Source organism: Diceros bicornis, chromosome 28 (genome assembly GCF_020826845.1).
Source record: "Diceros bicornis minor isolate mBicDic1 chromosome 28, mDicBic1.mat.cur, whole genome shotgun sequence".
In the NCBI taxonomy this organism is placed as follows: Eukaryota; Metazoa; Chordata; class Mammalia; order Perissodactyla; family Rhinocerotidae; genus Diceros; species Diceros bicornis.
In genome coordinates this window covers 11,223,819-11,512,176 of record NC_080767.1, presented here as the reverse complement: position 1 = coordinate 11,512,176, position 288,358 = coordinate 11,223,819, and the positions used below count along the sequence as shown (strand labels likewise).

Sequence of the window (288,358 nt, the reverse complement as noted above, 5' to 3'; positions counted from 1 at the left end):
ATCTAATAATTCAGTCACCTCATCACAACATCTCTCTGAGCTCCAGATTTTCTTTTATAAAATGAGGAGATGTAGCTAATTGTCCTTTTGGATTCTTTGTTTTTATTTTAATGGTAATGGTTTGCTGACAAGAGGGGAGGAAAGAGACAGGGAGCAATGGAAAATGATTCAGAGCTTAGATTCTACATAAGTGCATGATTTGGAAATTTATTTGGCTGCGTTTTGTTTTTTGGATAAAATGAGCCATTTGGAAAAATGTCGTGTGATTTGCAATGAATGAACTCAGTCCAATCACCTGCCATGTTTGTGAAAAAGCCTAATACTCTGAAAAATGACTAACAATAAAAACTCAACAGAAGTCTTATAGATCAGGCAAGAAAACAGCCTAAATATGGTTCATCTCAGTTTAATCACAAGATGAAATGCCATCTAAGAGTGAATTAGCAAAATTTGGATAGCAGAAGGAGCTATAGAGAGTAATTGTTAGATGAAGTGAACAGTTAGCAAAAACACAAAAATGGCAAAGTGCAGAATGGTTCAATGGCAATAAAAAGTAAGAAATATATAGCTTCAAGGGATCATGCATAGAAAGAGACAATGGACATTTATGTCTGATTAGTTATGGAGGGAGGTATAGACGGGTGTCAAGCCCATAGCCACCAGGATCTTCAGGTCTTCGTTAATTTATGTATAAATTTATGTCAGATCCTTGTGTGGCAGAAAAAATAATGACCCCCTCAAAGATGTCCATGTCCTAATCTTCTGAACCTGTGAATACGTTACTTTACATGGCAAGAGGGAACTTTGAAGATGTAATTAAACCAAGCATTTTGACGTGGGGAGATTATCTTGGATTATACAGCTGCGTCTAATGGAATCTCAGAAATCCTTATAAGAGGGCTATAGAACAATCATAGTCAGAGAAAACATGATGATGGAAGCAGAGGTTCGTAGAGAAAGATTTGAAGATATTATCCTGCTAACTTTGAAGATGGGTGGGTATTGTAGTTGAGTTATCTGACCATCCCCATTGTGGGCTAGTTATGGAGCTACGTCAATTACCCTAGCCCAGTCCAGCTTCCATGCCTTTGCTAGAGACCCATGCCACTAAGGTCCCTGCATACTTCGTGGTAAGCACTGTCCTATTGCTGACATTTTCACTGCAGAGGAAAAAAAATAGCAATATGATATTTTCTCTTTACCTGATGTGGTATCAAGACTATGAACCCTACAGCTATTGGATTTTTCTAAAATAAATATTAATATACTTTTAAAAGAAAAGGAAATTTAGTCAAGCATTGACTATTCACTTGAGCAAACAGAGGTAAAATTACAAAGACTCAAGTTTCCCTGTTTAAATTTACCTCTAGCAAGGAGCAGAAGGAAACCCCCAGCCCAATATAGCATGTGGTGTGAGACCTAAAATTAAGGGTTAACATTATGTGCTGCCTTAACATCTGGTAAAATCAGGAGGGTCTTGAATGGCCTAAATGCAAGGTCCCTTCCCAACTCTGCTCCCTGAGATAAGATCCCCTAGCCAAACAGTCTTCCTTATCAAAGGGACCAGCACAGTTCCTGATCATCCCTGAGTAGCAGGTTTCAGTTTCTGTCAACCTGCAGAATTATAACAAGCCAATCACATCTTCCTACGAGAACCAGGCACCTTACCCTCTTACTACTACAAAGCCTGTTCACTCTGTTCCCAAAACCAACCTCCGTGTGACCCTGCATGGCATACAGTGTCCTCCTCCCCAGGCCATGAGTACATGTGACAAATAAACTACAGTTGAGCTCATCTGTCCAGTGTCCAGTGTCGTGCATTTGGCCATCCCCATACCCCTAGGATGGGAATCCCTCCCTCACCAACAGGGTAAATAGGAGGCAATTAAAACATATTGGTGAAAGGGCTTCTTGAAAATGTTTGGCATGCTCACATATATGAATCTGTTTTTGTTACTTTTTCCCCTCAGACTAGAGTTCTTGGAGGATGTAGCTTCTTCTTGTAAAACCTTCACAGTTGGATGTGGCTGAGTGGAGGGTCTGTATCAACAAATGTGTACTCGATGTTACTCTCAGTTTGTTTCTCTCAAGCACACCAAAGATACTCAGCAATATCCAGAACTGAAGATCTTTATTTTCTTCCTCTAAAGCCTTCAAAACACACACACTGAAAATACTGTCATTATTATAATCAGCACCCAAGTCTAAGTCAAGGATTTCCGTGAGGGTAGACCAGAGGATGCAGACCTTTTAGTACACTGATGGAGGAAAGTTGTTCTTGGCAAGTTTTTTCAAAAATTCATGAACTAGAATCAAAATACCTTCAAATGATAGCTTGAATGGACATTCCATATTTTCCATCTGTTTCTTTATGTCCTTATGCTTTTGCTACCATCCTTAAGGAAACAAGGGAACGAATTAAAGGGTGATGTAGCAGAGTAAAAGTTGTCTCCGATATGGATTTTTGGCTATCATCTTGATTATGGGATAGAAATATAGCCTCTTAGTTTAAAAACTAAATTTTCCAGCTTCCCTTGCTCCTGCATGTAACTGTGTAGTTAAGTACTGGACAAAGAGATGTAAAGAAAAATGTTGTGTGGGACTTCTAGGAAGTCTTCTTAAAAGAAAGCACCAAATCTTTCTTCTTTCTGTTTGTCACCTTCCTGCTGACTGGAATATGGCGTGATGACTGGAGCTTAAGCAGCTATTTTAAACCACGAGAAAAAACCCAAGTATGAGAGCATTAAAAAAGAAAAGGAAGGGCTGGCCCCGTGGCTTAGCGGTTAAGTGCGCACGCTCTGCTACTACTGGTGGCCCGGGTTCGGATCCCGGACGCGCACCGACGCACCACTTGTCCGGCCATGCTGAGACAGCGTACCACATACAGCAACTAGCAGGATGTGCAACTATAACACACAGCTATCTGCTGGGGCTTTTGGAAGAAAAAGGGATAAAACTAAATGGAGGAGGATTGGCGGTGGATGTTGGCTCAGGGCTGGTCTTCCTCAGCAAAAAAGGAGGAGGATTGGCATGAATGTTGGCTCAGGGCTTATCTTCCTCACAAAAAAAAAAAAAAGGAAAACAGAAAAAGACCCTAGATTCCTAAAGACTATCAAGCCACCACACCAGCCCTGAACTGCTTATCTCCAGACTCTCTTATATAATAAAGAAAAGTAAGCTTCTACCTTGTTTAAGCTACCTGTATATACAGCTGAACTTCATCCTCACTGATACCAGTGGTATACCTAGAACACCTTTTCCACCAGTTTGTACAGAATAGCCATGCTGAATATTAAATTATGAAATTTTTTATATGGGTTATTGAGGCAAACTCCACCTAAAAATGTTGTGCAGCAGCAGCAGAGGCAGGAAATGGAACCTGTGAATCTTGCTGGTACGAACGTGGGCAACTGCTGGTGGATGGCTGAGTGACAAAGCTGGGAGCAGCAACAGAGCCAGTGGCATGTTCTGGGCCCACCTGTGATTTTGGAGGAGCCCAACATTTGCAGGGGGAAGGCCGCAGGGCTGATGGCAGGCGTGGTGGCACTGGTGGCAACATTATCATGACTGGTTGAAACTCAGGCTCTCCACACATGCGGGCAGGGCAGCCAGCTGCCTCTGAGGTTGGAAAACTACAGGTGCCAGAAACTTATTCACTGTCCATTTAACAAAGAGGTCACTGAAATAGTGTATGTGCTTCCCAAAACCAAACCATGGCTCAGAGAGGAGCAACATTTAGTCAGTGAAAGCCATGACAAACCAAAGGTCATGCTGTTAATTTCTAAACAAATCCACAACCGATTTGAAAATTATTAAATTGGATGAATGATTTATATCACTAAGTAAGCAACTGTATGGTTTTATACACACACAGATACATATTAACTCAGAGAATAAAAGGAATTTTTAATGCATTTCTATTTGTACACTAATTTATAATACTGTATCAGTTGTTACATTTTTTGAATATCACCCCAGGTCATTCCCAATAGAAGCAAGTCTTATTAAGTTAGAATTTTGTAAGAGAAGCTACTTTTATACTTTTCCTACTCTTCACACCAAATTCTTGACTACATTTGCCACTCAGGACCTACCTGGTGATGATTTACCCATCTATAAAAATAGCTGAAGGATACTTTACCTTGGAATTTCATATCTTTAAAAAGAAGACACTCATGATGAAATAACACCATTAACTAAGAACAATGAAATGCATACAATGAGCAAAGTACTATAAAGATGTAACAATAAACGTAAACTACAAAACACCGGATCCAACATTAGCTCTCAATCCATCTTTAGTAGGAAATTGGTGAAATCATTTGATAGGTGTGGGTAAGGGGAATGTGTCTCTTCTGGTCTGTCTACAATTTTGATTTCACCATAATGATTCACTGATCCTCTTCTTCCACGTTTCAAACTCTTAACAATTAATTTTAAAGGTTGTTCAACTTCTCCTATCAAGGACTTCAATAATAACTGCAGAGAATTCTTTGTCTCCTTTCGACTGCTTTTTTGTCAGACTTAGTTAAATATAGTGTTTTCATCAACTGTATCTTTTAAGATTTTTCTTTCTCTCAATTATGATCCGCGTAATTGTTACCCCCTGTTACTAAGACCAGTGGTTTTCAAATACTGATCCTTTGGCCCGGTGCATCAGAATGACTTAGAGAATTTGTTAAAAATTCAGATTTCTAGACCACGCTCCCATAAAATATTCTAGGTGGGGCCTAAGAAGCTGTAGTTTAACAAGACCTCCAGCCCCAAAATCAAAAGCACAGCCAGATTCGAGAAACTGATATTTAGAGAGAGGCTGCTCTTGCTACCTGGTGTGCCTGAGGCACTGCTCTGACTTGCTCCCATCCAAGTTCTTTGGGATCTTCCCCTTACTACAACTATTGGGTGGGGAATGGGAGAGAATTTGAAACCTCACTCTGAATTTTGATAAATAGATGCATTTTCCAGGTTCAAACACGATATGAACTCAATGTAGAAAAGTTCATTCCCTATAGGGCAGAAATTTTTATTACATGTTTCTTCCTCAGAAACATCATCACATCTTTCCTGTGGTTACAATCCCTTCGGGTTTTACTGTATATTTCACATTCATTCTCAGGCAACTAACAGATAACTCTGGGAGAGAAAAATGAAGAATTATTAGGAAAACCATTGAATAGCCAAATTAAAGCATAAAGTGTCATGCCCAAGCATCGATGAGGGCAGCGGTCATCAGACAAGAGCAAAATGAGGAATTATAAATTCCAACCAGATTTGAGCAGATATGAATCTGAAGTTAGAGGAGGCAATGGGTCAGGAATCCAAGTCTTGCAAATCGACACTCACAAAACACAAGTCTGAGGTCAGCAGAGAACAGAACAGGAATGGGTTAAGTCCACGGTTTTAGGCAAGGCTGGAGAGATCAACAGAATTGGGAAGGTCAGGCAGGTACAGAATCCAACAGCTTAGAGAATTTAAAGCAGCGTTGTCCATGAGTAGAAACAGTAAAGAAGCTTGGAGCCTAAGGCAGTGTGTGATCTTCTCTGCTCTTGTTGTTTTCTACCTCTTGTTGGATACACATGGCCCTGAGACCACAGGTGTGTAATCACTGACAGAGGACGAGTAGAGACCGAAAGGTACATTTTGTACCTGATTGAAGTAAGGACAGAAGTGTGACAATTACTGGAAGCTCTTAAACATTAAAAATACCCAGCAGGCAATTCATCCCTCCGTGTTTATTAATCCGTCCCCCGTACCTCACAGTGTACAAAAGCATGTTCTGTTCCCTGCCTGCTGTGTGTTTACCATATATAAGAGACCCGGGAAAATCTTTCATCTCAAGTCTCTCAGGCAGCTTAATTACTCATTAGCTTTCATAAAGACCAATTCAGTAGGTCAAACTCTGTTCTGTTGTAGAAATTAAAATAGTGTAACCAGTGAAATGTTCTTAGCTTCGACTTGAATAAGAAAATGGAAGTTGTTAGTGGGAAGCGTGAAGTGCTCAGCCCTCACAACAATGTGGGGTTAAAAAAACCTAAACTGTGACCTCCAACAAGTCATTTAACATCTCTTGGCCTCGGTGTCCTCCACCGTAAAATCAAGAGGATGATACTGTCCAGAATATTTCATGAGATTGTGATGAGGTCAATATAGGTTGACAGGGCCAGCCCCGTGGCTTAGTGGCTCCAGCGCTCCTCTGCTGGAGGCCCGGGTTCAGATCCTGGGCGCGCACAAAGGCACCACTTCTCCTGCCATGCTGAGGCCGCGTCCCACATACAGCAACTAGAAGGCTGTGCAACTATGACATACAACTATCTACTGGGGCTTTGGGGGGAAAAAATGAAAAGAAAAAATAATAAGTTGACATATAACAAAGCACTTGAGAAGAAGAGCACTATTAATATCATTGCTATATTTGTTATATTTCTTTGGCCAGTATTTTAATTAAACATATTTACGTGAATATGTAATTGCAAATAATTACATTTCGATAACATGAAGAGAGCAAAAACATGCACAAAAATGGACAAAATTACAAGAGTTACATAATTTTTTGAAAGTGTACAAAAAGAAAATCCCACACCAGGACAGAAGAAAATGTAGTCAAAATTTAACGATGTTTCTTATTGTCATATGTATTTTCTTCTTCTTTCTAATGGCACAAAAATGTTGGAAAAAAAATACAAGTAGGGTTAAATTTGATACCAATTGATACTTGTAACTAAATATATGGTCAATTCTGCTTTTGACAAGCAAATTCCCAAGGAATACACAGACATAGAGAAAGTAGAGCATGGCAAAAGAACACATTCCTGCCTAGACCTCTGTTCCACACTCCAGTAGAGGACTCTACTGAACTAGTATGGACCTTCTGCTGTATCCAAATGATTCTGAGAGGCTTAGAACCAAAGTAGGCTGAAAGGCTTTGCTTATTTCTATATCAATGGTCAAACTCAAATCTTTGTGCTCTTACCATCTCACCTCTCTAATGCAAGTAAAGACCAATAAGTATCACATAAACAAGTGAAAATTAAGAGGATCTAGAGAATTTCTGCCTGTGCCTAAATTATAGCTGGCATAGTCTACATACCCAGATATCCTCAGTGCTTTGACAGGCAGAATTGTAGCCCACATGTGGGGAAAAAAATTATACTGGGAAGTGACAGCTGAAAGTGCTCAACCCTCAGCCCTTTAAAAACTCCACTTGCTTCCATGTGTTGGCTATTGTGAATAATGCTGCGATGAACATAGAGATGCAGAAATCTCTCTGAATTGTTGATTTCATGTTCTTTGGATAAATACCCAGTAATGGGATAGCTGGATTATATGATATTTCTATTTTTAATTTTTTGAGAAATCTCCGTACTGTTTTCCATAGTGGCTGCACCAGTTTGCACTCCCACCAACAATGTATTTTTATTTTTTGTCTTGTTAATTATAGCCATTCTGACCCGTGTAAGGTGATATCTCATTGTAGTTTTGATTTGCATTTCCCTAAGAGTTAGTGATGTTGACCATCTTTTCATGTGCCCATTGGCCATCTGTAGCTCTTCTTTGGAAAAATATCTGTTCATATCCTCTGCCCATTTTATGATCGGGTTGTTTATTTGTTTTTTGCTGTGGAGTTGTATGAGTTCTTTATATATTTTGGAGATTAACCCCTTGTCAGATATATGATTTGCAAATATTTTCTCCCAATTGGTGAGTTGTCATTTCATTTTGTTCATGGTTTCCTTTGCCTTGCAGAAACTCTTACTAAAGTCTGATGTAGTCCCATTTGTTTATTTTCTTTTGTTTCCCTTGCCTGAGGAGACATGGTGTTCAAAAAGATACTGCTAAGACCGATGTCCAAGACTGTACTGCCTACACTTTCTTCTAGGAGTTTTATGGTTAAATGATGTTTGATCTTGTCAGATGCTTTCTCTGCATCTATTGAGATTATCATGTAATTTTTATTCCCCATTTTGTTAATGTGGTGTATCACATAGATTGATTTGCAGATGTTGAACTATCCCTGCATCCCTGGTATAAATCCCACTTGATCATGATGTATGATCCTTTTAGTGTATTGCTGTATTGGATTTGCAAATATTTTGTTGAGGATTTTTGCATCTATGTTCATCAGCAATATTGGCCTGTATTTTCCTTTTTTGTGTTGTCCTTGCCTGGTTTTGGTATCAGGGTAACATTGGCCTCACAGAATGAGTTAGGAAGCATCCCATCTTCTTCAGTTTTTTGGAATAGTTTGAGAAGCATAGGTATTAAATCTTTGGAAGTAATCCAAGTGCCCATCAACTGATGAATGGATAAAAAAGATGTGGTGTATATATATATATATACAATGGAATACTACTCAGCCATAAAAAAGACAAAATCATACCATTTGCAACAACACGGATGGACCTTGGGGGTATTATATTAAGTGAAATAAGCCAGACAGAGAAAGACAAACACTGTATGATTTCACTCATATGTGGAAGATAAATAAACACATGGATAAGGAGAACAGATTAGTGGTTACCAGAGGGGAAGGGTGTGGAGGGAGGGAGAAAGGGGTAAAGGGGCCCATGTGTATGGTGATAGATAAAAACTAGATGATTGGTGGTGAGCATGATGCAGTCTACACAGAAACTGATATTTAATCATGTACACCTGAAATTACACAATGTTATAAACCAATATGACCTCAATAAAATAATTAAATTAAAAAAACTTCTACTCACTGAAAATGTTGCCCCACAGAGTATCTGAGAATGATAATTATTGGTGATATAGTCAACAAATTTATGCCTAGTTAATAATTCTTTATGTCAAATTCTTTCTGTTAAATTGACTGGTGTAACTTCTGTCTCCTGCTTGGACCCTGACTGATACCATATAGATGGTATTTAAGCCGTGAGGCTAGATGACATCACCAGAAGAATGAGTGAAGCCAAGAGTCCCAAGGAGGGAGCTTTGGAGAACTCCAACTAATTTAGAGGTTTCAGGAGTTGAGAAGAAAACAGCAAAAAAAGACAGGAAAAAAATTATCAACAAGTAAGGTAGAAGGAAAATTAGATGATGTGATACTCTGGAAGATAAGTGAAAATAGTCTTTCAAGGAAGAGAGAGTGACAATGGAGGGAAAGTGGTGGTCATCAGTAACCTGTCAGTGGTAGGGGAAAATGCTGATTGATATGTACTTTAAAAATATCACAAACTGTTATTTAATGTCAGAAAATGTTGAATTCAGGAGAAAATGCATAAATTAGAAAAATATAGTGCTTTATAACTATAAAATGCACAACCAAATGAAGGAATAACAGTTATTAGTATATGAACCAAATAACATTTATAAAGCAAAAATCACAGAAGATACAAGATCAATAGAAATATTCAAAATAATGGGTTTTCATTTTCTTCTCTCAGCTCATGGCAGATCAAATGGACAGAATATATTTTTAAAAATTAAATATCATAAATGAAAAGTGTATGTAATTGATACATATAAAATTCTATACCTTGAATATAGGTAATATACCTTCTTTAAGTGTTCATGACACTATCACAAAAATTGATCATGTATTCAACCACTAGGAAAACTTCAAGAAATTCCAAAATTTAGAAAGAGTACAGGCAACATTCTCTGATCATAACAACACCAAGAACAAAAATTCCAACTGGTGTGTTAGATAAGTGCTTGCATCAATATTTCTAGTATTTCTACTTTTTGTCATTCCAGGACACAATAGGATTGGTTACCTACACACTTGAATTTAGGCATGGTAATGTGACTTTGATTAGGCAATAAAATGTGAGCAGAAGTATTTAAGGTGCTGTTCTCTGTTCCTCTCCAACCTGTGCTCCAGTGACTGGCAACAGTTCAGATGGTTCTGAGTGAACATTTATAGAGCACAGCCATCGACCGACCCTAATGGACGTGAAGCTGGTGTTGCTCTCTCCTGTGATGACTGATACAAACACGTGGATTAAAAAAAAAAAAAAATCCTGATTGAAATTATAGAATATCTACCAAAAAAATAAAATCACTGTATAGCAAAACCTAAGAAAAGCTATGCTTTAAGTACACATAAAAATACACAAGAAGAGCCTTCCTTCTAGAGTATTGCCGTTAATGTGACCCAGTTTCAAAAGTCACAGTCTCTCTACCTCCCTCTTCCAAAATTCACATTTCCAGGAAAGAAAATCCAGTTGGCCCAGCTTGGTCAGTTATATAACCAAAACTGTGGGATTCAACAACACAGACAAGGCCTCTTGGGCTTTTGAGGCCCTGCACTGTGTTTTCAGGCCATTTTCACCGGTGAAAAGTTATTATTTATTGCATTTAACCTCTTGGCCACCTGCTGCCTACAAATGACTCAACTGTCTACATTCTGGAGTCTTGTAAACAGTGGCACCAAGACATAGTTGCTAGATGGAAGATTACTACATGATGCTCAGTTGTCTCCCACTGAGGTAGTACTCGGCATTAGTTATAGGTCAGGTGGGCAGAACTTTCATTTGAATAGGAAAGTAAATGACATACATTGAAAAATGTGTGTTCCATGACCGTTTCTATCAGAATAGCCATGAATTCTAAATTAAGAATCTATAAATTGATCAAGTTTTATGACAATGCTAATTTCCTGTGTACCTACTATGTGAAGAGCAATTATGTTTATGGAGAAAAATATGAGGGGAAGCAATATACATTTCTTTGAATTAATCAGTTGAGGCATTTTATTCCAACTTTGTTTCTGCTTGTTTCTTCGTATGCCCTGACTCCTAGAGCCACCATAAATGTCTGGTGCAGGTTTTTCAAGCTTGTTTTCTTGTCCTTTCCATCCAAACAGAGGATTTTCATCCAACTTGACTGTTGCCTTTGATGGGACAAAAGCCAATTTAATTCAGCAAGGCCCACTCTTTAAGCAGCTTCCAGAAGCAGAATATGTACTCCAAAAGGAGTCATGGACATCACTAAACCATCTTCAGTGGCAAGAGCAGGGGGAGAAAAGAGGATCTGGAAAAAAGGCTATACTGGAAGTCTTTTCTCTCTTCTGGATCTGCCCAGGGATGGATTTCTGATCAGATGAATACTACTGGACTCCATTCAAGGCATTAAATGTAATTAGCTGTTAATGGTTATCGTTAAAGGACTCTGCTGAGTGGCTATCAGGACACCATCTGGACAGCTCATCACATTCACTGGGGAAACCCTGAATTTTCCATTCAAAAATATGTATGTCACTTGAAGACATTTACAATACCTGTCAAAAACCTTTGTTTCCAGTGGGAAACTTGTTCACAGATGGTTGATATTAAAGACAGAATTGCTCTTTTTGTGGGTCAAAATTCTACTTTATAATTTTTGTACTTCTTTAAAGCAATCAGTTTTAAATGAGGATAAAGAATATGTTTTCCTACATCTTCAATATAACCATCTATATCATCTGGGCAGTTGGTTGCAAACAGCAGAAAATGACACAGACAATCTGAAGTAAAAAGAGAATTTACTGGAATGATATTGGAAGACTAGAGGACCAGGTTGGAAAACTTGACAGGTAGCAAGTGAGCTCTGGAGGGCTATGCAGAAGGTGAGGAGGGAAGGTCACACAACTCTAAGAGTCACTGTATTGTGTTACCACTTGCTCAAGATTCAAAGTCCTACAAGATAACAGCTGTTGGCCAAGCCTGTGTCATAGCTTTACTGTCTGATTTTACTGGGCTGGGGAGAGAAAGGGGACATGTCTCCTTCAGTTTATACAGCAGGAGGTAACCACTGCCCTCACATAAAAGGTCTCCAAATTAACATGAGAATACAACTAAGAGGCATGCCTGGATGCTGAACATCCTCCAAATGGCAAATATTAGTGAAATTATTTTACCACAAATCAAACCCCTCTCTTGCAGCTGAAAAAAACTGTCTTCCAATTATATTTGGAAACTTATTCCTGAACCAGTTATTAACCAAATCTGTATTCACATTTTGCTAAGAAGGTATTGCGAAATCTTGGGAATTCTGAATGAGGTGGTATATTTTTTGCCTTTTGAGAACAATATCATAAGAGGAAAAAAACATGCTCTTTTCCAAGGCAGAATGCTGATCCCAGTGGGTCATTTTCATGATGCATAATGGTGTTTTAAAAGTTTCATTAATTTTTTTCATTTATTCATTCCATATGCATCTATTAAGTTACATATGTGTCCTTGTGTAAGGTGATGGTGGGTGAACACAAAATAATTTTTAGCACTGTCTCTACTTAGTCTAATTGAGAAAATAAGATATATTACCCAAAACAATTAGTAAACAGGATAATACAAATTATATACTTTGATGAAAGTCAATTAAAATTCTGTATATCCTGGAGGCTTACTTAATATTCAGTTTCCCAACAAGTCTTTCTAGGCTTGGAAAATAGATATGGCAGGAAAGCCAACCTGATTTTGTCTTCCCCATATGCTATGTAATAATATGCCAAAATGTTATAAATTTGCCCCTTTTACCTGGATATTTAGGAACATCTTCTCTAGTTCTAGCAACCTATCTGCTTGTCCCTTTTCATCTTGTTAACTCCAGTTGACCCTTCAAGATTCAACTCAGATGTACGTCCTGTAGGAAGAATTTCCTGATACAGGCTCTGTGGATGAGATATCCCTAATCTATGTTCCAGACATTCTGTTTCCTGTCTACTTAATGGCACCATACCCTTGTCATTCACGAAATTCATTCCCACCCCTGAGCCCCTTCTTCACTTCTCTTCACCCACCCCTTGAATAGGAAGAAGAATACCGATAGGGACCAAGGACAACATGGAATTCTCAGGGACATACATGGAAACCAGAATACCATGGAATGACATTCACAGCTGAGGAGTGGGGGTGGTGAATAAAAGGATTCTAAAGAGAATTTGATGAGAGAAAATGCCAGCCCTTGGACATCTGGCATGGCCCAGAAGTTCTGAACAAGTTAAATAATGAGCCCCTCATAGAATCCACCATATTTCCCTCCTTTAGGTTGCTTAGCCAATTGATTGTCAACTGCGCTATGGCAAGACGTGAGGATTAACATTGTTATTGTATCTCAGTGTGGAATAGATAGGAAAGGTTCAGGCTCTGCACCTCTATGGAAAATTCGGAGTGGCGCTGGGGCCTACTGTATACATTCCTGCGAAATAGATGTATCAGTCACAGTCACACCCATCAGCGATGTTAACAGGGATTTTATATGGAGAATTAACGAATAGGATAAAAGGAGTCAAAAGGCAAAAAGTAAACAGTGAAGTATCACAGAAGTGGTAACTGCAAGAAGCAGCTACTGCCCAAGGCTACAAAGAACTTAGAAGCTTAGAAGAAAGGTCCTAAAGAACTGGGTGTACACCTCTAAGAAGGGGGCACTGCGAGCTGGCACTGGTACCTTAGGAGTTCCGGGGAGGACCCCTGTGGAGCTGGGACTCAGCCTTACGGGGAGGGCCACCAGCCGGTGAGTGCTGGTCATCTGGAGAGATTCAGTGAGGGTGACACAGGGAGTACGAGAAAGGAAATGGAACCTAGAACCGCCTGCTGCTACTGCAACCGATTACCACGTTCAAAATGAAGTACCATTGCTAGGGTGGCTGTGACGGGATCAGGAAACAAAAAAGAAGGGGCAAGCCCCTTTTCCTCCTTCAGCCTTCCAATTTCTCTCTAGTTCTCCATCTTAATAGTGCCCAATAGCAGCCAGCTGGCAAGAGGGAACTGTGGTTTGCAGAGTCCCAACCACAGCATCAAAAAGCCAATGCTGGGAGACGAATATTTCATAATCAATAGGGAAAGCAGTACACAGGGAAGGAACCTCTCCTGTAAAGGTAGGTGTCAGTTCCTCTCCTCTCTGTCTTTTTTCAAATTTCAGACTCTCTTAAGGTTAAGTTTTCAAGACTTCTAACTAAGTCTGTCCCAAAGATACTGTCACAGGCCTCACTTTTTTAATCAGATCTCTGACATGAACCAACCCGTCCATCCATTAAAGGATGACCTCTAAATCGGCCCTAAATTGTTTATTCTCTGAGTTGCCCTGCTGATTAAAAAAAAAAAAAAAAAGCTTATAGAAAGTGACTAATTTTTTTCTTCCTCTTTCATCACCATAGTTTCTGATCCAATTGCAAAACTTTCTTAAACATGAAAATTTCCCTTTAGTTCCCAGGAACAAGACTTTCCTGGTCTTGTCTGGAAATGTGGGGACCCATTCCACCCTGAAAATTATTCCTAATCCTCCAGATAAAGAAAGAATAACCACACTATACAGGGACTACTGAGTCCCATTTCTAGGCAGCCGTGAGCTGTCAGTCACATTTTGCTTTCAGACACGTTTATCAACTTTTGTTCTTAAAAACTTTTTGTAGCCTCTGCATAGGCTTCTCTAAACAGCATTTGCCAATACAGACAAAAATGAAAGAGGTTTTCCGTGAGCCTCACAAGACTGTACTCCAGCTGAGCACTGAGCACTGTTTTATCAGTGAAATAATGATGAACGGTTTTTTCCGTATCTGAGCACAACATTGAGTTAAAAACAACACTGCATGACTCACTTTTAAAACTCTTCTGCCAGTTCTCCCCTGTAGCTTGGCCTTAAGCCTGTCTCGTCTTTCTGGGCTATCAGATTTGTTCCAAGATCTCCAATAAACAGCAGCCCTCGGAACCTGCAGTGTAGTGGCTCACCATGCAGGAAACATTCTTTCCTGCCTTTAAATCTGCTAAAGCAATTTCTCCCCCTCTGATGTTTACAGGTTGTGTCCAGTTGGTCAGTCAAGCATACCAGCAATGAAAGGAAAATAGCTTTGGGGAAGTAACATGGACTGCTTAACGTGAAACAATCAACATAAGAAAGATCCTATATAGTTTATTCTCGCTCAATTTTTGGAAAACATCTTTCACACTTCCCCTCAAAAACTGAGCAATATAAAATCATTGTTCAGTTCAATAATTTAACTTTTACAATGACAACCTTAAGCACTGTGTTACACACTGTAAACCAAAAGAGTCTTAAAATTCAAAGATTTTTGACAATCTAGTAGAAATAGCACCCATTTTTTTTTCATTCAACATTTTAATTTAACCATGGAGGAATGGGGTCTATGTCTCTTCTGCTTGATTTTGTGGGTGTTATGTGATTGCTTTAATGAACAGAATACTACAGAAGTGACACTGGACCTCTTTCTCAGCCCAGGCGTTATGAAACTAATAGATCCACTACCTATCTCTTGGAACACTCAGTTGTCTTTTTTTTTTTGAGATATAATTTACATATAACATTGTGTAAGTTTAAGGTGTACAACGTGTTGATTTGATGCATTTATATATTGCAATATGATTACCACCATAGCTTTAGCTAACACCTCTATCAAGTCACATAATTATCATTTCTTTTTTGTGGTGAGAACATTTAAGATCTAGCCTGTCAGCAATTTTCAAGTATATAATATAGTATCATGGACTATAATCACTGTGCTGTGCATTATCCGGAACTTATTCATCTTCCAGTTTCAAGTTTGTACTCTTTAAGAACATCTCCCTAATTCCCTCCACTGCCCCCAGCCCCTGTTAACCACTGTTCTACTCTGTTTCTACAAGTTCAGCTTTTTCAGATTCCACATATAAATGAGATCATACAATATTGACATGCCCACTCCTGAAACTAGCCACCATGCTGTGAGGAAGCTCAAGCAACCCCATGTAGAAGCTCACATGAAGAAGAACTGAGGCCCTGGACTGAAGTCTTGCTGAGTTCCCAGACAACAGTCAGCACCAACTTCCCAGTCATGTGAGTGAGCTATCTTGTAAGTGGATCTTCTGGCCCCAGGGGAGCCTAAATCTTGACCTACAGAATCATGAGCAAAATAAAATTGCTGTTGCAAGACACTATGTTCCAGGCTAGTTTAACAGGCAACAGACACCCACTATGAAGGGTTCTGTCCCCTCGTAAGACATAACATCCTCAAGACATTTTGGGGCTCTTAGTTCAGCACACTAGTAACCCCCTTAATTTTTTCCCCAGCATACACACATTTCCCGCCCTTGAGTAATGTATACTCTAAAAGAGACAAAAGACATTGATATACAAAAATACATTATAAGAGAGAAAATTCTAAGTTCCATGTCCTGTGATTTACCCTGTTGTGAGCAGCCATCTCAGGAAGGGGGACCAATGACCGTTGCCTTGTGTTTCCCTCTCATCCTTCCTCCACTTCTCCCTGAGCCACTGTGCCCTCCTCACTCATTCCTACCTTATCTCTATTTTTCATCTCAACAAATCTAAAATGAAAACTGTGGCCTTAAGGAGGGAGAATAGAGCAGGAAAAGGAATATCAAACCATGACAACCACAAAGCATTGTTCTTTTTGTCTGTTTTCACATCTTCTGGCCCATTTCTTCAGCCACTGCAGTGAAAACCAGTGTTTTCACTGTGGTTTCGTTGTTGTAGTTAAAATTACAACACTACTGACACACTCCATATCCCCTTCCTGATCTGTTTTTCTCTATAACACTTATTGCCAGATACTGTACTACCTATTTATTTACGTGTCTTGCTTATTTTTGTCCCCCTAATAGAATGTAAGTTCCATGAAAACAGGAATATGTATCTATTTTATTCACTAATATATGTCTTTCTCTTGGAACAGAGCCAGGCTCTTGTAAGGTTCCCAGTAAATATTTGTTAAGTTATTGCTGTTAAACAGGCTTGTGTAGGTTACCCTCAGAACATATCATTGTTGATATTGGAAAAATGTGCTCCAAAATCCAAAGGGCCTACTTTTAAAAGTTAGCTTTTAGAGCACAGTCTACTCAGAAACTGAGGATTCATTTTGCATTTATTTCTGCAGCATCTAATTTATTTATTTATTTATTTATTTATTTATTTATTTTTTGTGAGGAGGACCAGCCCTGAGCTAACATTCAATGCCAATCCTCCCCTTTTTTTTGCTGAGGAAGACTGGCCCTGGGCTAACATCCGTGCCCATCTTCCTCTACTTTATATGGGACGCCGCCACAGCATGGCCTGACAAGCGGTGCCTTGGTGCGCGCCCGGGATCCGAACCGGCGAACCCCGGGCCGCCGCAGCGGAGCGCGCGCACTTAACCACTTGTGCCACTGGGCTGGCCCCTGCAGCATCTAATTTAAAAAAATATTCAGCAGTGTAAAAATATGCCATAAATTAGTGTTAAATAATATCAAATGCATAATTTTCCTCTCAGATTTGTCTTAGCCTTGACTTGGTCAAGCCAAACTATTAACTTGCTAAGGAAAAAATTCTTGGCTATTTGCTAATGAAAATTTTCCATACTTAAATGACTTATGTGAACCCAATCTGGTGACCTTCTTCCATATCTAGGTTTTATCATTGGGCTTTTTCTGTAGTGTTTCCTTTTTTAATAATTGTTTGCAAGTGATGAGGGCTAAATTCCAAGCCATTTAGACAAATAAATAGGTGGCCACAATAAATATATATCACTTTGAACAATAAAAACAACAAAAAATTGACTGACTAACTCGAATACGTGGATGGGTGCTGGAAATAAGTAAAATCTACATCTTATGGCTCTTCTGTGTCCTCATCTCCAATAACTCATTGGTCTTAAGGATTTTTTTTAACTCATATTACTCCACAGTTTGCAAAACTCATTCACATACATTCTCTTATTTAATTCCCATGCTAACAATGAAGTATTTTATCAGTTCGCTACTGCTGCATAACAAACAATCACAAAGCCTGAGTGACATAAAACAGTAATCATTTATCTTTGCTCATGAGTTGATGGCACTGGCTGCACAGTTCAGTGAGTATAGCAGGGCACATTCATGCATCTGCAATCAGTTGCAGGTCACCTAGGCAGCTTTGATTACCTTAGCTGGGTTCTCTCACATGCCTTGGGCCTTAGCTGGATAAAGTAGGCTGTCTTGACCCTGTTCCACATGCTTCATCCCCCAGATTGGGCGTGTTCTCATAATAAAGGCAGAGCAGCAAGAAAAGGAGCAGAAGCACTTTTCCAAGCCTCAGATTGCATCGTTTGCCACTGTCCCATTGGCCAAAGCGAGTCACATAGCTGACCCCAGAGTTACAGTATGAAGGAAAAGATGTAGCAACAGGGATGCTGTTAATTATGGTCATTAATGCAATCAATCTACCACAAATACGCGCTATTATTATTCTCATTATTTTACATATGGAAAAAAATGCCCAAGGGGAATCAGCCATGATTCTATGATTTTAATTATCAAATCGTTATTGAACCTTTGGGTATGCGTTGCTCATCCCTCCAGCTAAATTGCCACCTCCTTCCAGACAGAAACTCCATGTACTATGTGTTTTATGTCTTCGTATTTCTTCCAGTACCTAACACAGTGCTGATGTAAGTAGTAGGTGCACCACTTGATTGGTAAAGCTAAAAGAACATGATGTCAGATTGATAGAGTTCCCTGTCGGAAAAATTAAAATTAAAAGGAGAAATCAAAATTGACCTGGGATTGAGTGAAAGGTAAGAGATATTTTCCAACTGTGCTTACGTAAGAAAAGAAAAAAGGAATGCATCTATGTTTTATTTTCAAATCCTTCATTCCAGCTAATATATATGAATATTTTCCTTATATTTATTTGCCCTGCCTCAGAGCTGAAAACCAACTGAGGTGAAAGGCCAAAAGCTAACTGGTGAACTAATTCTTTTATTCAGTGTAACAGCCATCACAAATTTTGAGTTCAATGAGGTACTCACTTTTCTATTACAAAAATCAAATCCAGATTATCTTGACCGCACTCTGAACGATAACTGGGTTTATGTCATTCTTCATCCTCTACAGTTTTTTAATTCAATAACTTTATCAGACCTGGAAAAGGTAATGGTTTAAAGAAATGTGAGGTTTTGTCAAATGCTTTTTATAGGTAAGTCAGGTTGCCCCTTTTCCCACGTGTGAGTCACACTCAGGAAATGGAAGAAGGGAACACGAGGTCATGTAATAATTTTCTGTGGAAACTCTGAACATGCCATTCTCTTTCAGTAGTGGGAGTTTTAGAGGAAAACACCAGATGATGCATGTGGTTTAGTTCCCATTGACAAGACTCTCTCCAGAGAAACGTAATGGAAAAAACTCTACAGTGCTAAACTATATGGTCATCAATTTCCACATTTCAGTAAAAACTGAAATTCTTTCTTTAATGTTCAGTTTTAGATCTTCAGTTGGGAGCAACTCAAAGCCAAGTCAAAGTATATTGGCACCTCAGAATCCTTGAAAGGGGGAACTTGTCTTCCTCATAAATAAGCCTCTCAAAAGGATCCAGTTCACAGTCAAGGCTAACTTCGCTATTAAAGCAACAATTAAGTGGCTATAAATGTGAAGAATGTTTCACATCACCTATAAATAGATCTATACTTTTTGAAACATATTGCAATAACACCTGGGGATAATGTTATTTCCTTCTGACTTAGAATGACATTGGCTGAATTGTTACAGGTATGGAAACATTGATTAATAGTGACAGGCAAACCAAACTGCTGTACAAAATTTGAGATAAGGGTGGATTCAATGGTAGATTATTTTTCAACAATGAGACAATGTAGACACTAGAATTTTGAGTTCAGAGTTAGACTCAATCAATGTCTGTTTCGGAAAATAAAAAAGCATAACCACCATGTTGATTAATTTTATGTGTCAACTCGACTGGACTAAGGGACGCCCAGATAGCTGATAAAACATTTTTTCTGGGTATGTTTGTGAGTGTGTTTCTGGAGGAGATTAGCATTTGAATCAGCAGACTGAAAAAGTAGATCTGCCCTCACCAATGTGGGCTGGCATCATCCAATCCACTGAGGTCCCAAAGAGAACAAAAAGGTAGAGGAAGGGTGAATTCTCTCTCTCCTTGAACTGGGATGTCCATCTTCTCTTGGACATCAAAGCTTCTGGTTGTTGGCCTTTGGACTCCAGGATTGAATTATACCACCAGCTTTCCTAGTTCTTCAGCTTGTAGATGGCATACTGTGGGACTTCTTGGCCTCCGTAACCATGTGAGCCAATTCCCATAATAAATCTCCTCTTTAATATCTGTATGTGTCATATTGGTTCTGTTTCTCTAGAGAACCCTGACTAACACAACCACTAAGAAAAATCATTTCCTATGTGCAGATTGACAATAAATGACTCCTCTCTCTTTCCGACAATAACAACACTCACGTGAAATGCACAAGCAGGAGCAGCTTCACTGAAATAACATGGGCAACAGCATAGTGCTAAGATTCTTTCCTTCAAGACTCTTCATAAATTGTAAGTACAGGGGCCGGCCCGGTGGCTTAGCAGTTGAGTGCGCGCGCTCCGCTACTGGTGGCCCGGGTTCGGATCCCGGGCACGCACTGACGCACCGCTTCTCCGGCCATGCTGAGGCCGCATCCCACATACAGCAACTAGAAGGATGTGCAACTATGACATACAACTATCTACTGGGGCTTTGGGGGAAAAAAAAAATTGTAAGTACAAGCATTTGTGTATACTAAAATTAGACAAGGCCTAAAAGAAATAAGATTTCCTATAAGAATTTTTTTAATGTAAAATAATGAAATATTTTTAAGTGACCACAGTTCATTGTCACCAGATCTATTTCATGGTAATAATGATGAGGTTGAAAAAGATGCCAAAAATTTGATGGGATAATGATTTCAACCAGCATGGTTTCATAAACTGTTTTAAGACTGGAAGTTAAAAGAAATGGTTGCTGCATCCCTGTATGCCGCCAACAGCCCTCAGGAAAGTCATGTAATGCTCTTGTGGTTTTCTCTCCAGTACAGTGGGAAGTTGGACTATATGATCCCTGAGCCCCTTCTGCCACTGGGACTCATTGACCTTTCTCTCTAAGGATTTTGGGAAACCATACAGTGAACCTCATTATTACCTTGTGTAATAGTCATCATGCTTTAATTCATTCTCTATGCTAATATTCATAAGTTATCTAATACCAGCGAATATGACCTCCTATTTGATTCACAATGATGATGTCATTTTTAAGTCTCTAGAATTCTTTTTTTTAATTCCTTGGAGGAAAGCAATACAAAAAGGACATTTTATACTTCAAATACTATTATATAGTTATTGTGATTTTTTAAATAGAATTCAATTCTTATAAACACAAATTACCCTTATTAATAATGAAATACCAAAATATTTCCAAATGATATTTTCTTGCTGAAGATTATGTGACAAAAGTTGTGCTTTCATAAATTGTTAGTGAATGGTATAGATTAGTACAAGCCTAGCAGAATGAAATTTGATAGTCTGATCAAGAGTCAGGAAAATGTCAAATATTTTATTTCAATGTGGGCTGTAGAATTCAAGAAGTTCAATCCTACAGAAATAAGCAACTTAGAGCTCAAGTCTGTATTATTATATCATATTTTTTAAACATATTTAGAAGACAGAAAATGGGAGCAAGCAGGAAATCGAAAACTCAGCACTTTGGCTCATGGATCTTAAAAGATGTTTCCAGGGGTTTCAGATCCAGGAGCTCAGATCGTTGCAACAATTCCGTTCAAAACAAAAGTCACTTACACCTGAAGTCCACTTCCAGAAGCAGCAAGAAAAGGAAGGAGCAAGAATAAATCAATACATGGAAAAGCATATCTGTTCCTGCTTAAGTCTAAAGAAATAAGATACCAATTTATCAGCAATAAAATCCTCTTGATTACATTGAAAAATAATGGCTTCTATCATTATATTTTTGTTGTTGTTGTTGTTGTTGTTGATGTCAAGGGAGAGTCCACCAAAAAATTTTTACGGCTGGCAACAGGTAGGTGGGGGTGCTGTTAGTAGCCTAGTGCTCAGGAAGAACACATCAAGCGCTCACCTAGGCCACCAGGTGCCATCTCTGGATAAAGGACTGTGCCTGTAGGAACTTTTTAAGATTTCAGAAATGTGTATGTTCTTCACATGTGTTACTTTTGCATTTTCCCTTGTTCTGTATGATCCGCAGCTGAGATATTTAAACTAGCAATTTCTAGTCACCATCTTGGTGTATGACAAGAAATTAAGTTGAATGAAGAGGACTACTAGGAAGGCTAGGGACCGTTCCACTTCATAGCCAATTCCTAAGGAAGCAGATACCCAAGGAACAGAATGGATGTCAGGCCAACTGCAAAGAAGAAAAGGAGATACGGGTCCAAATTGGAAAAGCAGGAGGATTTAGCTAGAGAAAAGTTGGGGGAGAGGGACATACAGGGGAGTTTGGGCAGCCTAAAAATGGCCGTAGCAATTTTAGAAACTGATTTGAGATGAGTCCAGAAAATCAATTTGCTAGAAAAGTGAAGTAGTTTTTTTCTGCCAAGGTTTACAAGCTCTATTATTTGCATGCATCTATATTAAAATTCTTCCTTTGCCGTGTTCCCCCCAGGGACCTCCCCAGTGTATCACACCTCTAGCACACACTGCTGAAAGCCAACTCTGGAATTCATCTCAAATGAAAATGTTCACAGTTTGAATTTGCAGAGTAGTGATACTAATTCCCTCTGAGGCAACCACCACTGGTAAGGAGGTGAGAAACATCATATTTTTTAAATTTCTGAAATCTATATAGCAAATATGGCATATGTATATATACATATGCATACATACATGTATACACTATATATATGCATATATATATATACACACACACATTTTTCCATGCATATATATGCGAGAAAATTTTAAGGAAGTGACAGAATCAAGAAGCTGGCAGTATTTTCCTAGGACACGTAACTTGCCTCTAGGTAGGATTAAATCCAAAGCACTATATACCAGAGGAAACTGAAAACTAGAGAGAAATAATTCAGAAGCTCCATTTCAAATGGTTTCCAGTGGAAAAAAAATATTTTAATCATGACGTAAACGTAGCACCAGCCACAAATATTGGAAAAGCAATATTGTCCAGGAATACAGCTGCCCAGAAACCAGGCATTGCTGACTTTGTGTGATAGTAGCCTCTTGGATGTGGCTGACAAGCATACTTCAAGTTGAGGGAAAAAAAGGAGAAATCACAATTGTGAAAATAGAGCCCAAGAGAGTGTGAAATGCTGTAAGACCGTACTCCCTGAGCATGCCCTCCCAGTAGGATTCACTTGGGAGTGGCAATCGCTAGATTAACACAACATAAACTAGATAACTGACACTAATCTAATCTACATTTAGTATTTAAAATCCACTTCTTTCTTTTTTTACTGGCAACTAAGAAGAATTTCTTGCTGCTACATGAATATCTTAACTTAGTGATAAACACCCAAAAAGTTTATATTTTTAAAAACATCCAGTTTTCCTTAATTATATCATTTTTCAATATTCTTACTAAACATCATCAATTCTTTAAACGGTTGTGAGATTTGTGCCCTGCATAAATGCACTTGGCCAAGGGGGTGTGAAAACAGAAAAATCCAGCTCTCCGTGTCTCTAGTCATGTGCCCTGGGGAGGGGCTGCCTCTACCTGGAAGGTGGGGAACCTTTTCCTAATTCACCCACAGGCATCCTAATGGCTAACCTTAGATCTCCTCCAGCCTCCTACAATGACACCTAAACCTCCATTCTCTATGTTCTCTCTTCTTTTTTCTCTATCCATCTCCAAAATCCTCTTCTTTTCTAAGGCAAACACTTTTGGTTGTCACCTATTTTCTTGAACCCTGCTGACTCCTTTCCTCAGGGACTGACTTTACCCAAAGGTTTCTTATTTTGGCGTTGGCCATTATCATGACATATTTTAACCTCATTATTTTTGCTTCTGCTTCTGTGGCAACGCGGCATATTAACCGCACCTCTTGCAGCAATGGAGCAGAGACCCGCCTGTGGTAAGGCAAACCACGTAGCAAGCAGAAGATGGCATTCCCAGGACAGAACCAGCACCAGCGCAGCATCCACACTGATGGGCATCTCCAGAAGGGCCGTGCTTCCTTCACGGACATCTAGGTCCTTAGGGGTGCAACATCCTCCAGAGACTTCCAGAAATAGTTGCAAGGAGATCTAAGGTAAGAATGGAGTGCAAGTAAACCTAAAAATGTAAATATGATCATATCTGGGAATCTAGTTTGACTCCTAGACTGGTTTGATCTAGAAAACATAATTAATGTTTTTGTACCAAGTTTATATAAGGTATATATCTCAGAAGACTGAGTTCAAAACATTTACTTAGGCAACAACTTGTCTAATTGTGATCAGTGAAGAAATGATATTGTACAAGTTTATCTAGTTCTAGAATATAGAACATCAAAGTAACATTAGAAATGATAAAAAAAAAAGCATTAAAAATATGGTATGGAATATGGGGGGTAGACGTAATAGCCTACAAAAAGAGAAGGACTAGTTATAAAATACAATGAATGACTTTTCAGAGGATGGAGATTGGAGGTCAATAGATTCAATAGGTATCTATCCTCTACAGGATTAGACTATCTTTATAGGCTTAATTTAGTCTATCCTTAATTTAGGAAAGGCACTCCCTAAAATTAAACAAATCTGTTTTCATCAAATGAGCCTTCTGATTAAATGTTGTAGCCTTTGTCTATTGCCTACAGGTAAAGAATATTCTGATTTGCTAGCAAGAGTAATTCAGTCGAGCTACAGTTAAATATTTCTCATTATGAGTGAGTAAATTGACATTCTAGTTTATGCATCTCTCTCTTTTTACTGAAATGAAGCAATTTCCTAGGGTCTAATTATCTCAGAGTTCTGACAAGACCAAATTTCTGGCCTTGCAAGGCTGAAGACTAGACCCTGGAATGTGAAGAATCAACCACTGGACTATATCCCTAAATGACTCTCCTAAGCTGCAGCCAGCATCCCTAGTGGACCTTGCAACATCATAAATTTAACACATCTCGTTCTCTGAATTTCATATGAATTTCCTTTTTTTGTTTTCTTAATATTTTCATTCAATATATTTACTAAAATATGTTCACCACATTGGCAATTAGGGGACATATGTAGTTTATACACAGTGAATAATTTAAGTAAAAGAATAATTATACACATGCATAATGTAGGTTAAACTCCAGGTATTTCTATCTAAGGTTGAGGGTGACATTTAATAACATAAAATAGGAAGGAATATGGAGCCAATACCTTTTGCATCATATGCAAGACATTTTCCAGTACTCAACCTAGAGGGTCTTCTCATTTAATCAAAAGCTTGCACAGTCTATAAAGTCCTGTTTTATAATGACGGAAGAGACAGAAACCATTCTGGATCAAAGGCAGCTTCAGTAAGAATTTTTCAAAGTTTGTATCACAGGCAAATTGATCTCCTCAATTTCTAATTAAAAGAGCTAAGGGGATAAAATAAAGAATTTTTGAAGACAGCACTTAAAATCTTATAGTTGACAAATTACAGCTAAAGACAGAATTCTCTGCAATTAGTATGATATTAAGGGTCTAATATCCCCCCCACACACACAAAATGCCTGTTGTGATGCTGTGATTTATAATAAAAAATATACATTTGGTCTTCATCTTGTTTCTGGTACAGAACTCCTAAAATCCTTGGAATTTCCTAAGTGATAAGAGTGACAAAGTGTCTTTTGTTATGTTAATGAAGTGACTTTTGGAAAGCACCTAAAGATAGGGCCTGGTTGCTGGGAGGCCATCTATGTGATTAGAGGGTTAGAACACTCAGTTCTGCCCCCCTGACCTCCAGGGAGGAGAGAGGGGCTGGGGGTTGAGTTCAATGTCAATGGCCAATGATTTAATCAATCCTGCCTATGTAACATTTCTCAAATGACTCCTACAAAGATCAAAGATATTCACTAATAACATCTTTTTTTTTCTATTAAAAGAGTAGACAATTATTACTTAAAATTGGACATTCTGTAAATATTCTTTTATAACTTACATTTTCCATTTAACAATATATCTTAAGCATTTAGATGTCATAAATACTATTATTAACATGACTTTAATAGTTGTATAATGCTTCATTCAATTCTTTATGGTCAGACACTTGTTTTGAATATTTCAACACTATAAATCGTGCCTCAACAAAGCTTCCTGTACATAAATCCATCAGTGGATCTCTTTAGATGTTCTAAGAATATATTCCTAGAGGAGAAATTACCCAGTCAAAAAATGCAAGGGTTTTGCAGTATCCTCCGGCATATTGCAAAATTTCTCTCCAGAGTAGTCATAATTGCACGCTAGCCAAAACTGGGTATTACCATTTTCAAAGTATGCAAATTTGAAAATTTAAAACTGGTAACATGTTTACATACATCTTACTTTGGTTATTCTCGGGGTTGAATATTTTTTCCATATTTTATTGGCTAGTTTCCTTCTTTGTGAATTATTTGCTCATGTTCTTGACCTATTTCTCTGGTAGAGTATTTATATTTCTTGTATTGATTGCTAGCATTGTTTGTTAAAGGTATTAAACTCTCTTTCACAAAATGTTCAAGATACACCAGTTTCCATGTGCCCTTTAGTAGGTATACATATTTTTTTACTGTTCAGATATTTTTAGTAAAATCTCACTATTTATTTATGTTTTTTCTTTGACTTTATGTTTGGAGAATTCTTTCCTCCCTAAGATTAGAAACATATTCAATGTTATTTTCTTCTATTTTTCTATAGTTTCATTTTTTTATTTTTAACTCTATTCATATTGAATTTATTCTGATATGGAATCTGAGATAGAGAGCTAACTTCATCTCAATTCCAAAAAGTTTATCAATTTTTAAAGTAATATTTGTTTAGTAATCCCACTGTTTTGAAAAGCTACTGATTCATCCCTTCAACATGTTATTGGGTGCCTATTGTGTTTCCTTTTCTGTCATTCACAACATTTTTACATATTCTATGGTCTGTAACCTAGGCTTTATTTGGATCCATTGAACTGTTATCCTCAGGCCAATATCACTTTTAATTATTGTAGCTTTATGTCATTTAAAGAATTTCTCTGCAATTATTTTTATGGTAAGTAGTCTTTAGTCATCATTTGATTTTAATTCTGGCCCAATACTGATTGAGAATGCCTTTTTCTTTCATTTCCCACATATATGGGTTTGGGTTTGTGTGTGGGATGTATAAACTTTTATGAATTTCAAATTTTAGTACATTTTGATCAAAGAATATGGCCTTACAATTCCTGGCTTAGAGAATTAATTGATGCTTTTTGTAACCTAATTTAAGAAAATTTTTGCAAATGTTCTATGGAATTTTAAAAAGAGAATATATTCTCTATAACACACAAAGTTTGTTAGCTATCTATTACTCTAGAAAAATTTTTCTTTAATAATTTTCAAATAATTAGTTTAGGTTATTCCTTTTTTTTCAACAAATGATTATTGAACTCTACAAGGCACTGGGTGAAAAGTGAGCAAAAATCTACATGGCCCCTACCTTCTTGACTTGACTATATTGATGTTTATCTGAAACTTGACTATATTGATGTTTCTCTAAATGGCTTACATATTCCAGCTTGGACTTTGTTTTCTCTCCTCTCCATCCATTGGTTCTCACTGTTCTTAACATTTTCTTCTCGTCTGCATTCAGGTAGAGTTTCTCAATTTTATCTACCCATTGTTGCTGTGACTTTTTTCGTATTGTTCATTTTGCTTTTTCTTGTCAATTATACATTGTGGTTTTAGATTCCAGATAACCATTCCTTATTTCCTCAATCTCTATTTTTGTCTAAACTTGTTTTCTATTTATTACTTTCTGCTCTTTTTTCTTGACCATATATTCTGGCATCATATTGGAAATACCAAACAATCATCTATGTCCTACAGTATAGATTTCAGAAGTACACCTTTTCTCTGAGTCTTCAGTATGTTGTTCCATTTCTTTTGTTCTGCTTTATTCATTCATAGGTTTGTTTTTTTCTCTTTAGTCATTTTTCAAACAAGATAAGATTAGTCAAATGTAATTCTTGTCATTAGAGAAAGTTGTATTTTGCCTTCAGCTTTGATCACTTTGTCACTTACATGACAGTTGAATTCTATTCTCGGAACTTACAGCTGGAAGACAGATGAGGAATTTTCAGCCTAATTTCTAATTTCTAGAAAATATATATCTAGTCCACCCTGTTGCCTGGAGGTACAGTCTTCTAAACATCCAGAAAACCCTCAATAGAGCAATAGTCAAATAAATTATGGTACATTTATTGCCACTGTTATCAAGAATTAGGTAGCTCTGTATGCAGAGACTTGGAAGAGTCTCAAAGTATGGTATTAAGTGAAAAATTAAGGTCAGAATTGAAAGTGCAGTATGTTTCCTCTTACTTTTTTAAGAAAAATACATTCATATACATATATGTGTATGAAATGCATAGTCAAAAGTCTGTTTAACATTAAACTGTTAAAAGTAGGGTGGGATGGGACTAGGGTTGAAACAAAGCATGGCTTTTAAATCTGACTCACATTCTTAAATTTTGCTGTAATCTTTTGCAACATGAATGTATTCTTGGGTTGCTTGTCTAAAAACTTAATTTTCAAATTAAATTAGAATTAAAATGGGGGGTTTTATTGGCATAAATATAAACACTGGTTCAAATTCTGGAGTTCTGAAAAACCATGCTGATCTTCATGTAAATCAAACAAGAGACCTAAAATACAGATTACTCCCCTTTTTCTTATTTATTTGGTTTTGGTTTGACATTCATGAAAGGAACAATGGGTATTCTTAAAGCTCTACTAAGAAAGTATCCTCTTCTCAGCTCCCTCGTGTTGTTGGCAGAATTCATTTTCTTGTGCCTGTAGATTCATGGAAGCTTACTTCTTCAAAGCTAGCAATGGAGAGAGAGAGAATCTAGAAGGAAATCTACTAGCAGGATGGAGTCTTATCCAACATAATCACAGAAGTGACATCCCATCACCTTGCCATATTCTATTAGTTAGAAGCAAGTCACAGATCCCACCCACACTCAAGAGGAGGGGTCACACAAGCGCATGCATGCCAGGAGTTTGGGGTCATGGGGGCCACCTCAGAGTCTGTCCACCACAGTAGCTAATATTAAAATAAATATGCATTTAATTAGAATTACTATTTGATATTCAATGTTATAAGCATGCTAAAAAAAAAGCTTATCTTGAAGAAAAGCTAACTATCCAAATCACGCCTACCATCTTAATGAGCATTAGTTATTACTGTATTTATTTAAATGTCAATTTTGACAAAAACATAGCAGCAACTCATTTTAGTTAGTAATCATGACTATAATTATAAATAAGTATAATTATAAAAAATGCAAGTATAAATAAGTATGAAATAAAATATCGGTTTTTTCTTTCAATTTATGCAGATATTTTTTCCAAATGGCAACTAAATAGTTAGCACACAAATACTCATTGAGTTATTTGTACCAAACTACTTAATAAACAGAACCGTTAGGTGTTTCTCACTTAGGGGATGCCATTTTTTCACAAGATACTAAGGATGTTGTGAACTGAGAAAATTTGTAAACTTCACGCTGAGTGCTTAAATAACAACACTCCACAATGGCACTTTAGGACTTGTATCTCTACTAACATACTCCATAAACAAACAAATCAATCTTATGGTCATTTGATGATTATAAGGCTTGTTGTTGACTAACTTTATGTCTGGGTATACTATTAAAAATGTCGTCACTGGCAACAAAAGCAAAAGTAGACAAATGAGACTATATCAAATTTAAAAACTTTTGTCCATCAAAGGATATATCAACAGAGTGAAAAGGCAACCTACAGAATGGGAGAAAATATTTGCAAATCATATATCTGATAAGGAGTTAATATGCAAATAGCATACCACTAATGTTTTCTTCTAGGAGCTTTGTGGTTTCAGGTCTTACATTCAAGTCTTCAATTCATCTTGAGTTAATTTTTCTTTAGATGCTAGATAATGTCTACTTTCATTCTTTTGTAAGTGGCTGTCCAGTTTTCCCAATACCATTTATTGAAGAAACTTTCCTTTCTGCATTGTATGTTCTTGGCTCTTTTGTCGAAAATTAGCTGTCTATAGATGTGTGGGTTTATTTCTGGGCTCTCAGTTCTGTTCCATTGACCTGTGTGTCTGTTTTTCTTTTTTTTGTTTGTTTTTTTGTGAGGAAGATCAGCCCTGAGCTAACATCTGCCAATCTTCCTCTTTTTTTGCTGAGGAAGACTGGCCCTGGGCTAACATCCATGCTCATCTTCCTCCACTTTATATGGGACACCGGCACAGCATGGCTTGCCAAGCAGTGCGTCGGTGCGAGCCAGGGATCCGAACCGGGGAACCCCGGGCCACCGCAGCGGAGCACGTGCACTTAACCACTTGCACCACCGGGCCGGCCCCATGTGTGTCTGTTTTTCTGCGAGTACCATGTTGTTTTGGTTACTACAGCTTTGTAGTATATTTTGAATTCAGGGAGTGTGATACCTCTAGTTTTATTTTTTTTCTCAGGATTGCTTTGGCTATCCGAGGTCTTTTTCTGTTCCATACAAATTTTAGAATTCTTTGTTGTATTTCCATGAAAAATGTCACTGGGATTCTGATTGAGATTACATTGAATCTGTTGATTGCTTTAGGAAGTATGGACATTTTAAATCTGTTTATCCTTCCAATACATGAGCACAGAATATCTTTCCATTTCTTTATGTCATCTCCAATTTCTTTCAATAATGTCTTATAGTTTTCAGTGTATAGGTCTTTCACCTCCTTGGTTAAATTTATGCCTGGATATTTTATTTTTTTTGTTGCAATTATAAATGGGATTGTACTCTTGATTACTCTTTCTGCTAGTTCGTTGTTAATGCATAGAAATGCAACTGATTTTTAGTATGTTGATTTTATACCCTGGACTTTGTGCTTGTTGAACACTGCAAGACTTCTCAAACTTTGGAACCAGATTGTACACCACCATTTTTATTTTTTGTTCTATATTAACATTCATGCAGTACTTACATTTTATCATAGAAATCCCCAAAGTCCCAGCTTCACAAAGATATGATACCATCAGAAGGAATGTAGCACAATCTAATGTAGCTGCGAACTACCTTGAGCTAGTACTTCACATGGTGTCTGACAGATGTCAAGTATTGCTGTGTTTCCCTCGAACATTTAAAATATCCTATAGTGCTCTTGTGAGTTTGCCATGGTGCCCTGGGGTACCTTGGTGCACACTTTGAGAACTGCAGTCTTTTAGGCCTATTGTAAAGAATAACAAATTGTGGAAAAAATGCCTATCACATAGTCTGACTCATGACAAATTCTAGTAACTACCTCTCTGTTTCCACAGCAACCTGAAACCATTGTCAGAGAGCAAGAAGTTTAGGGAGAGACATAGCTATGAGATGTAAATGATTATAGAAAACAAACCATCAAGCTGAACTTTAGTAATGAGTAAACGTGAAATATGGATCCAGCGAGAGTCTGAAAATTAAATTATATATTTCAGGTATTAAAATGAGATACAGTATTTCTTCTTCATTGCTACTAAATAACTTCCTTTGGGTCTTGCTGTGTATTTTGCTATATGTGCTCTTAGCTATATTAGTTTTCAAGGCTGCATAACAAATTATCACAAATTTAGATACTTGAAACAATACACATTTATTATCTCACAGTTTCTGTGGGTCAGGAGTCTGAGTACATCTTAGCTGAGTCCTCTGCAAGGCTGCAAAAGGGTATCAACAAAGACAAGATTCTCATCCAAAGGCTCTACTAGAGAAGTACCCTCTTCCCAGCTCCCTCATATTGTTGGAAGAATTCATTTTCTTGTGCCTGTAGATTCATGGAAGCTTGCTTCTTCAAAGCTGGCAATGGAAAGAGAGAGAATCTAGAAAGAAATCTACTAGCAAGATGGAGTCTTGTATAATATAATCACAGGAGTGACATCCCACTACTTTGCCATATTCTATTAGTTAGAAGCAAGTCACAGATCCTACCCACACGCAAGGAGAGGAGTCACACAAGCACATGAACACCTGGAGTTTGGGGTCATGGGGGCTACCTCAGAGTCCGTCTGCCACAGTAGCTAATATTAAAATAAATATACATTTAATTAGTATTACTATTTGATATTCAGTGTTATAAGCATGCTAAAAAAAAAAACTTTTAGAAAAGCTAATTATCCAGATCCTGTCTACCATCTTAATGAGCATTAGTTATTATTGTATTTATTTAAATGTCAATTTTGACAAAAACATAGCAGTAACTCACAGGCAATTTCAGAAAACTGAAATTGTTTTTGCAATGATTCTGTCAATGGTCCTACATCAACATCCAGCAGTAAGGAACATGACTATCTTCATGGACGCATCATTTTATCTCCACTTTAATGACATGTTTTAAGTATATTATCTGTAGGAAGTGTTAAGCTGTAAATGAGAAAATGATACTGAGCAAAGAGGATGATTCAATGCAGACTATACAGCTGGATGGCTTTATGAAAGAGTATGGTAGTGTGGTTACTAAAAGTTCACTTATTTATTTATTCAACAAATATTTATTCTTCATTTACTGTGTGCCAGATACCATGTTATACAAAGAGAATTAGGACATTATTTTCAGATCTGTTTTTGTAATAGTCCCAAAATATTTCCCTAGGAACTTACCCCAGTCTACCGACTTATTTAAGGTCCAGATTTCCTACAAATTACATTTTCTCTTTTATTAACGGTTTGGCAAGATCTTCATTACTCTCTAATCAGCCACATTTGTTTTCTTCCCTTTTCATATTGGTGAGCAATGGACTCATTATTGCCTCCATTTAAGAGTCATTAATTTTACACTCTTCATTTCTTGGAATAACAGAATCAAATAAAGAAAGGAACTTCAAATGTCATTTTATATAAAAATCCACCTGATCATCGAATCCTCTATATGACATCTTGGCCAACAGTATGCCCAGTTCATATTAAATACTTTCTCTCATGGGCAACCTCCTCCCTCCAAAGGCAACCTCTTCAGTATATTTGTCCAGCAAATGCTTGTTAAACCACTGATCACATCTTGGCTATGATACTCGATGCTGGGTATACAATGGGGAGAAAACATAGTGGTCCTTGCCCCTCAGGGGAAGGCAGACAATAAACAAGAAACAAATAAATGTGTGTATAATGGTAAATAGTTATGGGTGTTCTAGAGGAGGCGAACATGACATGTGATAGAGAATAGCAGAGGAGAGTCAGAAAGAGACTCTCTTAGGAAATAACAATTAAATCAAGATCTGAGGGATGATGAAAATCCAACCATGCTGGTAGTGAAGCAGCAGGAATCTTCTTGGTGTGTTTGAGGAACTGAAAGGAAGCCAGTGTGACTCTAGCATGGTACACAAAGGGGAGAGTGCATGAGATGAGGCAGGAGAAGAAGAAAGTTCTAGTTTTGTGTTGAAATCACTCTCCCTGTCATTCCCACTCATTAGTCCCAGTTTTTCTCCCTTTGGGCCATTTAGAATAGATGGACCTGATCTGCCTCTAAGAGGCATGTGTTCTAGCATTTACTTGAAACATCTCTTGTACATCTGTGGCTTCCCTTCAGTTGGCCACACTTACCTATCCCTTCACCTCTCCTTCGTATGACTGACAGGCCACACTTTGACAGTCAAACTCCTCTTTCTGTCACATAAGAAACAGAATGGAGGCTTAGCCTGGGTTTCAAAGGATGTTCTTGGCAGTAAAAACACAATTATTACAAATTACTTCCTAATCAAGGAGCAAATATATTACTACTTCCTGCTTCATTCCCTGGTTTTAAGATTCCAGTTTTCCTTTAATTATCTTCTTTAGACTAGGGGATTTCCTAACTATCTCCTTGCTAAACCTCCCCCCATAGTACCAGCTTCTGTAAAAAGCACCACTCTATTCCCTGGCATCCAAAACTGTTGCTCTTGATTTTGTATTTTCTCCTACCACTGTCCTCTGCACCACATCACATCATCGCTGGTCTGTGACTCTCTGCTGCCCTCTTTAGGCCTTGATCAATGTGAGCTGATGACAAGCAACCCAACCCCTCTGTTCCACCCATTCCCCTAGACACTGAAAAACTCCTTCACGTAGAACACCTCGTCTGAGCACAGGCACTGCCAGTTCCTCACACAGAAGGGGCAATACCCACAGGATATACCAGCCCCACCCACATACTATATATGTATATTTGTGTATGTGAGTGTGTCTGTGTGTGTGTGTGTGTGTGTGTAGAGAAATATTTCACTCACTATGCCAGTTTGTTGAAATATATCAGTAGATCAGAAATTTCTTGTCCTTTAAACAGTATGGCCCAACGGAAAATATAGCTGTGTAAACTGGCAATAATAGATTTTGGTCAGTGCTGTAATCAGGAAATTATATAATGCTATGTGAGCATTTAAAAGGGGCACATTACTATGACTCAAGGGATAAACAAGCCTTCAGATCTCAAATTACAATCTGAAAATGGGGGTGACGGGTATTCTATGGAGTACAAAGGTTGGGACATAGAACCCAACATGCTTGATTACTCTGCAGAAAATTGGGTCACTCCCATATTTCATGCCATCAATCCAGGCCTTGGGTCATTTATCCTGCTTCAAGATCTACTCATCTATCAAAACCTAGGACTTCATTGGCCAAATATGACTCCTAAGAAACCCAAGAACTCCAGCTGCATACTGGTAGAGCCAAGACTGATTATCTAGTAACTTTACTAACAGTTAAACCCACCCACCTCAAATCCCTGCTATCGTTAAACTGCACCAACGAAAGCCTTCTTGTTTGCTATCATTTACCATATCACCACCCCATAATACTCTGTGCTGCTTTCCCCTTAATACAACCACCTATTGGTCCCCTCTGTCCCAAACCTTTCCACTGTGCCCTCTAGAATCCTGAGTTATATCCCTCTAGATCCACAGTCTTTTAACTGAGTGTTTCCTTCATCCCTTTCATGGTTTAAGTTCAACTTGTCTTAGTCAGTTCAGGCTGCTATAACAGAGTGCTATAGACTAGGTGGCTTGTAAACAACAGAAATTTATTTCCATAGTTCTGGAGGCTGGGAAGTCCCAGATCAAGGCACCAGCAGATTCAGTGTCCGGTGAAATCCCACTTCCTTGGTCGTTGATGGCCATCCTCTCACTGTGTTTTCACATGGCAGAGAGAGTGCGGGAGCCCTCTGGACTCTCCCTTATAACTCTTTATAAGGGCATTAGTCCCATTCATGAGGGCTCCACCCTCATGGCCCAATCACCCCCCAAAATCCCCACCTCCAAATACCATCACATTGGGGATAGGTTTCAACATAAGAATTTGGGGGACACAGATATTCAGTCTATAGCACTCCTCTCAAAATCTTGTTTATCCTGCAACCTTCTTAAAGGAAGCTTTACCATTCTTTCACACCCCAAACTCTTTGTTCTTACCACTGTGAAGCCTGTGCCATCCAATCATCCGGGCACACTCTCCCCTCTTAGTCACCATGAGTCACTATCACCTCATCATACTCCTCTTTCATCGAACACCTTGGCAATAACTGTCTTCCTCTCCACTCTGCGCTTGTCCTGGGGAACTTCAAGATCCACATAGAGGATGGAAGCTATAATGGGTCCATTGCTTATGATTATGGTTTTCTTCTTACTCTCTGGTAACTCCATCTCAGTCTCATTTACAGGATCTTATTCTTGTATATCCCTGTATCAGTAAACCACTGTGTTGGCTCTCTTTTCTTCTCACCCCATGCCCTCTCCCTGGTAAATCTTATCACAACTACAGCTTCAGTTAACATCTATGTGCTAATAAATACCAGATCTTTACCTCAATCCAAATATCTCTCTTGAGCTCCAGAGACACATACCTAACTCTTTAAACAGTATTATTTTTTATGGCCTACAGATGTCTAAACCCAGTATGTCCATAAATGAATTCAGCATCTTTTCCCCAAATGAGCTACTCATCCTGAGAGTGTTACCTAAATGCTCAAACCAGAAATATGGGCTTCCTCTTTTGTTGTTCCCTCTCCAGTTCCTCTGCACACCCATCTCAAGGCCCTCTCTAGACTTCCTTCTTATCCATTGCCGTTTTTCTGATTCAGGTCATCATTATCTCTTAAGTATATCGTCCTGTATCTCATCCTGCCACCCTTCCAATCCACTCTTCACACTGCATCCATAGTGATTGTCCAAATATGCGAATCTGATTATACCATTCCCTTGATTAAAAAATAAAATAAAATAAAACTCTTCTCCCTTCAGGATAGTCCAAACTCCCCAGAGTAGCATAACATATTCTTCTGATTTGGCTCCTTGTTAACTCTCCAGCCTCATCTTTCATTCCTCTCACTCACGGTTAAGTATAAGCCATGCCCCAACCATGCTGAACCACTGGGTGGCACACTTCAGGATGAGATAATATTAACGAGTTTCTTGGAAGAATTACAATTCTACTTGAAGATTAGAAGACTTCTTTATTAAGTGTCTGAGGATAGAGGACACAGGTTTCTAATGAAACCATGTCAATGAACCCCAGATTTGTGAATAAAGATAGTCAGTTACACATAGATTTGATTTCTACAGAGAATTCTGGAAAGTCCTGAGGGGGCCACTAGAGAGAGAGAGAAAAAAAATTATTAACAAGAAAATTTTAGCTCCACCAGGCTCCTTAAATTATGACAATGCTTACACATGATTGGCCCAGAATTTAGGTTGCAGTGAACCATCTCTAACGGCTCAATTCCAAGGCTAATAAAGCCAAGCAACTCCTTGAAGATCCTCTGTGTCCTCTCACTTTTAAATCCCCAGATGCTGACACATAATCAATGCTTAACTATATGCTGAAGATCCCTCACAGGGATTGTTCCCACGTAACCTAAACTCTCCAGGACAATTGTGATTTCAAATATCCTCCTTTGTAAACCCTGGAAATGTTCCATAAATTACAATTTTTATGAAAATAGTCATGGAGAGGGTCAAGTAAGTAAGCATTGCAATATAATTATACATGTTAAAAGGTAAAGGGCAGAAAAGATTTGAGAAATCAGAAGAGAAGAGTATATTGTGATATATCATGAAAATAATGCATACTAACCCAAGTCATACATGTCTAGGTATGTGTATAAAAATAAACCATGTTAAGGGAAATTCCACAAGGAAGTCACTTTTCTTGTTGGTACAATCTGAGTATCAGAACTGAAATGAAGAGTGAGAGGGTTTGCCTTCTTCTTTTTCTTTTTCTTTTTTTAAAATGATTATTGGGACTTCACAAAGAAATTAGTTGAGAAAACTGAAAAACCTGAGTCAATTATATGAAAAGAAAACAATATGCATTTTACAATGGAGTTAAGTCAAGTATGGTAATTCATCACCACTTTGACCACTGCCAGATGTCTTCATAGACTCTCATATCCTCTTTTATTCACTCATTTAACGAATACTGAGCTCCTCCTATGTGTCAGATACTGTTCTAGGTACTTGAACTTGGGATATGAACCCAGTGAACAAACAGATGATGGTTCCTGCCTTCAGGAAGTTTAGATTCCAGCAGTAGAGAGACAGTACCAACAAACATGTAAATTAGTAAATCACATAGTATGTTAAAAGACGATAAATTCTATGAATAAAAAAAGTGGTGTAGGGCAAAGAGATTGGGAGAGCCAGTGAAGGGAGAGAGGTAGGGCTGTAATATTAACAGGGGATCAGGGTAGACTTCATTTGGAAGACAAGATTTGAGCCCCCACTTGAAGAGAGTGAGGGAATTAAACAGGCAGCTGAGGGAAAGGTGTTTCCAAGCAGAGTGGGTAGCAGGACTGAAAGCCCTAGAATGGGAGGGCCTTCACAGTTGTAATTTCACATTTATATTTTGATTATTTTATTCATCTGTGTCCTTCATTAGACTATAATCTCCAGAAGGGCAAGGATCCTATCTGCTTTGCTCCATTTTTTCTCCAGCATCTAGTTCAGGGGCTGGCACAGTGTACGTGCTCAGAAAATATTTGAGGAATGATTAAATAAAGGAAGAAGATTAACTTGTACATTTTTCCTAATGAACTAGGAAATTATTCACCTGCTTTGAGTAAAACAACATTTTCTATTTAATCTACTCTGGATTTTGCTCCTTCATTTGCTTTTGGCGGATCCTGGTCTTTGTGTCTTACCCCTTTATTGACCTATCCTTGTCTGTGATGGGATGACTGCTTCCTTGCATTGGATACCTATTACTAATTGCAGAAAATCTTCAGCCCCATTCTCTACCTAACTTTAAGTACAAGAGTTTTTATAAACCTTCCAATACTATCTAATAAATGTCTGCAACCAATTACTTTTTTCTATGGGAATTATTTCTGCTTTCTCCTAAGGTGGCCGAGCAGGTTCTTTGTTCCTTTATTCTCTGGCTGACTGCCTGTGTTATGCAGAATCAGTATTCTGTTCTGCTGTGTGTTGGACAGTGGGTTATCCCACTTCTTTTTGGCAGGAAGAGAATCTTCAAGTTTGGCTCTGAGCTGAAAATGGGTAACACGTTAAGAAGAAATAAAGTCACCACTATTCTTCCTGTGTAACTTGCTATTAAACATGTTATTTGCATGAATTAGCTCAGGAAATTTGCTGTGAAACTATTTGGGGCCCAATACCACAGAAGATATAAAGATCCATTATGCTGATTAAGTTCCATGAATTCCACAGCACATAGGAAAACCTAAGCGACTGCGGTTGAGAGAAAAACAAGATTCCATTCTTGTGGTTTAAATTTTTGTGAAGTATGTTTAAAATATTTCATTATTTATTTTACTGTTCAAATAAATACACAGAAAATTTTTTAAAATAGACAAGAGAAGTGTCCATGGACGGATAAAGAAATTGTGGTATGCAAATATGATAGAATATTATTCAGCCATAAAAAAGGAGATCCTGCCATTTGTGACAATATGGATGAACCTGGAGGACATTGTGCTAAGTGAAATAAGCTAGACACAGAAAGAAAAAAATTGAATGATCTCATTTATATGCAAAATCTAAAAAAGTTGAATACATAAAAGCAGAGAGTAGAAACGAGATTACCACAGGCGGGGAGGTGGGGGAAATCGGGTGATGTTGGTCAAAGGGTACAAAGTTGCAATTATGTAGGATGAATAAGTCTAGAGATCTAATGTACAGTGTGATGACTGTAGTTAATAACACTGTATTGAATACTGGAAATTTGCTAAGAGACTAGATTTCAAGTGTTCTCATTACCAAAAAAAAAGGTAACTATGTGGGGAGAAGTTATGTTAATTAGTTTGACTGTAGTAATCATTTCACTGTGTATATGTATATCAAATCATTATGCTGTACACGTTAAGCATATACAATTTTTTACTAAAATAAACAGGAGAAATCTTTCAATACAATATGTCAAAAGGAATACTTTTCCTAAATACTGTGACTGTTTACTCATAACATTTGGTACATAATGTTATAACGGAAATAAAGTTTATAGAGAACCTACTATGTTTTAAGACTAAATAATATAATACATGTAAAATGTGTCTGTTCATAATAGGCACATAATGAACGTAAGATATTTTTATCACTATGAGCCTACCTTTATGCTGCACCCATCCATGGGCTAAGCACAAAATGCTATTGAAGTAAACCATATAGTAAAAGGATCTGATCTCACTTAACAAATTTAATCTAAGAAATACCAGTTAGCCCTCAAATGTGTAACATATAGAGATTTGATGAAGGTGTCTAACAGAGTTTGTATCAAAGGAGGAGATAATTCTACATTGCAATATTTACGTATATCAGTTGAGCATATGAAGACTATAACTTCCAGAGGCAGCCTCCCTGTGTTGGATCTCAGTTTTTCTGCTGCTTACTGGCTATGTGTCCGTGGGTAAGTTATCTAATCTTTCTGAGCCATAGCTTATTTCATCTATAAAATGAGGTTAAAAATATTGCCTACTGTGATGGTTAATTTTGTGTGTCAACTTGGCTGGTACTCAGTTGTTTTGTCAAACACCAGTCAATATAGTGCTATGAAGTATTTTTAAGACGTGATTAACGTTTCAACTTTGATTCAAGCAGATTACCCATCATAATGGGGGCGGGCCTCATCCAATCAGGTAAGAATCTTAAGAGAAAAGACAGATCCCTCAAGAAGCCAGGAATTCTGCCTCTAGACTGTCTTCAGATGCAAGACTACAACATCAATTTTTCCCTGGGTCTCCAGCTTGCCCACTTTCCTGCAGATTTTGGAACTGCCAGCCCCCACAATAATGTAAGCTGATTCCTTAAAATAAATCTCTCCATAGGTAGGTAGATAGGTAGATAGGTAGATAGATACTTAGATACATAGATAGATCTCATGTGCTATTGGTTTTGTTTCTCTGGAAAACCCTAACACTACCCTCATAGGAGCGTTGTGAAAATCTTGCTCTGAAATCTACTTTGACTTGACGTTAATATAGCCACTTCAGCTTTCTTGTGATTAATATTAGCATGTTTCTCGTTTTCCATCCTTTTATTTTTAATCATTTTTACATTTTATGTGGGTAACATATAGTTGAGTTTTGCTTTTTGATCCAGTCTGACAATTTCTGCCCTTGACTGGAGTTTTTAAAATATTCCTTTGTTTAGCTCCAAATTTGCATACGGCATTATTTTCCTTCTACCTGAAGGGCTTCCTTTAGTATTCTTGTAGTACAATAGTCTTTTTTTCACCATCTTTATTTTTGGAAGATATTTGTACCAGCTATAGAACTCTAGGCTGGTAGTTTTTTTCCTTGCAGTAATTAAAAATGTTACTCTAGTATCTTCTCACTTGCATCGCTTCCAATGAGAAATCTGCTGCAATCTTTATCTGTGTTCCTCCATACATAATGCATCTTTTTCTCTGTCTGCTTTTTTAAAGATTTTTCTTTTTTTTTCCCCCCAAAGCCCCAGTAGATAGTTGTACGTCATAGTTGCACATCCTTCTAGTTGCTGTATGTGGGACATGGTCTCAGCATGGCCAGAGAAGCAGTGCGTCGGTGCGTGCCCAGGATCCGAACCCGGGCCACCAGTAGCAGAGCACGCGCACTTAACCGCCAAGCCACAGGGCCGGCCCATCTCTGTCTGCTTTTAAGATGTTCTCTTTATCACTGGTTTTGAGAAATATATTTATGATGTACTTTGGTATAATTTTCTTGACATTTCTTGTGCTTGGTGTTCACTGAGCTTCTTGCATCTGTGGGTTTATCCAATTGGAAATATTCAGCTATTATTTCTTCAAATATTTTTCTGCCCCTCCCTTTTCAGCAACTCCAGTTACACACATACGAGGTCACCTAGAGTAGTCACACAGCTCACTAAGGCATTCTTAATTTATTATTATTATTATTATTTCTTTTTCCCCTCTGTATTTCATTTTGGATATTTTCTGCTTCTATGTCCTGAAATTGACTAGTCTTTTCATCTGCAGTGTCCAATCTGTAATTAATTCCATCCAGTGTACTTCTTTTCATCTCAGACATTGTAGTTTTTATGTGTAGAAGTTCAATATGGATTTTTAAAAATATCTTTCTTGTCTCTACTTAACATATTTAATCTTTCCTCTAGCTTTTGGAACATACGGAATGCAGATATAATAACTGTTTTAATGTCAATGCCTGCTAATTCTCACTTCTGGGTCAGTTCTTTGTCAGTTTTAATATAGTGATTTTTCTTTTATTATGATTGTACTTCTTGCTATATACTGATACTTTTTTTTCTGGATGCCAGACTTTGTGAATTTTATCTTGTCTCGTGCTAGATGTTTCTTTTATGCCAAAAATATTCTTGAAATTTGTTCCAGAATGCTCTTGGAAACAGTCAGATCCTTCAGTGCTTTACTTTTAACATGTGTCAGGCAGAATCAGAGCAGCATTTAGTCTAGGGTTAATGATTTGTCACTACTGGGGCAAGACCTTCCTGAGTGCCCTAACCATTCATTATGAATTATGAGGTTTCCTGTCTGGCTAGTGGGAACTGGCACTACTGCTGACCCTGTGTGAGCACCAGCTACTATCCCTCCAATACTTTCTGGTTGCTTTTTCCCCCATGCTTCAGTAGTTTCTTCATGTGCATGCAATGATCAGCACCCTGTTGAATACTCAAGAGGGGATTTCTGCAGATCTCCAGAGTTCGCTGTGCATCTCCCTCCTCTCTGATACTCTGACCTGTGAACTCCAGCTACCTTGATCTCATCAGACTCTCTCTTTGTCTTCCCCACTCAAGAAGTCTCCTGGGGTAGACCTGGATTTCCCCTCCATGTACCATGGCATGGAAACGCTCTCAAGTCAGTAAGCTAGGGAAATGGTAGGACTCACCTCAGTTGTTTCCCATCTCTCACAGATGTATCTCCTCCATTGCTTCATATTCAAGTCTTGAAAACTGTTCATATACTGTCCGGATTTTTTTAGTTATTTCAGGGAGAAAGATAAATCTCATCCTTACTAGTCCATCTTAGCCTGAAGAAGAAGTCCAGTGTTGTGAGAAATCTAATAAGATAAGGAAAGAAAAGTACTTTGAAAGAGTACAGTGAATGTTATCTATTATTATAATTATTATTATCATCAGAGTTTTAAGCCATTTAGATTATACTTTTAGGAAACTTCCTCATAATATGAACTAAGTTTTCATAAATATGAGGAAAGTGGGGAGCAATGAAAATATTAATAACACTAATAATTGAGCACTAAGTGCTTTAAATTAATCGTCCATTTAATTTCAGTTCAACGCTATAAAGTAGGGTAATATTATCCACATTTTATAGATGAAGAATCTTAAGGTTCAGAGAGGTTAAATATATTGTTCAAGGTTAAGCAGCTCCCAGGTGGTAAATAGAGAACAGAGCCAAGTTCTATCTAACCCCAAAGCCCAACCTCTTAACCTTCATACATCACTGCAAGATCACTTCTAAGCAACTGTGAAAAAATTCTTGTGTCAGAGACCCAAAGACTTCAGAAAAGAATTGAATAAAACTGTGTCTTAGTGTTATCATGGGTTTTTCTAACTACTAATATCAGAAAGTCATTTCCACAGATACAGTATAAAAGTATGTTTCAGTGTGATGTTCTTGAGCTTGAAGTCCTGGCACATGAGGCAAATAAATTTAATGATGATGTTTACTCTTCTCAGAGCAAAACAGATTTGCTGAATTGACATGTTAGCACGTCAATGGATAACGTGAGTTCCAGCTTCAGTCGTGCAAAACATAAAGGTAATAAGAATGGTGTAATGAAGCTGTCAATTGACTGCAACAGAACAAGATTAGGACTAAGGGGCAAGGGCCGTGTGTGCAATCATTGTGCCAACTAACTTACTGGATGTTTCTCCAGTTGTTGCAGTACTTATTGTAAAATATTCCGTTGTTTCCATTGACATAACATACAAAAAATTAAACTTAAGACATTCTATGAATTTGTCTAAGTAAAGTTCAGATAGATTTTGTCACAGGCAAATGTAAGATTTCTAAAGCCTACGCTTAATCCTGAAATAATATCAATATCATAGTTATTAGTTATTTTAATACAGAAAATTTTAAAGAAAAAATGGTCCCCATAATTCTACTGTCCTGTTAACTTAAAAAAAAATCCATATATGTGGGGAAAAAATTTAAGCAATAAAGAAAGGTTAAAAAAATTTAAGCATTCCTTCTCTGTTCATCTCATTCAAAAACCTCTATCCCTTCAGTTCTTCTCCTGAAAGGTAATTATGATTAATTTTTGTTGCATTCACTTTCTGAAAAAATAGAGAGAGATCTACAGATATACAGAAATTTTCTTCTTAAAAATTTAATGAAATTACTTTCATTATTTTTCCTTTTTTGTTTTTTTGGGGTTTTTTTTTTGGTGAGGAAGATTGGCCCTGAGCTAACATCTGTGCCCATCTTCCTCTATTTTGTATGTGGGATGCCGCCACAGCATGGCTTGACGAGCGGTGCATAGGTCCACGTCCGGGATCCGAACCTGCAAACCCCAGGCCACCAAAGCGGCATGCGCAAACTTAACCACTACACCTGTGGGCTGGCCCCCTACTTTCATTATTTTTAAGACATTTCTGAAGAGAATATATCCCCACATACATTCTAGTTTCTACCACCAGTTCAATCTATTTCAATTATTTTCTATGGTAATATTTCCAAAATGTGCAGGCAGATTGTATCAGCTCGGGAAACCAATTACTGATATCAGAGCTTACATTGAAATTTAAACTGCTGGTAAAAGTGAGAAAATGGAGGATGCACGTGGCTTAGTGGTGATGCTGAAACTGATGAAGGAGGTAATGGGAATTTTTATGGTAGTTGAATGAATTGTTCAGATCATTGCAAAAAAGCACTGTACTGTCCTATCAGTTTTCCTGATTACAGTGGATAAAACAGTAAAGAGAGAATCTGTGAAAACCTGGCATCTTTTATCTTTTCCCTTTATTCTTTTTATCTGCTTTGTTCTTTGTGATTTCTGGCAAGTTGCTCTCATTCAGGGTTTGTTTTGGGATTTTTGTGAGACTCTTTAACTGTCTTGCCTTTGGTTTGTGATATCCAATTAATGAACTCTAATCACAATGATATGATTATCTATTTGGTAATCACTGTCTTTAGACAACATCTTGACTTATTCTCAAGACTTAGATTAATTCGATCACTGATCTGAAAACTACTGGCCCACCTGAACTTATTCTATATTTTGCAAAAATTAAGAAAAAATGGAACTTTGATTAGGCACGGGTTCTATTCTTAATTACCACGATTTTATACTTATTCCCTCCTTTGAGAAACAATAAGAGATTATGTGGAGAGAAAGGAAAAATCGATGAGTTCTTTCTTCCCTTCTTAAGGATAAAACTACAAGAATATGGATCTAGAGTATTTCCACTGAATAATCTAAAAAATAAGTCAAGGAAGAGGCTATGAAAAACTCAGTCCTGGTAATATTTGGAGTCTATAACTGATTAAGGAATGTAATTTTGAAATGTCTTTAATTGCCATGCTTGTTTCCATTTTTCTCTGCATAGTATCCTATAGTGATCAGCAGGAGAACATCCAAACAAAAAGTACCCGTGTGCTTGTTTAAAGGGGACTCAGGAATATTACCTAACAAGTAGATAGTTTGTATCCCAGTTTTCTCACCCAGGTGGTTGCCTGGGTTCAAATTCTAACCCTGTAACTTAGTATCTGTCTTAGGACAAATTACTTAATTCCTCTAAGTCTTCATTTCCCCGAGTGTAAAATAAAGTAATAATACTTAACTCACACAACTGTTGTGAGAATTAAATGAGAAAAATATACCTAAAACAGGCAATACTTAGTAAAAAGGAAAAAGAGAAAAAGAGGAATCTAATATTTATTTTATGTCAAATTTGCCCGATATTATTTGTGTGTCTTATGTGCATGATTTCTAATTCTCACAAACAGTAGCCATGAAGTTTTCATCTCAAAAATTAGGAAACAGAAGCTCAAAATGGATGGCCCAGCCAAGAGCAGACATCTAGCAATTGATGCAGTTAGGATTCAAATCTAGATCTTTCTAACTAAAAAGGTTTTCTTCCCATTACACCACCATGTCCCCCGAGCAGGGCAAGCTAGTTGTAAATATGGATGTAGTCCTTACCAGGAGATGGTATTTATCTTTATAGGGTTATTTGTGAATGTTTTAAAAAGATAAACATATAAAGGGTTTGGGCTAGTACTTGACGCAAAAAGTATTCTTCATCATCCTCCTCCTCCTCACCATCATCATCACCACAATGTCCCATTTTGCTTCATAAAACCCTTGTGGAGTGCGGGATTCTGTCTTCCACCCCCATATTGGTCACTCTCTGTTCCTCTTCCTTTTTAAAGTATATCAGAGTTTAAAGTATATCACTTGATTCATGGGTTAGATAACCAAGAATTCTTGTTCTGTATTAATACCACACACGTGTATAACATTATAAATAAAATAGAAGGCATGATGACAATTTTAACATTAATTTTTTCACAAATACCACACATACCCCAGGCTACCGTGTTACGTCAAATGAGCCAAGCCTAAAGGGATCTCTTCAAGTGAAGGAGCTATTTTGTGGATACAGATTAATACAAAAATATGAGAAAAATGCAGAGTCCATATTATCCATACTATTTCATGTATCTGAATTTTTTTCAGCTGCATTGAGATATAATTGACATATAAAATTGTGTAAGTTAAAGGCGTACAATGTGATGATTTGATACAAGTATATATTGATGACCACAGTCGGGTTAGTTAACACATCTATCACCTCACATAATTACCATTTTTGTGTGCGTGTGGTAAGAACATTTAAGATCTACTCTCTTAGCAACTTTTAAGTATATAATATAGTATTGTTAACTATAGTCACCATGCTGTACATTATATCTCCAGAACTTATTCATCTTGTAACTGGAAGTCTGTACCCTTTGACAAACATCTCCCCATTCTCCCCACCTCCCAGCGCTGGAAACCACTATTTTACTCTGTTTCTATGAGTTTGGCTTTTTCATATTCCACAAGTAAGTGAGACCATGTACTATTTGTTTTACTCTGTCTGACTTATTTCACTTAGCATAATGCCCTCAAAGTTTATCCATGTTGTTGCAAATGGCAGAATTTCCTTCTTTCTCGTGGCTGAATATTATTCCATTGTATATATACCACATTTCCTTTATCCATTCATCCACTGGTGGATACTTAGGTTGTTTCCATGCCTTGGCTATTGTAAATAATGCTGCAATGAGCATGGGAGTGCAGACGTCTCTTTGAGATCCTGTTTTCATTTCCTTTGGATATATACCCAGAAGTGGAATTGCTGGATCATATGGTAGTTTTATTTTTAATGTTTTGAGGAACCTCCATACTGTTTTCCATAGTGGCTGTACCAATTTTCAATGTAGCTGAGTTTATTAAGATGTTTTATCTAAGGTATCATCTCCTTAAGAGAATTGGAATGCATCTCAGAGGACCTATTTGATTGTTCCTGATTTCATTTGGTCTAGATCAGCAGTTCTCAACTGGGGGTAGTTTTGTCCCCAAGGGGAACTTGGCAATGCTTGGAGAAATTTTTGGTTACCATAACATAATGGGGAAGAGAGTACTACTGGCATCTACTGGATAGAGGCCAGGGAAGCTGTTAAATATCCTGTGATGAACAGGACAGCCCCACAACAAAGAATTACCCAACCTAAAATGTCAATAGTACTGAGGTTGAGAAACTCTTATCTAGACCAGTAGTTCTCAACCCTGATTGCATGTTAGAATTACCTTGGGAGCTTTAAAAATAATAATGCTGCTTGAATCTTTCCCTCACCCAGAAATTCCGACCTAAGTGGTCTAGGGTAGACCTTGGCAAAAATGTGTATACATACATATCTATATAGATATAGATATACACACATATATAGATATATGCATGTATCTATATATGCCAGTTGCACAGGTAAAATTAACATGCTGCACAACCAAAATTGTGAACAATTGGTCTAGATGAACCTAACTAGTTTAAACAAACAAATGGAGAGTAGTTACAATGAGAGGAAATCCGTACTGAGATTCTGCCAGAAGGATTCCTGCCCTCCCTCCTCACTCTCCAGTTGTGCCGGGAGAGTCCTAACTTTTACCAGAGATCTCACTAAAATTCACTTCTTGATATGGCATTTTCCACAACAGTATGCTCATATTCCTATGCTAAGAGGAATAAATCTCATTTAAATTAGCTAGACTCAAAAAACAAAAGCAGGAAACTGGACCTTGCCCCCACACAAAATATTCACTACTAACAGCAACACATACATGGCTTTTACCTGCAATCTTCCCTGTGAACAGCCACATGGTTATTTTTTTCCTTTGTTTCTAAAATATCTTCGTTTCTCTCTCTTAACTTAAATTTGCAATGTTGCTATCCTTTCTGCAAATTCACCCTGTCCTTGGCTCCTTCTTCCTAGGCTCTCTTTGGTCCACTGCTTAATTACCTCCAACTAATTCCAGAAATTAACCTCTTCCAACTAAATTTTCACGTGTGATCCAAAGTCAAAGTGTGGAAGAATGTGGCGTCCCCTTTAAATATCTGTGGTTAAGAATCCCTCCAGAGTCTTTTCTCTGTGCCAAAAGTAGCTTATTAAATTACTACTGTTATTATTTAATGGAAAGTCAAAAAATGAGAAAAAAATAGGTTATTTAATTGCTCTAATTTAAGTTTATCCACAGAGATTGACTTAGAAATCTCACTAGACTGAGTGAAAGGTTTAAAAATACGCCATGGAAGATGATTTGGGGCACATTTGTAACAGGGCTGATGATTGTGAATGTTAAACAATAAATGTATGGATCGTTCCTCCTCCAGGTAACAGCTTTACCATCAGCTACTGGAAGTCCAATTTCTGCCTAAGGAGCAAGGTTATTTTACATTATTTGACAAAATGGTTTTAACTCCCAGGAATAAAGGAAGCTGCTTTAATGCATATCAGCTGAAGACTATATTTCCTCCCCATGTAACATGCTTCTGCAGAGTAAATGGAAAACTCCTACACTATATGGAACTTGGACATTTTCTGTTTTAAAAAATGGCAAATGTAAATGGGAGAAGTAACACAGTTAGAAATTTCAGAGCTCTGTTGGTTGCCACATGGCAAAGGTAATCCAGCAACACATCAAGGAAAGCAGAGCATTAAAAATAATGTTATTTTATCATGAAAATATTGATCATCAGTGCCAAAGAGAATCTGAGGAGTGTTTGAACAAGAAATAACTTGGAATAAATAAACACCTACACTCATGAATTACAAAGGAACTATCCCTTTCTTAGCAATTTTATCTCTCAACTCCCTCTGTTGAGTATAAAGGTGTTGCTTTATAGCAGAGATCTATACATTTTTCTGTAAAGAGCCAAATAGTAAATATTTTAGGCTTTATGGGCCATACTGTCTCTGTCACAACAACTCAAATTTGCCACTATAGAGTTAAAGCAGCCATAGACAACACATAAACAAATGGACTTGAATGTATTCCACTAAAATTTTACTTACAGACACTGAAATTTGAATTTCATGTAATTTTCACGTCACAAAATATTATTCTTCTTTATTTTTACCCGTGTAAAATGTTAAAATCATTCCTAGCTCACAGGCCATACAAACAGAGGCAGTGGACTTGATTTGGCCCATGGGCCCTAGCTTGTGGATCCCTGCCTTACAGTATTAATATTTCTTTTCCATTATTAGATTTTTGGAGTTTTCATTAAAAATGAATTATTGGAAAAAAATTATGGGACTTCCACTTCCGCTAATAGGATAGAATAGAGATACTGAAAATATTCCCACATGAGCACCTAAAAATGCTTGCTAAAATTTAAAAGGGGGTGGGATGGGAGGAAGAAATGTTTTAAATAATTGAATGAGCCTACAGGAAAGTAAGGAGATCTGGTGAAATTAGGAACACTATGGAAACCCAAATCAAGGAGGAAGCAAGCACCAAAGTCACCAAGATACCCTGGACAAAAATACAGACTCCTGGTGTCTAGAACTTTAAGATATGAGGGAGGCTGGGCACAATGCTGCAGACCTGCACATAGCAGAAACCTGGGCAAACCCAAACAAAGCTCACAACAAAGGTTAGACCTTCAGAGAAATGGTGAACCAGAAAAGACAGAGGCAAAGAGAGAAGACTGCCTTTGAAGGCCTAGGCTGTGTGGAAACAACAACAAAAAGTTTCCCCTGGGAATTGTAGACACCAGCCCGGTTATAGATGGGCTTGGGGACAGAATGTAGACCATCTGATGGTTCTAAAAATTGCAAGCTGATGATTTTAATTTACAAGTCTGAATGAGGTACCTGGCAGAGGCAAATGCAAATCTTCCCTGGTAGAAGAACCTATATTTCAAGTTCACGGGATTCCCACATATAGAATTTCAACACACAATTGAAATAATAATTTCTCACAATAAAAAAATACATGAAATGTACCATGAAATAGGTCACAATGAGCAAGAGAAACAGAAAACAAATAATAGAAATAATACTAAGAGACTTCCTATATAGAAATTATCAGATAATAAAAGATAAAGTAAGGTTATTAAATTTAAAGAACAAAAAGGCATTGAAAACAAGGTAAATCAGTGAAAGAATCTCAAAAATGACCAAGTTGTTGGGGCTGGCCCCATGGCCTACTGGTTAAGTTCAGCAAGCTCCACTTCAGTGGTCCAGGTTTGGTTCCTGGGTATGCACCTACACCATTCGTCGGCAGTCATGCTGTGGTGGCAAACAACATACAAAATAGAGAAATATTGGCACAGATGTTAGCTGAGGGTGAATCTTACTCAGCATAAAAAAAAAAAAAAGACCAGATTGTTATTAAAAAAAAAATAGAATTTTAAGAAATAAAAATTCTAACAATTGAAATTTAAAACTCATTGAAGGATTAAGCAGCAGATTAGACACAGGCAAAGAGAGAATTAGTGGATAGAAAGGCAGATTTTAAGAAATTTCCCAGAATGTAGTGCAGAGAGAAAGAAGTATTAAAGTGCCATTAAGTGACATGGAGGACAAAGGCATAAATGCTAATAATCATCCAAGCAAAGCTCCAGGCTGTCTGGATAATGGATGTTATCCATATTATCTAGAGATTCAAGAGATAATAGCAGAAGTTTTTTTCCAGAATTATTGAAAGATATCATCATCTGTAGATCCAGCATAAGCACAATAAATCTGAAAAAGATAAATTTTTTAAATCTACACATATACAAAATGAAAACTCTTCTAAAAGAGAAACTATAAACCAATCAGAAATAGAAAATAAAGAGGATCTAGTGTCCAGATGGAGAGGTTGGCCTTAGATTGAGGTGTTCAGAGAATTCAGCTCCCGTACCAGAGGGGACAGCCAAGTATACGGATATAAATGTTGCTGCTTGGATCACTGTGGTAGAGGGAGCTTGTAGATGTTCTGTTCTGAGAACTAGTTTCTCTACAAAATAGAAATAAATGTCATCAACTGACAGTAAGGTAGGGGTTGGTGGGAGGATTTGGGGGTATGAGAAAGTGTGGAATAGTTTCTAGAAGAGTTGAAGAGTGAATAAAGTAGGAAAAGAGTATGATTGCTGGCAACATTAATAATCTTCTTGAGGTTTGTGATCATGAATTTAAGTGAGACCATTCAGCTTCAGAAGTACAGGAGGATAGTAGGCAGAGAGGGCTGGGGTTTAGCAAAGTGGAAAGAAGAAATTGAGACTAACAAGGAATACAAAGCTGTGTGGAATAGGATGATAATAATGATTCCACTAGGAAAAGAGAAAAGTAAGAACATGAAATGGGTGAGGGACAATTAAAATATGGTAGAAAATAAATTTTAGGACCCCTTGGAATCACATGACAGGAGTCAGAATAGTAGAGCAAATAGTCTGGGAAGATAGAAGGCATTGGTCGGAGAGTAGCCTGCTGAAAACAGTTCAGGGAAGGCGCGTAGTTATGGGTAACAACAAAGAGGAGAAGACTAGGCAAGTGATGAACTGCAGAGCATGCTCAGTGAAGGGAAGAAATTCAAGGAACTGAGAGGCCAAGAATGTTGGAAGGATTTTCTATGTGGATATTGAAATCAGTAAGAAGTAAGGTGGGAATTGTTGGATACAGTGACTGTCAACCGAGAGTTAAAATTTTCTAGAAGTGAAGAGTAATGCCAGAAAGGATGTTAGATGACTACAGCATAAAGAGCTACCGGGTGTTAGAGACAGATGACAATAGTTTCAAAGCTTAATTTTAGTGAGGAAGGACAGAGAATGGTCTGGACACATCAATGAAGGCTGTCCTGTGCATTCTAAGATGTTTAGCAGCATTCTTGTCCTTTATCACCTAGTGCCAGTAGCACCCCTAGCCCCACTTGTGACAATTAAAAATGTCTCCAGACATTACCAAATTTCCCCTGAGGAAAATTGTCCTAATTGATAACCATTGCTCTACAGCAAACCCTTACACCGAGTTCTCTCTTCTATTCAGTTCCTCTCCTCCTATCTTCTCATGGCTTTACTCTCTGGCATTCATTTCCACCACACCACTACATGGGCTTTTATTAAAGTTACCAATGACCTCCCCATTGCAAAATCAGTGTTCAGTGTTTGGTCTCCTTTATATTCTTCTCAGCATTTGACGGAGATGATCATTTCCTCCTCCTTGAAACACCTTCTTCACTTGGATAACAGGACACCTCACTCACCTGGTTTCATATTCCATCACCAGCTGCTCCTTCTCACGTTCTTTCTAATCTCTGATCTTGTTGAAGGGACCTAAGATTCAGTCTTTGGGCCTCTTCTCTTTTCTATCCTCACTGCTTTGGTGAGCTCATCCAGTCTCACAGATTTAGATACCATCTACGTATTAATGACTCTCAGTCTTATGTCTCTTTCCAAGTCTTCTTCACTGCACTGAGACTTAGATAGCCAGTTACCTAATGGATATTTCCACTTCTATATCTAACTGGCGCCTGAAATTATATCAAAAATGAATCATCCAATGGATAAAGACGATATGGTATTAGACTTTTGGTGGTGAACACAATGCAGTCTATACAGAAGTCAAAATATAATGATGTATACCTGAAATTTATATAATGTTATAAACCAATGTGACCTCAATTAAAAAAAGTGAATCATCCAATATTTCCCCTAACTTGTCTTGCCCCACAGATTTTCTTGTCTCAGCTCAATGGCAACTCTTTTCTTTTAGTGACTGGGGTAAAAAATGTTGAGTAATCATTACTCCTCTCTTTTTCCCACATGCCACCCTTAATCCATCAGAATCTCCTGTAGGCTCTACTTTCAAAACATCCAGAATATAACTCCAATCCCTTGGTCCCACGGCAATTTCCAAAACACCATCTTCTGGCTTCTGAATTATTTTAGTAATAACAGGAGGCAATAGCTTCCCAGCTAGTCTCCCCTCTTCCCACACCTGCCCTCTACAGTCTCTTCTAGGGGCAGGAGCCAAAGAAATCCTTTTAAAACTTACCTTAGGCCATGTCACTTCTCGGCTCAAAACCCTCCTATAGCTTCCTATCTCCCTCAGAGTAAAAGCCAAATATATTACTATAGCCTACAGGGACATAAATGGTTTTGTCCCTTGTTATTTCTTATACTGGGTTGTATAACATTCCCCCCAAAATCATGTCCTCCTAGAACCTCAGAATCTGACCTTATTTGGAAATAGAGTCTTTGTTGATGTAATTAAGTTGAGATCAAACTGAATTATGGTGGGCCCTAATCAATGAATGATGTCCTCATAAGAAGAAAAAAACAGAAACACAGACACACCGGGGGCCGAGGAGAGAATGCCATGGGAGGCAGAGACTGGAGTGATGCATCGCTATAAACCAAGGATGCCAAGCATTGCTGGCAGCCACCAGAAGCTAGGAGAGGGGATGAAACAGATTCTCCCTCGGAACCCCTGGAAAGAATCAACGTGACAACACCTATACTTGAGACTTCTAACCTCCAGAGCTATGAGAGAATAAATTTATGTTGCTTTAAGCCTCCCTAAAACAACTTTATGGCACTTTGTTATGGCAGCCTAGGAAACTAATTCACTTCTTTAACCTCCTCTCCTACTCTTTCCCTTGCTGATTCTACTCCAGCAACTTGCTTGCTAGTCTTGGAATATCGAGGCGTACTCCCGCCTCAAAGCCCTTCTCTTGTCTGCCTCCTCTACCTGGAACACCCCTCCCTTAGATATTTGCATAGTTCTTCCTCTCCTTCCTTGTGTCTGCTCAAAAGTCACCTTGGCACAAAGTCTGATATATTTAAAACTGCAACAGCACTCCCTTCCCTCTTCTTAGTTTTATTTATCAACTAGAAGCTTTGACCTCCCAACAGTCTATGAAATTTACTTATTTTTAAAATTTTCTGTCTCCTTGTACCAGAATGTAAGCACAATGAAGGTAGGAATTTTTGTCTATTTTGTTCATTGACACGTCCCCTACGCCCATAACTGTGCTTGGCACGTAGTAAGATTTGTTTCTCCTACCCCTTTTGCTTATTTCAATCATTTATTTGTATCAGTTTGTACTCACATCGATGTAGTTTATATTTTGGGTTATAATCCAATATTGCATTATTATTATTATTATTATTATTATTATTGTTATTATTATTGGCTCAAAACATTCCTGTTTTGGCTTTTGGGAGCTCTTCTGGGTTGTGCTGTGTCCCATTGACATGCCTGCACTCTCTTGTGTTTCAGTACTTTCTTACTCTCTGGCATTATAAGATGCTCCAGGTTCATGTCGTATTTTTCTTGCCCAAGCCCTACAATCAGCCATATATCTAAGCACAGTGGGAAACTTTATTACATCTCTCTCGATAATTGGAAGAGAAAGAAGACAAAAATCAGTAAGGGTATAGAAGATGTGAACAGTAAAATTAAGGAGCTTGTTCTGAAGGGCATGTATAGAGGGTCTCAACCACCAATTGCAACCTTCACATCTTTTCAAGCATAGAAGAAATGTTTCCAATGATTGACCAACTACTGGGCCACAAATATAGCTTCAATAAAATTCAGATAATTGCATCAGTCAGACCACGTTTGCTGAACTCAGTGCAATAAATTTAAAAAATTATTTATAAAAATATGGCTAGGCAATCCTACACAGTCAGGGAAATTTAAAATCATTCCTCTAAATGACTCATAGGTCAAAGAAGAAATTATAATGGAAATCTGAAAATATTCATAATTAAACAATAATGAAAATATAACAAACTACAGCTTGTTGAATACAACTAAGTAGTACTTAGAGACAAATGTAGAATCTTAATTGCTTTCATTAGGAAAAAATTCAAAATTAATGATCTGAGCCTGCAAAGTAAGACATTAGAAAAAGATCATCAGAATAAAGCCAAATAAAGCAAAGAGAAAGAAATAAAGGTTAGAGCAGAAAATAATGAAATGGCAACCAAACATGGAATAAAGTGATAACAAAGTGAAATGCTGTTTTTTTGAAAAGATAAATAAAACAGACAAGCAAGATTAATTAAGAGAAAATGAGAGCAGGCCAAAGAAAACACAGTGAAAATACTAGGAATTTGAAAAGGGAGACAAATCACAGATGTAGCAGAGACTAAACAGATAAGACATTATGAACAACTGTTTTTAAAACATAGATGAAATGAACAGATTCCTAAAAAATATAACATACCAAGGCTGATTCCAGAAGAAATAGAACTTCCTAATAGTCCTATAACCATCAAAGAAATTGAAATAGCTTAAGTCCTCCTATCAAGAAAACAGGAAGTTCAAACAGAAGTTCAAGTGACTTCTACCAAATATTCAAAGACAGTTATTCCAATCTTACAGAAGTTCTTCCAGAGAATAGAAAGAAAGAGGAAATTCCCCCACTCACTCTATGACACTAGTAATCTTGATACCAAAACCTAACAAAAACAGAACCAGAAGATTAAATAACAGTCAATTTCATGCATGAACATAAACAAAAAATAATAATTTTAAACTTTAGCAAACCAAATCCAACAATGCTTAAAAAGGATAACTGATTTTGACCAAACTGGTTTATCTCAGGACTGCAAGTTAGTTTAATAATAGAAATCAAAAAGAGTAATGCACCATGAATAGATGAAAGCAGAAAAATCATATGATAATCTCAATAGACGAGAAAATCATTTTTGATAAAATTCATTATCCTTTCATGGTATTAAAAAAACACAGAAGATGAGGCTAGAAATAATCTTTCTTAACCTGATCAAGGGTAGTTACCAAAAACCTACCATAAACATCAAACATAGTGGTGAAATGTTGAAAGCATTCCCTATACTGTAAAATCAAAAACAATATCTACTGTAATCACTAATTCTGTGCAGCATTGTATTAGAAATCCAGCAATGCAGGGCTTAAGGGGAAATGAATGAAAGTTATAAGGGCAAGAAATGAATAAACCAAATTGCTAATACTTAGAAATGCTATAACGGGTTCTGTAGAAAACCTAAAAAGAATCTACAGACAGATTTTTGGAAATACTAAAAGATTTTAACGATACTGCTGAATATAAAATCAACACACAAAAATCAATTTTTCCTTGCTTTCAACATTTCAGGACATCAGCAACAGTTTGAAAATGTAGCTTTAAAAATATAACCATTTATCATAGCAACAAAAATATAAGGTACCTAGGAGTAAATCTAACAAAAGATGTGCAGGACTTTTATAGATAGAACTATAAAACTTTATTAAAAGCTATTAAAGACAGCCCAAATAAATGGAGTGATAAACCATGCTCTTGGATAGAAAGATTCAAAATCATAAAGATGTTGATTCTCTCAACTTGATCTATAGATTCTATGCAATTCCAATCAGAATCCCAACAGGACTTTTTTCTCATGGAACTTGGCAAGTTGATTCTAAAACTCATATGAGAGAGCAAAGAGCCAGAATTATACAAAATATTCCTGTAGAAGAAAAGAAGATTGGAGGATTTGCCGTGCTGACTCCCACATACTACATTTTAAAGCTATGGGTATTAAGTCTGTTGAGCTGCATCAAAATTAGTGAAATAAACCAATAAAATACAGAGCCCCAAGATAGACCTACATGTGTGTGGAAACTGATGTATCACAGAGATAGTATTACCGAGCAGGGAGAAAAGGAGAGACTATTTAATAAATGGTGCTAGAACAATTGCTTATCCACATGGAAAAAAAGAAATTGGATCTCCACCGTACACCATATATAAAAATCCATTCCCAGAGGATTAAAAATAAAGGTGAAAAGCAAACTCATAAAATATTTAGAAAATAGTCTATGAGAATATCTTTATGAATATATAATAGGAAAATAGTTCATAAAAGACTCAAAAAGCACAAACCATTAAGGAAAAGATTGATGAATTTGACCACATTAAAATTACAGTTAAGAACTGCTCATCAGGGAGAAAAAAACATGTATGTATGTATGAGCGTGTCAAACTAATCAAAGGATTAATAAGTATAGATTACGAAGATCTCCAAATCATTAGGAAAAAGACAACTAAATTGCGAAGAGGAGGAAAAAGATTTGAACAAGCATTTCATAAAAAATAAAGCACAAATGGCTTATAATCATAAGAAAAGATACTCTTCTTCATTAGTAATAATAAAATGCAAATTAAAATCACATTTCTAAGCTTCATATTTTATACACTCTTTGATATGTACAATGAAGTTCACAAAAACTTATTTTTAGACAATCTTTGTTAGCAAGGTAAAGAACTGATTGAAGAAAAGTGGAGTCAATACATTCAAAACATTACTATCGTAATCAAGAAATAAAGAATGACTAAACTCTTAAAGCAATACTAACGAGAGGAAAGGAGAGGACATTCTAGTGAATGATGTTAAGGAAGACCTTCTCTCTCCTAGCCATCATTTATTCTTGGAATAGGTGATGTACCTAGAGCCATATCTCGCACACAGTAAACATTTAATGAAGATTTGCTAAATTAGTAAATAAATTTAATGATTAATAAAATATGGGAAATATAAGAAATAAAATAACCAAAAGAATCTATAATGATTGTCAAGTTATTTTTTATTTTGTTATTGTCACAGGTGTAAAATTGTACCTCCATACATTTTGGTTTTAATTTTTATCCCTCGAGGTTGAACACTCTTCCATATGTTTCATCACTAATGAGGTAGAAATCTTCCATATGCTTGTTTGCAGTTGTATCTCTCTTTTTTTTTTATGAATTATGTCTTTTGCCAATTTATTGAAGTTTGAATATTCTGTAGAATAATGTCAATGTGAATCCTTTTTCTCTCATTTTACAAAAATATTGCTTAATTTGATGATTTCCATTTAGTTTTGGAATGGAAATTAGTTTTGGATTTCCATTTAGTTATTCATTTTAATTTTACAAATGTTTATATAATTGAATTTGATGATATTTTTCCATGTAATATACAGAAAATACCAACTCTCCCCAAGTTAATAATTTTTCTCAACTCTAATCAAAACTGGGTAGATAATAATCTAGATTTTTTTTTTTAGTTTGCTTTTACACTTATTTAATCTATTTACTTACACATATGCTTAGGTTTATGATGTAAGGTATGAATTTGTATTATGTTTTCTCAGACTCCTACAATTTTCCCAATTCCACCGTATTGTTACATAAAAAATATGATATAAATTAAAGTCACTTCCTTAGTTTTCTATGTTATTGCATTAATCCACATTTCTGTACTTGAACTTAATTGTAGTTTTCCAATCAATTGTCTGATACCTGCTCTCTGTTCTCTCTCCTTTGCTGACTCCACCAGCTGTTGCTCGCTCTAAAAATTGCTGTTCCCTACAGCTCTCTCCTCAGCCCTCTTGTTCTTCTTGTGCATTCTCATCCATTCCCATGGCTTACACTCATACCTTAATGTCACCTATCTCACAATCTCTAGCCCAAATTTTTCTCTGAGCTCTAGATCCACAGATCAAATGGCCAACCAGGCATTTATTCAAGACGGCCTAGAGGGGTCTCAAGGGTAACATGTCCAAACAAAATCCATTTTCCTTCCCCTCTTTCTCAAACAGATTTCTTCTCCTGTATTCCTTGTCTGTGGAAGGTAGCACCTTTGCCTCAGCTACTTAAGAGTGAGTGATCAAAAGCCTGGGCATACCCTTTTCCTTCCGATTTATTACAAACATCTAACAATCACAAAGTTCTATCTATTCTCTCTAAAATTGCCTTTTAAATAATAAAAACAACAACAGTGGGGAATTAAGACTGAGAGAGTGTGTCAATTCAGGTGCCCAAGAAGCAGGCATCAAGACAGGGTTAGCAAGAGATTTATTGGGGAAAACACTTGTGAGAGGAAGATGGGGTGGAAGCCAGAAGAGGCTGGGAGAGTATCAGACTGAGATGCAGGTCTAACCTATGCGAAAGAGGGAGGGAAGGAAGGTTGAGGAGGAAATGCTTAGGCTGCAGTGCAGTCAAAAAGCAGAGTAAGAGGGGCTGGCCCCCTGGCTTAGCGGTTAAGTGCGGGCGCTCCTCTACTGGCGGCCCGGGTTCGGATCCCCGGCGCGGCGCGCACCGACACACCGCTTGTCCGGCCGCGCTGAGGCCGCGTCCCACGTAGAGCAACTAGAGGGATGTGCAAGTGTGACATACAACTATCTACTGGGGTTTTGGGGAGAAAAAGAGGGGGACAAAAAGGAGAAGGATTGGCGATAGATGTTAGCTCAGGGCCGGTGTTCCTCAGCAAAAAAAAAAAAAAAAAGCAGAGTAAGAGTCCTCAACATAATTCACCATTCCAAAGGAGTTCCACAGCTTCCGGGAAAGGACCTGCCTTGGTATCCTCATCTTGCTCAGTCACTGGCCATCAGCAGCCCAGGGAAATATGGTCTCGGTGGGAATGCAGTGATGGATTTCAGAGCACAGCTGTTGGGGCTGTTACTTTCCCTGTAGTTGAAAATCTAAGATTTTCATATATGCCTCAGAGATGGTAAGTGATTTGCCACAATTTCACAGATGAAAAAATATGAAGCCATTATTCAAACCCATGCAGTATGACTTCACAACCCGCACAAAGGATAACCGTGCAATGCTTCCTCTTTCTCCCACGCCCTGGTTGAAAGGGTATCAGAACGTATGTCTAACTCACCTCCTGACTTCCAGCCTTCTTCATCAACCCACCCTTCCACACAGAAGCCAGATATTATTTTTGAATAGCAATTATGAATGCTATCCTACTTCTGAAAATTATTCAATGCCTTTCATACTCTTCCAGAATAAAGTTCAAAGCATACAGCCCTAATTATCTGGTCTCTCTCTACCTCTCAAGCTTTATTTTCTGACACTCCCTATTTTTCAACTTTATGAAAATATTCATTCCTTATTTCGTCATTCATCCATTTGATAAGCATGTGTGGAGCACCTACCACGTGCGACAATTATGTTTTAACAACAAGAAATTTACTGAAACTGGATGATGTCCCTATTCTCTTGGTGCTTATGTTCTCTTTAGTTAGACAATACAGAGCAAAATTAATAAATTCAGAGAGGGATAAATGTTATGAATAAAATAAATCAGAAAAATGTTATGGGAGTAACTAGATTGGGAAGCTGATTAGGAAAGTCCCAAATAATAAGTAGTCAACTTTTGAAAATCAGGAGGGAGAATTTTCTAGGAGCGGGAACAAGGGCAAACACTGAGGAGAAAGGAGCTCAGCCAGTTCAAGAAACAGAAAGAAGATCAGTGTGTCTGAGGAGTTGTGGGCACGGGGAGAGTGGACCAGGAGGAATAAGATGTTTGGCATTGTGAAGCCAAAAGAGGGTACCAAGGAGGGGAGTGACATAACCAGATTTTTACATTTTAAGAGGAGCACTTTGGCTGCTGGGTAAAGAGTGAATTAGAGGGAACAAAAGTAGGAGGAGAATTTGTAGGTTCCTGGGCATACCACGCTTGCCCACACCTCTCTGTTTTACAACTTCAGTAAACTTTTGCTCATCCTTTCGATCTCAGCCAAAATATTAGCATCTCTGTGAAGCCTTCTCTCATTCACCCAGGAAGATCTGAGCACTCCTTCCTCCAGAATCCCATTGCCTCAAAGGGAACCAGAGCAAACTGTGAGAGCCCACAACCCTTTGGAAGGATCAGAGAATAATGTACATCTCTAATGTCTGTTATTTTTCTTTATATACCAGAGAAAATTGTATCATCACTCTGTCTCAAATTACTCCAGCTCTTCAAGTTTAAGCTGGATGAAAGAATCAGTTGGGCTTTTAAAGGGGTCATAGTCATTTCTACATAAAGCCAATTTGCTAGAGCAGACATCCTAAAACTCAGCACATGTAAGCTAAAAGGAGAGCTTCACAATATTGAGTGCTAAAAGTCTATGTAATAACTGGTTTTTTTCCTTCTCCCCAAAGCCCCGGTGCACGGTTGTATATCCTAATTGTAAGCCCTTCTAGTTCTTCTATGTGAGCCACTGCCATAGCATGGCAACTGACAGACGGCTGGCGTGGTTCCAAGCCCAGGAAATGAACCCAGGCTCCCAAGGCAGAGAGCATGGAACTTTAACCATCAGGGTAATGGCAATAATTGTTTTCATGTTTGGTTTTTTTGTTGCTCTTAATACTGATCTCAGCATTATGTAACAGACACCTTTAGATATCTTATTAAATCCTCCCAACCATCCTGAGAGAGAAGTCTCCCCGCTATAGTCATTACCAAGTGGATTTTTTTCAAGTACATCAGAATCTTGCATATTTACAAAGTTCGTGCTTCTCAATTTTCAAATTCAGTCTTCAGCAAGAAGTGAAGTATATATTTGATGATTTCTTGTGGTAGAAATATATTTTTTCTCTGACTCTCCTAACAAGTTTTCGATTTCTCTCTTTTGTCCTCAGAATACTCCCTTGTGGATTTTTCTCATCCCCTAGCCATTGTCAAACCCTAATCCTTCTTACCGGCGTCAATATCTAGATGCCAAACCCACAGATGAAAAGCAATTTCCTCCCAACGTTTCCTGTTGGGAACCACAGTGGACTCACAAGAACCCATGTTGGGAAGTATTATGAAAACCTACAAGGCATTACATTCTTTCCTCCAAGCCTTCAGAATGTCTGAAAACAAATTAACACAGGTTGAATGCCTGAGTGCCTTTCTGTCAGCCAGTTTCTCTGGGGTTAAAGAGATTCTCCAAGTCTCTCTCTTAAAAACTAAGTGAAAATTTCCACCGAAACTCCAAAAGTCTAATTCAGAAATGCATTATCCTGGAATCTCAGGTTCCTTGATTAATATGATGCTTCCTCTTCACCTCCCTCCTAATGAATGGTCCGTCCATTGCTTCACTGTCCAATCATTGTGACTTTGATCTGCCACAAATGAGAAGGCTTTTGCATGAACACAGTTCCCTACCTGGGAAAAGCAGCACCGACTCCTGAAGTTGTTCAGGGCCAGCTGTCAAATCAGAGATGAAAGGACTGATTTTCAGGAGTTCGCAGAGCAGATGAGGAAAACACTTTTAAATTGCTGTCAGGGTGTGGCTGTCCTTGAAGAAATGGCTTCCTGACAGCTGCTAGTGCCTTCCTTCCTGCCAATGTTTAATTTCTCTCAGAGACGTAGGGCTTTAATTAGGTTCCTAGGGCAGCTAGCTCTGTATCTTTGACCTTATGAAGGATGCAGGATTTCAAAGCACAGGCTCAGATAGGTCTCCCTTCATTACTGATCAAAAATCACCTCAGGAACACTCCTGGGCTCAGACTTCAGTTCCTCAGAAACCAAAGCTGCCTTTTCATGCTTCCTTCTAATGGGTAGTCTTATATCAGCACCCCTATCATTCCAGGTTCTTCAAGGGAGAAGAGAGAATTCAGGAGGCAGAAATTAGATGCAATTCATATAAGAAAATTTTGATATCTGAAGCTCCTTGCATACATCACTGTGAAGGCCTTCTAATATTGGAAGGGGTTTGCATCTGGTTTATTGATTTGATTTTCAAATGTGTAAAATTCTGAGTCAAAAAAAAATCCTGTAATTGAATACTAGGGCTTACTTTCAACCCGGTTGAGAGCAAACAAGTCCTCTAAAGAGACAGATGTTAAATTTTAATAACAGAACTTTTTTTGGCTTGTAAAATTAAGCACAGAGCATCTGCTTTTACAACGCCAACATCTGTTTCTTTGACATCCCTACCTTCCCTTCTGCTAGATCCAACTGTGAATTTGCTACAGAATCTGATATGAAAAACAGATAAAATTGTTCTTGACATGTTGAATTCTACAGGGCCAGCACACACTAGGCTATCAGGATTAAACTTTCATCCTAAAAGAAGAAAAACTTCTGAGTCACTCTTGTTCATCATCCTCAGATTTCCAATGGAAATCAAGAAATGTAGAATTTTTCAAAGAAAAGGTGACATCATTTACAAATGACGTTGTGTGTTCTGTGACTTTCTTTTGAAAAGCTTTTTGAAAAATTATTTTAAATGCAACTATTTAAGACTGTCATTAATATTATCAGTCAATATATGTCAGTCACATAACACCAAGAAAATTCACCCAAGAGAAGAAATTTCTTTGATAATAAGTTTTAAAAAAAAATGCATTCAGAGAGGATAAAATTACTGAAAACGCAACACTGTTTTGTAGTAAGAAGAAAATTATCATTAGGTAACCATAATGATCTGTATTGAAGAAAAGCAAACACTTGGTTCAATAAGGGACTGCCCAGCCCCCTACTGCCAGATCGCTTTAATTCTCATCGGGTTTGCTTATTCATTCATCAGATGTTATTAAAGGCTAACTCTGTGTCAGTAGCATTAGGTGTTAAGGATGTAGACATTACTAGGGCAAACAGAGGCCCTGCCCTTGTAAAATGTAAGGTCTAGTGGGGAAAATGTACATTTAACATATAAACATGCAAACAAATATATAATTACAAATTTTGTTAAGGGTTCTGAGGAAAAACTATAAATTGTTCTGAGATAAAGTATGGAGGTAGGATATTTTAGAATTATTAGTCAAGGAAAGCATTCAGAGCAAGGGACATTTAACCCAATATCTGAAGAATGAGTAGACATTGGTAATGAAGAGAAAGTAGGGTCTTCAGGGGAAAAAAATAGAGCAACACTTAAGAAACTGAAAAGGCCAATGTGGCTAGAAAGTATAGTGAGTAAGGGCAGAGAAGGATAAGATGGGACTGGAGAAATACAATTGGATCAATGAAGATCCCGGCAACTATCTCAATCTTGCCCTAGGTCCAGAAGCCATTGCTGTTCTTGGCCTGGGAAGATCAAGGAGGCCTCAGAGCAGAGACTCACTGGTCCACTGACTGGTGGTATGACCTCACTGCTGAACTCACTCTACTCACCCGCCCATGGTCACAGGTCCAACCTCATATCCCAGTCTGAATAATGGTCACCTGCCATTTTACCCTTGCCTGTGTCCTATACAGAGGACTCCCATCAATGTACCGGGCTCTGCTGGGCCTGGGGTCAACCAGGTGTGGCAGTGCCCCTGAGCTGAGCATCAAACCTCTGCACCACAGCTGAGCACTCTTCTACTATGCTCTAGACGTTATGAAAAACAGCAATTCATTCAAGTTCCTGCAGGCAATAGGAGAGGCATATTAAAACCTGGACATCCAGGCCTCAGGAACAGCAGGAATTGGAGACTTGTTTTGGGTCTATGGCAGCTCTAGGGAACTTATGCCTCGTCCCTCAAATGCTCACCCATTTATACAACACGGCTACTCTCGCCCTACCTGCATCTCCCTCCACTCAGTGGGAAAAGGATAGTCTCTTCAGTAAATAGCATTGAGAAAACTGGATAATCACATGCAGAAGAATGAAATTGGGCCCCACTCACAAAAAATGAACTTGAAGTGGATTAAGAACTTAAATGTAAGACTTGAAAGCATAAAACTCCTAGAAGAAAACACAGAGAACAAGCTCCTTGGCATAGATCTGGCAATGATTTTTTGGATATGACACCATAAGCAAAAAAGGCAAAAATAAATAAGTTGGACTACATCAAACTAAAAATCTACACTGCAAAAGAAACAATCAACAAAATGAAAAGGCAACCTACAGAATGGGAGAAAATATCTGCAAATTACACATCTGATAAGGGGCTAATAGGGGGTAAAAGACATCACCTCATACCTTTTAGAATGGCTATCATCAAAAATACAGGAGATAACAAATGTTGGCAAGGATGTGGAGAAAAGGGAACCCTTTGGCACTGTTGGTGGGAATATAAATTTGTAAGGTCACTGGGGAAAACAGTATGGAGGTTCTTCAAAAATTTAAAAATACAACTACAATATGATCCAGCAATCCCACTTTTGGGTGTATATCCGAAGGAAATGAAATGAGAAACTGGAAGAAATATCTGTACTCCCATGCTCGTTGACATATTATTCACAATAGCCAAGATATAGCAATAACCTAAGTGACCATCTACAGATGAATGGATAAAGAAGATGTGATATATGTATACTATGGAATATTATTCAACCGCGAGAAAGAAGAATATCCCACCATTTGGAACAACATGGATGGACATTGAGGGCGTTATGCTAAGTTAAATAAGTCAGACAGAGAAAGACAAATACTGTAGGATCACACCTATACGTGGAATCTAAAAAAGGCAAATTCATAGAAACAGATTGTAGAATGGTGGTTTCTAGGGGCTGGGGTTCGGAGGAACGGAGAGATGTTGATCAAAGGGTACAAACTTCCAGTTATAAGATGAATAAGTTCTGGAGATATAATGTACTGCATAGTGACTATAGTTAACAATACTGTATTATATACTTGCAAGTTGCTAAGAGAGTAGATCTTAAACCTTCTCACCACAAAAAAGAAATGGTAATTATGTGAGGTGATAAAGGTGTTAACTAACCCTACTGTGGCTCACAATATGTAAGTCCATCAAATCAACACATTGTGCATCTTAAACTTACAGAATGTCAATTGTATCTCAACAAACAGGGAGAAAAAATAAAATAAAAATAAAAGAACATTGCTGCCAAGGGATTGTCTATTCAGTGTAGATTGTAGCCACAGCATGGCTGCTTAGAAAGAACTGTATTAGTTGTTAAAACCTTTTTCACCTCAACTTCCTCATGTGCAAAATGAGGCAATGTCACCTGTACCTCCTTTGAAAAGATATTATGATTGTAATATGAGACACAGGTTATGAAATCACCTAAAAAAGTTAAAAGTCACATACTGTGGTTCACGTGTTATTATACCTAAAATATCACGATTATCATCAAATTTAAGATATAACAACAGAATTCTACCGTATTGCTATAATATATGAGGGAAAAGGGTAATACTTTTGGTCTTCAATTTCTACTTTCAGCATCTTCTCTCCTTCTCTTTCCTGTACCTTATTACAATATATGTTTATATCGCTATCTCCTCCACTAGACCATTAACTCAGCAAATCTTTTTTGAGCCAAGCACTATGCTAGGAATTTGATATGCAACACTGGACAACATAGAATGGTCTCTGAACTCAAGGAGCTTATTGTTTAACCAGAAAGACAGACAACTAAAAAGCCATACCTATAAACAGTGATAAGCATATGATAGCTGTATATGTCCTCCTTAATATACAGCACCAGATAAGTATTCACGGAAGGCAGTGACCATGTGTAATTGTTATCCTCGTGCCTCCTGGTGAACAACATAGTGTTTGCCAACTACCGGAGAATGATCACACATTTCACTAGCTCAACCTTCTGGGACCCATCCAGGAAAAGGGTATAGTCCAGTCTGGATTTGAGAGGAAGAATTCTCAGGAAGAAAGCCTTTGCCAAGTTAGAGAGGCCACTACCAAAGAGTCAGTTGCTGAAATATGTATATTCCATAAATGGAAGTAATAGGCATGTAGTAAGCACTCAATAAATGTTAGCTGCTATTATTATTATTATTATCACTGTCTCTGGACTGCAAATATGCCATTACAGTGAAGAACAAAGCCAAGCATTTAGAGGATTTTCACATTATATTAAGAAAGCAGCAACATAAACTATGTACAAAAAGTGAATTATTTGACTCATGTTATAATTGAATCAGGGCTAAAATGAGGATTACAAGATCATTTTTATTCCCCTGATTGTCTTTTGAAAATGACTCTGTAATCATATGATAGAAACAATAAAGACAAAGAGGGGATGATCAAACGGGTTTATATCTTATGAAAACAATGTTCATTGTTTTTAAATTTCTAGGAATGTGATACATTGCATCACTGTGATTTCACTCTCACTGCATTCCATTAAGTTTGGAAGATTGTTGGTTGGTTATGCTGAGTGCTTCTTTTCATTATCCTCAGAGCACAAATAATAAGTTGATTTTGAAACTGCAAATGCTTTCTTTTTAATCAAGCTTTTGCCAGAGTGGAGCTGAAGTTCAACAGTTGTTATTACTTTGAAAATCTCTTTTAACAACACAAATCACCATGGTTTCTAAGCACTCTATTGCCTCCGAATCATGTTAACATGTGCACCCAGAGACTTGGGTGTTGGGCCAAATCTCATAAATCTAAATGAGAAAGAAAACAAAGTTCAATGACTGCAGATAGAAAAACAAAAATCGTGAATGCCCTAGTTTTAAACACTTTTGGTTATTGTAAAGATCATACAGACAAATAACGTGAAGACATTTTCATTTGTCCTCATATTACTGATTCTGAAAAGTACAAAGAATGTCTTTATTGGATTTCTGCATGGATGCTAATTTAAATACAAAATCTTTTACAAGAATAAGATCTTCACAGTTAGGAAGACGCCATATGAATAAATGCTTGCCTCTATTGAATTTTTTGGGAGCTTAGGGAATAGTCCAGTCAATTAAAGGCTAAGCTTAGGGTCCATTACCCAAATTAATGGTAGAGTACCATTGTATTGTTTTCCCCAAAACTTCAAAATATACTATACTATATTTTATAATTTCTTATAATGTTTCACTAACATTGGGAATTTGATCATTCTAAATCCTGAGATTGTAAGGTTCCCTGTGGTGTCATCTAGGGTTACCATTTTATCTGCTTCCTGAATATTCTCTATGACAAACCTGAGGAGCAGTCATCCTAGCTCCATCTGAGCATCCACCAAAGGTGAAGGGATAGAATAACTACCTTTACTACTGCTAAAGATAGTTATAACTTAAAACTCTCTCCTGAACTGAGCCCAGAAACTCCAAAGTTTACCTCCAGAGAAAGATTCTCCAAACGGGACTAAGTGATTCCACCTAGATTCTCCTTAAGTTCTACCTTTCCCTCCTGAATTTCACCCTTGGATTCCAGCAGCCACCATCATCCCAGCCCTTGGAAATTGTACTACTCTCTCATTAAGGCTCTGGCTCAGGAATAGATGAGAATTCTTCTCTTTAATTTCTTTAGGATAGTTAAGCAGTCTGGGAGATTTCAAAATACTCCTGGGTGTATTTTGTAAAGAGAAAAGCATAGAGTCTACAAAAGCTGCAGTCTGGCTCATGTTATAGCCAGTGCTCCTCCTGTTCCTTTTACACTAAGCCCAACAAGACGTCGCTGTCACCCCTTCCTTCTGCTTCCATAATACTAGATCCCCAGGGACACCTGGATGGATTCCAATGCCTACAGAACTGAAGAGCAGGCCTGCGGGCCAACGATGCATTCAGCACAACAACCCTGCTGTCACCAAAGTCAAAACCTGGCCATCATCTCGAGAAAAGGGGAGAAAGAGAAGAGCACTTGTAGTGGAGCAGCAATGGAAGAGTCTAGGCAATGTCTACGAAGTAGTGTGTCATGACCACACCTGGTCTGGGAAACAAGTATGTGTCATGTAGCAATTATGTCCCATGTTCCTGTTTTTAATTCCCATGCATACTTTTGTTTCCCTCATCTGGTCTCTGGCATCACCCTCACTGTATTCATAGTTTTTCCCGGGAAACTTCTGGTCTGTGGTCTGGGAAGCACTACTTACATTATGCCCACCTTTGCCTCTTGGATAGCACACCAAAGCACAATGGTTGTTTCTCACATACTGACCTCCCATACCTCTCAATTTCAGTTGACTACCACTCCCTTTTCCAAGTAGTTGAGGTCTTTCATAATAGTTTTTGGAAGTCCACAGTATTCAGAATCCTGCATGGTCCATTTTAGGATGATGATTTGGCCTGAGGTAGAAACACAATACCATGGGCAATCAGAGGGACTACCAATGGGCTCATTAGAAGAAGTATTGAGAAGCACTGAAGAAACCACTGGAACATCTGAAGTCAAAGGCTTAAGCCTATTTGGCATCCATGTGAGCTAGCGAGGTAAAGGGAAAAGAGTAGATCCGACATTTAGAGGGCCAAGCTTGGCTGCAACATTGGGCAACTGAGTAATATAGATAAGAACAATGGGGCTTAGGGTTTGGGAAATTGTGCTAAATGATTGTTGCTCCCCCCTATCATTTAAATCCACTTCATCTTGGAGGTGATGTACAAACACCAGGAAGCCTTTGATGTTAATCTGCCTTGATCATAGAACAGATCAAGTACAGAGAAAGGATATCTACTTGATATCCTCTTCAAGGTAGATAGAAAAGGATCTAAGAATAGGCATCTTCCGCAGTGCTTTTAAAAAAACAAGTAAAACAAAGAGGGATAACATAGAAGACACAAATTCTCTAGAAAAAGACATATTCATTTATTAGATTCTTTTTTAATTTTTTGTTTATTGCAGTAACATTCGTTTATAACATTGTATAAATTTCAGGTGTACATCATTATACTTCTATTTCTGCATAGATTGCATCATGTTCACCACGCAAATACTAATTACAACCCAACACCACACACATGTGCCGAATTATCCCTTTCACCCTCCTCCATCCCCCCTTCCCCTCTGGTAACCACCAATCCAATCTCTGTCTCTATGTGTTTGTTTATTGTTGTTATTATCTACTACTTAATGAAGGAAATCATACGGTATTTGACCTTCTCCCTCTGACTTATTTCACTTTGCATAACACCCTCAATGTCCATCCATGTTGTCACAAATGGCTGGATTTCATCGTTTCTTATGGCTGAGAATTATTCCACTGTGTATATATACCACAGCTTCTTTATCCATTCGTCCCTTGAGGGGCACTTAGGTTGCTTCCAAGTCTTGGCTATTATGAATAATGCTGCAATGAACACAGGGGTGCGTGTATCTTTACGCATTGGTGTTTTCAAGTTCTTTGGATAAATACCCAGCAGTGGAATAGCTGGATCATATGGTAGTTCTATCCTTGATTTTTTGAGGAATCTCCATACTGTTTTCCATAGTGGCTGCACCAGTTTGCCCTCCCACCAACAGTGTATGAGAGTTCCCTTCTCACCACATCCTCTCCAACACATGTTGTTTCCTGTCTTGTTAATTATAGCCATTCTGACGGGCGTGAGGTGGTATCTCATTGTAGTTTTGATTTGCATTTCCCTGATAGTTAATGATTTTGAACATCTTTTCATGTGTCTGTTGGCCATCTGTATATCTTCTTTGGAGAAATGTCTGTTCAGGTCTTCTCCCCATTTTTTAATTGGGTTGGTAGTTTTTTTGTTCTTGAGATGCATGAGTTATTTTTCTATTTTGGAGATTAAGCCCTTATCAGATGTATGGTTTGCAAATATCTTCTCCCAACTGTTAGGTTGTCTTTTCGTTTTGTTGATGGTTTCCTTTGCTGTGCAGAAGCTTTTTAGTTTGATGTAGTCCCATTTGTTTATTTTTTCTATTGTTTCTCTTGCCTGGTCAGACATGGTGCTTGAAAATATGTTGCTAAGACCGATGTCCAAGAGCGTACTGCCTATGTTTTCTTCTAGAAGTTTCACAGTTTCAGGTCTTACATTCAAGTCTTTAATCCAGTTGGAGTTACTTTTTATGTATGGTGTAAGGTAAGGGTCTACTTTCATTTTTTTGCATTTGGCTATCCAGTTTTCCCAACACCATTTGTTGAAGAGACTTTCTTTTCTCCATTGTATGTTCTTGGCTCCTTTGTCAAAGATTAGCTGTCCATAGATGTGTGGGTTTATTTCTGGGCTTTTGATTCTATTCCATTTATCTGTGTGTCTGTTTTTGTGCCAGTACCATGCTGTTTTGGTTACTATAGCTTTGTAGTATATTTTGAAATCAGGGAGTGTGACACCTCCAGCTTTGTTCTTTTTTCTCAAGATTCCTTTAGCTATTTGGGGTCTTTTGTTGTTCCATATAAATTTTAGGATTCTTCGTTCTATTTCTGTGAAAAATGTTGTTGGAACTTTGATAGGGATTGCATTGAATCTATAGACGGCTTTAGGAAGTATGGACATCTTAACTATGTTAATTCTTGCAATTCAAGAGCACAGAATATCTTTCCATTTCTTTGTGTCTTCTTCAATTTCTTTCAGCAATGTTTTATAGTTTTCCGTGTACAGCTCTTTCACCTCTTTGATTAAGTTTATTCCTAGGTATTTTATTCTTTTTGTTGCAATTGTAAATGGGATTGTATTCTTAATTTCTGTTTCTGTTACTTCATTGTTAGTGTATACAAATGCAACTGATTTTTGTATGTTGATTTTGTATCCTGCAACTTTACCGTATTCGTTTATTACTTCTAAAAGTTTTCTGGTGGATTCTTTAGGGATTTCTATATATAAAATCATGTCATCTGCAAATAGTGACAATTTCACTTCTTCCTTTCCAATTTGGATCCCTTTTATTTCTTTCTCTTGCCTGATTGCTCTGGCTAGGACTTCCAGTACTATGTTAAATAGGAGTGGTGAGAGTGGGCATCCTTGTCTGGTTCCTGTTCTTAGAGGGATAGCTTTCAGTTTTTCACCATTGAGGATGATATTAGCTGTGGGTTTCTCATATATGGCCTTTATTATGTTGAGGTACTTTCCTTCTATACCCATTTTATTCAGAGTATTTATCATAAATGGATGCTGTATCTTGTCAAATGCTTTCTCTGCATCTACTGAGATAAATGTGATTTTTATTCTTCATTTTATTAATGTGGTGTATTACATTGATTGATTTGTGAATGTTGAACCATCCCTGCATACCTGGAATAAATCTCACTTGATCATGGTGTATAATCTTTTTAACATATTATTGTATGCGATTAGCTAGTATTTTGTTGAGGATTTTTGTATCGATGTTCATCAGTGATATTGGCCTGTAATTTTCTTTTTTTGTGTTGTCCTTGTCTGGTTTGGGTATCAGGGTAATGTCGGCTGCATAGAATGAGTTAGGGAGCTTCCTCCCCTCCTCAATTTTTTGGAAGAGTTTGAGAAATATAAGTATTAACTCTTCTTTGAATGTTTGGTGGAATTCACCACGGAAGCCGTCTGGTCCTGGACTTTTGTTTTTGGGGAGGTTTGTGATTACTGTTTCAATCTCCTTACTGGTGATTGGTCTATTCAAATTCTCTATTTCTTCTTGATCCAGTTTCAGAAAGTTGTATGATTCTAAGAATTTATCCATTTCTTCCAGATTGTCGAATTGGTTGGCATATAGCTTTTCATAGTATTCCCTTATAATCTTTTGTATTTCTGAGGTGTCTGTTGTAATTTCTCCTCTTTCGTTTCTGATTTTACTTATTTGTGCCTTCTCTCTTTTTTTCTTGGTGAGTCTAGCTAAAGGTTTGTCAATTTTGTTGATCTTTTCAAAGAACCAGCTCTTGGTTTTATTAATTTTTTCTATTGTTTTTTTGGTCTCTATTTCATTTATTTCTGCTCTGATTTTTATGATTTCCCTTCTTCTACTGATTTTGGGCTTTGTTTGTTCTTCTTTTTCCAGTTCCTTTAGATGGATTGTTGGATTGTTTATTTGAGATTTTTCTTGTTTGTTGAGATAGGCCTATATCGCTATAAACTTCCCTCTTAGAACTGCTTTTGCTGTATCCCATAAATTCTGGCATGTCGTATTTTCATTTTCATTTGTTTCCAGGTATTTTTTGATTTCTTCTTTGATTTCTTCATTGACCCAGTCGTTGTTCAGTAGCATTTTGTTTAATCTCCACATATTTGTGGCTTTTCTGATTTTCTTCCTATAGTTGATTTCTAGTTTCATACCATTGTGGTCAGAAAAGATGCTTGGTATTATTTCAATCTACTTAAATTTATGGAGACTTGTTTTGTGGCCTAATATGTGATCAATCCTGGAGAATGTTCCATGTGCATTTGAAAAGAACGTGTATTCTTCAGTTTTTGGATGGAATGCTCTGTATATATCTACTAGGTCCATCGGTTCTAGTGTGTCGTTTAAGGCCAACGTTTCCTTATTGATCTTCTGTTTGGATGATCTATCCGTTGGTGTAAGTGGAGTGTTAAAGTCCCCTACTATTATTGTGTTACTGTCTATTTCTGTTTTTATGTCTGTTAATAATTGCTTTATATATTTAGGTGCACCTACATTGGGTGTGTAGATATTTACAAGTGTTATATCCTCTTGTTGGATTGTTCCCTTGATCATTATTTAATGCCCTTCTTTGTCTCTTTTTACAGTTTTTGTTTAAAAGTCTATTTTGTCTGATATGAGTACTGCTACCCCAGCTTTCTTTTCACTGCCATTTGCATGGAGTATCTTTTTCCATCCCTTCACTTTCAGTTTGTGAGTGTCTTTAGGTCTGAAGTGTGTCTCTTGTATGCAGCATATATATGGGTCTTGTTTTTTTATCCAGTGAGCCACCCTATGCCTTTTAATTGGAGCATTTAGTCCATTGACGTTTAAAGTAGCTATTGATAAGTATGTACTTACTGCCATTGTTTAACTTTTTTTTTTCTTAGTGTTTTAGTAGTCCTTCTCTGTTCCTTTCTTCTTCTATACAGAATTGATGGTCACTTTAGTTTGACCTCTGTCTGAAAGCTGTACTCTTTAACTCCCCTCCTCCCTCCTTTTATGTTTTTGATATCATATCTAACCTCTTTTTTGTGCATTTGTATCCATTACGTTCTTATCATGGAAATAGACAATTTTTCCTATTTGTGGTCTTCTCTTTTCCCCTTAAATCAGTCCCTTTAACATTTCTTGTAGCACTGCTTTCTTGGTGACACACTCCTTTAATTTTTGCTTGTCTGGGAAATTTTTGATCTCTCCTTCCATTTTGAATGATAACCTTACAAGGTAGAGTATTCTTGGTTGTAAGTTTTTTCCTTTTAGCACTTTAAATATATCGTGCCATTCTCTTCTAGCCTGTAAGGTTTCTGCTGAGAAGTCAGCTGATAGCCTTATGGGGTTTCCTTTGTATGTAACTTGACATTCTCTTGCGGCTTTTAGGATTCTCTCTTTACCTTTAATTCTGGACATTTTGATTATGATGTGTCTTGGTGTGGGCCTCTTTGGGTTTATCTTGTTTGGGGCTCTCTGTGCTTCCTGTACCTGGATCTCTGTTTCCTTCCTTAGGTTAGGGAAGTTTTCATCTATTATTTCTTGAAATAGATTCTCTGCCCCCTTGTCTCACTCTTCTCCTTCCGGGACACCTATAACACGGATGTTAGTGCGCTTGATGTTGTCCCAGAGGTCCCTTAGACTGTCCTCACTGTTTTTAATTCCTTTCTCTTTTACCTGTTCAGCTTGGGTAATTTCTTCTAGTCTTTCGTCCAGCTCACAGATCCGTTCTTCTGTATCCTCTACTCTGCTTTTGAGTCCCTCTAATGAATTTTTCATTTCCAGTATTGTATTCTTCATTTCTGATTGGTTCTTTTTTATATCTTCCATTTCTTTGTTGACATTCTCGCTGAGTTCCTCTATTCTTCTCCCCAGATCAGTGAGCATCCTTAACACTCTTAGTTTGAACTCTCTGTCAGGTAGGTTGCTCATTTCTGTTTCACTTAGGTCCTTTTCTGGGGTTTTGTCCTGTTCCCTTACTTGGAATGTATTCTTTTGCCTCCTCATTTTGCCTCTTTCCCTGTGCTTGTGTCTATGTATTAGGTAGGTCAGCTACGTCTCCTGCTCTTGGATAGGTGGCCTTATGTAAGTGATGCCTTAGGAGGCTTCCAGTGTGCTTCCCTCAGTTCTCAATGTTCCAGGGGTGACCCCTATGTGGGCTACGTGTGTCCTTCTGTTGTGGCCTGTTTTCTCTCCCTGTTGGCACCCAGGGAGGCCGAGTTATGCTCCTGACCAGCTGTTGTAATGCTCAGCTGCTTGTAGTTGTTGTGGGCCCTTCAGTCTCTTTATCAGGTGTGGGGAGCCCCAGCACTGTTGGCTGCAAGTTCTAATACCACATTTGTGTTGCAGTCTTTCTTTTAAGTGAGTAGGCCCCCAGCGCGGCAGGTTGTTAGGCTCAGGCCTTACAATTGCTGTAAGCCTCTAGCCTATTAGATCTCTTGTCAGCTCTCTGAGGATTGCAGCTGGGTGGGGCTGGCCTCAGGCACAGGAGCACCCGATTGTTTCAGGCTTTGGAAGGTGGGGCAAACCCCCTATGTGGGTCTTTGAGAAGCACAAGTCTTCTGCAGCTGACAAGCCCTGCCGCCCACAGGTCCACACACACAGTCAACACAGTCCTGCCCCGTGTGAGCACCCCGACCTCCCCAAGCAGACCCAGTCTCTCCACGGTGGGGAGCTCCACACACTCCGCCACCACCCCACACTCTCCACCCACTCCTTGTACACACCCTGCCTCGCTAAATTTGGCTCAGTTGCCAGGCTGCAGAGAATCCAGTCACCTATCTATGCAGGCCCACAAGTTGCCTGAGGGCTTGTTGTTGGGTGGGGCCAGTCTCTAGGGTGGGCTGCCTGCCCTGGCTGAGCTGGATTAAATCAGTGCTCTAGCGGGTGGGGCAGACCCTGGGCTAGCAGGCCCCAGGGAGAACTCCAATGGCGTCTGTGTCAGCACGCTCACACCAGGCCACAAGAATGGCCGCCACCAATGTCCCAGTCCCTGGAGAGGTCTCACCTCTCACCGAGATGCACTCAGGGCCTATTAGGTGAGTCTCTTTTCACCACAGCACTGTGCACCTTTCTTTCTGGTGATTTTAGGTTGCTTTCTGAAACGGGTGAGTTGGCGCGCGGGCCCTTTAAGAGCCGGTTTTAGTTTCTTTGTGAACCAGCTTTTCTGGGGGTACTCCCCAATGTTTTAGTAGCAGGCAAAGTCAGATATTATGCCGCTCATCTTGATTGTGCTGGGTCCACAAAATGCCCACAGTGAGGGCGCTCCCAGGCTCAGGGCGCCGCTCCTCCTGGGGCTGTGGACCTGTGAGCTGCTCCCGGGCGGTCGTGAGGCGCTGCGGCTTGTGAAGGTGGCGTTTTTCCTCTCCAGAAGGGAGTCTCTGCCTCTTTCACCTCAGTTAGGATTGTCCGTTGTTGCAGGCATTCCTCTTATCCAGTTTTCAGTTCTGTCTCAGGGGTAATTTTTCCACGAGTAGTTGTAAATTGGCTGTGTCCGCGGGAGGAGGTGAGTTCAGAGTCTGCCTGCGCCGCCATCTTGATTTCCTCTCTTAGATTTTTAAATGTACACACAAAAAGAAAGCCATGAACATATTTGTGTATGTATGTATAAAGACTTCAAACAATAGTGTCTCAACTTTCTAGATGCTTTCCCCAAGACAGCTGCTACTCTATTTTGTTTATAAGCATATGGCACACATGTTCACATGGAGATGTAATTTTGTGTTTGTTTTTTAGGTTAATTGGTGCCTTTACGTATTTTTCAAAAGTTTATTTTTTGCATAATAATATATCCTGGAGTTTTTCAAACGTCACTACATATATGTTTACCCGATTCATTGGAACTGCTACATACATGCTGTTCTAAGAATGCAGTCACCACAATTTATTCAACCAATTATCACTTGATGGATTTGTTCCTACTAATAATGTTTTGGTTAACATCTCTTTTACTTACTATATCCACATCTGAATAGTTCTCTAACATAGATACCTAGAAGTGGAATTGCTACCTTGAAGGTTACACAAATTTAAGTCTTTATAAGATGCTGCCAAATTACCATCCAAAAAGGCTATACCAGTTTATACATCCAACAACAGAGCATAAATGAGACTTCCTAGTCCTCTGCAACTTCATGATTATCATGATTAAAATTTGCCAATGTGTTAGGTGAAAATATCATTATTTTTATTTGCATTTTCCTGATTATTAGTAAGGTTGAGCATCCTTTCATATGTTTATGGGCATTTGCATTTCTTCTTCTGAGTCTTGTTTACTATACATCCTCTATTAGGATTGCTTTTCTCCTGGTAAGATAATTCAAAGAACTGGGCTTTGAGAGGAAGGATGGTTCATCAATGGGGAAACGAGAAACACTGTACACAAACATATCTTAGTTTGTTACTGAATATTGTAGCCCAGAACCACTTGTGGATAAACAAAGTCAATATTGTCAGTGATTGAGTAGATTTAATATACTAACATAAAATAGTTTTAGAATGCTGTGTAAGTTTCACTCAATAGTGTTTCAGGTAACCTTTGACAAATGACTTAACTTCTCTGCAGCTCAGTTATCTCCTGTGTAAAATGGAGATAATATTACCCACCTGATAGAGTTGTTTTGAGGATTAATTGAGTTTGATCTGTATAAAGTGCTTGGAATAGTGCCTGGCATATAGCAAGTGCTATATAAGTATTAATTATTATTATAGTTTCCAGGAGGAAGATTGTGCAAATAACTCACTTTACATGTGCTGGTGAACAGAGTTTATGTAAAAAATGGTGATTTGAAAAGCAATTCAAGGGGCCAGCCCTGTAGCACAGTGGTTAAGTTTGGCTCTCTCTGCTTCTGCGGCCTGAGTGCGTGGGTTTGGATCACAGGCGCAGACCTACACCACTCATCAGCTATGCTGTTGTGGCGACCCACATACAAAATAGAGGAAGATTGGCACCAAAGTTATCTCAGGGTGAATCTTCCCCCAACCCCCAAAAAAGCAATTCAAGAATTATATATATGTAAGTATATACATATATATATATATATATATATGAGAATTTCTCGTTATGTGAGTGAGGACTGGGATGGTAAGCAATTATTATGAAATCCCCCAAGAGAGGAACTGGTATGTGAGAAGTCTACCTGATGCTGCCAACCAGCTGTTTTGGTTGTATTTCTCCTCCTGGAGTGCAGGTAGGTAAGTGAGTGGGGGGCAGGAAAGCCAACTAGGGCAGAGCATCCTACCAGAGGACACTCAAAGCAGTGAGCAGTATGACATCCAAGCCTAAATCTTTGAGGGTGTCATGAAAGTTAGGAGCTCTTTAGACGCCATGTAAAGAGTAGAACAGACTCAGCCCAGCGCCAGGAGTTGGGCAGGAGTTGAGTCAGAATGAGAACAGTCAGTGATCGCAGAAGAGGCAGTGGAACAATTGCGTCAATCTTGTTGGCCCTATATGCCTCATTTTCATGAGTCAGTGGTTGTTATGCAGGCTTAAATGCAAAAGACAACAGGATTCAACACCTAAACCAAGTGGAGAATGACCATGGTCTATATTGACTAGACTAAAACCACCACAACCTTGAATTTGTACATTGTTGCTTTGTGCCACAGCACATGATATGCAGCAAGCACTCTGAATTCAGGGTTCTAATGACTCAGAATATAACACTAAGGATCTGCTCATTACATTAGAGTCCAGGGTTCAAAGACGTGGATCAATTTAATAAGGTATCTAACCAATGGACATCCGGCGTCACCTTGTTTCACCTGCTCAAGGAAATGCTCCACTGCCAGTTGATAGATGTAAACATCAAAATGGATTTTAAAGGTGTAAATATTAAGAGACCTCTATAACTAGTAAAAAAAAAACTGACATTAATGAGAGAACAGGAGATTGTATTTGTTTTCCTAAACCATGAAGTTGAAATCATCGTAAATTCTTCCTAAACTAAGGCAACTGCAATGAAACGTTTACTTCCACACTCTTCTCCTATTTCTTCTAGTCTATGCTTTGTATTTGCAGAAGGGTATCTTTCATTTTCTTTTTAAAATTCTGTCCGAATATTTAAGCTTGACATATCCTCTGAATTATTTCTGGAAACTCATTCTGATATCGTGACCTTTCACAGTTTGACATATTTGTATGTTATTAAAACCCTGCAGAGGTTTTCCACGAGTTTAATTTTAGTTGTAGGGTGAGTTTTGAGTATCAGGTCTGTGTTATTTTAAAAATTATATCAGCAGCATAAATTGTAATGGCTTCTTGCCCATATTTTGTTGGGAAGAGTAGGGTGAGGTGTGCGAAGACGGGGGAAATGGGGATATGAGGAGGAATAGAAGCAGGTTGTGGAAAAGACCCTCAACTTGGAGTCAAAAGATATGTGACTGAAACGAGTATCACAACTTCCTAGCTAAACGAATCCATGAACTTTCTTTCTTACATTTGTAAAATAAATAACTGTGGGGTTTAAAAAGCTAATGTGTGTGAAATTTTTCCATAGTAATAGCTAACATTTTTGAGTGCACACTATGTACCAGGATCTCAGCTAAGTGCATTATGTGGATCATTTCATTTACTCCTCACAACAACCCTGTGAGTTAGGAATTGTTAGTTGCATCGTTTTACAGATGTACAGTTTACAGAAATCAAATAACTTGCCCAAAGTTACAAAACTTGTTAAGCGTAGTAAGTGGAGTTGTAGGCTCAGCACTAACTCCAACATTAAACTTCATCACTGTTTTACATATTTGTTTCTTCTATGCTTTATTGGATCCTAATACACATCAGCACAAAATAACTTTTAGCTGTTGTGCCAACTCTGACTCTCTGAAGTTCTATGCTTGACAACCATTTTTCTTAATAGAACACTTACTTCTCAATAAAACATTGTGCTGAGTGTTTTACATATATTTTCATTTAATCATCATAACAACCCCGTGTTATAGGATTACCCCCATTTTACAGAGGAGGAAAATGCAGCATGAGAAGTTAATTGAATTCCCCAGTATTAAACGTTATGTGGGAATCATGATTTGAACCCAAGTTTACCTGGCTCCATGGTCCACTTACTTAAGAACAATACTATATGGACTCACATCATATGCAGCGGTTAAGTTCTAAAGTCAGTGTATAAGGCAAAAATTGCATATAATCAAAAAACTACCACAAAAAGTCTTTTTAATCACAGCTCAAGTACCATACACAAGCATATTCTATGCTACGTTGGAGACGAATAAGTTCAATACCAGAAATTTCTCCTCCAGGATCGGAACAGATTGCTGTTTCTTCAATTCAGCACAGATGAAAGAGTTAGTTTATGTTTAGAGGCCATGTTTTTCAAAAGTAAGTGTCTTTAACATAAAAATCATGCCCAGCTCAATGAAGTGTTCATATTATAAGAAGTAACTGAAAACTGAAGCCAACTGACTGAATAACAAAGTAATGTTTCCCATTTCATGCTCTCTCCAGGGCAAATAGCCATTGACTGAAATGGTTCACCTGTACTACGAAATTTTTACTTTTTTATTTTTCTTTTGAGCATATATAATGTGCTTCTACTACATACTGTGAGGCCACATTAAGGGTCAGAGGGAAATAGGGTAATCGTTAATAATTCACGTAGGTTATGAGTATGAGAGTGGTAGTTTTTGCCTTAACTGTAGTAAGTACTTAAGTATTAACTATATCTGAAGCTCATTCTTCCTCTCATATCCACATAGCTTATATCTCTATTTTATAAAATTCCACACACTTTTCTTATTTGTCTATAAGTCCCCAAGGGTAGGAAAAATAACTGTCCTGCTGACCACTTTATGCCAGAGTCCAGCAGAACAGCTGGAACACAATGGCCCGACTCAAAAAATTTTTGTTGAATAATGAATGAATAAACAAACAAATGATTATGTTCTCTTTAAAGTTAGAATCTTGCTGCAATGTCAGAAGAACCCATATTATTTTATGGAGTTAACCTTCACTCAGTTTGACCCTCTCATATCCGGAAGTCATGGAGAACACAATCTATTAGATTTCCTGGAACTCTAGCCATCAAATACGCTTAGCACTTGATTACAGAAAATGTTCAATAAAGGCAAGAGAATGGACTAAGTAGTCAAATTGCCTGAGTTCATGTGCCTTGACATTTACCTAACCTCTCCAAGCCTCAGTTTCCTCAACTGTAAAATGGTAAAACAATAATTATACCTAAGACTTCTTAAGTATAAATTATATGACAGGCACTGTTCTAAATGCTTTATATGATTAAGCTCATTTAACATGCCCAGGAGCCCTGTGAGATAGCATCTGTCCATTTAAGGATCTGGTTCTGGGTTGCACAGCTAGGAAGCAGGAAGCTAAGCTGACATTTTACCCAAGTATTTTGACTCCAAAGCCTGCATTTGTAACCAGTGCTCTATGTTGCCTCACAGTGTGGTCATGCTTAAAGTGGCCAGCCTCATAAAGCATTAGGTGCAGTGTCCAATGCATAAAGAGGTCTCGATAAATATTAGCTCTGATCATTAATAATAATATAATAATTGCATGCTCTGCATTTAACAGAGCATGGCAACCACAGGGAACGCTGTGGTCAGGCCACCCTAATCCCCCTTCCAAACAGAGACCTCGTTATTCCAGCTGCCAGGAGCGTTGATGGCTGATAACTCACGACCAAGTCACTCTTTGGGAAATGCCCTCTGATAAAGGGAGCAACCTTGACCAAGATTCACACCCTCTCGAGGAAGCCCTCTTCCAATGTCCGGTTGATAAGGGAAGGTTGGGGAAGTAGAACAAAGGGTCTGTCCCCTTGCCTCAATTTGGGACAACTCTGAAAGGCCCACCCTGCTCCAGAGCTCCCTGTGGGGTCTGGTCAGGACTCTGTTGCAACTTCATCACCTTCTCCCTCTGCCCAATCCCTCATCCCCCACAGGTGCTGCTCCCGGCACATTCTCCAGTAAACTTCCTACATTCATATCTTCATGCCAGAGTCTGTTTTTGTAGAACCTAGCCTAAGACCATAAGAGAAGACTCCACAGTGCCTCACAGCTGCTTGAAGCTACAGGATGCTCCACACGTGTTTGGTTTCTCACAGAGAATTGCATCCCAGACCTCTTACAGACCATGGAGAGTGGGATTCTCCCATGGTGGGCCCACTCTGCTTCCGGCATCACCTTTCTTTGACTGTTACATTCCTACCCAAACACCTTTCTTGATACACACCTTTCTTTACTCTCTTATTTCCATATTGAATCTATCATAAACTTTTTCACTGGAAAGCTGATGATAAAAGTATATAAAATTACTTAACAAGTATGAAGTCATTTCATTTACTATAACGAAAATAAATAAAACATGCCAAAATTCAAATTTCCAAGGAAATCTAAAATTGTGCCCAATTTAAAATGTCTTTACATTTGTTTCTTAATTCTAGTGCCTAAATTGGAGCATCAGTCTCAAAGTAATCTTGATTTGACTTATGCACAAATGTCAGCTCTCATGTCTGTAGCTAAAGACTCAAGTTATTAACAGAATATTGGTAATAATCTTGCTACTTCCCCAAACTGTACTGCAAAAACAATATCTCCATCTCAGATTACTCCTTGATGGAGACCAAGTGAGGCTGCAATTTTATACACTCTCAGTTGGCTGAGTTGAGCTTCTCGGACCAGAGCTTCTCTATGCAAGAGTTATATATAGATTAATGGAATTAACCAGAAGAAAAAAAAAAAGGAAAAAAGAAATGTTCATAATTCTTCAATGCCTGAATATAAAAATACAATGATCCACTCTTAATTCTAGCAGAAAAATTGTGTGGGTCACAATTCTCTGGGAAGTGAGATTGTCTCACGCCTGACAATTGATCAAGTCTAGTTGGAATATTAATATTTGAGTGACCTTGTATGGACATTATTCGAAAATAAAAAGCCTGTGTATTTTTATCTATATCCAAACACTTCCACATTTGAGAATAAGGTAATTTTACACTAATTGGCTAACTGAACATGTGATGTGCTGAAGTGATACTAACAAAGCACAAACATAAGAGAAAGAAAAGAATAAACACAACCTGTCTTCCCAAGACTGCAGTCCTCAGAGGAAATGTGGCAGACATTTGCCCACGAAGAAATGCCCATAGTGGTCCATTTGGGAGTTTTTGGTACCAGTACAAATTTAAATCAGGGGACACAGGAACATTTTGCAGAGAGTTTGCTATGGTCTGAATGTTTGTGTCCTCCCTATCCCAAATTCATATGTTGAAATCCTAACTCCCAAAAGTGATGGTGTTAGGAGGGGAGGCCTTTGGGAGATGATGAGGTCATGAGGGTGGAGCCCTGATAAGTGAGATTAGTGTTTTACAAAAGAGACTCCACAGAGCTCCCTAGCCCCTTCTGCCGTGTGAGGAAACAAAAAGTCTGCGACCCAGAAGAGGGCCCTCACCTGACCACGCCGGCACCCTGCAGTCAGACTTTCAGCTTTCAGAACTGTGAGAAATAAATTTCTGTTGTTTACAAGTGACCCAGTCTGTGATATTTTGTTACAGCACCGTAATGGGCTCAGACAGAGTTCTCACACCTAAAGACATCTTCCCTAGGCAACGACAGAAGCTCTCCCCCACAGAGGGAGTACTTTAAGTCCACTCAAATTAAATGAGTGAAGCTTTTCTCTCTTTCCTCATCAGGGACCGGGAATATCACATTTACACATGACTCCAGTTTTCTTCAAAGGAAATGTTTCCACAAGACAATGCCTCTGAAGGGGCTCACTGCATCAGGGAGGTGGATGATTCAAAGGGCAGGATTCTTCCATAGCAGCTAACAGGACCCTCTTCTCTCCACACAGTCCAGCAACTGCAGCTGGGAAGACTGCCCATTCCTACACAGAACCAACCATAACTAGCAGTTTTATTTTCATTGGCAGCTACTTTTATGATTCAGACGTCCCTATCCCCTCAGGTTTTCCAGAGCTGCTAAACAATCTTTCCATACTGTCTGCAACTTGACAGAGTGTCGGGGGAGGTGGGCTGTAGGTAACTGACTGAAACTCTAATGCGATTTCACTATTCTTTACAGCTAACGGTGTACAGGTCCCTGTGTTTGGGATTAATTGTTTGCTAAGTTTCTAAGTTTTTTAAACTTACTACATTTTGAGCTCAGGCCCAAATTCAAATAATGATGAAATAAATTCCTTTCCTTTTTTTCAGATCTTAGAAAATTTACAAAGGCACAAATTAGATGTTATTTTTAGATAGTAGATAACTCTTACCCACCAGCATTCAGATGAATGTAAATAATTCAGAAACAAGTGGTTTGAATGAACCTTAGGATGTTTATGAGTGTATAAATTATGAGGAAAATAAAAGGGATCAAAACACTTTCACTTTTAGTTAAAATTATTTGATATGTTGTGGTGCACATTATCATTACTGAGCTTTCCTACCTTAATTTAAATGAGTGCATTTTTTAAATGCTTATTTATTACAAGAGTTAAAAGTGGAAGAATTGTATACCAGGTTTTACAAAATCTTCAGAAACTATGAAATCTATGAAAACGCAAAAGCTAAGGGATTGAGGGTGTAACTAGGTGACCTCCAAAGTCCTTTCAGTTCTAAGGGTCTAACATCTAGAAGTTCTTTGTTTGCATTCTGGTTGAGTACTTCCCCTATCACATTTACCAAATTTACATAAATGCACAATGTATCATTTTAAACTGCATAATGTGTCATTTGCACACTTCTCTCTTAATTCAAACAGAATACACAGAACTTGGGGGAACCGATGGATTGATTGCTTGGTTGAATTTTGATGTACTGTTTTCCACAAAGGATTTGAGACAACCGGCAAAAAAACAAACAAACAAAAAAAGCATGAAATGCAATAGTGGAATATAAATGGTATAAAACATAAAATAAGAAATTAATTTTTAAAAAGGCCAAAAAAATAATGTTAGTATACTTGCTGTACCTAAATTCCTAAGTTGGTACTGAGCTTCCTGGTAAAGAGAGTGAAAGATGTAATAAGAGCCACTTACATTTCTCATTTCAGAATGGAGAGAGTATCGTAGTTCTTAAAGGGAAACCAAACTTTTTCTATAAATTATTTCTACAAGAATTGCTCACAGAGAATTTTATATAAGCACGACAAAGCTAGGTAGTAAAGAAAATCTTCAACTTTATTTCCAGCAAATGCTTTAGAAAACTTCGGTGTAGCAATTAAAATAAAAGACAAGCACGTAATATTAAATATAATTTATATGCAATTCTTCAAAGGAATACACTATTGCCATCCAACTGTACAGGTTTGCGGTGACTCAGTCTAATTGAAAGAGGATAAACTGATCATTGCCTTCTGTTGCCCTCTATTGAAATGCAGAGATGCTCCCAAAAACTGAGTTAAGTAATACAGCCTGCCTATATACTAAAGCCTTTTATTTTTTAAAGTTCTTTTCATTATTTTCTTAATACTATATAGAGTTTGTTTTTAGTCAATAATAATAATAGTTAATACTGAGTGCATGTTATGTGCCAATGTGACAATACAGAAGTTCAGAAATGTTTCCCCATTCAAAATTTGAGCCTTCTTTCCTCCTCAGATGCTAGGTCCTCTTGTTGATATTTGACCCATTTCTTCCCCTCTACTCACCACTCAGGTTAACTTTCTCTTACAAATTTCCCAAAGTCACCAGTAACACTCCCCATCATTTGTCACCCTAACTCAAAGAAACACGTACTAGAACATTTCAGTCTAAGATTAGGTCCCAGCTGTGGCTAAGTCTTTTTGGTCATAGTCATAAGCTCCAATGTGTCATGAGAGGGAAGACAAAGACTGGCATTTTGGAGAGACTGTCTGCATCTGTAGGCCCTGATCCCCGCAGCTTCAAGACAAAGAATTATCTTTGTCTTGTTTGTTTGTTTGTGGGTGAGAAGTTTTGTTTTTTTGTTGTTCTACTGTTTTGTGGGTTTTTTTTCAAAAGTGTTTATGAATTTCTTTTGTATTCTTACAGACCAAGGGGGAAGGGTGGGAGGGAGGGCCAGAGCTGAAACCTCTAGTGGCCCCTGTCCTTTATTCATTTATCGGTCCAAGCATATGATACATCTATTCTTCTGATTGTTAGAAAGCAGGCAAAATATGGTTGATTCAGCTAGTACCTAGTCTGCTGGAAGTAGGAAAGTCTGAATTTGTCACTAGTTATTGCACATCAATTTGGTATCATAAGCAAGTTTGGAGAGGTACCAAAGAGTTAAGTTCATATATATCATCCAAGGAAGAGTGGATCCCATTATCTCTTTATACACACAATGAGATCTGTTTTCCTGGGACCAAAGGTTCACTTATTAAAACAAAGACAGGACAGAAATGCAATACAGTGCATTCAAGGCAGTAAATGCCAAGGCTGTGGGGGGTGGGGGGGTGTGCACTTATGTGTGTGCTGAAAAAATTACCAGCCCCATAACTATTTCCCTGAGCAGTCCTCTCATGAGTCCAATATAAGGTAGAAAATACCAATTAATCTGGCCAGAAGGACTTTAGAGAATATTAAGTACTTTATGAAGCCAAAAGACAACGTGAGAAAGAATAACATGATGCCTCAAGCTCATTTCATAGGGGTACCATTTGACTCAGGTTTCTATGGATCACAGAAGTCTTTGCTCAGGATGGAAGCTTTTGATGTCCATTTTTTCAAGGCCTTGTCTTCTTTCTAAAATCCATGATAGAAAGCAGCATCAAGTAGAAGTCTACGTATTTCCATTCATGAAGATATTCTGGAACGAAAATTGGCACCTGTATTTGAAAAAGCCCAATGTTTCTAACTGTTTTATTCCATGATGAGAATGAAAATCCTGGAAGCTCAGAGAACTGTGAAGATTCAGAGTGGTGAGGATGCTCTAAAAGAAAAGAAACAAACATCTATATAAATGTGGCCCTTTAAGCTCCTTGGCCGTAAAATAATGTCAAATTCCAAAGTGAATAGATAGTAATCTGTTTATTCAGTTTATTCCTTATTCTGTTTTAACTTTAAGTACATCTTTACTGTAGGCATTTAAAATTTTCTGTACTATTAGCTAGACACTATGCCAAGCACTTTACCTGCATTTTCTCATTTAATTATCACAATGGTCCTATAAATATTTTCCCCATTTTATAAATAAAGAAACTGAGGCTTAGAATTGTCACATAGCAGGTAAGCCAGGAGGCAAAAACAAGTCTGATTGATCTGGAACCTTCTCTGCTAACCTTCCAAGTTGGCAGATAATCAGATGTCACTTTTCACAATTGCAAGACAGAGAACATAGCGAAGGTAAAGAGATGAAGGAATTTGAATTTAGAACACCTAAGTTTAAGTTGTACAATCTTGGCAAAGACACTTAACCACTGAAGTCTCAATGTGCTCTTCTGTAAAATGGACACAATGAAAAAATAATGTCTCCAGGTTTGTGTATGAATCAAATGAAATGAAGCATGTGAATGCACTGTATAAATACTGTTAATATTGTATGGCTCTTATTATCATCATTAATTTTCTGAGGTTTGTTCCCTCTCTTCTGAGTAGCTCTTCAAATCTGCTGTGGTATAGGAATCAGGCTTGTTGGAATGCTCTGAGTAAAAGTTGAACGTTTTTCTATAAATAAAATGTGTGAACTTCAGCGCATTGGCACTCCAGTTTTTTTGGCTCCTTGCGTATGTATTTACTTATTTTCTAGTTCCTAAATATGTTTCAAATGTGAGTGGTAACTGGGTAATTACTTGCTAGATTAGTTATAACTTTAATTTGCATATCACTTTTTCACATCAAAATATGTAAATGACTTAATTTAAAAGAATTTACTAATTAAAAAAAAGATAACCATTATTTTATATTAATATTTCTCTGATCTTTTCCAATTTCTATCAATGCGTAAATGAAGATTTTATATACAGAATTGTAATCAAAGTGTATGCAATCCATACCTGATTTTTTTCCATATTTGTAGGTGATTTATCAAAAGCTAAAATTTTCATATTCATTATTTTACTGACTGAAGGAAATAATATAGAATTAATAAGCCATAAATAACTTAATCATTCCCCTATTGTTAAATATTTATGATGCTTTCCAGATTTCTACAATGTTTCAATTGTGCTGCAAAATACCTTTCTACTTAGAATTTTTGGTTTTTCTTCCTTTCTTCCTTCCTCTTTTTTTCTTCTTTGTTTTTTTGGTATTAAATTCCATGTAGCAGATGATTTTATCAAAAAGGATCAACAGTTGTGTGGCTCTCCTTATGTGTTGATAGCTTGACTTTATAATCAGCATAGGAGTGTTCCTACTTCTTCAAAGCACTAACAATGTAGACTTAAGCACTTTGATCTATATATTTTAATTTTTCTATGTGATTATATTTAGCTCTTTAATCAAACTGAAGTATTTTGGGTAAAAAAATGAGTTTTCTCAATGCTAATATGCAAGCTTCCAAGAACCAGTCATTTAATAAGAACAGCATTTCCCACTCTTTTTATGTCTATGGGCAAGAACTACAGGCATATCTTGGAAACATCGTGGGTTCAGTTCCAGATCACCTCAATCAAGTGAATATTGCAATAAAGCAAGTCACATGAATTTTTTGGTTTCCCAGTGCATATAAAAGTTATGTTTATACTCTACCGTAGTCTATTAAGTGTGCAATAGCATTATGTCAAAAAAAACAGTGTACATACCTTAATTAAAAATAGTTTATTGCTAAAAAGTGATAACCGTCATCTGAGCCTTCAACAAGTAGTAATCTTTTTGCTGGTGGAGAGTCTTGCCTCGATGTTAATGACTGCTGACTGATCAGGGTGGTGGTTGCTGAAGGGTGGAGTGGCTGTGGTAATTTCTTAAAATAAGACAATGATGAAGTTTGCTGCATCCATTGACTCCTCCTTTCACAAACTATTTCTGTGTAGCATGCGATGCCGTTTGATAGCGTTTTACCCACAGTAGGACTTCTATCAAAATTGGAGTCAATCCTCTCAAACCCTGTCCCTGCTTTATCAACTAAGTTTATGTAATAGTCTAAATCCTTTGTTGTCATTTCACCAGTCTTCACAGCATCTTCACCAAGAGTAGATTCCATCTCAAGAAACCACTTTCTTTGCTCATCCGTAAGAAGCAACTCCTCATCCATTAAAGTTTTATCATGAGATTGCAGCAATTCAGTCACATCTTCAGGCTCCACTTCTAATTCTAGTTCTGCTGCTCTTTCCACCACATCTGCAGTTACTTCCTCCACTGAAGTCTTGAACCCATCAAAGTCATCCAGGAGGGTTGGAATCAACTTCTTCCAAACTCCTGTTAATGTTGATATTTTACCTCTTCCCATGAATCAAGAATGTTCTGAATGGCATCTAGAATGGTGAATCCTTTCCAGAAGACTTTCAATTTACTTTGCCCAGATCTACCAGAGGAATCACTATCTGTGGCAGCTATAGCCTTACGAAATATATTTCTTAATAAGACTTGAAATTACTCCTTGATCCTTGGGCTGCAGAACGGATGTTGTGTTAGCAGGCATGAAAACAACACTAATCTCATTGTACCTCTCCATCAGAGCTCTTGGGTGACCAGGTGCATTGTCAATGAGCAGTAATATTTTAAAAAGAATTTTTTTTCTGAAAAGCAGTAGGCCTCAACAGCGGGCTTAAAATAAACCACATTGTAAACAGATGTGCTGTCATCCAGGCTTTGTTGTTCCATTTATAGAGCACAGGTGGAGTAGATTTAGCATAATTCTTAAGGGCCCTAGGATTTTCAGAATGGTAAATTAGCATTGGCTTCAACTTAAAGTCACTAGCTGCGTTAGCCTCTAACAAGAGAGTCAGCCTGTCCTCTGAAGCTTTGAAGCCAGGCATTGACTTCTCCTCTGTAGCTATGAAAGTCCTAGAGATGGCATCTTTTTCCAATAGAAGGCTGTTTTGTCTACATCTAAAATCTGTTATGTAGTGTAGCCCCCCTCAATAATTATCTGAGCTAAAGCTTCTGGATAACTTGTGCAGCTTCCACATGACCAGTTGCTGCTTCATCTTGCACTTTTATGTTATGGAAATGGCTTTTTTCATTAAACCTCATGAACCAATCTCTGCTAGCTTCAAACTTTTCTTCTGCAGCTTCCTCACCTCTCTCAGCCTTCAATGAATTGAAGAGAGGTAGGGCCTTGCTCTGGATGAGGCTTTGGCTTAAGGGAATGTTGTGGCTGGTTTGATCTTCTATCCAGACCACTAAAACTTTTTCCATATCAGCAATGTGGCTGTTGCACTTTCTTATTGTTGATGTGTTCATTGGAGTAGCACTTTTAATTTCCTTCAAGAACTTTTCCTTTGCATTCACAACTTGTCTAACTGTTTAGCACAAGATGCCTAGTTTTCAGCCTATCTCAGCTTTCAATACACCCTCCTCACTAAGATTAATCATTTCTAGTTTTTTATTTAAAGTGAAAGACGTGTGACTCTTCCTTTCACTTGAACACTTAGAGGCCATTGTAGTGTCATTAATTGGCCTAATTTCAGTATTGTTGTGTCTCAGAGAATACAGAAGCCCGAGATGGGGGAACAGCTGATCAGTGGAGCAGTCAGAACACACACAACATTTATCATTCAAGTTCACCATCTTATATGGGCGTGGTTTGTGGTGCCCCAAAACAATTACAATAATAACATCAAAGATCACTGATCACAGACCATCATAAAAAATATAATGAAAAAGTTTGAAATACTGTGAGAATTACCAAAATGTGATACAGACATGAAGTGAGCAAATGCTGCTGGAAAAATGGCGCCAATAAACTTGCTCAATGAAGATTTGTTACAAACCTTCAACTTATAAAAAATGCAGTATCTGCGAAGAGCAATAAAGTGAAGTGAAATAAAACAAGGTAGGCCTGTATATTTTGAACTATCACTTGATGTGTTTTTCCTTTTTGCTAATTAATTAATTTGTTCTTAATTTTACATCCATCTCACTGTTGAAGCTAGACAGAGAAGATAAAGTTTATTGCATAATTTAAGGGAGAAGAGAGAGGATAGAATCATATTTTGGCTTTTCAGCTCTTGAGTTGATTTTGCAAAAATATGCAGATATGATCATTCTTGAAGGCCACATTTTCAAGAGCCAGGCTTGAGAGAGAAAGTTTTTGTTTTTGTTTTGGAATTCTAAAAACTTGAAAGAGCTAGGGACCAACATTTGGAGAGGTCATAAATTTTATCCATAGATGGATTGAAAAAAGTGTACAGGATGATGTAAGAGTTAGTTGAGATAATAAAAATGGTATCAGCTGACAAGAAAAGGAAAAGTAAGGGGGATTGACTACAACTTTTCTACAGCGAGCCTCTAAAGGTGCCTCGCTCTCCATTTCATTTTGGGGTTGGTGATGAACAGACTTCAGGGTGGCCCCCCTAATCCCCACCTCCTTGTGTCCACACCCTTAAATAATCCTTCCTGTTGAATGAAGGCAGGACTTGTGACTTGATTCTAACCAACAAAATATAGCAAGTTAACAAGATGTCACTCCCATGATTAGGTTACACTTCATGGTAATGGTAATGGGATGTCACTCCTGTGATTGTGTTTCACATAAGACTCTATCTTAGCAGAATCTCTCCTTGAGGGCTTGATGAAATAAGCTGCCATGTTGGAGAAGCCCACATGGTAAGGAACTGCAAGCCGCTTCTAGGAACTATTGGTGGTCTCCAGGATCTGAGGATAGCCAAGAGCCAACAGCTAGCTAAATGTCAGGATTCTCAGTCCTACAACACCAAAAAACTGAATTTTGCCAACAACCTGAATGAGCACGAAAGTAGAGTCTTCCCTAGTTGTGCCTTCAGATGAGAATACAGTCCTGGCCAACAGCTTGATTGCAGCGTGGTGAGACCCTGAGAAGAGGACCCAAGTAAGCCATACCTGGACTCATGACTCTCAGAAACTATGAGATAATATATGTGTATTAATTTACTCAGCCAAATATATGGTAATTTGTTATTACCACCAACAGAAAACTAATACATGATTGAAATCCTCAAGGGAGAAAAAGATGGATTATATGAATTCCAAACAAGTTAAGAGCATCCCACGGCAGAAGGAAGTATTCCCTGGCAACTTGGAGCATAACCTATGAGACAGAAAGCCATATACGGAAGCCCCTAAGTGTTAGAACAGTGGCTGAGGGGAATGCCTAGACAGAGGACTGAAGGTAGTCTCCTCAAATTCCACACTCCCCAGTGTTGCATGGACAAGTCTCAGAAAATTCTCACAGCTGCCTGAGGTGCAGAAGTGGCTAAAGCCAATGGCCCAAAGAAGCCTGGAGTTAGAATAAGGAGGACACAGAAGGCATGACCCTTAAGCCTTCAACAGAAGATGGAGGCCCACATTAAAAGACACCAGTGGATGCTGGAACAGGGACAGAAGTGCCCACAAAGCTAATTCCCCTCATCTAATACCAGGATGATTCATAAGTACACTCCCACTCCAGGAAAGGGAAGAAGAGGAATGGGACAGAAAGAACCCTAAAAGACTGTGTTAAATCCAAACAGGTTGAATTTCCTTAAATTGGGCTATTTAAGTTTTTCACCATCCGTTAAAATGGAAACTTGAAAGCTAAATTAGATTTTAGTTATAGAGAAGTAAAATGACATTTTTACAACCCAAACTGCCACCTATTTGGAGCCCATAAAATTTGGAAACTCCTATATTTACTATGACAAACACAAAATATATATTTATGTGTGTATAGATATAGTAATATTATATTTGGGCTTTATTTTATCCCATTAGCCCCACTTTCTGATTCTGGCATATATTATATTTTCTATTATCTAACATTTTTCTGTTGATTCATTTATGTTTGATATCCTTACAAAGAACCCAATTGCAATTCAGGAAGTGTCTTCCATTTCAAGCTTTATTCCTCATATCTTTTTAATGTTTTGTTGGAATGACAAAATTCTCCAACACGAGTGAGATCTCAAAGCAGGGACCTTGTCATTTGTGTCTGCATTCTACACCAAACATCGATCACTTCGCTAACACAGAACCAATTTAGTTTCCACAAGTGATGTGTCAACAGTTTTTAAATTATGAGTGTTCCCAGCGTTTATCCTAATTCTAGCCACTAAAGAAGATTCTGACTGGAAGTCCTCAGTCTTCTGACAACCAGATTGGGCCCAGTTCTCTTGGGGTTTGTTATGCAGAACCAGGAAGAAAGCTAGAAGCAGAGAGACTATGGCTGAGGAAATCTTCAAACAGAGAAAGGTTTGAAGATTTTAGGGACAATTTAGGATGAAAGAAATGTGGAAGCTGTTGCAATGAATAAAGGAAATGAATGGGAAAGATGAAGAAAATTCAAAAATATTACTGCAGTGTATGTGTCTCTCTTCATGCACTTTGGAAAGTGCAAATAAAGTATTTGTTATTTTAAGATCATTTTGTGACTGGATGTGTTCATTTTAACCTTGATACCACTTACTTTAGGCCCTTTGTGAATGTATGGAATTGTTTTTCGTAAGCGCATGCTGAGTATGTTTAAGTTCATGATAGTTCAGGATCTTCGTTGTGTTGGGCCATGCAAGGAGTGTGAATCTTCACAGTGTGAGGCTGTAGAAGTAAATGTAAGCGCTTGGACTGAATGTGGGCTATTCCCAGGATATACTAGGGAGATGTTTGAGTGGTTTTTTTAACCATAAATCTCTGGTTTACATTTGGAATATTTCTCCTAAAAGCGAACAACATGCGTCTAACTAAATTTTTTCCCACAGATTTTGACACATGTATCAGTCACTTTGCTGTATAACAGATAACGAACGAAATCTCAGCAGCCTAAAACATAGCATTTGTTTCTCACTCACCAGACTGTTGTTCGCTGGGGTTCAGCTGATCTAGGCTGAAGTCAGTTGGACTTGGTTCCAAACCACAGGTGGGTCCATGTCTGTTTTACATACCTTTCATGGTCTTTGGACCAGCAGCTATCCAAAGAATGTTCTTCTTTGGTGAAAGACGGGAGCTCAAGAAAACAAGCCCAACTGTGCAAGCACATTGCAAGCCTTAGTTTGCATCATGTCCATTACAATCCTATTGGTCAAAGCAATGGGTTAGCCAAGCCCCAAGTCAAGGACTAGGAATATAAGCTCCACTTAGCATGAGGTCATATTACTGCTACAGTGGAATGGAGAGTTGAGATTAATAATTCAACCTGCACATACTGATAAATTATATTTTTATTATCCAGATATTCTATTTTACATGATCTTATATACAAATACATTGCTAAAGCCTTTCCTAACACACTCATAGGATTCAGTATAATCTCATTATCATCATATTTTCTGATCTTGTGAAAAATATAGTCATAGATTGTATTGGCTAGTTTCATATCTTTAAATCATATCCCTGACTATGTAGACAAGTAAGACTTGATGGCATTAGCAGACTCAGAAAGAAATAATGTATGGGCAACCTATAGACATTGCAGTCACTTGAAAACTGTGGATGCAAAAGTAAAAAAGCTGTAGGGAAACTCCCCCACCCATGCCATACACACACAGCTGCTTGCACCGCTAACTGTGGAGGCTGCCAGGAATAAGTTCCTGACTACCCACTTCTGGAGTGAAGATGGTGTATTTTGGCACTGGAGAAGATACCAGTAAAAAAAAAAATCTCTAATAGCAAATTTAAACCCCATGATGGAAAGGCTGATAAACCAGGAAAATCACAGCTTGATTTCAAAAGCAGCAAGGTGCTAGTAGGGAGACTTAAAGAGGAAGATTGAATAGCTGGTACGATAGAAAAGGAAGATTGCTTTTGCTGAAGACCATTTTCGAAACTCCATGGACACACGACTGCCGCCCACCAGCTGAAGGGCTTCAGGAAGAAGCCATACTAAGGGGGAGGAAATGGCAAATCTCTCAGTTACAAAGCATGAATGAAGATCAAGGCGGATATGGCCATTATAAACAAATGGGCTGCGAGTGTTTTCATTATGGGAAAAGCTCAGGCCTCACCTTAATGGCGTCAAGTGTCAGAACCAGCCAGGGTTCTTTTTGCCTGAGAGCAGATCAGAGGGAAAACCTCAGCCTACACAGCACCGGCTCTCCCATCTGCGGTCAGAGTGTAAAAGCTCCTCCCCATTTTGACTGCTATAAAAAAATAGGATTTTAGTTCTGCACCTGCCTTAAGCCATGGAAGCTTGGGCTATCCGTTTATTGACTCTCTGCCTCAGGCATCAGCTATTCATAATTGATTTGAAACTATATAAATATAATAATTTGTCTACCCTCTTCTTACTTTAGAGAGAATTTTTTAAAGTTCTGCAAAAATACATTAAGCTATTCCGAAAAAGAATACAGTAGTTATTCCCATTCCAGAATACGGTAGTTATTATTTTCATCCTGACTCATCCTAATCAGTCTCATTATATCAGCATTTTTAATGGATGAAGTGTTTTCCCATTGAGTTCTTGGTAGCGTTCCCTGTGATCATAAGCTAATCACGGCTGCTATTTTCTCAGCCTTGCTCAGTCTGCTCTCCACCATAGTAAATGCTGCAGTGATAGTACTGTTGGAGGAGAGGGGAGGTGGATTTTTTTTAACCCAATGATGGCACCTCAAAAGAAAAAGGTGCACTGCTTTTTGAGGGGATTTCAAATTCAGGAAGAGGTCATTCCTCTTTCAATAACAATTTCTAGATGATTAGCCCTCATTTCAAAGAGAAGTTCAATTCCCAGAAGGTTCTTCTTCAGCATAATCATGAGTATTTTTTTCTGCCTGCATCAACTGTAGCACCTGGAAGTGGCATGGAGGATAACTCTGGTAAAAGCTCACGTCACAATATGAAGTATATCCAAACTCATTTTTTTTGTGTGTGTGTGAGGAAGATCAGCCTTGAGCTAACATCCGTGCCAATCCTCCTCTTTTTGCTGAGGAAGACTGGCCCTGGGCCAACATCTGTGCCCATCTTCCTCCACTTTATATGGGACGCTGCCACAGCCTGGCTTGACAAGCGGTGCATCGGTGTGCACCCGCAATCCGAACCCCGGGCCACCAGCAGCGGAGCACACGCACACGCCACGGGCCTGGCCCCCAAACTCATTTTTCAGTGAGCCAGCTTAACCATGCAAATTCTTCAATCCTTTGATCAAGCTAGAAGTCTTGTCAATTACAATATGTGAAGAAAAGGCTCTGGTCTACCTTATAGAGAATAAAGGTTCCCCTTGAATTGAACTTTTGCCAGTGAGAACACTGCAGAAGCACCATCCCAAATCACCCAGATTTTCACATATTAAAATATTCCTTGATATCCTGAGTATGTGGTTGCTGAACGGAAATTCTAAGAAGGAAGATAATGAGTTATAAGATAATGTTTCCAATGACATTTAAAAACGACAGCCAAGGTAGGAGACATTTCACATATGAAATAGACAAAAGATATCTGCTGGATATTTTGTGTCCAATAAGAAAATAGACAATCATAATGATGTATGCTTTTTTATGTGTAATATTAAACAGTAAGAAAACCATTTCCTAAGACATCCTTAAATATTAAAACTTTTAGAGTTTTCATTTATATACTCTGACAAGTGATAATCAAGTAACTCTGTGATTATGTTCGCCTCTATACATTAGTTAGATGATGGTTCTAGAGTCAGCCAGGCCTGATCATAATGCTTCCATTCACCTGGAAGTAGAAAGGAAAAGACACTGGACTTTGGCGTCAAAGGGTCAAACTTGGGTTTGCTTCCCAGTTCTTAGCAAATGACTCAACTTCACCAAGTGTCAGCTTCCTCATCTATGAAATAGGGATAACACAGTCTATTCATGAAATTAGGAGATCACGTATGCAAAGTACCTGGCATGCAGAAGTCATTCAACATAATAGGCTCTAGAATAAGGCAGATTTCATAATTCTCGTACATGTTCTGAAAATCTTCCTAAAGAAACAAAAACTACTTTTCTTAAACAAAACACTTTTACAGCTATAGAGCATGAGATCTATAAAGGTAAATAGCCTTTAGAAAATTCCCCAATTATCTTGGCTTACAGTTATAAAATTTGTGCTACAAACTCGGCACAAAAAACTCCTTTAAAAATGTCACAGTCTGTGATAGGCCAAGTTTTATTCTATAACTCATTTGGGTAAACATTAAATTGGAAATATTCTCACAAAAAAAAAAGAGAGAGAGAGAGATTGAGAGAGACCACCATATTGGTCTCTCCAAGTCCTACTTGAGTTTCCTGTGGTGCGTGCTTTAGGAGAGGAATCAGGGCATTGGAACAGTGAGCTAATAATCCTGGTGGGTGTTGAAAAAGCCAAGCTCTTGTCACATCTGATAACTTACTCCCCTGATGACAATTAGACCAAGGACACCACAGTGTCCTTTTTCATCGCTGAAAGGCAAACAACTATTGGCAGTTCTTAATTTATAGATAGGTAATAGCCCTGGCCTAAACTCGGTTTCCTGAGTGTAAGTGATCAGGTGGTGCAAAAGAGAAGACATTTTCCTTTAAATTTTCTAACGTAAGGGCAAAGTCCAGGCACTATTTGAAATAGACTAGATGGACTAATTTTTTGTCTCTTTTTCTTCACCCCATTTTCTTAGCTCCTAATGCTCCTTTTCTTCTGTTTCCAGTCCCGCACATTGCCCAAAACTCCTTTAGTGAGATCCCACCTGGTCCTTTCCTATGGCCCCAAATACCCCTATAATGCAAAATGAACTCCATCTCTCCTGCAAAAATTCCCAGGATATTAATTAATTCCACAGGATATTAATGTTAGAACAATCAGGGTAAAATAATGTATACTACTGTGTGATGGATAGTCCCATAATCATGAGTTATTTGCATTTTTAAAAGATGACTATTGCCAAAATTAATGCCTAATTAATAGAATATAGGACAGTGTTACAAGGTATCAAGTCAATAAAGGCTTTTTTTTTTTAATTGGGCAATGAGAAAAGAGTAATTAGGCTTTAGATAGATGAGCCTTCAGGGTCTGCTCCTCTAAACTGACCTGATTTTTTCTAGATTCATTCCCTCCTCAAATTCTGCTACATAGCTTCTCGACCAACTCCACATATTATTTTGTTTGTTTTTCCCCAGGAAGGTTCTCATAAAAACAGGGTCTCTGGCAATAGAGATAAAGAAGTTGTGCGGGAAAGGGCACAATTTGGGCTAGAGGTGAGCACATTTTTCATCTGAATATTGATAAAAAACCTACCTCACTACTATCGCATAAAAGGCTGACCCAGAGTAGGAACACGCCATTTAATATCATTGCCATCTGCAAAAACAAAGCTAGATATGGGTAGAACTTGAAATATGTCAAGGTACAGGCAAAAAAAAAAGATAGTTTTCCAAACCTTAACAAATATGTGACTGAACTGATAGCCCTCCAAGAAGCTTCCCATTTCCATGGAAATTGAAAGGGTCACAGGACGCTGCCACATGGACAACTGCCAAGAGCTGTCACCACCACGACTCCAGTACAAAGGAGGAGCCTTGAGCTTCGGGAGGTTAAAAGTCACACCCACGGGGAGACGGGGCTGAGAACAGAATCCGCGTTCCTGACCCCCACAGCGTCCTCCCTGCAGCCTTTCCTGGGCTACCTCCAGAATATCTCAGCTTTCAGTCTACCCGTTGCTGGTACCAGAAAGCACAGATGTGCACAAAAGCACATTTTAAATTTTGAGCATTTGGATTTGTTTTTGTTTATTTGACTCCCCAAACATGGGTTCTTGTATCAGCAGTTCTCATTTCAAATCTGATAATAAAAAGTGCTTCGTCTTCTCTGGGTGAGCCAGTTTTGAAATTTGGCTGATTCTTGCTATCAACAAGGCAGCTGGGATGAATTTAGAATTTTGATTCCACACTGCCACTCACCAACTGTGTGATGACTTTGTGCAAATAACTCAACTTTTCTCAAATCCAATTTCCGATTCTATAGAATGGGAATAACAACACTAATCTGATAAAGTTGTTTTATGATTTAACGGTAATGTTCTCTCTCCTTTGGATTATTGCAACAGCCTCCTATCTGGTCTCCTGACTTTCACCCTTGCCCACTTTTCATCTATTACTAAGAGAGCTGCTACAGTGGTCCCGATCAAACATGAGTCCTGTCACTCTGCTGCTTAACACCTGCCCTCCCATACCTCCTCATTCCTTTCAGAGTCAAAGCCAATGTTCTTCATTGTCTTACATTATCTGCCATCTCCTCATTGCCTCTCTGACCTCACTTGCCATCACTCTCGCTTTGGATCATTTTGCCCCAGTAACTCTGAACCTTTCACTATTCCTCAGACATACCAGAAACACTCCTGCCTCAGGGCCTTTGCACTTGCTGTCTCCTCTGCTTGGAAATTCTTGCCTTAACTATTTATATGAATGGTTCCCTCACCTCCCTTTAGGTCTTTATTCAAAAGCTATCTTCTCAGAGGGGTTTTCTCTGGCTCCCCTATCTAAAATTACACCCTGCTCTTTTCTTAATACCTCCTCTTTGTTGCTTTACTTTTCTCCTTAGTATCAACCTACATTTTCTTATTTGTATGTTTTACTGTTGTCTTTCCCACTAGAATATAAACTCAAGGTTAGCATTTTGTTCACTTATTAATGATGTGACTTTATGAGGGAAAAAACTCAATTTTCCTGAACTAGAGTTTATTGATCTATCCCCAGGACAGTCCTACAGCGATGCCTGGCACATACTAGGAGCTTAATAAATGGTTGTTAAACTGATGACTGAATCTAAAACAGCTTTCAAAATTATGAGCATTGAAGCATGAAAAAAGAGGAGAAGAAGGGGAAAAGAAAAAGGAAGATGTGAGGAAAGGAGACGAATCATGTCAGAGACGCTCAGACTGAGTTACAGTTTCGTCATGAACAGGGGCAGCGCTATCCTCAGAACCATGCGAATCATCCTCTCTCCTGTGAACAAACAGTTCAGCCCTTCCCTCAAAGTGATCATGGACTCATGAGAGGCCCAAAGGACATATTCCAGGATGCCATCAACGATTAGATCCATCTATTCTGCATCACCGTCTATTTTCTTGAGAACCCGATTTGAACACATACATAATGCCAAGTACTAAAATAATCGCTCCAGGGCATGGTCATAATCTGGAATGTTGTACTCCTGGATGCACACATAATCATACACAGACAAACACACCTCCTCACTACACAGTTAACAGACTCCCCGTCTTCCTGCATGCAAGGACGGTCAAATTCTACACTTTTCTTATTCAGACCCCAATCAGCGGCATCATCTGGACCAACAGGAAATTTCCAGCATCCGTGCATGGGATGCTTTCTAGGGCTTCAAGAGCAACCCTTTCCCTTCTGGTTCAGCCTTTACTATGATTTTCACTTTTCCCTCACTGGAGCCTTTTCTTCTCTGGCACCCCAGCCTTGCAGGAGCTATTTTGAATGTCAGGTAAGTTTGGCTCTGAGATGCCTTTCAAGGTCTGTGCTCAGGAAAACAGCATTCACTTTGCAACCTTCTCAGGAATTTTATTTAGCTAGAGCCTCCTCATCCCAAGGATTGAAAGCATGATGGAAACTTTAGCTCCTGAATCAAAACAACTCCCCAGAGCTAAAAGCTAGCTGTATTTGCATAACAATTTAGCAGATCCAAACAGCAGGGCAAGGTCAGGTGAAATAAATTGCCAAGGTCATGGTTCTCTTGAAGTGGTATTGAAATTAAGAATTGCTGACTCTCAGTTCCTGCTCTGCCCATGGATATCTCTCTTGCTCTCCTAAATGATACTGTGGCAAAAAAATAAAAACAAATCTACTCTGTGTGTGGAAACCACAGGCCTGCCTTTAACCCTCTCCTTTCCTTTTAATTCCAGATTATTCAGATCATGGAGGAAAAGATCAAATCTTAACCCACTGATCTCACTGTATTACCATACAAATGAAAGAACTTTCTAGAAATAGTGATCTGGAGGACTCTTGGTCTAAAATAGGAACTCCTGTTGACCGTGCTTGAAACTCAAAGTATTTTGAATCTCTTTAATTTCTTGATGAAATAATTGCTCCGAATTCACTGTTTTAATTCTGAGAACCTAGAAACATAGGGATCCTTAAAAGCTGCGAAGGCCCACGTGCCAGAGAGGAGGAAGGTGAGGAGATTAAACGTGTAAATGATTCTGGCTTTAATATCCTTAGCCAGAAAAACCGTTAAAGCGACACATCGAAGAGAAGCTCCTTCAAGTCACAGCCTCTTTGAACCCATCTCGGTGAACCGCTGGGTTTCAGATTCTTCAGGCGCAACTCCGAATTCTGAATTCTCCGCGAATAGGAGTCCTCGCCCTCTTGGGTCGCCGGGAATTTCGCAAACTACGACTCCCAGCCTTTGAGGGGAGAGGGCTTTGCAGGGCGCGGGAGGCGCCGCCCGGGACTCTCGCCATCAGCGGGCGTTTAGCGCAGCCCAGCGACAGGCTGGCGCCAGGGCTCCGCCGCAGGGAGGCGCCGGCTGGGGCTGGGAGAACTTTGCGCTCCGAGCGGATCCACCCTTTGCTGGCCAGCAAGCGGCCGCGGCGACTGGCGGAAAGAGGAGACGGAAAGGAACAGAGGAAGTAGCGAGGGAAGAAGAAAAATGAAGCCAACGCTGGGGCAGCCCGCGAGAGGGTGGCTGACGGTGGAGCAAGGAGGATTCGGCATCTTTTCTGCACCCCGGGTGTGAACCCCTTCTCCTGCGCGACCCCAAGGAAATAAGTGGGTTTCGCCTGGGCGGAAAAGGAAGCGAGAATAATCAAGCGCGCGCGCTGCCTCCTCGGTCACCGTAGGAGCTCCGGCTGCTTCTCAGCCCAGCCTCCCCGCGGGGCGGGACGCAGTGCCCGAGCCGCCCTGCAGATGGGGCGGGCAGGGCACAGGCGCCCCAGCCGCAGGTGACAGGCGCCGGCCCGCCCGCCTGCCTGGCTCCGCGCAGGGACCGGGGGCGGGCAGAGGATGCGAGGCGGAGGGCCTGGGAGCGGGCTCTGAGACTGCCGAGGGCGCGCTAGGCTCCAACTTGGATGGCCCGGGGACCGCTCCAGCTGCTGGGACCGCTTCACCGCGTCGAGCGAGCGGCGCGCGGGACCTAGGGGCGGAGACCTTAGGCGGCGGCTGCAGGGGGCCGAGCCGGGCGCAGGAGGGGGCGCGCTTTCTCCCTGCGGGTCTCAGTAATGAGGAGACTGAGTTTGTGGTGGCTGCTGAGCAGGGTCTGTCTGCTGCTGCCGCCGCCCTGCGCACTGGTGCTGGCCGGGGTGCCCGGCTCCTCCTCGCACCCGCAGCCCTGCCAGATCCTCAAGCGCATCGGGCACGCGGTGAGGGTGGGCGCGGTGCACCTGCAGCCCTGGACCACGGGCCCCCGCGCGGCCAGCCGCGCTCGGGACGGCAGCCGGAGAGGCGCCCAGCGGGATGAGCCCGAGCCAGGGACTTGGCGGCCCCCGGCGCCCTCGCCAGGCGCACGCTGGTTGGGGAGCGCCCTGCATGGCCGAGGGCTGCCGGGCGCCCGGAAGCCCGGGGTGGGCGCCGGGGCCGAGACCCTGTGGCCTCGGGACGCCCTGCTCTTTGCCGTGGACAACCTGAACCGCGTGGAAGGGCTGCTGCCCTACAATCTGTCTTTGGAAGTAGTCATGGCCATAGAGGCAGGCCTGGGCGATCTGCCGCTCTTGCCCTTCTCCTCCCCTAGCTCGCCGTGGAGCAGTGACCCTTTCTCCTTTCTGCAGAGCGTGTGCCACACCGTGGTGGTGCAAGGGGTATCGGCGCTGCTCGCCTTCCCCCAGAGCCAGGGCGAGATGATGGAGCTCGACTTGGTCAGCTCCGTCCTGCACATTCCAGTGATCAGCATCGTGCGCCACGAGTTTCCGCGGGAGAGTCAGGTGAGAGGAGGCTGGCGCGTGGAGTGGAGAGGGGCGCCGCTGGGGGCCGGACCTTAGCGGGGAGAGAGAAAGGGGACGGGTGAAGTCCAGAGGGACTTGGGACGTTACAACTTTGAGATTGTTTAAGGATTGGACCATATCCGTAGGTGGTAGGTAGAAGGACCTCAGTAGAAGTAAAATAAAACATTTTAAGAGCGGATGGAAATAAAAGAGAGAGAGACGTAGCAGATGGAAGGAAGGAAGTGGGCAGAATAAGCGAAAATATCTTCACGTTTTGGTCAGCTGGGAGAAACCTAGTGGATGCCCGATGGAGGTCGAAGTCGAAGTTCAGGATCGTGGAGAGCGATCGAGGTTCTGAGGAGAGCGCGGGGGGGCGGGGTGGAGGATCTCTGACTCCGCTAGTCTTTCGCTCCCGTGAGGAACTCGGAGAGCATGTGGCGGAAAGAGCAGCATCTGATCTCTGACTTCTTTAGAAGGTGTGCCTGAGCTTTAGGCGATGGAGAAGGAAGGCAAAGGAAGGAAACACATCTCTCAGAATCCTTTGAGTAAATAGGAAATCTGCAGCTAGTACAGAAGCAGTAGGTCAAGAAGAGTAGTTAATTAGTCTTGGGTTTTGGAATGCATTAGAAATATTATCTGATAGCCTAAAAATGGATGAGGGGACTCATTTGGGATTGTTTCTTTGTCCCTTCTTTCTGTTTGATGTGGGCTCAGAGACTGGCAGTATGCAGTTGCTGTGTTCAGCCCATTTCTGCTCCAATTATCCAGGAATAAAGGAAGAAGAATCTAATGATTTAGTTTCCTATGGGTTAAAAAAATTAAATATGTTTTCAATAAAAGAAGCTATTTGTGAATTTAACTGTTGTAAATAATGATGAGATAAATATTTAAGGAGAGGTCGGGGTCTTGATGAAATACCAGTTGTCTGCGTTTTGTGCATTATTTTTATCGAAATTTCGAGCTTAATTAAGACTTCCACAAGTGTTTATGAAACAAGTAGGTCATTGGTATTGGCCCCGTTTTAAAGACTGAGAAACAGGAAAGTTCTGGGGCTTGATCAACGTTGGTCAGTGTAGTAGTAAAAGAGTCCAGATACTGGAGAATTTCTAACTCTGCATCCTTTTCACTCTGTCCCTTTAGCTGGAACAAAATATTTCTAATCTCTCTTCTTCCACTTTTGATATATATACAGAGATAAAAACTAAAATGAATAAGGGTAAAAACAGGTGAAAAGTTTAATAGAATCTATGCGTAAAATATCAAGAGAGTACCAAGATTTCTTTTTCTATAAAAATGAATCTTACATTTTTAATCTTAGGAAGGGCGGGCACAAGCTACTTGCAGCAGTTGCCCAGAAAATTACTATTTAATGCTGAAATACAGAGATTTGATCTGCAGAGTGCAGCCTAATTAACTTTTATCTAAAATATTTCCGTCACCTGAATCTGAATGACTGTAGGCAGCAGATGGGAAGCATGGAAAACACAGGTGCACAATGCTGCCAATGGCCAAAGTGTTATAAACATGAAATTGCATCCATAGGGCGCATCATTATTAATATATATGCAGAATCAGATCTAACGAAATGCAAGAGTCAGCATCACTTGCTCCTCATCATTGCTTCTTTATTACCTAATGCTTTATAAGTTGCCAATAGTGTTCACAGTCTCCAGACTCCTTTCCATTTGTAGATTGTTTGGCAAGAGTCTTAAATAGCAAGAATTTTCTCCCAAGTTAGTGTTCCTTAGTTAGAAGGGAAATTGTCTGTGTTCCATGATGGATCTGTGCAGCATATAGCACATTACAACAAGGGGACCAGAGAAACTCAGAAGCAGCCTCTAGAATCAGTTGACTTCAAAGATTTAGGACCACTAGGGGAACAAAGTCCTCCGGGAACAACCCTTACAAGCTGACAATAAAATAAATACTCTGCCAAGCACATTTACTTCTGTGTTTCATTTCGGAAATGTATTTTAAATCACTGTTGTCATTGTTAGTTTCATGGCTCACATCTTGGAAGGGAGACATTATTATATTAACTCAGACCTAGTTTGCCCAATTGAAGATATTTCCTTTCCTTTATCTTTGTATTTTAAATTCAAACATATCTAACTTGTCTTACTTTTAGTATATCATTTGTGTCATTCTTAATGTTCTATATTAAGAATGTCCAGCTCAATGCTAAGTCACTGTAATATGTAATTTTAGAATATGACCATAATTGGCTTTCAGCAAAAGTAGTAACTGATCTTTTCCTTGCTTCTCCTGAAAAGTGAACCTTTCTCTAATACACTGATGTGATTTTTAAAAAAACTTTCTAGATATAAAAGAGTGTCAAAGTCATTTTACACATTAAATCAAATTGACTTAGCCACTGCCCTCATTGGAGTCTATTGCCCAGTGACTTGATTTATTGATTGTGCCAGTGCCTGGATAAAAGGTTCTAGAAGAAAGTGGACTTGCCCACACAACCAAATAAAATAGAATTGTGTCTCTTATTCAGACAGATCAAAATTGCTTTTAGAGGAGAAGCAGCAACAGTGTTTCCTCTTACTTTATTTTGGGCTGCTGATTTCTTTCATATGAAGCCTTTAATTAATAAGTAATGGTCTTGACAGTATTCCTGCCACAACTCCTGATGGAAAGAGATACCACCAAAATGGTCAAACCCCTGAGAGAAGCATAATAGTTTTATTTCACTATACTGTTTAGTCTAAACATAAGCACATCAGATCATCTGCTTGGAAGGAATCACATTCCTTCAAACAGGGAAATCCATTAAAAGTAAGAAAGTTAACTATCCACTTTTGGAAACCATGGGTGTATTATCACTACATAATAAAAACTTAATGCAACATTACACATAGGATAGGGTCAAAGCATGTTTCCATCCAAAAATTTCTGACTTTACTACCACACTCAAACCTCCACTTGAGGCTAACTCATTTTATTAAAATGATCATTTCTTAGTTTTCTATTCTATTCCCATGACCATCAAATGATGCTGCATACGAATCCTGCATATGAATGATGAATGATGCTGCATATGAATTTACATTTAAGTTCCATTAAGTTCCTACAGTTGTTCTTTCTTTCTCCTCACTCTCCATACTCCGTTTTCTTCTAATGGTTTTGTATAGTTTCTCCAAAGTTAACTCCTTAAAATTTACCTGCTGCTAAAATGTAGACCTCATGTTAATTCCATATTGGTTCCATTAGGCAGAGTTAATGGAGTAATATTAATTGGCTTAGATCCAAACTTGTGCAATTAAAGTGACTGCACTACTATTTTCAACTCTTGTTGAATGTACCAACCACGATTTGTCTGTCTCATGAGCCATATATGCTAACTAATTAATATATGTTTATCCCCATGGAAACATAAGTGATTTAGATGGTCCATTTTCTCTGACAATACATGGACTAACTACTGAAGGCTATTTATTAGAATTTGACTATCAAAATTTTGTGTGGTACAGGGGACAGAACAATGATACCACTACATAACTTAGGTGTGTGCCTCATGAGGGGACAAGTAAAGGACATTTATTTTATATGCTCTCAACTGTGTTGGTTTCCCTTGACTTGCTTCATGCAAAGCCCTGCTCTCCTCTGGGGAAGTGTATTCTTCTGCAATTCATGATGAATGGCTGATAGTAGCACCTAATTGTTGCTGACTTGAAGATAAACGATTTCAAATTAAATGTCAAGTGATGCAAAACTTTTCTTAGCTGTGATCTTTTACAGGTTCCTCTTGAAGAACAGAGACCTGAGATTAATTTGGAAGTTTTTATTTTTAATTTGTGAATTTTTTTTACAATACTTACTTATTTTTCTAGATAAATAGAGCAGAAGAGACTAGCAGACACCATTCATCGGGCAATTAATCCATCTCACTCACTTTTCTTTTTGCTTGCTACAGTATAGTCATAGAGATATTTGGTCTTGATCTTCTTTGACTGTTACTTTTTGGAATTAACTTAGGTTGGATCAACTGAACTAAGTATATGAATCATCTGAAGACCAATTTCAATGTCTAATTCCTTAGTGTTTTAATCTTCTGGTGTTGCAGAAGGCACCAGGGATTTTGTACCATTAGATTTTATTTCATGGATTCCTCCAGTCAAATTCCAATCATGGTTAAAAGAACACAATATAGTGGAAGGTGTATTAAATAGTAGTCAGAAGACTCTCAGGCCACCTCTGCCTCTTACTGGCCATGTGATCTTGGCCAAGATGCTCTATCTCTGAGCATCTATGCTTATCAGTCAAAAGAAGATGCCTTACCAATCTGACAGAGTTGTTTTATGAGTCAAATAAGAAAATGAAGTACTTTGGAAAAATTTGTAGTGTTAGCCAAGTAACTAGTAGAGAGGTGTCGGTTGTGATCTGATAAGAATTATACAAGTCCTAATTCTCCACTAATTCTCCATTAGTAGTTACTAATCAAAATGGGATGTGATTCACAGTGTAGAGTGTCTTCATCCTCTACCTTGCTCTCTACCCACTTCCTCATTGTCTTTCTCTTAAGAGAAAAAAAAAGTAAGTGGATTTCACCAAAAAAAATAAATAAATAAGGAACTAGATTCCTAAGAAGGCTGCACACTTGCCTAGGACTAGAAGACATGCCATAGGTACTGTTTCTATACCAATGGCAAATTTTTACCTATGGCACATCTAACACAGTTTCTAGAGCCTTAGGTATTGCCACAGAAGCTTCAATAAGATGCCCAAGATTTTCCAGAAATGTTGGTCTCGCGTTGGCCAGAAGTTTCTCCTATAGGCAAACTTAGAGTAGACCGTTCCTGAGACTATGGCCACACAGTCTAACTGCTCCACCCCCACTCCACCTACTATATCACTAAACATGCTGCTTGGTTCATCTGACATTATTTTCACAACAAATCTTTCTTGATGAAGAAAGTAGCGTGTTGTTTCATACTGGCACAAGCTCCTTATGGCATCGTGGACAGATAACAGTTTGCAAACTAGCTACTTTGAGAACCATCACCCTAGACAACTATGAAGGGCTCTCGTAGCAAGTTATTGTTCATTTTGGTGGCACCGCTAAATGTAGAGACGAGAATCTCATTGTCTTTTCTCTTGCCTACTCTAGCTACTGCTACCCACATACACGGAAGAGTAGAGGAACTGTACAGCACCAGAAACGCGATGCCGAATCTATAAAACTAGGCAAGAAGGAAGAAAGACCAACTCAGCATCTGCCACATTGCTTTTTGAGTGAATGTATGAATAGCAAATTAATGGGAATTTTTAAGCCACTCATTTGTCCTTCTCACATCTTTCCTTTATGGGCATAGGGGGAGAAAAGGGCAATGGGGAAAAGCGGAGCAAGGAGTAAGCCAGCTGCCTGTCACCCATCCCATCCCTTCCCACAACCTAACGCCTCAGCCGGATTCTCAGATCTCCTTCTGGATGTGTAAGATTCAGACACTTTCAGGGGAGTCTGCATTTGATCTCCTGCACTGAAGGGAGCGGACTGATCATGCTGAGCTAGGCTGGTGGTGTGGCAGCTGGAGTAAACCGTGACACTGAAAGGCTAGGATCTGGCTGGCCAGGGATGGTCTACGGGTGGAGATGAGCTTTCAGGGATTCAAGTGGTAAAGAATTAAGCAGGATGATTCCTTTTTGGTTGTTGTTAGTGCCAACAAATTGATTCCCACTCCTGGAGACCCTGTGAACAACAGAGCAGAACCCTGCCCAGTCTTTTTGCGCCATCCTCTCACCTTCTGGCGCTCTATCAGACAATGCTCCACTGCTATTCACAGGGTTTTCATGGCTAATGTTTTTGGAAGTGGGTGGCCAGGTTCTTCTTTGTTTTAATTTGGAAGCTTTGCTGAAACCTGCCGATCATGGGTGACCCTGCTGGTATTTGAAATAGGGGTGGCAAAGCTTTCAGCATCACAGCAGCATGCGGCCGCCACAGTATAACAACTGACAGATGGGTGGTGAGGTTCCCTGACAGGGAAAGGGACCCGGGCCATGGTGGTGAGAGCACCAAATCTTAACCACTAGACCACCAGGGGTGTGACTTTGTTTTTTAGTCAGGCTGAATTATGCCACATTGTTATTCATTTGAGACATAGATTTAGGAAAAAATCGTATATATTTTTGCAGCATTTATGCTTTTAAGGCTTCTTCACAAATGTGCTCATAGAATCTTCCTAACAGTTCTGTGAGGTGGATAACAATGTAAAGACAACGTATAGAGTACTAGAAAGAGCTACACATTGTGAGAAGTGAGAAGTCACTAAGAAGGAAAAAGACTCACAGCTCCTTCTGAATTTAGTCTACTTGTCAGCCTACAATCCAAGAACAGACTGGATCCATCACTGCTTTTGAATTCTCTCAGAAACACAGGATAAAAGAGAGAGAGATCTACTTCCAGGTTTGATTGCTAAAAGTTTATTTCACCCTAAATATCCAAAAAATGGGATTGAATTAAATGAATCATGATATATCTTTACAATGGAATACTAGATACCCATTCAAAATGAAAATATATTTATTGTCACAGAGAGAAAAAAAATTATACAATGTATGTAAAGTGTGATGTAAAACATAAAGTCTAGAAGTTTATTTATAATAATATTAAATGTGATTGCAACTAAATGGTAGAAGTCCACATTTTTCCCTATTTATGCTTCTATTTTTCTAAAAATAAGTATGTATTACCTACAGGATTAAAAATAATAAGAGAAAAAAGTTGAGTTATCTTTGCATTTGCTCATCAATGCTTTCAGTATTTTAAAATGAAAATATAGATTTCAGGCAAAAATAAATCATAGAGTATGTTTAAATTTATCGAGGTCTTTTCACATCTTTTTTTTTTTTTTTCATTTTATCCTCATAATTACTTTGTGAGGTGAGCAGGACAAATAATATTATCTTTATTTTGCAAATGAGGCAATAATTACACATAGATGGAAGAAATACAGGGTAGTTAAGAGAATAAATTTTGAGATGCTCAGACTTATATTTGAATCTTAGCTCACAACTTTCTAGGCATCTTACCTTGGGAAACATGCTGGATGTCTCCATGAGTCAAATTCTTGATCTGTAAAATATGACTATCTTGCAAAGTTATGGTGTGGACGATGTCATGCATGCAAAGTGATAAACACAGTACCTAGAGCACTGTGTGTTCTTATTATAATAATGATCATTCTTTTAGCACAAAGTGTTGCCATGGCAAGATTAATAAAAACTAAAATAATCAGAATAAGAGCTCAAATATTCTAGCTTGCTCTTCAGAGTACTTCTATATGTATTTTCAGTATGCATATGACATTCAGGCTTAGGAGGTTCCGTTCCAGTGGACCAACCCTAAGAAAAACAGGAATCTGCTGTTTTGAAACCCCGCTTAGAGTTCCAGTTCACTGAAGTGCGCCCTCAGGTTAGGTGTGTGTAAAGTTGAAGTGAACTCTGGAGCCTAATTTCAGCTAGTTGCTCCTTTGTCTGGGTTCTGAATGATTGGTCTTTAGAACAGTTCCGTCAGAGGTAAAAAATAATGTTCTATTTCTATTAGTCAGAATTAGTGAGGGATTCACAGGTCTTGCCTTATCCACTACCCTAACTTCTCATAGAAGGCTCCCAGGATCAAAAGAACCGTGACCCAGTTGATGGTTTAGGTTTCTTAGGGGAGAATAGGAGAGGGGTTTGTTGGAAAGGGCAGAGTCTAACTTGACATGGATTGAAGTTTCAGTAGTTTCCCCCTTTTTCATACAGGCTTTATCTGAGCTAATGTAATTGATTTGTGGCATACATTAGCTCAAAGTTAGGGACAATAGCACTATTATATACTAAGGCTTATGGAAAAAGGATACCCGTAAGGCAAACTCAGTGTTTTGTTGAATACTGACTGTATCAAAACTGTTTGATGCATACAACTTGGAGGGACTTTTGGAATGCATATTGATTTTCTGATTATAAAAGTAATGCATATGCACTACCACCCCCTGGGTGTCCACAGATAACCCTGAGTAACATTTTGATGTATTTTATTCTCTCCAAGCTACTGGTTTAAAAATTTTAGAAATAGTTGGGTACGATTAAAGAAAGTCTTATTGTCCCTCCAACTGGGCATTGGCGTCAAAGAACAGGAGAAAGGAAAATCTTTTTTAAATTTTCTAAAAACTCAAGAGTTGACATGGCTTTTTGAAGCTTGGGCACTCTGAGTTGATGTTAGTTCTGTATTAGAAGGTGGTATTTTCCTTTGTATTTGCAACCTAGTCTTATATTCTCATCACTCTGCAAGTGGCTAAGTGGGTAGAGTTGCAAACAATAGCTCGGTCTGGATCTTTCAGCAGCATTCTTAGGAATGACTTAGAAATGGGTTGCTGTTACGGTCCTCTCAGTTAGGGGTGGTCATTGGCTGAACTTTCAGTATCAGGCGCTTTGATGGCTACACAACCTCTGCATACAATCTATCGGTGTTTTTTGTATTGAAAACCTCAACTCAGAGCCAAACATAAGTTGGGTTAATACTCTCCAGATTAATAATAAAAAATTTTTCTTTCCATAAACAAAGTTAGATGCTCAGCATGTCTTTATCTAATAGTATCACAATCTGGCTCAGTTGTGGAATTCTATTTGTTTAGTCCCAAACAGGGTAGTTAAACAGGGATTCCATTAAACAAAGAATTTGTTTCTGTATATTGTGAATTTAATAGGTACCGATAGAGATCTGTTATTGCTTTGGTGCCATACAAAGAATTAATTTGAATCACATCACACATTGTGTTATACACATAAGGAAATGCTTCAGTGTGTACCTGAAAATGAATGATTAATCCAACGTGCCTGGTCGTAGGCACAGAGAGCCATCTAGCGGTCTCTAAAATATAGCTTTAAGTTAAGGCATCCCGGGAATCCAACCTCTCAAGAAAGGAAAATGACTCCAAACAGGTTTTAGTCAATTTCCTGGTCTTTTGACCATAGGGAGTCCAGGTTAACCCATTGAAGAAAAAACCTTCTTCTGCCTTCCAAGAAGATCCAACAATTTCTGCTGTTCCGCCACCACGTCAGTAATTGCAGTTATAAACCATTAAGTAAGCTATCTCAAAGTATGTGTCTAGAGGGTTTGGGAGGAAAACATGAATGACTCTTACTAACTTTAGAAGCGTAGTGTCCTTAAGTGTTTTAGTAGCTGTATTTACTACCACTTTGGTTTTTAATGCAACATTTAAAGACACAGCCATTTTATTGTGTTGTGTTCCTTTATTTCTGATTATAAAAAATTTATATTCTTTATGGGTAATTCTGAAAATTAATAAATTGCCAAGGAATAAAATAAAAATCACCTGTAAACTCACCACCTAGAGATCTAGACATATGTATGTGTTATAAAAAATTGAGACCATGCTATTTTATGAATTTTTTAACCTACTCATATATTATAAACATCTTCCCATGTCACTAATATGTTTTCCATTATTTTTAATGACTAGATAGTTTGCCTTTGAATGGACTTTTTCATGATTTGTTTAACACCTGTTGTTTGAATCCAGGTTTTCCCCATGAAAAAATCAGTAACACTGCCACTAATGAGACTTTACCAGACTCATCCTCCTTAATGTTCTTGTAGGTTTTGGTGCTGCAGAACAGTCTCTACTTGAGTTCTATGACACCATCATGGTTTTCCCTTTGTTCTTGGCTCTTTCATTGTCTTTTACTGATTGTGCTTCTTGTCTTTGACCCCTGCAGTAGTAATCATAGTGCTGTGCTGTCCAGTATGACAGCTGGTAGCCATACATGGTTACATACGTTTAAATTCATTAAAATGATGTAAAATTAAAGAGTCAGTTTCTCAGTCACTTTAAGCCCATTTGAAGTGCTGCTACATGTGGTTAGTGGCTACTGTATTTGACAGCACAGATATAGAACATTTCCCTCCTTACAGAAGGTTCTATCGGACAGTTCTGTTGCTGCCTAAGAGCGTACAGTTGCAAGGAACAAAACTCACACCATTGTGCTGAAAACCAAGTGGTTTGTCCTGAAAAACTACAGGAAAATGACAAGGAGAGGAATTGCTTGAGGTCAGCTGGACTGCACCAATGGAAAGTGTTAGGGCAGCTACTCTCTTTTTCTCTTCCTCTGGGGCTCAAATGCTCTTCTCATGGCTTCTCAATTCACATCTGCTACATCCTCCTCTCTGGATATCAGCTTCTTCCTCTGCCTGCCATAACCACATAGACGTGGTTCTGATTTACCACGGTAGGATGTAGCCTAAACTCTATATGACTTGCTAACTCTAATCAAATCATCTGACTATGTTGTTTATATCTCTTAGTTCAGATTCTCCAGACATCAAATTGGCTCAACCCACATCAATCGGTTACCCCTCCACCCAAATTATATGCCCACCCTTAATCCAATCGGCAATGGCCAGATTCCTGAGTTAAATGCTTAATATAAACCTTAGAATACAGCAGTAAATAAAATAGCAAAGCCCCTGCTCTCAAAGAACTTACAGTCTAGTGGGGGAGACAGACAATAAGATATGCACACAAATTAATATATCATGTGGCATTATTAAGCAGGGGCAAGTGCAATGGAGAAAAATAAAGCAAGGTAAAGGATTAGAGAGTGACTACGGTTAGTCAATGAGGCCTGTCCGAAGAGGTGACATTTGAACAGAGAATGAAGTAAGGAGGAAACCATGCGAATTTCTGAGGGAGAAGCATTACAAGCAAAGAGAACAAAAGTGCACAGGCCCTGAGAGAGGAATGAGCATAGCAATAAATATTTGTTGAATCAAGGAATAAATGTACTATCCTTAGTACTATCGATCACAAGATTTGCTAGTGGGCACAATATCAAAGAAGGAGGTGTAAATAGAGAGGCAATAACCAGACCTAGTCCACTCCTACATCTGGGTATTTCCCAAGGTTTAGACTGAATTTGTCTCTTTGCATGTGGCTACACTAGGAATTTCTAACTGAATTTCCAGTTATATCTCTCTCTCTCACCTTAAACTCAAAATATTTAAAAATAACCTAAGATAGTGTCCCTTGTCACCTATAACAAGATTTCTTGTAACATTTTTGACTTCTCCCTTTTCTTCTCACCAGGTCCTGTTGCCTTCCTCAGTATATTTCTCCTGTCTCTATTTTCCTTCTTATTTTCACAAGACATTAGTTCCTCCAACCCATACTCTTGAATGGCCTCTATATCTCTAGTTTCTTTCCTCCAAACCATTGTGCATACTGCTGCTAGATAAATCTTCCTAAAACAAAGCAACTTTCATTCATTTTTTCATTCTTTCATTTTTTCATTCAACAAACACTTATTAAGTATAATGCACTTAGCTTCATGCCACCCCGCTGCTCCAAAGTTATTTTACTATGGCAATACTATCATTCTTTTTCCATATCCCAGCACACCTGAGAGATGAAACATACACCTTAATAACAGTGATTCACTACAACAGTAATTCCCAAAGTTCTAGCAAGGTACACCGCCCTGAAGAGAATGTATCAGATTCTCCAAGTTTTGTGAGTATAGTTCAAAAAAGCATTCCATCCCCCATTCCCAAGATTCTAACATGCCTCCCCTAAAGCCAGAGAAACACAGGTCAATGATCAGCAAACTTATAGAACCCAGTCCTCAAGGCTTTCCACAAACGTGCAAATAACTCTTTCTAATTCGTGGCATTCTGTTGAGATACAGGTGCCTAGAAAACATAAGATTTCTAGGAATAGAAATGTGTGTGTGATTTTTTTTTTAATCAATAAATGTAAATCATATTTAAAAGCATTTCTCTATTATAGATCTATATAGAAAGACAGATATACAGACCCAAGTTTTCACGATTTGCAGATGAATTAAGTTCCAATTCAGAATTGACTTTTCCATTGAACAATGTTATCCGTGGCTGTTAAGACCTCAGGCCAGGCTGCAAAAGCCTGTTTGACCCATAATACAGCAGAACTCTGGTGTTAATAGTTCTATAGACACCAAAGACGATCTGTAACAGGCTCTTTCTGTTTGAGACCAAGGGGATGTGGAGCAAGGAAGAGAGCCAGAAGACCTGGCTTCAAGTTATAGCTCCAGAATCATCTGTATAGCCTTGGAAAATCTCTCTGAGCCTCATTTTTCTCCCCTATAAATTATAAATAGTTGCTCATTAAACAGGCATTTATTGAGTGCCTACTACACTATTTTAAAGAATTGATATGGGTTTCAGTGAGTTTAATATACATAAAAACACTTCGTAAATTCAATTTAAAAAACAGATGAGAAAGATTTTTATTGGAATATCTTTTTCTTCAGGAAAACACTCCTAGTTCCAGTTTTAGAAAGCCGGGACACATCTTCCTCGGTACTAATTTGGCTGTAGGAACAGCGCACCCTGGTTCTCTCCTCCTGCACTGAAGCAGAGTGGTTGCTCAGTAACTCCTGAATGGTCAGCAGCAGCTGGAAAGGGAGGGAGGGAGAGCAGGGCTTCACACTTCCCTAACGGGGACTAGAAATGTGCTTATCCTAAATGCCCCCATGGTCAGCTGCCTGTCTTAGGCCTGAGGGAGAGGAAGGGACTTTGAGGAGCTCACGGGATAGGAGAACCACAGCCAGGACACAGGTAAGATGAGAGACACTTTGGAAATCAAATATTAATTTGATTAATATTGCCTGCTTATATTCATAAAAATACATTAGTTAAGGTTTAAGATTGCATCAGTTTCTAAATAATACTCCATAATGGGTTGAGATCCTGGAAAATAATCAAATCCCATTCTAACCTTCATGCCAAGTCTGTCTTTAACACTTGCCGGGCAGCAGCCACTTAAAGATCTTTGCATCTCCATCTTTCAGAACCATTTCAGGATTAGCTGCAGCCCAGGCCAGGAGAACCCTTAAAATCCCCTTCACATGAAGTAACACTAGGTTTAGTTAACCACAGTAGGTTCAGCTAACATCCATCATCTCATATAGATACAATAAAAAGAAAAGAAGAAAAAATTTCTCTTTGTGATGAGAACTCATATTCTTAACAACTTTCCTATATATCATACAGCAGTGTTAGCTATAGTCATCATGTTGTACATTACATCCCTAGTACTTATTTATCTTATAACTGGAAGTTTGTAACTTTCGACCACTTTCCTCCAATTATGCTTCCCCAACCCTTCACCTCTGGTACCACAAATCTAATCTCTTTTTCTATGAGTTTGGTGTTTTTTGTTTGTTTGTTTAGATTCCACATATTAATGAGATTAGACATGTTTGTCTTTCTTTTTTTGACTTATTTCACTTAACATAATGCCTTCAAGGTCCATCCATATTAATGGAAATGGTAGGATTTCCTCCTTTTTCTTTTTTTGGTGAGAAAGATTGTCCCTGAGCTAACATCTCTGCCAATCTTCCTCTATTTTGTTATGTTGGATGCCACTGCAGCATGGCTTGACAAGCAGTGTGTAGGTCCATGCCTGGGATCCAAACCAGTGAACACCAGGCCGCCGAAGCGGAGCACACGAACTTAACCACTATGCCACTGGGCCAACCTGTTTCCTAATTTTTTTATGACTGAACAATATTCCATTGTGTGTGTGTGTATATATATATATATATATATATATATATACCACAACTTCTTCATTCATGCATTCGTTGATGGGCACTTAGGTTGTTTCTATGTCTTGGCTATTATAAATAACATTGCAATGAACGTGAGGATGCAGATATCTTTTTGAGTTGGTATTTTTGCTTCTTTTGGATATATTCCAGAAGTGGAATTGCTGGATCATATGGTAGTTCTATTTTTAATTTTTTGAGGAACTTCTATACTGCTTTCCATAGTATCTGCACCAATTTACATTCCCACCAATAGTGCACAAGGGTTCCCTTTTCTCCACATCCACACCAGCATTTGTTATCTCTTGTCTTTTGATAACAGCCATTCTAATAGGGGTGAGGTGATACCTCATTGTGGTTTTGATTTTCGTTTCCCTGACGACTAATGATGTTGAGCATCTTTTCATGTACCTGTTGGCCATTCGTTATATCTTCTTTGGAAAAATGTCTTTTCAGGTCCTTTGCTTATTTTAACTGGATTATTTATTTTTCTGCTATTGAGTTGTATGAATTGTTTATATATTTTGGATATTAGCCCCTTATAAGATAAATGGTTTGCAAATATTTTTTCCCATTCTGTAGTTGGTCTTTTCATTTGTTGATGGTTTCTTTTGCTGTGCAGAATTTTTAGTTTGATGTAGTCCCACTTTATATTTTATTTTGTTGCTTATGCTTTAGGTGTGATTTCCATAAAATCATTTCACGATCCATGTCAAGGAGATTTTTCCTATGTTTTCTTCCAGGAATTTCATGGTTTCAGGTCTTATATTTAAGTCTTTAATCCATTTCAAGTTAATTTTTATGAGCCATTTATTGAAGAGACTGTCTTTTCTCCATTGAGTATTCTTGGCTCCCTTGTCAAATATCAGTTGACCATATATGCTTTGGTTTATTTCTGGCCTCTTGATTCTGGTCTATTGGCCTATTTGTCTGTTTTTATGCCAGTACCATACTGTTTTAATTACTGTGGTTTTACAGTATAGCTTGAAATCAGGAATTGTGATGCCTCCTGCTTTCTTTCTCAGGATTTCTTTGGCTACTCAGGGTCTTTTGTGATTCCATATTAATTTTAGGAGTGTTTTTTTCTATTTCTGTAAAAAATGCCATTGGATTCTTGATAGGGATTGCATTGAATCGATAGATGGCTTCAATGTCTGTTCATGATAAAAAAAAACACTTGGGCCAGCCCCAGTGGCCTAGTGGTTAAGTTTGGTGCACTCCACTTCGGCAGCCCCAGTTTACGTCCCAGGCTCAGACCTACACGACTTGTCTGTTACTGGCTATGCTTTGGTGGCGGCTCACACACAAAAAGAGGAAGATTGGCAGCAGGCGTTAGCTCAGGGGAAATCTTCGTTAGCAAAAAGAAAACAAAAAAACAAAAAACAAAACAAACCAAACAAAACAATAAATTAAGCATAGAAGGAATATATGTCAACATAATAAAGGCCATATATGACAAGCCCACAGCTAACAGCATGTTCAACAGTGAAAGATTGAAAGCTTTTCCTCTAAGATCAGGAACAAGACAAGGATGCCCGCTCTCACCACTCTTATTCAATATAGTACTGGAAGTCCTAGCCAGAGCAGTCAGGCAAGAAAAAGAAATAAAAGGCATCAGAATTGGAAAGAAGAAGTAAAATTGTCTCTATTTGCAGATGATGTGATTTTATGTACAGAAAATCCTACAGACAACCAAAAAACTGTTAGAACTAATCAACGAATTCAGTGAAGTTGCAGGATACAAAATTAACGTACAAAAATCAGTAGTGTATCTATACGCTAACAACGAATTTTCTGCAAAAGAAATCGATCCCATTTACAATAGCATCAAAGACAATAAAATACTTAGGAATAGACTTAATCAAAGAGGCAAAAGATCTCTACCCTAAAATTACAAGACACTGATGAAAGAAATTGAAGAAGACACAAATAAATGGAAAGGCTTCCCATGTTCATGAATTGGAAGAATTAATATTGTTAAAACGTCAATACTACCAAAAGCTCAGTGACTGTTGATTAAGCTGAATTAATGACCCATTTCTATCCCTTCCAGTGTAGCAGAACTAAGTAACACCTGTGGAAAACCCACCATCTGTCGAGGTGGGGTGATGTGAACCTAAGAAATTATACCACCTTATGAAAAAAGGGTCCTCATTCACTGACGGGTAGAGTTCATGACCACCCAAAACTTACTATGTTGTAAGATATAGAACAAAGCTGGAAGAGTAAGGCCTCGAAGAAACTGACTTTGTAAGAAATAGAAAAACTGCTTCTACTACCCTATTAAACTTTTCATACAACTTTCACTTCCCCCAAATAGGTTTTCAATTTTCTGGAGACCACAAGTGATAGAAAAGTGACATTGTTCTCATGACTTTGAGCCACTGCTTTCCCAAACTCTCATCACCTCCTTTAGCCAATTTCATTATATTGTGTAGCCAAAGATTCCTGACATATAAAATTAGAGAAAGTGAGAGTTGCTGAAAAGGAAAGTTACTGGAAATAATCATTAGTGAAAAAGAGACAGAGCCTGGAATTGTATTTTATCTTGTCATCTCTTGTTGAATAAAATATCAGGAACTCAGACAAGAGTTCAGATCTGGCTAAGATTAGCCAGGTCTATTTCTAGCTTCCCATTGTCCTCACTGCTTTTGTGTTATTAAGTATAATTTCTTAGGCTTTCAGCCTCCTGGAGTGGTGGCCATCTGTGTGTTAGAAACACCCAGGTAACTTTTCAAAATATAGATGCTCAGACTTATCAAGTCAGAACCCCTAGGGTTGGAGCATAGAAATCTATCTGAGAAACAAACAACTTCTCAGGTGATTATGTCCACAGGTGATTCTGAGTATCATATTTCGGGACATGATTATCCTAAGAGTCTCCCCTAATGTAATTTTCAAACTGTGACTCGAAGCCACCTGAAACAAAATCACATTAGGTAATTTTCTTAAAGTGTAGATATTCAGACTCACTGAGTTCCACTAAATTATATGCTGTGGCCTGGTAGCTGCTTTTTTTGTTGTTTGTCTTGAAGTAACTCCCCTAGGTGATTGATATACGCACAGTACAGTTTGAGAATCAATGACCTGGGGCAGAGGTCTCAAACTCAGATGCCTTATAGGGGCCCGGAAGGTAATGGAAATGTGAAAAACAGTCCCAAATAATACAGTAGGGAGTGGTAAAAATTCTAGGTAACTGAAGAGTGCCTGACCTTTCTAAAGGAGGCAGCCAGCCACAAGCCAGCTGCAACCAGCTATTACTCGTGGGGATATTGCCAGATATTCTGAATTTTCAAATGAAGGCAGACTGTGGATTTTTTTTTTTTGATGAGGAAGATCCGCTCTGAGCTAACATCCATTGCCAATCTTCCTCTTTTTTTGGCTTGAGGAAGATTAGCCCTGAGCTAACATCTGTCCAGTCTTCCTCTATTTTATATGTGGGTTGCCGCCACAACATGGCTTGACAGTGGTGTAGGTCTGCACCACGGATCCAAACCCGCAAATCCAGGCCACCAGGTGGAGCACGCGGGGCTTAGCCGCTATACCACGGGGGCGGCCCCTGTGAATGTTTTAATGTAAAAATTTCCTTAAATGTTAAGAACTAATTCACTTTTTTTCAGGTTTATTGATATATGTATAGAAAGAGAGAGAGAGAGAAATAAAATTGTAAGTTATTTAAAGTGTACGAATGATGATTTGATATACATATACATTATGAAAGGATTCCCCCATCAAGTTAATTAACTAACTCATTTTTTAAAAAACAATGTGCAGGCCCACTAAGGCTGGAGGGTCACCAGTTTGACACTTTTGGACCAGGAGATGTCAGCACATTTGTCGTAGACAAGTATTAATCGGAAATACCTCAATGACTGACTAAGCAATAGGAGGTGACATAGGCCTTTAAGGTGCAGCTAGAGAGAACTAGAAAAAGTATGCATTGTAAAGGAGGGGTGGCCATCCTCATTTGAAAGCAAGAGAACAAGAGTGAAAAAAATAGTGAATGGAATCCATTCCAGGCATACCCATAAATGAATCTTAGTAATCTTACTCATAACGTAGAGATAATGAGATAATGATAACTACTCATAGTGTTTGAGGTATTAAGTTGAATAGTTTATATCAAGTGGATTAGCAACATCGTTTGACATATAGTAGGCACTGAATGTTTTTTTTAATACGCTAGTTCCCTTATTTTCCCTTTCCTTAAGCCTCTGTTCCCTGACGCTAAAATTCAACAGGCACTGAAGAAAAGCAAACTCATGGCAAAAAGCTGACAAACGCCCTTAATATTTGTGTTTTTTTAAAGAAAACTGATAACGTTTCTCTGATGAGATAATTAACAAAATAGTGATGACAAAGTAATTCAAGTCCCTTGTAAAAAATGTCATTTGAACACAAAAGTGTCCTTGCATCTCATCACTGGATTTGTTTCCTCTACTGTGGGTTCAGTGATTCTCATTTCTGTGCGAAGCAAGTTGCCAACAAATGGTCTGGAGAATTTTAGTGGATAATTCTGAAAAAGCTGATAGTACTCCGGGCCAGAGTGGTCTAGGAAGGTTGCCCTCACTTAATTGCACTCTGTTATTCATTGACTTTTTTAAAAAAATAGTAACTTGTGTATGAAAACAATGCAATGGTGATGTTAAAAAATGTATTTACGATTTAAAATACTAATAATATCATCGCCTTAACATACATTCCCTTCTATTTTTGTCCTCTTGTATACATGTTTTTAATCTCAGTGAGGTTAGTGTTTTCTGTTTTACTTGCCATTATAATCCAAGGGCCTATTACAGTGCCTTACACATAGTAGGCACTCAACATTTGTTTAAGGAATGAATGAACTTCTGAAATTATAAATGTACAATCAATTTTGTATTCTGCTTTGCTCACTTCCATGGTGTTATGAATCTTTTTTAAGTTTCCACAGACTTGAAACAAATCGTATTTCTCTACCTGTTTTGTTAATTTTTTCTAATTATAAAATCAGGAAAATATGAAAGCCTAGAAAAAATTTCTTAATCCCGCTATCCAGAAACAATCCCTCTTAACTTGCTAGGATATTTCTCCTAGTATTTGATATATAAAACTTTCTCTTTAAACCTGGAGAATTTCCATTCGGATCCTTTCATTTGATGTGACATTGCTAGTGTTTTCCCATGTCATGGGAAACCCATTGTCACCATTATTTTATTAACTACATGTTAATAGGCTATTGGATATGCCTAGAATGTTGACATTTGAGATTTTTACAATTTTTGTTATAAAATGTTCCACAATAAAGATCTTTGTTCATAGACTCTTTGTCCACTTTGTAGATTTCCTTAGGAAGGGGAAAATAAATGCTAGTTAGTTGGAGTATTTCCAGAGATCTTTTTCATCTGGGGTATATGAATGGCATATTTTCTACACCCTTATGTATCCCAGCATGTCTTTGTTATTTTTCTTACAAATAAAAGACAGATTGACAGGGCATAAAATTCTTTCCCAAACAAATTCAGTTAGATATCATTTTATCGTCTTTGAGCATTTAATGTAGCAGAAATGAGAAACCCGTGACATTTATACTTATCCCTTTGAAGGTTACCTTTTCCCTTTTCTTTCTTCCCGAATGCTTGACAGTTTTTTATTAAACCATTTCGCCAGATATGTCTAAAATCAAGTTTTATTGATTTTGCTGAGAATGAAGCCATTAAGCTGAGATTTTTTTTTTTAACGGAAAATTTTTCTTCAGATATGTCTTTGATTAGTGCTTCTGTTCTTGTTGTTATGATTTCTTTCTTAGATACACCATAATTCTTAGGTTGGTGCTGTCTTCTTTATTCTTTATTTATTTGGTCTAGGTGACCAAGTCGCTTATATCTAAACCAGAACAATTTTGAAAGTGAAAGCGGGGAGCAGTTAGTAATTACACAGAACAATAGGCATAAACCAAGAACTGAGTACAAATTGAGACACACAGCCACTCTACCCATCCATTTTCATTATTTACAGTTCTTGATCCTTTTGTTCTGCATCCTGAAAGATTTTCTTAATTTTGTCTTCCATATCACTAATTCAATGCTTTGCAATATTTATCATGCCTTTTATGCTTCCAAAGCATATTTGAAATCTATTGTTGGCTTTTTAGTTTCCCTGTTTCTTTCTGTATAACACTATTCTTCTTCCTTCCGTCCTATTATTGTTCATCTCAACAGGTTCTTCTCTTGTGAATTACTCACTATTCATAAAAGTCATGTTACCCTGCTTATTGTGTAAATGTCAGGGTTTTTGTGGGGATTTTTTTCTGATTTTCCTTTGGCTTCTAAAATAAATCATTTTCAGAATATGTCTTTCCTTTTCTTTGCCTGTTCTACAGCATTTTTATAGAGTTTATGTTGTTTTGCCTTTTTTATTGGATGGGGGAGGAGTTCTTATTCTAGAACAATGAGAAATCTATCTGTACTTTCTTGTTTGCTGGCAGGCTGTAAAGATTGCTAATTGCTGTACTTTGAATTCACTTATGTTCTGGCTGAATCTCCTTCCAATAAATACAACTGGACACGAAATTGCTGTGCACAGCACCTAAACCAAATCCCAGTCTTTAGCAGTCATCAGGCGGGTGGTTGACTCTGCTGACCTGAGCTGGAATCTGCTCCTCCCCTGCTGAGTTGTGTTCTGATAACCTGAACCAGTGGCTCTTAATCCCTTCCTCAACCTAGACAGCCTTTTCAAAATGCACACCTAGGCTCCATCCTAGAGTTCCTGGCTCAAAATCTTAGGAGACATAGGGCTTGTGTATATGAAAAATTTCCCAGATGTTTCTGATGTGCCCTCTTGTTTGAGAATCACTGATCTGAACCAATGACGTACATAAAAAACAGAAAAACACAGCTGTTGGTTTGCAGGTCTACTAGGATGACTTCTGATTCTGCTGCCTTCTATAGTGCTTTTCTTGTGGAAATTAAACCTATCTCATACACATTCCTCTTGGAGATGCAGTTTCTATCTAGATTTAGGAATAAGAATACTAATCAGAGGAGGGAAGTGATTACATGTCATTCTGACTACCTCAAAAAGCAGACCCCATGCAGTAGAGGGACCACGGTGACTCTTCTAACTGAACTAAGTGATAGAAGGAAAGAGAAGATGGTCGTTATAGGAGTTAAGAGCCAGAGGACCCAGATTACCTGAGTTTGAATCCCATCCCTGCCACTTACTAGCTAAATGCAACTAGTTAAGTCACTTAACCTCTTTATTCTTTAGTTTCCTCATCTATGAGTTAAGGATAATAGTATCTATCTCATTGAGTTTTAAGGAAGATTAAATGAAATGACTTATAGAAAGTGTTGAGAAATGCCTGGTATATATTAAGTATTCAAGAAATATTAGCTACTGTTATTTTCATATATAAATCAATTTCATATTTTTTTCTTTTGGTTCCACCAGCTTGCAATTTGTGCCACATCCTTCCATTCTAGCAATAAGTTGACTATTAATAGAAGTTTTTAGAGTCATGAGCTTTCATATTTTTATGTCTTATTTGATATTTTTATATCAAATAAGGAATGCTTATTTGATAAGGCATGAGGAATGCTGCATCAAATCAGTTCCTGCATTTTATTGGAATTTTATAGGTAAGTTCTAGAATGGTGATCCATCACTGTAGTTTTGGTTTGAACAGGCAATCAATCGTTTCATTTCTATCCGTGCCTTCATGTCATTTCCTACTGGCTGCTTTGTCTATACCTCATTTCTTCCTCCACCTAGTTCTGTGGCTTTGGAGCAGTAACCTGATTTGAAACATGCCAATACTAGATAAGCTAGTGAAGTCCAGGAGGAGAGTTGTTCTGTGTGGTTCAAAAGGCCCCATAGGTGATAGCCACTAGGAGGGAAGTTTAGCTCAAAACCATGATCTTTCTAAGCTGTCCAAGTGATTAAATATACTGTCAGATATTGAGGGTATTAGTGAGGGCCACTCAGGGAATAGAAACCACACCAGTTATTTAAAGAGAGAAAATTTAATACAGTGAATAATTAACTAGGTACAAAGTTGTTACTCAGGTAACTGGAAGGATAATAAGAGAATTCTGTGCTATGAAGATAGCAAATCCTGGAAGCAGTTACCATTCCTCGAGCTAAGGAAACAATAGGAAGAGGCTGGAAATATTAACACTTAGGAGCTTAGAAGAAGAGCCCTGTGAAGCTGAAACTCAGATATTTGAGAAAAGGGGATGCTGTTCAGCTGGTGATGGTGTCTTTGAGTTCCAAGGAGCACCCCCAAGGGCTCAGAGCCAGACCTCTAACTGGCTGGTTGGTGTTGGTAACTCTGAGGGTACAGGAGAAAGTGGTTCTACAAGTTTTGGCAAAGCTGCACTAGAGTTAGCTGCTGCCCTGGAAAGGAGCTGCTGAAGGATGAAGAAGCATTGCTGGAGGTGATACTTAAAGGAACCTAAAGCAGACAGAAAATCCACAGGAAGCTGACAGGAAGAAGCAAGTCCCTTCTCTTCCTCCAGCCTCGCAGTCTCCCCCTAGTGGCCTCTATTGGCAGAGCCTACCAAGATCCCCCTGGCATGTAGTTTGTAGAGTACTAGCTTCAGCATCCCAAGGCAGAGAAAAGAAAGGTGAGTTTGGAGTTGAGAGACAATAGCTATATCTGACAGTGAGTCACCCGAAGTATCAAAGAAATAGTAGTAATGATTGCTAACATTCATTACACCATTACTATGTGCTAAGCTCATGCATTATCTTCTCATGTAGCCATTTTTATCCTCATATTATTGGTAAAGAGATTAGGGGTTACTTGCTTAAGGTCACTTGCTTAAGAACCTTACTAGCTCAAGGTCACTCAACTAGTAAGAGACAGCCAGGAGTCAAGTTCAGTCTTTGTAGCTCCAAAGCCTGTACACAGCATTGCCTCCTATAGTGGATGGCATTGATGCCATGATTTTTTCTAACTCTGAGATGTGTTTGTGAATAATTGATGCCTCTTTGCTTAACATTGTTTGATTTTGTTTCATTCGCAATAAACTTATTATTTCACAACATTTAACTTAGTATGTTAGGCATGTGTGCTTAATTGCTGAGAGCTGTGGAGACTGGGCAATTTTCCAGTTCATCTGAACTAAACAGATAGCTGAATTGGACAATTGGAAGTTTAGAAAATATATATTAATGTGAATTATTTGCTTTGGCCATCTACTTTGTCTTTCAGATTGCCTGGAACAATGCCTGGTTGCCAATTGACTTTATGCCACATAATGTCACTGTAATTCTTTGGCAAAATTCCTCCCTCAGGTACCTCATCACCCGAGGTTGACTCTCCTGAGTAGCTTCTCCCTTAGGAAAGCAACTTGGGTAAACCGATTAAACAATTTTGCCATAAATAGACATCTCTGAGTTACGATATGGATCTATGGAACAGAGCAGAAATTGGACAGTATCAGCCTACTGCAGATCTTTAGACTGGTAGAGATCTCTATGTAGATAATAAATTACTACTCTTGAGAATAGACTTGGGACATCAATCATCTGCCAAATCTTAATATATCCACTGATGTCTGCAAACGATTACTAATATTTGCACATTTTTTGGCATTCTCCATGCAAATAAAAGAATTTTTGTCTTAATTTGTATTTATGCTTGAGATTCAAAAAAATAATAAGAATTCTCTGAGATAAAGAATTTGGTTGGAATACAAATTGCTATTATCTGTTATTCGAGATTTTTTGATAGTTGAGACTTAAGTAAGTCCTTAATTATCTTAGCTCCCTAGTTTCCACTCACACACCCCTACACTGCCGGATTCCTGATTATTTACCTATAAATACTTCTTCAGTTTTTAAAGACTAGACTGATACTGTCAATACTTCAAATCTAATCTCTTTATAGTTCTTTCTTTCAGCCTCCCCAAATTACTGGGATTCACTCAGCATTCTCTAAAACAAAGGATTTCCATGAAAAACAATTTAGAAGAATAATAGTAAAAGAGACAGGTTATATATAGAATAAGTTTAAGTTTGGGATATCCAAACAACGCTTTTTGAAAAGCCCTTACACCATCATATTGATAGATCCTAAAAATACCATTCCTACATTCTCTAACAGATTCTTTCCTAACTGAAAGAGAAAGATGTGCCGTGTGGAGTTCTGGTCGAGTATCTCAGTTCCCTTGTGTTTTGGGTACAGGGCATGAGCCCTCTTTTGTATCTGTATAATAAAAACACTCTCATTTGATGAGGATTTTACAATGTGCAAAGTAATTTTAGTTCACATAACCTCACATACACATAACAATCTACAACAACTCTAGGAGGAAGGTATTACTCCCCCAAATTACAAATGAAGTTGTAAAGAAAGTGAGCCTCAGGTAGACTGTTTTACCTAGCAAGTATTAAAATGACATGTTCTGATTTTAAGACCAGTCCTCTGTCCTCTAAATCACTGCTGATTCAGAGATTCTTCTTCTGGGAGCTTAGGTAACGTGTGAGCTGCTGTGGCACCAACTTCAGAATCTAAAGGTCCTGACTCCTCTGTTGAGACTTAATCACCAGGCTCTGCTGCCTCAACAAAATCAGAGATATTCTACCAAAGATCCCATAAGCAGAAAGTTGTACTCTGTTTCAATACATGATATATTCTTTAAAACTGCCCTTAGAGTACCTCTTTGGCATCTTAAAACGTTATGTCTTATTATCTGAAGCTACTGAGATAGGTAAATATGAATCTTGTTTCTTTCTGGAAAAGATTGTTTGAATTTTCTGAGACCTATTTGACCTTGAATACATATTAACATATTTACCATTAGCTTCCCTTACTCATGTCCAGCCTCTAGAAACCTTAGGCAACCCATCTTTCCAGGAAAAATCAGTTTCAAAAGAGAAAAAAAATAAAGAATTGCAATATAGGCTATGGCTGGGAAAATATGAGCATCCTATTAAAAGAGTGGGTCCTTTGCCAAGGGTCATTGGAGCATTTTGAAATTGCCTGTGTGTTATGATCATTTCGCTTCCTTTTCAAAGGTTCTTGAAAACATTTACAACAGTTAATAATTTAATCTTGAGCTTCTACTATTAAGTGGGACTCATATGTCCTATGACATATTCATATGTTGGGGATTTACTGCAAAATTTTATGTGAGAATCTGCAAAGTTACTTTGGGGACTTTTAATAAACATCTGGGAGGCATTAGTGTAGACCTTACAATTTTGAAGGTAGATGCTCACTTATCTGGTATAAAAATGTCAGGCTAGCCATAGAAATGCATAAGACAAATCATTATCCCATTATTTCTGAAGACTTATGCCTTGAACAGATGATAGGTTTAATTCTGGATCTCTAAACCAAAATGATGCATTCATTATTAATTATAATTATACAAATAGAACCCTATCACGGTAGGTGTCATATTGATAATTCCCAGGCCATATTAACTTCTGTGACCTTGAGCTCATTGGGGGCCTAAGCCACGGTACCCCAATACAGAGCATTCTACTCCCACTTTGGCTGAGCAGTACTATCACATAGTCCAGCAAAATACGCTTTAATTGGCTCTATCTATAACACCATCACAAAAACCACAATATCTTCTTTGAAAAGATATTTAAAAGGCATATGATGCCAGTCTCCTCACCTTTGGACAATCCATTGCCCATAAAAAATAACGTTAAATCCCTGAAAATCATAAAATCCAATTAGCCTTTCAAGTCCTAAAATGAGATCGCATTAGTCACTTAGTGATCTATTGACTACTATTAGCACTCAATCACTGACACGGCCTCAGGACCCTTTAGAATGAAAAACATTTTACTGTCATCAGCTAACTCATTTTAGACTCTTCATCCAAATGGTACGATTGTTCTCAGTCTCTTTTTATCTAGGTCTATCACATATTCAGTACCTCTAAGCACCGCCCCCACCCCAACCTTTTGCACTGAGGAACTCTCTCTTTTCCTCACCTAAGAATCAGCAGGATGCAACTGGTTACCATTAAAAAGAAAGCCTTGCCAAAGAACTATCAAAAGAGAAGTGAGCAACTTCTGACTTCTTGCTCCTTTCCCCTCTTTGCCTTGGCAGAAACATTAAGCATGAAGAAGAGTAGAACATTACTCTTGCCCAGAGGCTCCTAGCATTCCAAGAGGGGAGCAAAAGTTCAATATCTACTAATCTGAAATCCTTAGGATGGGTTATCTGCCACAGTTGAGGATGAAAACAACTGCCTTGATATTACCTTAAAACTGTAGGCATATTATGTAGTGTTAGAAATATCTCTGTTGGTCCTGGGAGCAATTGTAAAAAGCTAAAACAACAACAACAGTGTTTTCTTAAACTAGAGACAAGTGTATTAACAATTAGTTTACTACTTAAATAAGATGACTCCCATTTATATCCATTTCTTATTTCTGAGGAGCTGCCAATCGGGGATATTTTAAAAGACATATGAAGAAGGCATTACCAGGGCAACCAAAAGGGTGGCCTTTCTTGACTGTGCCAAAGATATGCAATCTCAGACAATAAACTAGCCATAAAGAAGAGCAGGCAAATGGGTGTATATAGGATTTGGGTTTGAATTCCATCTTTAACCTGTTAGACATAAACAATTATTGGTGATAATAAATTAAGCTAGCCAGTGTGTCTCTAGTTCAGTTCATTAACGATTACCATGGACAGAGAAGTAAAGAGATTTCTGCTGATGTAGCTACAACCCTGGGGCTACTTATGGAATATTGTGCATAATGCTACACTCCGTAAGACAAAATATACTGCTGGGAAATTTTGCACTGCATTTTTAACGTACTGTTTCCACAATTGACATTTCCACATCATGATTGTTTACTCTCCTGGGAGAGGCTGGCATCTTTTGCAAATTTCAATGGCTGTTGAATAATTGCTGTTGGGATGTTTTTGGCTTCTTATTTGCTGATTTAGTCTCACCACTCATTACAAGTCTGTGATTTCTTTTCTGAAATCTGTGAATTTCATCCTCAAGTGAAAAAAAACAGGAGATCAATCCTCTTGGATTTGAGAGACTATAAAACTTGATCACTTGGCAAGACATTCATTCTCATTCTTTCTCTTGATTTCTCTTATGCGCAACATACTACATTTTTAGATAAGTCCTGGGATGAAGAATGAAATCTGTGTCCAAGGAACAAATTGAAGGTTCTTGGCCTATCTGGGAATTAAATGAGCCGTTGTTTGAAAGGAACGTATGATGACCTCCTCTGGCAGCACATTCTAGTGTTCTCCCACATGGATAGTGAGGAGTATTTTCCTAATGATCTGCATTAAAAGGAGAGGCATCATTTCCCTGGAATGGTTTACTATATAATGTGTCATAAATTAAATGCAGTAATGTCAGTCCTTCCAGTGTCCTGATTGCATAATCTGATTATGATGTTCTTAAATAATTCCTTTTCAAACTATAGCTTTATCTACAAGTGATTAGTATGAGTCACAAAAGAATTGGAGTTAATGTTGTTCACTTTCTTAGGATTATTCTTGAAGGTGTCAAATTCGTCCTGAGAAAGACCATGGCCACCCAGAGAGTTTTTACGTGCATCTAACCCATATTCATTTGTTCTGACTTCGTATTATATTAAGCAACAGCAGAGATTGATTATATTGTGGGAAGTGGAAAGGTCAGAAGAATAAATTAACTACCAAATTGTCAATGAGCAGCTTCTGTATTCCTTTGAAAAGAAGATTCTAGTAGTATTAGGTAGGGCAGAACATCATTGGAGGGAATGAAATATAAATTAATTAAATGCTTCCCATCTCAACTCTAACACCTCTTCCCTAAGAAAATCTTTCCTGATTCCCCAGGCTAGGTCACTCTAGAATGTACTCTTTTTATACTTTTTAGGTTCATAGAACTTATTGCTATAATTATGAATTTACTTGGAATGAATCTTGCCTTTCATTTTTTTAAACAAGTCTCACCAGGCAGTAAAATATAGTGATTAAAAGTATGGCTTCTAGAGACTGATTTTGAATCCCATCTTGGCTTCTTACCAGTTGTGTGACCTTAGTTTCTTCCTCTGTAAAAGGAAGTTAGTAGTTTCTACATCATAGAATTGTTGTAAGGATTAAATGAGTTAATAGTTGTATAACACTTAGAACACTGCCTGGCACACAGTAAACATTCATCCGATAAGTGTTACCTATTATTATTTTTTGATTTTATTAATGTATTATTTTGTTAATATCTACCTCCTCCTTAAGACTCTAAGCTCCATGAAGACAGAGGACATGTCTGTTTTGTTCATTCCTCTTGCATCTCCAATATATGTCACAGTGCCTGGTATATAGTAGCAATTCAACAAATATTTTATGAATAAAAATATATCTAAAATATATTGCCTAGAAACGTGAGTTACTTTGGAAGTGAATCCGACCTCAAACATCAAGGGATTAAATTGAGCCTTTCTATAACATTACATTAAGGTGTTGAATGGACTAGTCCTATTCTATCAGGAAATACTGTATGAGAATATTTTAGGAAACATGATTTGATCCTCAGATATCCAATTTTGCAGTAAAGAACTGTGCCATAATGAGTTTTTTTTAATAATAGCTAAAATGTCTCATCTTTTTAACTCAATAGCCAAAGCAGCAAGCTGTTTGAATATGATGATAATGGTTTCTAATGCTCCGTAAATACAGTTACTTGACATTATTATGCTCTTTTTAAAGGAAGCTCTTTGGCTTGTGTTTAAACAAGAAAGAAAGCTAGAGATAGAGCCACAAAGGAGGTAAATGTCTAGCTAAAGAAATTTAGAGAGCAAGATAGATCAAAATCAAGACAGAGATGGAGATGCAGATAGAAGTGGAAGTAGAGGCGAAGGGAGCACCAACAGGCTTGGATGGAAACAGAAGTACATGTCGATGCCATGTAATACGTGAATGGGGGATGTACAGAGTACGGTGGCACAGCAGATCAAAGAGAGGCAAGTAATATAACTTGAGGGTGAGTCAAGTCAGGAGTGTTTAACTGGAAAAACAAAGCCTGAGCAGAGCCTTGAAAGATGACTGGAAGCTGATGCTGCAAAAAGAGAGGTAAAGAGTATTCTGGGCAGAGAAAATGACCTACCCCTGGATACGGAGGCAAGAGAGCTGGAGCACTTGGAGAACTCCGAGTTTTTGGAATGGCTTCCAAGATAAAAGGAAACTAAGATATATTTAGAGGGTTGAATGAACAGGACAAGTTGACACTACTATTGTGCTTCAAAGAAGAAAAGCATGAGGGCTAGAATACAAAGAGATGTAACAGTCCGCTCTGATAGATCTTGCATAATCTGGAAAGGGAGGCAGGAGATAGGATATCAGAACTCTCCAGGATCATCCAAGACATAGACAGGAAGGAGAGAGAAAATCATCAACATTGTGAATTTAGCATTTTGAGTTGCTGGACTGTGTGATAAAGGCTGTGTTATCAATTATCTCTTCTTCTGGAAATAATAAAGAACTCTCAAGGTCTCTGCTTTCTTTGTGGGTCTGTGCTCCCTGGACTGACTTAGAAAACATAATGATGGTTTTTGGAGGTTCTTCCCATTTTAAAACCTAAAAGCCTTTGATGTCATATGCAAGAGTTTCAAAGAAAATAAGGCCGGGGCCGGCCCAGTGACACAAGCGGTTAAGTGTGCGTGCTCCACTGCAGTGGCCCGGGGTTTGCCAGTTCGGATCCCGGGCACGCACCAATGCACCACTTGGCAAGCCATGCTGTGGCGGCGTCCCATATAAAGTGGAGGAAGATGGGCGTGGGTGTTAGCCCAGGGCCAGTCTTCCTCAGCAAAAAGAGGAGGATTGGCAGATGTTAGCTCAGGGCTGGTATTCCTCACAAAAAAAAAAAGAAAGAAAGAAAATAATGCCAATGGAGGCTAAATAATGCTAACAGAATGAATATATATGGACAATAAATAATTCCAGAAAGAGATAATTCCAAGGCTCATACAGTAAATCAGATGGAAACCCAGAAAATTTATTTGATTTGATGTGATTTTTTTAGCACTAAATATATTAGTAATTAATGTTTCTGTGCCCTCAAGACATGATGTGATTGTATGTTTGTCACAGTGAAAAAGAAAAATTAGTAAGTTCATAAATCAGCGCACTCTTTATACCTCTCTTCCAAAGGGCAATTATTTGTGGCATAAGGACTACGGAGAGATATTAGAGACGTGACACGTAGATGTAACGCTCTAACATCTGAGCCTGAATCTTTTCCTTAAAATTCAGGCGATAAAATTAAATACAAGTAGATATTCATAAATATTAAAATTTAATCATATTCACTAAAGATCGTAATGAAGACAGACCACCTCAGTTAAACAACTTATTGACCTCCCTAATAGAAAGAGAAATGCCTTTAACTCACTTTTACTCCTTAATTCATGGCATTCCATAAACTGTACAGGACTTTGGGTTAGATGAGCTTTAAAGTCCCTTCCAAACCAAATGATAAAATTATAAGTGTGCTAATTGACTTTTGGTGGATCATTCAAACTTAATATTTCTGCCCTATCTGATTATTACTGAGCTTGAATGTATACGGGCAATGATTTGACAAGTGAGTTCACAACAGAGCCAGATACAATCCAAACCTTAAATTTGAAAACTATCTAGATCTCTTTTCATTTCATAATCAGTGACAATGCTCACGTAGACCATCCTGAAACAACATAGACCTGTTCATTCAGGATTCATTGTCCTGGACCTGAGGTCACCAGAGCTGCTTAAAGAGTCTTTGAGTTTGATCACTAATTCATGAGAAAGTAGTACCTCTGTGGCCAGTGACTTTAAGAATTAAATCCAACATTTCCAATGCCTTCTTACTCTGAACCAAGATTTAAAATGTACAAAGAATTAATTATGCTAATATGTGCCTAATAATGCAAGTGAAATAAAATGTCATTGTAGCAAAGCTTAATATAATTAGAAGATTACAAGTTTTGAAATAAGGTGCTAAAATGGAAATTTATTGAGATACTGATTAATGGCATGCTAATACCATTTCTAGTGTTAAACTGGTCAATGTCAGGTAGCAGGCAATGAATATGAGTCAATAAGTTTTTTAAAAATTTCCAAGTAAACTAAGAAGCCATTATGCAATTAAACTGATTTTATAACTATGAAATTAATCTGGGGTGCTAAACCAGTATATATAAAAGCTATATTACATCACAATTAGTTGAACCATTGTTTAAATGTACCAAACATGTACTTGTATCAATAAAAAAAATGGCTTATGGAATTGAGAAAAATGTTTGTCAACTGTGGTGTCATTTCTAGAGGGTATTTAAAAACAGAAATAATCAGCATTTAGCTGAGTTTTCATTCTTAGTGTAATAAAGCAAATTAGCATGTGACATAAGCCATCTCTTAATAATAGTTTCAAGCTGCATTGACATAAAGTAATCAAATTTCCATAGGAAATTTAACTTGCATGCTAGACAGTTTAATTATTTGGTGCATATTTCAATAGTTCCCATTATAAGAAAATATGCCAGAGTTTGTCACCAAGAGTGTCTATAGCAATAGTCTGAATACTTCGATAAAATGTAATTATCTTGTAAATCATCTGCCTGCTGACACATATAAATGTGTAGGTTCATTTGAATATTATTTAATTTGACCAAAACCTGGGTGGTGATATAGGAACTAAAATCAGTCTTAAACCATCATCTTTATTCCAAAAGTTCTTAAAATGTAACAAATAATCTTGTCCTTTGTAATATAAAGATGAAAAAGTTGGCATAGAATTTGACAATTATATCTAACTTTAATATCCTACTCCAGAAATGCCTCCTTTACCTCTATCTAGGTAATTGATCCTGCCACCTCCTACTGTCCAGGAAACAAATATGCAAATGCATTGTGTCTTCTGTTTTTATAGTGCTCTTCACTTGATAGAGCACTTTGACATGCATAACATCCTGTGGTCCCCACATCGTCCCAGAGTAGTTGGTTGACAACTAATAATAGTTATATAAAATATAATAACAATTATTATTGTTATTCTCTTGTCTTGGTTGAAGAAATGGAAGTCAAGTTCCCCAGAACAGTCTTGATCTCAAATCCAGTCCACAAGTTCCTCAATATTGCTAAAGCTGATCTATTTGCTTATAGGATGGTCTTGATGTATGTTACTCTTATTTTAGTCAAAATTGTGACATGAGAGTTATCCTGTTTTTCTAGCTCAAAGTATATTAAAACTGACTGCAAGGAGTTGTTGATGGTATGCACACTGACACAACAAAAAGGGATGGTAGATAATCTGATGCCGTGGCAGGAAAGAGAGAAAATACACTTTCTGAAAAGGCTGAAGTGCTCCAGCGCCGCCATAAGCTCAGCTCCACTTGGTTCAGTCAACACAGAAACCAGGTGGCTCCATAGCCCCTGAGCACATCATGGTCCTGCAGCCAGGCACAATGACTGCTGTTGACATCAGAGTGCTGTGAGTCAGCAGGGAAGGATCAAAGATGCCAGCCCAAGGAAGTGTGCTAATTTTATTAACAACTCTAGTAATAATAATAATACCCAGTACTTAGTACATGTCAGGCATGTGATGAAGCCTCCCTAATTGTCAGATTCTGCCTTCTTCTAGCCTCTTCCTCCCTTCCCTTTCATCCATGGTCCCTTGACCTCCATCTGTAGACTTGGTCTTGCTCCAGCGCCCAGGGCTTGTCTGAAATGCAGGCAAGATGGCTATGAAGATATTTGCCACATGACCTAAAACTCTAAAACAAAATCACCAGTCCTTTTAGTCTGGCTCAAATTTTGGCCCCTATTTCTTGTCACTGGTCTGCTGCTTTATTTCTAAACTATTCCTCAGTTTGTTTCCTGGTGCTGATAATAGTACCTTTAGAGTCCGTGAAAGAAAAGACCATGTTGGTCTTACTCACTACTGTAGTCTCAGTAGTCAGTAACCAATGATTGGCATAAAATGGTCCTCAAAATAGCTATTCATCTGTTTGTTAAATAAAATGAATGCACTACCAGTCTAGCCCATATACGTAAGTTCTCTTAGTGTAACATTCCTAATCTCGTCAGCATCTTCATCGTTGTTATAAACTACCACTTACTCTTTACTATGTGTTGATGCTTTATATACATCATGTTATTTAATCCTCACAAACCTTGCAAGGTAGGTAGTATCATTTTCATCGCACAGAAATGGAAAATGAAGCTCCAGGAGGCTAAGTGATTTTCACAAAGTCTGTCACACGCAACTGGTAAATGGCAGAACCACAATTCAAACAAAGATCTGAGATACTCCAAATAGAGCCAGCACGTTCTCCTCTGGACTCTCCTGGGAATTGCAGTGACCTTCTGAACCCCAGACCAAGGTTTTGGACCTTGTTGCTCATTAGTAGCCTTTCCTGACGTCAAATGCCCATATTTCCAACGACTACCGGTCCCTGCTTCAGCCTTTCCTGGGTTGGGACATTTTGCTTGAGCTGACTGCTCTCCTAAGCACCATATGACTATATATCTTCTGTAGCCACATCCTTTTGATCAAAGGCCTCCCTTCCCCAAGTATACCAACGACAGCTTTAAGTCCCAGGGGTTGCGCCTGGGTAGGGTATATCTTGTATGACTAGGCTGGGAGCACAAGGCTCGGAGTGCGAGTGGCGGCCAAAGGCTTTCAAGATTACCAGGGGTCAGGTGAGCGAAACAAAGTATAACCATCCAGAACAAAAGGCAGAAGTGGGGTGGAATATAGAGGAATGAGTTGAATATCAATAATTAACTAGAACTAGAATGGGAAAAAATGCATGATCAGAAGCCCAGTGCAGGAAGCTTGAGTGATTGCCATAAACTGACCTGCTATGCCCCTGACTTACCTTTTTGGAAACCGGCCTGGGGCAAAGAAGGATTGAGTTGGTTCAAAGAGTACCACATGCATGCTTCTGCTGTTTCTTCCTCCTGAAGACATGCATCTCTATATCCATAGCCTGGCATATAATAGGTTTTCAACACATGTTTTGTTGGATGAATAAATCAGCCAGTTGCTTTTGAAGACAGTGTTGTGCACGCCAACACTTCCTCCTTAGACTTGACCAGTCTGCCAGTGTCTGCTGTATTCCAGAAGGTGAGACCATACTGCTGCAGTGAAATAGGCTGCACCCAGCATGATTGGCAATATTATGCCAACTGCACCATGCATCCATCCTGCCTTCTGAAGCATCCATTGTATTTTACTACTCTGTTATGTATTGTTTCCTGTATCACTCAAAAATCCTGAGGGACATGTCCTAAAATCTTTGTTGACACCCCCATACGTAATGGTTGAACATCATTGTAGATTATAGTTTTGACTATGAAATTCAGTAGAATCTAAATGAAAAATTTAAGTGAGCTTTTCCAAACTCTCTTATTCTACCAAACACAAAACTGATGTCATTAATTATTCAACTGGCTTTCTTTGTTAAATTGTTGTTGATGAAGACAGGCAAGTCTTATCATTTCACGAGAGTTGCTACACACGGGGGGATGAGCGAAGCCGTGTGCGCGCTGCGCGGCAGCCTAGCCCCCTCTCTGCTCCCCTGTGCCCGCCACACGGCGCATGCCATTCTAACCCATCATGACACGTCTTAAAAGTGACTTGATTCCATGGGTCTTTAGGATTACTTGCAAATAATTGGAACTATATATACTAAATCTACAAATATCAAGGCTCTACGTCACATGTTGTTCTTATCAACTAGAAGGAGCATTAGAGAGTACCGGCCAAAAGCACAGGCTTGCAAGTCCTACAAATTTGGGTTTTGGACCCAGGCTCTGTTTGGGAGTAGCTGTGCCACCTTGGGAAAATTACTCACCTTTCTGAGCCTCATATTTGTCATCTGTTAGAGGAGGCTAATCATTGTAGTCACCTCATGAGGGCTTTGTGAGGATAAAATAAGACAATATGCATAAAGCACTAGGGACATCGGTACATATTAGCTCTTCATTTGTACTGTTCTTATTAGGTTGCAATTTCTGGGCAGGGACTATGCCTTATGTTTGCCTGAATTCCTAATACAACCGTAAAAAAGTTAATTTATTTAAAAGCCTGGGCTTTTAAAGGAATACGCTTTAATTTTCAGAATCTATATAATATAGGTCAAATGAGGTGTGAGATGATGAGAAACACCAAACCTCCTGCAGCCTCTTTGGCTGGGAGAAGCGGCAGCAGCGTAGAAAGCCGGGTCTGAACCCCTTGAACACCTTCAGTAATCAGGCCACCTATGAAACGAAAGGAGTTTCATCTCTCTTCAAAGTAGGGGAAACACTGTGCTCACTCGAGCTTTCTGAGCTTGGGCCTGGAAGGTAAAATGAAATGGGCTCGCTTGCCCAGGAAAGAGCGGAGAGAGTTTCATCTTTTCTCCACTCTTAAAGTAAACCCTCTCCGTTGCCTCTTTTCTTCTGTCAAGAGAATATCTCAAAGCTCTCCTTCTTTGCTGCAGCCAGTTCTGTTTTTGAAACTTTTACTGATCCTGAAAATACCCGAATCTACGCTCTTGGGGAGAACAAAGACTGATGGGGAACCTCCAGCAGTTGGCGCCCAAAATTCCTTAGCTTGTGAAGTGACACTGGAACTAGTTACCAAAGAAAGAAGGGTTTTTTTAGGGGTGGGGGTTGGGGAGGTACTCTGCTGTAAACATAATCTCTCTCAGATGAATAGCCTTTCCCAGCCTGAGACAGAGTTGCTGTTTTCCTGCTGAGGAGTCGGCGTCATCGGCATTCGTAAAAGGTATCTGGTGCAGAGACCATTGTGTGAAAATAGGCAAGAGAAAGGAAAAAGAGCAATAGCAAAGGACAATACTGTATTGCAATCACTTTAGCAAGCATTTCCAACATGATGACTTAACTCTAAGCAAATTGTAACAGCTGCCACTTACTGGCCCTCCCTCTGTGCCAGGCACTTAACACGCATTATCACACTCTCACATTTAATTCTCAAAATGAACCTGTAACGTAGGAGGCAGTATTATCCTCATTTTAGAGATGGGGAATTTACAATTCAGAAGCACTAAGTGACTTGTAGATGGCCACGTGGCTCATAAATGATGGAGTCAGAATTTAAGCGTAGGTTGTCCTGACCACTAAGCCCTAACCACTATACTTACTGCCTCTCAGAAAAGGAGAGAAAAACTCAGCTTGCTTACTTTTTGCCAGCAAGGACAGCTTAGGACTGAAGCAAGAACGTTGGAGACACTGCAAAAGAGGAGAATGCAGAGTCAGGGGGAGTGTAGAAGCAGGCGATAGTCTGTCTGGGACTAGAAAGATAGTACCTAGTTGGAGAAAAATGGATGGTCGAAATGAGATCACATTTTTAGTTACAGGTATATGTTTTTATAAATCATTATATATATTTACTTATATATAGTGATTAATTATTTTTATATACATCCGTTATTTTTTTTCTGAAGTCTCTATTAGAGAGTGCTCGTATAATCCAAATACTTGCATCCCCTTACCCTACTAATCATAATTATTAAACTTTTCTCGGGATACTCTTCCCCCTTTCCCAGTCTTGCCACATCCTATTATATTCCCAGTAATTTCCATAATTTATATTTATATTAAGTGTTTGTCTACTTATTGCAATCATGTCTTCTAGTTTCAAATACCTGCAGTGGGGTTCAGAAATGCATCCTTTGCTGTTTACAGTGGGTCAGCTGACAGCAGAAAAATCTAGGATGGCATGAAAGGGTCACTGGTATTTCCTGACTTTTACAAAGTTACCTTTTTCTTTTCATTAAAAAAGAAAAAATAACAATTTCTATCACTTTCAGCACTTAAGTTTTAAATATGAAATAAAAAAAGGTATTGTCTCTCTCTCACCCACTATATGAGCAACAGGAAATTTCTTGCAAAGAGCATGGCTCACAGTAGGAAGTCAGAATTACTTTTCTTGATTGAATGAGTGCTCAGTCAACAATTCTTTTTCCTAATTGATTAGCAAGTATTCTTTATATTTTGTGGACATTAACTCTTTGTCTATCAGATTTATTGCAAATATTCTCTTCTTTCTCATGTTCCTTTAATTTTATTTATGATAGATATTTAATGCTAGAAATAAGGTATATTATAATATTTAGTTTAATGTATTTCTCTTCATCATTGTGATTTCTGAGACATTTACCTATTTGGTCTATCTTTTAAGGATTTAACACTATTAACACCTCAATGATCTGGAAATTATTTTTAATAAATGGTGGAATTAGAAACTTAAATGATATCATTTTTCCAAATAATCTATTTTCTCAACTCCTAATCTCATATATGTTTCTTCCAAACTCTTTTATAATTTCCAACATATAATATATCAAAGCAATGTACTTCGTTATATACATTAATATCTGTTCTATTTATGTACCTGTTAATCCTTTTGTTAGTGCTTCCTCGTTTTAATTATTATTGTTTTATAAAAATTGCATTTCCATGGGGGCCGACCCCGCGGCGTAGCGGTTAAGCGCTCTAGCTCCGCTGCTGGCAGCCCAGGTTCAGATCCCAAGCGCGCACCGACGCACCACTTGTCAAGCCGTGCTGTGGCGGCGTCCCATATAAAGTGGAGGGAGATGGGCACAGATGTTAGCCCAGGGCTAGTCTTCCTCAGCAAAAAGAGGAGGATTGGCAGATGTTAGCTCAGGGCTGATCTTCCTCACAAAATAAATAAATAAATAAATAAACAAACAAACAAATAAAAAACTGATTTCCTGATGTGTTCTAATATCTTTTAAGGCAAGACCCCTCTATCATTTTTTTTTCCAAACTTTGTACCATTCTTGTCTGATTTTTCCTTCTGTGGAATTTTAATATTTTACTAGTTATAAATCCACTGTGATCCATCGCAGGCGAAGCAGTCTTCCCTTATGCCACTGGATGATTCTCTGACCCTTTCGCAGTTCTCTGACACTGGCAACTACATTGCCGTCTTGGCAACTCCTCCCTCCCTCCAGCTCCGCACTTGTTGCGATTTCATTCCCTGAGTGCATTTCAGCATGACCATACCCCTTCCACACTTCTTGCCTGTACTTTTGGGAATTTCAGCCTCTAAAATAATGTAGAAGCAGATTTTAATGGGAATAAAACCCTAAAAATCAATGGAGTGGAGTGGCATGTCATGTTAGGTAGAAATAAAGATTCAACTCAAAGTGTAGGAAAATTACATTTGAAAATCCCTTAAATTATCTATTTAGTTTGGCATATATGGTTTTGTGTATACAACTATGTGTAATAATATGTATATATAACAGTACATAATAATATATATAGAATATGTCATGAATAATAAAAAAGTACACTCATTTAGGGGAAGGAATGAGAATTAGCAGTACTATTGAAATTCGTGTTTTCTCTCCCCCTACCTCCCTCCACTGAGACTGTTTATTTTAATTTATATAAATTGAATGCACTTGTGAGGCAGTTTCATTCTATTTGAATGGGAAAGAGAGGCTTCCTAATTCTTGGATTGTGCTATTACTGGATCTCTGATTTAGGGGGTAAACAATGTGGAAATTATATTGAAAAAATTACTACCTTCTTTCAGGCCACGAGTTTGCTTTTTGCAAACAGTAAAATATGTAAGACATAGATTTTGACTCGCAATTTGGTTTGATAGGTCTTGTTTAATTTTTGTCCCAGATTTTGATGAAAGTTTTATCATCAGACTTGAATTTTAGTGTTAAAAGTTGTCATATCTTTGTGTGTGTGTGTGTGTGTGGATGTGTGTGTGCCTTTATCATTATATGCAGAGAAATTGCAGATGCTGCATTGAGGCTGCTAGGTAAATATAGCACTAGATGTTTCTACACTATTATTTCATAAATATTTGTTTGAAGAATTGTGTTCCTTAAGTCTGTGAAAGAATTAACTTCAACATCTGGAATTTCTTAATAGAATTGTTTGTAGGGATGAATGTAATTATATGGATTAATCATTATCCTTGGGGCCGAGGGTCTTCATTTTACTCCCATGTCACTCTCTCATACCAAATATGTTTGTTTCTCTGGTGCTCTATGCTCAATATGATTAGCTAATTTCACTTCCCTATTTAGCAAGAGGAGAACATTTTTATCCCTGCCTCCATTAGAGCTTGTTCTTCACACACTAATTTAGCGAGTCCCTCTGTAGGAAATATATGAATGAGCCTTTGTTCCAACTGGAAGCAAAATATTGGGTCTTGAAGCTCTGCTGGAAATGGTCTTCTTCTCAGTTTTTCAGTGAAGAGATTATAATCAGAGCCCAGGACTTGAGGTGAATAAAAGAAAATTCCATTTGACAAATACTATCTCTGGTTAACTAAGAACTGTGCTGAAGAGGTGGTTGAGATATGGTCCTTGTCCTAAAGAAGCTTCCAGTCTAGTGTGGGAGATAAACACTTAACCAAATAGCTACGCTATGGTGTGAAGAGTTCTGTAACAGAGAGATGAACAAAATGACACCATGATACAGACATGAGACAATTAATCCTGCTTGGTCAGTAGTCAGAGGAACATTCAAACAAACAAAAACCCAATTCACCGTTGCAGGAAATCAACAGGGCAAAAATATCGTGAGAAAAAAAATCAGCATCAGCAGCAGAAACAGTAGTAAACACTACATAAACTAGTTTCTGGAAATCTGCATGGAAGTGCTGAGTTTTGAAGGATGAATACGCATACAGGCAAATACATTCCCAGGTGGAGAGATGAGCATATTGAATTTGTGTAGGCGTGAAAATGCTTGCTCTGCTAAGAGAAAAACAAAATGTCCAGTATGACTTGTCTTGGTGGGCATGTCTGGAGTGTTGGAGGTGAAGTTAAAGGCTAGGAATGGGTTCCCAAGCCATACTATTGATTTTGAAATTTGTCCTACAGGGGATACAGAAGTTATGGTGCAGAAGAATGATATGCTCATATTTATGTTTTAGAAGGAAAACTGGCAACAGAACAGGGAACTGAGGCCAAGAAAGCAGTTGGGAATAATTTCTTCCTGACAGCTAAACATAGAGCTTGCCTTCCATTCTGGAAGAGGATTAAGGCAGAGGAGGAAATAAAAAGGAAGAAAGCTAAAAGAGGAGGAAGACAGAAAGAACTCTCTGGAGCAATTTACATTAATCAATGGTAGGAATGAGACGGTGAAGCTCCTCTCCTCTCACCTCAAGAATCTTGTATGGCATCTCAAGCCCGGAAACCAAGAACTACTTCCTGTTTACTGTCTCCTGGTTTTTGACCCCTTTCTCTCTTTTGCCTCTCACATCTGATCTTGTCACTAAATTTTAATTTTAAAAAAATTTTTCTCATCTCCCTTCCTACCATTACCAACACTGGCTTCCAGTTTAAACCCTTAGCACCTAATCAAGATCCTGGAAGGCTTATTTTCCTTCTCCTTGTTGAATGCCACCCATAGAGGATCCTCCAAAAGATCTGCTTTTATCATCCCAAGCCCTGCTCAATAGCTTAATTTGGAAGGATAAAAGTCAAATTCTCAGAATAAATTTTAAGACTCCATCCTACCTACCACCATGATTGTGCTCAGTTACCGCCTTTTGTCATAGTTTTTCCTCCCATAAATCCCTTTGGAATCCTCACTCCTTATTCTACACATATCAGAATCCTTTCAAAGAATTCAAAGTTCAGCTCAAATCCTATTTTTTGGGGGGCAAGGGGAGGCCACACTCCTTTCCTTTTGTACAAGGGCTTGAAACTTTACTGAGAAAGCCCTCCTCATCTCTCTACTTATATTATTGACCTGAATGTTTAGCAAGTTCTCAAAAATAGTCCAATAGTCTAATAATTCCCAATGGGAACATATTTAATTCAACTTGGCCAATATTTATTGTGCACTTAACATATGTAAGGCATGATGCTAAACATTGTCAGGCTGTCAATGTTAAAGGATAAATATGTCAAATGTCTGCTCTTGGGAAGAACAATTAACAATTTATTCATTAGAGGACTATTTCCACTTATATGATTAATAATTTATGACTTTTCTAATAAGTTACTCTTCCTTCATTGAGTTGGTGAGTTCCATAAGTAGAGGAAATTGTGGTGGAAGTTACGTAGATGTGTTTAAATGGCACACATTTCACAGCAAGAATCCAGTCTTGATACAGAAATGTAATCAAGCCTTCAATATTGGACTATACACTTACTCTTGATGTGTATATTGTTAATTATTCCATATATATTAGCCTGTTCAGGCTACTATAACACAGACTGGGGAGCTTGTAAACAACAGAAGTTTGTTTCTCACAGTTCTGGAGGCTGGAAGTCCAAGATCATAGTGCCAGCATTGTTGGGTGAGGGCCCTCTTCTGGGTCACAGACTGCCATCTTCTCATTGTGTCCTCACGTGAAGGAAGGGGCAAAGGAGTTCTATTGAGCCTCTTAGGCCTTAATCTCATTCATGAGGGTTCCACCCTCATGACCTAATCACTTCCCAAAGGCCCACCTCCTCATACCATCACATTGGGCATTAGGATTTCAACATATGAATTTTGGGGGACACAAACGTTCAGACCATAGCACCATGAATATTAGAAGAAATGCCTTCCTCAGGGGCTAGATGTCTAGGAATCTATTATGCTTCCATTTCCCACACGATCCTTATACAAATACCTGCACTGTTTTAAGATTTCTCTGCTACTAGTTTCAAAGGAAAGCAAAAGTAATTTCTTTCAATTATTTCCCCTGAGAGGAATATTTAATAAGTGAATTAATAACAGCAATAGCTATAAATGGGATGCATAAAGGGGACTGTCTGTAAGGAAGTAGACAAGTGTGATAAAAATGTATGGTTGTGTCACCCCTAACATTTACAGCAAGAACCATCTGCCCTCTGGTACTCTTAGCAAAAATTATAAGAAAATCAATTGTAAGGAATCAATAATTCCATTAAAAAGGAAATATAGCTTTCCAAATTATCACAGTTTTCTGCCAGAGGCATTTGAATATCACAGGGAAAAATAAAGGATTAAGCCTCATAAGAAAGCAAAAGTACCCTATGTTATAATCTTGGCCAATGCTTTCTAATTCTTCTTTTTCATATCTTTAAATACAGAATCCCCTTCACCTACAACTGAGTTTAGAAAATTCATTAAGTTCTGATGCTGATGTCACTGTCTCAGTCCTGAGCATGAACAACTGGTACAATTTTAGCTTGTTGCTGTGCCAGGAAGACTGGAACATCACCGACTTTCTCCTCCTCACTCAGAATAATTCCAAGTTCCACCTCGGGTCTATCATCAACATCACCGCCAACCTCTCCTCCACCGAGGACCTCTTGAGCTTCCTACAGGTCCAGCTGGAGAGCATTAAGAACAGTACGCCCACAATTGTGATGTTTGGCTGCGACATGGGAAGTATCCGGCGGATTTTCGAAATTACCACCCAGTTTGGGTTAACGCCCCCTGAGCTTCGTTGGGTGCTGGGGGACTCCCAGAATGTTGAGGGACTGAGGACAGAAGGTCTGCCCTTAGGGCTTATTGCTCATGGAAAAACAACACAGTCTGTCTTTGAGTACTATGTGCAAGACGCCATGGAACTGGTCGCAAGAGCTGTAGCCACAGCCACCATGATCCAGCCAGAACTTGCTCTCATTCCCAGCACGATGAACTGCATGGACGTGGAACCTGCAAATCTCACCTCAGGACAATATTTATCAAGGTAGGATGCAAGGCCTGGGTTGCATCCCCATTCACAGGGCTGTGACAGGAAGTAAAATTTCCCTCTTTATCCCCATTGCAGAAATCTTGACTCTGAGTAGCTTTAAACTCTAATAATATTTCTGAGAGGTTTTCTGGTTACAGAAGGCTAGTATTTCATGACCTGTCATTTGGAATTTGATCTATAGACTTGTAAGCACAAGTGTACAGCGGGAAACACTCAATCGTGCTTTCAAACTCTGGGTTAGTCCCATACTGGCTGTGTGTTCTTAGGAAGTTGTTTAAAAACTCTGAGCCTCAGTTTTCTAATTCGTAAACTACGGGAATATTGAATATCTTAATATATTACAATAAAGATAACATGAAATTATATGTTAAAAGTACCTAACACTGTGCTCAGCTCACAGTAGATGCGCAACAGATGTCTCTATCCCTGCCCACTCTTTTCCACATCAACAGACTTGGGCAAACCTCTCTAAATCTACACAGAGAAAAAAATTTAGTCACGCAAGAAATGGACTTTGCTCTCTCCTCCCAGGCCTTGATGCTTAAGGCAGTATAGAGTGCTGGTTAAAGACATAGACCCGGGATCCAGACTCTCTGAGCCCAAATTTTAGGTCTGCCACTTACTACTTGTGTCACTCGGTTAAGTTACCTAACTTCTCTGAGCCTTGGTTTCCTATGTCCTGTATGCATTTAAAATGGATGTAACAGTAGATCCTACTATACATGTAGTTGTTGTGATAAATAGACAGACAGACAGATAGATAGATAGATCGATAGATAGATAGGACCAAGAGGTCCACAAGAGTATTTTATATACACACATGTTTTATTTAATTAGATACCTTTCTTCTCCAGTTCCCCAGCCTGGTTCAGAATAGAATGAAAAAGCTCATTTAAATTAGAAAACAGCCCATCATATAAAAATGATTTTCATGATCCCTAGAAATATCCTTAAAAGAAATTTTATATTTTATGTATTTATTTTATATATTTTATAGGGGCCTAGATTTTTTTTCTGAAAAGGACCACCTATGGTCAGAGAGGCCAAATCAGAGAATTATTGCTGTTTCAGAGGTGAAGGCTTAGCTACAGGCTGGCCCCATTTTTAGGCAGCCCTCTTGGAGCAGGGACATCTGACTGTATTGAGGAACAGAAGGCCACCTCATAATGTCTTGCCTTTTAGAAAGACATGAGTACTGATGAACGCTAAGGAGGTCCTAAGTATTTTACATTCAATTTTACACATATGGATCGAGCACCTACTACGTGTAAGACAACTTGCTAAATGTCATGTATGTGGCCAAGTTTAAGAACAGCCTATACACTCCCTAAAGATTGTTGTCAATAAAATAATTCAAAATTTATTTAAGAATCTATTAATGGTAAAGTTAGATGTTCAATCATCATTTGAACTTTCCATTTTTCTCATATTGTATTTGAATTTCCTTAAGAGTAAAGTCTATGTATATTTACAGCCACTATCCAGATTTAATCTACTGTTTTTGAACCAGCACATAATTGAGGCTCAGGATTTTATCCGAGATAAGCAACATTCTCCTTTATAACAAAAATATAAGCAAGGCCTTTATTTATATTCATTATTTTGGAAGGACAATTGTAAACAGCAGACAGAAAAAACCATCTGTGGAAATTACATTAAATTATTTAGCATCTTTCTGTCTCAGGTACAGTGGAAAGCACAAGAGAAATGATTCTGTTCGGATCCTAAACATGTTTAGAAACTACAGGGAGAAATATTTGTTGGCTTGGCTTGTATATACCTCAAGGGTCCATTTTATCAAAATCAAACTGATCTTTCTGGCTCCTCAAAACTTAGTTTATGCTAAAGTTATGTGCCTCCTTTGACAAGGATCCCATGGCACTTTGTACATGAAATTATACGATGATATTTAGCCCATTCCATCATCATTATTTGTCTATGTGTCTGACTTCTAAGCTAAAATATAAATTCTATTAAGTGGAGACACTATTATTCAGCCCAGTTTAATGCCTAGTATATAGCAGCCACTTACTAGACATTTATCGAAATTGACATACACAGAAGGAAAGGAAATTTTATATTACATTTACATCCTACATCATCTGTTACTGTAGAAGAAAAATGAGTGGCTGACAGATAAATAAAATTTTGTCTAAATTAAAAACAGGTTTTTTTTTTACTTACCTAGATACCATCTGGTTTTCTCCTTTTCCTTTTTTTTTTTTTTTTTTGATGGAGTGTTAGGTTAGTGGATGACCTCTGCCCTTGTGGTTGTTTCCACTTGCTTATTCCAAAAACTTTGAAAGTTGTAGAAGAAGAATGTGAGGTTTGGAGCCCAGCAGCAATGCACAATGTATAAGGGTCAGTGGATGTGTTTGAGAATGAGCTCAAAGAACTTGAGGAAATATGCCTAGGACTTCATAAGCTCCCTGAGGAATACAGTCAAAGAGAAAGTTTCAAAGTGTTCAGGAAAGGGTCAAGGAAGTGGGCACATCCCTGGAAGGAATCTTTATAATGAATAACTGAAAAGCTGCCTTAAGCCACAAAGCATCTGTGGATTTTTCATCATCCTTATTTATTTTGTTGAATATACTCTTTTAGAAAGTGCATTATTCTCAGTCCATAAGTCACATCTGCATACAGTAATTTTCTTAATCGTTTCTAAATTTTGCGAGGCTGACCCCACTTCCTCTCTGCAAAATGAAAGTCATGAAGATGATGAGCCATGAACAGCGAGTGTCAGGGTTTCGCAAGCTCTCATTTCTCACACAATCATTTTTGGTTTGGGCTGACAGAATTGCTAACATTTTAAAATGTTAATGAAATCACCAAAAACATGGCTTTTCAGCATAGGCTTTTAGACTAGAAAAATCATTTCTCATGGCAGACTACACAGACGTAATTACAGGTATAAGGGATTTTATTCTTTCCAGGTCCCCACATACCACAGCAAACATCCATCATAATTAAATGTAGACAAAACCACTTGGGCGCCAAGTTCTTGGCATGATCTTTAACAATTTATTTACAAGTAGTTTTATTAAATGTTAATTATTTGAAGCAATGGTATCTGATACATTCTTTGATAATAACTCCCTAAATACATATGTATGGGTCCTTTTGTGCAGCCAGTGACTATTTGTTGAACTAGGGTGAGGTAAACAAAGTGAAGACTTGCATCTTGCCGTTGTGTAGCTGACAGCCTAGCGCATGGAGTTGACAAGTAAGTAAATGGTTATAAAACAAATGAATATATGATTCTTAAAAATAGCGATAACGTTCAGATACACAGTGGAGGAAAAAATTAACTCTTCTCAGAGACTTGGTGATGATGGAGAAACACTGGAATTGGATCTTGATAAATAAATAGGAGTTTTCTGGGTTGGAGCAAATTCACAGGCACAGGAAAAGGCATATGCAAATTCACCCAGACCTGAAAGAGAAAGTCAGTACTGTTGGAGCATTCATTGCATATGAAGAGGATTTGACATGATTCTGGAAAAGTAGTTAATTTGATAGCATGCCACACAGGGCTTTTATACCAAACTAAGGAGTTTGCGTTTTATATGCACACTGAATGTACTTGAATGGCAGCACGTTAGCCATGACGCATTTATAAAATCATGATCCTTAACTAATTAACCAAATAAAGTAACACAGTGTAAAAGTCTTGCAAGTAATTTTTTAAAACCATTAGGATATAAAAGTTGTTTTTATTTCTCAAAATTGGATTTAGCCTTGCCCACATTTACTCCCTTATTGCATTCTAAACACCAGACTCTGGTGAAAGTGAATAAGAGTTTTAGGACTTACCTGCTTCTGTTCGTAGGGTTAGGATTTGCCCATGCTTATCTGAAGGCCCTGGGTGCTAATGAATCTGTTGTTCCTGGAGAAAGAGCTCCCTGAGTTACTCAGAGCCTGGTCAAAGGCAGTTAACCTTTCTTTCAGAATTCCAAGAGTTTAGACACTGAGAGATACCTTGTTCTCCTTGGCCTAAGAAATCCCTGACCCTTTGGCTAATTAATCATAGTCCTGATGATTATATATTCTACCTTCTAAGCAGGTTGTGGAGTCTTGCCTTTCTTCTTTGAACAGCTTCTGCAGTTCAGTTCTGTATCAAGTAGGCAGTGATTAATTCATCCCAAACATTTATTTATTCCCAAACATTTGTCGAAGCTTACTAATATTAGGCTAGGCCCTTGGCTAATGCTGGGGACACAAAGAATAAAAGACTGGGGCCCTGCTCTCAGGAAACTTATGACTCCCTTCTTCTGTTCTCTCACCAAGAGAGGGTATGATCCTCTAACTAAATCCTTTTGGATTATTTTCTATCCATTTTCTTTGACCTAACTGTTTGGTTATCATTCTTCACTGGAACAACACCCACTCTACTGGTGATTATCCTCTGGTATTAGCTGGCGTTGTTAGGCTCCCTCCTCCGTTGTCCCTGAAGAATGGTCCACCATGCTAGAGACTCTTTCCCCTTCAAGCTATGTTCATCTTTATGCTTACATGGTCAAGCAATACCAAGATTCACTGGTCTTTCACTAATAGTAAATATTGCTTTATTTATTGATTCTGAACACATTATTCACAACCTATTATGTGCCAAGTATTGTGAGGTACTAGGAAGCTTCAGAAAAAAAGACTAAAACAAATATCCATTCAAAAATCCCAAGGTATAAATTGCTGATGGTCCCCATTTCATTCCTGAATATTAGAAGAGTTCCAGCAGAACTTGAGGCTGCATGATATAATTCTAATTTTGGGTATTCTCATCTACCTTTGCAATAATTTACTGGCATTGTGACCCTGGAAAAGTTATTTAATCTCTGGAAACTCTAATTTCCTTAATTGTAAGGATTCCTACTTGGAAAGTTAAGTGGTATGCCTAAGGTCATTCAGCTAGTACTTTATATGGGAAGATTTAAATCAGTTCATCTAAATCCAAGTTCCAGGCTCTTTCAGAATTAAAATAAACTTTCCTTAATTGAGATCCCATTACTTTGTAATTCATATTCTTTCTGCCAAAAGCTATAAATCAAGAGGCATGATTACCCATGCATAAGCTTTCTTGTCCTAAAGGACTTCTGTGGAGCCAAACTAGTTAGCCTGTATGTTTCAACATGTACTTAAAAGAAATGCAGTTGCATTGAACATGGAAGCCAGGGGTTAGATGCTGGTAACACTGGTTCTTTGGATCCTCAAGGAGAACCCATTACTGTGGGATGACCTAGTGTGTCCAGCTGTTACTCCTGGGTTAACTTTCTCTGCTACGGCTACCAAAGCGTTAGTACTTCTAGAAAACATATGCCTTGGTGTCAAGAATCTTAGGGACGAACACTTAAGGTCTTTATTTCCAGATGTTTCCAATAGGAACCCCCCATAACTGGACTAATTTGGCTGAAATGCTTTGAATTTGCCCCTCCTTCTATGTCACTTAAGTCATGTGAAGAGCTTAGTCTGAAATTTTCTCTAAGTCATGAGGGCTTCAAATAAGGAACACTGAAAAATATGTATTCCCTCAGGATGCTATTTTGATAAATACAGTTTAAATTTGCTTAATCTAGCAGATTTTAAACTGTGGAATTTTTCCAAATTAGGAGAGCTTCCAAGCTTTTATTTGCCTGAGAGGAAATTGTGTTCTTTGTTGACTTTTTTACTTTGTATGCATCTACTATAAAATTTGGAAACATATCAAAAAGAGGTATGAAGATAGAGAGGGCAATACTGCAGCTCTCTTCTGAATTCTGGATCTATCTCTTGGGACCACTTCAATCTCCAGACCCTGTAACCCTTCGGATGGAAGTTTGACTGGTAAATACCGCATAATGTCCCTTCGCCAGGGCTATGATAAGGGAAGGGATATCAGCACCTGGTCCAGTGCTGGAGCCAGATCTAGAGAGCTAGAATGAATTAAGTTGGGGTATTACACAAAGCAACCAGGAGCAGTCCAAGGGGTGAGCACAGACCATAACTGTGGAGAAGAGTCAAGGGTCATACCAAAAAGCAAAGGGAAAGGAAAACAATCTGAGGGTATGGGGTAGATCTAACTACCATGTGGGAAAAAAACACTCAGAGAAAAAAGTGTCAACTTGCCACTTGTGCCACATGAAAGCAAGAAAAAGAGAGCACTGTAGTCATGCGTCCAATTTCTTGACATAGTGACCCCCTCACACACACCAATTGTAACACAGCCCAAAATGTATATTAAAATATGACTCAATCCCATAGATTAGTATTTTTTCTCCTCTTGGGAAAAGAGTCAAGTATCTGTATGCAATACAGTAACTGTATCACAATACAGTTTCACTTGTAAGTAACTGAATTTTGTAGATATTGGTAAAACATAGACCAAATGATTCATATACATATGTACATTTAATATGTGATTAAATTGTTGTTGTACATTCACTGATAGAAATCTATTTTAAAAGATGAGCTTTGTGAGTTGTTTTAAAAGATGATGCAATCAATGATTAAAATGTGTGGGGCCCTCTGCTCTGAAGATTGAAATTTAGCAATTTCCAATTCCTATTAAATTCCTTATCATCAGAGAGTTTTCCCATTAAACTAATTTCTATTTTTGATACTATCCATTGTTCAGGGGAAAATGTATTGGAATTTTAATGCTTTGAACTGTCTATAGATTGCAAATGCAAATACCTCCTGGCTGACTGAGCCCATTCTTCTGGCAAAGTGATGAAGAGCTCTTTAAGAGATATATATCTGATTTGAGCAGAAGACATGTTTAATTGCATTTACCAAACATTACTGAGCAGTTACTCCGACCAGGCACCATATTGTGCCTAAGATTCAAAGATGACTCAGTGCTATAGATGCTTAGATGAACACTGAAGTCTCTTTCAGCTTGACAGCCTGCAGTGTTATGAAGCAGAGAAGTGAGAAAGGGAAGATTTGTTCATTCCTAACAGCAACTCTGCAGAAGAGACTGCTCTCGGAATGTGGAGAATGTCAAAATCCATACTTTCTAAGACTTACAGTCTAAAAAGTCAAAGATGAGTTAATCAGCTGTTGAATACTTATACTCTAGGGTTACTAAGGAAGATTAAAGAAGACAGTTAAGGAGTCATTTTCATGTATCTCAAGAAATCATGTATGTTTAATGTTTAATTTAGAGAGCTGTCCCATGTATGGAAAACAAAATCAAAGTAATGTCCTCTGACAGAATTGGACTGTGGGTAAGCTCCGTGGCTAAGATGGCAAACTCATGTTATCATGAAAGGGAGTCAGATACCACAGGGGTCGGCTTCAGTGAAAGAGGCCAAACTGAGTAACAACTGGCCATACAAATAGTCTCCAGGGTGATAAAAAAAAAACCAGAGAGATGGTAAAAGAGACATTGAAAAATATAAAGGGAAGTAAATAGATGGATTTCAGAGAGTAGTGGTAGGTGGCCTAAAGTGGCAATAACAACAACAACAAATAGTTAAAATAACTAGGGATGGTCAAGAGTTGATTGAAGATGCAATCTCTTCTTAATAGGATAGAATATTGGCAATCCCTCTGTACAAAGTCCACCAAAAGGAAAAGAGGACAAAATTCAGAAAAATAAAATAAACGAAAGAACGTTAAAGGAATAATGAGATAACTATAGGTTAACCCACATGCCCGAAACTGTAAGAATGCTGGAGGAAGGGGAAATAATCTGGAGCCTGAGGAAGAGACACAAAATGAGAATCACGTAGGGAATAAGAACGATTAAGGGAAAGTCTTGAAGAGTTAAGAAAAATCACACACATGTATTAAAATACAAACATAAAATATAAATAATTAATAATTCAGACAACTGGAGATCTATGGAGGTTGTGAACGATCAGAATTGGGTGTAAGTTTTCTAAAAGATGTAAGATTATCCAGAGAGAGGATGGTTTGGCGCTCTTCAATGATAAAGCGCAGGAAAACACTGTGTAAGTGTAAGCTTGTGGCAAATGCAAGTGTAGAACTTTGGAGGATGTTTTTGAATGGAAGATTCGTTACATGATTGTAGATATGAATCGTGTGAAGAAAAGATGAGATTTCTGAACATCGATGGATCTCTTCCCATCTCTCCTTCTCTCCTCTCAGAAAAAGAAGAATGGGAAACTTTAAAACTATTTCTTTGTCTCATACTAAAAGGGATTTACTTAGCTTTTATGCTACAGTCAATAGATCTGGAGCTAAATTAAAAGTGACGAAGAAATAAATATTTAGATTCAGTGCATGAGAGTAAATAAATCTGATAAGAATTAGGTGGCGCGGGCCGGCCCGGTGGCGCAAGCGGTTAAGTGAGCGCGCTCCGCTGCGGCGGCCCGGGGTTCGCTGGTTCGGATCCCGGGCGCGCACCGACGCACTGCTTGGTAAGCCATGCTGTGGCGGCGTCCCATATAAAGTGGAGGAAGATGGGCACCGATGTTAGCCCAGGGCCGTCTTCCTCAGCAAAAAAAGAGGAGGATTGGCGGATGTTAGCTCAGGGCTGATCTCCTCACAAAAAAAAAAAAAAAAAAAAAAAAAAAAAAAAAAGAATTAGGTGGCGCTGGTGGAGGGGAATCGGGGAGAATGTCACCAGCAATAACATAGCCAAAGATTTCTAATCAGGCAAAGGCAAAAAATCAAAATTAAGTTCTCACAGGCTAAAAAATTTTATAGAGCTTTATGGAGGATGAACAAGTCTCTTATTCCTCAGGGAGGAAACATTTAATGTGATGAGATGATCATGGGAAAGGAAATTCAGCTCATTTTTCAAGACATAAGAGAATGAGGATACAGATTTTTTTAATGGTACAAAGAAAGTTCCCAAAGGGAAAAATAAATGTTAAGGCTTTACAGAGCAAAATAAATATTCCCATAAATATGATTAATGGAAGGCAACAATAGGGGAACAAAGAAAAGATAAAGAGGGCAGTTTAAAAAGAAATAAAAAACAAACGAGAGAAGTAGATATACAGAGACAAGTTGGTGAGTGAAAAAAGATCAAAGTAGAAATAAATGTGACCTATAAACAACTGGGCATGGAAGAAGACACATAAGGATGATGATGCATTTAAACAACAAAAAGGTAAATTCAAATGTTGCCAACATTGAGATTATTACAGAACTAGTTCCAAAGCAAGAAAAGATACAGATTTATAATAAATACAAAAAACATAATGTTAGTAAATTTTACACGCAGAATAAGGTGGAAGAAAAATCAGGGGACAACAAGTCTTGACATCCTTAGGAATATGACAACATTATTTGTAGTTGGAGATTTTTATTTAACTTTAGTAAATTTTAGAGCAAGTTTTTAAAAAGTGAAAATAGTACATGAATAATGTAATTAGTCAGATAAATTAAGATAAACTGCAATTAATATTTTATTTTTAAAGAAGATAGGAACACAAATATGTCCTCATCCGAAAAGAAAAAAACAAGAGGAGAGAGAGGTGGGAGGAGACCTAGAAAGAAGGAATTAACAAAATAAAAACCAAAATTAATTGAGGAGAAACCCTTAAATTAGTATAAATGATATTATATGAGGTTCTGTAGCAACAAATTCCTAGAAAAATATCATTTGTAAAATTGATCCAGAGAAATGGAAAGCTTATTAGAAGAGATTGAAAAAGTGATTAAAGAATTACAATTCTGAAAAAAGTGCCCAGATAGTTTTACAACTGACTCTCGCAAACTCAAGTGGTAAAACACAACACTAAACATTTTTTGGTTGAAGTTGACCTAAAACATTTCTCACGGAAGTCCTTTGCTTTCTGTCATTTTAGGAATATCTTAGGTCCCATTTTGAAAATAATACAATAAAACTTTTCTCAAGTGAATTATATAGTGGGAGAGTATAACGAGATCTACAATTTACTTTTTAAATGCTATAAAAAGAGGTAAAGCAATCAGAGGAGAACTTCCACCAGCTCTCTTGCCCACATCCCCCCATCTGCTTGTCTCTGGGTTCTATATTCTCTCTGCCTTCTCTCTCGTGTCCGTGCACCTCTCTAAAGTGTGACACTCCCACTTGCACTTTAGAGCACAATCTCTTTTGGCCCTCAAGGGCATTGTCCCAGGAACTCTCCCTCTTCTCTCCTACATCAACAATGTTTCTATTTTTTCTGGATCATTCCCATCAGCATAAAAGTTTGTGCTTATTATATATATATATATATGTGTATATATATATATATATATATACACGTTATACATACACATGTATACATTTATACACACACACATTTACTTGATTTTTCCCCTCCACCGCTATTCCATTTTTCTCCTTCTCTTTACAGCATAACCCACTAAAGACTTATCTCCAACTTCTCTCTCCCCATTCTCCCTTGAAGCATTAGGCTGCAACACTTCACTGAAGTCACCAGTGGCCTATGTATTTCTAAAGCCAATGGTCAGTTCTCAGTCCTTGTATTTGATCTGTTAGAAGCTTTTGACACAGTGGATCACTGTCCTCTCCTTAAAACATCTTTTTTTCTTGGCTTCTAGACCACAACACAGCCTGCTTTTCCCCTATATCTCTGGTTACTTCAGTTTCCTTTGCTAGTTCTTCCTCACCTCACCTTCCCAATGTTGGAGTGCCCCCGACTTATTCCTTGGACTTCTTCTCATCTGCAGTTACTGACATTGTGATCCCATTTTGTCTCCTTAAATACCATGTGTAGAGTGGTGGCTCCCAAATTTGTATCTCCAGTCCAGACCTTATTCCTGAACTCCAGACAATCTCCCACTACCTACTTGGCATTTCCATTTGGATGTCTATCAGTTATCTCTAACTTAACATTAGCAAACTGAACTCCTGGTAGTTCTCACCTACCTCAAACCTGATTCTCTACAGTTGTCTTTATCTCAATTAATGGCAACCCCATCCTTCCAATTGCTCAGAGCAAAGACTTCGGTGTCATCCTTGCCTCTCCTTTTCCTAGCAACCATATCTGAGCCATCAGCAAATCCTGTCAGTTCCACCTTCAAAATATATCAAGATCTGACTAGTTCTTCCCCCCTCTACAGCCACCACCTCAGTTCAAACTCCCATCCCTTTCACTCTGGGTGTTTGAAACAGCCTCCTAACTGGTCTTTCTGCTTCTGCTCTTGCTTCTCTTTAGTCCATTCTCAACACAGCACTGTGATGAGCCTGTTAAAATGTAAATCATATTGTATCACTTCTCTGCTCAAAACCCACCAATGGCTTTCCAGCTCATGTAGAGAAGAAACCAAGTCCTTACAATGACCTACAAGATCCTCTTTTCCCCACCTCCCACTCCGCTTAAGTCTTCTCTGCCCTCGTTTTCAACTCTCCTGCCCCTCACTCCCTTAGCTATTCCTCAAACATACCAGACACAGTCCCACTTCAAGGATGTTGGATTTGTTGCTCCCTATACCACGGAATGTTCTTTCCTCAGATATCTTCCTGGTTAGCGCCTTTCCTTTCTTCAGCTTTTTCCTCAAATATCACTTTCTCAGAGAGGCCTTTCCTGGCCTCCCTACTCTGAAATTTCACCCCACTGACTACCAACCCTGACATATCTTATCTCCATATTCTGTTTTATGTTTCCTCTTTGCACTTAGCACTAACATCCCATGTAAATTACCTGTTTATCATATTTATTCTGTCTCCTTCAGTAGAATATAAGCTTCATAGATTTTTGTTTGTTTTGTTCACTACCATATCCTCCAGCACCTAGAACATTGCCTGGCACCTAGTGAGTACTGTTGAATGAATAAATGATTGAATGGATATGTATTGTTTTGTAAACATCTTTGTTCATTTGTCTTAATGAATAAGAAAATTCTTTAATTAGTATGTCAAGTTTTGTGTGCAAATGTGGCTTCAAATATATATCTAAAATATGTTAAACACTGATCTTGTTTATACTGTGAACTGGTTCAAAAACATTTTTTACATAAATTTGCAAAGAAGTACAAGTTTTATCTTGGCTTCTATACAAATCAACACATATTCTTCATTAGTGACGTAAGTGGGAGCTGTTACTTTAAAGTAATAAGTTATCTCCATGCAAATTAACTAATGAGCTTCATTCTTTCAAGCAGAGTGGTATCTTAGGAGATTTGCTGATAAAGAAGATGTATACCTGAACTGCTTTGTTAAACACTCACTATGCACAAGGCCCAGTGCTAAACTAGGTTCTCAATTACAGAGTGAGGTCCAGGCCCTTATCGTACCATGACAAAGCTATTGTCATATTCTTCTGGGTGGTCTCCTGGTCACCATCTCTTCCTTCTTGTATATACATTTTACCTGTTTCCAGATCAATATTGCAGATGCAGACCTCTGGTTATATCATTAGTTTGCTCAGAAATCTGCACAGCTCCCCTTTTCCAATTAAATAAAATCCAATCTCAAAAAAAGGACATGTGGGGGTCGGCCCTGTGGCATAGTGGTTAAGTTCGTGTGCTTCACTTTGGCGGCCTGGTGTTCTCAGGTTAAGATCCCGGGTATGGACCTACGCACCACTTATCAAGCCATGCTGTGGCAGGTGTCCCACATATAAGGTAGAAGAAGATGGACACAGATGTCAGCCCAGGGCCAATCTTCCTCAGCAAAAAGAGGAGGATTGGCAACAGATGTTAGCTCAGGGCTAATCTTCCTCACCAAAAATAGAAAATGGACATGTGAATCCTCTATAGACTTGTTGCAATCTGCTTTTCCTATATTATTTTCTCATATTTTTCTGCCCTGCTCTCCAATCAGATTGTTATGCTTACCACTCCCTGTTACATTTTCCACCTCCTTACTTTCCTCATAACATTCCTGAATCTGGAAGATTTATTTAGAATTCATATCTAGACTGGAGCAGCAGTGTGATGAGCACGGAGTGTGGTGGTATTATTGGTCCCTGTGATCCAGGCTCTAAATTTCTATTAAAAGAATTTAAGATTACTCTTCTCCTTTTTTATACCCACACTGCTCTATGGGCTCACTTTCAGCTGATATTCAACTAAATACTCCAGGTCTTATGTATATGACATTCCATTGAGCCGAGTTTTACACATTCTTAGTATGGTTTGTGAACTAAATCCAACCCTGTGCATTTGGCCCTCTTAAAAATCACTATTTTTCTTTTTGAAACTACATATCTCTTGATTATACCATCTTCTCTCCACTTCTACTACTATTTCCCTAGCCTTGCCGCTTTAAGCCCCTTGTGAAACAAGCAGAGAGACAGGAAGAGAGGAAGCAAGAGGAGGGAAGGAGCATTATTCCTCATATAAGAAATTGTGCTCAGGCCCCTCCTCCTTCCAAACCATTTCCTATATAGCTAGCAGGACAAAATTTTTTTCTAAAATCAAATCTGATGATCCTGTCCCTCCCCAGATGAAATAAATACCCTCAATGTTCTCCGTTGCATTCATCTTGGCCTCAGACCTTTTGTAATTCATTTCCCACCCTCATCTCCAGCCTTATTTCTCACTGCTTGTCATCAGGCAGCTGCACTCTCTGTCTCTGGCTTTTGCACATGCATCAGTCCCCAGCTTCTCTGCCTGGCTAACTATAATTCCTTCTTCAAGTCTCAGCTCTGGCACTTCTTCCTCTAAGAAGCCTTCCTTGTCACCCCTAGAGTAAAATGTCGCTGCTCTCTGTTCCAATGACACCCAGGTTTACCTGTATTATGACGCTCATTACCCTGGTTTAGAATTGCCTGCTCATTTTCTTTCTTCTCATTACTAGACTTTGAGCTCCTTGCGAACAGTGAATGTGTCTTTCATCTCTACAACTCTAGTCCTAAGACCAATGCCTGGCATTCGTATCAGTTTATCTTGCCAATAAAGTTATTCTTGATTTTTCTTTTTCTTGTTCATCAGAGAAGAGTCCAGGGCAAGATAAAAATCAACAGGGTGGAATTCGATTTAAGGGAAACTATGATTTCAACCTTTAAATCTTTTTTCTTTTAATTTTGTTTTTTTGCTGGGAAAGATTCACTCTGAGCTAACATCTGTTGCCAATCTTCCTCTCTTTTTTTTTTCCTCCCCAAAGCCCCAGTACATAATTGTATATTATAGTTGTAAGTCCTTCTAGTTCTTCTATGTGAGCCACCGCCATAGCATGGCTACTGACAGATGAGTGGTGTGGTTCCGTGCCCTGGAATGGAACCCAGGCCGCCGAAGCAGAGCACACTGAACTTTACCTGCTGGGCCATCAGGGCTGGCTCACAACCTTTTAATCTTTTAATTAACATAGTAAGCATTGAAGCTATGCTACTCATTGTCATTACATTACAAAGAATGTGAAGTGTGACTATAACTGAAAGCTATCAATGAGATTATTTTAATTTATGCTCACTGCAAAACTGAAAATAAAAGAGAAAGAAATAATCTGTCATAAATGGGGATTCTCTGAGACCCAATTTCTTGGTGCCAATTGCAGAGTGGAACAAGCACTGGATTTTCTTGTCTGGGGAAATTGAAGACATTTAGATCCTGATTGATTGGCCTTTCTGTGACAAATGAATGCCTCAAAGACAACTGAGCATTGTCCTTCGGTCATGGCCATCTTGAATGTTATCTGACACTGATAAAGAGAAATGGTTTTACTGGAATGAAGGACTTATATGATCTCTGAAAGATTTCTGAAGACTTCTAGTACCTTCTTTTCTGAGGTACTAGAAATTTTTTTAAGTATATGTTTATTCAGTAGTAGTCTTTCAAGGGTCCATCCAGTTAAAATTTATAGTCATTAAGCCCCAAATATTCTTAAAATAATGAAGGGCTTCTCTTTCTACAACTTTAACTTTACTTTCCTGATCACTAAATTAACCAAATGAAATTACCTATTTATTACTAACCATTTTATTGCCCAGGCTATGTCAGTAAGTGCAAGTGGGGTCACGGGGGGACACAGGGGAGGTGCATGTATGTGTGTCTTAACAAATCTAAACATAAGTAGCTCATCAGAAACACAATTGTAGTCATCCTTCCTTTATAGTACCTAGGTAATTATCAATTGATTAATCTGTATATTTTAATGATTTGGCTCCCTACTTCTCTAAAGAAGCAGAAAACTGTTTTAAAGCCTAAGATAACTGAGACTTCATTACTTGTTGCAAAATTGGATTCATTTTAAGTGGTAGAGTCCCACTGAGGAGTGCTAACATGAATAATTACCACTACCCGCAATCTACCAAAATGAGTAGTTTCATTGCATTTAGCGATAGTAGCATCTTCAAATGTGATTTATGTTTATATTGCTAATGAAAATGAATACATCCTTCACAGTCTCAGATTTTTCTATGTCCCTTCTGTGGCAGCATAACTTCTTACTACTTGTATTTGCATTTGTAAATTACTGAGTAATGTTTGTGGCGGGCAGTGGATGAATGTGTTTTGCTGAGAGCTGTAGGCGAGAACTATTCCTCTACTTTCTTGGTCCTTCTGGCTAGTCTAAGAATTAAATTGACATGAGATAGAATAATGGGAGAAAATCAAAGAAAGTTTAATAACATCTATACATGGGAGAAACCCAGGAAATCTGAGTAACTCGCCAAAATGGCAGAAGCCATTACCTTAAATACCATCTTCAGCTAAGGACAAAGAAGGATGTTGGGGGTAGTGGTTTGGGACTTTAAAGGGGAGGAAGGCAATTTACATGGAGATGGAAAAGTAAATGTTTGATAAACAAATGTTAACTATGCCTTGCAAAGACAATGATAGATGGAGAAGACTTTGATCAAATGGGCCTTGTAGGTTCCTCCCTGTTTATTGCACCTAGTTTATATTATACTATAATTATCTATGGTATTAGCTCTTCCTGGAACAGGGCTTCTATCTCAAATTCTTTTAGGCAGTTGGGGGAAGGTCAAAGTTTGTTTCAGAGTCTTTTGTTCTTAAAATAATCAAGTCAAAGAGACACATTTTGGGGTGGCAAATTCTGATCCCCTACAGAGCCTAGACTCACATCATCTGATTCCTCAAAAAAATCTGTGTTACGGGGGCTGGCCCCGTGGCTTAGCAGTTAAGTGTGCACGCTCCTTTCCTGGTGGCCCAGGTTCGGATCCCAGGCACGCACCAACGCACCACTTGTCTGGCCATGCTGAGGTGGCGTCCCACATACAGCAACTAGAAAGATGTGCAACTATGACATATAACTATCTACTGGGGCTTTGGGGAGAAAAGGAGGAAAAAAAGGAGGAGGATTGGCAATAGATGTTAGCTCAGGGCCAGTCTTCCTCAGCAAAAAGAGGAGGATTGGCATGGATGTTAGCTCAGGGCTGATCTTCCTCACACACACACAAAAAAATCTGTGTTACATTCCACATTTCAAGCTAATTCTTTTTCATTTGAAATGTGTCTTGAGTACCCTCTATGAGTTTATCATAATGTAGTACTTCACATCTCCAACTAGAAAGTTACTATTAAAAGACTTGGGAAAGTGACCTGGGGGTAGCCTTGATTGAAAAACTTGAATGACATTGAAGAGTAGCTGCCGTATCTGGAATATTTGTTCTGTGTCAGAAGATGTCGGATGTGCTTCACAGGCCTTATCTCCAATGCTTGTGATGGAGGAAGTATTATTTTCCCCATTTTGCTGATGACAAAACTGAAGCTTAGAGTTTAGTAAATTGTCCAAAGACAATGCCAGACAGTGGCTGGACCAATTCAAACACAGAGGTGTCTGATATTCAAGTCTGTGCTTTTATCCTGACACAAGGCCATAATTAAGAGTACAGAGGTGTCACAAACTCTCATGTTACCTCTCATTGTCTTATCCTCCCAGACTCAAGAAAAACAGAGCCTCCGACCAAGCATTTTCCTGTCTCACCCATATCAGGACATCAGATAGTGCCTTGGTTCACAGGGTTAGGAATGAGTATATCATTCAGTTGGTAATTTTCCTTTCTTTGACTTCTAGCAGAAGCTCTCTCTAGGTCAGAGCCAATTGTTTTTCTCTAATGACTTAGAGGGAGGGTAGCCTGAGGCCATCCTGAGAACTGCCATTCTATGTATCATCTTTCTGTTTGTTCCATGGACGATATCCAGCAGGCAGCTTTGACTGGCCTCCTGGGGACAGATATGTTGATTTTTTCCATTCTACAAAGAGAAACATTGGTAGCAATGTTTTGCCTGTTTTCTAGAATTATGAATGCAATTCTTAAACAATTATAAAAGTATATGCATACTTATTAAAACTCATTCCTCGCACCAAAAAATGTTTATTGAGCTGATTCAGTTGCAATTGTATGTAGCGAACCATAGAAATATGACATGTCCTTAGCTTGGAAAGTTGTGAGAATATATAATTAACAGTTTACAACAGAAAACAATTAACGTATCCCTTAACCAGGAATAAAGAGATTTGGAGTAAGACCAAGAGCCAAACACCTAGCCCGGGTGTTAGAACCTGAGGGTGAGATCTCATTCGCTCAATGAAATAAGACTCTTCTAGAAAGACTGCAGCTTATTAATTCCTGAAGAAAATATAGGCAATGCCTTTTTTAAAAAAGATTAGAGTTTCTTTTTACTAAGACAGAGAAGCAAAGGTGAGCACTGCTTCCTGTTTTTGGCCTTACCTCTCTTCCTTACTGTTATGCCTTTGCTCCTCTTTGCCAGGTTTCTCGCCAACACTACCTTCAGAGGCCTCAGTGGTTCCATCAAAGTAAAAGGTTCCTCTATCATCAGCTCAGAAAACAACTTTTTCATCTGGAATCTGCAACACGACCCCATGGGAAAGCCAATGTGGACCCGCTTGGGCAGCTGGCAGCGGGGAAAGGTTGTCATGGACTATGAAATATGGCCAGAGCAGGCCCAGAGGCACAAAACCCGCTTCCAACATCCAAGTAAGCTACACTTGAGAGTGGTTACCCTGATCGAGCATCCGTTTGTCTTCACACGGAAGGTAGATGATGAAGGCTTGTGCCCTGCTGGCCAGCTCTGTCTAGACCCCATGACTAATGACTCTTCCATATTGGACAGCCTTTTTAGCAGCCTCCATAGTGGTAATGATACAGTGCCCATCAAATTCAAGAAGTGCTGCTACGGATATTGCATTGATCTTCTGGAAAAGCTAGCAGAAGACATGAACTTTGACTTTGACCTCTATATTGTTGGGGATGGCAAGTATGGAGCCTGGAAAAATGGGCACTGGACTGGGCTGGTGGGTGATCTCCTGAGTGGGTCAGCCCACATGGCAGTTACTTCCTTCAGCATCAATACTGCACGAAGCCAGGTGATAGATTTCACCAGTCCTTTCTTCTCCACCAGCTTGGGCATCTTAGTGAGGACTCGAGACACAGCAGCTCCCATCGGAGCCTTCATGTGGCCCCTCCACTGGACCATGTGGCTGGGGATTTTTGTGGCTCTGCACATCACTGCCATCTTCCTCACTTTATATGAATGGAAGAGCCCTTTTGGTATGACTCCCAAGGGGCGGAATAGAAGTAAAGTCTTCTCCTTCTCTTCAGCCTTGAATGTCTGTTATGCCCTCTTATTTGGTAGAACAGTAGCCATCAAACCCCCAAAATGTTGGACTGGAAGGTTTCTAATGAACATTTGGGCCATTTTCTGTATGTTTTGCCTTTCTACATACACGGCAAACTTGGCTGCTGTCATGGTAGGTGAGAAGATCTATGAAGAGCTTTCTGGAATACATGACCCCAAGGTAATACTTCTTTTTACTATAGTTTTCTTTATGGTCCATTATAACTCCATGTATTGTGTCTGTAGTATGTCTATATTCATTCATCTAACACAAGAATATTCTCTCAGCCATCTATTGAGACTAGTCCAAAAGTCTGCTGCCTGGTTGAACTCAATATTTCATTGTTTTATTAAATGAAACACAAAAAGTGACGGGTTTGTTCTAGAGAAAGTCTTTCTGGTAGAAACAGCTATTAGTGCAGTTTTTCCTTGTGTTGTTTGGCTGTCTGACAAAATGGCTATCAGGGAATAGTATTACAAAGAATTTTCACCTAAAGCAGACTTCAAAAATTGATTAATTACTTCTCTTGGGAATGAATGGAAATAAATAGTGGGATCCATATTTTAAATAGTAAAGAATCTTTTTTTACCACTAAAAAATAATAAACAGGAAAGAACTAACATTTTATCATAAGCACCCAAAGTCAAATGCTAGAGAACTCAATGCGTATAGAACAAGGAGTACCAAGCTAACTGAGTTGGCAGGATTAGCTAAGAACAGGGTGTGCTTGTAGAGTAAGGAAAGCTGTACAGCTGGCCCCTTTGGGTTGGGGGGAGGGTGCCAACAGTCACATTACCATGTCCAAGGACATTCAAGAAAATTTTATTTATTCTAGGCCACCTTTAATATCCTAGACATCTGATCCTAAGAGTAGAAGGGAGGTGGAAGGTCGAGTTTAGGTAAACAGGTAAAGCAGTGGTGATACTCAAGTAAGGACAGCCGTGTCTGTGTTCTCTCTGGATGGAAACAGAACCCCTTTCAGTGAATGGGGTTATGGAGAACCTATTCTATTCTAACCTGGTGGCAGTAGAGAGGAGGGGGCTGTCAAAGCTCAAGGCAATTGGAATAGGGCTCAAGGGAGCCCTACAGTCCTGATGGGGAACAGAATGCAGATCCAGAGCACAAGTGTGTTCCAATGCATAGGACCCACCAGGGAGAGACTGAAGAAAGCTGCAATTCAATGGGCATACCCAGGACACACTATGTTTAAAGCAACTTGAGCTAAGCTCAAATTGTGAAACACTCATCATGCCTTTTAAAATACTCCTTTTCACACCAAGTCTAAATGTATTGAACCATGCACTATAAATTTCTATTAATCATTAAAAATCAATCTCATAGAGCATCAACAAATAGGACATTTACAACAGTCTTTATCAAATGATAGAGTGTCCCAGAGAGTTGGTGGCAGCTTTAGAGAATTCTCATAAAATGGTTTGTATTAGGATATAAGATCTGTTCTGCAAACAAATGAGCATGAGAAATTTGACCCATACACAGCAAACTCCTGGTAAGTGACATGAACCTCATGAAAAGGTTCAACAAACAATGGCTCAGTAACTAGGCAAGGAATTGCATTGCTTCTTAATGAACACTCAGGGCTTTAGGTTATGAACTGGAATTCAGTGAACACAAAAGAGTTCTGTAGCGTAAATAAATGTGTCACCCTAAAGAGAGATTTTGGTGATACTTAAGCGTGCACACTCTGCACCAGTATTAGCAGCCTCTGTTTATTCTTTGTCCCAGTAGGCCTGTAGTTCTCTCAAAGGTTCACCATCACAACAGAGGCTTACTCAAATTTTTTGCAAGAATCTTGCCAATGTGACGCTTAAATTACAAACTCAAAGTGGAAACCATTCAGTTCAATCTAGTACCAAAAACAATCTAGTATGTGCCTGTTGTGAAGATTCCAGACCATTATCTTATGTAAAAAGGTGAACACAATACTGCTAGAGTTTCATTAATCGGAACCAGAGATTGACAAAATTAAGTCATGGATGCTATGCATGAGAAACCTGAAACAATGCTTATTTTAGGGGATTAAAAAGAAAATTATAAAGATAAAGCATGCACTGCAGTAAAACAATTTTTTAAGCAAAAAGAAACAATTATTCTATCCCCAACTCCACCACAATAAAAAGGTGAAATTTTTATAAATCTAACCCAGTTCACAAGACAAAGTGAGCTGAACAAGACAAAGCCAACTTTCTGTTACAGCTGGTAAGTTCTTCATGAAGTGAGACAAGCCTAAATCTAAACTATTTTAAACGTGAGATAATAAATGAATTTCCACTAAGGTTCCTAAAAATGTATATGTCTCTCCCAGTGTTGTTTCTATATTAAAGTCTCTCATTTAAGTTTTTTTTTAATAAAGAAACCTATGTTTTTCGTTTAAGCAATCCTCGACATCTGGACTTTTGGCAAATAATATTGGTGACAGAATTGTTCAGTTTTTATCCAGATATGTAGAATTATGCAAACTACATAATGTCTTCACCCTTCTGCAAGGAGATAGCTCAAAATAATTTCATACCCTTTCAGTCACTCAGCATTCATTCTTTTTTTTTTTCACTGAGGAAAACTGGCCCTGAGCTAACATCTGTGGCCAATCCTCCTCTTTTTTTGCTTGAGGAAGATCAGCCCTGACCTAACATCTGTGGCCAATCCTCCTCTTTTTTTGCTTGAGGAAGATTAGCCCTGAGCTAACATCTGTGCCAGTCTTCTTCTATTTTGTATGTGGTTGGCCGCTGCTGCACGGCTGACAAGTGGTGTAAGTCTGCGCATGGGATCTGAACCCATGAACCCAGGCCACCGAAGCAGAACATGCCAAACTTTAACCATAATGACACAGGGCCAGCCCCAGTATTCATTCTTAAATATATTGCAGTTACTCACATTAGCATTTTTCTCTCCTACCAGTGCTAAATTCTTTGAGGGACTGTATCTTTACACTAAATGATATGGAGAAATTCAGAAGTAAATAAGCCAAGTAGGGGAGAAAATAACTTAGAAAGTTATAAACATGCCAAAGTTTAGAAACAAACGGAATACTGTCAAAGTTCAAGGAAAGGACTATCACCTTAAACTTAGTGCATAAAGGAAAAGCTTAATTAACAAGATAATAATGTGTTTATTCTTGAAGACTACTTGGAAATTGGACATGTGCATCAAGGCAGGAAGAATGGACATTCCAAGCAAAGGAACAGAATGAACTACTTGGTGGTGGAAAGTATAAGGTGCAGTCAGGGTATCTTGAGGAGTTCAACTTAGCCGCAGCACATGTTACATGAAGGGAGGAGGTGAGATCCAAGTGTGAAAATTAAGTTCAGTTAAGATAAGAGGATCTTTGACATCAGGCTAAGAAGAGTGGACATTTGACAGTAAAGATCCATTGAGATTTTTGAACAATGGAATAGCATAGAGGAGCATCCATTTGGGATGGTTGCTTCGGCAGCAGCATGTAAACAAGATTAGAAGAGAAAGACAATGAGTGGAGTTGAAGTTATAGCTATAGTGACTGATAGAAAGAAGAAAGGGTGCAAGAAATATTATGGTGATCAAATCAATAGGACTTGGCAATTAATCGGGTGTGAGAGACGACAAACACTCACATCTTCAGAGTTGCAGACCTGAGTGTCTGATAATGTCATTCAAGGAAGCAGAAAAGGCAGTTTATGGGCTAGAAAATATGGTGATCAGTTCAATTTCATACATGGCATCTCAAAGTCTGTTTTGGACATCCAGGTGAAATCCAGCAGGCATGTGGAAACATGGAGCCAGAGTTCAGGAGTGAGACGGAAACTAGTGGGAATCCAGACAGAGAGGTGCTGCAGTGTATTAAAGCCCTTGGGGAGTATAAGATCCCCAAGGGAGAAGGTGGTCAGGAGAAAAAATGCTGTTTGAAGGAAAGCAACAGGCGTAGTAAAGAATTGGCAAGGTATTGCAGTAGAGGATTTGTGGAGAGATGAGGTGGAAGATAAGGAGATAAAGATGCCCCGTAGCAAAGTCATGCAGGCCCTTGAACGCCCCTCTATTGATTGAATTTTGACTTCTTCAGATGAAGACTGATATTGTCCCACTTGCCATGTCTAGCATCTTGCCAGTAGTTATCAGACCTCCCAAAGGCTGATCACTTCGCAGTCCAAACCATGAGAATTAGCAAGTGTGTGTGCGTGTGTGTGTGTGTGTGATTTAAAGTCTGATGAAATTGATTTGATTTGGTTTGCTTTTTTCCAGTATTTTTCGAAGTTCCATTTTGATTTTTCGAATTCACTTGATAGCATTTTAGTTCTGATAAGTGAAAACATACCATAGAAGTCACAGATCTCCTGTGGCTCTCTGGGGATGTTTGTTTTTCTGCTGTAAATGAAAATCCCCTAAATCTGAATGAGAAGTGACATATGTGGAATATTGGTCACACTCTGAAGATTCTTCACCCCTGACTCACAGTCTGTCCCGTTTCTTTTCATCTCCTTTCATCCTCCTCACCCACCGGATATTAGGACACTTCCATTATACCATGCTGCCATTTTCATCCTATTTTCACTACTCACGGCTCTGCTAATTCACATTTCCCTGTGCCTCCACATTAATGCTTTTGAACACCTCCCTCCTTCCCTTCTCTGACTCTTCTTTAGTCATCTCGGGATAATCTCCCCATGTTCTAATCGTGTGCCTGAAAACTTTGAGAATAATAACTCCCAGACTTCCCTAGAAGCATTTTCTTAAGAAATGTGCTCCTAGGAATTGATGTCTTTAGCTCTTAGAGGCCATCCAAGCACCCCAAATCCCAAAAGTTCCATCTACCCTTTCCTCAAAACTACTTTTCTGTTGCATATAATATTTTAAATTATAATAATAGCGCTTTCTTATTTTTTGGGTAAATAATTTTTATTTCTAGCCCCAAATTTTTTCTGTGGTTTTTTTGTTATCAGTCTTGGAATCTAAACACCACTTATAAAATATTCCTATGGGAAAATGTGTTTGGATGAAAACCTATTGACTTAAAAAGTGAGATTTGTGGGGCCAGCCCGGTGGCGCAGGCGGTTAAGTGCGCGCGCTCCTCTGCGGCGGCCTGGAGTTCACTGGTTCAGATCCCGGGCGTGCACTGAGGCACCGCTTGGCAAGCCATGCTGTGGCGGCATCCCATGTAAAGTGGAGGAAGATGGGTGTGGATGTTAGCCCAGGGCCAGTCTTCCTCAGCAAAAGAAGAGGAGGATTGGCAGATATTAGCACAGGGCTGATCTTCCTCACAAAAAAAAAAAAAAAATGAGATTTGTGGTCTGTATTAATACACAATCCATCAGTAAATTGAGTCCTGGTTGCATAAGTAGCTGTAACCATGATATCAGATAACTTACAATGAATGTAATAGCTCCATTTTTCTTCTTGATCGTAATTGATTAGCATGCTGGCTATAAATTTAACACAATTAATAAAATATTAAGAGTTAAAATGTAAACATTTTATCACCATTTCAGAGTTGAGATTCACTGGCTTCAACCAACTACTCTGAATCAGAAATAAAATTAAAAGCAAAAGGCTGTGCAGGACAGACCAATTTATGATTCACTCCATGTTGCAGCAGCCAAGCCAGGTTGGAATACTTTGATTTTTTCTGACAGAGGGTTGGAGGGAAGAAATAATCTTGTTGCTGGCTGCTCCTACAGATAACCCCAGGGAGAGGGACTGGCCTGCTGTGCAAGTGAAATTCAAGAGACTGGTTCTATCCTCACTTAACTAAACTATTTTTGCCCGAATAATTTATTTTACACTAAAAGTAATATATGTAACTTCTCACAGCCTCCCACCAACTCTTCTGGGAAGCAAGCTCCATGCTTCAGAGCAGGTGGGCTCTTGAAGCATGAGACCATGAAAGCAAGAATTTATGAGTGATATTTTTACTAGAGCTTATATGAGTATTTCTCTGACATAAAGCTAGCACTATGCATTATAGGCAATGCAGAAAACAGAGGAGAGTAGACAGATGGGAGCAAGCACCCATTGCCTCATCATCCAAAGTCATTTCCTCTTAGCATTTTGGGATGATTGACAGGTGAATAGAAACTGCAGTATTATTTATATCCAGCAATGTCTTCATCTGGGTCTATGATCTAAGACGTAGACCTGGGCATTCTTAGAACCTTCCAGCCACTGACATCCAGTCTGCTGAGATATAAGACAAGATGAAAAAATCACTTCATAAATCGTAAATTACATGGAAAAATAAAGCCCTGCCTCCTCTCATAGAGTTGAATTGGCCCAGCTGAGAGGTTACATGCGCTTTCCAAATGAGCTATTTGCTGATTTTAGTGAACTTTCTAGTTCTTCTTTTCCAGCTTCTCACATAAAATACGGTTTTAGCCCTGTGTCTCTAATATCGAAAAAAATGTCAGCTCGTTAGAGGGAATAGGAGGCTAGTGTCATTTTTGTACAGGCAAATGATGGTGCTGCTTTAGAAAAACAGTCCTGGTGAACATTCAAGTAAATATTAAAAATTAAATAGCCCTGCTGTGAAGGCAAAAGCAAACTTTAACCAGAAATATTAAAGTAAAGGCCACTCACATAGCCCTAGTAGGAAATGATAAGCATTTCCCCAAATAATAAAAACCACCTTTATTGATCTTCATATAACAGCATGTGGCTGCCCAATAAAACATATGAATTCATATAATAAAAGCTGGCCTTGAAGGAGGGAAGGGTGCCAGAACTCCAGAGCAAACAAGACACTGAAAATGGGGTTTGAGATGAGAGGAAAGAAAACTGAACTACGCCAAACCATTCATTCGTTCTTTCTTTAATTCATCCAATAACGGCAACTTCTGCTCCAGGCACCAAGCTAGGCGGCTGGGAATTTAGTAGTGAGCAAGACACTGTCCTTGCAACACGGAGTTTAGTGGGAAAGAAAGACATTACTCAAGGGAGCACATAAATCAGCTGATGATTTAAACTGTGGTAAGTTACTGTAAAGGAAAATACAACAGGATCTGAGAGCCTCACAGGAGACCTGATCTGAATGGAAAATCAGAGAAGCACCCCCCCACGCCCACCCCTTGAGGAAAGTAAGGCTGGCTGAGATGTGAAGGATGTAAATGAGCTAAAGGCAGTTGGGAGGGTGGTAGGAGAAGAGCATCTCAGAGTGATGGGGCAGCGTGTGCAGAAGCCCTGAGACTGGAGGGAGAGGGGTGCAGTCGTGATCACCTCGTCATGAGCTATGAGACTGGAAAGCCAAGGAAGGGGGAACAAGAACAGGACAAGTAATAAGGTAGAGGATTTTGATCACCAGATATTCTAGAGAGAAAATTTCTCAAAAGAAGAAATATCCAAGAAATGCTGTAGTCTGAGGAGCACTGCACTTCCCATGGGCTCCATGTACTTACAGATAGAAAACATAATAAAAGAAACACCCCATTTGCTTTGGCAACAGAAATTCATAATAGATCAGGGAAGTGTCCTCTATAAGAACTGTGTTAAAACAATTTTTAATGTACAAAACATAAAGGATGGTTTGGATAAAAAATTTAATGTGCTGAAAGTTGCACATATCTTGTGAATATACTAAAAACCATCGAATTACACACTTTAAATGGGTGGACTGTATGGTATGCGAATTATATCTCAATAAAGCTGTTTTGATAACAAATAAATAAACACACACACGCAAACTGCCATAATACCAAATTGAAAGACTGAATATTTAAAGATGTCAAATTTTCCTTTGGTTAGTTTGTAGGTGTAAAGAAATTTCAATCAAAATCCCAAAGGACTTTTTTTTTAGTTGTTTGTTGCTGAATCTTCTAAAATATATATATTAAAGTTAATATAAAAAAATAAAAGATTCAAGGGATTTGGGATTTGTTCTTCTAGATATTGAAATATTTAATATTAATAATAATAACAGAAAAGCTAATACTCATTGACTACTCTCATATGCCAGGCAGTGTTGTAAACAATGTTAATATAGAACCTCTCCCTATTAAGTAGTCATGGAAATTAAATAATCCAAGTAAAGCAACTTGCATGGTATCTGACACCTAGGGGGCACAAAATAATAATAAAAATAATTAAAAGTCTTATCAGATTTTAATACCAATATTAATTATATTTATCTTGAACAGTTAGTTCTCTTTCTCTCTTTCTCTTTTTCTTTCTCTTTTCCTGTCTCTCTCTCTTTCTCATTGTCAATGCGAACTGGTAAATGGCAAGATTGTCTTTCTCAGCTAACTTCTAGAGAGCTTGGAGGCAAATGTCTTGCCCACTAATAGATTTATTGTCATTGCAGTGTGCATTTCAAACATCATTCCTGGCTTCATGTTGTTTCTTCTCCTACTTCGTCCCATTTTAGTGTGTGCCTCTTGTCTTATGTGACCTTTAAGCCGCCTTAAATCTTTTCAGGAAGAGAGCAAGGTATACACTAAGTAACGTTAAAATTAAATAATAGATAAAGAATATCAACAGCAATCCAGAAAAGAGATAAAATTGACCAACAAATATAAAAAATCTTATAATCAAAGAAATGCTAACTGAGACAGTAATGCCATGATACTTTTATCTAGCAAATTAGGAATTCTCTACTGAGAGGTCCTGATCTTGGTGGGAGCGCATTAGGACTGGCTCCAGGATACCCTGCTATCGGGAGGATAAGTCGTACAATATGTTCATCAATCAGTTTGGCCATTGGCGTCAAGAGCCTTAAAAGTGTCCATGCCCTTTCACCCTTCACTTCCACTTCTAGGAATCCCTCCAAAGGAAATAACTTACTATATGGACAACAATTTATTGCAAAGATTCACTGCAGTCTTACTCAAAATAGCAAAAACTTGGAAATCATGTAAATGTCCAACACTAGCACAATTAATACATTATAATATTCCTACATGCTATAAAAATTTAGCCAGTAGAGATGATTTTGAAGAATTTTTAAAATGTCAAAAATTAAAATATAATGTTAAGTGAAAAGTCAGAATATGACACCATATACTAACCTTCCAATTTTGTAATTAACATATGTACATACTATAAAGAGAAGTGACTAAAAGGAAATAGAACACAATATTAACAGCACTGATATCCGAGCAGTGTAACTACAGGAAATATTTATTTTATTATTTCCACTCCATATTTCCTACAGTGTTCATATACTATTTATGTAATGAGAAAGTACAGAATAGCCAAGGAAGAACGAGAATAATTCAGACATGAGACAATAGTCACAGCAGCAATGTTTGCTCTACATGCGCTGCTGCTGTCTGCAGCCTTTCAAGTCTAGGCAGGGCGAGTTCCTCAGTGAGTAGTACTCCCATAGTAAAGGGTCTGCATCATAAAGATGCTATTCTTTCCAAAGAGACTTTCAGAAACAAATTTCCATTCCCACCCAGTTCATTCCCTTCATAGGACTTAACATCATCTGAAATTGTCATGTTACCTATTTGTTTGTTAGTTGTCCCACTGTGTCTTGCTTACCACTAGATCCTCACAGTGCTGGGTGACAGTAAATAGTCAGTAAATGTTGTTCAATTAATAAATGAATGAAAAATGGCAGCATCATTGGATACAGGGTATAGTCTTCTGCAGACTACTTTGAAATCAATACTTTTGATAAGATCGTTCAAAACCATTCTCATACCAGATGCTGCGGAACGAATAGAAGGAAAGCCCCAGTAAGGGGCAATGCACAATGATATCAAGGGCAAAGTCTGTGTTGGACAGATCTAAGTTTGATGTATGCCTCAATCATAGGTTAGTTGTGTGAAGTTTGACAAGTTACTTGCCATGGCCTCTGTGTCCTCATTTGAGAGGATTACAGGAGATAATGGATGTGAACTGTCTAGCTGAAGCTCTGATTCCATCCATCACTACTGTCCACCACTAGATTATGAACTCCATGAGAGTGGAGACCAGATCTATCTTATGTACTTGTATCCCTAGAGCCTAACCATAAGGCAACCACTCATTTAGATAAGTGTTGGGAAAATAATGGACCTGGCCCTGAGGACAAGCAGAGGTGACCAACATGTGTCCAATAGGATAGAGGCAGAGGGCAGGAGCACTGCTCACTTGTAATTGGAGAGTGTACCCAAGTAAGTTCCAAATTATATCCAGGAGTGACCTGGAGTGTTTGAGCCATGAGATTGATATAATGAGATCGTCAAAGCAAAGAAAACCTAAGACCATGATGCCCATCTCTGAGCCAGGGGTCAAAGACATAGGACCCTTGAACGGGAACATGAGACAGATAGTGCTGCCCCAGCCTGGGTGGTTCTGCGTCCCCTGTAGCAGATAGTGGAGTTAGGTCAGGAACATCTGGTGGTCCAGTAAGGATCAGACACACGGTACATGTCACTTAATAGGAGCTGAAAAAGTATTTCCCTTTCCTTCCTGAATGTTCTTCAATTCAGGGAACTTTGGGAAAACCATCAAGACTTTGCTAATTCAGGTTGATAAATGGAAAACTGAACAAATGAGCATGTAATCTGTTTACTTCCTCACCTACTTCCAAAATAATTTTGAGATGGTGTCTTTACAGAATTTTTTAAATAACTGCAGCTTTATTACTTTCAAATAGATACAATAATTCATACTAACTACAGCAAAGTGTTTCCAATTAGACACCCTGCTGGATTTGCTTTAATGAATGTCTAAGATCACTTCCTTCATTTGAATACGAACAGAGAACGTGCAACATTTTTGCAAACCCTTCTCTTAAATCAGAGGAAAATTTGCTTACAACTTTGTTGACATTATTAACCTGCTTAGCAAGCACTATCTTTTTACACAGATAATTTCTATACCAATGAATATGTCATAGGACATCTATAACTAAAAGTTTGATACGATTTAAGTTTGATAGTTTGATAGTTTCACATATATCTTATGTAATTATAAACAATTATCCTTATACATGTCTATCGACTGTGTTCACACACAGACATTTATATTATTTAAGAGGTTATTGGAGGTTAAATGGACACACACATTTGTAATTAGGGAGAACTAAGCTACTCCAGGTCACTCTTGGACATAATGTGGAAATCACCTGGCTATATCCTCCAAATGCAGGTAGGAGGTGCTCCCATCTCTGCCTCTATCCTACTGGACTCCTTTTGGCCACCTCTGCTTGGTCTCACAACCATTCAAACCATTCAAAACCATTCTCATACTAGATGCCACGGAATGAACAGAAGGAGAGCCCCAGGAGGGGGCGATGTAGTATGACGCCAAGGGCAAAGTTGAGGTGTTGGATAGAGAAATTTGATACGATTTAAGTGTGATAGTTTGCCCTTTGATGAATCTCATTTTCATGCTTAGTAGATATCTATGTGTCTGAAGAAATTGTAGGCAACCCCCAAAGGGGCTCCTTTAATGTCTAAAATACATATTTTAGCTCCACAAACACTACAAATTAAGGTGAATGTTGGACTTGTATGATTTAGCCTCAACTCCACATTTTGATGCTTAATCAGATCAGGAGCAAGTGTGATCTAGCCACCGGTGTATCCAGCGGCAAGTTAGGAAGCTTCATTGTGAACCCAGTCTGGGAAACTCAGCCAGTTAGGGCTCAGTTTCCCAACTGCAACTGTGTACCAGCCTGCTCCAGCCAATTGCACAGACATATATAAAATATATATGATGTTATTCATAGCTTAAGTTCAGAAAGAATTTGTCAGAATCCATTAATATTTTTCAAACTCAAGAAGTACACTCACCGTGACACTTGATCAGAAAGCTGCTGCCTAAAAAAATGCCAAACAACAGAAAATTTTAACAGTGCCAACCAAAACAGGACCTATCAATGTTTCCTTAAGTTATATTTGAACTAGGGTTTTTTTTTTTATGCATGACTTGAAGACATAGAATTAATGGAGGTGAATCTATTGTCAAATAAGAATGTAAGTGAAGGTAGGTATGTAAATATGTGTATCTCCTGTGGTTTAAAATAATCAATCAGCAGCCTGAGGGTCATACATGAACTACTTAGCTTCGTAACAAGACTCTAGATATAATTTCAGGAACAGGAACTGAAAATATCATCAATAAGTAATAACGATAACAATAACATTTATTGGGTACCTGCTATGTTCCAGGGACTCTGCTAACTGCTTTACATGGATTTTTCTCGTTTAAACTTTACTGTATCTATACAGATGAGGAAACGAGGCTAAAAGAAATTAGGTAACTTGTCTAAAGCCATATAGCTAATAAATGGTAGAGGAAGGATTCATACGCAACAATATCTGACTCTGAATTATTCCTACTCTGTTTCATTTATACATGCAGTAAGAATGTCCTCCTTAACCTGATTTATTCCAACCAGCCCTCTCCCCACCCCTGGACTTAGTCTGCTCACACACAAAGATGATTCAAGGGCAGAGGCTGCTGCTGAGGCTGTGACATTTGAATTTGTGCACACACTGTATATGATTGGGTATGGGATGAAGAAATGAGAGACATAGATCCAGGAAGGATCAAGTCCCACCCCGCCCCCACCATCATCATCACTACTGTCCTACCCAAGGAAGTGTTGTCGCAAGAATCTGCCCTCCTGGGCACTTCGTAAGCTAAGAAGAAGGAGCTATTTATCTGCATAGTGCCTTCCATCCACCTCCACTGTGGCGTACTGTCACAGTCGCAGATGGCGCCCTGTCCCTCGGCCCTGCTCCCTGTGAAACGGCAGCTTCTTTTCTCCTCCTGACCTGCAGTTAGAAGTCTCCAAATGAAGCTGTAGCGTCTGGGTATGAACTCCGGTGCAAATTAATCTTCCCGTTGTTAAATCTCTCAAACTGTTACTCCCCTCCACCTTCGGCACCACTCAGCTCACATAAATTTTGTTCAAAGAGAACAGAGACTACATCAGTCTGTATCTCCTCTGAGATATATTAGATATATAATCTAAATTATACTGTTGAAAGGCTAGAAATAATCTATAGTCATTAAGGGGAGATTGGTTAAAGTAGGGTACATTCCTTCATTGAAATATAATGTTGCTGTTAAGAAAAAAAACTTGAGCTAGATATATATTGTCTAGTAAAAAAAAGTAGATTATACAAAATATCTATACAAAATAAAATAGTCTGTAAAAGCATTCTACTAACATTTTTAGTTTTACTGACCTGGCACTCATGTAAAGGGTTGCTCACCACTAGGATATAGTTATGTGCTGCATAATGATGTTTCTGTCAACAACGGACCTCATATATGACGGTGGTCCCGTAAGATTAGCAGCATAGAGCCTAGATGTGTAGTAGGCTATACCTTCTAGGTTTGTGTAAATACACTCTACGATGCTCACACAAAGACAAAATTACCTAACGATGCATTTCTTAGAAGGTGTTCCTGTTGTTAAGCGACCCATGGTGGTAATGATATCAGAGGCACCTCAAATCTTTCTTCCTGCCACAGGTCCTGAAATTCTTCTAACAGCCATTTCTTTGTATTAAGAAATTTTCCTCCAGAAGGAAAATTTCCCCATGTATTTTTGTTACCGAACCAAGTGGGCTCGCCTCCTGGTGAGTTAAATAAGACTCTACACCAATGGAAGTTCTCTCACAAAGTAAAGTGTATTTGTAGCAAATAGGAGGCCACGAGGAATCATTTCCAAAGTCAAGGTGTCCCGGAACAAAGGGAAGCAGGGACTTTTATTTCAGATGGGGAACGAATATTCAAAAGGGAGAGGCGGGTATTTGCTTGCACAGGCTCAGTTGGAAAACATGCTTCCACATACACTGCAAGTTATGGTAATGAGGCCCAAGCTCCTCCTGGAGAGATCTTAGCTTTAAAAATAAGGCAAAGGTCACAGGCGTAGCTCTTTTGTGGTGAGGCGTGGTCAGTTTCAGGGCGGTTGGTTGTTGCATCTCCTTAACATAACAAAAGGGAAAAAAACAACTTGGAAAAACAGTTAAATGCTTTCAAACCCACCCTTGAGTTTCTCGGGGCACCTGGTCTGTGACATTTTGAGATAAGACAAATGTTGCCTGAAAGAGGTGAGATATTCTGGTAGTTTCCTATATGGATTATGAATTATGACTAGATGACTCTGCTTACACAGAGAACAAGGTATGTACCACTGGACAGTTGGACGAATTTTAGGGCAAAGACACCAACCATCAGATTGTGGAAGAAGAGACCAAAGGAGAAGGTAGTCAGTGCGGCTTCCTACGGAGATGCAGCCCCTCTCACCGTCTCCTTCTCATAGCTGAGGTCGCTTCTCCCTCGTGTTCAGGCACAGCCCTCTTTCTTACCTTTCCCCTCACCAGGCTCAGGAACCAATCCTATTCTCCTTCAGGGAGAATTTGAGATGCCCTGTCTAGATTCTTTCTCCTCAGAAGTGTGGTCCAAGGACCAGTCATTTTAGCATCTCCAGGAGCTTGTTAGAAATGCAAAATCTCAGACCTGACTCCAGACCTACTGAACCAGAATACGCGTTTTAATAAGATCCCTGCTGTTTCCTATGCGCAATGCAATTGGAGCAACATTGCTGTAGGTCAATTCCTGTAGGACTCAGCTCAGGTCACTTTGCTGCTGGCCCCACTCTTATCTTCACCCTTGAATCAGTGCCATGTTCCAGGACTAAATTTTACCTGTCTTATAATTGGCATTATGCCCTATTAACAGGTTCAAGGTTCCAGTGACTTCCATACTGTGATTCTGCTTAGCTCTGGTCCTCTCCCAGCATCCAGGAAATGCTTTAGTTCAGAGCCCTTGCTTGCCAGCTAGGATTTTAGCCCAACTGGTAGACATCTTGGATAATAGACCTATACAATTTTGTTCTTCATTGTTGTCGGGGGAAGAGGAAGAATCTCCCTCTGCCCTTTTCCTTTAGGTTCTTATGGCTGGCCAAATAATCAACAAGACAGGTTAGCAGGAGAAAATAATACCAAGTTTAATAACATGTATACATGGGAGAAAGCAGAGACACTGCGTTTCTCAACACAATAGCAGAAATTCTCGTCTTAAATACCATGTTCAGCCAATGACAAAGGAGGATGTTGGGGGTGGGGGGAGTCAGTTACAGGAGATTACCACTAAAGCACAGTAAACAAGAGTAAGGTTATTATGCAGATTTAAGGCCTCACCTTCCACATTGATAAGCCTCTAGAAATGAGGCCATCCCCTCCTCTTCCCAAAATAGAGAGGGAGATACCTTTACAAATGGAGATTTCCCTTATAAATGTAAGTGATTGTCTGGCAACTCCTCGCAGGGCCATCCAGAGAATGTGGCCAGAGAGACAGAATTTCTGATAAGATGGGCTTGTTGGTGCCTTTTCTATTGTAACCTCTATTCTACATTATCTTTACAGCCATCATGATAGATCTGTTCCAGGAAGGAGTTACTATGTCAAATTCTTTAGGCAGTTAGTGAGGGAGGTCAAATGTCCCTCAGAGAAAACAATCAAGGTAAAGAGATATATTTTAGGATGGCCAAATCTTGATCTCCCACATTGTTCACACAGAATTCTCTGCACCCCACTGTAAAACTGATCTATACTACTTCTGTGCCTTCTAGCCAAACCAGCAACACCCTGGTCCACCTTCTAAGAGCTTCAGAAAAGAATCCCTGTTCTCTGTCACTGGTCTGCCCTCACTTCCTTCTGTTGCTTTGTAAGCCCTTGTACTCTTACTCTTTCCTCTGTGGAGATAGTAACCAGCTGATCAGCATCTTCGTTGAGCCATTATTAACCCATTTCTCAGTCTGCTCTTCACATCTTGCAAATCATTTGACAAATCATTGTTTCCAGCTTGTCTGAAGGAATGAAAGGTGCTGCCCCTGTGTTCACATAATGTTACCATCAGGCACGGGTTCTTATCTACAACTGAGTGCTGAAAGCAGAAAAAGTATTACACATAGGAAATACAAGCTTTTATCCAGATCCAGTGATTTTCTCCTCATTTTTATATGCTTTTAGAAAATGACCCTTTTGCTTCACTAATATGACAAATAATAGCGACACATGCCATTTGTAAAGCACTTCATTGTTTCCAAACGCTTCCGCTCCAGCGTCTCAGTTTATCCCCTACATCTTTGTGACAGAACAGGCATTTAATAGGAGAGAAGACTGAGGCTCAGAGGAGCTAAATGATTTTTCCAAGGTTCAAGATGCTACTTGAACCCAAGCTTCCTAATTTCAGATCCCATCACAATTTTCAGTACAATGTGCTGCCTCACATTAAACTATATTCAAAAACCTATTAAGCACACAGGGTAGGAATGCTCGCAGCTCCCAAAGCTTTACTCAGCATTTCAAGAATGTAATTTGAGAAAAATAATTATCAGAACAAATAAGAAATTCATAATATGTTCATTTAATTACTGCTCAATGTACCTCTAGTACTTGTGAATTACCTTCAGTTTTTAGATGGTTTAAACTTTCAGAGAGTGGAATATTTTGCAGGTCAAATATAAAATCAAGCAGCCAATATGCTGGGAGCCAAATGGAAGTCCAAGAATGCAGAATATATTTTGCTTTGTGCCATGTACCAAATGACTAATAGGCAGCAAGGGCTTTCGGGGTTATAATTTGAGCCCAGGGTTCTGGTAACTACATGAAATCCTTGAGTGGTTTATGATATCATAAGGTAACATTATAGCTCCCCATGGGCAAAAGTTGTTGAAATGCTTTCAGCCATTGGGTACCATCGCTAGCCTGTCCTCTATAGCAATTATAGGAAAAACTATATTAAATGCCTAGTCTTACTGACTAATGACTTTAAATACAGAAATTATTTTTTAAAATAAGAATGGCAGGCAGGCAATTCATCCATCCATCTATTCCGTAAATATATATGTCACCTCATGTCTGCCACTAAGACAAGGGCTGGGTTACAACAGACAAGTCAGATCCCTAGTCTGCCCTCAGAGAACTTTCATTTTAGCAGAGGAATGAGACAGTAAATGACCACAACTATGAGGCTGGTGTCATGATGACGGACAGAATGCTATGTCAATGTATGAACAGGAATCTGACCAACTGGGGAGGGTGGGACACAATCAGAGAAGGCCTCGTTGAGGAAGTAAACACAGAGCTGAACTCTGAATGAGGAGTCAGAACTATGAAGGCTGAGAGGAGGACAAAGCCCGCTCTTAACAAGCAGATAGAGAGTGACAGAGAAAAAAGAGACCTTGGAAAGAAAACGCAGAGATCTAACCTCCCTCCAAATGGTAGGAACAGCTGTGTGGATATGCTAGAAGAAAAAGTGGTAAGGATCAGAAAATAATGCAGCATAGACATTAATAAAAAATGTGTATATAGGTATTTCTCATATGCATATAATAAATGTATATAGGATATATGCATATATATAAAATGAGAAATAATATAGTATATATAGTATAGTATATACATTTATTTTACATATATGTGTGTGGATGTATATATGTACATGTGTGTGTACCAGAGCAGAAATTGCAATTACAAAACACCAAGCCATTTTTAATAAAATGCCTCATTTCCAGTCACAAAGGAAAATAATAATTTTAAGATTCAAAGACTATAGAGATCATATTCAAAGGGTAACTAATTAGGATGACAAAATCTGATAAGATCATAAAATATTGTGTTGAAAGGAACAATAGGTACCAGATTATAAAAGAGACCAAGAGGTTATTTAATATGAAACATTTACCTAATGAAGATGCCATTCACTTTGGAGGAGAATATAAAGATCGCCACGAAATGGAAAAGCCCAGAACGAGTTACTGACCACACAAAGTCATCTCTCAACAATATTTCAATATAATTTCAAACAAATAAAGTACATTATTTTTAGTGATAATACAATTTTCATTTGTATCACACTTTATAATATACATAACATTTTCTCATCTTAGTGAGTAGGTACACTGATAGTAGAGTTTTAGTATAGTTAAATATAAATAAACCATCTAAAGTCATACACATAAAATGAAAAATAGACACAAGAAAGATTATGTTTCAGAACATCAAACTATATCAATTATAGGTGAAAGGAAAAAACAATTTAAAGAGACAAACCAATAGAACAAAACACTTACTTAAGTATGTGCCCCAAGTCCTAAATAGAGATCCTTAGATATAGGGAGAATTGACTTTGGTTTTATGGTAATTATTAGTAATTCTGCTAGTTGGTTTCATTAAGAAAACGATATTTTTAGAAAAAGTCTCAACAATGTGCCATAAATAAGACACACATGTAAAACAGACCTAAACTAAAAAATTAAAAGCTAATGGATTAATATAGTTCAAAAGTGTAGAAATTATTTTTAAGTGTATTTTGTCACATTAGAGTTCATCAAAAATTCAAAAATAATAAAAGTAACCTAAATATTTATTTCCCCTCTGAAAAGTGGTGTGCTAACCAAACATTACAATGAAACTCTGAAAATACTGAAATATTTTAACCATTTTTGCACTAAAAGTTATATACAGAAAGAATCTATCTTTGGAGAATTATAATTCTTATAAAATCTTACTCAGATGTCATTCCTGAGACAAGTGGCATGTAACGACTGAAGTTTTAATAGCCATTCCTACTTAGAATTTTTTACGCATTAATAACACTTGTAGTAAAAATGAACAGCATTTTCCAAACACAATAACTCAAAACTAAATAGAGACATTTGTACAAATGTTTCATTTTTGAAAATCACCTCAGGCTGAGTCAAACCGTGGAAAACTTAGCTCAAAGGAAAGATCTTCCTCTCTCTGTACCCCCCTACACAACCACACCGATGTGAAAGCAGGATTAGAATGGAAGCTGTCTTGCAAAATTAACTGGGATGTTCATTCCCTTAAGAGCCATAATTTAGGGCTGTTCTACAGCCTTTCTCTTTCAGCAATTATGTATATTAAAGAAAAGTTTGAATACATAAAAACTAAATGCTGATAGAAAACCAAGCCTTGTAAAAGACAAGTTTACTTGACTAGTTTGTTCTGAAGGAAAATACGAAAGTCCCTGGTGACCCTGGTCCAAGGAGACTGGGAAAAGCATGACTACTGCGGCCACAGGGCATAGCACAGGGCTTACCGCTGGGGATCCCCGATCAGCCCACTGGTGCTCAATTCCATCACTAGGGGACAGCGCCTTCGGTGGGAGGAGGATGTTGGGAACTACTGGTTCTCCAGGGAATTTAATGTAAAAGTTGCTCTTCTAAATACATAAATTGCTACATCGAATACCTCAAACCACTTATTTCTTGCATTTTCTCTTCTCCCTCTCTTCTTCTAAGGTTCATGGGGTGCAATGGAAAGCTCATCTTGAAAACTGCCCCATGACATTTTAATCATTTAGTTATTACCAGAACCTAGTACAGAGCCTGGCACTTGATAAACATTTGCTGGGAAAAAAATGAAAGAACTCTAAATCCTGTTGCAAGTCAGAAAACTTGTGTTTGAGTTTTGTCTGTGCTATATAACTGGACTTTGTGATCCTGGGCAAGAAATAGAAATGAAAATAATACCTACTCATAGCACTGTCCTTAGCCAATTATGAGATAATATATATAAAATCCCTGAGCACAGTGACTGGCCTGTATCAAGGCTCTGTAATTATTTGTTAAATTGAAATTCCCCAGAGCTATCGACGATCATAATCCTGGAGTTGTAGGGTGACTAGATGAATGAAGAAGGACAGATTATACCTAATACGAGGGCTGAGGATCCACTCTAGTTATTTTTCTCATACCTCTAACAATAGGCTAAGACCAAATGCATCCTTGACTTCTCCAGGAAGAATTACCGCCAACATTCATGGCATTCAGGATTTATGCTTTGACATACATCTTTGAAATAAAGCCTGTGACCATTTTTAAATGGGAAATCTCAGAAGAAGCCCAAAAGTATTACCAAGGAATATGAAATTTATTTGTAGAATTTACAGACTTATAATAACCCTCCAAGCAAGTAGCATAAATTTTAAAATGAGAAAGACACCACACACACACACACACACACACACACACACACGAGGAACTTACTGTGCCCCTCATTATCAAATTAATAAATCAGCCAGCAAGTTATTCCCTGTGCCTAGAGTCAGTGGAAGATATGAAGAACAATGTATACAGTTTTTTTCCTCAGAAAATGTATAATCAAGTTACTGTTAGAACACTGCAGTAGAACTAGGGAAGGAAGTGTGTTCACTCTTAAGTACCCAGTGAGGATGTCAGATCCCTGACTACCCTATCCAAAGTGGCCTTCCCTCCAGACTTTCTCTCTTATCATACCATTTTTTCTCTTCATTTCTTGAATTTGTTACTATCTGTGATTATCTGGTTTGCCTTTTGCTAATTGTTTTTCTCCATAAGATTAGAGACCTTTTCTATGTTATTCATAGCGATTATCAACTGGTACACAGTATATATCATATATATGTGCTGAATTAATGGGTTCTTTGATGTTGGACCTGTCCCCTGACCCAGGGATCTTAACTTAGGTGGCAGGTAAGACCAAATCAGAAATATGCTGGAAATCACTCAGCAAGAAATCATTCATTTCTTCTTCTGATGTGTTTTTTTTTTCCTACCAGTTAATACAATTCCAAAAATATTAATAAGGCACTGTGATGGTTTCTAAAAGAGTTAAAAGAAACTCATATTCCCTTCCGAAATACAGTCAGGTGAACAGCTAATGCACTACGCTGTGATTAGTGAAATAATAAGAGTATGTGAATGGGAGAGGAGGCTCCCACGAGGATGTTATCTCTTTCTTGGGAAGATCACAGAAAGCTTCTAAAAAGAGATGGTACCTCATCTAAATTTTAAAGAAAGAATAAGAGGAATGGAAATGGGAATTCCAGCAGAGGTAATAGCACGTGCAAAGGCAAAATTGGGCCAAATGACGTGAGCACTAGGCTTAGAGACAGAAGATCATTGTTAAATTTCTGGATCTTCATTTATAGTTGTTACCACTCTATCAGTTACCTGTTACTACAATAATACCATATAACAAACAACCACAAAACATCAGTGGCATACAAAAAAAAAAACATTTATGTAGCTCACAAGTTCGCCAGGTTCAGCTGACCTAGTCTAGGCTCACTTCCATGTTTGGGGGGCAGCTGGCTGTTGGCTGATCTGGGGTGGCTTCAATATTCGCTGGAGTGACGTGGCTCTGCTCCCCATGTCTCATCCTCCAGCAGGCTAATCCAGGCATGTCTTTCTCATGGTGGTAGCAGGGAGCTATAGCACTAGCAAAAAGGTACAAGCTCTTTTCCAAGACTGTACTTCCATAACATCTGCTAACATTCCAGAGACCAAAGTTAAGTCACCTGGTCAGGACCAGAGTCAAAGAGGGAGGGCACTCATGGTGACATGGCAAAGGGTATGAATCAAAGAAGGGAGATGAATTGGAGCCATTAATACAATCAATAGGCTGCACCCTCTTCATGTCCCTAGAGTTTGATGTCCTGTTCTATAAATGGAGAACACAATTACTTCCTCCCTCCTGACATCCCAGGGTTGTTGGGAGGACATGTGTAGAAGGTTGAAGTTCTTTAACTAAGAATAAACTGACAAATAACTTTGTTATTTGTAACAAATAACACAGTAACAAATAACTTTGTTATTATGTTATTTGGGAATAACATAATATGGCTTATGTTACTATGGAAATCTAAGAGATTAGTGTCACTCTGTTTGTGGGTTGCACACCAGCTAGCCACATATTTAAACTTAAACTTCTATTTCATATTCCTTAGACAAAACAATAGTCTCAAACAAGGCTAGTACATTTTCCAGGCTGCAGTCAAAAAAAGACGTCTAAATACCAAATTCAGCCCCTTAGAGAGCAGGGTGAGCTCAAGAATACTCATGATAACCGTTAAAATCAGCAATGGCTACTTCTAGAGGAGGCAGTAGAATCAGCAAGGAAAAAGAGATATTATAATGTTTTATGCATAAAACTTCTGTTTACATTTTACTGTGAGAACAGATTCATGTATTACTTGTGGCATTAAATAAATGGATATGTTTTAGAAAATTTTTCATAAAGTGAAACTAGTTAAGTTTTTTCATAATTTCCATTTTAACAGCTTACACATTGATCTGGATATTCAGCGTTGTTTCTGTTCAACTTTCATCACTAAATATCTCTGTATTCACTCTTTATTTTTATTTGCATGACTCATGTAATCTCAGGAGTCCAGGAAACTAGGTTCTGGTCCCAACTTTGCCCTAATCAAGTCTTTGGCCTTGGCAAAGAAAGTCATTTAACCTTGGTCAACTCTAGTTTCTTCATCTGCAAATTAAGGATTATGAATTAAATGGTTCTAACATCATCTTAGGTCTAACATTCTATCATTCTGGGAAGAAATGGTCCATTTGCAAATGAACCCACTTATCTGAAAATTATCAATTAGAATATGAATGAAAAAAAAGGAAGAGTTAATTCAGAGTTTAATAAGTAAACAAAATTTTTAAATCAATTATTTTAGTTAAAAATACTTTATTATTTTTTAATGTATACTGATAGATGATGATTTTAAAAGTCAAATAGCTTCGATTTACAATTACTTTTTTAAAATGATGAGATACTGATTTTAGAATGCATGCTTTTTAAAGTCAGTGTACATTAATTAACATTATGAATTTTTAGGTTCTAAGTCAACCCTTGTTTGTTCTTTCTGTACACTATGGGCATATTCATTCATCAAGCATTTGCTGCTACTATCTAGTCTCTAGAGACAGTTCATGGAGACGCTCTCCCAGTTTGCACCAAGCCAGTTTCTGCACATGAATTATAAACTCGTCATTTCATGCTCGTAGGTTGTTTGCTGTGAGGATTACTCAAGATAGTGGGATGAGAACTTACATTCAGGTTAAATTCCAGAGGCAGCACACAAGTTCAATATGTTAAATGTGTGTATGACATAGCTCCACTTAGCTGTCTAATCTTGGCCAAATTGCTTAATCTTGCTAATCTTCATTTTTCTCAACTGCAAACTTCATGAATCATTGCATGTTTTTCTATTGCTTCATGAAAATTTTCTCAAATTTGCAAAAGAAGGAGAAAGAAAATGCCTTTTTTAACTCAGCTGACTGCTGCCCTCTGATGCTTGGCTCACAAAGCAAAATGCTGCTGTAGTTGTGCTGTTCTTGTGATTCATTTAACAGGAGCAAATGTGCTGAAGAGAAAAGAAAGATAAGCAAACACCAGCTCAATTATAAACTGGGAGATCGGCTCAAGTGGAAAAGCCGGAAGCGACGCTAGAGGCAGGCTGCCCTGGGGGAGGGGAGAGGGAAGGGTCTGCTCCTCCTGGATGCATTTATTCAGAATAGATGCTTGAATCTTTGAGGGTCTGTCCATCATAATGACTCAATCACTGATTCCCTGAGCACTCTAGGGCAAAGACAGACTGATTATTCAGCGACGGCAAAACGGCATATAAAATTATTAGATACAGCCCAATCACCCCCAAGGGCTAGCCTAAGAAAAAAATAAAGCAAGATGAAAGGGTTCTCTTCTTACTGTTATTCAGTAGTTTATCTGTCTTTCCGTCTGTTTGATGTTTTGCCTTATCAGCCTCTGTGAGAGGCTGGTTTCCTGGGGTCCATGCTGTGGGATTATTAACCTTTAGGCTAAACACCCTACTGTACTTTTGCATCCAACCCACCCTGAATGAAGGCCAAATTGGACTTGCTTTAATATTTAATTCTTCTGAATTATATAATATAAATGAAAATTGGCATTAAAACAAGTTCCTATGCCGCCAGGATTTGGGTAGACTTGTGCCAAAAAGCTTGCATCACTAGACTGGATTTATAGCTGTTTTTGTTCATTTGCATTTGATCATCTGACTCTAGGTTAGGCAAGGACCTTACTGCCCGCTCATTCTGCAGGGTACAGTACTCCTGGTGATGGGCAATGACTCAAGTGAGAAGTTTGAGTTCCACCGTCCACGGATCATTTTTTGCCTTGAAGTTTGGCTGGATAGCAAGTCAATTATATAACCAAAAGGCCAGTGTTATTCTGATGTCATGGGCTTAAAGGAATCCTCCCTTTTTCCACAAGAGGCATCGGTTCTGGCCTTGGCTGACCTGGTACAAGCCCCAGTTCTGCCACTTACAGTGCAAGCACGCCTTTAGAGGGATTATGGTTCTAAAGTAATTACATTATGACCATAATTACCTTTGAAAAACCCATTAAGACATTATCTTACATGTCGTTGGGTTCTAGAGTCAGCTGATTAGTGTGTATAATGACTGACTCCAACAGCATGGGCTGAGAGCCTGGGGAAAGCTATTTCATGTCTCTGAGCTTCATTTCCCTGTCCATGAACTGGAGTTATTAACAGAACCTACCTCATAGGGGAACTGGAGGGCTGAAATGAGAGGATGAACGTGGAAGCCAGGCATCCAATCAGCACAATAAATGACAGCTGCCAGTATTAACAGATTGTTAGGGGCTGATTAAGCTCCGCAGTTGGCTGTTGGGCAACATGAACGATGGCTGAACTCTTTCAGTTAGCCATTTTGCAGATAAGGAAACTAAGTCTCCCAGCAGTTAAGGGAATAGCTGGTAAAGCCAAGAACTTTTGTACTATGTACTATAGTGGTCAAAAGCATAGACCATGGAGCCACACAGGCCGCCCAGTTCTGTCGTTCTCTGGCTCCTTAAGCTCAGACAAGTTAGTTAGTTGCTCTGTGCCTCAGGAGTCTCATCTATAAAATGGATATAATGACAGACTCGGCATAACAGGATTGTTGTAAGGATTTAAAAAGTTAATCTGTCTAAAGCATTTAAACAATGCCTGGCATATGGTGAGCTATATCATCATCATCACCATCATTGTGATTATTATTCCATGCTTCTTTATTTGGAAACACCAGTAGTGTTGGTAATACCAGTAGTGAAATAAACAGCCTGACATATAAGGGAGAAATGGACTTAGCTCCACAAGATCACTCAATATAAAATGGGATTTGAATGGGATTTTGAATAAGACAATTGGAAGGATCTCAGTGAACTGAAAAGGATACGCTGCTCAGATGAATAGAAGACATTGAGGCCAGGGTCAGAGAAGAAGCAAAACAAAATGACTTACATGAAAGAAAGGGCACAGAAAACAACGAAGTATATACAATATTTGTGGCAGAATAGTGATAATTCCCTTTTAGAAATCCTATAATTGTTTGGTTTGGTCTCTATAGTATCTAAAGACCAGACTCTATAAATACCATGATGATGGGCCCTGTATTACTATACAAGAGAAAGAAAGAATCCAGGACTTCCAGAGGCCTGGTAAATGAGCTGAGCAAATTTAATTCAGGAAATTATTTTTTAGAGAAGGAAATAAAGACTGGAAACTTAGGGTTTCATAAATCATAGACGGGAAAGTGTTGTTGAACATAGCATACTAAAAAGAAGAAATAAAGAACAATTATTTTTATCAGCCTTATTCATTTGCAGAGGGGATTATACATCGAACAGGATTGTATTTGGGCCTGAGTTAGGGTTTTTCAAGTTCACTTTTGCATTATTTGTGTGACCTGGAGCAAGTCCCTTCTTTACTTTTCTCATTATGGGGCTAAATCTCCTTTTGGTATAGATCAGGAAGTAGCACATGGTATGTTCAGGTACAAAGACTCTGGAGTCCAACTAAGTTCAGAACCCTCCTATATGCTTACTGGCAGAGTGATCTTGGGCACGTTATTTAAACACAACCTTAGTTTATTGTGTGAAAGTTGGAGATGATAATAAATACCTCATCGGGTGTTACAAGGCTTAAATTATATAATCCATGTTAAGGTTTTAGCACATCGCTTGACACATGGGGAGTGCTTGATAAGTGGAAGCTACCTGTGTTATTATCTATAAAAATAAATGAATGGACTAAATGATCTCTAGCATCTCCTCCAGCTACTCATCTTTTTTCTAGCCTGGACTCTGTATTTTTATAGCCTCCTTGACCTTGACATTTCTTTTCAGGTTCAGTCCCTAGCCCCTACCTGTAACTCAAGTAGAGTGGAAAAAATAAGTACTAAGATGGCCAGTGTAGGGTGCCGGCCCCATGGCATAGTGGCTAAGTTTGACGCGTTCCACTTTAGCGGCCCAGGTTCACAGGTTCGGATCCCAGGCGTGGACCTGCACCACTCGTCAGCCATGCTGTGGTGACGTCCCACATACAAAATAGAGGAATATTGGCACAGATGTTAGCTCGGGGTTAGTCTTCCTCAAGCAGAAAAAAAAAAAAAATAAAGAGGAAGATTGGCAACAGATGTTAGCTCAGGGCAAATCTTCTTCAGCAGAAAAAAAAAAAAAATGATGGCCAGGGTGGCAGCAGAGATGTGGGTGAAGATGTGGTGATGCTGGCAAGAGGGGAAGGAGCAGGGCTCAGTCCTCCCCCCAGCCACCCTAAGACTGCTGGATGTGGAGCACAAGTATTTGACCCCCATGGGATACAGGGTGAATGTGCTTGTTTTAAGGAGCTTGATTGATCCCTCTAGCTTGTTTTTTACCTTTCATGAACAGAACATAGAAACCATCTGACTGCTTGTGCCTTGTGAATGGAATAATATGCAGGAATAAGTTTTGTAAACAGCACAGTTCAAATGTTGCTGTTTCAGCTGCTGTTGCTATAACTGTGATCGACATCTTGTTTAAAACCCAAAGGGTATGGATTCTTTGTCTTATTTCTTTAAACTGGCACTAGTTGTTTGGATTAAATTGACCATTCGGTTTGAGAAATGCCTATCTTACCTATAGCTTCTCAAAGCAGAAGAATCTTTCCTGAGGGCAGTATAAACTAGAGATTAATAATACAAGTCGTCAGCTTTCTGGATTCAGTTCCTTGATCTGCCATTTTCTGGTTGTGTGGCCTTGGGCAAGTTGCTTAACCACTTTAAGCTTCAGTTCCCTGCCTTTAAAACAGGGATAATGATTATATGTACTACAAAAGGATGCTGTGAGGATTAAATGAAGTGATGCATTTAAGATCTTGACACGGTGCCTGGAATGAAGGAGACATCCATTAAGGGTTAGCTATTACCATTATTAAAATAATGGAAGAAATAACATAGAAATAATAAATAACTCCAGCTTTGATGAGATGGCAGATACACAAAGTCGGCATCAAAAAAATGAGGAATGGAGGAAAGTGGCAAAGAGGAGGACGGAATGGAGAATAACTCAGCTAGAGTGAGGAGTGTCACTGGCCACTTCTCATAACCTCAGGCCTGTGCAGGCCGCTGCAACAGCATCTGCCCCTGGGATTTAAAATTAAATTTACAATTAGTCCAAGCATGGTACTAATGCTTCAATTTGAGCCTTTGTAACCAGAGCTTCCTATTACGGGTTCTAGAAAGAAACAAAGGACTGGAGTAGTCGAGACCTCTCCTTGGGGGATTGATACTAAAACGCAGCTAGAAATGAGATGTGTCATCATACTAAAGCCTAAATCTGGGCCGTGCCAGGAAGCCTGCTGAGATTTATCAAACCTACCTCTGTTCATTCACGTCCAGAGTTGGCATCTCTTAAGTGATCGATGGGAGTTTAGACTAGAGAGGAATATTTGAAATTTGGGAGTCAAGGAGGTAGTTAGATCAATATTGTCCACACCAGGGACTGGCAAACATTTTCTGTTGGGCCAGGCAGTAAATATTTTAGGCTTTGTGAAACCATGTAGTCTCTTTGCACCTACTAAGCTCTGCTGTTGTAGTGCAAAAGCAGCCATAGACAATATGTAAATGAATGGGCATGGCTGTGTTCCAGTGAAACTTGATTTACAAAAACAGGTGGCAGGCTGGATCTGGCCCATGGGACATAGTTTGCTGACCCCTCGTCTATCCAAGGCATGTGATGCAGTGACTCAAGTTGTCAGAAGGACCTGGGGTAATGCTCGCATAAATCAAACACGATGTCAAAGAATGCTGTTAACTCGTGATTAGCTGACGTAACATAGAGGGCTTCAGACTGAAAATGAAGAGAAAGGCAGTAAAATGCTTAAATTTAAATGGATAACCTAGCTTCTGTAGAAGAAAATAGGAATAACATGGAAAAAAGAATTGCAACATAAAATGTACTCAGTACTTCACATTAGAAATGCAAGGGTAGGGTTCAGAAAGATTGTTTCCAGCCTCATTTTTCTGTATTCTGATGTTCAGAGTATGAATAATAACTTGATGAACACACATTCCTGTTTGCTGGGGACAGTCCTAGTTTGTGTTTATTGTCCCTCTGTCATAATCAATAGTGTTCTCTTTTAAAGAAGTGTCCTAGTCTGCAATATAAATTATATGGCCACACCTATTATAACCAAAATGATTTTGAAATTATAGCATAAAGTATGTATTATTCAAAGTTATTGCCAAAACTTGGACAATAACAGTCTATAAAGGCAGAATGCAGTGCTAGATAGGGGGAAGGGCTTCAAATCAGTCAGACTGGAATCTTAATTTATCACTCTCTGCGGGTCTTAGACAATGTGCTGAATCTCAATTCTTCATATGTAATAATAAAAGTAGCAATCTCATTAGATTTAAGTGTATTAGGATTTAATAAATATTAGCCGTTATTTTATTGTTGTTATTATTAATATTATTGTTGTTGTATATTCAATAGATAGATTGGTTGGGTGAGACACGAAGTCATCCTTCCTATACAGAAGATTTGTTTCAAGAGGAGTGATTTCCTTGTCACTGGAGACATTCAAGCAGAGACTTAACAGGCACTTAATGAGATGTTATAAATAAAGTCTTACTATTCAAAGTCTGGTCCCTGAACCAAAATATCAACATTAACTGGGAGCTTGTTAGAAATGCAGACCCTCAGGCTCCAACCTAGACCTAATGAATCAGAATCTACATTTTGAAGAAACTCTAGGTGGTATATTTCCCTTTGCTATAAAGGATTCAGGCATCAGTGGACGATTAGAGTAGATGACTTTTAAAGCCCCTCCAAACTCTGAGATCACCCCGTGTTGTAGAGTCCATAGGTTGTAATTGGATAAAATAATGGCACGGAGAGGAGCTATGGTCTCAATACCTAGTACATCCCTTTCCATTGGGCAAGTTAAGAATGGCCCTTTCCACCCAACCCCAAAGGACACTATGCCGGCTCTGTTGACTCCATTCCATTTATTATTTAAGTACCAATCTCAGATAAATACAAATGTAGGCCTTAAATGAAAATACTCAAATTGAGATTGTTTTTGATCGAAAGTATCACATCTACCTTGGACGTAGCAGCTTGATTATTTCTTGAGTTTGCTTCCATTTTGTCTTGAGCCACTTCTCTGCTTTCTGCTAAAGGGCTATCTGATTATTCTCCATGTAGGTGCTCGGGGTAGAGTTCCGTATTCCATTCATACCGAACAATTCACATACAAATGGATAGTTTAACCTTAGATATTTCCCCAAGGCCTGAAGAGGTTGACACAAATATAAACAGAATTGGAAGAAATATTTAGCTGAAACTTGAAAGAAATTTTTGTCTCTCTGGGACTTCCTGCTGCTGGTTGTAAGGCAGCTCAATGGCTTTAGCTCCTTGTACACTTTCATCCTCCCTCCTTGATGCGGGCTTTCTGTCATCCCTGGATGCTTGAATTACGCACCACATGGACACGCAGGATGGACTACGCCAGTCCATCAGGTTGCATCAACTGCTTCTCAGATTCCTTTTCTGATTCTCTTATTCTGTGACTGTTGAGTAGCTCATTGTTTTTTCCCATTAGAATCTCACACACAGAAATAAAACAGAGTATATTGTTTTGAAAGAATGAACATAAAATTAAAGGAAAATATCCATTTTTAAGGGGAAAGACAACATGAAACGTGACAAAATTATCAACTTTGTAATGTGTCTAACCTAAGAGAATTTTGTGTTAGTAATGATGACTCATTATACCAATATTTATCAAGCATCCACTATGTGTCAAGCACTGTGTTTGTTGCATAGTAAGGATGATGATGACAATACTAATAGCAGCTAACATTTATTGAGAACTTAGGACTGCACACCAGAATGAGATAAGCGTGGAGCCTGCCCTTGTGGAAACTTGTAAGCTAGCAGGAAAAGCAGACATTGAACAAATAATTCCAAGTGTCATCAAAGCTACGTGAAATTGCAGGGCACAATGGGAGGGTGTTACAGGTGGTCTAATCTAGTCTCGGGGTGGTGAAGGCCTCTTTGAGGAAGTGACATTTAAGAGTTAGCTATACAAAGGAAAGGTAGGGTTGAGCAGAAGGAGCATTCCAGGCACAGTGAAGACAGTGGGCAAGAGTTCTGATCCAGCAAAAAATATATGTTGGAAGAACTGAGAGAACTGGCTACAAGTTAGAGGGCCAGGGGGAGAGTGGGGAGATGAAGCTGGAGAGAAGAAGGCAGGAGCAAGATCATGTTGAACCTTAGAGGTCACATGAGGAGTTTCGACTTTATCCCCAGGGCAATGCGGAGCCATTGATAGGTGTTAAGTGAGTGAGTGACATGATCAGATTTGGGCTCTAAGACGATTACTCTGACTGAATTGGAGGGGAAGAGAGGGACCCTGCAGAGGGCAGAAATGCTGGTGGCTTGGACTAGAGACGTGGCAGTGTTTTACAACATCTCCAAGTTAGAGTGGGGTCCCAGTCGGGCTAACAAAATACTTCCTCCCCTGGAGTCTGGATATTTATGTTAATGTTGAAGGATCTTTCCATTCTCAAAACCCCAAAACCATTCCCATCATAGGCATTAGGGCCATGTGAAGGAGAGGTTGGATCCCATGCGTGAAAGGCAGCTGAAAGGCATGGAAAGGGAAAACCCCAAAGGGCTAGTCCCCACTGGAATTCTGAACCTAAATCTGCTGGTTCCCAACTCCTTCCCATGTCTGGGGAAGGAATGATGTACTGATGCACTCAGCAGGGAAAAGACACCCCGAGTTTGCCTAGAAATAGTTCATAGGCCATAAAAGTATTGCCACAGCATAGTGTGAGGAAATGGACTTCTGAAAGGAATTCTTCTCATATATAAGACAAAAATATTTTAATTACTGACCTAAGATCCTCGTATCTGAAAAGGAGGGTTCATTTCGAAAGCTTGAGTTATAAGCTATAGTGTTAGCCCCCCTTGTGCTAAGTGGGATGACTAAGCTCTCATCTCCCTCTGGGTTCAAAGAATAGTTATCAATCAGTCATTTGTCAAGCATTTTATTGAGCAACTACATGACGAGAGGCATTGGAATACAACGGTTAATTAAATGTTTTACATAGAGCTTCCAGTCCACTGAAGAAGCTGAAAGTCTGGACATTAAACTATTACAAATTAAATTTGAAAAGTGCACCTTTGATATGTTCTACAGAAGGAAGGTATGTGTACATGAGCACTTATGGGAGGAGGATCTGACGTGGATGGCAAGTTAGGGAAGTGATGACTGAACTGAGAGGAGAAGGATGAGTTAAGTTAAACGAGTGAAGAGAGGATGGAAGAACAGTGGTGAAATTAATTAATTCGATAAACTCTTATAGAGTGCCTGTCAGATGCCAAGCGTCATAACCGGTAACTGGGATACAAAAATGAACGGAGCTCGGTCTGCAGGTCAGGGAAAAGAGCATGGGCCAAATCTCACTAATTGCTAGTATGAGAATTTGATTGTTACTTTAACTACCCAAACCTTAGCATCTTAATCTACAAAATAAGAAAATGACATCTATCTTGCAAGATTATTGTGAGAATTAAAAATGTTTAAAGCCCTTAGCTCACTGCCCGGCACATAAGTAGAAAATTTTATAATGACCAGATGGACAGTCAGTATGACGTAGCGTCAGAAGCAGTGTTCCACATGGTCAAAAACTCACTATTTTCGATCAGACTGGGTTCGAATCCCAGGTCCAACATTTACTTGCTCTGTGGCCTTGAGCAAATGACAAACTTTCTAATCTTTAGTCTCTTCATCTATAAAAATCAGATAATAGAAATACCTCATAAGTTTCTTGGGAGCATCGGAGGAGATAATGCATGAGAAGTGTGAAAGTTGGTTTAATGAATACCTAGGCGACATATTGGGTATGTACAAGGTGCTGTATCAGCACAGATGAATAAGCAGTGAATTATTTTTGTTGTTGCTGTCCCGGATAGGGGTGAAGCTGGATAAGATCAAAGACTTCATATAGAAAGTCTTGATCTAGGCATTAAAAAATAAATAGATGTTAGGCAGACAGAATGCTGATAAATTTGCCCTGCTCAAGCCTTCGGGCTGCAACTTGCTGTTGTGAGAATGGCGAGGGGGTTTAAGGCTTAAGGGGAATATTTTAAAAGACTAGTGAGTTCATTCCAATAAACATCTTCACTCCAGTTGCTGCCATGAGCCGGAAGGCAGGATGTTGAGGTCAATAATATCTATGAGATAGGCTTTGAAATCAGACAGACTTGGGTTCTAATCCAGTCCCTGCTGCTTCCAGCTGCGTGATCTTATGCCCGTTACTTCACTTCTCTGAGCTTCAGTTTAATAGTCTTTAAAAAGGAAGTAATAATAGTGCCCTTTTCATGAAGCTCTTATAAAGATTAAACAAGGTAATGCATGTAAAGGACTAAACATCATTTTTGGCACATAATAAATATTCAGTAAATGTTAGCTATTGTTATTATTGTTGATACTCTCTCACTAAGGTTATGCTGGCATAAAACGTTAGAACGTGTTCAGTGTAAGGAGTGATTACATTAAACAGAGGATATTCCATATCACCTACTCAACAGTGGGACATCCACAGAAATCTCATAAACAACCAGATGGTGAGTTCCTAGGTAGCAATGATTGCAAGTATTTACCTTTGTGGCCCCAATAACGTTGGAAGTTGTACAAAGCAGGCCCTCAATTAATGTTGAATAAATTAATAAGTGATTTATTTTGCTGATTGATAGAAAAAAATAAAGTTTTTCCCGCTTATAAACATGAGGCATGTTTCTGTAGACAATCTATAAATAAATAAATACACTTATAATTTCACCACCAATAGGACAACCATTGTTAATGTCTTGATATGTTTTTTTCCAAGGTGTGTGTGTGTACATATATGATATATGTGGGGGATCATAGCATTTAAAATAGCTATATACATATTTAATTTTGATCGTGCCATACAAAAGCTTTTTCTCCATTTGTCATATGGGCTTTTGCCTTGTTTTATGAAATGTGCTTTGCAAATATGATTTATACTGCATAACATTCTATAAAGATTGCCATATAATTTATTTAACTATTGTTATATTGTTAGACCTTTAGTGTGTGGCAAAACTAATTCATCTTCAAATATAAGTTATTTGTTACCTTGAATAAGTGAATAGGGAGTTCTTAACCTTTTGGGGTTGTAGACAACTTGAAAACCTAATTTTTAAAAAAATTAAACTCTGCACTATCTCCCTCACAGAAGGAAATTACAACCACATATTTACATAAAATTTTGCTTACAATTTCATGAGCTTTAAAAACTCCATGAAGCCCCACCCAGGGATTTCTGTCCCCAGGGCTTCAGGTCAAAACCAATGATATCAAGTATGTTAATGTGAAGCAGAATAAAAAAATGCAAAAACTTTAACGTAACCATTGAGGAGAAGTATAATCACTAAAACACGGCTGACTACAGGATATTCAACTATTTTCATAAGATGGTCCAATCTCAGTTCATTCTTATATTTGAAATAATCTAAGTCTCAATTCTACATTAACACTTCTCTACAACTTTAATGAATACTAATGTTTTATATGCTGTGTCTTTATTATCCTCAGTGATACAGAGCCTCTGTAAACTCCCAGCGTACTGCCTCTCCTCACTGTGAGGTCTTGCATCCTGGAGAACTATGACTACTGGGTTTACTCCAGCTACCCTTCTCTGTTGCTCCTAATTGTCTTACATTCCATTCATTCCATTTAAGCAAATATACAGCATGACTCAGCACTGGATAATGCAGTTATTGAAAAGAAAGGGATCATTTCATAATAACACCAAAAATAAATTCAACACACTTAAAATATAATATAGCATAAAGACAGATAAACATAAAAGATGTATTCACTGCTTTGGGTCGGGTATATTTCAATCTCAAGATGCAAGGTTTTATCTTGGCTTTTGCGTAGTTCTAACCAAGGAGGAGCACAATCTTTAATTTATTATCTTAACTTGATACTTTGATGTGAAATTTATAACAATGAGGCCAATTCTGCATGCCAATTTATAGTTTCTAAAGAATTCTGATAGGTTTTCAATATAAAGCAGAAAATTGTTTTGTATTTTCTGTTGTTTCTGTCCATTTGCTTCCAAAGATTGAACACTTATGTGAAAGTTGAGATACGAAAGAGCATGTACCTATATCTGCACATTTCTGTGTACATATTTATGACCACATGTGTTTGAAAAATTCTAAATCATTACTAGATTCCAAAGAATGATGGGAAAGGAAAATTTTGAAAACTAATTCTAAGAATAATTTATATTGAAGACATTTCTTTTTCTCCCTCCTAGCTACATCATCCCTCCCAAGGCTTCCGCTTTGGAACTGTCCGGGAAAGCAGTGCTGAAGATTATGTGAGGCAAAGCTTTCCAGAGATGCATGAGTATATGAGAAGATACAATGTACCAGCCACCCCCAATGGAGTGGAATATCTAAAGTGAGTGTGAACCTCTTGGGTCCAAAAAGTTCTCACTGAAAGAGAAGTCTTAGTTACTGGTGTAGTGTTTTGGTTTTTTTAAATGACAGCTAAATATACCCACTGTGTGTTCAGTAATACCTCACACTGTGTGAGGTCCAGAAGGCAATATGGAACAGTGTGCATTTAATTATGTGACCTGATTACTAGTTACCTGCATAGTCCCAAGTTGGCAGTAGCTTTGCTCAAAGTGCCAGTGGGGTCATTAGTGTAGCAGATGGTGGGGGAAGGAAATGTTGGCTTGACATCACTTGAGAAAACAATGGTGCTGAAATGATCAAACACTCAGGGAATGTGGCCAGAGGATAAAGTGTCCCAAAGCAACCCTTTCCTTCACAGTGAATCTCTAAGCCCATGGACTGTCTCCTCTTGCCACAAGGATATGGAATTTATCTTAGAGATTTCCTGTAGAAAGGAAATAAAAGACAGTGATTCCCAAGCCTGCATCCTTCTCATCAGAATTCATGAGAAGCAATCAAGAGCAATCACACCTCCATGGCAGATTATCAGAGCCTGTAATTCAGTGAAGCTGAATGCAAAGGAGGATGGCGCAGTTATGGATCTGCTCATCTTGTCTGCCTGGGAGAAGGGAATGAATGGCTCCTGGTAAGCACCATAGCCTGAGGGTGAGCAATCCTCTCCCTCCTCCCTGATGACCTTAGGACAATGACATACATTCAAACCTCCAATCCCTAGAATCGTGCAGCATCAGGAAACTGGTTTCTCTATGGCCAACCACAATAATCTTCCCAGTAGACTGCAGGACTTGCCATTTCAAATTCTTTTTTAAGAAAGAAGGGAAATAAATAATTTCATGGGACATACAGGGTCTGTATTTCTCGAAAGCACTAGTAAAAGGCCCCTAAAACAATTTTATGGACTTTTAACTAGAGTCTAGAGAGGAAGCCTTGTGCTCTCGGTTTTGCAAAGTTATACCTGGTGTTTAAGCACTGTGAAATGGCACTTTCGGTTTTGCAAGAACATTAAAACATTAGAACCCCTCTCTGACACAGAGTTCAGTGCTCCTTTGCCTCCCAGCTCCTCTTCAATATTCTCTCCTTCAGGCAAATTCATGGCTGAGGAGAGAATAAGATGTCAGGAAGATGGCAGTGGCTCCTACCTAGATAGTAATGGCTGACAGACCGGGCTCTTCAGGCAGTGTGAAACGGATAAGATGAGCCACTGCTGCAGTTCCCCCTCAGCACTCAGGGTATGTATTTATTCTGGAGGCTTCAGCTGAGAACACTCCTATGCTCAGACCTGGCCCCATTCTAGCCTAGAGAGAAGAAATCATTAGAAAAGCAGGCACAGATGAAGAAGCTGAGACCCCAAACAAGCAACTTGTCCATGGTGATACAGCTCCCAAGCGGCACAGTCAGGACTAGAACCAGGTCTCTAGAATCCAGCCACTGCTGCAGGCTAGTCTAGGAACCATAGCAGAATAGTAGGTCCTTGACGTTCAAAGATTGGTCTATGTTCCAGTTAGCATGGAAGCTTGTGAGAAATGCAAACTCTCAGGCCCCATCCCAGAATCTGCATTTTAACAAGCTCCGCAGGTGATTCACTGATGGAGGTGAAATTGGAATATAGCAAAGCTTATCATTAATGCCCCCTCACTTATTGTCTCTGGGCTTCTCTCTCCACTTTTGACCGAGTCCCGCCTATGCTCTTAGCCATCACTCCAAGCAGCCACAGTGCTCATGTTGCCCCCCTGACACCCCAGAGCCCTGACCTGCAGGGCACAACCCCTGAAGTCACCTGTACAAGACAGCTTCCTGTTTTAAACTTGTCCTTCCTTTCTCCCACCAAAATTCCCCTGAGCTTTGTTCTACTCACTCAGGGCCCTACTTTCCGAGGTGACAGTATTCCAGTAAATCAATCCATATTAAAGTATTAATTTTAGTATGTCTATATAGACTGTTTTTTATGGCATATGTATTATTAAATGAATGTTCAAAAAGACAGAGCATGATTCTAAAATGGGAGAAACAACTGGAGGCCCTGCCAGCTATGAGGATGATTCAGCTGGTCTAGAAACTACTCACACCTGGGTCAGAGTGGCCACTTCCTCACCAGTGACTCAGGGCCCCATGGAAGACTGTGAGCTAATTGCTTCTTGCATTCCTATACAATAGAGACCTGTCGTAGCTAACTTCACTTTGCAGCCCAAAATCAGGAGTAGCTATTTAAGGAAACCACTGAGACTGGACCTGAGGAATTACTGGTTAGAAAAACTGAACCCCCACCTTTTTATTATTATTACCACCACAGATATTGGCAAGTTATTGGTAAATGGTAAATTGTTGCTATGTAGCTCCCAAGGTACATTCTGCTACTGTGACAGTAAAACTTTGGAGAAAGATCTTTCAGCTTGATTTTTATTTTATTGCCAGGATTCCATTGAGGTTCCTCATCATCAGCTCCTAGAAGACAATTCACATTCCCAACCCTTTCTGAAACTTCCCATAGCTGTGGAGCTGAGAGGTGGTTTTCATCTTGGTTAAAGTTAAACATAGGCCTCGTTGTAACTTAAATCCAATACCCCTGGAAAAGAGGATGTGCTTTGAGTTGGCTATTTCACTTCCTGGAAGAGCAGGTCATTGGCCATTGGCACCAAGAAGGGGAGTTGACCTACTTGCTCTGTGTCCTTGTGTGGCCCAGACAAAGTCACCCATGTAAAGATGTACTTCCTGCCCAACGACAAATCTTAGAGGTGTGTAGGGGTGTCTCTCTTTTAGATTTTTGATGGGCACTAGCCATGTTCTCCTCTGAGTTTACAGGCCACTCCTCTGTATTGAAGTCCAACAGCCTCATTTTTGGCTCTAAGAGAGAAATGACTGAGCTCAGATGGAATAGAGAAGAATTGTTCTCTTTGCTGAGCTCTTTGGATCCCCTGAGGGTCGGAAAGCCTTTTTTAAATGGATGTATGTCCTACAGTTTTCCAAAAAGTATTTGAGGTGATGGAAAACAAGAGTCATTGCATACATCTTAAACAGTTCTCTTTGAAACTCCTCCTTCCTTGCCTCCTTTGTAAGGGGGAGATCAGCCGGTGCTGAGACATACCCTTCCTCCATACCATCTCTGAGCCTATGTTCAAAAAATGGGGAGAACACACGAAGGATGCACAAGGTATCTATTGGCATCTTGAGCCCAAACCACATCCAATTCACTGATATAGTCCAGGGACACCTACCTTAAATGGTTCTTGCCTGAACTGCCTCCTGGGATGGGAGTGAAACATGAATCTTTGGAGACATATTAATAAATCAGATTGGTAAGGTCTATTACATATGCTTCCCCTTCCATTTCTTGAATGCTAGCCTATGGACTTTAAAGAGACCTTACCTCCCTTTTCACTAGGACTACTAGATCTCTTTTTTTGCATTTCCTTAATATGTACTCCTAAATAGGAAATAATGCCTGATCTCTAAAGAATATGATAGTGACTATGACAGAAAGAAATAAGAATTTCTGCATACTGATTAATGAAACCACCTGGCCCCAACAACTAGCTGTGTAACCTGGATCAAGTTACTTCGACTCTCTGAGCATCAATTTCCTCACCTGTTAAAATAGGATAATACGACCCACCTCACGACCATTACGAGTGATAAAATGTATGGAGAGCAATAAATACGATGCCTAGTGCAAAGAAGTAGCTCAGTTAATCTAAGAGAAATGGACCTTCCCGTTCAATTCAGAGTCACTCTGGCTTTGTTGTTGGATTTAGAAGGAATGAAAGAACCTGGTAGATAAACCCATTGGAAAGACATCATGCTCTCTTATAAGAGTGTCTGTTTCCCCTGGTCTGTTCTCTACAGGTCAATGAGATGTCAACAAGGCTGAGTCAGCAGCCAGTTAGCTTGGGCTGCCCTCAGTGTCCAGGTTTCTGTCCCCTAAACAAAGCCAGCTGTCAGCCTTAGTGCTTCCTGTACATTAATGAATCATTTTTCACTTTTCTTCTCTTGGTCTTAAATATAGGAATGATCCAGAGAAACTAGACGCCTTCATCATGGACAAAGCCCTTCTGGATTATGAAGTGTCAGTAGATGCTGACTGCAAACTTCTAACTGTGGGGAAGCCATTTGCCATAGAAGGTATTAATCAGTCACTCTTGATTCCCTTCTATTCAGGATGTGCTCAGTTTGTCAACCTAGCAAGTGACAAATACCAAAGTCAGAGGCAAAGAGCTATTCATCACCCTTTGTTTTCATTTTCAACTCATAAGCACTTAGCTATTAAGTTGCTGAAGTTAGGAATTTATTTTTGACCTATTCCACAAACATTTATTTACCCAATTGTTAGAAAAACAACAAAAACCAAAAAAACATTGTTGTTACCCAAATGATGTTGCTTCAGATCTCCTGGAGTGGTGGCATAGTGTAGTAAAAAGGGGAGTCCAATTTTAACTTAATCTGCATTTCTAATGGCCAAGTCCTGTAATGAATCTGATGCAAAAATTAGAACGATTGCATTTTACAACTGGAAGGACCCAATGTTAATCTAAGCCAATCTACTCACTTTATCCACAAGAAAGCCCAAGGACATTACATCACTTTTTCATAATCGCACAATTAGATGATAAGACTGGAATTAGAATCCAAATCTCATGGTTCTTAAATAAATGTTTTTCCACTAGTTGGAAAATAAGTAGAAATAAACATCTCCTTCTGTAGCTCAGTAACCTTTAGGAGTCCTAAACAAATCCTTATTGGGGATCTCAGGTTTGCCTTTCCCCCCACTGGCAGCAAATTTTTGCTTCCAGCTTGATCAACCAATCAATCAAACTTCAGAACCAAAGAAGGATTGCTTTGTCAGTCGTTCCTTTCATTCTGGACAACAGTTGATTTATGAGCTGATAGTTTGAACCAGCAAATTTCACATCTCCCAATTCCCAGCTTCCCTTCTCTGACAGTACATGCTGCTCTCAAGACAGCCATGCTCATTTGTCAGAAAACACTTTGACTTGAAACAATCCCATGGGGGTGCCCAAGTCCTATTTCCAGAAAACTCTGCTTTCCTGTATGTTAACTGGTGTATCAAGACTATTCCGATTCCAATTTCCCACCCACAGTGGGTCGCTGTCTCCCTGAAACACATCAACACATTTTTTTACTTCAGTCTTTGTTTTTGTGATGAATGAGAACATAACGGCTGATGCTGTTTCTTCGAGCCTTCTCCTAAGAGAAATCAATCTCCTCTCCAGGCAAAGTGACCTCCATCTGAACCAGGGATAGAACTCAGGAAGAGAGAGATTTCATGGTAGTAGTCTTCTCTTAAGACTACAGTCTGAGATAGCAAAGGCACAAAAAGAAAAGAAAAAGCTGGAACCAAAAGAACATTCATTATATAACCCTGTTTTTATGTAATAATGGAAAAATTCCCATTTTTGTGGCATCTGGGGATATGGAAGGGATGTTACTTTTTTTTTCTGTCCTAGATACACTGGGTAATTGAGGTCCCTACTGCCATTAGCAGCTACTAACAATGAATCATTGGTAGCGGGCATAAGAATGAGGGACTCCATTTTCCACCTTTGTCTTCAGGGGGCAACCCTGTCTTGTCAAAAGGCAGTGGTGAAATGGCTTGTTTGCCTCTGCTGGACCCCAGTGCCAGATGCCACACAATTAACTCCCCACTGGTTTCCTGTTTACGTTTCCATCTGTGCTCATGAGACTTAGGGTCTTACAGTTCCCATCATCTCCAGACGCCACATTGTTTTCAAAAGGGATGCGTGGAAGAGAGCAGAAAAGACTCTGTCTACAAGAGAGCAGAAAGACTGATTTGAACAGAGAGAGCATTCTCATCATTGTTGGTTTATTCTAAAAAAAACATTGCTGGTTTATTCCAGGTGAGGTGCAAATCAGAAAATTGAATTCTGTACTGTCCCTACCAACGAGTTCACAACCTAAAAACAGAACTTGGTAAAACACAAAGGGAGGCTACTTATAAAGTTACAAACAACAATATGATAGAGATACTAGTAAAGGTCTTGATTGCTGCTTTTATTAAAAAATGTTAACTATCTCATAGATTGTTAGAGACTATTTCTCTCAATGAAAATTTTAAAAATAATATATGCTTTTCTTTCACAACATGTAGGTTTCTTGAACTTATGAATATGTGGACTTTATTATTAATTATTTAGACTTCACAGGCATAAAAATATCATCAAAGCAATTTATGAACAATTCTTACTCATTTATCTTACAGGAATGTTTCATGTGTCCATCTGTATCCTTTCACAGGATCTAGTACAATGCTAGGCATATAACAGTTATGTAATAAGTGATGTATTACCTGTTATATAACTCATTAGGTTAGACGTGAAATAAGTACCTAATTCACTTACTAATGTAGTTAATCAAAAGCACCCTGATAGTCTGCATATACTTTCCCTGGTGCTTAAATGACTTAGAGAATTTAGGAGGGAAAACAGAGTCCATTGATTTCCTCATGCTGAAGGTACATTGGCTCTCTATAGTATTGATACAACACCAACTCATGGTGACTACCAAATGCCCCTCCCAGCTACACCATTCTGCATTTACTTAGGCTTACAAGGTAAGAGTGAGGCAAATGAGAGACAGTGGCTCCACACAGAGTTCGAAACCTTTTCATGAGTACTCGGCACAGCAAACCCAAACCATTAAGAATTCAAGAGCATGCGGCAAGTCTTTAATCATATTAAATAATACACACTAGGGGCACAAAGACATATTTTGTGCTCTGGAAAAAACAGAAGTGTTGAGATAAATGAATACGTGTCCTAAATTTATGCATTGGAGTTAGCTGACAATAAAGGTCAAGTGAGAGGAAAGAGTAATGAAACCACAGAGTAATGATTTGTGACCTTTCTGCTGAAGACCTTTGCCTGTTTTTGAGTTTGTTCTTTTACCTGCTTTCCACTAATTACTTAATACAGTGCTTGGAGCACTAGCTCTGGAGTCTGAGTGCCTGGAGTAGAGTAGAGTTGCTGTTACTCAGGGTGCTAGATTGGGCAAGTCACTTAATCTGTTCTTCTGGTTCCTCACCTGCATAATGGGTTTATGAATAGTATCTCTATGATAGAGTTGTTGTGAAGATTAAGTAAAATAATACATGCAAGCGTGTACAAACACATAGTAAGTGTCCAATAAATTATTATTACTCAGTATATTGAATTAATAGATTGAGACCAATTCACCATAGAATTATCCCAGGATAGACAGCCTTCATATATCTCAGCTTCTCCCACACACTTCTCTCTCTGCTTTGATGTGCTAGGGGTAAGGGACACTCATTTTTAAAGTCTTCTTTATAGTTGGCACTATTACAATATGTTCTCAACCGTTGCCCCAGATAAATAGGGTATTCCCAAGGACAGACTGCAAAACTGACTTAATCTTTCTTCTTGAAGGCTTTTTAACCCTATCTGAGATCTTATTTTCAAAATATCTATTTTCAACCACATTTCAGGAAGATTCTTTTAGTCTCCAAATTTCTATACATTTTCTAGCCAAAATATATTTCCAACACCCCTAACTGAGTAAAGCTGATTTATCCATGGGGAAAAGATCAGGATTCTATTCTCAAAATTATTCACTTGGGCTATTAAGCCATATCCAATTTCCTGGGCGCCTGATGCCTTCATCTTTAGGGTTGAAGGATTCCATTTTGCTTCATCCATCAACCACGAAATAGTCAACCTCATCTTTATTGCAAAGCCACGTTTCTAATGATAATGAAAGCAACTCAGGCTGCTAAGTTGAGTCAGCAATTTAAAAATAAGAATTCTTTGACCAATGAACACAATCAAATTTGAAAAGCAACTGATAAAGAGAAGGACAGAAATGAAACCTTCAAGGTTTTTACTATTTTACGTTTCTGAATAAAATGGATTTTTATGTCTTTTAACAAATACCTCTTCTAATTATCACATAACTTCTTTTCCTATTTCTCCCCTTGTTCGGTATGCATAGTTTGTTTTAATTAGCTAATAAAAATAATTATTAATGCTAATAATAATTAAAATATCAATACTCAATATATGTATTAAATAGAAAATTAAAAAGGACATTTTATCTATTTTTAGCAGTCAGTTGCAAATTAACTTTGACATGATGGAGTGGAGTTATTTAATATTTATTATTTCCCGTGGGGCAATTTTTTATAAATGTCTCTGCAACTTCAACATAGCTTTTGCCCTATGGCAATTTTAATACTTTTGTTGTAGGGCCAAAATTCTATTCTTAGAATATGTAGTCTTACTATAAGTATTAATTTAAGATTTTTAAACTTTCTTATCATGTATTTTTGTCTCATCTACCAAAAATACCAGTATCAAGGATCAATCTAACACTCATACATGGCTGGTGGGAATGCAAACTGGTGCAGACACTATGGAAAACAGTATGGAGATTTTGCAAAAAATTAAAAATAGAACTACCATATGATCCAGCTATTCCACTTCTGGGTATTTATCCAAAGAACATGAAAACACTAATTCAAAAAGATACGTGCACCCCTATGTTCATTGCAATAATATTCACAATAGCCAAGATGTGGAAGCAACCCAAGTGCCCATCAACAGATGAATGGATAAAGAAGATGTGGTATATATATACAATGGAATACTACTCAGCCATAAAAAAGACAAAACTGTGCCATTTGCAACAACATAGATGGGCCTTGAGGATATTAGGCTAAGTGCAGTAAGTCAGAGAAAGACAAATACTATATGATTTCACTTATATGTGGAAGATAAACAAATAAACAAACACATAAATGAGGAGAATAGATTAGCGGTTACCAGAGGCAGAGGGGGTGGGGGAGGGCAAAAGGGATAAAGAGACACATATGTATGGTGACAGATGGAAACTAGACTTTTGGTGGTGAACACGATGCAGTCTATACAGAAGCTGAAATATAATTATGTACACCTGAAATTTACACAATGTTGTAAACCAATATGACCTCAATAAAATAATTTTAAAAATATACATATATATTATTAAAAAAAAAAAGAATCAATGTAAGATGGCTTCTCTCATCCTCTCATCTGGTAGTAATCTCATTCCTCTGAACTCCACAGAGTTTTATCCATCCTCCTCATTGCCTCTTAGTCATTATATTTTACCTTTTTTGAATTTATGCCTCACCTATCTTTTTTTCCAAGAGAAGTCCTGTAACGTCCTACCATATGGTGTAGTTATTTATGTATGCCTCATCTCCCCCAAGCCACCATGAGCTTCATGTGGATACACTCAGTGTCTAATTTACCTTGGTAACTTCCATAGCACTCGGTGGAGTGTCTGGCACAGAATAAGCTTTCAACACATTCGTGGAATTAATGAATAGATGTATAGGTGTGCAGTAAGTGTTCATCAAATGAAAACAATTCTGCCAGTATTACGCTAACCTGAGCTGGAATTATTGGCTTTAAGAGGCTTTTTAGGAGAAACAATATAGTCAGGGAGGGTCTTTGCTAGTTAATTTCCCCATATATGTATAATCATATACCAGTTAGGGCTGTACTTACACTACATTTACACACCTTATTGAAAAGCTTAACAAAAAAATCTGCCCATGAATGATATAGGTTTGTGTCTGCTGAAAACAAACCACCAGTTTAGATGATTGTGGGTTTTTTACCAAATTGCCTGGTGTGGGGAGATTACATCAATATGATTATAGTTATAGAGCCTGTATGAAAGGGGAGGAAATAGGCCAAATATTCCCTTGCCTTGGTCACATGCTATAATGGATCCAGTAGGAAGAGCATTGGTTTTAGACTCAAAGAGACCTACTTTCAAATGCTGGCTTTGCCAACTACAAGCTGTCTTTCTCTGACTTGGGCAGTTTACTTATTTGATCTTTAAGTCTCTAAGTAATATGTATTCTGCTTGGTTCATATAGAGGTTAGACACCTGTGGAATAGTATCTGGTGTACAGTAGGGCTCAGTATGCTCTACTTCTTATTGTTAGAGTCCCAGAGTGATTTAACTGAACTGTACGCCACAATCTAGTACACAATCTTAGTCTAGTGCATGATCTACAAAACTGGGCTAAGGTAGGTAAAAAGTTTGTTATAGAGCAGTATTTGGTGTATAGTTATCCCTCAACAAATATTAGAAGTTGTTGTTGTTGTTGAAAATTATTACCTCGGGGGACAAATACAATAATATTCAGCAAACCTGGCCTAATTATCCTGACCATCAACGCACTCCCACCAGATCATTCCAAGTCCTCCCACCATATGTTCGTATAGCTCCAGTTCTTCTCCCTCATGGCAGCTATCTCAGTTGTAATGAAATAATCATTATGTAGTGCATTGTTTAATATCTGTCTCCCTAATAGAGTGTACACTCCACAACAGCAGGGACCATATCTGCTAAATATAAGTGAGCACTTGTTCACTGCTAAATCTTGACCCTTCAACACAGGGCCTATTCACTCAGTAAATATTCGTTGAGTGAATGAATGAGTGAATGAATGAATGCATGAGTCAGTAAGTCAGTGAATATTATTAAATACATGACTACTATTGTGCCTGACATGTAAATAAGTACTGAGTGAATGTCTGTGCAACTGACTTGTCAATAGCCTTCATTATAATAAAAGTTGCTGAAGAAAACTGGTTACTTCCTTATAGTTACTCATTATTAAAAAATGTTATTTAATGATAACATCAGCAGAACAGGCTGCCCTTATAAAGTCTTTTATTGTCAGTCTTGCCTTTCAAACCAAACTACTAGGCACAAAACAGACACTCCAAATAGCTCTTTGAATGGAAAATTCTAATCATGCTCTTGACGCTGTCATCATTTCCTTGACTCGCCATTGTTAAGGAACAAACAAAATTATCAGGGGAAAAAAATATACAGCTCTTTAAAACTCAAAAACTTTTCTGCATTATTTATTTCTTCTCTTTTATTGGTTATATGCACATCTCAAGCCTCATATTTTTAAAAAATGTATTTGTGTATCTGCAATAAAAAAAGGAACAAAAACTAATGTCCTTGGAAATAAATTTTAAGATAGAATAATTACAGCAGGTATTTGTTTCCATGAAGTATCTTTGGATTCTTGACAGCCTTTTAGTCTTTATTGGTGAAAAAGGAACTAGCTGTATTTTTAATTTATCTTCCTCAATCATCTTGAGGGCAAAATATCTTTTTTTGACCATGCTATCCAATAGATAAAGACAAAATGTAGTTAATTAGCTCTTTCACATGGCTCAGCAAAGAGATTAACAATATTATAACAGTTTGGAAAGCAAGTAAAGACACAGGGAGTGAGGATAGAGAGTCCAAGCTGATTAATAAAACTCCGACAACAAATTACATCCACATTTGTGCTCCTCCTTTATTCTTTCTGATGCCTCTCTTGCCTTGAATAACCACTATCCTGGGTATTTGGTTTATCATTTCCTTGACTTTTTCTAAATATACCTTCATCACCTACATATGAATTCCTAAAAATATATTGTTTTGTTTTGAATGATTTTACACTTACACAATGGATTTGTGCTGTCATCTTCTGGGACTGATCTTTTTCACTCAGTATTGCTAAGAATCATCCATATTATTGCATGTAGTACTAGTTCATATGTTTCACGTTATATAATATTCCAATTGTGTAAATAGTCCACAATTTATTTACCCATTCTCTTGTCAAAGAACATTTGGGTTGTTTCCAGCTCTTGCTATTATGAACAGTGCCTCTAAGAACAATCTCGTACATTCCTCCTGCTATGGATGTGGAGGAGTTCTTTAGGAATGTACTTAGAATTGCTAGTCTTAGAGGATGCAAATGTTCAATTGTGCAAAATGATAGTAAACTGTTTTCCAAAGTGGTTATATCAATTTGCATTCCCACAAGCAATGTATAAGTGATCTTATTGATCTACATTTTCTCCAACACTTGGTATTACAAGACTCCTTTTTTTTGACAAGTTTTTGTTGAAGTTTTAGTTCTTGTGCTATATTGTATATTTACATAGTCTCACTATATTATTAAAAAATAAACAAAATAAAAGAGGGTCACGCATGACCAATGATGAGAGTATGCCATAAACCACAGATTACGATTAATCCAATTTTGTGTATTTAAGGTCCAGAGGAGGGGTTCTAGGAAAAGTGGATAGGGAATCCTAGCCCTGGTAAAGACTTCAAAGCTGGCTTCTAAGGAACATCTTGAAGGGAAGGGCAGAAGGCCTTGGAATATAATATGCCACTGGTACACAGTACACAGCCCATTCCTCTCCTTTCTAGACTCATCTCTTCTACTAAGAGAGGCAGCAGATCCAAGATAATCATACCTTGGACACCTTTGAGTCCTTTGAAGGAAAGATGGTGAAAGTTCGCCATACCCTTGTTACCAGGTCTGGCAGCAACATCACACAAGTGTGGTGGCGACCTCTTAGGAAGCTCTCAGGTGAAAAACTCATCTGAGATTCCTTTTTCTCCTAGGATATGGCATTGGTCTCCCACCCAGCTCTCCACTGACCTCCAATATATCCGAGCTAATCAGTCAGTACAAGTCACATGGGTTTATGGATGTGCTGCATGACAAGTGGTACAAGATGGTTCCCTGTGCCAAGAGGAGTTTTGCTGTCACTGAGGTAAGGAAAAAGTGCTGATCATGTTGACGCTTTGTACAGCTTTACCTGGAAGAACACAAGGAAATGCTGTTATATGTGTCTTGTGGTCAATAATCCAGGCTATTACACCTACTAGGACTCACCATGATATTTGGATTACTCCTAACTTCACCTGAAGACTGCCCATTCCTATAGGAATTTGCAGTAAGACAAGTTTGTCTTGGATTTAAATGTGATGCTATTTGGGGGGGGAGGGGCGGTGAGGAAGATTGGCCTTGAGCTACCACCTGTGCCAATCTTCCTCTACTTTATGTGTGGGATGCCACCACAGCATGGCTTGATAAGTGGTGCATAGGTCTGCGCCCGGGATCCAAACCTGCGAACCCCGGGCCGTGATAGCGGAGCTCGCAAACTTAACCACCACACCCCTAAATGTGATGCTATTTTGATGAGTGAATGTCTGAATTTCTACTTTTTCCTTATATGCTATATCCACAAGTGCAAAAGAAAGGATGTTCTGAATTACAGCAGTAGTATCTGAGATTGACATGCACGGTGTTTGGTTTAACTGCTAATTGCTAGTCAGGATGTGGACTTCACAATATCCTTCAAGATCTAATCAAAGCTAACTTCCCAGTGGTCCAGTGATGAATCCTTTGTGGGTTTAGAAAAATAGACATACCTTAACCAGTAATTCTTAGGTTACGGAATCAGAGATTTTTTAAACTTCAAAAAACCAATTCCCTTCTTTTACAGATAGGTAACTAATACCCAGAGATCCTAAGTGATTTGCCCAAGGCACGCAAATAGTCAGAATCTACGTCTTTCTATTGCAATGCTCTGCCTTGACAGTGTAATTAGAAAGAAACCTGCAAAGTGAGCCAGAAATTGGATGATTAAGATAAGAGGCTAAAGGTGTAACAAGAGCCACAGGCTCGATTATTTAAAAGAGAAGCCCAATAACCTAGTACAAGTTCAGCCTGCTATTTAAAAACAAATCCAAAGCCAACAATAATGGCTTCAGATAGCCTCTATTTGCCAACAACTCCGAAATTTGTATTTCAAGACATATTCTTCTTCTGAGCTCCAGAACCATATATCTACCTTCCTATTTGACGTCTCCACTTGAATATCCTACAGGCATCTCACATTTAACTTGTCAAAAACTAAACCCTTGATCTTCTCTCCTAAATCTGCTTTCTCTCCTGTGCTTCACATCTGGGGTAATGGCACCTCTGTCCGTCCAGTTACTCATTCCACAAACTGGCAGGGATCCTTAATGCCTCCCACATCTCACCTTCTGCATTCATCAACAAGCCATATCTTTTGCTTCTATAAATTATATCTCAAATATGCCCATTTATTGCCATCTCCACTGTCATCACTCTAGTCCAAGACATCATCCCTCACCTGGACCTCTGCAAAAGTCTCCTAACAGGTCTCTCTGTTTTCGTGCCTGCCTTTCTCCAATTTGTCTTTCCACATGGCAGATCACTTCTGCTTAGAAGCCTGCAGTGGCCTCCCATGTTATTTAAGGAACAATCTGAAATGCTGAACATGGCCTACAATGCCCTGTGGGACTTGACTCTGCCTACTTCAGCCTCATCTCGTGCCACCTTCCTCCTGGCTCCTTACAGCCCCTCCACAATGGTTATTTCAGATGAAGATACCCCAGTAGCTTCCCTGCCTTGGGGTCTTGGCACATGCTGTTGCATCGTCCTCCTCAAATAGTCTCCCCCTGACATTGACCCAGCTAGTGCCTTCTCATGATAAACTCTCAGCTGAGATCTGTCTTCTTCAGAGCCTGCCCATGGTCCCTGATCCAATCTGACTCATATCTCCCTTATAATCTCATATTATATCTCACAGAGCAAAGGTTTAAAGGAAGCAAAGAGGAAAATGAGGAATTAGGGAACTAGCAAGTTCTGTTTCTTACCATGTGACAAAAACCGTATTAGGGACATTAACTCACTGGTTCTCACTATAACCCTGTAAGCCAGGCATTTTAATCTTTATTTGGAGAGATTTGCATGACTTTTCCTAAAAGAAATAAAATTAGGCTTACGCTGGCCAGCTGAATTAATTCAGCCAAGAAAGCAAACAAACAAGTTGCTTAAATTTTTTGTGACCACAGTTAATTCAAGCCAAAATCTCCAAGCGATTCAAAGTCGACAGCAAGACCTTAGATGAGACAAAAGGAGCCTCCCAGTCATGTCACCAAAACCAGCAATATGGAATGATTTGCACCTCCCTGATCACATGCACACCTCGAGGCTGTTGCCATTTCAGAGGACCATCAGACAGAGATATCAGCGGGAAGGACCATCGGACTCCTAAGGCAAGCCTCTGAGGGCGCAGAGCTCTGCAGACTCAGAACCCAAATCCACCTGGGCACATAGAAGGGAATATACTTTTGGAGACTAACACAACCACTAACATAAATCTATTTATTCCAATGTGAAAGTATTTAACACAAAGCATGATGAATTTGAGGCCGTACATTTCTGGACTTGCATCCTGGCTCTATCAATTAACTGAATGACTTAACTGCTCTTAAGTCTGAGTTTCCTCATCCATGAATAGATATGATAAAACCTGCCTTGCCATTTTGTTCTAAGAAGAGATCATTTATGGAAAGACCTAGTAAGAAACCTGGCACAGTAAATAGTAAATAATAGAAGTATTAACACATCTTCTCCCTCCATCAAAAGAATTTCCAGGGGTTCATAGATATCTTCATGTGTCTTCCTGCAGCTGTTTTTAGAAGTGAGGAAACCTTCCCAGAAGCCCTCCAGATTTCCTCATATTTCATTGGCCAAAATTGTATCATCTGCCCATGTCTAAGCCAATCAATGGCGAGGGGAGTGAGATCACTATGATGGATTAGGCCAATCATGACTCATCCCCTAGGACTGATGGTCTTCCCTTGAAATGTATGGTCACCTAGAGAAGACCTAAACAAAAACAGGATTCCCTTAGGAAGGAAGAGACAGGAGAATGGATGCTGAATAGGCAATCAACCACCTCCTCTACACCCACTCTGTAGATTAGAAAGTTGCTTCCTCTCTCCTCCTATCCACCTCCAGTCATCTATACAATGAATTCTTCGGATTTCTGCAAGAGCCCTCCCAGCTTTGATACAGTGATTATGGTTTCCCTTTATATGATCCAAGATAAGAATATTTAATATTCTTTACAGTATAGCATAATGGTTGAAAGCATGGGCTTTCGAGATAGTTCCAGGTTTGAACTCTACCAGCCATGTGATACAGTGCTTGTTGGCCATTCTGAGCCTCAGCTTCTGGCAAGTTGGGAATGATAATATCAACCTTATTGTGAAAATTAAGTCAGATAATGTTTGTGAAATATTAAGCCTATACCCAAATGTGATAACCACAAGGTCACCTATGTTCCTCAGGATTATGAGGTTTCAACATAAATATTTCAGGGCTGTATGGATTTATCAGTAATTTCAAACAAAATCAAATTAAGTGTGGACAAAAAAGAAAACAGATTTTTGAAAAACAAACAAATAATCAGCAAGAGCCATACTGTTCCAATGATGCATACAAAATACACCAATTTTTTTTCAACTGTGGGTTTTTGTTTTTTTGTGTGTGTGTGAGGAAGATCAGCCCTGAGCTAAGATCCGATGCCAATCCTCCTCTTTTTGCTGAGGAAGGTTGGCCCTGAGCTAACATCCATGCCCATCTTCCTCTAATTTATATGGGATGCAGCCACAGCATGGCTCGACAAGCAGTGCGTTAGTGCGCACCCAGGATGCGGGCCATCAAACCCCTGGCCGCCACAGCGGGGCACACGCACTTAACTGCTCGCGCCACAGAGCTGGCCCCCTCAACTGTGGATCTGAATGGGCCAAATTCAGGGGAGAGGCATTTGGGAAATTCTGGATATAGTGAGCTGGAAGCCGCTGGATAAGAGGCTGACATCAAGATCAAGTTATGGTTGCTAAGACAACCCTGGGCCCACCTCCAAGGTCAGCTGAATTTGGAAGGGAGATGGGGTAGGGATGAGGAGAATAGAAGAGAGGTGTATCCTTAATTGGAACTTCAGAGACAGAAAAGATTCTGATAACATCCGTGTGTGTGTAGAGATCGGAGGGCCACTCCCAGCCTCAAGGAATGTCATGAACACACATGAAGCTATTCTTTCTCATGGTGGTCTGCACTATGGCATAAATAATAAAGTGCTTGATAATGATGCTCACCTGTGTGCATTTAAAAGCACTACATACCCTTGTATACTGACTGGTATATTTGTTTTGAAGAATCTGAGACAGAATTTCAGGATGTCACTCTCCTGAACCTAAAGGTAGAAGGTAATTAACTAAAACCAATCTTCAGCTCCCTGGCTGAGCTCAATCTCCTCTATGAAGGCCCTCTGCCTGCTGGATTTCCCTCTGCTCAATCCATGCGTCTCCACTTGCTTTTTTTCTTTTTTCTTTTTCTCAGAAAAAGTTGGAAGAAGGAAGCACACCTGTTAGTGCTTTGCTTGCCATCCTTTTGCCTCAAATGTCATCCACTGCTGGGCTGTGTTAGTGCAGAGAAACAAGGGCTGGCTTTGAAATGAGACAAGCCGTATTTGCAGCCTGCCTCTACCATCCCCTTGCCTTGGGCAGATCACTAACTCACCTCAGTCTCAGCTCCTTCCTCACCTCAGTGGCTCTTGTGAGGAGTAATAAAATGGTAGCTTAATGAACATGCACCTCTTCCTTCACCCCCCACCAGGGGGAGGGGCGCAGGGCACAATGTAGCAAACCAGGTGTGTTCTGGAGGACACCTCTTCCAACAGGCGCTCTTGAGGAGACATTCCTCTGTTTATTTCTGACCTGATCTCCCATTTTCCAGGTACAGTCCTAGTCTATGTATATTGCCACAGAAATTACTCTTAAAACCCCTTAACTCTGAAAAAATATCCTAGTTTGGCTAATGAATGATATGGTCACCTAGCAACATGACATAAAAGATGCTTTTCACCCCAATTTCTGGCAGTTGGACATTAATACTTGGTCCCCCATGAGAACGTTGACCTCTTCACCTCTCATCTCTTGGCAACCCCAGAGCTGTCAAACTGCAGTCTCTCTGGAGGACAAACTCATTTTTTTTGAATTCCAGGGCTTTATGTGCTCCCCAGAGTCACCAAGGAAATTGCAGGATCGATTCTGCAGACCAACTCTGGCCATTTTCAAAGAGGAATTTTAAATTGACCTCGGATGTATCTTCACGATCCTCCTGGCACAACTGTGCCTCTGCCCACAGTAGACTCATTGTTAATCAATTCCACTGAGGAAAACATGTGGCAGCCTTTAAATTTCCTTCATTTTCCTTTGACTCGGCAAAAAAATGTAATTTTTTTTTTTCAAGAGTTCCAGAGCAACAGTTTCGTGAAATCTGCTTTTTGCAAACCAGGAAAAGGAAGGCAGCAGATCACAGTTTAGCAAACTCTCAAAATTCTTTGAGAAGTTATTAAGATGTATGATGATACCTCTTTTTGAAAGTCTCCTTTAAATAATGGGTTGAATAATGTGCCTTTTAACCAACTGGGAATAGTCAAGAAGGAAGAGGAGACAGTAGTCCTGGCAGGGAACGGATAGCACACTCAAACAGTCTGAGGAGAAACTATTTGCAAAGGTGTGGTTTAAGGAAACCTGCGGAAATGGGTCGGCACCCCCAGGGCAGGTAAAGCAAGCGAGCCATTACCACCTAGGCTCAAGGGGAAAAGTGGAGACGGCCATTCCCGGAACCCAGGGAGGCATAACAGAGGGCTTTCTGACAGGAGCTGTGGGCTTTGGTTAGGAACATAGCCAACCCACAGTGACCTGGCCAAGAGAGCGCCAGGGAATAAATACCCCACCTCAGTCTCCTCCTGCCTTCCCATCTTCTACCGCTGCCTTAGGTCAAGGAAGCCTGTCAATGTGGTCCATAGAGGACCTCCCCAGGGCACAAAGCAGGATAGAGACAGATGGAGAGTGGATCTAGAAGGGCACAAGAATGTCCGGCACAGCCCCTGATGGGAGGTGAAGTGGGGGATGGGGCCAGCTAGAGGAAAGTGCCACAGCCTGATCATCTGAGAACAGGCAACTTCTGCATCCGCAGACAGAAGCCTGCAGGGAGAGAGCGCGCCTTGTGCTGGCGGGGAAGGAGAGAGAAGCACAACCCGGTCCACTGGAACCACCCTGCCTTGGGAGTCAGACCACCCTGGCTCTACCACTGCTGCGAGGAGGCAGCTGTATGTCCTTGGGAAAATCACCTACTCTCTCTGAGCCTCAGTTGAATCTATATTTTGGATTCAGGTTCATTTAGAGGCATCCCGGCCTAGCTAGCTGAAGATGTGGATCCTGACCACAGAGAAGAACAGTGAACTGACTGCCTGGCCTCCAATCTGGGCTCTCCATCCCTCACCACTGCCCCACACCACCAAAAGGCGCATCTAGTACAAAACCTGTTAATATTTATTCACTGAGAAAATGGGGTTTCTCACGACAGATCCATTCTTCCCTCTGTTAATTTTTGGGGGAGGGTGAGCAGGGTTAGTCAAGTCTACATTGAAAGCCAAAGAGATCACACAAGTCAAGAAGCTTCAATGGTGGTCAATATTCTGTCCAGTGTATCTTTAAAATCCCAAAGGGAATGGTATGGCGGGGGAGGGGTGAGCCTAAATGTAGTCTTTTCTGCTCTTGACAACTAGGTCACCTCCCAACAGCCTCCTGCCCCTCTCTCATCCCCACTCCTTCCTTTTTCAATTCAAAACGTCACTGTCTGCTATTCACCTGATGAGAGTTATGGCGAGGCAAGGAGAGTTAATGACTGTAGATTGCTTTAAATTGAAAACCCGTGTATGTCGGGAGCCACCTTGACAGCTGAGTGCTTCCCTTGGAATAGCCCAAGTAATTAAGTTTAATATCTAAGCCAAGCATAAGGTCAGATGGAACCTATCCAGGTAGCACTTTCTGGAAATCTGAAGAAGTACAAAGCTGTTCGTGTGTCCTTTTATGATGTGGGGTGGAATTGTGCGTGAAGAAAGGGAGGCAATCTCAGAAAGGCCTCACCTTCTTTTACTCTGTTACCAGAACAAATTCATTCATTCATTCATGCATTCATCCATCAGCAAACCTATGGAATTCCTATGTGCCAGGTGCAGCTAATGCAAAGATGAACACAGAGCTCACAGGCAGGGAGAGGCCGACTTGCAAACAAACCCTCCATACTACATCACCACAGGGGCAGCAGTGGAAGAAGATACAAGGCAGAACAGTGACACAGGCCAGCCCCTGATTCACTCATGGAAAAGCAAGAAGGAATCAGAGAAGTCTTCCTGGAGGAGGTAACCCCTGTAGGGGGAAGAACCCTCCAGTCAGGGCATGAGCAAGACACCGAGGCATGAAATTATAAGCAATGCAATTTGGCCCCACCCTCCAGAGACACTGCACCCAATCATGCTGGACAGGACCCTAGGCCCTTTTAGTGGTGCACTCCCCAGGCATTCTAAAATGATAGATGGCCACCTTCCCTGGCCCCCTTGTTATGCAGCCACAGCTAGACCCAGGAGTAAATTATAGGCCTTAACTTTTCCTGAGCTCTGCCTCGTAGTCCCCTGTCACCTCTGCAAGAGCGGGACATCTTTTCTCGTCTCCATATGGAAGGCAGTCTGGAATGACTGAAAGAATTTCAGCTCTGGAAGTGGACATACTAGAGTTTGACTCCTGTCTCCATCATCGTGTGTCTGTGCAAACGATGCAGCTTCCAAAACTTCAGATCCTCACCGCAAAACTGAGGAAAATGAGTCTTTACGCGTAAGTAGTGAAATATATTTAATGAGCTAGTTTATGGAGAACACCTAGCTTAACAAATGTTCCTTCCATCTCTGCATATAGAGCTATGCACACAGAAGGAAAAATATTTGGTCAATAATAAGTACATGCAAGAAATTACAGTTGGTGCATCCTCCTTCTTGGACCCGTCTCCAAAAGAGCAGGAGCATCTTACAACTACAGGCATCTTATAGGTCCAACATAAACATTTTTTTATTTATTACTTACATATGTTATACAACTGAAAACTTTTTTACTGGAAGATTTGAAAAACACATGATTCTGGAATTTTCTACTTTGCAACGTGCTGGATTAACCAGCTTTTATAGTATCCTATTATTCCTTTCTTCCAATTTAGCTTCTAGGTTTGAGTGGGAAAACATGAATACAGTTTATAGAAACCATTAGGCTGTACTTAAAACAGATCTTTAAAGAAACAACAGTAACTATTTTCTTTGAATGCGGTCAGTGGTGTTTCAAAGTCGGGTTGCTGCATGGGCAGGCTGAGACCTACAATTCTTGGGTCTTGTTTTCCCCTCACCCCATATCACAAAGCTGGGGCTGCCCCTCTGTTCTGTGGTTACCACACATGACAGATGTTTGAATTCTGATACAGTGAAAACTAATTCCAGCAAAGTGTCCCCTTCACCCTTGCTAATGACCAAGTAAACAGATCTCATGGAATAAAGGTCTCCTCTTTTATATACCAGAGATGCTTGGGCATAAATTATACCCAAGACCACATACTGTTAATAGCTCTTGCTTTTCATCTGGTTAAATTCAATGAACTCATGAATATTTATGAAATATTTACTATGCAACTAAAAGGTGTAAACAGTGTTCAAACTGATTAGGACTATTGTGAGAGACAGTCTTCCTTCTACTTTTTTAGATTTCCATATACTGAAATCTGTGGGGGAATTGTATGAAATGGGACTCCTCTTTAATTATTCCCTGTGCTAAGTAGTTAGTTGCCTTCAGGCTCTAAACAGGACAGCTGAAAAAACGGACACAGCTTGGAAATGTGTGAAGATTGCCGTCTAGTGGCTATGATGTGAAGTGTCACAAAATATCAGAAGAGCCATCTTCTTTCCTCCTCACAAACGGCATTAACTGAGTCTAAGAAAGTGAGAAATTGCCCTCACATTTCCTCTGTCGTATCCAAATCTTTTGAAGACACTTTCTCCCCACGCAGCTGTGGGAGTTGGTGGAATTGCAGCACATGTTGGATGAGAAGCCAGCATCGTGGGGGAGCCCTAGAGCCCTTACCTGGGACTGCAGCCAAGAAATCAAGAGCAGACTGAGACTTGAAAGGGCAGCAATGAAAGACTTAGGAGAGATCATCACGTGTAAGGAAGCGTCATTAGAGACTAAGGCCAAGATTGTCCACACCCTCATATTCCCAATCACTGTGTACAGGTGTGACAGCTGGGCAGTGAAGAAGGCTGACAGGAAAAAACGGATTCATTTGAAATATGGTGTTGGAGGAGAGCTCTGTGGATACCCTGCCCTGCCAGAAAGATGAACAAGTGGGTCCTGGAGCAAATTAAGCCTGAACTTATCACTGGAGGTAAAAATGATAAAGCTGAGGCTGTCCTACTTTGGGCAAATCATGAGAAGGCAGAATTATTTGGAAAAGACAATAATGCTGGGAAAAGTAGAAGGCAGCAGGAAAAGAGGAAGACCAAATATGACATGCATTGACTCCATAAAGGAAGCCATAGTTGTGAGTCCACAGAAGCTGAGTAGGGCTGTTGACGACAGGACATTGTGGACATCACTCATTCATAGGGTCTCTAGGAGTCACAGCCAACTTGACATCACATAACAGCAAGTCTCCAGAACTGGGAGACAATACATTTCTGTTTAAGCCGCCCAGTTTGTAGTACTTTGTTGTGGCAGCCCTAGCAACTCATACACCTCGCCTTCTGCCTCTAGTGCCTCTGTCACCCTAGCACAGGCTCTCATTCTCCACACAAACATGTGTCATTGTCATTGTTTGCTAGCTGCTCTCCCAGCTGCCAGTTCCATTCACCCCCTGTTCAGTTCACCCTTCACATTGCCAGATTAATCTCTTTAGAATATCATTCTGATAGGTCACTCTGCTGTGCTTCCCCTGTCATATAGAAACAATATGCCTTAGCCAAACATTCAAAACTCTCCCTGATCTGGTTCCTTCCAGCTCACCTTCTGATATTTTGCTCAAGGCCTTCAACCACATTAGACTAGTTGCTGATGTCCACAGCTCCTCCCTTTCCCACTCCTGTGATTATGGCACTTGTCTCCTTTGTCTTCATCAGGATCAAACTTCTTGCACAAAAAAGTCTTCCTCCATTTGTTCCCAGCAAGAATTCTGGGACTTTCTCAACAATTTCTCAATTCTCTGAATTCTTATAGCTCTTTGCCCATATCTCTCTGATGACACCTTTCATTTTCCATCTTGTGTTATAATTATTTATAACTCTCTAATGCCTCAATTCGCTCAGCAGTTGGTAAGCTTTCCGAGTAGGGACCATCTCTGAATGCCCTCAATGCTTTTTTATAGGATAAACGATGCACTGTAAGAAATGATTCAATGGACGTTGACCTTCCTTCAGTTTCTAGGGCGTGGTCAGACTCTGTCTCCACTTCTTCTAATCCCATGCTCTCTCTTCACCTCCCTGTTCCGGTCACACTGGCTTTCTTTAAGTTCATCCTACTTGATATGCTCCTCCAGCCCCAGTGCCTTTGCACATGGAGTTCCTTCTTCCTGGAACACTCATCCCTGCCTAGAGCATCCAGTTAACTTCTCCTCCTTGAGATTTCAGCTCAATCATCACTTCCCCAATAACAGTTTTGTTCCCCTTTCTGACTATTCCTATTATGTGAGCTCTCTGGCACCACAAATTCCTGTTGTGTTGCCTCTCTTCTGTAACAGTCACCACAGGTACTCCTTTACATTTATGGACACGATAATTTGGTTAATGTTCATCTTCCCCACAAAACTAAGCTCCCTGAGGACAGAGACAGCTGGGAAAGGATCTGCTTTAGGTCACCATTGTATGCCTCTCATATAGTGGAAGCTCGATGAATATTTGTGGAGAAAACAAACGAATAGTTGAGTATTATCTGCGTGTGTGTATGTACAAACAGTCTATTAGAATTTTCCAGGCAAGGCTGAAACAGGCAATAATTATAACTTCTACCATTTTGTACCTACTATGTGCTAGGCATCGAGTCTAATTCTTTATATGTTCTATCTCATTTAATCTTGAAAAATGATGCCATGAGTTAGCAATTGTCCTTTTTTTACAGATGAGCAGTGACTCAGATAAGTAACTCTGCCCAAGATCTCAGAGTTGTTAAAAAGCAAAACTAGGATTGACAACCATACCCTCCAAAGCTCGTATTAAACAGCATCCCAGAATTATGAAAGGAAATGGAGCATATAACTCTCGATCCTTTTGAATACACGTGATAAACAAGAAAGACTGACCGAAGAGTGCTACACTCTTAAAGCCATACTGTTCATTAAACTGTAGATTTCTCGAGGGCAAAACTATGTATTTCTCAAGGGACTGTGTCTTATTCACAGGTGCAGGGCCTGGCACATAGTAGGTGCTCAATTTGTTAAATGGATTTAAACTTGAAACAAAGTTTGTCACATCCAAGGAAAATAAAACAACTTGTGGCCAGAGTCAAATTTCTGCTTTAGAGAAAGCAGATACAGTCATGCATCACTTAATGACGGGGATATGTTCTGAGAAATGCGTCCTTAGACAATTTTGTCCCTATGCAAACATCATAGAGTGCACTTACACACACCTAGACGGTACAGCCTACTACAAACCGAGGCTCTGTGGTACTAATGTTATGGGACCACCACGGTATATGTGGTCCCTTGTTGACCAAAACGTCGTTATGTGGCGAGTGACTGTAAAGGAGTAGAAAAGGGGAAAGTAAGAAGACAGGGTACAACACATATTGAGCACCTACTATGTGCTGGCGTGCTATTTTAGATGCTTTTTTAAATTATTATTTTAGGTGTTATCTCACTTAAACCCACAATAACATATGACACCGCTGTATTATTCCTGCTTTGTAGATGAGAATCTGATGATCAGAAAAGGTTTTAATCCCAGGGTTATGTGGTTCCACAGTCTACACAGAGGCTAATCTCAATACAGACAGTAGTTAAGTATGGTGACTGGTGACATCACAGAAAGGTGAGGGCTTCCAGCCAAAGGTCAAGGCTGCCAGTGAAGCTCCCAGAATGACTGTGTGACATTACTCAGAAAGCCGTTCTCCTGACCAAGGTGGAAGATGAAGCTTTGTATGAGCCTCAGGTCTCATCACCTCCATTTCTGTCAGTTTTATTTTCCAATGTTAGTTATTTTTGCACGTGACCATCTCATAGGTCTTCATATGAAAACTCCTGAGGACAAAAAGATGGCTTATTGAAATGGAAGTGCCATCGGGCTCCTGATTTCTTCCAAAACAATCAGTCAGCCCTTGTCATTTACTTCCTGCAGTGAATGTTCAACTGTCCAGGTCCCTCCACAGTGATAAACAGAGAGAGTAACAAATAGCGTTTTCCATGGAATTCACTAAGAATAACGGCTGGAGAAAATCGCAACAATGACATTGAGTCCCATCCTAATGCTAAAACTATAAAGTTTATGACATGTGGAACAGTGGGGAACTCACCTTCACATTGACTAAAACTTCGGATGCAGCATAACAGTACATCCTCTACGAGGCAGGAGTAAAGCAATTCTGGTGCACACTGAATTATTTCAATGAAGTGATACTATCTTCCCAGTACTGCCTGCTCAACCATTAAATTGGTTAACTGCTGGGAAAATATTTCTCCTCTTACATAACTTTTCTATATGCACTCCCTCATCTCATTCTTACAATAACCACGTGCAGTAGATAAAGCAGATGTAATCATTATCACCTTTTACAGATGTGGACACTGAGGCTGGGACAGTAGCGGCTCCTCTAAGGTCTCACAGCTGATAAGGCCAGAGCAGGGACCAGAACCTGGTCTCTCCACTACCCCTCACTACTTCCTAATAACACACCCACAGAGGGCAATACACTTACTAAGAGTTTCTACACTGCTGACTCCTTTCTAAATGACGACCATCAAGGCGTTACTCAGGAGAAAGTCAGTGAAAAAGTCCATAAGAATGCCCGGTGGGCCAGTGAGGTCGGTCACCGCCTTCCTCAAGCCTGTAATGCAAAGTCTGCAGTCAGTCCCCGAAGAGGGCTGAATTGGAGGAGCTGAAGTCAATGCTGGTAAAGTGCTCTGAGCAGCGAGCAGCATCCTGGAAATGGTGTATGAGGAATGTTCATTAAAGGGACATGCATACACTTAGGGGCCCAGACCGCCAACTGTTATTTCTTTAAGAATACTTAAAGCAGGGTAAATAGTAATAAAATTAGTAATAATGACAATAATGATCATGATTTATCATATTGGCTAATATCAGCTTTAATTCTCATACAACTGTACAAAATATTAGCCCCATTTTACAGATGGAAAAACTAATGTTAACCCACTTGTTCAAGGCCTTACAGTTAAGATTTGATGCTGGGTTGTCCTTTTTTAAACTCTTTCTACCCTATAATGCTTCTTTCAGATATAGTTAATTCGGTCAGTCGGGCTAATAATTCAGTCATCAAATATTTTAACCTCCAAATCTTTTCTTTTCCCTTAAACTGTCTCGATGAGTGGTAGGGTATCCCGTGGCTTCACTGTGCCAGTTTCAGCTTGGTTACCTTTAGACTGATAGTTTGGCCAAACTAAAGCACAGAGGAGGTGCCGACATCTTTTAAATGAGGGGGTGTTTGCCTCCTCCAGTTTGATGTGGTGGCCTGGGGTCCCCTAAGACCCCTGAACTACATAGCTCTGAAGCAAATTTATTCCTTATGCGTGTGGAGTAACTGACGTGCTCCTAAAGGAAGAAGGCATGTGAGGGGGCGCCTGAGATTAACCTTCAACCAAAAGGACAAATCCAGCTGAAGCAGAGGGGGAAAGGGTAACACAGCCTAGGGGCCACCGCCGCTCTCAAAACAGGCAAATGGCTTCTCTGGACACATCACAGCCACTCCCCAAAGTGGTCTGCAGGTCAGCGACCAGGGTCCAGTCCAACAAAGAGATGGACTGGGCATGAGATGATGGACTCGAAGTAATAGGGTGACAGAGGCTATCTTTTTGGGACCTGTGTCTTCCTGAAAAATGCCCGAATTCAGCATTGTGTGTATTCCTCAGGAATATGGTACTGTCTGTAGGTGATCCCTGTGAGAAATTCTGTGTGATCTCTCTTACAAAGACCCTGAGACCCATGTCCTGCAAAAGGTCAACGACCACCATACCAGAAGGATGTCAATCCTGGCTTCCCTCCCAGAGAATTTAGGAAATAGACATAACAGCGGGGCATTGGTGTATTACCTCGTTTCGTCCTTACACTAGGCCCGCACAGTGGGCGTAAAGAGCCCTTGATTGCCGTTCCCTCAGTCATTCAACATACATTTATTAAGCACATACCATATGTCAGGCCCTGTGCTGGGTACTCTGGTGAGTAATATAGATGCGGCCCCTTTGCCCTTGGGTTTACTGTCTAAGGAAAAAAAGGAAAGTGAGGAAGTGAGAACCTAAATAACAGCAGGGGGGATAGGGGTTCTAATGAAAACCTACAAGGGGCTGACAGAAGGAAGAGAGGGGGTAGCCCTGCTCTCAGCCTCTGGCTCTGCTGGGCACCCCTCCAGCCCTGCTCTCTCCTCCCCACCTCCCCATCTTCTCCCTGCTGCGAGCCCCCTTTCCCGCCTGTCTCCCCTCCTGCTCCCCCGCCTCGCTCCAGCGCCGCCTATTTTCTGGTCTGGTCGTGGGGGTCCCACGAGCCCGCCCCGCCCGGCGCCCCACCCCTCCCGCGGCGCGACGGTCCCCGCGCGAGCCCCGCCTGCGCCCACCGCCCCTGCTCCCTCCTCCGCCCGCGGCGTCCACGATGGGAAATGAGGCCAGTTACCCGGCGGAGATGTGCTCCCACTTTAACCACGATGAGATTAAAAGGCTGAGCAGGCGGTTCAAGCAGCTGGACTTGGACGGCTCGGGCGCTCTGAGCGCGGAGGAGCTCCTGGCCCTGCCCGGGCTGCGGCGGGATCCGCTGGCGCGGCGAGTGATTGACGGCTTCGACACCGACGGCAACGGACAGGTGGACTTCAAGGAGTTCATCGTGGGGACGTCCCAGTTCAGCGTCAAGGGCGACGAGGAGCAGAAGCTGAGGTTCGCCTCCAGCATCTGCGACATGGATAAGGACGGCTACGTTTCCAACGGGGAGCTCTTCCGGGTGCTGAAGGTGATCGTGGGGGACAGCCTGGCGGACTGGGAGTTACAGCAGCTCGTCGACAAAACCATCATCTTCCTGGACACGGACGGCGACGGGAGACTATCCTTCGAGGAGTTCAGCGCCGTGGTGCGAGGCCTGGAGGTCCACAAGAGCTTGGTGGTCGTTGTGTGAGCTTTTTTTAACAAGCATCACCCAACAACGACTTTTTTCTTTCTTCTCTCTCTCTTTCGAGATCAGCTCAAGACGCCCGGCAACTGTCTCTCGGACTTACTTGGAAGTATTTCTCTTTGGAAAACCACATTTTCTAACACAGACCTCATGACCAGCTCTGTGTTATTAATTATTCTTCCCTCGGTGATTCAAGGTAGCACTTGAGAGGGGAAGAACAAGGCGAAGGAGCGTGGTAGGGGGAAAAAATGGCTTTTGTAAATGTCTTTTTCTTTGTTTAGATTCAGAGACCAAACTATAAAGAGTCAAGAACTTTAAAAGTTCAAAAATAAGGAAATATACATCTTTGCCTTTACCTCTCATGGTTTTATATGTGGGAGAAAATTATACAATTCAAATCAAGTGTTAGGTGAACTGTCTTCATTAACTGGTGGTGATTGTCAACTTCCTGTTGTAGCAACAGGGACGAATATATTTCTCATAGCTGAGCAACTTTCAGTCACCTCTCTCTGGGCAACAGAAGCCCATCTTTCCCTTTCCCAGGCCACAGTCCACTCCCCATGGCGCTTCCCCAGAAATCCCTGAGCGCGTCTTGAGGGTTAGGAATCCATTCGGCTCTTCCTGTCTCCGTGCTTCAGCTCCCGGACACAAACTGGTCCCAGGCCCACGGTAAGAAATGCTAAGGCTGGACTAGGTGCCCAGCCCCACTCTCAGCCTCAGTGGCAGTGGGTTTGCAGGACTGGCTGCCCAGTTCAGTATAAAGTTCGTGAAGGGGGCTTCCAGCCAAACAGGGCAGGGACCTTCCCGGAGAGCTCTCGCACTTCCAACACTCAGCCCCACCCCAGCTGGAGAGAATGGGACACGTTCAGAGTCATGCTTACCACAGGCAGAGGCAGTGAAGATTCTGCTGCAGTGGACTCTCCCCAGGATGCTGAAGTGGTATTGCTCCTGGTACTCAAAAGATGCAGAGATGGGCAAGCGCCTCTCTGCAGCAGAAGTGAATGCTGTCTGCACCAGCTAAGCTTAGTTTTGAAAATCAGACCTGGGGCCTGGCAGGGAAGCTAAGAGCTCTCTCATCTGGGGAAGCCTTTTCTCTAATGTAACATTCAGCCCGGAGTCCCTCATACCCTAATAATCCTGCAGCCAGGGGGCACGCTGGAGCCTGTTCACACAGGGTGAGAGCCAATGTGTGTGCCTCTCTCCCCAGCTCCCTGTTCAGTGACATCATGTTGATTTCACCCCAGCTTGAAATTGATGATGGAGGGACTAGGACATCATGGAAAAGGGAGAGCCAGTGTACCAATAAGTACATTGCTGCCTGCACCCTAAATGTTACCAGCCCTCTGAGGTCCCTCTTACTACTGTCAGTCTCAGAGAACAAGCCGTCTTCAAAAAAGCTGGGCCACGGCTGGTCCTGGCATCTGCCACTTCACACCAGCCCTGTTTCTCCCGGTGGACCACTCCCCATAGAAGGTGCTTAAGGCTCTCAAAACACCAGGACAATGAAATGTACTCTCCCTACACATACCTAGCCCAGGTACAAAACTCAAGTGATTCTTCTCAAGACAAGGAAGGTCCATTTCAAGGAGTATTATTATCCTTATATTTTGAAGAAGCTGATAGCTAGTCTCAACCCAAAAAAATGAAGGAAAAATAAGTCCACAAATTTAATTACTGTCAGGGCACCCGTCTACCAAGGCACCCTGCCACACTTTTTATTTAATAGACTACATAGGAACCATAAAGAATGGGAATTCCTGTCTCTTTAATTCCTGTACAGTCCTAGAAAAAGTATTAATAATCAGAAATGCTCCCAACCCAGTAGTGCTGTGAATCATACTCCCATTGCAGGGTAACGTAGTTCAAAGACTCAGGCACACCTGGGTTTGGCTTCAGTTACAACTGAGCTTTTATCACAGTCACTTATTATTAGCTGTGTGAGCATGAGCAAGTTACTTAACCTCTCTGTGTCATTCCTCCTAATTAAAATGAGGATCCATCCCAGGGTTATTTTGAGGTTTCAAAAAGATAAAACGAGAAAAGTGCCTACAGCACAGTGGGTTCATTTTCCTAATTCCCTTCCCTTCCCACTTCCTTTGCTTCTGTTGGATCAATGTATAAGGGAGACAGGGGGCCCAGTGGTTCCTTCTGAGCCCTTACGTAGTAGTACTTAGCCACACCCACTGTAAAGTTAACTGGACACTTGTGTAATCCTAATCCAGAAGGGAAACAACAGAAACAATGTCAAGGTCCTCCCCTCCCCCTCATCTGCAGAGGGCACAACAGAGTTCTTGACTGGAGAAAATTTAAAAGAGAGAGACTCTCATTCTAGCCCAGTATCTTTGACTTTGTGGAGGAAACTTTGCCTGAGGAAAGTGAGCACGTGTGATGCTAGCTGAGAGGACCTCTAAAAGAGAGACATTATTTATACACTCTGCAATGTGCACATTAAAATATGGACATTTTTAAATTATAACCAAAGGCTTGAAAAATGTTGGAGTACGTGTTAAATATAACAAGAAGAGGAAAAATATTTCAGCTTCTGGAGTGGCTGGAATTAACAAGTTTATTGCTCAGTCTAGTTAGGGTAGCTACCCAAGGCTTTGTGGCAGTGACCTGGAACTGAGAGTCTGATTCTAGCTTCAGCAACTGGGAAGATCTGACTGTATGGATATTTGGGGAGAAAAATCACATTTACTTCCAAGCTAGAATGCTTTGATGGTTCTGTTAATTGCTGGTTGCCAGCAAATCTAGTTCTGTCCAACTACTTGGGGTGATAATAGAAGTTTTTTTGAACATTTATTGAACAACTGTCCCAGGTACTGTTACATTTGTTATATCATTTAATCACCATAACAACACTGGGAGGTGGGTACCATCATTTCAGTTTTTCAGATGATGCTGTAGAAAGATCTAGAATCTTCGCCAATGTCTCCCAGCTGGTAAGTGGCAAAACAAGGACTTTAACCAGGCTTTCTGACCCCAAACACTGAGCTTTTTCCACCTCACTGCACTGCTTCCTATTTTTATAGGTTCCTATATTTACCTACCTCAAATTATTTCTGATAGTCTTATTCATGTAATCAAATCAAGCCTAAATTTTCACAAAAGAGGTGAATTGCTTGTCAAGGAGCAAGCAGCCCCCACCTCTTTGGTTCTATGCATTGCAAACAAAACCCACAAAACTTGTTAGGCAAGGCAGCCTTAAGTAATCTTCAGCCTCATCTCATCTTGAAAAATAAGTGACAATATCTAGATTAAACTGGTAACATCAACCAATGTGCTTTGAGGTTGTAGAGATCAGTAACAATATGTTGTTATGAATCCTGTATTAAGGGATTGTGTCTGTTCTCTACCATATGTCGTAATTCTCAAACCACTAGACACTTTTTTTTTGAACCATAGGAAAAAATATGGCCTTAGCTCAATTGGTTTATCCTCTAAGTCTATCATGCTTTAGAGGCATTCTCAAAGAAAAACCTTCCAGGAATTTTTTTTTAATTACAAATTCCATTCTTCACTTATGCTGTTGATTCTCTCTGTTATGGTGTAGAGTAGGTCATGAAACCAGCTGCTGTGTTCTGTCTATTTTGCATGCCTTGAAAAGGGAGAGGTGTGGATGTTTTTTAACACAAGTTGACATCGTGATAAAGGGTTCAGGTCGCTAGACTGAGCAGCAGAACTGGTCCCCTCTCCTTCCCTATTGGCTTCCAGAGCTTTCCCAGCAGCTGGAGACAGTGTGAACAGCAGCAAATCATGTGTCAGCTTTAAAGGCATTAGCTGATTCATCATGAAAATCCATATCACCAGAGGGACACCAGCAGCAATAAAGCTGTGTAGATCAAAGGATACCATCTGACAGCAGTTAGGCTAAATCTGACCCACAAATAAATTGTTTTGTTGTTAGTTTTATACGGTGTTTGTTCTCAGAATGTTTTTTTTTGTTTTTTGTGAGGTTTTTTTTGCAAATATTAAAAGAAAATCTGAAGACTTTAAGTAAAAATCAAAATTAGCATAAAGGAATGCAGGCCACCCCAGGATGGGAGTGGCTTTTATTGGGTAAGGTCCCTTTGAAGTATGTGGCTGAAATTGACAGCCTCAATAAAGAGAAAGTGATGTGATCCACTCTTTAGCACAAAAGGTGAAGATGGATTGAAGTGTTCATGTTTTTTTTCAAAAATAAAGCAACTGGTCATAAAACTTCCCAACAACTGACATTTTCTTTTTTTCTTTCTTTTTTTTTTTTGTGTGTGAGGAAGATCAGCCCCGAGCTAACATCCGTACCAATCCTCCTCTTTTTGCTAAGGAAGACCGGCCCTGAGCTAACATCTATTGCCAATCCTCCTCCTTTTTTTTCCCCTTTTTCTCCCCAAAGCCCCAGTAGATAGTTGTATGTCACAGTTGCACATCCTTCTAGTTGCTGTATGTGGGACGCGGCCTCAGCACGGCCGGAGAAGCGGTGCGTCGGTGCGCGCCCGGGATCCGAACCTGGGTCTCCAGTAGCAGAGCGCACGCACTTAACCGCTAAGCCAGGGGGCCGGCCCACAACTGATATTTTCTAATGACTGAAACAGTAGAAGAGTTCACAATAAAACAAATCCAGCCATATAAAATTTCAAACTTCTGTATAATGAAATCTGACAAAATAAAGCTAGCAGGAAAACTTAAAAAACGGAGAAACATAGGTAACGTGTTAGGAAAGGAGTTAATAGCTTTTTTCAGTACAATGCCTCACTTTTTCTGAAATGCATAATTGGGCAAAAAATATAAATAAATGATTCACACAAAAGAGATCAGAGAAACATCAAAAAATAGCCTCACTAATTGAATAAATACAAATCAGAGTATTTAAAACAGGAACAAATGATTAATTATAAAACAGAGTTGGTGAGGATGTGAGCATCCTGTGCACTGGGACATCTTTGGCAGCATTGGAAATGGTTTCCATAATTTTCAAGGGTCGTTTCACATGTCACGAGGCATCAAAACGGTTATATCATCTGAGTTGTAGTCCCACCCATTGCAATACAGATCTCAAAGAAAATTTAAAAAGATTTGTGTTTTAAAAAATGCTATACACAAAAGGTTTTTTTATTGCAGCAATATTTATCACATATATAGTCTAAATAATGTTAAAAAAATGAAACACCTGACAATTTGGGAGTAGTTAAGTCAATTATGGTAAAACAATAGGTGATCATATGAAGCCATCAAAATTAATAAATAAAATGACTGTAAGTATAAATTTTTAGAAAAATAATAAGTTTCTTAAAAAGCATAATTGTTCCATGTTATGTTTACAACTCTGGAAATTATATGTGCATACGGTTGTAGTTCTGAAGAGAAAATGAAGAATTGGAAGTAATTGTTTAGATAGTAAAAGGATTACGGTTAATCCTCTCAAATTTAATTTTTAGAAATATTTTTCTGAGTTGTTTTAATAACAAATTAAGATTTTTTTCAAAAGACTGCACAATGGAGTTAATGTGGCAAATGAAACACCACGTCCAGACTGAAAGATGGTTACCAAGCCTCTAAGGGGCGAGGGCTCTGGAAGCACAAGGAACAGAGAGGGGGGCGTCTCTGCAGCAGCATGGGCACTGCCATGGTGATGAGCCGCTGAGCAGATTCCAGGTTAGAGAAGACAGAGGTGCCCCCATCCCCAGGGCCCAGGAAGTGATGGGAAGATCTCACAGACCCCGATTGCTCTCCATCTAGAATATTCTGCTTATCCAAATGTGTGAACACTGTTTGCTTCGCTGGTCGATATCTCCCTGGCTTTTGCAGATCATCTCTCTTGTTTCTTTTGTTAAATGTGATCTTTCAATCTGTCTTCATTGATGAGAAAATTCCAGATTTTCACTCTCTGAGTGAACATCTTCTTTCTCCCTTCTCATGATTGTTGTTAAATTTTTTTTAGAAATCTCAAAAGTTTACATTGCACAGTCTTACCCCACTCTCTCCAGCCAGGCCAAGAAAGCTGTCCTTGGTACCGCCGGAGCCCACAGCTGGTGCAGGTCTCCACCTCTGTCTCTCTCCCACAGAGGGCCATATGTATAGACACAACAGTGAATCTGCCAAATTTTATTGAACGACGGTTCTACTGGGCAAAATAGTGGAGTGACAAAAAAAAAAAAAATAGAAATCAGGTCTTCAAAATTAGAAACAGCATTTTCTTACCCCTCATCCTGCTTCCAAGTATCTAGGGGTTATTGATACTTCAGAAGCTCCATAGCCTTTCTTTTCTTTACCACTCACTAAACCCATTATTCTTCCCCCATTCCAGCTCTTTTATTAAAGAAAAAGGAAATTATTTTGAATGCCGGGATTTGGCTTCACAGACTCAGAGAGGACATCATGCAAAGTTGAACGCACTAGATACTGAAAAATGAAATGATTTCCCCTGGTTCTCGTAGTCATTTTGCTCTGGGGAAAAGTACTTAATAGGTACTGGAAATCTTGAAAGTGATTGTAACTGGGTTTTTTTCAGGTATGTGCTTCATTTAATAAGCATTTATTGAGCACCTATGCACCAGGCTTCTGGAAGTGCACAAAGAAAGGAAAAGCCTCACTCCATCAGAGAAACCTTCCTAGAACAGGCTCCTCCATTCATCGCAGTGTTTTCATTACAAATAAAGTCTACCTCGAAAGAGGTTAAATGCACACCTCACAGCTAGAAGAGCTTAATCCTTTAATCAGTCTATCAGGTCAAAGGTTGCAAGCAACAGATTAATTTAAGCAAGAGAAAGAGGCTTATCAAAAGAATCATGGGGAAGCTCAATGTTTTGAGGTAGGGAGGAGAGTAAGTGATGCCTCAGGAGCCACAGGACTCCAGGGATGTGAGTGGCAGGAAGTAGGGGACTGTGTCTTTGAGGCACTGACACCGGACATAGCTCCAACCACTGTCAGTGCCAAATGTCTCCTTCAAATGCAAACTGGCTCACCTTGGGTCGCATGCTTGGCCTCGTGGGACCAAGAGTGGGGAGTCCGTGATTGGCAGCCACGCCAAAACCAAAGGCAGTGGGGGAGGGCAGTTTCCCAAGGCAAGGATCCTAAGCAACTAAAATCAATACAGTATACTTCCAGTACAAGTCAGCTGAAATAACCGCATTCAATCTCCAGTGTTTTACTTTGTTAATTGTAACTATATTTTTCCTCCCAGTTTCCACATTAGGCCCCCAGAGTGACGAACACTGGCATTATGAAGTCAGGATGGCAGGTTTTCTGAGCTCTCTGAGCCTCAGGTTTCTCATCCATCAATCGTTCCATCTTTCTCCTTCACAGAATTATTCTAAAAATCTTCTGAGATATACAAAAGTGTTTTAGGGGGAAAATATATAAATTTATATTATACAAAAAAGATTCTAGCTTTCATATGCTTTCAACCATTCATTCAAAAAATATTGAAAACCTAGTGAGTGTTTGGCATTATTCTAAGCCATCAGAGTGTGCATTGAACAAAATGGGCAAAACCCCTGGCCTCTTGGAGCTTACATTCTACTTGAGGAGGGAAATAGGCAATAAAGAAGTATATATTGTGTCAGGAAAAAAATAAAACAGGATATGGAGGATAGATTGTGCCCAGGAGAGGAGGGGGAGGAAGGCAGGATTTGCCTTTTAACCACAGTGGTTAGGGTGGACTTCACTGATAGGTGACATTTGAGCAGAGACCCAAAGAAAATGAGGGAAGGAGCAATATTGATTCCTGGCAGAAGAGTTTACAGGCAGAGAAAACAGAAAATGAGGACCCTCAAGCAGGAACTTGCTCGATAGATTTAAGGAATAGCGAGGGGGCCCAAAAGCTGACAGAGTGAATAAGTGAGAGAAGAATAATATGAAGTTAGGAAGTGTGAGACTAAATCATGTCAGGTCTTGCGGGCCATTGTAAGGACTCTGACATTTCCTCTATATGAGACAGGAAACCATCACTGGGTGTTAAGCACGGGAGTGACGTATTTTGAGAGTCATTCTGGCTGCTATGCAGAAGACGGACTGAAGAGGTCAGGGAACCAATGAGGGGGTTATTTCAATAGTCCAGGTGAGAGATGATGGTGGCTTGGGCCAGGGTGGTTGGTGAAGGTGGTTGGAAGTCATCAGATTCTGAACATATTTTGAAGGTAGGGTCCATCGTATTTGCAGACACACTATGTACAGGATGCTGGAGAAAGAGAGGAGTCCAAGATGGCTCTAAGGTTGTTGGCCTGAGCAATTGCTGGGATGGAGATTCATTAAGATGAGAAAGACCGTGTGAGGAGCAGGTTTCATGGGAAAAATTAGGAGTTAGTTTTGATATTTAAGTTTGAGATGTCTATTAGATATCCAAGTGGAAGGGCTGTGTCAGGAGTTGGGGAAGATATAAAGGAAGTCACTGGCGTATAGGTGGCATTTAAAGCCATGACTTTGGGTAACAAGATGAGTGTAGCTAAAGAATTGAAGGCATGCCAATGTTTATGGTCAGAAAGATGAGGAGGAACCAGCAAACAAGACTGAAGTAGAACAAAGAGAGATGTATCCCAAAAACAGTGAAGAACATATATCAAAGAGGATGAAATAATCAACAGTGTGCAAGCTGATACATGAATAGGGTGAAAATTATCTACTGGATTTGGCAACATGGAGGTCGCTGATGGCTTTGACAGGAGTTGTCTAGGTTACAGGTAGGGATGAAAAGCCTGGTTGGAGTGGGTTCAGAAGAGATTGGGAAGAGAGGAATTGAAAGCAATGAGTATAGGCAACCCTTAAGAGGACCAGAGAAACTGGGTAGTTGCTGTGTGTTGGGAGATGTGGATGGGGGGCTAGGGAAGCTTAGTTCATAGCACTTAACCAGTAACACCGAAGGCACATGGTGAGTGAAGTACTTTAACTGCATTTCTTGCTGAAGGTTTGAGAACTAGTCAGTTATCTAACCAGGTGTCTGATGTAGTCTACATCTGAACATGACATGATGCAAAGCAGGATTTGGCAACAACAAAATTGATGTTTTGGCCCCTACCTGTCACTAGAAGCACTGATGGTCTGGGCGAGACCACTCAGAACATCTGATAGTACAGGCATCTCCCTTTATCTGACTCTAGTCTGTTCCTGGAAATGTGTTGGCATTTAATTTCGAGAGTCCTTTCCATTTTTATTTTATTTTATTTTATTTTATTTATTTATTTATTTATTATTTTTTTGCTGAGGAGGATTCACCCTGAGCTAACATTTGTGCCAATCTTCCTCTATTTTGCATGTGGGACGCCACCACAGCATGGCTTGACATGGGTTGTAGGTCCACGCCCAGGATCCAAACCCACAAACCCAGGCTGCCAAGCGGTGCACACCAAACTTAACCCCTACGCCACGAGGCCAGCCCCTCCTTTCCATTATTTTAAATGGGAAAAACAATAAAGCATTCCCACCACGTAAAAACCCCAATCAGGGCCGGTCCGTGGTGCAAGCGGTTAAGTGCGCGCCCTCTGCTGCGGCGGCCCAGGGTTCACCGGTTCAGATCCCAGGCACGCACCGAGGCACCGCTTGTCAAGCCATGCTGTAACAGTATCCCATATAAAGTGGGGGAGTATGGGCATGGATGTTAGCCCAGGGCCAGTCTTCCTCAGCAAAAAGAGGAGGATTGGCAGATGTTAGCTCAGGGCCGATCTTCCTCACAAAAAAAATAAAAATTAAAAAAATTAAAAAAAATAAAAACCCCAGTTTCCCTAAATATCACTAAAACACTCTTAGACACCTATAGGTGTTTAATATCTAATGCACAATGCATGGATTGTTATATATGACAATCCACCAAGGATTTCTGCATAATATAAAACATTAAAAAATACCACTTCTTTAATTCTTAATTAGTGGGTATTTGGGGGTGCAGTATGCAGAGTATGCTTTCCCTCCACAGTGCAATGAATATATACTAATGTAATGAACAATCAAATAACATGTTAAAGAAACATAACAAATATAAATAACATTCAGTAAAATACAATAAGCAAGCAAGGCAATTTTTTGATTGGTTACTTGTTGATTAAAGAGTTGGCTGAGTGAGACTGGGTGGGCGAGACAGAGCACATGAAGGGCCAAGTGAGGCCATAAATGCCTGAGATTCGCCCACAGCTAAATCCTGGGACAGTCTTCTCTCCTGGGCACTTGAGACCCCAGAAGTGCGTGGCTGGGAGCTGTCAAATGAAGCTGCAAGGAGGCAATGGGATGAAGAAAACAAAAAACTTACATCCACTTGTATTTCTTTGCTTTCCTTTATACAGCTCTTGACAACGTGAGGCTGGGCTGTGACTGCATTTTTGAATGTGATGTTTCTACTCGTGTCGTTTGCAACTGCAATCATTATTTTATCTGCATCACTTAAATTTATCTTAAAGATTTGACACTGAATATTCATCGCTCCTCTTCCTCCTCTGACCCACGATAAATGTCAAGTTGAGCAAGTTCCACTTTATTAGGAAGAAAGCTTTCCCTTGATGAGGTGGGGCAGGTGCACACGGCTGATGCATACACAGCACCTTTAAACTGTGGTCCTGGGGGAAGAAGAGCTGAGTTACCACTGCAGCCGTACATCTTATCACTCAGGCTCAGATACGGTTTAGACATTTTCACTCATGCTCACAGGCAGATTATAGTGGATTTTCAATTCAGATGGTGAGTTTTGAATAAAAATTTTTGCAAGTTGTCATAGGGAATAGACAGTAGGAATTCAGAAAGCCAGGGATACCTGTAACTGGTGTTCGCTTGAAAGGCAGTGTGGGCTTCGGCATCAGACAGTGCTGGATCTGCAGCCTGCCTCCCCCGTTTATTAGCTTGTATGATCTTGGGTAAGGTGGTTAATCTCCATGAGCCTCCGTTTCCTCGAATGTGAAATGAGGATGATAATACTTAACTTACGGGCTTAGCATAAGATCATAATCTGCATAGATGATGTCTGGCACACACATTAGATGCCCAATTTAAAAAAAAACAGTACCTACTTCTATTAGTCAATTAGTGGGCGTGAAGATCAGAAATGTAAAGAAAGAAATGTATAAAATAAACTGAACACAGTCTATTTGTTATCAAGGTAATAAGAGGAGAATGAGACTAATTATTGTTATGCACAAGAAAACAGAGGCGGGAGCCGTGTGTTTAAAGGCAAGATGGTTCCCTGTCAGTTCCATTTTTCTTCCTCACTTTGGCAGTGCCTTGTGACAGAGCAGCGCCAGTCTGTTTGCTGTATGTTTGAGGATGTTAGTGTTAAAGTCCGGAATGAATTCCCTCAGTTTGTTCTTCATCCATAGCAGCAATAACTCACTAAATCCTTCTGTAATAGCCATATTCTAGACACGTTACAACAGGTCCAGGCCAAGGGCTATTTTCCGACGCAATTATATATGCCTTCTGGAGGGTTACACAATTGGTCACTACTTGTACAGAGATGTCCCAGGAAAAGCCCTAGTACCTGTCGCCCTCGGGGCCCGTTACACCTCTCACCTTGCCCGGACCAGCATTCCTCATTCCCTAGGGCTGGGATCTGCCTCTGAACCCTGCCCCCCAGATAGACTTCCTGGCGTACCCGGGTCTAGCCACACTGAACCGTGCCTGGCTGGCTGTTTCTCCAGAATTGGGGGTAGAGGTGGGGAGAAGGAAAGAAAAGAAAGCCGCTTCCAGCAGATGGATCACTCACATCAGTCAAACAAGGTGATTAACTGTGGAGGCTCTGGAGCCAGGTTGCCTGGCTTTGAACCCTGGCTCTAACCTTTACTCCTTATGTGACCTTGGACAAGTTACCTGACTCCTTCGTTCCTAAGCTTCCTCACCTATAAAATGGAGATGGTAACACTCCCTACCTCATAGGTCATTAGGAATATTAAGCAAGTTGCTACATTGATAAAGGGCTCAGAACTGTGCCTTCCACATATTAAGTGCTAAATAATTATTGATGATGATGATGATGACCAAAAGCATCCAGCAAACAATGACACCCAGGCTCCCTGGCATTGGCTTCCGAGGGCCTGCCTCGTGTGGCCTTGTTTCTCCCTCACGACGCGTCTCCTGTGCTCCGCCCCTAAGCCACAGCATCACTACATCACCATGCTGGGAGGTCACGTTGGTCCTTCTTTGCTTCTGCTACCATCAGCTTAGAGTGCTTCCTTTCCTGCCTGAGCCTCTGCATTTTGCCTCGCTTTAAATCTTCTCTCATGAGCCAGCTTCCCCACAAAACCCAGGAGGCATGGATCAATGTATCATGGGCTATAAATGTTTGCTTCCTCACTAGACTCAAGCTGATTAAAGGCAGAGACATAACCCTCCTATCTCCATCCTGTGGTACTTCAAAGAGTGCCTGGCACGTAGTAGGCACTCAGTGTATCACATGTCTTTCCTTCTGCAGGACTGACTCTTGTCATCTATGTCAGTTGACTGAATAATACCCATTTCATTGAGAACTCGTGAGGGTTCTCTTAGATATCAGATGTACACCACTTAGCAGAGTGCCTGCCACATAGAGTTATTGTAACTAGTGTTACCGTGACTGCTGCTGATTTGTTGTGTCGCAGAAAGAGCCCAGCTTTGGAGCTAAACAAACGTGGTCTTAGACCAGCTCTGTCACTTAAAAGCTGCAGGGACTTCAGTTTCCTCAACTATGAATTGTGGTTATAATACCTATCTTAGTGCAAAAATGTAAGCCATCAGTAAATATTAGGTCCCTTCTCTTTCTCCTCTATGGCTGTCTAATTTTCCCACCTGGTGCAATTTACTTCACTTCTCTGGTCCCAGATTCCTCATCTGTAAAATGAGGACCTTGAAATAGATGGTCTCCATGTTCCCTGCCAGATCTAAGTTTCAAAATTATTGAACTCATCATCTTTTCCCCTTAAAACTACTCATTATATGTCTTCCTGAGAGAGAGTTCTTTTCTTTCTTTTTTTTTTTATTGATGTTTTAATGGTTTCTAACATTGTGAAATTTTGGGTTGTACATTTTTGTTTGTCCATCACCACATATATGACTCCCTTCACCCCTTGTGCCCACCCCCCACCCCCACTGCCCTGGTAACCACAGTCCAGTTTTCTCTGTCCATGTGTTGGTTTATATTCCACATATGAGTGAGATCATACAGTGTTTGTCTTTCTCTTTCTGGCTTATTTCACTTAACATAATACGCTCCAGGCCCATCCATGTTGTTGCAAATGGGACGATTTTGTCTTTTTTTATGGCTGAGTAGTATTCCATTGTATATATATACCACATTTTCTTAATCCAATCGTCAGTCGAGGGACACTTGGGTTGCTTCCACTTCTTGGCTATGGTGAATAATGCTGCAATGAACATAGGGGTGCATAAGCCTCTTTGGATTGTTGATTTCAGGTGCGTTGGATAGATTCCCAGTAGTGGGATGGCTGGATCATAGGGCATCTCTATTTTTAATTCTTTGAGGAATCTCCATACCGTTTTCCATAGAGGCTGCACCAATTTGCATTCCCACCAGCTGTGTATGAGGGTTCCTGTTTCTCCACATCCTCTCCAACATTTGTTGTTTTTTGTCTTGGTGATTATAGCCATTCTAACGGGCGTGAGGTGGTATCTTAGTGTTGTTTTGATTTGCATTTCCCTGATGATTAGTGATGTTGAGCATCTTTTCATGTGCCTATTGGCCATCTGTATATCTTCCTTGGAGAAGTGTCTGTTCATTTCCTCTGCCCATTTTTTGATCGGGTTGTTTGTTTTTTTGTTGTTCAATTGTGTGAGTTCTTTATATATTATGGAGATCAACCCCTTGTCAGATGTATGTTTTGCAAATATTCTCTCCCAGCTGGTTGGTTGTTTGTTCATCTTGATTCTGGTTTCATTTGTCTTATAAAAGCTCTTTAATCTGATAAAGTCCCATTTGTTTATTTTTTCTTTAGTTTCCCTAGTCTGGGTAGGCATGTCATCCGAAAAGATTCCTTTAAAACCAATGTCAAATAGTGTGTTGCCTATATTTTCTTCTATGAGTTTTATAGTTTCAGGTCTCACCTTCAGGTCTTTGATCCATTTTGAGTTAATTTTTGTGAATGGCGATAGCACATGGTCCACTTTCATTCTTTTGCATGTGGCTGTCCAGTTTTCCCAACACCATTTATTGAAGAGACTTTCCTTTCTCCATTGCATGTTCTTAGCACCTTTGTCGAAAATTAGCTGTCCGTATATGTGTGGTTTTATTTCTGGGCTTTCAATTCTGTTCCATTGATCTGTGTGTCTGTTTTTGTACCAGTACCATGCTGTTTTGATTACTATTGCTTTGTAGTATGTTTTGAAGTCAGGAATTGTGATGCCTCCTGCTTTGTTCTTTTTCTTTAGGATTTCTTTAGCTATTCGGGGTCTTTTGTTGCCCCATATAAATTTTAGTATTCTTTTTTCTATTTCTGTGAAGAATGTCATTGGGATTCTGATTGGGATTGCATTGAATCTGTAGATTGCTTTAGGTAATATAGACATTTTAACTATGTTTATTCTTCCAATCCACGTGCATGGGATATCTTTCCATTTCTTTATGTCATCGTGGATTTCCCTCAATAATGTCTTGTAGTTCTCATTGTATAGGTCCTTCACCTCCTTGGTAAGATTTATTCCTAGGTATTTTATTCTTTTTGATGCAATTGTAAATGGTATTATCTTTTTGAGCTCTCTTTGTGTTAGTTCATTATTAGCATATAGAAATGCAACTGATTTTTGTAGATTGATTTCGTACCCTGCAACTTTGCTGTAGTTGTTGATTGTTTCTAACAGTTTTCCAACAGATTCTTTAGGGTTTTCTATATATACAATCATGTCATCTGCAAATAGTGAGAGTTTCACTTCTTCGTTACCTATTTGGATTCCTTTTATTCCTTTTTCTTGCCTAATTGCTCTGGCCAAAACCTCCAGTACTATGTTGAACAGGAGTGGTGAGAGTGGGCAGCCCTGCCTCGTTCCTGTTCTCAGAGGAATGGCTTTCAGTCTTTCCCCGTTGAGTATGATGTTAGCTGTGGGTTTGTCATATATGGCCTTTATTATGTTGAGGTACTTTCCTTCTATTCCCATTTTATTGAGAGTTTTTATCATAAATGGATGTTGTATCTTGTCAAATGCCTTCTCTGCGTCTATTGAGACGATCATGTGGTTTTTATTCTTTGTTTTGTTGATGTGATGTATCACGTTGATTGATTTGCGGATGTTGAACCATCCCTGCATCTCTGGTATAAATCCCACTTGATCATGGTGTATGATCATTTTAATATATTGTTGTATTCAGTTTGCCAATATTTTGTTGAGGATTTTTGCATCAATGTTCATCAGCGATATTGGCCTGTAATTTTCTTTCTTTGTATTGTCTTTGTCTGGTTTTGGTATCAGGGTGATGTTGGCCTCATAGAATGATTCAGGAAGTGTTCCATCTTCCTCTATTTTTTGGAATAGTTTGAGGAGGATGGGTATTAAATCTTCTTTGAATGTTTGGTAAAATTCACTGGAGAAGCCATCTGGTCCTGGACTTTTATTTTTTGGGAGGTTTTTGATTACTATTTCAATCTCTTTACTTGTTATTGGTCTATTCAGATTCTCCATTTCTTCTTGGTTCAATTTTGGGAGGTTGTATAAGTCTAAGAATTTATCCATTTCTTCTAGATTGTCCAATTTGTTGGCATATAATTTCTCATAGTATTCTCTTATAATCCTCTGTATTTCCATGGTATCTGTTGTAATTTCTCCTCTTTCATTTCTAATTTTATTTACTTGAGCCTTTTCTCTTTTTTTCTTAGTAAGCCTGGCTAAGGGTTTGTCGATTTTGTTTATCTTCTCGAAGAACCAACTCTTTGTTTCATTAATCCTTTCTACTGTTTTTTTGGTCTCAATATCATTTATTTCTGCTCTGATTTTTATTATTTCTCTCCTTCTGCTGGCTTTGGGCTTTGTTTGTTCTTCTTTTTCTAGTTCTGTTAGGTGTAATTTAAGGTTGCCTATTAGGGCTTTTTCTTGTTTGTTAAGGTGGGCTTGTATCGCTATGAGTTTCCCTCTCAGGACCGCTTTTGCTGCATCCCATATGGTTTGATATGGCATGTTATCATTTTCATTTGTTTCCAGATAGTTTTTGATTTCTCCTTTAATTTCATCAGTGATCCATTGGTTGTTCAGTAGCATGTTGTTTAATCTCCACATTTTTGTCACTTTCCCAGTTTTTTTTTCCTGGTTCATTTCCAGTTTCATAGCCTTATGGTCTGAAAAGATGCTTGTTATGATTTCAATCTTCTTAAATTTATTGAGGCTTGCTTTGTTTCCCAACATATGGTCTATCCTAGAGAATGTTCCATGCGCGCTTGAGAAGAATGTGTAGTCAGCTGTTTTTGGGTGGAGTGCTCTGTATATGTCTACTAGGTCCATCTCGTCCAGTTTTTCATTTAAGTCTAATATTTCTTTATTAACTTTTTGTCTGGATGATCTATCCATTGCTGTAAGTGGGGTGTTAAGATCCCCTACTATTATTGTGTTGTTGTTGATTTCTCCTTTTAGGTTTGTTAATAGTTGTTTTATGTACATTGGTGCTCCTATGTTGGGTGCATATATATTTATAAGTGATATGTCTTCTTGATGGAGTGTCCCTTTTATCATTATATATTTCCCTTCTTTGTCTTTCTTAACCTGTTTTATCTTGAAGTCTACTTTGTCTGATATGAGTATGGCAACACCTGCTTTCTTTTGTTTGCCATTAGCTTGGAGTATTGTCTTCCATCCTTTCACTCTGAGCCTGTGCTTGTCTTTAGTGCTAAGATGTGTTTCCTGAAGGCAGCATATTGTTGGGTCTTGCTTTTTAATCCATCCTGCCACTCTGTATCTTTTGATTGGAGAGTTCAATCCATTTACATTTAGGGTAATTATTGAAATATGAGGGTTGAATGTTGCTGTTTTGTCACTTATTTTCTGGTTCTTTTGCATTTCCTTTGTTTCTTGTCCCATTTGTTTTGGACTGCCAATTCAGTTTGGTTGTTCTGTCTTATGATTCTTCTAGTTTTCTCTTTGTTTATCATATGTGGTTTTGTTTTGATTATTTGTTTAGTGGTTACCTTGAGGTTTGGGCAAAAAATCTTGTGTATGAGATAGTCCATTATCTGATGGCCTCCTATTTCCTTATACTAAGTCAATTCAGTCACTTTCCTCTTCCCCTTCTAAGTTGCTCTTGTTATACCTTATTCTATCTTGTGTTGTGGCTGTGTGTTTACAGTGATGAGGTTAAATTTATTTTTGGTGAATTTCTTCCTTTGATCTTTGAGTTTAGTATTTAAGTGGTTGCTAACCTATTCCGGTAAAGATCTACTATTTCTCTGATTTTCTCTACCTACTTTTCTCCTTCCTCCAAGCTTTGTGTTCCCTTTCTCTTCTTTTTTTCAGGCCTGAGGGCCTTCTTGAGTATTTCTTGTAATGGGGGTCTCGTGGCCATGAACTCCCTTAGCTTTTGTTTATCTGGGAGAGTTACTATTTCTCCATCATATGTGAAGGATATTTTTGCTGGATAGAGTATTCTTGGCTGAAAGATTTTGTCTTTTAGTATTTTGAATATATCATTCCAGTCTCTTCTAGCCTGAAAAGTTTCTGTTGAGAAATCCGCTGAGAGCCTGATGGGAGTTCCTTTGTACGTTATTTTTTGTTTTTGTCTAGCTGCCCTTAATATTGTTTCTTTGTTGTTGACCCTGGCTAGCCTTACCACTAGGTGTCGTGGTGAAGGCCTTTGTCTGTTAATATATATAGGTGTCCTGTTGGCTTCGCTTACTGGTATTTCCTGCTCCTTCCCCAGATTTGGGAAATTTTCAGCTATTATTTCCTTGAATAGGCTCTCTGTTCCTCTTTCCCTCTCCTCTCCCTCTGGAATACCTATAATTCTTATGTTACATTTTCTAATAGAGTCAGATATTTCTCGGAGTCTTTCTTCATTTCTTTTTAGTCTTAGTTCTCTCTCTTCTTCCATCTGGAGTATATCTGTATTCCTATCCTCTAAAGTACTAATTCTTTCCTGCATATTGTCAGCTCTGTTCTTTAAAGATTCCAGATTCTCCTTTATCTCCTCCATCGTGTTCTTCATCTCCATCAGCACTGATTGGTTTTTCTTTATGATTTCAATCTCTTTTGTGAAGAAACTCCTAATCTCATTGAATTGTTTGTCTGTGTTGTCTCGTATTTCGTTGAGTGTTTTTATGATAGCTATTTTGAAATCTCTGTCATTTAGTTTATGGATTTCTGTGTCTTCGGGGTTGATTTCTGGGTGCTTGTCATTTTGTTTCTGGTCTGGTGATTTCATATATTTTTACATTGTGGTTCCTGTGTTGGTTTTGATTTTCCTCATCCTGGAAGTCTCTGGTTGCAATTTCCACCTGCCGCCACTGTCTGGTGGTAAAGGGCTGTGTAGTCTAAGCCCCCTGTGCGCTACCCCAGTTTTTCTGCTGCGATCCGCAGTTTTGTTTTTTTTTTTTTTTTCCCGCTGCGATCCACGGGTCCAGTCCAGTTTGTTCAGGTCTGCCTTGGATCGCTAGGTCTGGTCGAGCTGCAGACTCCGGGTTATGGGGAGAGGAGAGCTCTCTCTTTTGCCCTCTGGGTCTCTGACGTGGGAGGCTTCTCGTTTGCCCCTCTTTATCCGCTCTCTGGGGTACTCAGATGTTGATGGTAGCCCTGTGGCTCCTCTGAGTCCTCTGTGCGGGAGTTTCCCACTGGCTGAGAGGGCCCGAAGAGCTACAGTTTTCCCGCCGAGGGCCGCCCCTCCCCCCTCTCTGGGAGCCGCGCAGACCGGGATTGCTGATCTGATGGGGAGGGAGCGGAGTTCTCCTTACCTCTCCCCACTTCCTCCGGGGGCCCAGCACGTTCCACTCTCAGATGTGCGGCAGTGTGGATCCCTCCGCTCTAGGTTTTCACTGTCTGGGATTCCGTTGTTGGTCTGTGGCTGTTGCTTTTGTTGTATCTTGTGGGGGAAGAATTCATGGGAAAGCTCACTCCGCCATGATGCTGACGTCACTCGAGAGAGTTCTTTTCTTGATAATTATTCAATGTTTTAATATACAGTCATGTGTCACTTAGCAACGGGAATACATTCTGAGAAATGTGTCGTTAGATGATTTCGTCATTGTGCAAACATCATAGCGTGTACTTACACAAACCTAGATGGTGTGACCTACTACACACCTAGGCTCTGTGGTACTAATCTTATGGGACCACTGTCATATGTGTGGTCTGTATTATGTGGCACGTGACTGTATTAAGATTGTTTCGGTTCTTGGTCTCGCTCTTTCTATCTCTATCTCTCAGTCTCTCTAGAGACTGTAGGGTGGCCTGGACGCACAGCATCTGCACAACTCCAGTTCATACACTAGGACTATATGTGAGTGGCACCCAGGAATTGTGCTCTGCAGCATCCTCAGTCCTGGCTGGATTCCTTTCACAGTTTAGTGTAGTGAAGTCTGCAGAGCACACAAGGAAGAATAGTCTCCAGCTTTCCTTGGGTCCAGAAAAACAGAACGTGTGTCTGCGTGAACAAGCGTGGGGCCAGGTGGAGCACCACGTTCATGGCCTTTCCTTTCCTGTTCTGCCACAGACTTTGCAAATGGGCATCCAACACTTCTCTGGACTCTTCGTGCTGCTGTGCATTGGGTTTGGTCTGTCCATCTTGACAACCATTGGTGAGCACATCGTGTACAGGCTGCTGCTACCACGGATCAAGAACAAGTCTAGGCTGCAGTACTGGCTCCACACCAGTCAGGTGAGTGCCATGGGTGTCTTGCTCCAATATTCTTAAACGTCAGAATTCCCAGTAATGGGAGAATCCAGAGCCCCAAGTCCGACTGAAGAATGACAGGTTACCAAGACAACTAGGGTGGTGTAGACACTCTTGATGTAGAAGATGGAGTTCCCTCTATCCCATTAATTCACTTTCCCCTTAAATTAAGGTATCCCACAATGCCCTTCCTTTCATCTAACCCTCTACTGTTCCTCTGAATGGAAGCAATAGAATTGTTTTTAACCTGGTTTCACTTAATAGTAACAATCTGAAGAGATGGTGTGAAAGATTTGTCTCCTACAGATTCTTTTCTTGCCAAAATTGAAACCCATTAAATGAGCTTGAAGTCCCTATTTACATTCAGATGAACCCACCAGCCATTGTTCTCCGCATTTTCAACGGTGCGGAAGTTTGAAGTCCGCTGGTGCCAAGGCCAAGCCTCAAAGGATGGAAGTTCTTTCGTGTAATCCAGACACAAACACACTCACTTACAGGGAGAACTGAAATTGTCAGGCGGACCAACCACTCAAGCACACTCATTGGCACATCTCTCCCTGAAGGAAATTGGTATGGAGGGCCAGAATATCCTCAGAAGGCCTCTTAATGATGAAGAGACTCTAGCAAAGGCAGCAGTTTCCCCTGACCACTGTGAGGGTTGAGGCCAAGCAGCCACCCGGATCTCTCGGGGACAGGCTCCCTCCTGCCACCCAGGGCACCATCACTCGCCTCACAGCAGCAAGGCTGCAAGTTCTGCCACTTCTGCACCATTCATTGTTAGGCTGACCTCTCCGCTTTGTTAACACGGTACTTTTTTCTAGATAGGTTACTATCATTAGTTTGGTTATGCTTGAACCCCGTTCTTCCTACTTTCATCCTAGGAAGTGTTTGGTCTCCTAAGGAGAACTCTGCAGACCACTGATCTTCTCCATTGTATTTTGACGTGATTAGTTTAATTCTCAAGAGTCCTTCGTCCCTTCTTTGTTTTGGCTGCTGAGAAGCTCAGACTTAAGTGTTTGACTTGCCTTTAACAATTGTACAAGGCCCTTTGCCACGTGTTAGTTGTGATAGGTCTTCTTTACGTCGCATACCTTTTTACAACCCAGAGCATTTCTAAGCTTCCTATCAAATTACCTTTTTTTCTCCAGGCAGAGTAATAATTTAGAATTCTTGTTCTCTTGAGATTTGGGGCTGAATGTTGATCTGTTTTCGGATCCCTGGAAATTTGTTTAAAGAGGCAGAGGTTTGTAGCGACGAGATACGGGGTTAAACCTCGGGCGGTACCTTTGTCCCCTGTGTGTTTCTGATGACCTCTGGGTGTGACTCTGTTCTTTCTGCCAGAGATTACATCGAGCACTAAACACGTCATTTGTAGAGGAAAGGCAGCAGCGTTTCAAGACTAAACATGTGGAAAAGAGGTAAGAAGAGGCCAGTGCCCGGGGTCTTTATATTTGTTAAAAGAGAAGTTTAGGGATGTAACTGAGACTCTGTGCTCAAAAGGGAAATTATGTGTAAATAACTCAGATCAAATCAGGACCAAGTTGTTGATAAACACAATCAGTAAAAATATACGTGGTTTCAAATAGAAAGGAAAAGAACAGACAAAATAAAAAACATATCTGTACATATATGGACACTGAAATGCAGTGTAGGCAATATATGTTGTGGTTAAAAGTGTGGAATGTGGTCCCCAGAGGCAAGCATCTAGATCCAAATCCTGTCTCCAACACTTGCGACGTGTGTGGCCTTGGGCAAGTTATGTATGTAACCTCTTTGTGCCTCAATTTCCTTATTTGTGAAACTAAGATAAAAACAGTACCTACTTCCTAGAGATGCTGTAAGGATTAAATGTGGTAATACATGTAAGGCTGTGAAAACAAAGCACTTTTAGCTGTTATTATTGTGTACAAAACACATGTAAGACCTAATTCATAGGACTGCAGGGCATGTTTGCACCCCTACTCCTTTCCAGAACTCCTAGGAATATTTGAAATATGCAACAGACATGTCCTGCTTGGTCCGTTTCCTGGCCCTCTTGCTATAAACTCCCCAGAAAAGAGCATCTCATTAGTAGGAAGTAACAAGCATTAAATGCGTAGAAGACATTTGAAAATGGAAACTTCGCACCTTCCCCACATTGAGCCTGTGGATGACTGTGGCCTCGTTCGTGGTGGCTGAAAATGTCAGAAGCATTTGGGTCTGGTTCCTGGTGGCCTCTGTTGCGTGTTGCCTACGGCGGCCCTCCTGGTGCTTTCATATGCCCAGAGGCCTCAGTTTAGGGCGTTACCTCCAAGCAACTCCATCATCTACAGCAGATCCTCAGCTCAAAGCTCTGCTTTCTGGGTAATTTTGAAATCTGACACTCACACTTCTCATTCATTACAGAGGAAAAGGAAAAAGAGCTGAAAAACATGATTATTTTTCACTGTTGTACCTCCTCTGGGACTGCCATGCTCTCCTTCTCTCCTGTTTGCATCTAGCTTGTCAGAATCACTTCTGTTAGCTCTTAAAGCCTCTTTCCAGTCAATGAGCACACTCCCTCTCCATCTCAGTCTGTGGCATTCCTGTATCATATTATCGCAGCCTTGTCAGCGACAAGCTGTAGACTAATCAGGTGACAGCTGTTCTATGTCATGTTACACGTATTTTTTCTATAATTATTTTTAACGTAAATTTTTAACAAGAGGAACACGAGAAGACACAGCAGCAAAGGCATCATCTCATGACAAAGCATTTGTTTTCCGGCCATAATAGAAACAGGAGGCCCAGTGATCCCATTTCTAACTGTGATGGGATTCCTATTCACATCTCTCTCGCCTAAATAGAGAATCAAATGTGTCTTTCACTCAACTTACCACTGTTCTTGGCAGATTCCCTTCTGGAACCCCTTATTTTGAGAAAGAGCTAAGGCAGAACATGCCCTCGTGGCTTATCTTGGGCCCACATTTCCTGTGCCACCTTCCTGCAGCCCAACACCCACCTGTAACCTTTCCAGCACAGTGAGCGTTTGAGGTCCCACAGCTGTTATGTTTCTTCTGAGTGGTCTAGTGGAGTATTGAACCTCGAGGTTATATAATTGCCCTGTGGAAACTTGTTTTGCTCATTTTTAGTGTTAAATACAGTTCACTCACTGGTCACATTACACTTTTAGGCCTAGGAAGGCTTGATACAAAACACAACCTGGAGACTGTAGAGGCCAACCATATAACATGCTTATTCCTTCCCATTAGACACCAGAGCTGACATTCAGCATCTGTCTTCTTGCATCCAGAGGTGGCCCAGAGCCACATGTCGATTATCAGAGCGCTTGTGACACTAGTAACTAGAGTTTGTCATGGAATCCGGCTTTGCTTATTCTTCTATATTGTATTCCCAGATATATGTGCAAAGCTCTGGAGGAAACCAGATTGGCTGTCTCTACGTGCCTGATTTCTGTGGTTGCCTGGACCTTCCAGGAAAATGTGTAGATGCTCTGCTCCCAGGTTCTCCCCACTACAAGTCATTTTATGGTACTAGAGTTAGGTCTGTTGGCTTGAAAAATCTCTCTCCTTCTTTTTTTGGGAAGCATATCTATGCAAATGCCTATGTCTGCTACAGCTTGACTCCCTCCTGTGTGCTCCCTATTTATTGAATGAATAAAATGATAGATAAATGAATGAATTACTAATGGTGGAGGGGTTTGAGGAAATGCTTGGAAAAATTTTGTGCCATGATACGAAAGTAGATGTTGCTACTTTTTTATTTAAAGCAAAGAAAAAAGTAGATATTGTCAAAGACTATTCGTATATAGTCCTTGGTTTACTCAACATGTGATTTCATATAAGTTTTGGTCTATCCTTGGTCTATCCTAACCCAGTGGGTTTCCACTACACTCCCCTTTTCCCTTTCCTCTCACCCAAATACACAAAAATTGTAAACCATATAACACACCACAAAAAGATTGTTTTGAAATTATTCAAACTCAACAGGAAAAGACTTGAAGGAAAAATTAAAGGGAGCTGTAAAGTTGGAAGGAAGTCTATAACTGTACCTCTGATCCTGGTGTAAAGCCAGTGGGGCTACAGTGGGTTCCTTATAGCACTTTACCCAGCCCAGGACACATGAAAGCTGAGCTCTGGTGCCCCCTGCTCATTCATATGAGACTTCAACTATGAGAAATGTTAAAGAACTGCAGGTGGTTTGCAATGCTTGTGTGTTTTGATGGCTTGGGGCATGTATCAGTCAGTTTTTGCGGTGTGAGAAATTATCTCAACACAATGTTTTAAACAACAGTGAGTTGCTTGTGAATCTGTGGGTCAGCTGTGCAGTTTACTGATCTGGGCCAGACTTGGCTGATCTCAGCTACATTTGCTCATCTGTCCACAGCCAGCTCATGGGGAGGGAGTAGCAGCTAAGGGCTGGCTGACCTATGAAGGCCTCGGCTGGGTCAACTGGGAAGACTGGGGACTCTCTCCACATGGTCTGTTGCCATCCAGCAGACTGGTCTGGACTTGTTCACATTGCAGCAGCTGAGAGAGACAGTGGAAGGATGCAAAGCTTCTTAAAAGTTTAGGCTTGGAACTGCCACCTGCCACTTCTGCCACTTTCTATTGGCCAAAACAAGTCATGAGGCCAGACCAAATCCAGCACAGGGGGTGGGGGGAGCAGACTTTGCCCCTTGAACCCCCTTGAAAGGATGAGCTGCAAAGTCACATTACTGAGGAGCATGGACGAAAGGAGGAACAAAGGACTATGACCACTTTTGCAATCTACCACAGGTGAAATGAAACAGCGTCATCCTATTAAGTCCTTGTGTTTCTGTTCTCAGCCATGTAACTGAATCAGGACTTGAGCATCCCTCCCATTTCCCCTCCTCCTGCACGTCCTCCCCTTCACCTCCTGGCAAGTAAGAGCCCAGGAATAAAGTCTTGATTCAGTTATATGGATGGGAACCAAAACCCGAGGACTCAATAGAGCATTTCTATTTTGTTTTGCCCTGTGGTGGATGGCGAAAGCGGTCATAATCCTCCTCCGCCTCCTTCTGCTTCAACAAGGCTGGAAGAAACTGGCTATGCTGCTTAGGGCTCTAATCTGTTCTTGTAGCAAGAAACTCTTCTCACTGCATCTAACTGTCGAAGCGTATTTCAGACACCAGATCCCCTCCTCCTGGGCCTGGCCAGCAATAACTCTCTTGCTGTCTACAGCCATCTCTCTGAGATGGTGGCAGGTGTTTGGACACAAGCCTGAAAGAGGATTGCAAATGTATTTCTATTTGACTTTCATTAACCCAGCAAGAACCTGAGGCTTTCTTAGTGGGTTTTTTTTTTTAAGTTTCAGACCTGAGCTGTCATTCTCAACCCACATAAAGACACCGCGATAGTGGGAAACTTTTTGCTGAAACGTGCAGCTTGTATGCTTTAATTCTCCTCAAACTCAACTAGTAAATGTCAGGGTGGTCCTGCGGGACTGAGGATGGGCCATATTATAGTATCTATCAGCAGGCTCTTGCTTAGAGCCCAAGAGCTGAATAAACAGATTCTCACTTCTACTAAAGCTCCATCTTTCTAGCCATAGAATGTTTCAAGGCAGTGCTGCTTTCTGAGCCACACTGGCAGGAAGGGAATAAAAAAGCTAAGGTTCTTCATAAAAGAATGTGCCATGCCCTGAACCATCAGCCCTGCAGATGATACACCCATTCCAGCATCAGGCAGTGTAAGACTTGAGAAGACCTTGAAGTTCCCTTGAAAAGAATTGTATCGGCTCCTTTTGTCCCCGGGACACTCCAGCAGGCAGGCTGTCTGTGACTCTGTTACTTCATCTCTGAATGCGTACCAGCTCCATGTTAGTCCCACAGGAATGGCTAACAGATGGGGAACAGCACTTTGAGGGCTGCAGAGTGGAAGGCAAGTCTGAAGTGTCTCTTGGTTTCCTAGGTCCACTGTGGGACCCCGTCAGTTCACCGTGTGGAACACTTCCAATCTGAGCCATGACGACCGACGAAAGTACATCCTGAGTGATGAGGGAGGACAAAACCAGCTGGGCCTCCGGACGCACCAGGACATCCCTCTGCCCGCAAGGAGAAGAGAGCTCCTGGCCTCGCTGACCACCAACGGGAGAACGGACCCCCTGGACGGAGCCCGGAACTCAGTGATGCAGGAGCTCTCGGAGCTCGAGAAGCAGATCCAGGTGATCCGCCAGGAGCTGCAGCTGGCGGTGAGCAGGAAAACGGAGCTGGAAGAGTACCACAGGACACACCGGACTCGTGAGTCCTAGGCGACCGCGCTGCTCCCCGCTCTCGGTTCCTGGCACCCCTCTGAGCCGCTGAGACACTATGTAATGCTCTTTTGTAACTGCTGACCGAGGCGTGGGGAAGCTGAGGTCTGGGTCTGCTTAGAGATCGAGGCTGCTCTCCCCAGCCGAAAAAGCAGCAGCACCTCCTCCAAGCTCACTCCCTAGGTCTCCAGGGTAGGCGCCTTCTTCAGAGCAGGAATCCCAAATTAGTCAGGAGTAAACTCTGTGTAAGGAAGGGATTTGTGAACAACCAGACAACCCCAGCCCCTGTTCACCTTTTCACCAGGGGCCACAGTAATATTTCTGGGTTTTAGCCCTTTCTCTGCACCATTGACAACAAGAGGCAAAATCGTTACCCATACCTGTGTCTTACTACGTGGTTGGTTTAATCTTAGTATAGAGCAGGGTTATCCAGGATGTGGCTTTTGATCAACTCCCCAGTCTAGGTTTGTTCCTACATTCATATTGGGGAGCCAGGGAAGAGGAGAGAAACTTAGGAAGCTGGGTACTTAAAACATTAACTCAACTCCTTAGCATCACAGCAGGCCAAGGATTGACTGGGTCAGGCAAGAGCCATGTTTTGGGGAGGTCCTGGGTCTCCGACGCCATCCTGACTCACATTTAGTAGGAACATGTCAATCTGCCATGAGGAAAGGGGACAGGGATATGTGAGCGGGAACAGAGAACAGGCAGAAGAGGCATTAAAAATGTACACCATGCTATTAGAACAAAAGCTCTGGGCCAGAAAAGCAGTTTGGCTAAGGAATGCATAGGACTAAGCATCTCCACTGTAGGGATTCCTTTAATAAAGGAAGAACGAGAAAGAAAAACAAAGCAAGGATGTGGCCTTGGGGGGAGCTGGACTGTCCCTACTCATTGCCTATCCAGGGTGTGTGAGCTGGCGCTGTGGCTTAAATGAAAACGTTCTGCAGGCCACATACAAGGCAATTTTCAGATCAGTAGTCACCAGTCTCTTAACTGTAGGAATCCCAAAAGTGAACCTGTGACCATCGCAAGCATTGACCTTCAGGAATGAGTCCTGTGCTCTCCATATTTGTATTGATAACGACCAAGTCAGCCTCTCCACCTCACACCCACTCATCTCTGAGGAGCCATGAACAGGTTTTGGTCCCTCCGATTCTCCCCCAGGCCCATCTAATGCCCCCAAGGATTGAGGTAAGTAACCTGTTTCCCCTCCGCCTAGGCATCCCTTTCGCGGTGTGCAGTGGCGTGGACATGCAGAAAGGGAAGGGAATATGGGACTATAGAACTTCAGTTCCCAATGTTAGTGTAGCTAGGAATCATCAAGGAACTCATTAGGATGCTGATTGCCAGGACTCTTCCCCAGAGGATGGCGCGGAGAGGGGGGATCTGGGTGTGGGCTCAGAAACCTCCTGTTAACCAGCATCCCCAGATGACTGACACATGTGGTCATTGCTCTTCGAGAAACACTGTTCTAGAAGTTTGGCTGCCCCAGGGATGGGGAGAAGTGAGAAGAAGCTTTTTGAGAGTTTTTTATACCTCAGCACACACTTGCTGATTCGCCTTTTATACAGCCACTGCCACCCCAGGGCACTATTTAGGACTAGGCTCCCTTGTTTATCGATTACCTGCTCTATCTTCTCAGTACTCTTTGCTCCACTCCAGTCAATTTGAAGACCTACAGTGAGCTCACAGCACTGTGCCAAGCACTGTGCTCCATAACAGCTGCAGATCATTGGAAAGGCTCCTCAACTCCAAAATGTCTGCCCCTACTTTTGGATGCAATCCCTGCATTTCCACCTAGAGCTACCCAGTCCCCCAGGGAAAGATAACACCACAAGCTGTAATTAGATAACACTTTAGCAATTAGTTAATTGTCTGAGAAAACCCTGAGGTGGATGTAGGTGCCCAGATACTGATGAGGGAGGTGGGAGTGTTCTAAAGTTAGACTTCATCAACCTCGCAGCGAGGGAACAGGTGAGCCCTGGAAACAGAAAGGACGATTCTGCTTTGAAACGTTCTCTCATGTTCTCAGCCCAGGTCCCGAAGTAGGTTTGCAACTGCCTTTGGAAGATCATGCCCCTTAGTCATCCCCACACATCTGCAACAGCTAAGGATGCTGTAGAGACTCTGCCATCACGGTCTGTGCCCCCCGAACCTCTGTGCAGCCCCGAAGGCTGATGTACAGGTGTACCTCAACTCACGTAACAGCCATGCTCCTAATGTTGTACATGGACGTTTTTATAACTCAACTCATATTCCGACTCTACTTGAGAAGCTGGCTATTTAAAGGAACCCAGAGGTGAATTCTTTTGTAAAGAATCCTTTTGTAATACAATTAATTATCCCTTAATGTATCTGTTTTGTAAGTTTGGATTTTTGTATATCGCGTTTACCTTAAGCTTCTCTACTGAGGCATTCTGAGCAGTGGGCTGCCTGTCCACGGAGTAGGTGACCAGTGTACAGCTCCTCAAGTATCTTCTGAGGAACTACGTGGCCAAAACTCTGGCCAGGATGCAGCAAGACGCAGCAGAGGCTGAAAGCAGGCTTCCTGCCGTCAGTATTGCTTGATGCCTCCATGTTCCGGATGAAGAAAAACAAAGCATAATTGCTTATGGTGAAATGAAGCAGTCTTCATGTTAAGTAGCAATGGTTATTTTTATTGGTAGTGATTGAACCGTGTTTTGCAATTTGTGAAACAATGTGTTGTGTTTTGTAAAAAGATTTCATGAAATGGTGGGTCCTTTGACAACCCTCCTTTCTGTTCTGCTTCACTTCTGTTCTCTCAATTCCCCTCAGGCTCAAAAAACACAAAGATCAGAAGTCTTCAGGTGGAGGGTGGTATTTTGGTAAAGAAGAAAGAGATGAGGGGTGCTGCCTTGCCCCCTCTTGCAGGCTCCTATTTCATGAGATCAGGAAGGCCTCCATTCTTTTTCAAGCTCTGGCGCTGGGATCCTGGAATGTGACCACCCTGATTGTGTTGCTCACCCCAGCCCCATTTTCCAAGAGGGAATTCCTGACACAGGAAGCATACAATCAAGTATGACTGTGCGAGTTGGAACAAATAGGGCTACGTGGTTCATGTAAAGAATAATAAGGGCCCCAGAGTGTGGACACCTCAAGGTAGCGGGGTGAGGGGATAGCTCCAACAATTAAGTTGGAAGAATGACTGGGACAGACAAGTGAGGCAGCGGCAGGGACCCAATCAGTTGAGGTCTTTACACGCCTGGAGGTGACTCCATTATTCATGGATCTTGCTGTTGCACAAACCTTATGCTGGCGCTGCTTCTTCCGTGCCAACCAGAGAAGCGGTATGTGGAGCAGCTGCCAAGCAGAAGAGAGCTACGTCATCTGGGCGATAGACTTCCTAGTGTTGGTGCTGGGTCAGTAGAACCTTGGAGCCAGTGAGCACTTCCTTGGTGTGGACGAAGCATGAAGGGGAAAGAAACTACTGTAGAGCCTCTCTTCCCTCTCTTCCTTTCTTTTTTTTTTTTTGTGAGGAAGATTGGCCCTGAGCTACCATCTAGTGCCAATCCTCCTCTTTTTGCTGAGGAAGATTGGCCCTGAACTAACATTCATGCCCATCTTCCTCTACTTTATATGTGGGACGCCACCACAATATGGCTTGATGCGCGGTGCGTAGGTGCACACCCGGGATCTGAACCCGCAAACCCTGGGCCGCCAAAGCGGAGCGCATGAACTTAACTGCTACACCACTGGACTGGCCCCCATCTCAACTCATATTTTTGATGGGCAAACCAGAAAATCCAACCAGTCTTCAGAAGAAATTGCTTTCTAGTCATCAAAACCACTTCACTATCTGCAATGTTTAGTTATTCTTTTCTTCACCCACCCACACCATCCATCTAATCCAGGATTCCCTCACTTTTTTAGTTTAGTTCCTAATTGTTTTATGACAATAACGTACTTATAAGTATTTTCTTAAGGTTTGTAAAGAGTGGTTGCATTGTGTCCTCATTTTATTGTGTTTGCAATCACTCCGCTCCAGGAAGAACTGAAATGCTGTCTTGTGAGCATGAACAGGCTGTTTTGCTCCAGCCACTTTTCTTGTACAACCACGTGGATGGACCAGATGTCCTCAGGTCTTTTCCATCTTCAGTTTCTATGACTGTGGAATAAATGTTCAGATAGAAACTTCACTTTCGGATGTACTGCTGGCATTGTCTTTGGGGATTCAAACGTTGATGTGGTACCAGCCCCTTCCTAACAGGAGCCCCACTGATGCTATGATTTAGGCTTGTTTCCTTGGTCTAGTCCAAAGTGGCACAAAATATGTTGAGAAAACTCAAGGGCCGGGCATCATGAAGTAGAATTGAAATGGCTTCATCTGAAAGAGACATTCTACGAAAAGCTACAATATTAAGAGACCTCTGAAAAACCGCCCTGACCACATTTAGTAATTCAACTAACATTTGCTAAACAGCTTGTATTTATGTGCCAAGTGCTGGAGACACAACAGTGAATAAGATGGGCATGGTCTCTAACTTCAGGGACCTTCTCAGAATCCATCCTTTTCACAACCTGTGAACAGACAATACTGTAATAACTAACATTTATTGAGCACTTTATAAACTGTGATCTCATTTAATCCTCATTAAAACCCCATGAGGTAGGTACTGTAACCCTAGTCTGGAGTAGGTAAACTAGACCTGTAGTTTACAGAGGGAAAAACTAAGGGTCAGGGAATTATGTAAGTTGCTCAAGGTCACGCGCTAGTAGAGTAGCAGAGATTCACACGCAGGCAGTGCAATTCCAGAACAACCACACTATACTGTCAAGGTACTGATCGATGCCTTACAACTTCCCCTTCTTCCTCTAACCCACCTTTAGCCTTTCTGCCATATTGCCTCCCACCTATGCCTCTGCCTGGCCCCCAGCTCCACGGAACAGGGAGGGAAGCTGATGTGGTATCTGCACCTGCACTGGTCCATTGAACTCAACACTGTAGCCCTTGAGTCTCACCGAAATAGATTCGGGCATCTCTTCCTTTTTGCTTTCTAGCCCAACCACGAACTGGTGCAAACACAGCTGCAAATCACTCAGCAGTCCTCCAGTCTCAGGCATCTTGCAGTTTCTGACAACCCAGGCAGTTTTAGCGGCTGCAAACTTGCCATCAGGAATCTGCTAGCTGAATGCACTCTTCACACACATTCTTCTGGAACGTACTCAAGTCAAATCTCATAAAAATATAAACCTACTGTATAACTTAATTCGACTGCCAACTTACCCAAGGATGTTTTGCATCATTCAGTCATTCATTTTTTGGACACATTTTGAGCCACACATTGGGCTAGCTGCTGGAGATAGAAAGATAAAAAGCCGATTCTGATCCCATGGAGCTCAGTCTAGTGGGGAGACACAACTGGCAAAACAATGTGGCATGTGCTCTGATAAAGAAATGCACATCAAGTACTATGGGAGCAAAGACACGTGTGTGTGTGTGTGTGTGTGTGTGTGTGTGTGTGTGTGGTGGAGAAATTGAGTGGAGGGTAACAGGGATCCCAGGTAAAAGAAATAGCATGTACAAAGTCCCAGAGTTGGGAAACTGTGGCAGTCATGAAACTTAGGAACATCAATAGTTCAATATGATAGGAACTTAGAAGCACAAGGCAAGTGCAAGCTGTAAGGACTGGAAAGAGAAACGCCAAGGCAAGATCACTGTGCTAAAGCAGATCCGTATCCCAAAGACTACAGGGACCATTCAAGGATTCTAAGCTGAAGAAGGATGAATTAAAAGACCGGGATCCTCAGCACTAAGTGGAACTGGCTGTCATTGACACGTATGTAGTTTGTAGGCCAGTGGGCAAAGTTAACTCTGATGTTTCGGAATGACTAGGCCATGACATCATTTAACCAGAACAGATGGACTTAGAGACAGACAGAAACACACATTGCCTAGACTCCAAAGAGGATGTCAGTCTTATTTTTTCCCAGAAATAGGAAGAAAATATAGAAAAATTGACCTCTCAAGTTTTTTATTCACGACAATAAAAGTAAATATTTTGAGCATTTACTAGCTACCAGGCACTGTGCTAAATGTTTTGCATTTATTGACTCATTTCTTTCTCAGTACAATCCTGTAGTGTGGTTATTTCTATTTTATAGATGAAGAAACTGAAAGAGAGGTGAAGTAACTTGCTAATACGTGGCAGGGTCATTCTCATCCAAGTCTGACTTCATAAGAAATGCATTTAAAACAGCTCCTGGGATCACAGTACGCACTCAGCAAATGCATCAACAGAGTGGGTGAGCAGGAGACACCTAAGATCCCTTTGGTTCAAGTCTACTGTAGACCAAAGTGCTATGCGAACTCTCAGTGAATAGGGGGACACAACGCAGTCCTAATCTAAGGCCTGGCAAAGATCCTACTTACATTAGAACTATCAAGACTCAATACACTAGGTTTACAGAAGTTTTTGGAAAGACTTCAAAAAGACTCACAAAGTATTTTCACTTCTTATCTCCCTGATGACAAGCCCTCTGTTGGTACAGGTCTCCCCTTACGGTAAAAGAAAGAACAGTGGAGGTCTAATTGTCACATTTTGATTCTGCTACTCAACCGAGTGACCCTGGAGCCTATTTCCCCGTCTCTAAAATGAGGACATGGTTTGAGGTCCCTTTTAGCTCTCACATCCTACCTTTTAAATCATTCCACTCCACAGATTTCAGTAACCGGAAATCCTCAGAGCATATCATTATGTTAGTGTGAATATGCTATGGTTCCAATTTTGTCTACAATTTCCCTCAAAAAAAAGGCTAAATCTACAATAAGAGAAGCCCTAGCTATCATGGGTTGCCTCTAACAGGGTATTAGTTTCAGAATTCATACTTCCTTTTGTTATCACCACAAAAGAAATTTAACATGGAGTCACATATTTTAGGATAATCCAATTTTGAAGAGTACTTCAATATATGAAGAAAGGTTGTTTCCACTTAGAGGGTGAAATAAAGAAATAAGGTTTGAATTCACACATTGGTTCAATAAAGCAGACTTCTAAAGATTTGTCAGCAGAAGCATGGAGCTGAATTAACTTAATCATGCAAACCTTTACTGCGTACTGTGTGCCAGGCCCTCTGCAGGATGCTGGGGATTAGACTGTTAAGACATTGTCCTTTACATGTCCTGATTCTAGTAATTATGAAGTATGCTATAAATAAGAACTTAATATCTAATGTTAGGAAGTGACCAAACTTGGGCAGAAATCACCAGAAGATAAAGCTCAATTTTTCTTTGGGGTAGGACAACGACAGATCTAGGAAATTTTTAAGCTGTTTCCATGCCAAGAGTTTCCTATTGTGTAAACCCGATCCAACATACACACAACCCACCAATTTTCTACTTACTGTCTCAGTGTAGCTGTCATGTCAGTTAGGTACACTTTTGTGAAAAGAACGGGCCAAAACTTTTCTGCAGACTCACTGATACTTGGGTTTATCAGTCAATTGACAGTCCTCAGGAAAAACCTTAGGGACCAAAATTTAAAGGCATTCCACACCAGCAAATAACCATGGAAATAGATGAGAAAAGCATAGAGCTTCCTTCAAGAACTGAGCATCACGAGTGTAGGAGGTCTAAAAGAACATAGGTGATCACTTCCTTATTGTCCAGATCTTCCCATGAATCCCCACAGTATCAAATCACACTCATCACTCAAGGAGCACGCACACGGTACTATGCACATGGAGCTCCTGCCCTCGAAGAACAAAGATGTGGTGGATCTGGACAGCGAGTAACAAAAAAACAAGGAATCCCAAAGGAAATTCAGGTAACTTCTGGATTTCCGGAATGCAACAGCTAGCAGAAACAGCTGAATACCTTTGCAAAAGATCTCTATAGCAGGTAAGAAGAGCCAAGCCGTGTAGTTCAGACATATGCCTCAGGGCACATCAACTCTGAGTTTGGTCCAAATCTCCAAGACTATTTGAAGGTAACAACAAAAGAAAGTAAAGAAAAAAAGAAGAGACCATCCCTACAAGACCTAAAATGTTTTTTTAAAAAAAAGAGGAGACTCCAGTACTTCTATAATACTCTTTGAAATTGGAGTTTATTTATGAAATTGGCATTACCGAAATTCTCTATTTAAAAAGTTCCACGGGGGCCAGCCCCGTGGTGTAGCGATTAAGTGCGTGCGCTCCGCTGCTGGCGGCCCAGGTTCAGATCCCGGGTGCGCACCGACGCACCACTTGTCAGGCCATGCTATGGCGGCGTCCCATGTAAAGTGGAGGAAGATGGGCACAGATGTTGGCCCAGGGCCAGTCTTCCTCAGCAAAAAGAGGAGGATTGGCATAGATGTTAGCTCAGGGTTGATCTTCCTCACAAAAAAAAAAAAGTTCCACGGATCTAGGGCAGTGATTCTTAACTTTTTTGGGCTTTGTGAAGTTTTAAAATTCCTTTAAGGATTTGAAAAAAGCTATGAATGATATACACACAACACAAAATTTGGTATACAATTCGTGGGTATTCCTGAAGCCCATTCATTGGCCTCTTCTGTAGTGAGAGAAGCCAGAATACCCAAAAATCACGACTGTTTTTGGTCATTATCTGACAATGACTTTAAGAGTTCTCCTTCTGTTGCCTGGACCTCAAGCTAGTTGGGACTAGGGGTTCCCTGCTCTTCCCAGCTAGAGCAACTTCCCCTAAATCCAGCTTCCCACGAGATTAGTGGTTTCCTCCACATTCCACAGGATCCACGGTCACCTGATGTAGGGAAGCTGGCTTTCCCAGCCAAGTGTCATAAACAGTTAACATCCAAACCCAAACCACCTGCTGCCCAAGTAGTCTATTTCCCTCCAAACCAGCAGAGTTACACCCAAGCTGGGCCGGTCAGAAGAGAGCAGCAAGGGGAAAGTGTCCTCTTATCGCCTGCACATGCTCTGTGTGTCCAGGAGGAGAGCCTGACCCCATCATGGCGATGTGTGTCTGTTGGGTTGGGGGACGGGGGATCAAGAGACCAGTGACCTCTGTGATGATGCTGTAAGATTCTCCAATTAGACTCATTTCTTAACCCTCACCGCGTGACTTTGTGGAATTCATCACAAGTCCCGCTGATTGTAGGCAGTGACCACAGGAGGACATAGAATTTGTCCCTACCTATCTTCTAGGACAGGTGGAACTCAAGAAGGGACCCACTTTGTACAACCCCTTAGCAAAGATATAAAACACCTCTGGTGTGCTGGTCACTATAAAACTTATAATTCAAGAACTCTCAGCCTCAAGTGCCAGGCAGCCTTATTCTCCCTGGAAAACAAATCACAATCTCCTACCCCCCAGGGAACTATGGAAGGGAACTGAGTAGTCAAAAAACCGTCATCTTTTAAGCATAATCTCTCCCCAGAACAGACTCAATAAAACAACTGGGAGAAAAGTGCTCCAATTAATCAAAGAAATAAATACTTTAAACACAGCTAGCCTCTTAATCTAAGTTGATTATTTCTGTTCAAGAGAATTCAATTCCAGAACAGCAGGTGTAAAATCAACTAATAATGACAAATACAAAAGTTTCCAAGAAAAACACAAACACAAAAGCAAACTGAATCCTTCTTTAATTGAAGCTGGTGGAGTATAAAGTCCTACAGAAACATTATAGAGAATCTTCTGGAAAACAGGGATCACAACAACCCCTGTGAAAGGTGGATGACAGTAATTCATAGCTCACCAAGGCCTCCCTGTATTGAGTTCCCAGAAGATCTGTTCACCATGTCAGCCCTGTTCCCCATCCTCTCCAATCTTGATTTCATTGTAAGATAAAAGGGGCTATAGTATTTGATATCATTCTGGCCTCAAGAAATGTAAAGACTTTAATGAGTAGAAGACTCAAAAGTTAAATAACTTTAACAAGGAAGCCAGCTGATCTTAACAAGTTACTTTGCTAGTGAATAGGAAATAGATTGAATCATCCTGGACATAATTTCATTAAGGCTTCAAACCATCCAGAAAAAGTAACACAATGACACCATTTTATAATCCAAGTTTACAAAAAGTTTTCTACTCAAATCAAGAAAAGTTTGTGCCCATAGATAGCTTATTTCTAAGAGATCACCCCTTCAAAATAGCCATGTGTCTCCACTCTTCTTTGTTCCCTTCTCCATGTCCAAAATACCAATGTGACTTCTTCAGGAGGAATGGACAATCCAAGATTATACAGTGAATCTGAAGAAGAAAATGTTGAAAAGTCTAAAAGCAGGACATAAACAAAGTTGGTAGGGAAGACAAGAGTTGTTTGTTTCTAATTCATTGTAAAACCCAAGACTTGCATTTACGAGTCCTTTCCCCTGAAGTCATCTAGCTATCAGAGAGAGGAGAACCTGGATAAAGTCTGTGAAGGAAAGACAGTTGACAGACAACTGCCCTGTAGGTGACAGTCAAGGAGAGAGGAGGTAGAGGTTTGGTGGTTAATGAATAAGTGCCTGTCAGCCAGCCTCTCTTCTCTTGACTTGGATCAACCAATATAGATGCGATGGAAATCATTGGCACCAAAAGCAGCATTACACTTGGGACATTTGCGTTGGCGCGTGTCATAGCGCGTCTTCACACACTCAAAGCAGAAAACATGGAAACACTTGGTAAGTACAGCATCCTTTTTACGCATGTTGCAACATGGACAGGTCAGGCGTGCCTAAAAAAGAAAGAAGTCAGAGTCTGAGCAACCAGAAGGGTTTAAGACCCAAATGGCTCTCATATATAAGCAAATAAACAACAAGAAAACCCACTAAGCACTAAGACAAGAGTACCATATTTTCCCCCAAAAAATAAACCAGTCTCTGGTTACCTTCATGTAAGGAAGTTCAAGATTTATTCTCCCAGTCTATTAGTAGGCCATTTCAGGCCTGGACAAAACAACACAAACAGATCACCGAGGCAGGTTTTCTAACCTTGTAATCCTTAATCTCCTCCATCAGAATCTCATCACATTTGGGTACATTGTCTGGTTTCTTTGTGGTCTCCAGCTTCCTTCGAAGTCTAGAGATGTCCTCCTGTGGTGGATAGCATATGAATTAGACACACTCCCCCAAACCTGCCATTTTTGAGAAAAATAATTGCTCCAACTTGAACTTTCTGTTGTGGGAAAAAAGGACTTTCTGTCCTTCATGTCCAATTATCTTTCAGGAATATACAGAACTGCAAATCGCAAGATATTTTCTTCTGTTTCAGAACAGGCAGCCACAATCATATAGCCAAACTTGAGTTACATCTAACTACCGGCACACCTTGGCGATATTGCAGGTTTGGTTCTAGACCACCACAATAAACCTATTTCAATATTGAAATAACGAGAGTCACATGAATTTTTTGGTTTCCCAGTGCATATAAAAGTTACATTTACACTGTATTGTTGTCTATTAAATGTGCAATAGCATTATGTCAAAAAAAACAATGTATATACCTTAACTAAAAAATACTTTATTGCTAAAAAATGCTAACCATCATCTGAGCCTTCAGCGAGTCATAATCTTTTTGCTGGTGGAGGGTCCTGCCTCGATGGTGATGGCTGCTAACTGATCACGGTGGTGGTTGCTGAAGGTTGGGGTGGCTGTGACAATTTCTTAAAATAAGGCAATGATGAAGTTTGCTGGATTATTTAACTCATCCTTTCACAAATGATTTCTCTGTAGCATGTGATGCTGTTTGACAGCATTTTATCCACAGTAGAACTTCTTTCAAAATTGGAGTCAATCCTCTCAAACTCTGTCTCTGCTTTATCAACTAAGTTTATGTAATAGTCTAAATCCTTTGTTGTCATTTCACCAGTCTTCACAGCATCTTCACCAGGAGTAGATCCATCTCAAGAAACCACTTTCTTTGCTCATCCGTAAGAAGCAACTCCTCATCCATTAAAGTTTTATCATGAGATTGCAGCAATTCAGTCATATCTTCAGGCTCCACTTCTAATTCTAGTTCTGCTGCTCTTTCTACCACATCTGCAGTTACTTCCTCCAGTGAAGTCTTGAACCCGTCAAAGTCATCCATGAGGGTTGGAAACAACTTCTTCCAACTCCTGTTAATGTTGGTATTTTGACCTCTTCCCATGAATCAAAAATGTTCTGAATGGCATCTAGAATGGTGAATGCTTTCCAGAAGGCTTTCAATTTACTTTGCCCAGATCCATCAGAGGAATCACTATCTATGGCAGCTATAGCCTTACAAAATGTATTTCTTAAATAATAAGACTTGAAAGTTGAAATTACTCCTTGATCCATGGGCCGCAGAATGGATGTTGTGTTAGCAGGCATGAAAACAACATTAATCTCATTGTACATCTCCATCCGAGCTCTTGGGTGACCACGTACATTGTCAATGAGCAGTAATATTTGGAAAGGAATCTTTTTTCTGAGCAGTAGATCTCAACAGTGGGCTGAAAATATTCAGTAAACCATGTTGTAAATAGATGTACTGTCATCCAGTCTTTGTTGTTCCATTTATAGAGCACAGGCAGAGTAGATTTAGCATAATTCTTAAGGGCCCTAGGATTTTCAGAATGTTAAATGAGAACTGGCTTCAACTTAAAGTCACCAGCTGCATTATCCCTAACAAGAAAGTCAGCCTGTTCTTTGAAGCTTTGAAGCCAGGCATTGACTTCTCTCTAGCTATGAAAGTCCTAGATGGCATCTTCTTCCAATACAAGGCTGTTGCATCTACATTGAAAATCTGCCGTTAAGTGTAGCCACCTTCATTAATCATCTTAGCTAGATCTTCTGGATGACTTGCTGCAACTTCTACATCAGCACTTGCTGCTTCACCTTGCACTCTTATGTTATGGAGACGGCTTCTTTCCTTAAATCTCATGAACCAACCTCTGCTAGCTTCAAACTTTTCTTCTGCAGCTTCCTCACCTCTCTCAGCCTTCACAGAATTGAAGAGAGTTAGAGCCTTGCTCTGGATGAGGCTTTGGCTTAGGGAACGTTGTGGCTGGTTTGATCTTCTATCGAGACCACTAAAACGTTCTCCATATCAGCAATAAGATTGTTTCTCTTTTTTATCATTCATGTGTTCACTGGGGTAGCACTTTTAATTTCCTTCAAGAACTTCTCCTTTGCATTCACAACTTGGCTAACTGTTTGATGCAAGAGGCCTAGCTTTTGATCTATGTGGGCTTTTGACACACCTTCCTCACTAACCTTAATCATTTTTAGCTTTTGATTTAAAGTGAGAGACATGCAACTCTTCCTTTCACTTGAACACTTGAGGCCATTGTAGGGTTTTTAATTGGCCTAATTTCAATATTGGTGTGTCTCAGAGAATAGGGAGGCCCAAGTCAGAGGAATAGCCAGTTGGTGGAGCAGTCAGAACACACACAACATTTATTGACTAAGTTCACCATCTTATATGGTCGCAGTTCGTGGTGCCCCAAAACAATTACAATAGTAACATCAAAGATCACTGATCACAGATCACCATAACAAATATAATAATAATGAAAAACTTTGAAATATTGTGAGAATTAACAAAATGCGACACAGACATGAGGTGAGCAAATGCTGTTGGCAAAATGGCACCAATAGACTTGCTAGACGCAGGGTTGCCACAAACTTTCAATTTGTAAGAAATGCAATATCTGCAAAGTGCAATGAAGAGAAGCGCAATAAAACCAAGTATGCCTGTATTGTCAATTCACTTCTCTGCAAATACGGTCTAAGAGTTTAGAGGGATTGAATTTTTTTAAAAAAAGACGAAAGTCTGATAGGTCACTTTATTTTAAGATAGTTAGTTTGAAGCTGAAAGTAGATTTGATTAGAATAATTTTCAGATGTATAGACAAGTATAGAAAGGCATCATGAGAAACAGCTGGTGTGCCAAAAACAGAAAAACTGTAGAGGAACTTTAAAATCCTCTAATGTTGGTGTTGCTACTTGTTTCAAATTCACGAATTCATTCATTTAATAAGTGTTTATATCCTGGCCCACGTGGTGCTGGCACCATGACAGGCTTTGAGGATGTGGCAGTGAAGAAAACAGACTCAGTCTCTTCACTCAAGGAACTTACAGTCAAGTAGGAAATGACACATTGGACCAATGACTTTATCACATGGGTCACTTCAGAGCTCAGAAAACATCCAAAAGCCAAAATGCAAAGAAAAAACAATTGACCTTACCTGCGCTCGTTTGAAATTGAACATGTCCTTTTCTTTGGTGACACTGTTCTCCACAATCTCATCCTGAAAATCATGGAGCTTCTTCTGAGCCAACTCCAGTTGTGCTTTGAGGTCATCTGCAAGCTGGGCTGCCTCCATTGCCTACGAGGGACATAGGAATAACGTTATCTTATCACCCCTTATTTCCAGTGAGGCAAATGTGAACCCAAGGCCGAGGAATAAAGTGAACCTACAATTTCATCAGTGTTATACTTATTTGTTCCTATAAAGACTAATCGTTACATTAGATTACAGAGTAATCAATCATACCTTGCGTTTATTCATCTCTAAGGCTTGAGTCCTAAGACCCAGCTCCTTCTCCCCGGTGCCAATGTTGCTTTGTAACAGATGCTCCTTCTCTTCCAGTTTCCTTACTACTTGTAACTGGGCATCAACCTTTGAAAAAGAATATCACACTTTAACACGAACAGGAAGGACAAAAACAAAACAAAACTGACTAGGCTCTGTTAATCCACAGGCCCACAAAAGAGAATCTGTTAGAAATCTCAAACTAATACTGATTTTATCCATAAACCCTTCGAAATACATGCAAAACCATAACAATTAAAAGCTTCACTTTTACTATCAAAAATATTGCTGATGATTCCAATAAGAGTCTGGGAACCACTGAAAAGATTCTTCTCCAAATTGCCAAGAATAGAGGAAATTTCACTTACAAATATTTATCTTCTCTGTCCATACTAATCCCCAAAGCCCAGTAATTCAGAACATGTAAATCTTAGCTTAAACAAAAGTTCAAGTGTACCTCTTTCAGAATAACTAGAGGTTCTAAAGTAGTCCTTCTTGAAATTCATGAATAAGGTAGAATCAAACAATATGAAAGGGTGAAAAATAGTCTCACACCCACAAACTCTCATCCCAACGTCAAGAGGAGTCAGGTAACCGTTCTTATAGTTTTCCATACAGCTTTCCAGAAATTTTTAAAATACACAGCACACAAAGATATACACATTTTTAACGCAAGAAGGACAATAAAACAAATTACTTAATGAAATATTTTAGACATTTGTCCATATTAGCAGATCCATATTTGTCTTAGCTACACTGTACTCCTTTGTAAGGGTGTATAATTTGCTTACCCTAATCATGTACTAATCATGTACATTTAGTTTTCAGGGTTTTTTTCCTATTACCAAAAAATGCCACAATAATCATTCTTCTACATGTACCTTCATGTAGAAAACACCCTACTTCAACAGAATTCTGGAAAGCTCTATGCATTCTAATTACCTGAGTCTTCAGAGTCAAAACCTGGTCTGCCAGCTCCTCCTTCTCTTCTTTAAGCAACTTGTGGATCTGATTGGACTTGATACGTTCTGACATGAGCTTGAAATTTGCATCATCCTTCTCCCGCAACTGCTGCATCAAACGGATATTTTGCTCCTGCATGTCTTCAAAGGCCTGGCCTGTGACATCCATTTCCGAGAGCAGAGCTTCTTCCTCCTAAAATAAGGAAGCAGCAGCTTCCTTTTAATAGAATCTTCTAACTCCAAAGAAATGAGCACAGGAAACTCAACTTTCCCACGGTTCGTTAGAAATAAATTAACCTCGTCACAGAGAGAGACTTAGTTTTAAGAAGCTTAGTTCTGTCACTAGGTTAGCCCTAGGAATACAGACGAAGCCCTATTATCTGAAGCCACTGGCACGGACTGATGCTCACTGGCGAAGTCAGCTAAAGCAGACAAAATTATACATACTGTAATCTAGTAAACTGATCAAGGAGCAGTTGGTTAAGAGAACTTCTATTATAAAACCTCACATTTTCTCATACTTTACCACAATTATAATACTGAATTTAATCTACAGACTTTCTGACAGTTTTGCAAACATGTCAAGGTTCATAACAATCTGATAGGTGAAGAACAGTATCTAAAAATAGTTTTAATTTACATGTCTTATTATAAACGAGATTGAGCATCTTTTCTTAGATGGTTTAAGAGCCATTTGTGCTTTCTGTGAACTATTTGTATCTTTCGCCTATTCTTCCATTGGGTTGTTGGGTTTTCTTCCCTATCATTTTTTGGGAGTTCTTTTACAATCACAAAGAAGCCCTTTTGTGATAAGAGTTAGAAATATTGTCTTCCTGTTTGTCATTTATCTTTTGCCTTTGTTGCTATGTAGAAGTTTTGTGGGATTTTTTTCATAAGTCAAAATTATCAATCTTTTCATTCATGTTTTTTCGACTTTTATTAATAGCTAGAAAGGTCTTCTCTACTCCAAATTTATAAAGGAATTCATCTGTTTTCTTCTGGCTCTTTTATGGATTAATTTCTGTAACATTATATCTATGTTCCATTTGGAAATTACGTTAGTGTAGAGTATTCAAGTATATATCCAACTTTTTTCCCAATATTATTTTGTTTATTTTTGCCCTACCACATTTAATAGTCTTCCTTTTCCTTGCTGATTTGAAACTATATTTTCAGCACATATTAAATACTCATGGGTACTCGGGTCTATTCTGGATTTTCTATTCAGTCCTAACAGCCTGACTGTCAGTCTCAAGCTATTTTACCTACTGAAACTTTATGTTTTAACACTTGATAGAGAGAGGAACTGCCACCCCTCTACCCCACTGCTCTTCTCTCTCAGTTTTCCTGGCCACTCTTGCTTACTTTTCCATATGTACTTTAAAATCAGTTTGTCTGGTATCAAAATAAACAAAAACAAAAAGTAATATTTTTATTGGGATCACATTAAATTTATACATTAACTTAGGGAGAATTAACATTTTTAAGATAGCAGGTCATCCTATATAAGAATACAGTGTTTTTCCACTTGTGCTAGAACCTACAGTAGCACAATTTCCTGATAATTATTTAAAAAAAGAGGGAAAAAGAGAGAGAGAGAAAAGTGGCAGTCAAGGGATTTAAGAAAAGCGAAAACTTCATATTTTACAAAAGGAATGTATATAGGTTCTGATAAAGTTCTTCTTTTCGAGGTATTTAATGATCAAGTCACCATTAAAACTACTTCATTTCACTGTCTTATGCTATTTCTCAGAAATAGTGAAGGTGTTCCTCACAATGAACATACATGGTTTTTTCAACCATTTTTGTTATCTTTATTATTGAATGTTAATAAAATTCACTGAGACTTAAAAATAAAGAAATACATGTTCATTATGAGCAAGGAAAAAGTCTCTATAGTTCTATGACCCAGAAATAACCACAGTTAACATATTGGTTATTTATTTATAACCTATTTGGGGAACATGTTTTTGTTTCATATATTTGTAATCCTAATGTTATAAAATTTTACATCTTTTTAAAAATTTTATGTTCATTATATCCCCTGATTCCAGCTCAGCAGAGAAAGGACAGATCCCTCAATAAACAATGTTTAAACTGGCTATTCATTTGAAAATAAATTTCTTGCCTCACAAATACACAAAACAAAGGATGAAAGACTTCAATATAAAAACAAACAAGCAAATATATAAGAGAAAAAAATATTAACAACAAAAAAGATTGGAATGAAAGAGCAAATTTCACTTACTTCTCAATAACCTTTACCTAAAGCCATTAAGGAAAGCAAGCGCGCCCACCTGCTTGGCCATGGCCAGCTTCTTCTGCAGGTATTCTATCTGCTCCTCCACTGCCCGGATCTTCCGCAAGGCGTCCTCATCCGCCATTTTCTTGTTCTCTTTTTTCTCCTTATCCTCTAGATCTTTTAGTCTTTGCCTTAGATCTTCCAACTACAAGAGGAAAGGAATCACACAAAAACAAAGAAAAAACTATAAAACAATTTCAAAAATCAATTAATACTGTGCACAGATGGAGGGCCCATAATACCAAAAGAACCTTTACAGAATTATGAAAAGAGAAGAATGATATACTAGAACACCACATCACAACACCATTTTAACATCACTCCATTTCAACATTAGGACCTTCTATAAGCAACATTTTTGAGGAGTACACATGTATCTTTCTTTAGAATAGTACTTCTCACCCTTTTTTTCTAGGCCCCCAAATTTTAAAAGAATAAGACGTTCTTCCCAAAAGTAATCAGAAAAAGAATCACTTTAACAATAACTTATATGGGGAAAGAGGGAATAAAAATTTGAAAAGGCTCCTCCTATTCCCAGTAATTCTGATATACTTTACCACCTAGTGGAGAATCTGGAAACACCTATTTCAGATGGTCTTTGAAAGGGAAGAAAACGTTGCTGATTTTTAAAAGCTAACTTTAAAGATAAAGAAAGAAACAATACCCTTCAGAAGTGTGAAGAAAATCCCACAAATGAAGACTTGAACCAGAATGCCAGGTACTGGCAGACTGCATTACCTCTGCCTTAGACTTCTTCTCAGCGGCCATTAGCTGAACCTTGTCTCTCTGTTCCTTTGGGGCAGAGCGGTACATGTCTAGCAATAGTTTCATCTCCTTTTGGCTCTCCTGTGCCTTCCTATGATGAGGGTGGTGGGGGAAATGGTGTAATGAGAAAACAAAGCGCATCAGAGCAAGGGAATTTTGAACTGAGCAAAATATTTTACAACAGTTCTATTTTATGCTTTATATCACACATCTAAAAGACAACACTTTTGCACAGACTATCAACAGACTTCTGGATATACTCAGAAAGTATACAAAAGCTAAGTTGTATAAAGGAATCATTTCTCCCTTCAGACCAGTACTCTAACAGAAAGTGATAAAATGAACACTCGTGGCACTTATTAAATAGGCAAATTTCTGGGGCCCCACTTAGAAACTGAGATTCAGTAGGTCTGGGATGGGGTCCAGCAATGTATTTTAAACAAGTCACCCAGACAATTCTGATACCATACTTGAAAAAACATTTGCCTTAAAGATTTCAAGAGGAAGGGAGGAAAAAAAGGAGAAAATTGAAAGTTTAAAATATACTGCTAATCCTAGTTTTGATAGTTGAGTGATTAACCATCAGCTGAAGACCAAAATTCATCTCTTGCTAAATTACCAAACCTCTTAACTATATCTTTATATACCAAACAAGTTCAAACGCTTTGAGCACATGGTCCCTCAAATTCAAACATCAATAAAGGCTCAACCAGGAACAATGGGGAGCCAGAAGTAACCCGTTCTACCACAGAAGTTATTGGTTATGCGGGAGGATAAGGGGTAATGTATGAGGTTATGATGGTGTTTCACTGACTTAAAGGTTTTACTGTTTCAATGCCTGTAGGAGTAAATCTCCTAAGAAATCTTTTAAAATGATCTGATATATACACAAACTAGTTAACTGTCAGGCAAATAGATCAATATTGTTCAAATTACAGTGACACATACGCTACCTACTATAATTTAAATTACAACTAATGCCAGCAATCTGCCCAAACCCAATAAATAGCAGTAGTTAATTTCCAATAATTCTCATGAGTGTTACTTCAATCATGACACCCCTTTCCTTAACCGGGATTCATGAAGAGTAAGGCTACAACGACAGGGTTTATTGAGACCTGACCCCTGCTGCAGATGACGCGACAGCCACGCAGGCCATTTTGGCTGTACATTTGACCAAGAAATGAGACCATGTTAATTGTACATTTAGTTATATCCTTAGCTTTTCAGTCAGAAACAGTTACTCTAAACACTGGTCTTACTTGAGCTCAATCTTCAATTGTTTGATAATTTCTGCTTCCTTTTTCCTTCCGTCGTCATGTTTCCCTTTCTCTTTATCCTTAGCAGAATCTCTCTCTTTTTCTGAGTCTTTCAGTTTCTGCTTCTCTCGTTCTCTCTCCTTCTCCTTCTCCCGCTCTCTTTCTCGCTCCCTCTCTTTCTCCCTCCTTTCTCGTTCTCGCTCTTCCTCATCCCGTTTGGACTTAATTTCATTGGCTTCCTCCTGGGATGCCTTCGAAGCGGAGGACTGGGTGGATAAGTCCTCAGGATCTTGCTTTAGCTCTGCTGGCTCGTCCTTGGGGTCCTCAGTACTAGACTGAGACTGCAGGAGGGCACTGCCACTGCGCAGACGTGTCTGAGAGGACAAAGAAAGGGAAGATGCACATCACTAATGGCAACCACACTGTTTTCCTCCCTCAAAAACAGCCTTACAAACTTCATAGCAAATACTTATCCTACCCCCCTTGGTTACCTTGTTGAGGTCAGACTGGGCTTCCCTCAACTTCCGCTTGTACCTCAGGACCTCCCCTTTCAGCTGGTGATTGTGATTCTGGAGGCTACTGATGAGGTGGCGCATCTCCCGGTTTATGGGGCCTTAAATACAGCAACAGCAAGGTTATGAAGAACTGTGATGAGGGCAGAGGCACAAGGAGAGAAAGTGCAGAACATATCAGGAACCTCTGAGGAATTGGGAGAATTACTGAAAGAAAGATTCCTTCTGAGCAGATGAAAACAAAAGTGGCCAATTTGAGTTAAAAAACAAATACCCAGGCTGTGAACCAAAATGAATTACAAGATTCGATTTCAGGTTCTTTAGGACTTCTGAGCTCCACTTAGTACTGACAAATCCTGGTGACCAGGTTGTGTCTTTCAAGGAAGGCATCTGTAGCAGACAAACCGCAGGGTGGGGCGAGAATCATTATACCTGCTTGTTCATTGGCAGCAAGGGTCTGTTCAAATTCTATTCTCAGCATCTCATACTCCTTGCGGACCTGGGCCAGGGTATCTTCTAGCTGGATCACTTCAGTCCTCAGCTTCTTATGAAGACTAACCTCATCTCGCTACACACAGAAAAAGGAACCAATCAAAAACTCTTATCAAAATGTGGAAATATCATCATATTCTATTATTATGTCTCCTAAATTTGATAAGGATATAAGAAAAAAAAAAGAAAATGCCAAGAAAAGAGGGATTACTCTGAAAAGTTCCAATTCAATCAATATTTAATGAGCACCAGACAGCTACAAAACACTGATTTGAGAACTGGCAGGAAACTCAAGAAATAAAGGAAATGGCCCCTAACTCTGAGAAGGTTGCAATTTAGTTGAAAAAGGAAACAATAAAACAGTATATAAACATATGTAAAGTAAGATACATGAAATTCAATTCATTTGGCAGACTCATAGTAAAAGACCAACTACTATAAACATTACTTTAAGGACTCTGGAAGATACAGAAGTGAACACAAGAAGAAAAGTTTCTGCTTTTAAGAAAAATTATTTACATATGCCAATATATGCTACAATGGCTTGCGAGCAGCGATTCAGCTTCTACCCACTATTCTCCCGCATGCACTTAAGGCTCCAGCCACACTAAACTGTTTTTATATCTGCTCCTCTCACTGCTGGGAATGCCCTTCTATTTTTATCTACCAGCAAACTTGTATTTATCCTTAAAAGTCACACTTCACTTCGGCAAATGGCATCAGGAAGGTTCCACCATCAAATCAGTTGTTATGTCTCCTTTATCACTGTATCTTTTGGATACGCCTCTATTGTAACACCTCGTATTCTAATGGCTACTATTCTCCCCACTAGACTGCATGATCCTTGATGGCAGGATGCCCACCATCTAGCAGAGTAAAGACCTACAGCCACTCTATAAATGTTACTCAATGAATGAGATTAATTGCGCATAAATACATAATTTATAATAATAAATTATAATTATACTTAAATTACATACAATTATAAAATTATGATGCAGAAAAGCTTATATACAGAAGATAAAGCTAGGCTGTTACCTCAATGAGCTCAACCTGGCGCTGGTGGGTCCCCCTGGTGCCATGAAGCAGAGTCCGAGCCTCATCCAGGTGAGCTTTCAGCTGCAGGCTCTCATTGTACAGGACGGAGAACTGTGACTGCATGCAGCGGTATTCTGGAGTCTCCTTAACCACCTCCTCCACCGCACTCCGCAATTCCACCTTAGGAGGGCCCAAAGAAAAGTCAGAAGTAGAATCTAGCATCTGTGCTCTAGATGCTAGACAGGAAATAAAATCTAAACCCATTAATATCCTGTGCAAGTGAGACAAGCTTTCTGAAGATTATGAAGTATATCTATCCATTCCTCTAGTTACAGAAAATCTACCCCAAATTAAATTAGAGATGGTACCTGCTACCTGTACTCTTCCAACCCAAGAATTGTTTTAATTGATACATGTTTTACGCTACGTGTCAATCTAGATCCCAGGACACTAGAAGGACCCTATGAAATCCGTCAAATCTAGAGACAGAGAAGAACGCTGTGAATTTGTCAGGATGCTTATTTTAAGAACATAGTTGAGGACCCCAGTCACTAACCTGTTCTCTTTATTAACAATCACAGAAAAAAATATTTTTGACATTGTATCAGAAATTCATGTTTCTCCTAAGCAACTGTTTGCTTTAATTATCCCAACACTTTAACTGATTTAACTCAGGTTGTTTTTGTTTTTTCAGTTCAAACATCTTTATTCATATATTTACCTAGAAACAAATCAAACTATAAAAGACAGGTGGCTGTGGGGTGGAAAGACTTTCAGAATCCATTTTCTTCCCCTCAAGAACCTGGGAGAGAAAATTCTAATGGGCAGGTCTGAAAATCAACAGGATCACTGATCATGTTTCTTCCTCTCTTTTGGCAGCTAGAAACTGCAGAACCAAATTCTGTGGCCCACATGCGGCAATTACTGACATGTGAGTGGCCCACTCTCCTACAGCAGGTACACGCTCTTCGCATACATCTTGTACACAAGCCCCAATTTTTAAATCCATTTTGGATCCACACCCTTGTTACCCTACTCATTTTTCTCAAAAATTCCTAAGTTAGAGCACCTTGATTCAGTCTATATAACTTTGTAGGTTACTTTAAATCCTTTTCAGAACAAGGAAGGATACACATAATAAGCAACCATGTAAGTAGTTAAATAGATATACCAATAGAACTTACATTTTTCTTTTCCCTTATAAATTATGAGAGTTCACAAGCATGTGTGTGAGCTGATCAGCAATAAGTTTCATTTTACTTCCCCTTAGAGGTATGTTCCTACCTTCAGCTTTTCATTTTGTGTAGTGACCTCCTCAAAGTCTTGCCGAAGTTTCTCCAGCTCACAGTGACGGTTCTGAGCCAATTCCTTGTTCTCCTCAAGCTCTGCATTCATTTCCTCAAACTCGAGGGAAGCAGGAAAACAGTGAAATGAGAATCAAGAAAAAGAATTTTTAAATCATTCTATTCCTAAGCTTCCATCTTCCCTGATCCACTCTTCCAGCAAAACCCCACTTTGCCTCTTGTGAACACCCCTAAGTACCTAGCACAGCATCTGACATCAAGTGAAAAAAACGAGTCCTGAGGGAGTCGCTGATTTTACCTTCCGGGCATTGATAGTGATTGTGCCGCCATAGAGACTGCTCCCCGCGCCATATACCTTATAACCTTTCGAATTCACCTGTAGAGAAGACAAAGATTCTTTAGGGAGAGACCCAAGATTTTAGTCTGATAAATCTGATAAATAAAGAGACCCCAGATTTTAGTCTGACTTTCAAAGAGTCCGTTTTGTGCCCCAGTACTACTACCCAAGTCCATCCTTTCAGAGTAGACTCCTTGAAATGATGCTAGTCTCCAAAATATGAATAAAAAAGCACTTGCCCGTTCCAGGACTTCTGCTAAGTGTCGGTTGAGTCGCTGTTCCCTCTTTCGAATTTTGTCAATATCCCACTGCAGGTCATCAATCATGGACTCGAGGACAGACACTCGTGACTCAGCTGTCTCCACTTTACTCTGCAACTTGGAGAACTATATCCCAAAGACAGGCATTTATAAAAATATAGCAAAAAAACGACCAAGTTAGAAAAGGAATGCCTTACATCACTACTTTACAACCCAAATCTCACAAATTTAAATAGAAGATGCTTCATCCTCTTCCCAATGCATGAGTACAAAAATGACATCACAGGTTTTTTTAAACGCTTCTGGGTCAGTTACAATCCTGAGAACTGTAGAAGTCTATAAGAACTCTCACACAAGGAAAAGACCACTTAAGATTCAATAATTTTTCTACCTCTGAGTAGCACCATTTCCCTAGATAGAACACAAACCCATCAGAAACTGTGTATTTTTCAAGAGACAAATGATAACATAACATCCTTGATTTTATCAAATATTTTAGGAGATCAAAATTCAAATATATATATTCAGAAAAGACAGCTATCTCTACCCTCAACTTTCCCTTCCCACATTCCCACAAATGACAATCCATAGAGTATGAAAGGAAAACTTCCATTCTTTTTTATTTTTATTTTTTTATTTTATTTTTTATTTTTTCCCCCAAAGCCCCAGTAGATAGTTGTATGTCACAGCTGCACATCCTTCTAGTTGCTGTATGTGGGACACGGCCTCAGCATGGCCGGAGAAGCAGTGCGTCGGTGCGCGCCCGGGATCCGAACCTGGGCCACCAGCAGCGGAGCGCGCACACTTAACCGCTAAGCCACGGGGCCGGCCCATCCACTCTCTTTTTTAAACTGACCCCAAGGCAATCTAGAATCAGATACTATAAAAATATAAAAATCCTTGCTGTTCTGTTTATTTAGGAGCTGTACACCAGCTAATGCTATGTAATACTTTAATCACAAATCTGGTACATGTTCACATTAATCTATACATGTCCTTTGTGGTGGTTTTACAATATGGCCCCAAAATTCTTTGACAGTCTTCTCCTCAAGAGATGGGGTCACTGTCCCCTCCTCTTGAATCTGGGTCAACTTTAGCCATCAGTGGAAATGATGCTACACAACTTCAAAGCTATGTCTGCAAGGCCATGCAGGTTCTGCCTGATGTTCTTGGGACACCTATGCTCTGGAGGAAGCCAGCTGCCATGAAGGACATCCAACTACCCCGAAATTGCCACGCTAGAGAGGCAACGTGCCAGCGTTCCACTGGACACTAAGGTGAGCTCCCAGCTGACGGGTACTGCCAACAGCCACGAGAGTCATCCTGGACGTTAGCCCAGCTGAGCAAAGCAATATGGTCACTCCACCTTAGTAACGCTAAGTGAGATTTGGGAAAAGGCTGGAAGAGGAAGACCTGTTCATCTTGGCAGCACTTAGTGTATGTCTTACAACATCCTATTTTTTTTAGTACACCCCAACTGATTTATAGGCATCACTGTACTCTAACCCTTCTGAAGATCGATGAGAATCCACATATCTTAATAAACTCCCCAGATGATGCTCATGCCACCAGCCCAGCACAGACCTTGGCACTGGAATTCAGGAAACAGGGCATAATGAAGAACGCAGGCTTTGAAGTTAAACAGACCTACATCCGAATCACAGTTCAATCACTTTCTAGCTGTGTGCCCTCAAACCAGTCATCAACCTCTCTGAATTTGTTTCCTTAGCAGTAAGATGGGAGTTATTTGACCAGTAGAGATAATATTCATAAAGTGCCTAAGTGCTAAGGCAAGTAAGGCAAGGCATTTACTTGCTAAGTAAACGGCAACTATTAACTTACTAATACGCATAATAGTGGGTGGCCAAACTAAGGTAGGTCAAATCTCAGCAGAACATCCTTTGAACTAAACCAAAATGATAATCAGTGTCAGAAGAGTCTTATAAGGCTATCATCACTTTATCGCAATCATTTTATACAAATAAATAAAACAAATACCCATATTTTGACATGGTTTGGTCATGGCACTATTTGTGTCCAAGTTTGGACTGAAAACCCACATTCCTCAAGTTTCTAGGCCATCATCAATGCAGTAGTTCCTACTGTCCCATTCTCAGAAGAATTTCTACCAACCTATATGTAAAAAACATTGTACATATCTTTTATATTTGGGGTAATTCATTATTTGAGGGTTGGTGTGTTGTTTTGCAAAACTCCATATGATGGTATTTCTTCTTAAAGACTAAGATCCTAAAATGTCTGTTTAAACAGAGGTATAGTCAAGGACAAATAGTCACTCATTTTCTTCCCTTAACCTGTCTTCAGATTTTGATTTCTCAGAGCTGGTTGCTTTAGCCTGCCCTGCATGCTCTTCAATATACAAACAGGCTTTCTAGAGTAAGATGACCTTTGAAGCACTCAGAACTCTGAGTCAATGTCTGCCACAGGCCACTGGAAACTATCCTCCCTCCTTTCTGGTCAAGTACCTCCTGAGACATGGTGCGATGCTTCTCCTGCAGGAGGTCTGTCAGTTCCTGCAGCCTCATATTCTCTTGTGTGAGGAAGGAATTCAGCTCCTGCACAGCTTCCTCCACTATCAGATTATCTGAGGGAGAAGAACTGTACTTTAGTTTAGCATCTATAGCGTCAAATTTTAAAACTGCGCATCCTACCAAAGCATTAACATGCTATCTCACTTTATTTTCCTGAAAACTTCAAGGAGTAGGCTGGTTTTCATTATCTTCACATGACAGATTAAGTACCCAGAGGTTAGATGACTCGCTTAAGGAAATAAGCCCACCTGTGCTTCTGTAAAGATAGACAAAGGGCCAAGGTCACCTAACTCCAATCTCTTTCTATAAAGTCAAAATGCCTTGAGGAAAGAAATGGGTAGGTTCTATAACTTTATTCAGATAAGGCACAATCACTCAAAAAACTGCATTGTAGAATTGTAGACAAGACAGAGGTATCTCTAATCAGTGTCAGACAATAGCAAAAAAATTCTATTTTATAAGGCTATCACAAATTCCTATTATTCACTAAAAGCAACATGAAGCATCTCTCTATTGGGAGAGAGAAGGGGAGCAGGGAGCAGAAATTTCCTGGTTCAAATGAGCACCTATAAAATCATGAGGAATAAAGAGCATAGAATTTCTTATCGTATTCTAGAATACTATGCTAGAGGCACTCCTGAGGCTCAAAATCCAGAAGTACATTACTATTTACAAAGAAGGTAGGTAAATCTACAGAACTTATTACACCAAGCTAATAAGTTTAAAATTAGAGTCAGAAATACTATAGCTCAAATCCAAATGCTAGTAAATGAAACTAGATACTCTCAGGACATATACTGCCCTTTCGAGACACTTATCAGGAAGAAAAACTGTGCTCTCATACCACCACCCCTTGGCATACTCTTGGAAACAGAATACAGAACAGGTTGACCATGAGACGGTTTTCTTGGTTTTCAACCATGACTGCCCATCAGAATCATTTGCAGAATTTTTAAAATTAGACACTTCCCTAGGACCCATCCCACACCTACTAAATAAGAATCCCCATGGGCAGAGCCAAAAAAAGAGTATACTCCAAAAACTCCCAAAGTGATTCTGATTCATACCCAAGTTAAGAACTAGGGACTGAATTTTTGTCCTCTTAATACCCTAAGCACTGAGAATAGCGCTTATAAAAAAAGCTCTATAAATATTTAGTGAATTAATCAACAAGCTGATAAATGCCAATTCTTTTGAATCAAGGATCAAATAAACATGGAGAAAAAAATGAATTGCAAAAAAGCTTATAGCTGATGCTACAATTCATATTTTAAATATCTTTATCTCTTATAAAATCCACTTTCAATGGCAATTGCCTTTTGTGATGTAAATAAAAGCATAGCTATTTGTAATCTGTAATAAATGTTTTCATTTTTTAACTTAAACCCTACTTTACAATGTATGCCATCGAAAAGAATAATTTTAAAGTACTGTACAATATACTACTCATTTTAGTTCCTTTTTAAATATAGCAATTCTTTATTCTTTTATTTGATGTTCATTTATAAAATCAAGCTTAACATTGACAAAGCCTCTGCACATGGCATATTATCCACATATTATGCATACGGTATTTACCATAATGCATATGGTATATCTGTGTGGCATACTACTAAGATTTAACAATACCATCTAACTGTTCACGTAGAGCCAAGGGAGAAAGAAGTGACACACAGCTCGGTTTACATTAGGTGATAGAGAGGATTTAGAGCCATTCATTCACCATTAACTAGGCACCCACTAGATACAGATACAGTGCTCGACACAGGACAAACAGTGAGAGAGCCAAGGCACTGCACCAAGAGACAGAACTTAGCGGGGAACACACAGGTAGATACAATACATGAAGACAAAGTCTGGGAGGACCCCAACCACACTGTTTACAATGGTTATCTTCCGGAAGTGAGATGTGAGAACTTTTATAATCTACTTTTATGTATTTCTGATTTATATATTTTAAAACAAGTATCTATTATTCAAATAATAAAATACAGAAATACACAAACACACTAATGGAAAAGCAAAAGAAACCATTGCCCACCAAATTTTCACAAGTCTTTTACATGCCTCTTCTTTTAATCCTGTTGATAATTCAGCCCAAGTATCCTTAAAAACAAAATTCTTCTTTGCCTACCCAATGGTTCAATGTCCATTACATTCAACTTATTTCTTTCAGAAATGAAAAGTTAAACATCTTAATGATAATCAGGCAAATTAAGATATTACTAGACCACAATTATTATTGAAAACATGAAATCAAGACATTTAAGAAGATGCAACCTAGCTACACAAATACTTTACTGTACTGTACAAATATAATTTCTGCATTAACACTGAATAGTAACATAATTATTTCAAATAATTCTCTTATTTCAAATACTTTCCATCCATATATTTTTTTTTTTTGAGGAAGACTGGCCCTGAGCTAACATTTGTTGCCAATCTTCCTCTTATTCTTTTTTATCTCCCCAAAGCCCCAGTACATAGTTGTATATCATAGCTGTAAGAGTTGTAGCTCTTCTATGTGGGACGCTGCCTCAGCATGGCTTGAGGAGCAGTAAGTAGGTCTACGCCCAGGATCTGAACCTGCAAACCCCAGGCAGCCAAAGCAGAATGCGCAAACTTAACCACTACGCCACCAGGCTGGCCCCTTTCACGTATTTTCTATTTTACCTTTTTAAACACAGAGATCATCTAACAACTCTAAAACTTGAGCCAACTCTTTTTGAACATATTAGAGATAACAGAAAAAACAAAAACATATTAAAACCACTCTTGGGGGCCGACCCCAGGTCCTAGTGGTTAAGTTTGGCGCATTCTGCTTTGGTGGCCTGGGTTTGGTTCCCGGGCGTGGACCTACACCACTTGTCAGCAGCTACGCTGTGGCCGCAAGCCACATACAAAATAGAAGAAGAGTGGCACAGATGTCAGCTCAGGGCGAATCTTCCTCAGAAAAAAACAAACAAACAAACAAAAAAACTGACTCTTTGAAGTCAAAATTCAATATCTAATAAACAAAGTAAATTTTTTTAAAAATATAATTACCAATATTTAAAATGAAGCATTTATTGTCACTAATAAATCAATGGTCAAAACCCAGAAACACAAATATCCAGAAACAGAGCTATTTCTTAAATAATATAATTAATTCTGCTACTCATAAAAGCGTCTAGTTAACAGAGAACCAGAATGGGGCTGATAAAATCTTTCCCCAGCTTCTTAAAGTATTGTCATGTGGCTCAAAATGTGAAGCATTCATAAATACTAACATGCTATAGTAATGACATCACTGTAATACTGGACATTAGATTTCAAGGAATTTAATTAAAAACAAAGATGTAAGTTTGCAAACTACAAATCAGCATGCAGAGGTGAGTTCTTACTACTCCCCCTCTGCTCCCCGTCCCCTGGTTCTTGCCTCACCTCCACTGTTGAGCTTCCGGGACAAGAGCTCCACTTTTTCTTGCAGTTTATCATAGACGGTCACAATCTGGGACACAGCTCGGCGGGAGGACTCCACACGCTCCTGCAGCTGGGATTCCATCTCTTCGCTAGAACTGCTGGCCAAAGTAGCAAGGAAAGAGAAAGCTGGCTCCTGCCCTTCCCCTGAGGACACGGGGGAAAAAAAGAAGCCCCCAACATTATAAAACTGGAAATATCAAAATCTACTTTTTTCCCTCAAATGGAGAGCCTCAAAGCAAAGCTCCACTTGAAAAACCCAGATAGCAGCAGTGGTAGAATCCACAATAAACACTCGCCTCTCTCTCGGTCATCTTTCCGTTCCTGGTTGCTGTCCGAGTCTGGTTCCGGTTCAGGCACAACAAGGGCCTTTCTTTCGGTGAGGAGATCTCCCAAACCCTGCTCCAGATCGTAACGTTTAAGGATGATACGGATGTTTTCATCAAACTGGAGAAGGGTAGGTACAATTATGAAAAAACAAAATACACAACTTGGGAAATGAAGACAGTGCTAAGGAGAACTATATTGCTCAAAAAAAAACCTGAGCAGATAAACAAGCCAGCTACCTGACTCCAGTACCGGTTGACAATCAACAGTGAGGCATCGTCAGTGGCCTGTCTTCGCTCCAGTTTTTCAATGTGCTCACGGAGTTCATCTTCAATGGCCTGCCGTTGATCCAGCATTTCTGCCAGCTTGCGATTTTTGGTTTGCAGCGTTCGAATGTCTAACTCCTCCTGCCTCAGGAAACCAATCTTATTAGTCTCCACAAATAAATTAAACAGATCAGCTGCTAAACTCAACAAGGTCATATTAGTTAGTTAATTCCCATGAATAAAGCTATTCATTACAAAAAAATCTTACAACAAATAGGTAAGAAGTAGGAGCAGAAGAAATAAAGGAAAGGGTCTATGATGATAGAAGGAAAGAATGACACGTACAAATATACTAGAACTCTCTCACCCATCTTACAGTTCCAATCACAGGTACATCCACAAAAGTACCACACCATGAGGCTCCACCATCCAGCTAGATCACCCTCTACACTGATCCACACTCTAACCTATCTCCTGAGCACTGCCCTTCATTTATTCACGTCTTTGACACCTGGGTCCTTCTCTATCCCAGTGCTTGTCAGTGACCTCAGTATACACGTGGACATCCTCTGGCATGTAGGCTGTGTTTTGAATTCCTTAACTCCAATGATTATCTCCTCCACTGGGCTTCAGCCATGCATTTCAAAAGCCACATCTTGGATTTTTCTCATTATCTGAAACTGTGCCAAATCTGAAATCTTAAATTCCAACTTCCCATTCCCTGAATAAAACCATATCTTTCTAGGTAACTCATGCCCTTATTCCAAAATACCAGTCCTCATCTAGATCTCCAAAATTTTGAATTCTCTCCTTTCTCTCTGTCAGTCCCCTCTGTCTCCATTATCTTCTATATCTTGACTATACCTATAGTACATTCCTTCAAACACTCGCCTATCAGGCTCTTCAATTCTCTGCCCTTAATCCTTTTATTCCACCTCTGCAAACAAACCCCAGTCTGAGTTAATCCACATATCTGACTATTCCATTCCTATACCCAGTATGCTGAGACCTCTAGATATGATCAGTCAGGGAGACTGGTGCCTTTATAAAATGAACTCCTAACCTGAACAGATCTTATAAGTTGTCCAGAAATGTTTCTTTCTTTAACAAGTGAGCTATCTCCTACTCTCCATCAAGGCAATATCAAACTCTACCAAGCCCTGCCTCCTCTCACATCACACTAAGCAGATGACTTTGCTTCCTATTTTAACAAGAAAACAGAAGCCATCAGATGGAAAGCTCCTCAACTCCCCATCTCCTTGACCCCTTCACACCACTTACCAACCTATGCCCACATTCTTAAAACCTCAACTTGTGCTCAGGACCTCGTTCTCTTCTGTTTCTTCAAAATCGTCACTCCATTAGGAATTCTGCACCCCTCTCAGTATCTTTCACCTCTCTCTCTCTAGCTCCTTCCCTAGGACAAGGTGGGGTGCCGGAGTGGGGTAGGTAGTATCTCGGTAAAAGAACAGTACGTGGAACGGATTACATTTTTACTTTGCCTAGGAATTAATGAATACTTTAAAATAAGAACTACTTATTAGAACACCAATTTCTTGTTTCACTTTTATTTTCTCCCATTTTGGTTAAAACATTCTTGATACACCAAAATAGTCAAGAGTTTCCCAACTGTACCAGTTTATTAATACTATTACTGAACTACATCCTCAACCTGTTCTCTGAACACTGCCTTCACCTTCTTGCTCTAACTAAAACCTGGAAGAGAATACTGCTTCCCTGCAGGCTTCTCCAGTGGTGGTGGTTTCTCTCTCACACCCCTTAAAGCCCTGGGCCTGGAGGGACGGGTGTCCTCCTTGTTCTTCATTGCCACTTCTAGGCCGTTATCTCTCCCTCCTCCCTAAAACCTCCTAGCTTTGCAGCTCATGCCATTGGTCTATACCACCTGGCACTCTGCCTTGTTGCACTCATCTATAAATGGCCAGGTCACTTTTCCACATTTCCTGAAGATTTAGCACCTCACTTTTATCACTCTCTCCAATTCTACCCCTGTCATAGTTCTTACTGATTTCAATTTCCACATAGATGATCGTTCCTATATCTTGGCTCATCAAGTCATTGACCTCCTTTCCTCCAATGACCTCATCCTCTACCTCCCTGAGTCACCAAACTCCCACAGGTATTCGTAGTCTTAGCCTTGGCTGTACCTGTATGCTCTCCATAAGCTCAGTTTCAAACACTCCATTCTCCACAATTACCACCTGTTTTTCCAGCTCACTCTCTCTAGTTTTCTGACTCCAACAATTCTTCAACTCCTCCAGAATCTACATTCCAACATTCCTACACCTTTCCCTGTCCTTCACTCCTCTCTTCCTTCTTTATCAAAATTAAATTCCATGATCAGTCATTAAAATCGAGTCCCTTTATAACCTTCTCCTTCCTCATACTAGCCTGGTAAAACCCCAATCCTGGTAACATCCAACTCCCCACCTACTCCAGGCCTACACACACACAGCTGAACACGACTAGAAAATAATCAAGCACCATGCTGACTGGGCTCACTTTAAACTCGTGACCACAAATTCAAGGAGGTCCTCAGTGCTGCCCAGCAAGCCTACTCCATCTCTCTAGTCCATTCTCTCTTCAAGATGACTACTTCATACCTTCTCCTGTCTCTTCAAACCTCCAAAACTTCCTCCCCCATCCTCACTCTCAGATGAGTCTTGCTTCTGATTTCACTGAAAAAAAAAACAGACGCAATCAGAAGAGGATGCCCACATCTGTCTCCCACAACCACAACTACATCTGAACCCATATCCCCTGCCCTCCTGCTGGATGCTGCAGATAAACTGTCCCTGCTCCTAATTAAGGCCAATCTCCCCGCTTGCGCATTATATTACATTCTCTCGCCTATTCAAGGACATCACACCAGTAACTGTCTCCTTTTTCTGCTACATCAAGTTTGTCCTCGCTACCAAATCATTTCAACCAATAAACGTGCTATAATATCTCCTGCCTCAAAAAACAACAACAAAACCTTCCCTCGACCCCTCGTTTCCCTCTGGCTACTGCCCCATTTTCTTTGTTCTGCTTTACATCAGTACTCCTCCAAAGCACTGTCTCGACCCTCTTTTCCTCAATTCCTCTCCTCTCATATTCTCTTAAGTTCACTGCAATCAGGCTTCCATCGCCACCACTCTACCAACACAGTTCTGGTCAAGTCTCCAGCAAACTTTCCATGCTGACTCGAACATCTCAGTTCTCCCCTTACTCAACCCATCAGCAGCACCTGATCAACTCCTTCTGGAAACACTATCTTCATTTGGCTTCTGGGACCCCACTGTCTCTTGTTCTCCTCCTACCACACCAGCGCTTCTTCTTCCATCTCTTTAGTTAGTCTCTTCTCATCTCCTTGACACGAAAATGCTGTAGTGCTCCAGTGCTCTGTTCTCAGATCTCGTCTTTATCTACGCTTACTTCTTAGGGGAGAGCCTCCAGTCTCATGGATTTAAAAATCATCTACAAAATGATGACTCCCAAAAGTACAGCTGTAGCCCAGACCTCTCTCCAGACTGGAGATTACAATATCCAACTACCCATCCACACAGAGGTCTAACAAATATCTCCAACGTACATGTCTAAAAGCAAACTCATGATTCATTCTCCACAGCTCCCAAAACTCTGCTCCTCTCTTACTCCTCCCCAGCTCAGTAAGTGGAAACCCCATACTTCCAAAATCCTGGGGTCATCTAGCCTCCTTTTTCTCATATACTTCATCCAGTCCATCAGCAAATCTTGTCAATGCTACCTCCACAGTGGTCCAAACCACTACGATCCTCATCAAGATTACTGCAAAAGCCTCCTGTAGCCGACATTTGTGCCCCATGCCATGTCCTGTCAGCCTGCCAGACTTCAGCACAGCTGTGGTGGACAGCTCCATTCACAATGCCAGTGTTCCCACTTAAGCACACTTTGGAGTCTCAGTTTTTGGTTCCAGTCTCAGCTGGCTCACTACAGCAACCTCGAAGTGCAGAGGAAAGGTTATTGCCTTCAACCAATTGGGGCAGGAATCAGTGGATATATGCCTCAGCTCCCCACCCTTAGAGAGGTGGAGTGGGAGGGGGAAGGGAGAGAAGGAACAAGGGAACAATTTTGCTAACTCAACTCTGGCTTATAACCCTTGCTCCTCTAAGTCTTTTCTCCAAACATACATCAGAGCATGTTACTCCCCTGCTTAAGACCTTCCAATGGCTCCTCACTGCCTTCTGGATTACATCAGTACTGGGACGTGTGCTCCACCTTCCCTTAGAGCACGTGGTTATCCCTATGAAGAGCACATATCCCACTCTATCATAACAGTCTGCTCCCTTGTCAGTGCCACCCTACAAACTGGAGTCCAGGGGCTGTCCTCAGTGTAAAGCACAGCATCCAGCAAATGACAGATACTCAACAAATGTTTATATTTACTGAATGAATAAATGTCCTTGGGATGCATAATGAGAGACAGTGCTGAGAAAAAAATCACCTCCTGGCAGCAGTATGGAGTAGCTGAACCCCAGATGGTCTCAGAAATGACACTTCATCAATAGTTTACTCTGAATGTTCCTATTACTCTTTCTAATCCTCAGCCTCAAAACAAATAAGTAACAGATATGGTTTTGTAAGCTATACAGATGTAAAGCATTTTAACACCATATTCCCACAGCTGAGTTTTAAAATACGGAATCCTGATCTAGATCAAAACCCATTATAGCAAGCTGCTGATGTCTAATCAACATATAACATCACTATGAGCTTTTGGTGTATAACAGTCTAAGGAAACTGTTATAAGAGAAAGGATAGTATCTGTTTCATTCACCATTATATCCATATCATCTAGTCCAATAATAATTATGAATAGCTCACATATATGGAATACTTACCATGTTAGAGATAATGTTTTAACCCTGAACACGGACTCTTTCGTTTTATCCTCTCAACAACCCAATGAGGAAGGTACTATAATTACATCTTACAGTCAAGGAAACAAGAGGCACAGGCAGGATACCACAAGGCCAGGCAGCTAGGAAGCGGTGGAGTGGAGAGTCAACTCCAGGCAGTCTGGCCTCAGACTCTCCCTCGCCATCACTCTCTCAATGATTCTGCTACACTGCCTCTTAGTATCTGGCACTTAATTTTTCAGTGAATGAAAAATGAATGTATACCTTCCCACTGCTAAATACCTATAATCAACGCTATCTCAGGCACCAGACTCTCCAAAAAATATAAGCACACTTTTGAAAATAAAGATCAAGAAGGCTTCCATAAACTCTTACTTTCAGGTTGCAACTGACAGAAGAAAAGCACCCTCTAATAGCACTGTTGCCACATACCGTTGAAGAGACGCCCCCGAGCTTAATTGTTTCCACCGTGGTCCCTGAATCTTCAACAGCTGTCTTCTTCTCCGGAGGCACGGATGTGCCAGGCTCTCCGGCCGCTCTTTTATTTCCAATTCCTGACATCTTGGCACAAGACAATAGCTGTTTTCCTAGAGGGAAAAAGGGCAGAAACTGGGGTAAGATATGCAATGAGAGCAACAATAAAAAGAGACCACCTATGATGTAAAAAATAACAATTTTTCCAGCCAACCCTTTAACCTGCATCCATTAATTCCACACCATGCAACCCAAATGCCTCTTAGAAAGAAAAAAGTAAATTGTGGAGTAAGAGTCAGGGCTGAATTTACATGACTATAAATTTCTAAATGGAATACTGATAAGAAAGAAAGCAACCGGCAAAGGATGAAAAGATCGAGAAAAATTTCAGAAATCTCACTTCCTGAAATGCCAAAATCTGAAAAGTACAGTTTGATTAGGATGGAAGTTAATTCCGTAGGGTTGGGAGAATCACAGAGCTGAAAGAGAGCTGGGAGATGTCTACCAAATCATCAGTATTGGACAAGTCACTTATCATCCGAGCCTCAAGTTCCTAAACCAGGAATAACAACAGTATATACTTCCTATGCCCCTTATAAGGAATGAATGAGTACAGAAAGAACTTAGCACAATGCCTGAGATGAAGTATGCGCTCAGAAATGCCAGCTCTCCTTTTTATATTTCCAGTTTCTTCCCTATTTCCAAACGCTCTCCCCATGATTTTGTGCAAGCCTAGGGAAGCTAGGCTTGGGGGCGAATCCCAGTGCTACCTCTTAGGAAGCTGAATTGCCTTGAAAGACTTCGTTCTCCAAAAGCTTCAGTTTCCTCAGACGTACAACGGAAGCGAACAAATACCGTGTCTGCCCTACCAGCCTCCCAGGGTTCCGGAGCTCAAATGAGGCGGAATGAATGCCAAGGCACCTGGCTACTTTAGGAAGCAGCCCTGCCGTCACATTACCCTGCTTCCAATTCAAGCTCCCGGAGCGGGGTATTGGGGGCGGCAGCCTGAGCGGGACCTCGCCTGAGGACAGGGGAGACAGAGAAGCAGGACAAGGGCCTCAACCCGACTCGCGAGGGGCCAAGGACCCCAGCCTCCGGCGCGGCCACCTGCACGCCCGGGAGCCGGAGAGGGTGGCGATTCCCGAGGGCCCGCCCTTACCCGTCGCGCCCTGGGCCGAGACCTAACCCGGGTTCTTCCAGCTCGCGCCGCCCGGGTGCAGAACTCAGGCAGGTTGTTCACCAGCGTCTGCAGAGCCCTCCCACCTCTCACCCCTGACCCGCGGGCGCAGACCCATCGAACTTCCGGGAGGCGGGGCCAGGGACAGGAAAAAGGGAAAGAAAAGAGGAAGTCGCTTCAACCCGGCCGGGTGGACTACGCAACACAGCCGGGCGGAAGTGACGTCCCGCGAGGGCGCCGAGCGCCCGGAAGTAAGCGCGGTCTCACTGGCAACGTTTGCAGGTGCGGTCGGCTGAGACTTCGGATGCACCAGGGCCTT

The 288,358-nt window shown here is 39.6% G+C and overlaps 3 protein-coding genes across 7 annotated transcripts; 2 read left to right on the top strand and 1 right to left on the bottom strand.

The window, feature by feature from the left end:
• The first annotated feature begins 100,718 nt into the window (after nucleotides 1–100,718).
• On the top strand, nucleotides 100,719–255,065 carry GRIN3A (glutamate ionotropic receptor NMDA type subunit 3A). Of its 3 annotated transcripts, XM_058523678.1 has the most exons (10): nucleotides 100,719–100,904; nucleotides 101,900–102,052; nucleotides 143,663–144,267; nucleotides 161,830–162,877; nucleotides 197,100–197,245; nucleotides 201,266–201,381; nucleotides 209,737–209,888; nucleotides 244,765–244,929; nucleotides 246,286–246,362; nucleotides 250,857–255,065. In XM_058523678.1, the coding sequence occupies exons 2-10, from the start codon at nucleotides 101,969–101,971 to the stop codon at nucleotides 251,194–251,196; spliced, it is 2,733 nt and encodes a 910-aa protein (XP_058379661.1). In that variant the 5' UTR covers nucleotides 100,719–100,904; nucleotides 101,900–101,968; the 3' UTR covers nucleotides 251,197–255,065. The 3 variants fall into 3 exon arrangements, with proteins under 3 accessions (XP_058379661.1, XP_058379659.1, XP_058379660.1); XM_058523676.1 differs by having other exon boundaries at nucleotides 100,719–102,052; XM_058523677.1 differs by lacking the exons at nucleotides 244,765–244,929; nucleotides 246,286–246,362; nucleotides 250,857–255,065 and adding an exon at nucleotides 212,002–212,378 and having other exon boundaries at nucleotides 100,719–102,052.
• PPP3R2 (protein phosphatase 3 regulatory subunit B, beta) lies at nucleotides 224,686–225,359 on the top strand. The gene has a single exon (XM_058523679.1). The coding sequence runs from the start codon at nucleotides 224,691–224,693 to the stop codon at nucleotides 225,201–225,203; it is 513 nt and encodes a 170-aa protein (XP_058379662.1). The 5' UTR covers nucleotides 224,686–224,690; the 3' UTR covers nucleotides 225,204–225,359.
• Nucleotides 255,066–260,743: 5,678 nt separating the features above from the next.
• On the bottom strand, nucleotides 260,744–288,117 carry RNF20 (ring finger protein 20). 3 transcript variants are annotated; one of them, XM_058523672.1, is made up of 20 exons: nucleotides 288,022–288,117; nucleotides 286,821–286,975; nucleotides 281,464–281,631; nucleotides 281,191–281,344; nucleotides 280,862–281,038; nucleotides 277,373–277,491; nucleotides 274,866–275,012; nucleotides 274,588–274,665; nucleotides 274,270–274,389; nucleotides 272,986–273,165; nucleotides 271,888–272,023; nucleotides 271,435–271,556; nucleotides 270,947–271,317; nucleotides 269,658–269,775; nucleotides 268,915–269,064; nucleotides 266,598–266,810; nucleotides 265,617–265,742; nucleotides 265,308–265,448; nucleotides 262,090–262,191; nucleotides 260,744–261,833 (listed from the first exon to the last, which is right to left on the bottom strand). In XM_058523672.1, the coding sequence occupies exons 2-20, from the start codon at nucleotides 286,947–286,949 to the stop codon at nucleotides 261,657–261,659; spliced, it is 2,928 nt and encodes a 975-aa protein (XP_058379655.1). In that variant the 5' UTR covers nucleotides 286,950–286,975; nucleotides 288,022–288,117; the 3' UTR covers nucleotides 260,744–261,656. The 3 variants fall into 3 exon arrangements, with proteins under 3 accessions (XP_058379655.1, XP_058379656.1, XP_058379657.1); XM_058523673.1 differs by lacking the exon at nucleotides 288,022–288,117 and adding an exon at nucleotides 287,633–287,985; XM_058523674.1 differs by lacking the exon at nucleotides 288,022–288,117 and adding an exon at nucleotides 284,112–284,186 and having other exon boundaries at nucleotides 286,821–286,884.
• Nucleotides 288,118–288,358: the final 241 nt, after the last annotated feature.

Bases quoted from the DNA above. Each gene is read 5' to 3' on its own strand.
- PPP3R2 (XM_058523679.1), top strand. From the start codon at position 224,691: ATGGGAAATGAGGCCAGTTACCCGGCGGAGATGTGCTCCCACTTTAAC.
- GRIN3A (XM_058523676.1), top strand. From the start codon at position 101,354: ATGAGGAGACTGAGTTTGTGGTGGCTGCTGAGCAGGGTCTGTCTGCTG. The intron at 162,878-197,099 runs GTAATACTTCTT...TCTCCCTCCTAG, and splicing joins CTGGAATACATGACCCCAAG to CTACATCATCCCTCCCAAGG. The intron at 244,930-246,285 runs GTGAGTGCCATG...TCTTTCTGCCAG, and splicing joins ACTGGCTCCACACCAGTCAG to AGATTACATCGAGCACTAAA.
- RNF20 (XM_058523672.1), bottom strand. From the start codon at position 286,949: ATGTCAGGAATTGGAAATAAAAGAGCGGCCGGAGAGCCTGGCACATCC. The intron at 272,024-272,985 runs GTAACAGCCTAG...TTCTGTGTGTAG, and splicing joins GCCAGGTTGAGCTCATTGAG to CGAGATGAGGTTAGTCTTCA. The intron at 271,557-271,887 runs GTATAATGATTC...GCTGTATTTAAG, and splicing joins TGCTGCCAATGAACAAGCAG to GCCCCATAAACCGGGAGATG.